Genomic DNA, 265758 nt, shown 5'->3' on the forward strand with positions numbered 1-265758 from the left:
TTGTTAGATGATATTTTGCCTCTGACTGGTTTATGAACTGGTCATCAGTGAAGTTCCCTTTGGTCCTTTTTATTATATTTGTGTTAGGGTGCATGTAATTAAAACTCATCTACAGAATCCAGTGAAGTAGCAGCCAAGTAGCAGTTTCCTTTTTCTCACTTACCAATCCAGAAGTAACACCAAGAGCTGGTGCTATTCTGCCTGCTTTTGCATGTGGTTTTCATCCTGATGATCTGAAGATAACTATTACACATCCAGGCCTATGTGTGGCCTTCCTAGATAAGGAAAAGGGAAAGAACAAAGGAAAAAGACAGATTCCATCCACTATGCTTCTTTCACAGAGCTAAGAAGCCTATCTAGCAACTTCTGCTTACATTTTGCCCATTCAGATTGCCGCAAGGCAGTGTGAGTTCTTATATTTGGGTTACCTACTAGATAAGCAAGCCTACAAACAAAAACTTTTCTGCCAGAAATAGCAAATACTTGTTAATTGAGTAATCGCTCTTACACTGATTACCTTGTTCCTTGAGTAGCAATCCTCAGTGTTACTCCTATGCTAGAGAGCTAGACAAAAGACCTGAATGCTTTATTGGATTCTCTGCAAGGGAGCCACTTATTTTATTCCACCAAGCAGCAGGAAAGTAATGGGATCCTTTTTTAAATAATGATCTTCTTTGAGTACATCTTTTTTTTTTTTTTTTTTTTCAGTCATGGGGCCTGAACTCTGGGCCTGGGCGCTATCCCTCAGCTCTTCAGCTCAAGGCTAGTGCTCTACCACTTGAGCCACAGCACTTCTGGCTTTTTCTGCTTATGTGGTGCTGAGGAATCGAACCCAGGGCCTCAGGCATGCAAGGCAAGCACTCTACCACTGAGCCACTTTGCCAGCTCCCTTTGAGGGCATCTTGAGTAGTATTCTAAATGTTTGGAATATCTCCCACTTTTATACAAGGAAAGAGGGTGTGGAGAGATGCCCACAGTCACACATCTGGTGAATGAGAGCTGGAATCTGTACGGTGGCTGAACAGCTCCAGTGCCTGCCAGCCCAAACAGGATACCACGCTGCCATGGTAACTGCAAACCTGGAGCCTCTGTCCTTCCTGAGCTGGAAATCTTTCTCTCAGAACAGACTTGTCATCAGGGCACAGAGTGGTTCCTTCTCAGGAAGTACCTACATTTGAAAAGAAATAATTGAAGCCAACACAAGTTCTTTACTACTTTGTGAGGGACAGTGCCCAGGCCCAGAGTTCAGACCCCATGACCAACAAAAAAAAAAAAGAAAGGCGTTATAGTGCAGGCCTATGGACCCAGCTACTTAGAAGGCACAGGTAAGAGGGTTATGTCATGATCCAAGGCCACCATCACCCTTGGCAAAAGCATAAGACCATGTCTAAAGCAAACAAAAAAGCCAAGCATAGCTCATAAGCTCTTGCTTAACAAGAAGGAAGCCCTAAGCCCAGTACTATTTAGAAAAAAGAAAAAAAATTACAGCTGGTGGCTCACGCCTGTAATCCCAGCTACTCAGGAGATTGAGATCTGAGGATCACAGTTCAAAGCTAGCCCAAGCAGGAAAGTCCGTGAGACTTATCTCCAATTAATCACATAAAAAGCTAGAAGTGGCACTGTAGCTCAAGTGGTAGAGTGCTAGCCTTGAGTAAAAGAGCTCAGGGACAGTGCCCAGGTCCAGAGTTCAAGCCTGAGGACTGGCAAAAAAAGAAAAAAAGAAAAGGTTATGTACAAAATGTAAAGCCTCTGGTAGCTTTTTGTAGTATATGACCCCAATTTTTTTTGGGGGGGGGGGTCCGGCGTGGATCCTGAACTCTGGACCTGGGCGTTGTCCCTCAGCTCTTAAGCTCCAGTCTAGCACGCTACCACTTGAACCATAGCACCACTTCGGGCTTTTTTTTCTGCTTATGTGGTGCTAAGGAATCGAACCCAGGGCCTCATGCATGCAAGGCAAGCGCTCTACCACTGAGCCAACTTCCCAGCCCCATATGACCCCAATTTTTAAAATATTTTGTACGTCTTATGAAATTTGGCACTTAGCAATTTTAGGTATATAATACAATGATATATATCAGGTACAAAGTTGTACTTTTGAGCAGTTTCAGAGTTTTAAAGACAAGGAATCTAAGATAAACAATATGTTGAGCAGATTTCTTGTTTTTCACGGCCCTAGACTCAAGCCTTATCCACCTGGAAGAGATCACAAGGGCTTCTTGGAATACTCACCTATGGGATAAATATGGAAGGTTCTCAGTCCAACATAGAAGCCCATTTAACCTCTGTGCCCATGGCTCTCTGATCCTGGCCAGTTCCAGAGAGTTCTGTCCCAGTGCTCTGTGAACCAGTAAAAGTGCTAATATTTCAGTTTTCAACTTTTATCAGCTGGCTGTTTTCATACAGACGGGAAACAGTGATCTCTATCAAGGATGAGGGACTCTAGCGTTGTCATTTGACAACCAGTGTCCTTCAGGTAAAGGAATGGCAGCTTTCATATCGCAGACTCTTCCACAAACTCCTGTCTTTAAGTGATGGCTCTTAAAGGCTAAAATTTGTTGACCTCGTATCCACTACCCAAATTATTTTTATCTATTCTTTTTGTTGGTCATGGGACTTGAACTCAGGCCCTGGGCACTGAGTTTTTCACTCAGGGCTAGCATTCTACCACTTTGAGCCACAGCATCACTTCCAGCCTTTTTGTGGTTAATTGGATCTAAGTCACAGACTTAACTGCCTGGGCTGGCTTCCAACAGCAATTCTCCTATCTCAGCCTCCTGCGTAGCTAGGATTACACATGTGAGCCACCAGCACCTGGCTTTAAACTTTAAATTGTTATATAATGGTAATATATAAAGGGTTACAGTTTTATTAGTCAGGTAAAGAAGACATTTCTTTTTGGAGAATGTCACCCCTTCCCTCTGTTTTATTTTCTTTTGGGGGGGGGATGGGGGTCCAGTCATGGGGCCTGAACTCTGGGCCTGGGCGCTATCCCTCAGCTCTTCAGCTCAAGGCTAGCGCTCTACCACTTGAGCCACAGCGCCAGTTCTGGCTTTTTTCTTTTTGCTTATGTGGTGCTGAGGAATCGAACCCAGTGCCTCTGGCATGCAAGGCATGCGCTCTACCACTGAGCCACCTTCCCAGCCCAACAAGAGATTGTTTGATTTTAACCTATATCAGTGCAAAGATCACGCTTTTCATGATTTTCTTCTTTTTACAAATTGATTTCTCAGCTGCATGATAAGCTGGCTGGAGATGTGGTTCCATGCAGAACACTTGTTCAGATGCACAAGGCCATGGGTTCAATGGACAATAAGCAAAATAAATAAATAAGTGGTTGCCTGTAATTTCTGAATTCAGAATTTAAGAATAGCTTTCTTGGGGAGGCTGGCATTCTACCCTTTGAACCATGCTTCTAGTCTGGCATTTTGCTGGTTGGAGACAGACTTTCTGCCTGAACTGGCTTTGAGCCACTATCCTCCAAGTCAGCCTTCTGAGTAGCTCAGATTATAGGCATGAGTTATCAGTGCCTGGCTACAGCATTTTTCTGTTTTTAAACAGAACTGAACCAAAATAACTTGCTGAGTGAGAGGCCTGAGACTTTCATAACTGACAGAAATGTGAGTGTGGTTTGTGTTCTGTTGTACTCTAATTTAGTGGTGTTTCTTATACTTCAATATGTTTCTTTTTTTCTACCTGTCCTGGAACTTAAAACTGGTCTGAGCACTATCTTTGAGCTTCTTTGCTCAAGCCTAGTGCTCTACCCCTTGAGCTGCAGCTCCACTTCCAGCTTTTTGGCAGTTAATTGGAGCTAAGAGTCTCATAGACTTTCCTCCCTGGGCAGGCTTCGAACCTGATCCTCAGATCTCATCAGTAGCTAGGATTACAATTGTGAACCACTAGTGCCTGACTTATGCTTTTATTAGTAAAAATATTTGTATACATCTAGTTGTGACACTTTTCTTTTTCTACAAAAGCACTTTTGAAGACTATCTAGAGAAACAAAAAGCTTGGTGAGACTAGAGAGTTAAGTTCCTTATATAAAAGCCAGAAACAAACTCAGAAAACAGGGTAGGGTCCAAAGGCACCCAGAAAGGAGGTCAGTCATCCTAAAAACATTCAAACTTTCCCCATTGTTACTGCTGTGGAGAACTTGATTCCACCCGAAACTCACTGCAGGAAAAGCCAGCAACCAAAGGAGAACTAAAAGCAACCATTCTTTATTTTAAAAAGACCCAACCTAGTGGCTGGGAAGGTGGCTCAGTGGCAGAGCACTTGCCTTGCATGCCTGAGGCCCTGGGTTTGATTCCTCAGCACCACATAAGCAAAAAGAAAAAAGCCAGAAGTGGCACTGTGGCTCAAGTGGTAGAGCGCTAGCCTTGAGCTGAAGAGCTGAGGGACAGTACCCAGGCCCAGAATTCAGTTCCCACGACCGGACCCAAAAAAAAAATTTTTTTTTTAATTAAAAATATTAAAAACAAAAAAGTCCCAACCTAGAGCTGGGAAGGTGGCTCGGTGGTAGAGTGCTTGCCTTGCATGCATGAGGCCCTGGGTTCAATTCCTCAGCACTACATAAACAGAACACCAGCTGGGCGCCGGTGGCTCACACCTGTAACCCTAGCTACTCAGGAGGCTGAGATCTGAAGATCTCGGTCCAAAGCCAGCCTGGGCAGGAAAGTCTGTGAGACTCTTATCTTCAATAAACCACTAGAAAACTGGAAGTGGTGCTGTGGCTCAAGCGGTAGAGCACTCACCTTGAGCTGAAGAGCGCAGGGACAGAGCCCAAGCCTAGAGTTCAAGCCCCATGACCGACCAAAAAAAAAAAAAATCAAAACAGAACACTATGGTTCAAGTGGTAGAGCGCTAGCCATGAGCTGATGAGCTCAGGGACAGAGCCCAGGCCCAGAGTTCAGAAACAAACAAAACATCCAACCCCAAAACTATTTGGCATTAAGAATGGGGAAAATGGGGAAGAAAGCGAATTTGCTTGCATTCAAGACATTTTCTCTACTACACAGAGGTATCAAGGTGCTGGGCGCCGGTGACTCACGCCTATAATCCTAGCTACTTAGGAGGCTGAAATCTGAGGACCGTGGTTCAAAGCCAGCCAGAGCAGGAAAGTCTGTGAGAGTCTTATCTCCAACAAACCACCAGAAAACCAGAAGTGACGCTGTAGCTCAAGTGGTAGAGCACTCACCTAGAGCTGAAGAGCTGAGGGACAGCGCCCAGGCCCAGAGTTCAAGCCTCATGACTGACCAAAAAAAAAAAAAAAACAAAAGAAGTATCAAGGTTCCTTCAAATAGAAAATCTAGATGAAACTTTACTGGTTAAAAGAAACTGTTTCAATTTAAATAAAATAAAAAAAGGGGAAAATACCTTCCATGGAAGCAAACAGTTAAACAAAGTTACCGAAAGCAATTGAGTGTAGTATGGGGCTGGTAGCCATTTGAGGAAGTTTAAGTGGAGGGTTAACTAGCAACACTTTCTCTGATTCATCCAAGACCAATCTCTAGCCTGGTACTGCGTCTGTCATTCAGGGAAGTACTGTCAATCTGAAGTCTTCATGCTTCAGAGCATGAGGCAATTCTGGGACAAGGATAATAATTTCATTATTTTCCAGAAATGAGTTCTATTGAGGAATGCAGCTTATGATTATCATGGCTTGTAACACATACAACCATAATTTTTAGGTAGTTTTAGGTGAAATTTAGTCAGAGTGCACATTAATTTTCTTTGGAACAGCATCCAACTTGGTTATCAAGGGGTAAAAGGAGATATTTTTAAAAAGTAAGTACTTGATTACACATCAAACCATATGGTAAGGTAGAAAATTTAGTGGAAAATAAAATCTTGAATTTAAGTTTTTAGACCCACTTACTGATTATCTGTGATTTAGGTCAAATGGCTTACACTGAAACCTCATCTTGCTGGTAAAATAGATATTTACCAGGGTTGAAAGGGTAAAGTAGTGTGTGACAAATACTGACAGAACTCAGCTTCTTTCTTTTTTTTTTGGTCAGCCGTGGGGCTTGAACTCGGCCTGGGCGCTGTCCCTCAGCTCTTCAGCTCAAGGCGAGTGCTCTACCACTTGAGCTACAGCACCACTTCCGGTTTTCTGGTGGTTTATTGGAGATAGGAGTCTCACAGTCTCTCCTGCCCGGGCTGGCTTTGAACCGCGATCCTCAGATCTCAGCCTCCTGAGTAGCTACGATTACAGGCGTGAGCCACCAGCGCCCGGCCTCAGCTTCTTTCTTATATATAGACTGAACAGATCTAGCAACTATCCCTTGGTGTTCCAAAGACATCTTGATGAAATGCCCCTCTTCCCTTAATTAAAACCAGTTTAGGGTTGAGAAAGTGGCTTACTGGTAGAATGCTTGCCTAGTATGCATGAAAGCCCTGAGGTTGATTCCTCAGTACCACATACACAAAAATAAATCAAAAGAAAAAAAAAACTATTAAAAAATACCAAACAGCCCTTTGAAAAACATAAAAGAAAACAATTTTAAAGGAAGGAAGGAAGCTTCCAGGTGGCAGAAAACAAGAGGGAACCCACATAACTTTAAACCATGGGGCCTGTGTAGAGGTACCAGGACTGGAAATAGACCTTTGGTGGTCAGGGGGTTTGGTGACATCAGGGGTAGATATTATACAGACAATACGGAGGAGAAATGGGACACATTTAGAACTGTCAAATCCCTGCTCCAATATGAGGACTGAAAGAAGTTTATACTTGCCCAGGATCATAGTGGGACACACATTTTTGTCTCAGACCATGGGTTGAAACTAAGTCATTCAACAAGAGGTTTGGCTGCATGAAAATACAGAAGCTAACTTGTTCTGTCTGTATAGTGAAGGAGTCCACTCAAACAGATCATTGGGTTCTGTTTTAGAAACACATACAAGGCCCAGCAGAAACATCTAACAGTCTCTCCAAAGGGAACAGTTATATACATATCCAAGACACAAACAAAACCCTCTAATAAGAAAACTTCTTATGATGAACTTGAAAAATATGAACATCAATAAAAGTCAATCAAATTCAATGTTTAAGTATTAGTAAATTGCAGAATTCTTTTTTTTTCTTTTGGTTGGTCATGGGGCTTGAACTCTGGGCCTTGGTGCTGTCCCTCAGCTCCTCAGCTCACAGCTAGTGGTCTACAACTTGAGCCACAGCGCCACTTCCGGTTTTCTGGTCGTTAATTGAAAATAAGAATCTCAGGGACTTTCCTGCCTGGGCTGACTTTGAACTGTGATCCTCAGATCTCAGCCTCCTGAGTAGCTAGGTTACAGGCATGAGCCTCTGGCACCTGGCCTATTGCAGAATTCTTATGAAAGTAGAATTGGGAGGAACTTTAAAAGAACTTTGAACTAAGTATATTTTAAATGCTCAGATAATGGGGAAACTAAAAAAAAAAAGCCCTATAGATGAGAACAAGAGATTACAAATTAAGAACAAAGGAAAGAATAGTTGTAGACACCTATGACAGAGCAAGCTAATATTCAGAATACATGAACAACTCTAAAATAAGAAACAATCTATTCAGAAAATGGACAAAAGATTTCAACACATACTTGATAGGATGGCAAAAAAAAAAAAAAACCCTGCAAAAACAAATACATGAACAGATGACCACATTTAGCTTTTTGGAAAATAAAAAATATATCCATATTGAGATTCCTATACCTTAGAATGGCTAAAAATACTGAGTACAATAACTGGGAGTGTTGACAGATTTTGACAGATTTGTGCTCTTTTGACTCTGACCTGGTATCGGATGATGTCATTTTAGGGAGTGTAGCAATAAAGCCTAACTTTTTTTTTTGTCTGGCTTGGGTGCTGTCCCTGAACTTTTGCTCAAGGTCAGCTCTCTACTACTTTGAGTCACAGCACCATTTCTGGTTTTCTGGTGGTTAACTGAAGCTGAGTCTTATGGGATGGCCTTGAATTGTGATCCTCAGATTTCAGCCTCCTGAGTAGCTAGGATTATAGGTGTGAGCCACCTGGCTGTCCTGGGCTTCTTTTGCTACCACTTGAGCCACTTGAGCCACAATGCCACTTCCAGCCTTTTCTGTTTATGTGGTACTGAGAAATTGAACCCAGGGCTTCATGTATGCTAGGCAAGCATTTTACCCAACTAAGTCACATTCCCAGTGTACATTATCGTTCTTGAGATGACAAAATCATGAGTGACTGTGAACAGACTAGTGGTTTTCACAAGCTAGGGTCAGGAAGTGGGTACGACTCTAAAGGGATAGTATCAGAATTGTGTGTGTGTTTGTGTGTGCCAGTTGTGGGACTCAAACTCAGGGCCTGGGTAGTCCCCAAGCTTTTGAGCCCAAGGCTAGTGCTCTACCACTTGAGCCACAGTTCTACTTCCAACTTTTTGGTGTTAACTGAAGATAAGCATCTTACAGAGCTTCCTGCTTGGGTTGGCTTTGAACCAAGATCCTCAGATCTCAGCCTCTTGAGTAGCTAGGAGTACAGGTGCTAAGCCACCAGCACCCAGCAAGAACTTTTAATTACAACAGAACACTGAGTATTTAAATCTCATCACTAGTTGCTTTACACATAAAATCAAGTAACAAGATACCTTCTCCACAGACTTGCTATCTAAAACCCACATGACCAATCAGGCTTGATCTACTCACTTCCTGGTCGCTTCCTGCAGATGCTCCACATTCCCGGCAACTCTTAACTTTCTGGGTCTAAACTACAGCTTTCACTCTAATAGCTTTAATGAATTTAATGAATTACCCTGTAGGAATTCTGACGATGCTGCCCAAGCCTTACTTCCCAACATTAGTAGAAAGCTCCATTATATAACTTTGCCTCCTGCATACCTGATAATTCAAAATCACAAGGCGAGGATGCCAGTCTGCTGCCAGTGGAAGCTGTATCCCAGCTTCCACTATATCTGCAACCAAAGCTGTGTTTGCTTTGGAGAAATATAACGTGAGTAGACAATTCCTAGATGGATCTATTTGCAGTGGGGTTTTTTCTTACTGGAAAGTCTCAGATGGGTGTAAGATTGCGGAGATGCCCTCATCTTTTCTACTGTCCTAGTGCAAAGTACTTGCTTTAGCAACTGTACCCCTCTCAGCAGCACTTTATAAGTGCCCTCCTCTTTTTGGCTCTCAATGGAACTGCAACTTTGTCTAAAAGAAGCCAGCAATAACTGTTGGAATGCTTACCTACCTTTAAATTTTCCTTATGAAACAACTACCTCACATAAAGTCTCTGGGCATAGACATATATCTAGATTTTCTGCCAAAGGGTTTCAGGTGTGTCTCAGTTGGTAGAGTGCTAGCCAATGAGCAAAAGTGGCTCCAGGTACCAAGTTTGAGTCCTGGTCTCAGACCAAGAAAAAAAAGAAGTAACCAAATTCTCTGCCATTACTGGGCGCCGGTGGCTCATGCCTGTAAGCCTAGCTACTCGGGAGGCTGAGATCTGAGGATCCCGGTTCAAAGTCAGCCCAGGAAGGAAAAGTCCATGAGACTCTTATCTCCAATAAACCACTAGAAAACTGGAAGTGGCGCTGTGGCTCAAGCAGTAGAGCACTTGCCTTGAGCAGAAGAGCGCAGGGACAGCGTCCAAGCCAAGTTCAAGCCCCACGACCGACCCAAAAAAAAAAAAAATTCCCTGTCACTGTAAAAATAGCCATTTTAGTCAGATTCCCAATTAAGTCCTTATTCCCATATGGAAACTCATGAGTATAACCTTTACTATCTACATTTCTACCAGCACTCTTATCTCTCACCAAAATCATCCATTAGGTTCTTGTTACAGCATTTTAAACTTTCTCTAACCAGCTTTATCAGGTATAATCTCAGGATTTTTTGTGTGCCAGTCCTGGGGCTTGAACTCAGGGCCAGGGCACTGTCCCTGAGCTTCTTTTGCTCCTCTAGAGACTCAACTCCTTTAAAAAGAATTAAAAATATTGACAAAAAAAGTGTAACCAGAACTCATACACTGTAGGTGTAAATATTATTAGTAAAATTGGTGGGTTATATGGTAAGTATGCACTAAACTTCGTTTTGTTTTGTTTTGTTTTTGGTCCGGTCGTGGGGCCTGAACTCTGGGCCTGGGCGCTGTCCCTCAGCTCTTCGGCTCAAGGCTAGCACTCTACCACTTGAGCCACAGCGCCACTTCCAGCTTTTTTCTTTTTGCTTATGTGGTGCTGAGGAATCGAGCCCAGGGCCTCAGGCATGCAAGGCAAGCGCTCTACCACTGAGCCAACTTCCCAGCCCCTGCACTGAACTTTGTAATTGTCAGTTTTCCTAATACTTAAATGCAACAGTTCAGTTTTATTCATAATAGCAAAGCCCTGAAAACCAAGCCCAAATAGCCATAAATAAATGAAATGTGTTACAGCCATATATAAATTACTTGACAATACATTTGTATTTTGGCAGTGTCCATCAGTTTTGCCTGTTGTTCTTATAATCATATTTAGGTTGAAGGATCTTAATTTAAAATTAACTCTCAGGGCTGCGAAGGTGGCTCAGTGGCAGAGTGCTTGCCTTGCATGCCTGAGGCCCTGGGTTCGATTCCTCAGCACTGCATAAGCAAAAAGAAAAAAGCCAGAAGTGGCGCTGTGGCTCAAGTGGTAGAGTGTTAGCCTTGAGCTGAAGGGCTGAGGGACAGCGCCCAGGCCTAGAGTTTAGGCCCCATGACCGGACCCCCCAAAAAAATAAATAAATAGGGGCTGGGAAGATGGCTCAGTGGTAGAGCGCTTGCCTTGCATGCAGGAGGCCCTGGGTTTGATTCCTCAGCACCACATAAACAAAATGAAAAAAGCCGGAAGTGGTGCTGTGGCTCAAGTGGTAGAGCTCTAGCCTTGAGCTGAAGAGCTGAGGGACAGCGCCCAGGCCCAGAGTTCAGGCCCCACGACTGGACCTCCCCCCCCCAAAAAAAAATAAAACAAAATTAACTCTCCCCAAAGCAGCTGTTTCTATCAATGCAATCAATTTCATACTTGAGGATATAGTTGTAACCTCTACTTTTCATTGGTGGTGGTCTTGGGGCTTCAACTCAGAGCCTGGGCACTGTCCCCAAGCTTGCTCAAGGCTAGTGCTCGAGACCACTTGATCTACAGCTCCACTTCCAGCTTTTTTTTTTTTTTTTTTTAATGAATTGAAGAGTCTCATGCCCAGCTGGTTTGAAACTGTGTTCTTTAGATTTCAGCCTTCTGAGTAGCTAAGACTATTAGGTGTGAACCACCAGCACCCAGATTTTTTTTTTTTAAGGTGGCATTACTAGTGACTGAACTCATGGCCTCGCAACTGCCTAGGAAGGCACATTTGGCTAGTATTCTATCAATTCATACCTCAGTTCTTTTGCTAGTTAATTGGAGGTAAGAATCTCTAGAATTTTTTTTTTTTTTTTTTGGTCCGGTCGTGGGGCCTGAAGTCTGTGCCTGGGCGCTGTCCCTCAGCTCTTCTGTTCAAGGCTAGCGCTCTACCACTTGAGCCACAGCGCCACTTCCGGCTTTTTTCTTTTTGCTTATGTGGTGCTGAGGAATCGAACCCAGGGCCTCGAGCATGCAAGGCAAGCGCTCTACCACTGAGCCACCTTCCCAGCCCCAGAATCTCTAGAATTTGTCTGCCTAGCTGACTCCAAACTACAGTCCTCAGGTCTAAGTCTCTTGAGTAGCTAGGATTATAGGTGTGAGCCACTGGCACCCAGTTTCCTCACCTGCCTTTAGTTTGCTTTCCAGAGAGGGTCCAGGCAAACCTTGAACCATGATCCTCTCTCCATCTTCTAAGTAGCTGAGATTACAGGTGTGTAATACCACATCTGGCTGTAGTTGTTGGTTTCTTTTGTCCAGTGACTGGTTTTAAATTTATTCATTTATTTTTTGGATGTGTAGGATCCACCCAGATTACATATTAGGTTTCAAGTTACGTGGTATCCAGTGCCTTCAGTAATTCTGATGGCCTACCAGTGGGGATCAATTAGAAGAGATTGCAAGAAAGAATAACATTTGAATGTAATCTGGTGGTGAATGGGCAACTAGGCTTGATTCCCTGAAGTCAAGAGTATCTTGAGGCCTGGTGCCAGTGGCTCACACCTGTAATCCCAGCCACTCAGGAGGCTGAGATCTGAGGATCACAGTTCAAAGCCAGTCCAGCTAGGAAAGTCTGTGAGACTCTTATCTCCAATTAACCACCAGAAAACTGGAAGTGGTGATGTGGCTCAAGTGGTAGAGCACTAGATTTGAGCTGAAGAGCTCAGGGACAGCACCTAGGCACAGAGTTCAAGCCCCAGGACCAAAAACAAAACAAAACAAAACAAAACCAAAAAAGAGTATCTTGAAGAATAGAGAATTGATCCTTAATGAGAAAATAGGGGGCAATGGGCAAATAAAAACAGAGTGCTTCCTACTTCTTATCAATAGGCTCTATAATGAAATCTGAAGCTATACTTTTATATAAGTGTATAAAGGTAAGGGCCTAGATGTTAATACCCATACAGGCTATAAGAGCTAAGGGTATGTGCTTATACTGTCAGCTTCAGAACGTTTAGGTTATCTTAATACCCCCAAGCATACTAGGTATATGTATTTACTGAATAAACTCTATTACCTAAAACTGAGTTCTAAAACTAAAGGCTTAAGCTATTGTATTTAGGGAAAAAATGTTTAAAAAACCCTGTTTTCAAGTGGTTGAGTTGGAGCTCCAGTGGCACAATCAGTTAGGGCACAGTTCTTACAAAAAAGTGGCTGAGCCTGAGCCAGGCGCTGGTGTTCACACCTCGCTACTCAGGAGACTGAGATCTGAGGATCACAGTTCAAAGCCAGCCCAGGAAGGAAAGTTCATGAGACTCTTATCTCCAATAAACCACCAGAAAACCGAAAGTGGTGCTGTGGCTTGAGCTGAAGAGCTGAGGGAAAACGCCCAGGCCCAGAGTTCAAGACCCACGACCAACAATAACAAAAAGAAAGTGGCTGAGCCTGGCACTAGTGGCTCATATCTGTTAATTCTAGCTACTCAGGAGGCTAAAATCTGAGGATCACAATTCAAAGCCAGCCTGGGCAGAAAAGTCTGTGAGACTCTCATAGCTTCAATTAACCATCAAAAAACCTGAAGTGGTGCTGTGGCTCAATGTGGTAGAGTGCTAGACTTCAGTGAAAAAGCTCAGTGACAGCTCCCAGGTCTTGAGTTCAAGCCCCATTACCGACCAAAAAGAAGTTCAGTCTATAATAACCTACTAAATGAAGTAAATTACATTTTTAAGACTTATCTTTAAACTTAAGCCTTAGAAACATCCAGAGACTATGGGCTTCTTTACTAAAGGATACCACATTATCTATGATGCCTTGCCAATAAAATAAAACAAAAAACAAAAAAAGTCAAATCTGAATTTGGTCATGCTTTAATTCTACTACCAAAATTCACAAAAATATAATCATGTTAAGCTACACCACAAGGTGACTTCATTTAAGTGTATTCTGTCAGAAAATTTTCAAAACAATTCAATTTCAACATACAAATTGTAAAGGGTGAGGAAGGAGATTAAGATTGAGGCTAGAAGATTGAGGGATGAACAGATTTTAAAAATATTTGAGATAGTAATTAATCACAATGATAGGTCTTTATTTGGATCCTGATCCAGACAAACCAACTAAAAATTAAATGCCCATTTATGATATTCGAGACAAGGGAAATTAGAACATTTGCTAGGTAGGTACTTGGTAATCTACGAAAACTACTGTCAATGTTTTTTAGCATGTTTTGACAATGGTACTATGCTCATGTTTTCTGAAAGTCCTTATTTCCTAAGTATAAGCTGAACTATTGTGAAAAGAAACTTTGAAAACTTTTTTTTTAAGTTCATGAATGATAAAGACATTTTTAGCTTTGGGACATTTCTGACACAAATGTGTTGTTATAATCAGGCTTTTTCCCAATCTACAATGTTATAGAAGAATTAAGACAATATATAGCATAACTGAGAATGAGTCATTTACTAATAAAAGCAGTATTATTAAACCAATTCAAGTAGCTCAAACTGGGAGATATTTCCCACTTGTCATTCAGTGTGACCAATGCAAGAGGAAATACAGCAGTGGATAACACAAATTTATTGATTAATTTTCAACTTAAGCAAGTCTTAACTAAATTCTGATTCTTCACAATAAGAAATTATTTCAGTATCTGTAAGTGGCCCTTACAGTCACTTAGGGCTACTCACAGACACTGGAATGAATGTCACAAACTAATCATGATGCTTTAAGTGTTTCCCAGAAGCTAATTTTGAATTTAACTGAATGCAGAAGCATCAAATGGAACTAGTTTGCCACATAGCAAAGAACAAGAGCCTATAATAGCTGAGAAGGAAAGATGACCAGATGCTAAAACTTCAGAGGACAATTCTGCCATTTGGTGTATAATGTGTGAGTGACTAGTACAAATATTCAGTAAATGTTGCCAGTATGTGTGTACATGAAGATAGAGGTGGAAAGACTTGATCATACTAAAACTTCAATGATGAAAACCCAGCAGTATTGAGAACAGCACAATGTCTGAACATTTTCTCATGTCTGAAATATAAGGTAGGACTCATGCTAAAAATGAACACAATTTAGAAATTACATACAACAGAACAGTCACTATCTTACTTTGGAAATATTTCCCATTTAGAGTTTTAAAAAAAGCTGAGGATAAAATTTGTTCTTAGCGCAAAAGACTTCATTTTAGTTTTCATTGCTAAAATCAGAGTAAAAATGTCTGTTTTAATAGACACAATGAAAACCAATAATTGATTAGTAAACATCCATAACACAAGCCAGGAAAATGCAGTGAAGTAAAGCAAAGTGAGCTATTTTCTGATCATAAAATATTTATTAAGGTATACTTTAAGGAATATAGTGAATATAAAATTTAGGATCACAATATGAAGCAATTTCATTCTTCTCAAAAGTCAGTACAGCCCTCAATATTCTGCAGATGTAAAACCACTAGTTAGACTCACTAAAAGCAATTTGACTAGTACAGAAGTGGCTTTTTATGAACATTTACAACTAGAGCATGTGAACACCTCTGAATTGCAAAACCACACCACATTACACTAATGTAGCAACAATGCATCCATATTGTTCTCATTAGTTATTAGTAGTCAACTTGCATAAAACACCAGGAAAAAAAGCACAATGGCGTTCACAAAATGGGCTTAAAATGAACCTGACCTTGCAAAACACACACTGTAATGGAAGAAGGGACATTAAAAAAGTATTATGCATACTACAGAAGCTTCGTTCATTCCAAGAATCTCAAGTGTCATCTTTTTTTGTAAAATCAAATGACAAGAACCAGGCACAACTAATATTTGGGAGGCAGTGTGTAGCTAAAATCTCATTTAACTAATTAGTCAATGATTTCTAAAATCCCCATAAATCTTTTCTGTCCTTATTCAATGATTTTTAAAATCCCCATAAAACTTCTCTGTCCTGAGGTAGTTGCAAAATAAATCAAAATTTGGATATCAACTAGAGCTGAGGCTTCGACTTTTTAACTCATTAAAACTAGTTGTTTTCACAGAAACTACCTTTTGATATTTAAAAGACAGGTGAGAAATGGGCCTCTTACTACACACACAAGGTGATGGCTATGTGGGAAAGAGGAGAAGTGGCTTCCGAATGTGAGATATGGTCCACCGTTGCTTCAACCCTCCCTTCCCATTTAGATTCTTTATTGTCCAAAAGCCACCAGGAACAACAGCTGCAGACAGATCATCGTCCTTTGCTGTAGCCAGGGAAGAAAAGGTCAAGTAGAGTCTGCAGAATCTCATTGGGAATCATGATGTAATTCTGGCCAAGATCATGCCGGCAAGCAGGGCAGGAGAAAACCTGGGCCTTAAAGGAGCGCTGCAAGCAATCCTAAGATAAAAACAAAGAAACATACATACAAACACCAAACTTCATCAGTGAGTCAAACATGAGGGAAAAAGACTCAACTTATACTTTTAATAGAAACTGGAACCCTAACTGTTCTAAATGTGTAAGGAAGAATAGCTAGAAAGGCCTGGAAGTCACAGCTTTAGTTCTACCTCCAATGCATATGGTGAGACTTGAGCTAAATGAACTATTTTGTGCTTCACTTTCCTCATCCAGTAAGAGCAGTATGCTTCCCATTGGCTAATCTTTCAGGTTGGACATTGATCCTGTTTTCTCCTAGAGCACTAAAGAAAAAAAAAAATTCAGGGGCTGGAAAGGTGGCTCATCAGTAGAGTGCTTGCCTCACATGCATGAAGCCCTGGGTTCGAGTCCTCAGCACCACATAAACAGAAAAGGCTGGAAGTGGTACTATGGCTCAAGTCGTACAGTGCTAGCCTTGATCTGAAGAGCTCAGGGACAGCACCAGGCCTAGAGTTCATGCCCCACGACTGACAAAAAAAAGAAAAAGAAAATTCAGGATCCTCTTGCTTAAAACCAAGTTATGTATTTTATCTAAGTTAAAACTAAAATTAACTATGTATTTTATAAATTACTTTATACTGAGTCTCCTAAAAATAATTGTACAGGAACTTACACATGTTACCAAACTCTTATGCAGGTCTGTTTCCATCTTACATTGGAAACTTAAGTTCTGAATTAAGATCAGGATACGAAACCACCACTTGATAGAGAAACTTGCCAACCACAGTGTAAAACTTTCAGTTTACACCACCATACATACAACATATATAAGCTGTTATATATACATAACATATATATACACACGTATACACATGTGTATTTGTATATATATATATATATGTATATGTGCACACACACACACATATAAAAGCTCAGTGATACTATAGTTTCATTTCAACCCCTTTTCAGTAGTTCCAAATATAGTGGAATACCTCAATATCAGAATTACTATTAATGTCTAATGAAAATGTATTTATTAGCAAGATGAAATTAAATGCCTCTTAAATGGCAAGGTTTTATAACTATTTTCCTTCATGGAAAAATGTTATTCATATGCTAAAAATTGACAGATGCAAAAAACTTAAACATTAATTACAGGAAAGTGAGAGGCAAGTTTTACTTACTTTACATACGTTGTGGAAGCACTCTGTTGTCACTGGCTGGTAAACTAATTCCTGGCAGCAAACACACATAAAAGACTGTTCCAATTTCTTCAAAAAATTCTACAATGGCAACCAAGGGAAAAGAAAAAAAGATTAGCAGTCCTTAACATACGAATAAAATTCTACATTGGAACCAAAAAAGTCTCTGTCACATTTAATATGCTTACTATTAAGGAAATCAAATAGTGCTTTTAACCACCTAAGACAAGCAGACTTATATAATAAACTTGAAGAAACCCATCTAAATTTCATATTCCAAGATAACTGTTTTTCTTTTTTGTTTTGTTTTCTTTTTGACAGGGTCTCCCTATGGAACATAATACTCAGTTCAGCCTATGCTTCCCAAGTGCACATGGATACACACTCAGCTATTTTTCATTAAAAAAAAAAAATCAATGTTGGGAGTGTAGCTTAGTGCCTAATCCATATGTGGATTGGCTTCGATCTTCACTACTGTAAAAGCTAACAAAAACATGGTCTCAAGGTTATTACATAATAATGTCTTTTTCTATAAGTTGTTCTAGTAGATGAAAACATTATTTAATATTTTGCTGCTACTCAGATTATTTTTTAAGATTTTTTTTTGGCATGAACTCAGGATCCTATAGTTTTGCTCGGTTTTCTTGCTGATGGCTGGAAAATCATACCATATTACTTAAGACTTATTCCCTATTTGACAATTTTGAACAATTACAAATTTCCTAGTAAGTTTTATTTTACTTATTTATTTTTGTCAGTCGTGGGCTTTGAACTCTGGGCCTAGGTGCTGTCCTTCAGCTCTTCAGCTCAAGGCTAGCACTCTACCATTTGAGCCACAGTGCCACTTCCGGTTTTCTGATGATTTACTGGAGATAAGAGTGTCACAGACTTTCTTGCCCTGGCTGGCTTTGAACTATGATCATCAAATCTCAGCCTCCTGAGTAGCTAGGATTACAGGCATGAGCCACCAGTGACTGGCTCCTAGTAAGTTTTAGATTCAGTTGCCTGTGTTTCATAAATTAAAAATTCTTAAGCTAGACACCAGTGGGCTCACATTTATCTCTAATAATCCACCAGAAAACCAGAAGTGGTACTGTGGCTCAAGTGGTAGAGTGCTAGCCTTGAGCTGAAGAGCTCAGGGACAGGTCCAAGGCCCAGAGTTCAAGCACCACTGACACACTGACACACTGACACACACACACACACACACACACACTCACTCTCTCTCTCTCTCTCTCTCTCTCTCTCTTCCCCAAATTCTACGTCAATGTGAACTATTAAGTTCAGGCATTCAATAAAAAAAAATCTTACAAGTTTGACATAAGTGTATGGGCATTTATTCCTTTCTTTTCTTTCTTGTTTTGGTGCTAGTACTGGGGTTTGAACTCAGGACTTGCCTTTTTTTACTCAAGGCTGGCATTCTACTGCTTTTGCCACACCATTGCTTCCTTATTTTACTTTTAAATCATTAAAAAATTATTTTTAAATAGTTCTACAAAAGGGTTTCAATTCAACATATAAATTTACATATACAATTTGCATATCAATCAAAGTCACTCTTCTGAAAGGTGGTAGCACTGGATGAAAAAACTGGATAGGACCACATTTTAACTAACTGTGTAAGTGATACTTTGTAAGAAAATTACTTTTTACTGTTTGTTAATACATTATTATTTAAAAAACTTTGCATACTGGTCCTTCTGCAAGAGATGCAAGCACTTCATCCCACAGCTTCTGGTTCTGACAGTCTTCTCTGATTAGTCGCTGCTGTTGTGGGGTGAGCTGGAAAGCCTCGACTGCTTCCGCTGGATCTGATGGTTTCACCACTTTGGAGGCACTTGGACATTCATCTACATTTATTTTAAGAATATGTCAGCAGATGTTCAGTTTTGCTTAGAACTACAATAATGAGAGTTAACTAGTACCCGTAATGTTTAGCAGAAAGATACCCACATAGAGCAGCATCTAACTTCCCCTGGAGTTTACAATATTATACTTGATGCTGCCATGGCTCCAACATTGTTAAAATACACAAATAGACCCATCTCCCCCTGCAAAGTAATGACAATACTTTTGTTTTTTATTTCTTACAAATCTCATTTTTTTCTCTTAATATCTCTCTTTTGCAAAATGTGTATTTTTGGTATGTGTAGTATGCAACTATTACCCACCATCTGAAGTAGGCCTTTTTGTGGCTTCACTGTTCTGTTTCCTTGATGGTCCTTTAGTTTTCTTCCCTTCCTTATCTGATGGGTAACCTGCTGGATACTGGTAAGGAGGGGAAAAGGACAATTTAGATTTGTGGCTTTCAGAGAAGAAAGAAGGGAGGAAGAGTCTATACTTTATCTAAACTGAGAAATTACACAAGAGAAATCCATATTAAAAAATAGAATTCAGAGACTATTAGAATCCCAAATTCCATGTAAAGTCAGGTAGGGTTGTGTGTGTGTGCGTGCGCGCATGCCAGTCTTGGGGCTTGAACTCAGTACCAGTTTGCTCTATGTTAGTTCTCTAACATTTGAGCCACAGTTCCCACTTTCAGCTTTCTGGAGGCTAGGACTTTCCTGCCCTGGCTGGCTTCAAACCACAATCCTCAGATCTCAGCCTCCTCACTAAGTAGGATTATAAGCATGAGGCACCAGCACCTAGCTAAGCCATGTGGTTTAGTGGTAGAGTGCTTGTCTAGCATGCATGAAGCCCTGGGATCCATTCCTCAGTACCACATAAACAGAAAAAGCTGGAAGTAGCACTGAGGCTCAAGTAGTACAACACTAGCCCTGAGCACAGAGAAGCTCAGGGATAGAGCCCAGGCCGAGTTCAAGCCCCAGGACTAGCAAAACAAAACAAAACAACAACAACAACAATTTCCATTTTATAATACAATAATCTTAAGTTTCAGATCTAAGAGAGTTACATAAGAAATCTTCATGTATTTTGCTGGATGGATTGAACATTTAAGAAAAGGAGCATTTACATATGAAAGTGAGACTCAATCACAAAGCACAAAAATAGTAGTATTCAACTATGTAGGATATTATTGTATAATGGAGTCAATTTAAAATCAAAAACCTAATTGCCAAATTTCTCATTTCCCAAAATTTGGAGGTGAAGTGAGCTTTCAGAAGATTTGATTTGATGTGACTAAATTACTAAGTTTGTTAACCCCCTCACAGTCAGACTTGAACAGATATATTCTACCTAGTACCTTTATATTTTACTAGCTACCTTTTTGTTTTTGTAAGGGACATGCTTTTGTGGTAACACTCATTTAAAGTGCAATGTGTTTCTGGTCTCAATGGTGGTGTTATTAATTCATCATGGCATATGTGCTTTTATGCTGCTTCTTATCAGTTTCAAATCTAATTTATTAGAACTTAAATACTGGGATCTAAAAATACTTTTGAAAATGAATTTGCAAAGTTTCTAAAAAATTTGGTCATAAAAGAATTATTTCGGTAATTATTTTAGTAGCTGATGGATCTTGTTCAAACAATCATTTTCTTGAATTATAAAACAAAACCAAAAACAGAAACCGACTTGCACTAGAAGACACACACTCACCTGCCTGCGTGGTCAGACACTTGCCCATAGTTCAGCCCCTACACATGCAGTGTGGGCAGAGCCAGGGGAAATGACAAAGCTGGCAGTCTTTACAGGAAGCACAATGATGGGGAATGATGGGGGATGAACTCAAACCATGCTCTGAAATCACTGTCAGGAACAAAGTCTAGGGTATACAGCAGCAAAGGGGAAGGCAGCCACACCATCCAGTATGCACACAAAACCAACAAAGTCTTTTATGAGTTAACAGCTGAGCATGGGCAAGGGGGAAAAAGGCAAAAGCATTCAAAGTGTGGCAGGGTAGGGAAGCAGCTTTGCAGGGAAGAGAGAAAAGGAGTGAGGAAAAGTGAGAAGGGTAGGAAGCAGAACATTCTTATAAGCCACCTCCCCCCATTTCCCCTACTCAAACACACCCTTTTCTATACCATGTAGGATAGAAAGTATTTTTTAGGACCTCCTAACCTAAATTTTGTGGGTCCCTTTCCCTTATACTTCAAGTCATTTCCAAATAAAATTGGGAACACTTTACTTTTCTTTGACAAGTCCAGTTTTTCCCAGCAATAACCCTTGGTTCTAGGCAGTCTTGATACCTAGGATGCTACCCTTTACCCCCCTGCCCCCCCACATACTTTCATACCTCTTAAGAGTCCAATGATCAATGGCTATGAGTTATATCCAGTGTTAAGACACATATATAGTACTGAGTTTTTATAAACATATGGGTAGCCTAGACAAATGTAATCTAACCTGTAAACGCAGACATAATCTCCTTGATCGTTCTATTCCTTCTGAGGTCCAAGGTGCAGGTTCAACATCATCCCTTCTTAAAAGATAGCGCCAAACCAAGAAACCATGGCTGGATGAAATCTCTGGCCAGTATTTCACCACCTATATCATAATATTTCAGTACTGGATTGAGATTTAAAATTTATTTTTATCCATAATGTCATCATGTTAGTGGTTTAAGTAAACTTGCCAGAATTAAATGCAATCAGAAGACATTTGCCTTGCTGTAAGAAGAGTATAGTCAAGAATATTCACTAGATTATTTCCTATTAAGATAGTTCCTATATAAGCATATATTGCTATAAACTTATTAACAAAAACAAAACCATACTGAAGAACATTATTTTGTGAATTAGGTAGATAAATACAGTGGAATTTGATATCTTTATTTTTTTTGATATCTTTATTTTTTAAACAAAAGATACAAATCAATTTTTAATGTTCAAATGTATACTGCTCTGAAAATCTATTGCAATCATTAAAATCATGAGCAATCTGAAAAGATATACAAGAACCAATGCCTACAACAGTCAAGTTACTTATCATAAGAGAATACATACTTATTTTAAAAAATACTTGGGATTGAATGTAGTTCACTGATAAAAGTGCTTATCCCAAAAGCACTAAAAAGAAAAAAGAAAAGAAAAGAAAAGAAAAGTCAGCGTGACTCAAACTCTAACCCTGCCCTTAAGAACTGAAAATGATCAAAATTGGGCTGGAGGCTTGTCTCAAATGGTAGAGCTTCCAGCTACGAATAAGTATCACAGTTAACAGTTCAATTTACACATCTGTTATATTTTCAGACAAAGTAGAAATGCCAAGTTGTATGACCTATTTTTCCTCTTAGCCCACCCACAGTAGTTCTCTGTGGCAACCCTGTTGTGAAAGCCCAGGAAGAATGACTAACAAGATGTCATGCCAGATAGAGCACCTTATAAATGCCATCATATCTGTTGCCTTCTTCAGGAGCATATTTGCTGATCTTCCTCCCTTTAAAACTGCGTATCACTCTGACTGGCTTACCAGCTCTCCAATTCCGAGACTCTGCTCCAACTTTATCATCCAATGGAGCATCACAGTTTAGGGCCAATGCCCTAAAAAAAATAAAACAAAGTCTTTATACCAAGTAATCTTTCTCCAAGTATATAATCGAGTCATTGGGTCAGTTAAAAGGTGAATTATGCCTTACCTGATGGTTAAGAGTCTATGATTCTTTCCATATTATTCCAGACAATAGGATTATGCTTTCCCCCACCAGCAGAGAAGACAAATCAGTTTTCTGATGTCACCCCTAAGCCAGGGGATTGGTTGTCAGATAGCCTGTAGGGTTCTTCTGAAAGTAATAACATCTGTGCCACGTATAATAGAAAACAACTAGAAATACATGGAATTTGCTTTAAATAACGTTTGTTGAGGGAAAGGAGAACGTTGGAAAACTAAAACTAAAGCAAGTGACTGTTTTAATTGTTATTTTTGATAAGGGAATAAGGTAACTTTCTGGAATAATGTAGAAAGAAACCTAGGAAAATAAATTTGTCAGTAAGGCACAATTGACCTTTAGGTTTACTTTCCATATTCCAGATAGCAAAATTCTGACAAGTTTAAGGGTATTATAAACAACTGCAATATAAAAATATTTTAAAATTTCTCCATAAAGAGGTAAAACTGAAGCCCTAAAATGCCTGCACTAACTTATAACAATAAGATTTCTGGTTGCTTGAGATCACTAGTTTACTAATGACACACAGACTGAGTTGGAAACACCTGATGTTAACTGAAAGTTTCCTTAGTATATTCACTCACAGGAATAAATCAGTGAATTTATTTGATGTTATAAGACCTTTCTTGGGAGAACCTAGTCTTATTGAAAACATTGTTTAGGGCTGGGAAGGTGGGTCAGTGGTAGAGGGCTTGCATGAGGCCCTAGGTTTGATTCCTCAGCACCACATAAACAGAAAAAGTGAAAGTGGCACTGTGGCTCAAGTGGTAGAGTGCTTGGGCTGAAGACCTGAGGGACAGCGCTCAGGCCCAGAGTTCAAGCCCCAAGACTGACAAAAAGAAAAGACAAGACAATATTGTTTAAAATTAGTATTTTCTCATAAGACATGTACTTCCTAAATTAAGTGATAAAACACTGAGAATACACAAGGTTTTATATGTGTGTGTGTGTGTGTGTGTGTGTGTGTGTAGCCAACTGGTAGAATCAGATATAATAAAATTTAAAATTTTAGGATGTAGTTTTATGTAGGCTCAAATAAAAAATAGCTCTTCAGATTATGACTAACCTGTTGAAAAGGAATTGCTTAACCAGAGTTATCTTTTTAAAGTAAGTGAGGTTTTGAAAGATTTGTTTTTTAAAATAACTTTTGTAGCTAACAAAGAAGTAAGCTTACTAAGTTATCTTTATCTAAAGGGGAAATACTTTAAAAATCTGAGGAGTAGAAGAAAATACAGCCTTCAATTCTAGGACTATTGGCGTATTTTACATGGAATACCTGTAGGTTATTACCTATAGGCAATTCATCTTCTTAAGGAGCTAGGGTAAGTATTGACTTCATGTCACTGAGTGACAGGCTTTACAACTCACAGGTACCTGCAATCATCATTACTGCTACCACTAATGCCCTGTCAACTAATATCTGTTTTCAGCTAAGTATACAGGCTGTTCAGGAATGTGAACAAGTCCAGAGAATGAAAGGAGGCACATTAGCAGCAAAGCTCTTCCACTACAGTATCACTTCCTATTAGCAAAGAAGCAAAGAAAAATACACCATACACTGTTTGGGAAAGAGCATTCTACTGGTCAGAGCTAAAGACTTTTGATCTCAGTTTTCATGTTCATGAGATATGTTTAAAGTTAATATACAAAGTAACTAACTGGACGTTAAGGTGGGTTATCATCTTCATACAAGCTAACCCTAGATTGCTCTCGGTTAAAATTTCAGAATCTTCCTTTTAAAAGCAAATGTTTCAGAATCTTCCTTTTTAAAAGCAAATGTTTTGGGCTGGGAATGTGGCTTACTGGTAGAGTGTTTACCTAACAGGCATGAAGCCTTGGGTTTGATTCCTCTGTACCACATGAACAGAAAAAGCTGGAAATGGTTCTGGAGCTCAAGTGGTAGAATACCAGCTTTGAGCCAAAGAAGCTCAGGGACAGTGCCTAGGCCCTGAGTTCAAGCCCTGGGACTTGCACAAAAAAAAAAAAGCAAATGTTTTTACTGGTTGTCAAGTTATTAATCTAATGAGACTGTAACAGTATTGGATTGTCCATAATTTTAAATGAATCTACCATGTATATTATAGGTGTGAGTTATTATGAAAGAAGTTTCATTCAAGCAAAATAGTTTACTATTATTAACAAGAAAATATAATTTTCAGATTTGACAACTTAAAGCCCCTTTGAAAATTAAGATATATTTTCATTGAGAAAATCTATCAGAATTTTTCTAACACCTTTTAAGATTGTTCTGCCAGATGAGCAGCCTTCTTGATAGAGAAAGAACATCTAGGGACTGGATACTATCTCAGGAATGATTCCACCAGCAAACCTGACCTGTCTCCTCTGCTGGTTCAGAAAATAATCCTACTGTCAGAAATAATATACAAGACATAAAAACAGATATTCTATGTAACTCAGTATGCAATAAAGTTTTGAAACCATACTGGCATATTCTTTATTTCACACGGTAATCAGAAATAAAGGGGAGACTAAAAACCGAGTGATTTTGATTTTAAATGAAACATACTCACTTTTACTCAATATAAAAAATACCCTTAATAAGACACAAAAACTTTCAATAAAATAATCAGAGAAATTTTAAGATGACAAGTTATAATGTGATAATCGTCATCTGATGGCAATACTGACATTAAAATGCCTTAAAATGTTTTGACACTCTTAAATTTTGTGTTCCACTCAGGCTGATATCATTAATATTTCTATAATAAAGGTCAGTACAAGGTAGCTCTTTTGTAATGCCCTAAGAGGATTTAGTACAAAAAGATCACTTTTTAAATCAACGTTACCTTTAAACATTTAGAAGATACCTTCTTAATATAAAAAAGTACTTGAGTGCAGTTCTCATGAAGTTAACTTTATTTCACTTATGCCCATGTGGCTTCCAACCATAAGCCCTATTCACATTTATTGAGTTTCCACTAAAAAGAAGTTTAGTTTATAACTTTAAAAGATAAATCTGTGTTATTTAGCAGATCATTTTTGTTTTGACTAGTAGGGCAGTCAACAAGCCACCTTGTTCTCAATTTTACTTCAAATATACAGGCTCCTGTCAAACTCAGCAACAAGTTTTCAAATGCACAGGGCATATTAAGTAAAATAAGGCACTGTGTCATTTAAAAATGAACAATATGAAGAAGTTAGGATGCTTATAGTAATATAAGCAGGCAAAGGAATTTTTGTTTCTTATCTTTACTTCTTAGTTTAACATTCTGCCCTGTAAATCACAAGTTATAACCTGTAAGTTTGATTACTAAGTAATCAAACTTTTATACAATATCCAAATCCGAAACAGTCTTTACAATAGTACCTGTTCATATTTGTTAACGTTTGATCAGCTGATGGCGCACCAATTCTTTTATTACCAGCAAGATTTTTACCACCACTTCCAGTGTATGTGAATTCATCACCTCGGTCCTACAGGAGAATATTTTCACAAGAAAATATCTAAGCATAATTTCACTCATTCTTATTTTATTTTATTTTATTTTCATTCTTATTTTAAAGTCAGAACATTTGTTTAGGATACTATGAATTGTCATGTTCTTTCATGGTATCTATGAAAATAACACAAAATTCAAATAAAATTATGAAAATATATCTGATGGTGAAAACATCTTTAGTTCTAATTTCCAACATCTCCAAACTTGGTTATACTCAGGGTAGGTATGTAGACAAAATAAATCTCCAGAATAAGAGAGGTTTTGTTGAAATACTCTATTTCACTATCAGTACTAGCTTATGGGCTATTTACAGAAGGTACTGTTTTCGCAAAAACACTCATAACTGAATCTTCAAAAGTGTCATTTCTACCACATCTAAGTTTGCTGCTGAAGACTCAAATTCTGATGTTGATAATAAATATTTTTTTCTTGGTGCTGGTCTTAGGCTGGGCCTTGAGCTTTTTTGCTCAAGGCTAGCCCTCTACCACCTGATCCACAGCTTCACTTATTTCAGCCTCCTAAGTAGTTAGGATTAGAGGCATGAGTGGCTGGCACCCAGAGGCATTAAATTTTATAAATCAAGTTTACCTAAGAGGCTCATATGAGATTTCTAATAGCATAGGAAGTTTTCTACATTTCATACTCAACTTTAAGTTCTTCCATAATACATTTGGGTAAAATAATAGTTTACTATTAAAACTAATCTAGATAAGAATTTGAAAATTGAAAGTAGTAGTATCTACTAAATGTGAAAAAATAAACATGCTCAAACTGGGGCTGGGAATGTGGCTCAGTGGTAAAGTGCTTGCTTAGCATGCATGAAGCCCTGGGTTCGATTCCTTAGCACCACATAAACAGAAAAAGCCAGAAGTGGCACTGTGGCTCAAGTGATAGAGTGCTAGCCTTGACAAAAAGAAGCTCAAGGGCAGTGCTCAGGTCCTGAGTTCAAGCCCCAGGACTGGCAAAAAAAAAAAAAGAATTACCTGTTTCTTTAATGCCTGGGGCCTGAACTTAGGGCCGAGGTGCTATCTCTGAGCTTTTCTGCTCAAGGCTAGTGCTCTACCACTTCAGCTTTTTGAAGGTGCGTAAGTAGAGATTAGAGTCTCAGGAACTTTCCTGCTCAAGCTATCTTTGAACCTCAATCCTTAGCCTCCTGAGTAGCTAGGGTTACAGGCATGAACAACTAGTGCCCATTTTGTCCACTAAATTCTTACTTGCTACTGAGGTCAAATATCTTGTTTTCTTTTGAACTAAGCTTAATTAAAATCTTGGGTTAAAGCTGCTGACATAATTCAGCCATGGTGGTACATTCCTGTAATTCTAACACTTAGAAGGCAGATACAATTGGACTGAGTTGGAGTCTAAGGCCAGTTCAGGCTAAATAGTAAGTTCTGTGCTAGACAAGGTGTGACCCAGACTCAAGTCAAACAAGTAAGTGTGCTTTTATTGGCTCCAAAACTTTGAAAGTTCTCTCTCTCTCTTTTTTTAAACATAACATATTGAAGAACTTCATCTTCGGTGTATATTCTATTTAAAGGAACTCTAAGTATATCTTAGCACAATCCAGAAAACTTCTTAAGCTGATCAGAACCAATCTTATACGTAGTATCTGAATTGATTCCACAATACTAATACTTAAAACTTCCAATCTTTTAATCATGACAGTACTGCAAAGAGTGAGGATTATGATAGAATATGCACATTCTAATCTAAACTGTAGTTAAAGCAAAACTAAAAAAAAAAAACCTTCTTGAGAGAAGGGATGGACTTGGGAAGGATGGGGCAGAATGGCAACAGGTTTGTACAACTACTTAAAGTTAAAAAAAAGATAGAAAACATCATTTAAAAAACAAAACAAGGCCAGGTGCTGGTGGCTTTTGCCTAGAAACCTAGCTATTTAAATGACTGAGATCTGAGGATTATGGTTCAAAACCAGCCTAAACAGGAAAAGTCCATGAGACAATTTGAGCCACAGCTTTACTTCCAGATTTTTGGTGATTAGGTGAAACTAAGTGACAGAGCATTATCCATGAGCACAAAAAATTCAGGGACAGGGCTGGGAAGGTAGCTCAGTGGTAGAGTGCTTGCCTTGCATGCCTGAGGCCCTGGGTTCGATTCCTCAGCACCATATAAGCAAAAAGAAAAAAAGCCGGAAGTGGTGCTGTGGCTCAAGTGGTAGAGCGCTAGCCTTGAGCTGAAGAGCTGAGGGACAGCACCCAGGCCCAGAGTTCAGGCCCCACAACCGGACCCCCCCAAAAAAAAAAAAATTCAGGGACAGTGCCAAGGCCTGGAGTTCAAGCCCCAAGAACAGCATAAAACAAAACCTCTGATTGTTCTTTAAGCAGCATATAACCAAAATAATCAGGTGTCAAGAATAACAATTAAATTCTATATCACTAATTCATCTGTACTTCAATTATAATAACAAATTTTTTATTGTTATTATAAAGGTGATGTACAGAGAAAAGTGTACATTTTCACAAGAAAAATGATTTTCCATCCTATTAGAACTTAAACAATACAATTTCAGACCATTAGTTTTAATTTGTTGCATCTTCTAGTCCACGAGCCACTAAAATGTACCTAGAGAAGAATCCTAAACAAGTTTGCTACCAAAGAAGGGAACACATAAAGAAAATGTAACTAAGCAAGAACATGAGGTACTAAGTTCAATCTCTACTTCCAGCACAAAAAAAAGAAAAAAAGAAAAAAAGAAAAGAACTACATACTACAGGAGACAAGGTGCTATCCCAGAGGAACATACATTCCCAATCCCTATTCTACCTTCCATGGTGCCAAAGCAGCTACCTAACACAATCTGGGAGCTTCCATTCTTGGCATCATCCTCATTTTTCTCGGCCTCTTCACTTAATGTTATACAATCAACCATCCTAATGCAGGAGATGTCTTTAATTTCTAATATTAAAGTGAAGCTGCAGCTGTTGTAAAATACTTCTAATTTGTAAAAAAAAAAAAAAAAAAAGCACCTTAAAGAATATTTTCCTTTTTAATAGTTCCTGAATACATATAAATCACTATATGTAAAGATTAGGTATTAAAGTGATTTCTCTTGTAATTTGTATAGAACCAATTACTCCAAAATAAAGTCTATGTTACCAAGAAAGCATAGAATTTGATGTATCCTAGACAAAGAATTTCATGTATCCTAGGCAAAGCATCTGTATTTTATAGAACAAGACAGGTTCTAAAGAACAAGGTCATGCTAGGCACTGGTGGCACACGCCAGTAATCCTAGCTACTCAGGAGGTTGAGATCTAAGGCTCCTGGTTCAAAGCCAGCCCAAGCAGGAAAGTCCATGAGACTCTTATCTCCAATAAACCACCAGAAAACCAGAAATGGCACTGTGGGTCAAGTGGTAGGGTGTTGCCTTAAGCTTGAAGAACTGAGTGATGGTGCCCAAGCCCAGATTTCAAGCCCCATGACTGACCAAAAACAATCAAACAAAAAAAAAAAACCCCAAGGTCATATGATCACTTACTACTTCATCTGCAAATCCTCCAGCCAAGACAAGAGAATAAGCCCCATCATTGCTGCGACCATGAATTCCACCAACATGAGGCCTATGAACACCTGCTTCGCTCACCTATAAAGTAAGTAAAACGACTCTCACAGTACTTTTTTAACCACTGAATTACATTTAACAAATGCTTTCACTGTTATTGGACCCTAAAAATCCAAATGCTGTATCTCACTCAGAGTTCTATCTACTGCTCTTCTTTGTTTTCCCCAAACAAACCCTAAAGGTACAGAGCTGACAAGCCTAGAATTCTGAGCTTAAAATAATGACTAAGTAATCATTACTTTATATAACCCTAACTTCCAGCTCAAGGAGAACTATCAGCAGACAATACCTCTTCTCCTTTCTTGTTTATTATATTTCAGATAGTAGATGTTTCCTAACCAGTTTGTCAAGTCAAACATGCAGCCATCCTTTTAACTTCATTCTTCTATATTACTCAAAGCCATTTATCCCAGGACTACTGTGATTTTGTCTCTTAAACTCAAACTCATCTTTTTCTTTTCTTTTTCTTTTTTTTGGTCAGTTGTGGGGCTTGAACTCTGGGCCTGGGTGTTCTCTCCCTGAGCTCTTCAGCTCAAGACGAGGGCTTTACCACTGGAACCACAGCGCCCCTTCTGGTTTTACTGAAGGTAAGAATCTCACTGACTTCCCTACCTGGGATGGCTGTGAACTGCAGTCCTCAGATCTCAGCCTCCTGAGAAGTTAGGATTACAGATGTGATCCACCGGTGCCCAGCTAACCCCATCTTTTTCTACTTTTATTGCTGTCTTGGTTTGAGACATGAATGCTTACAATAATGAGTGCTTTTGCACTGACTGCATCCAGTTTTGCTCCTTTAAACCCATTCTATCTAGCATAAACAGAATGATTCAATGTTTGATTTCTAACAGCTTAAAACACGTTACATGGTATCAAAATAACAAACCAAAATTAAGCATTATAAATTACCCTCTCTCACCCTGGTTCCTCTCTACTTGCCCAGATTCATTAGTAGCTTCTTTTTCATTCTTCCCCTATATTTCAGTCAAAACCACTCATTTCTAGTTCAGTTATGCTATTCCACTTCAGTGGTCTACTGCTTTTTCTCATTTTGAATTCTACCTCATTGAAACACGTGCCCTTTCTTTGTGTTCTTTGAACTCCCTAGGAAAAATATTATAACTCATTAATGTGTCATCCATTTGTTCTTGGATTAAAAGAAGCTGAAATTCAAACTTACAAAGTATTCTTGGGAATTTAAGACACTTGAAAAAAGAACAAGAAACCAGTAAGACTAACTAAACCTGAAAAGGTTTGGGCTTGGAATCCAGAGTAAAACTTCACCTCAAAAATAAAATAAAAAATAAAAAATATAAACACATAAAAGCATACCTGAACTCTAAATCTCCAAGTTGACCCAACAGGAATACCAGGAATAGGTCCATAATGATTAGAAGGGACAATAGTACATTCTTTTGTACGACCAACACAAGCCATTCCCTGTAAGTCATAAAACAAGGTGCCTGAGAAACCATTATGTTAAATCTTAATAATTTATTCACATCTATTTCCATAAATCCAACAAAAATAGAAACTTGGCTATTCATGTATCACTGATATTAACTATTAATTATTGCATTGTTTAATCTCTTTAATTACCATGGTATTGAAACACACTATATTATAAATTGCTACTAAGGAAGATTCGTTTTTTACCCTGCCCCAGTCTCTCCGGCTTTCAGTACTGGATGATGGCATCTTTGCTTTTTTTTTACTCATCTTGAGTTTTTCTCCAGCCTTTACAACCTCACTGGAATCAGTTTTACAGGAAGGACAATACCTTTAAGTAAAGAAAAAAAACAAAAAATTTTGACAATATTTGTCCAATCAATAATAGTAACAACACAGCAATCTTTTTAGATTAGGTCAAATTCTAAGATTGGGATATATTATAGCACTTTAGCTAGCATTAAAGTATTAAACTTTTCAAAACATTTATATGATTAGTTAGCTATAAAAAATTGTCACTGAGGCTGGGAAGATGACTCAGTGGTAGAGTGCTTGCCTTGCATGCATGAGGCCCTGGGTTTGATTCCTCAGTACCACATAAGCAAAAAAGAAAAAAACCGCAAGTGGCACTGTGGCTCAAGTGGTAGAGCGCTAGCCTTAAGCTGAAGAGCTGAGGGACAGTGCCCAGGCCCAGAGTTCAGGCCCCACGACCGGACCCAAAAAAAAAAAAAAAAAAAAAAAAAAAAGTCACTGTTAGAGACTTTAAAAGTTCAGTATTATAAATCCTCACATTTAGTTCAAACGCCAGACAAAAATATGAAATTCAAATGACACCACAAATTCTAATCTCACTAACCCTAAGAACAGAAATTTGCTTGAAATTCTTATCATTAAAAGGAGAAAGAATCAATGCTTCTAATCCAATATTAAACTGTGCAATAGGCACATCTCCACATCTAACTTCATTAGCGTGAAAACTATACATAGTCTATTATAACAAGTGCACAGGACATCGAAGATGTTTTTTCATATTCACCTAGCTAATTTTAATCCCTTCTACGTGTTTGTCTTATGAATTGTCTTAATCTTTTTTTGGGGGGGGCAAGGAAGGGGCTAGCAGAAGAAGGATACTCTACTGGGATTTGAACATAGAACCTCATGCTTGCTAAGAGTAAAGAGGTACTCTACTACTTGAACTACACTCCCAGACCTTTTTTTTTTGTCTCAGGTTTTTCCCTAGGGCCTGCCTTAGATGTTGATCTTCTGATCTAGACTTCTACATGGCTAGAATCACACATGTACACCAACAGGCCTGGCTTAATGATTGACTTTTTACTCTGCTGGCCTCAAACCATGATCCTCTCAATCTTTACATCCCCAGTAGTTGGGCTTATGGTTTAGATTAGGCTACTGTGCCTATGTCTACAGAATGAGATAGGACTTCTTATGTGTCACTGAGCAGCTGACAAGTTTGAATATGATAACAAAGATCTAATGGCCATTCCTACTTAAAATTAAATTTGCCAAAATTTTCCATTTCACAATCTATTCCACATGGCCTTTTGAACAAAGAAGGTATCTATCTATGTCTACTGGTCAATCCCAAGGAACCATGAGATATTTTGTTTTGGCACTTTAAAAGCCTACATATGTCTAAGAAGACACTATAATAAGTTAAAAATCACTTCTCCCAAATGCCTTTTAAAGAAGCAGAAATATAAACCTCACTGAAACAATGGGAAAGAAAAATATGAGAATTCAAAGAAAAACAGTTATGTAGTAATGGCAAAATTCAGACTGTGACCACATAAGTAGTAAGAGGTAACATTAAGAAGCAATATCCTTTTTTACTTTCACTCCTAAAGCCTCTGTTGTAATGCAGCAAACATCTAATAGGCTAAAGAAAGACAATTAAATAATAATATGCAGGGTCCTTCACAAATTAGCCTTTGAAGCAAATGAGTAATATTCAGATTTATGCTTTTGAAAGCATGAATACTGGATTGGAGAAGGAACTGGGGGGAAGGTGGTTAAAATGGATCTTAGCCTGGTGTCCATGGCTTAGAACAGGAGTCCTAGCTACTCAGTAGTCTGAGATCTGAGGATCGAGGTTTGAATCCAGCAAGTGCACACAAATCCAAGAACTCGTTAACCAGTAAAAAGCCAGAAGTTGAGCTGTGGCTCAAGTGATAAAGTGCCACCTCTGAGTGAAAAAAGCTAAGCAAGAGCATGAGTGAGCAAGGGCTAGAGTTCAAGTTCTAGTACTACCCTATACCTTACACCCATACCCATACCCACACCCACAATGGAGCCAGAACCCAGCTTAGTATTCATTATAATAACTGAATAAATATATCAATCCCAAGTATCTATTGGCTGTAACATTTTAAGCACTTTGTTTAATATACATTACATATCTTTACAAATCTACTTTAAGTAGTTCAAATATCCATTTCATACTCAATTTTTGTGTGTGTTTTTTTTTGTTTTTGGGTCGGGTGGTGGGGCCTGAATTCTGGGCCTGGGCGCTGTCCCTCAGTTCTTCAGCTCAAGGCTAGCGCTCTACCACTTGAGCCACAGTGCCACTTCCGGCTTTTTTCTTTTTGTTTATATGGTGCTGAGGAATCGAACCCAGGGCCTCAGGCATGCAAGGCAAGCACTCTACCACTGAGCCACCTTCCCAGCCCTCAATTTTTTTTTTTTTTTTACAAAGTTAAGAACCATAAAATCATGGCAATCATACCAGTATTCTTCTTCTGGTATTTTCTCCAAAGGTGGATTCAGGCAGTAAATATGATAGGCCATATTACATTCATCACACAGAAGCTGCATGTTGGGCTCCCGTTTCTCACCGCATTTATGACAAGAGCACGTATGGCATTTTTTATCTGGGTCTCCACCACACAGGTCACATTCAGGGTCATTTTTCCCTATTAAGAACAAAATTACAGTAACACTTACTTTAGAAAACTCCTTAGAAATAGCAGATAGTTTTTCTTTTCATTTTTTTACACTAAAGAGAGGAATCAAGAGAAATAGGTGTGAGGGCCTTAAGAATAAAGACCTGAGACTCATGCTAGACTTACTAAACCAGAATTTCTGGGGTAGTGCCTAGGCAGATGCCAGTAATAAATGGAATGAGAATAATATACATTATTGCCTTAAAAGTTACATATATATTGACTCACAGAGTTCCCCAAATGTGTACCAACATACCCAAGGGCAGGGTAGAAAACTCACTGGGACACCATAGGATATCCTAAAATTTCAAGGGAAATATTATTTGTTAAACAGTTACTTTAAATGCAACAATTTGGTATTTCTTTTAGCCTATGGATGCCAAAAAGTTACTGAGTAAGCCAGGTGCCAGTGGCTCATGCCTGTAATCTTAGTTACTCTGGAGGCTGAGATCTAGGATCACAGTTTGAAGCAAGCCTAAGCAGTCCCCATGAGACTCCTATCTCCAATTATACATTCAAGAACTGGAAGAAGTAGAGCTGTGGCTCAAAGTGTTAGAGCACTAGCCTTGAGCAAAAGAGCTCAGAGACAGGGCCCAGGCCCTGAGCTCAAGCTCCATGACTGACCAAAAAAAAAAAAAAAAAAAAGACTGGGTTATCAATGGCTCAATGAACCATGGAAGTTTGCAAAATATGAGCAAGACCTTAGTAGATTTAAAGTTAACACCCTGGGCCTTTAATCTGTTAGACTGGGAAGAAACAAACAAATGTTTAGTATTGCTAGGGATACAGAATAACTGGCACAAAGTGCCAGTTGATAAACATTTGAAAAGGCTATTTAACATACTCAGAAAAATGTATTGGAAAGTATCCCTTCTTACTAATGTTATCTTGAAAATAAATTAGTGTGGTCTACAGTTTTATCAGTTTCCAAGCTATTCACGGATCAATAAAAAACAAATTTCCATCATGTACAACACATGTAGGCTAAGCTAAAAAGAAGATTTCATACTTAAAAACTTTCCATCTGCAAATGAAATAGGATGAGCTCCAGGCTTCTCGATTTTGAAGATTTCTTCTATAAATAATACTCTGCAGTCATTTAATGTTCCTTCAGAACCCCTGTTTAAAAGAGAAAGAAAAGTTAACTTTCCCCAAAATATCTAAACCAAATTGCAAAATAACAATTAGAAGCCAGTTTGGAAAACTCACTACTTGCCCACTTACAAATTTGATATTACCTCCATTCCAATTACTCTCAACTATTGTTTCTACCAATGGAAAAAGTTTAATAGTGATTTGTTAATATTCAAGGTATATATAACTTTAGAAAAATCATAAATAAAATGAAAAAAATTCACAACTTCATTACTTGGATTACCTGGCAAAGAAGTAATTATCATGTAAATTTAGCTTAAGTACTATGATACCTTGTCGATTAGCATGAAGTTTAAATGTATTTCCAATAAAAACAGAAAAAAAATGCTTTCTAAAGTCTTTCAGTGGTGGTGTATGTCTCTAACTCTAGGTACTCAGGAGCAGAGATTGGTAGGATTGTGGTTTGAGATCAGCTTAGATGAAAAGTTACAGATTTACCTCTCAACATGTAAGTTTGGCAATGCATACCTGTCAACCCAGCAAAGCTTGACATGTAAATGAAGGAACATAACTGTGACCAACCCCAGGCAAAACCACAAGACCCTATCCAAAAGATAAGAGCAAAAGCAAGGCTGGGGCATAGGTCTGAGTTCAAACCACAGTATTACAAAAAGAAAAAGTTTAAAAATAGGAAGTCATATTTGCTTGTTTTGATTTAAACTTATTTACAGATGTTTCTACAGTTGTCTACTCTGTATATTTCCCTTTTTGATATATAGTTTCAAATATAAGGTACACACAAATCCAAGAATCCTAAATTATTATTTTCAGTCCTGGTACCAGAGCTTGACCTCAGGGCCTTATGCTCTCTCCTCAGCTTTCCCACTAATGGCTGGAACTTTTCCACTTGAGTTACACCTCCAGTCCAGCATTTTGCTTATTTATAGATAGTAGTCAATGCAGAGTTTTCTGCCTGTTGCTGTTTTCAAATCTGGATCCTCCAAATTACAGCCTCCTATGAGCCACATATCATCTTCTGAAATGTTTCCTTTTACTTCTAATAATATATAAAGTCTACTACTTTTGGTTAGCATTCCTCTGCTTGGAGACTTCTTTTCCATTCTCTCATCCTTTTATACCTTTTGACAATGAATATAATGAATACACAATTGTACATAAATGATAGCTTAACCAATGTCAAGATGTACATCCTTTAATCACCAGTCATGACAGAAGATAGAAATTTCAGCTACTTCAAAAGTCCTACACGTGACAACTTCCTTACATGAAACAGTAACATCTTCCTTATATCCTCCCAAGTTATATTTAATTTTCTTTAGTGTCATCACCTGTGTACCTATCTAATCATATGGTATAGTAATACCTGTAATTTTAAAGTCTATAGTCTAAAGCTGGGCGCCAGTGGCTCACGCCTATAATACCAGCTACTCAGGAGGCTGAGATCCGAGGATCGTAGTTCAAAGCCAGCCTGGCCAGGAAAGTCTGTGAGACTCTTATCTCCAATAAACCACCAGAAAACCAGAAACAGTGCTGTGGGTCAAGTGGCAGAGTACTTGCCTTGAGCTGAGGAACTCAGGGACAGAGCCCAGGCCCAGAGTTCAAGCCCCACGACCAACAATAACAAAAAATCTATTATCTAAACATTTTCACAACTCTTGTTCTTGTCTTCTGTTGCAGTATTCTAACCATTTGTCTACGCTTCTCTATCTTGATTTTGATACTTGTATTCCCAAAGTATAATTTAAACTGTTTAGCCATTTGTGGTGCCCAGAAATTGGCAAAAACAACCTTGGCCCATTGTTTTTGTAAATAAAGTTTTTATTGAAACCTTCTCTGCAGCTTTACTGGAGTATGCAGATTGCTAAATGTCTTCATGTCATGTAGTTTAGCTTCTTCTTGAAGTGATCCAAGGAAATGCTTAAAACAGAGCTGCCAGTTGGGCGTTGGTGGCTCACTTCTGTAATCCTAGCTACTCAGAAGGCTGAGATCTGAGCATCATGGTTCCAAGAGAGCCCGGACAGTAAACTTTGTGAGACTCTTATCTTCAATTAATCACAGCAAACGCAGGAAGTGTTGTGGCTCAAATGGCAGAGTAAAAGGAGCCCAGAGACAGTGCCTAGGCCCAGAGTTAAAGCCCCAGGACTGGCAAAATCAAACAACAACAACAACAACAACAACAAACAGAGCTGTCATCCTTTATGGTCGGTCATGGGGCTTGAACTCTGGGCCTGGGTGCTGTCCCTGAGTTCTTTAGCTCAAGGCTAGCGCTCTACCACTTGAGCCACAGTGCCACTTCTGGTTTTCTGGTGGTTTATTGGAGATAAGAGTCTCATGGACATTGCTGCCTAGGCTGGCTTTGAACTTTGATCTTCAGATCTCAGCTTCCAGAGTTGCTAGGATTATAGGCATGAGCCACCAGCGTCTGGCTCACTTTTGCTACCTTCTGTTGGTCAGAGTGTCACTTCAGTAAATGAGGAAATTATGAAAAGATGAATATCAGAAATCAAGTATAACTAGGGATCATCTTCAAAGACAACCATCATAGCTGCTATTTTCAAACTAGCTTGCTTAACTTATTTTTAAATCTTTTATCTTAAGAGTTTGGGGGACCATTATACATCCTTGCATCTAACATCTCCTTACACAACTACTGAAATTACCACACAGGTCTTATCCCAGCCATCTATTTTGCATTTGTAGGGGACATCACATCACTAAGTTTTTTTTTTAATTATATTTTTATTATCTTTAAATAGTTGTACAAAGGAGTTATTCAACGAATCAGTTTATAAGTACAATCAATGTCAGTCCTTTCATTCTCCTCCATCCCTTCTAACCCAATCTTTCCTCTCAATTTTCTTAGTTTCATGATATATATTGAATATTATGATTGCATTCTCCCCTCTCTTTTCCTCTCTTCCTTTGTCTTCTCTTGACCTTGCCCCTCCACTTTTCAAGTACCAGTTCCCTGGTATTCATTTTTTCGGATGGTGAGTTTTTCTAAGGAATGACATCATTTGAGCCCTCCTCTGCAAATACCAAACTTTAGTTAATACATTTGTGTGCACTTGCATTCAACTTGTTTACTTGTACATTTATAAATTGGTTCTAGCTCTGGGCTTGACTTACTTCACTTAACATTATTTTTTTCCAAGTCTTTCCATTTCCTTATAAGTGGAACAGTATCTTTCTTGCCAATAGATGAGTAAAATTCCATTTTGTATATATACCACATTTTCTTGATTCATTCATCCACTGAGGGGAGGGCTGATTCCTAATCTTGGCTATGACAAATAATGTGTAATGAACGTCATTATCTTAATGGCTTTACATTATCCTCACCTCACATCATTAGGATAAATGTCTGAGAGTAATACTGTTAAATCAAGTCTATGTTTAGCTTTTTTTTTTTGAAAAACGCCTGTAATCTGGCTTTAGTTTATTGATATTTACTGTAGAATGTCTGTCCTTGGTTTCCTTTGTAGAATGAGGATAAAGGTGTTTTTTTGGGGGGGTCTAGTCGTGGGGCCTGAACTCTGGGCCTGGGCACTGTCCCTCAGCTCTTCAGCTCAAGGCTAGCACTCTACCACTTGAGCCACAGTGCCACTTCGGGCTTTTTTTTTTCTGCTTATGTGGTGCTGAGGAATTGAACCCAGGGCCTCATGCATGCAAGGCAAGCGCTCTACCACTGAGCCACCTTCCCAGCCCCTATGTTTAGCTTTTTGAGGAATCTCCAAACTGCTTCCACAGTGATTGAATGAGTTTATATTTCCACTAGCAGTGTACTAGGGTTCCTTTCCTCCACACCGTCAGTTGTTGTCTGTATTCTTGCTTTTTGTCAGTCATGGGGCTTGAACTCTAGGCCTCCGCACTGTCCCTGAGCTCTTCAGCTCAAGGCAAACACTCTACCACTTGAGTCACAGTGTCATTTCCGGTTTTCTAAAAGTCTCATGGATTTGCCTGCCAGGGCTGGCTTTTAACCAGGATCCTCAGATCACAGCCTCCAGATTAGCTAGGATTACAGGCATGAGCCACCAGCACCCGGCTGTTGTATTCTTGATAGTGGCCATTCTAACTGGGATGATGAACTCTCAGTGTTATTTTGATTTGCATTTATTTTATGGCCAGAGATAGCTGAGTATTTCTTCATGTGTCTATTCGGCCATTTTTATTTTTTCTTCTTCTGAGAAACCTCTATTTAGGTCATTTGTCCATTTTTTAATTGAGCTATTAATTCTTTGAAGGTTTGGTTTCCTTTCTTCTTCTTCTTTTTTTTTTTTTTGTCAGTCATGGGGCTTGAACTCTGACCTCGGGCACTGTTCCTGCGCTCGTGAGCTCAAGGCCAGTGCTCTGTGGCTTGAGCCACAGAGCCACTTTCTGGTTTTCTGAGTGGTTTACTGGAGATAAAGGTCTCACAGATTTTCTGGCAGGGCTGGCTTTGAACAGTGATCCTCAGATCTCAGCCCCCTGAGTAGCTAGGATTACAGGTGTGAGTCATCGGCACCAGGCAGGTTTAGTTTCTTGAGCCCTTTGTATAGTCTCGCTATTAGGTCAGTATCTGGTGTATGGCTGCTAAAGATCTTCCATTCTGTAGGCTGTCTTTTCAGATTGTTAACTGTCTCTTTCATGCAGAAACTTCTTAGTTTGATGCAATACTATGTCAATTTCCTCATTGATTTGCCAAAACCCAAAAACTATATTCAGAAAGTTCCTGCTTCTGTAGAAGAGTTCTAATGTTTTACTACTTCCTGTAGTTAGTTTCATGATTTCAGGTCTTACATTGAGGTCTTTGGTCCACTTTGAATTGGTATTAGTATGGAGTAGCAGATACGGGTCCAGTTTCAGCTTTCCATGTGTATATTCAGTTTTCCCAACATCATTTGTTGAATAGGCTGTCTTTTTTCTATCCTAAACTTTTGGTTCTCTCATCAAATGGCTGCAGACGTGTGAGTTTGTGTTTTCTGTTCTGTTCCATTGGTCCTTGGGCCTTTTTTGTGTCAGTACTGAACTATTTTCATTACTACAACTCTGTGTTTGAAGTCTGGAATTTTTTGCCAAGGATTGCTTTTGTGATTCATACTTAATGGATTTTTTTTTCAGATTTTAAATTTTTAAATTTAAATTTTATTGTCAAGGTGATGTACAGAGGGGTTGCAGTTACATAAGTAAGGCAGTGAGTACATTTCTTGTCAAACTTGTTACCCCCTCCCTCATTGCCATATGGTCGCTCATAGCAATAAGGATCTCTGTCCTGTTTTTTCTATCTCAGTGAAGAATGACATTGGTATCTTGATGAGTACTATACTGAATTTGCAGATCATTTGGGGCAGTATTGCCATTCCACAATATTAATTCTGTCAATTTAGGAACACAGGTCTTTCTACTTCCTGATGTCTTCTTCAATTTTCCTTCAAAAATTTCATTTTTGTGGTAGAGATCTTTCACTTCCTTGGTTAGGTATTTTAGTATTATTGCAAATGGAGTTGCTTTCCTGATTTCACTTTCAATTTTCTCATTGTTGGTGTACACAAAAGCTAGATGTTTGGGGATTTGTGTGTGTGTGCCAGTCTTGGGCTTGAACTCAAGAGTCTGGGCACTGCCCTCAGCTTTTTTGTTCAAGATTAGTCCTCTTAAACTGTGTGCTGGTGGCCTATGTCTGTAATTCTAGCTACTCAAGAGGCTGAGATCTGAGATTCCCAGTTCAAAGTCAGCCCAGGCAGGAAAGTCCATGAGACTCTTACCTCTAATTAACCACCAGAAAACCAGAAGTGGTGTTGTGGCTCAAAGTGGCAAGGTTCTAGCCTTGAACAAAAAGAGCTCAGAGACATTTCCTAGGCCCTGAGTTCAAGCCCCATGCTTGACAAAAAACAAAAAACAAAAAAAACCCAGTAGTGCTCTACCACTTGAGCGATGGCTTTCTTCTGGCTTTTTGGTGGTTTATTGGAGATAAGAGTTTTGCAGACTCTACTGTCCTGTTTGGCTTTAAACCACAATCTCAGCCTCCTGAATATCTAGGACTATAGATGTGAGTCACCAGTGCCCAGCTGCAGAATAATTGTATGTATATCCTGTTCACACCATCAAATTTTGTGGTAAATACTGCCTTTGAATTTTTGGAACAGGTGTCTTGCTCTTCTGACATATTTGTATATGGACATTTGACAATATTATCATCTTCTTAGAATCCCAAGTATCCTTCTCTTTTTAACTTCTGTGATTTTGTTTTTAAGGAGTCTTTCTTATGAGCAGCTATGGGGTTTTGTTTTCAACTACCTTGTTGATCTCTGTCCTTACAATAGTTAAGTCAATACAATGGCTAAAACGCTATGGACTTTTTCCTATTATTTTACTATTATTATTTTACATTTCTTTTAGCCAGACACTGCTTTCTTTAGGATTAATCTCATTTTATTTCTTTGGTATTTGTGAATAATGCTTTATATTTTAGTGGTCAGTCCAGAATATCAATCTACTTAGTTTTACTTTCCAGATACCAGAATTTTGCAACTTCTTTAGTATCCTCAGCTTTTCCATTATTGCTTTTGTGCATTTTTCTACACATAGTAACATAACATTACTATAATTAGTGAATAGTCTGCTTGAACTTGGCCATATATTTACTAGCCCTTAATTCTTTCCTATATTTCTGCTTCTAAGATCACCTTTCTTCTGCTTAAAAAAAACTTCTTTTAAGTGAAGTGGTATACATTTGTAATCCCAGCAATCAGAAAGAAGAGGCAAGAAGGAAAAAGGAGGACTTAGGGAAGGAAGGAGGAAAGGATGGAATTCTGTTGATGAATTCTCTCAAGTTTTATTTGATTCTCTTTATTTTGGCTTCATTTTTAAACAATATATTCATTAAAAATATATGTTAACCTGGAAGTTTTTAACATGTATTTTTACCTGCCCTTCCACTGTATCCTAGCTTAAATTGTACATTGTTTCTGATAAAGTTACTGACATTTTTTTTTCTGTCCTGAGGCTTGAACTCAGGGCCAGGGCACTGTCCCTGAGCTTCTTTTGTTCAAGGCTAGCACTCTATCACTTGAGCCTCAGCGTCACTCCCAGCTTTTTCTGTTTATGTGGAAATGAGGAATTGAACCCAGGGCTTCATGAATGCTAGGCAAGCACTCTACCACTAAGCCACATTTCAAGCTTCTCAGTTTTGTGTTTTTTTTTAATTGTGAAAATACCATACAAAGGGGTTAGAATTACATGGGCAAGATAATGTGTACATTTCTTTTTTTTTTTTTTTTTTTTTTTGTCGGTCGTGGGGCTTGAACTCTGGGCCTGGGCGCTGTCCTTCAGCTCTTCAGCTCAAGGCGAGCGCTCTACCACTTGAGCTACAGCGCCACTTCCGGTTTTCTGGTGGTTTATTGGAGATAGGAGTCTCACGGTCTCTCCTGCCCAGGCTGGCTTTGAACCGCGATCCTCAGATCTCAGCCTCCTGAGTAGCTAGGATTACAAGCGTGAGCCACCAGCGCCCGGCATGTGTACATTTCTTATCAAGCATTGTTGCCTCCTCCTTTGTTTCCCCTTCCCATCCCAGCCCCTCAGTCTTTTTTATTTATTTATTTATTTATTTTTGTCGGTCATGGGGCTTGAACTCTGGGCCTGGGCACTGTCCCTCAGCTCTTCAGCTCAAGGCGAGCGCTCTACCACTTGAGCTACAGCACCACTTCCGGTTTTCTGGTGGTTTATTGGAGATAGGAGTCTCACGGTCTCTCCTGCCCGGGCTGGCTTTGAACCGCTATCCTCAGATCTCAGCCTCCTGAGTAGCTAGGATTACAGGCGTGAGCCACCAGCGCCCAGCATTTTTTTTTTTTTTTTTTTTTTTTTTTGTCGGTCGTGGGGCTTGAACTCTGGGCCTGGGCGCTGTCCCTCAGCTCTTCAGCTCAAGGCGAGCGCTCTACCACTTGAGCTACAGCGCCACTTCCAGTTTTCTGGTGGTTTATTGGAGATAGGAGTCTCACGGTCTCTCCTGCCCGGGCTGGCTTTGAACCGCGATCCTCAGATCTCAGCCTCCTGATAGCTAGGATTACAGGCGTGAGCCACCAGCGCCCGGCGCGCCCAGCATTTTTAATCTTTGGTTCTTATTAGTTTTATCTGTGATATCCCATCAGTGCTTTCTTTATATTTATTCTGCATAGACTTCACAGAATTTCTCAAATTGGGACTAATATCTTTTATCAATTTTAGAAATTTTCAAATTTTACATTTTCAAGTATCTTTATTATAGTCTTTCTTTTACAGGAACTCCAAATTAGACCTGTCACCAAATTCCGTGGGTCCAATATATTCTGTGCTCTTCATTATTTTTCCATGTTTCAGTTTCCTAGTTTTTATTGCCTTACCTTCTAGTTAACTAATCCTGTCTTGTGGAGGTTCTTATTAACAGTAATGTCTTGGAGTTTTAAATTATTATATTTTTCAGTTGTCAAATTTTCATTATGATTATTTTATAGGTAACAGTTCTCAGTGGAAAACAACCATCTTTTCAACTACCTTCTTGAACATTATCTCTGATAACTAGGCTTATCAAGTATCATCTACCCATCTCTTTCAATTGGTTTTTCTCTTTTCTTTTCGGCTTGAACTCAGGGCCTATGTGCTGTCCCTGAGCTCTTTTGCTCAAGGCTAGCATTCTACCACTTTAAGCCATAGCTCCATTTCCTTTTGTTTTCTCATTATGTGGGCTCCATTTTGGACAGCATAGTATTTAATTCCATTACAGATTGTAAAAAAGAATAGAAAAGAAAAAAAAAGCCAAGAGTCTCAAGTTATCCTGCTTAAAGTTCAACCTTCATTTTGCTAGAGAGATATTGCCATGGTTTAACATTTCAGTAACCAGTTGAATGAAGGCTGGTTTACAGCTTGGTAAGATTTACTTTAAGTGTTTTCAAACTGAAAACAGTCTTAGCTATGAAGCCACTGTATCAGTGATCCCCAAACCTAATGTGTGCCTTGGAAGATGGCAAAACATTCTATTGTTTCAACGTCCTATCCAACAGAAGCCAGCAACTAGCCAAAGTCCAAGGTAAAAACAGGCTCTATGCTGGAGGCATTCCAAATGTCTGCCAATGTCCTGCCCTGACTACCAAAGAAATGGTCAAAAAAATGAAAAGTAGCTGTCTTTGAAGATGGAGGAAGCAAATCGCAAGCCAAGGAATGGGGGAGGCCTCTAAAAGGCAAGAAAACAGATTTTCCCTCAGAGTCTCTGAAACATGAATGCCCTTGCTTATATCATGATGTTTGCACAGTATCCAAACCCACTCAGTCTCAGGACCTCCAGAATTGTAAAGTAAAGGGTGTTGCTGTTTATACTACCATGTGTGTGGTAGTTATAGCAGCAATAGGAAACAGTTTATTTAATATACAGTTTATTGTTTAAATACATTTAATTTAAAAGAGACAAGTTGGATGATAGTAGGTACTATTTTTAAAAAGTCATGGTAAGCTGGGTGCCAGTGGCTCATGCCTATAATCCTAGCTAATCAGGAAGCTGAGATCTGAGGATCATGGATCATAGCCAGCCCCAGGCAGGAAAGTCCATGAGACTCTTATCTCCAATAAACTACCAAAAAAAAGGGGGGGAGGGTAGGGAGGGTGCTGGAAGTGGAGCTGTGGTCCAAGAGGTAAAGCCTAGAGCAAAAGCAGCTCAGGGACAGCACTCAGGTCCTAAGTTCAAGCCCCAGGACTGGCACAAGAAAACAAAATAAAATAAAACATAAGATTAAAGGAGAATTCAAGTAACCCATATCCCATATGTATATATGTTATTTATTTTATGCAGGGTATTTAGGAAGTCCACTCTGATATGACATTTGAACAGATAATTGAAAAACAAGACACAAAACAAGTAAAATGACTGTCTCTAAGGTTTTTACCAGGCAAGTAAGAGAGATTACATGATTAAGCAACATGGAAATAAAAGCATAGCTGAGCACAGTCAATTTTTGACTTAGAACTTCATAACTTCAACTCTGACTTATAACTTCAACATAAAATAGGAACAATATAACAATAGTATGTAGTGATAACACCATGAAGAGATCATGCGATAAAGAAACATGGATAACTCAGTAAACAAATGAAATCTTACAAACCTGATATTGACAACAAGTAATTCTTCAGTACAAATAATTCTATTGTACATCTAAATAAGGCTGAATAAATTTTGTTATAGGATTCAAAGTTTGTGAAGAATTAAGGTTGAATAAATTTTCTTTGTTATAGGATTCAAAGTTTGTGAACAATTTAAACTATTATAATTGTACAGGGTATTAAATGCTAGACCGTAGATTGAAGTTTGGGGCTAACATGGACAACGTAATGCCAGGTATGTGGGAGGTGGAGCTCCTAGGAGAATGTGGTTCAAGGCTGGCCTGGACAAAAGCATGAGACTTTACATGAAAAGCTAAAGCAAAAAGTAGTGGGAGCATGGCTTGAGTGGTACAGTCACACAAGCTTCACACTACCTTCATTTTTGACTTGTAGCAAAAACTTAAAGACAGGAATACAATAATTTTTAGGACAGTGTTTCACTATTGGGATAATTATCACTACCCAGCCTCTCTACTAACCAATCAACACCTGCCTATCTATCATTTCCATTTAATCTTGAAAGGCTAGTCTCCAAAGCTATTATAATCTTAAAATCACTTGGAGAATTTTATTTAAATAGCTATATTTTTGTTTTCTTTTTTAGCTTAGTGCCATGAGTATTGTTATGTCCTGTTGTGTGCATGTGCTGTTTCATGCAGTCTGTGTTCCACATTATAGGGCTCCCAACACTACTTAGTTGCTTTCTTTTTCTTTAGAATTTGTACTTATATCAGAATTTAAAGTTTAGAAGTCTGTAAAAAGTTCTGAAATGTTTTCTAAAATATAAGGTTCAATATTAAATATCACAACATACATACATACATACATACATGCAAACACACACACGTATATAATAAAATATAGCCTGTATTCAACATCTAACATTCTTTTTCTTCATCGCAGGAGCCAGCATACTGCTTACATGTAGTGCCAAACATTAAGTAGCTTAACCTTTGAGGGTTGATGGTCCAAGTTGTAACTATCCAATAATACTGTTTAGCACAAATCCAGCCACAGAAAACATATAAAACAGGCATTGCTGTGTTTCCAATAAAACTTTACATACAAAGGCAAGTAGCAAGCAGACCATAGTTTACCTACCCTTGATTTATTTATTTATTCATTATTTTTTTATGCCAGTCTTGAGGCTTGAACCTTGGACCTGGGTACTATCTCTGAGGTTTTTTTGCTCAAGGCTACTGCTCTACCATTTGAGCCACAACTCCACTTACAGATTTTCTGGTAGTTAATTGGAGACCAGAGTCTCATCGACTTTCACCAGCCTGAGCTGGCTTTGAACCACAATCCTCAGATCTTAGCCTCTTGGAATAGTAGGATTACAGATGTGAACCAGTAGCACTTGGCTTAATTTATGCTTTTAATATTTGTATTTTTAATATACATAAAGTGTTTCTCCTGTTAGCAGAATTTGACAAGTATATAAATCTGGCTGTTCCTCTTATGTTGGAGAAGTATGTTAGTATCATGCTAAAACCCTTTATGCTCAATAGAAAAAAATACTGAGAATTCATTAGGAAGAAAAGAAATGCACAACAATGTAACAAATTTGTAATAAAGATCTAGAAACAGTTAAGTAAAAAGTATCTTTTTTTTTTTTTTTTTTTTTTTTTGCCAGTCATGGGCCTGGGCGCTGTCCCTCAGCTCTTAAGCTCAATGTTAGCACTCTACCACTGGAGCCACAACGCCACTTACAGTTTTCTCTGTGTTTGTGGTGCTGAGGAATTAAACCCAGGGCTTTAGGAATGCAAGGCATGCACTCTACCACTGAGCCACCTTCCCAGCCCCAGAAAGTATCTTTTTTAAAAATAGCAAATTAGCAAGTATGTAGCCAATAACCTATTCATAAGAAGCAGACAGTAGGAAAAATTTGCCAGGTATAAAAGCTAATTGGCAGGGCACTGGCAGCTCATGCCTGTAATCTCAGCTACTCAGGAGGCTGAGATCTGAGGACTGCTGTTCAAAGCCAGCCAGGGAGAAAAGTCTGTGAGACTCTTATCTCCAAATACAGAAAAAGCCAGAAGTGGCACTGTGTCTCACGTGGTAGATGGCTAGTCTTGAGCAAAGGAGCTCAGGGACAGCACCCAGGCCCAGAATTCAAGCCCCAGTACCAGGAAAAAACCAAACCAAACAAAAAAACTCTAACTGTGAAACAATGCCTACTACTTTATCACTTCAGATAACCCTCTGAGAGTATTCTTTTTTTTTTTTTTGGGGGGGGGGGATCCGGTTGTGGGGCCTGAACTCAGGGCTTGGGCGCTGTCCCTCAGCTCTTCAGCTCAAGGCTAGTGCTCTACCACTTGAGCCACAGCTCCACTTCCAGCTTTTTTTCTTTTTGCTTATGTGGTGCTGGGGAATCGAACCCAGGGCCTCAGGCATGCAAGGCAAGCACTCTACCACTGAGCCACCTTCCCAGCCCTGAGAGTATTCTTTTTAAAGAATTAATGAGAGCCAGGCACCGGTGGCTCACACCTGTAATCCTAGCTACTCAGGAGGCTGAGATCTGAGGATCAGGGTTCAAAGCCAGTCCAGGCAGGAAAGTACATGAGACTCTTCTCTTCAATAAACCACTCAGAAAACTGGAAGTGGCTTTGTGGCTCAAGTGGTAGAGTGCTTACCTTAAGCTAAAGAGCGCCCAGGTCCAGAGTCCAAGGCCCACAACTGACCCAAAATAATAATAATAATAATAATAGTAATAATAATAATGATGATGATGATGATGATAAGTATCAGTGATTTGGTATTTCAGGTCAATTTTTCACATTTTGAATTTTCTTTATTAAAATTTTTTAAGCTCTGTAAGTTTAAGAGAAATTAAGAAAACTTTTGCCAGTACTAAGTCCAGCAGATAGTTATTATGCATATCACTAGTATACTAACACAGTTATTAAAATGTCTACTACACTCATGTGATACAAATAATGATTTTTCTAATAAGATAACCAGTTACTTCCAAGATTCTTCCAAATAATATCTCTAACCTTAGAAATAAAGATTTAAGTTTTTCTTGGGGAAGGGGGGAGGCTTGTCATGGGGCTTAAACTCAGGACCTGGATGCTGTCTGTCCTTGAATTTTTTCACTCAGGGCTCAAGCTCTATCACTTTGAGTCATAGCACCACTTCTGGTTTTCTGGTGGTTAATTGGAGATAAAGAATCTCACCAATGTTCCTGCCTGGGCTGGCTTCAAACTGCAATCTTCATTAGCCTGCTGAATAGCTAGGATTACCAGAGTGAGCCACTGTTGCCCACCTATGCTATTTTTTTTCAAATAAAAAAAATCTCAAGAATTTGTGGAAATATGCTTAGAATATGGAAATGTCTTTGTTGATTCCAACTTTCTTTTTTTTTAAATTTTTATTTTTTATTGTGAAAATACGTACACAGGGGTTACAATTACATGGGCAAGATAATGAGTACATTTCTTATCAAGCATTGTAGCCTCCTCCTTTGTTTCCCCTTCCCATTCCTTCCCAGCCTCCCCCCCCCCGCCTCCCTGATTCCAACTTTCTTATGAGGAATACATGTTTTAAACCTAAAAATGCATGCCTTAATTGAAAAATTAAATGATTAATGAAGAGAATCTTACCCCAGGAAAATTTTCACACGAAGTTCTTTTTTGGTCCTTGAGATTGTCTTCAATGTGGTAATTTCTGCATCATACCAAAATCCTCTTTTTCCTGGATTTTCTACATTGTAATTAACCATTACCACATCACCAACATTCAGTTCATTCCATTTCAAAATGGTTCTAGCTCGTGGACGAAGATCCTTCCCATTCATTTCTACTGTGCCACTTTCTGGATACCTTAAGAGAAAAGAACCATACAACATTGTTTATGACTATTATCAAAGATGAGTGAAATTATATACAACTTATAGAAAAACCTCATTTGCAAGTTGACATCTAGGAGATAAAGTAAAAGAAGTTGCAAGGTCTTAAGGAGTGCTTGCTGTATTTCATGGGGGTTTCTGTAAGTGTGAGCAAGAATCCTCTCCTGTCACTGAGCCTTGGAAAGATGGCTCTCTTCATGGTTTACAGAATGGTAGGTAAATGCACATTCCATGTTTTCAAAGAACCATCATCCTTTGAGTGTGGTGGTACATGTCTATAATCCCACCTGCTTAGAAGGCAGAATCAGGAGGAATGGAAGTTCCAGGTAAGCCTGGACAAAGACAGCAAGCTCTGTTTTTAAAATAAAGTGAATACAAAAGAGCTGGGGATGAATTTTAAGTGGTAGAGCATTTGTCTATGAGATTCTAGGCTCAATCTTCAGTACAGTACCAACTTTTAGAGGACTGTTATTTCCCTAGGATACACTATAAGTAACATATCTAGTCTCTCAAGTATTATTATAATCTAGATATTCTGAATGAGCTCCTATATTCTTCTTAATGTACTAAATGATACACACATACATAATTCTAATTACTAGAATAAAGTAATTCCTATTAAAAGTCTTAGGAAGTAATTGATACCTTAAGTTAGAGGTGGGAAGGGTGGTAAAGCACATACCTTAAGATAGAGGTGGGAAGGGTGGTAAAGCACATACTTAAACTCAAGTTTAAGAATTACTTTTACAGGGGCTGAACATGGTGGTACATGTCTCTATAATGCATTTAAGAGGCTGAACACCAATTAGTTAGAAGCCAGTTTGGATTTTATACCAAGTTTAAGGTCAGCCTGGGATACCAAATGAGACCTTGTCTTTAAGATGTTGGCCTCTCCTGGAACAGGTTCATCGAGCTCTAACATTTGCTTATATAGAATAAGAACCTAGCATGCTCCAACAGCCTCCATTTTCCCAAGGAGAGTTTTTAAATGTAACCAGTGCCCTAGTAATGTTTAAAAACAAAAATAAAACAAGCAAACAACCTCCTCCCAGAGAATTTTACATGGATCAGAGAGCAAAAGCATGTGAAAGAATTTCTGTAAGAGTCTTAGGTTTATTTCCTTTTGGAGTTATAGAAGGCTCTGAGATTTTAAGCGTAACTTCTTGTTATTCTCAGGCCAAAGACATTAATGTAACTAACAATCCATGGTGGTTTTGATAAAAATAAGATGTGCTGCCTTTAAGACAGTATGGGTACACAAAAACAAGTAACATCTGGTTCCTGTTCTTTTAAAATGCAATCTATTGAGGGAGGCCAAACTGATATAGATCCTTAAGTGTGGTCTCAGACTAGCACTATCAGCACCCTCTGGACATGTATTAGAAATGCAACATTCTCAGTCTTCACTTGAAACAATCAGAAAAGCTGGCAATAAGGCCCCATTCTCTACTTCTACAAATGCTCTCAGTAATTCTAATACATGTTCAAGTTCAACAATATATGGAAACAGAATAAATAATATTGTACTCTGGTGTGACAACATTAAACAAGACAGAAAGGGGAGAAAACATCAATCCTTAAAAGTGGCCTGCTTTAAATAAAAACTGGTCTAAAGATGGAAACTGTCCTAGTTCCTCAAATACCCAACTCATTTAGAACAGATATTAATCCTAAAGAGGATCTTCAATCATCCAATTGAATCAGATCCTAAGTTATGGTTAACTGGGAGGAGAAATTTCTATTGACGGGGGGCATCAGAGACTATCTGATCCATTTACTTTCTCAGGGCCTTAATTCTGTTCAACCAATCAGACTCTGCTCAGAGAATAATTGATGACAACATTTTTAGTCCTAAGAGAAGCCATGTTTACTTTCTCAGGGCCTTAATTCTGTTCAACCAATCAGACTCTGCTCAGAGAATAATTGATGACAACATTTTTAGTCCTAAGAGAAGCCATGTTACTTATTTTTACCTAGTTCTGATATAGAAAAGAAAAGCTACTTGATACAGGACCAGAGTTTAGATTTTGGAATATACTTTAAGCCTTAATTCCATGAAGAAATCCAAATCGTCTACAAGAGGCCTACTCCTTGACTATTGTCCCTGCCACTTCTAATAAACTTTTCAATTTGAAACATTATTTTTACTGAATTTCCTTCAATTCACAAAACAAGGTTTTCGATCTATTATTTTTGTCATTGCTAAAAATGGATTCTATTTTCAGCCAGACTACGTTTAGATTTCTAATTTAGCTTCTTGCTGCCGTATATCCTTGGGAACATTACTAAACCTCTTCTGTAAAATGTATCTAATGGTAATTACTCCTCATATATTGCATGCTTACAACAGTACAGAATGAAGTAAATGTCACTAATTAGTAGATTTTTGCCAATATTAAATAGAAATAATACTAAGAGGAACCTTGGCAAGTACAACTGCATATCCGTGGTTCTACTCTTCTCTATTTCATTCCTACATTGGTTGTTTGTTTTGCTAGACTATTATGATCCCGCTGAGCCTTCAGCCCTAGTTTTCCAATGATTATTTTTAGGACAGGGCATGCACCTGAGCCAGGGCCCACCGGCTTTCAAGAATCCAATCATTTAGAGGATCATATGTGCATGTTACAGTGTTCGATTCCTGGAGATAAAGTTTCAGGATCTCTTCTGCCAGGACTGACCTGGTACAACAATCCTACCAATCTTAGCTTCTCATGTAAATAAGATTACAGAAGCAAGCCACCAACATTCAGCTTCAATCCTACTTTTTAAAGGTCAGACCTAAATATAGAGATCATTAGCCCAACATCTGGTGTTTAAACGCCAATTTACATATACATATTGTTTCACATGGATTAGTAAAACAATAGCCACATTATTCTCAGCCTGTAAAACGAAGTTAAAACTACATCTTTTAGACCTTTTGTAACTATAGAGTTGTGAATTAAATTTCTAGCTATATTTTTAAGATATTTAGAAAAATTCTATTTTAGATGAGGATTCTTTTTCTCAGTTGTAATGTGTTATAAGATTATAGGAATCATGATGTGTTTTTAAAAATGTTAACAGCAAAAAATATGCTTCAATAACAAAAATAGTCTCATCTTGCCTAAATTTACCAAAAGACATTCAGAATGAAAGTACTTTAAAAAAATATATAGACTCCGAATATAGTTTGTTTCATTGTTATTACTTGAGACCAGCTCATAGTATGTTAAGCTTAGCTGGTCTAAGCTAACCTCCAATTTATAACCTTCCTGTGTCTGACTCCTCAGGGCTGGTATTACAGGCATGCCATCACCCTAAGTGTGTGTATGGGGGTATTACAGGCATGCCATCACCCTAAGTGTGTGTATGGGGGAGAGGGGAGGATTGTGTTTCCAGTACTAGGGTCTGAACTCAGGGCCTAGTACTTTTTTTTGGGGGGGGGGGGAAGGTCTGGTCATGGGGCCTGAACTCTGGGCCTGGGTACTGTCTCTCAGCTCTTCAGCTCAAGGCTAGCGCTCTACCACTTGAGCCACAGCTCCACTTCTGGCTTTTTTCCTTTTGCTTATGTGGCACTAAGGAATCGAACCCAGGGCCTCAGGCATGCAAGGCAAGCGCTCTACTACTGAGTCACCTTCCCAGCCCCAAGGGCCTAGTATTTTCTATGTAGATACTCTACCACTTGAGACATACCCTCAATCCCTTTTGCTTTCTATTTTTCAAAGTGCCTCACTTTTTTGCCTGAGCCTGTCTGGACTGCAATCTTTAGGCTTCCTGCACAGCTGGGATGTACAGCACATACCACTATGCCCAATGTTTTATTCATCGAGATGTCATTAAGTTTTATTGCCTGGCTGGCCTTGAACCCCATTCCTCTCAATTACACCCTCCTGAGTAGCTAGGATTACAGATGTGAGTCACCAAGACCTAGTGTTCTAGGTATACGTTTAATGAGACAATTCAGGAACTCTTGAACATTTGATAATAAGAAATCATTAGACCTCGTGTGGGATTTGTTGTTACATTTTATGTGCCAACGTTCTTAATACCACTACATGTTCAATGATTCACCAGAATGCACAGGACTCCTCAGACCATAGAATATTGCTGTATCCACAGCTACAATTTACTACAGCCACAGGATATAATGCAAAATCAAAAGGAAAAGACATAAGGGGTGACCACAGAAATCCAGAAACACTAGACATGCTTCTTCCTCTCACAAAGTTATTATATCACATAGGTACTCAACTCACTTCAGAGAATATAACAAAATTCTTGATTTGCAGCTAAGTTCCTAAAACTCAGCAAGGGCCAACCACATAAGCAGATCTTTGTTTTCTTCTTCCCACTATTAAGGTTTGAAATCAAGGCTTCATGCTTAACCAGCCTGCTTGCTTGGGTGGTGTTTCACCATTTCAGCCCTACCTCCAGCCTGGCATTCTGCTGGTTAACTGAAGATAGGATCTTGCAGACTTTTCTTTCTGGTCTAGCTTTGAATTGTAGTCCTGTAAAGCTCAGCTTTCTGAGATAGCTAGAATTATAGGTGTGAGCCACAAGCATCAGCTTTAAGCAGACCTTCTTTTTTTTTTTTTTTTGGTCAATTGTGGGGCCTGAACTCTAGGCCTGGGCACTGTTCCTCAGCTCTTCAGCTCAAGGCAAGTGCTCTACTGCTTGAGCCACAGAGCCATTTTCAGCTTTTGTTTTCCTGCTTATGTGGTGCTGAGGAATCGAACCCAGAGCCTCACACATGCAAGTCTACCTCCCCAGCCCCATTTCAGTTCAGATGTCAACTCCTTCCTGCAAACTCAGAAAAGAGTTGCCTATTTTCCAGTTGGATGTTTTGCGAAGCAGATGTTAATATGAAGCTGACATGAAAAATATTTTTTAGCTGTTAATCCACTTATACCCATACCCAGTTCAGTTTCCTCTAAGTTCTTGATTACTAGCACATATAGTAAGGAACCACTAGTTAAGTAGTGATATAGATTTACAGAAACCCTTAGATAGAGGTAAGAGCTATTTAATCAATATTTTATAGATAGGTATAGAAGTTGAATAACTTAGTATTAAGAAGTAGAGAGACACATGTAAAACTGACCATCTAGCCCTAGATATCACATGCTGGGCAAAACCGGTTTGAACTCAGGTCCTCATACTTGTGGACAAGGTGCTTTTCCACTTGAGCCATGTCCTCAGTTTAGACTCCACTCTGACAAGGTCTGACAAACTTGCTTGCTCTTCAGCACACTGTCATTTGTAAATATCTAGTTTTTAACGTACTGCTTAACAGTATTCACAACTAAGTAATGAAGCATGTGTAATCAATTTTTCTTCAATAACTCCATTTTCCTCTGAGTACCTAACCGCTCTTTTTAGGTACTAGTTTTCTATGTAACTATTATTAATTTATCTCCCTTTTACCACAGTTATAAATCTTTATGTTCAAAAACTTCAGTGATGACATTAATCCTTTGGACTTTAGAGAATCTCTTCTAAAGCCTTCTGTTTTAATCTGAAAATCTTTTCTTCCAGCAATCATGGGCTTGAACTAAAAGACTTGGCACTGTCCTTGAGCTTTTTTTGCTCAAGGCTAGTGCTCTACGACTTTGAGCCACAGCTCCACTTCTGGTTTTCTGGTGGTTAATTGGATGGAGATAAGAGTCTCACGGACCTTTCTGCTAGGGTTGGCTTTGAATAGTGATCCTCAGATCTCAGCCTCCTGAGTAGCTAGAATTACAGTCATGAGCCACCAGTGCCCAGCTCCAATCTGAACATCATGCTCTGTAGGCCTATTTTACAACTGTTAGGCAGGTCTCTTTCATCTATTATTTCCTGTATTGAATCCTGATTCCTGGATACAATGTCTTTTTGCTTGGCTTAAACTCTGAACAGAAATAGTTAAAATATTCTTCAATAGAAATTAACCAACCCACTTGTTCTGGACCCTACTCATATATGTGCCTATTTCTAAAGTGCCTAAGTGAATCCAAGGCCTGAACCTTCCCAAAATTCCCCAATGCCATTTTTACTTGATTGTTCATTTGCTTCTTATCTCCTGAGATTTCAGATTTCTCTGGCCAGTTAAGAGAGATACCATTCAATCAAATGGGTTTACCTTCCAAATCTTCCAAATTGTTATTTTTGGTTGAAGTGTTTATGAATTTCTTTTACTGCCCTCTAAGAGGAATTTTTTTTACAGAATCTGGTAGCAATAAATATGGATCTTAATCTGAAAAGTTTTATTTACCTTCAATTTCATTTCCTTTTACCACATTTCCATACCCATTACTGTTAAGAAGTCCTCTTTACTACTTCTTTATCCTTGGTAGTCCATGTTCCTCTTCAGGAATACAAGAGATATTTTCTCTACCTTGTACTCAAGACAAATGTGTATACTTGTCACAGCACTTACACTGCAAAACAGCATTTTTTCCCATCTGTTGTTGTGTTACACACCTGTAAATCCCAGCACTCAGAAGACTGAGGCAAGAGGATCAAGTTTCAGGCCAGCTGGGATACATAGGAAGATCTTGTTTTTTTGAAAAAAGAAAGAAAAGAAAATGTGCCAGTACCACATCCAAACTTTAGTACCTGGGATATATACCATACATACAAATGTATGAAAACATGTCCAACTCATTAATAGAAAAATCTGCTCTTACATAACTGAAGTTCTTAACTACAATGAGCCATGGCTACAACGTTTGAGAAAGATCTTGATTCTATTATGTCTCCTCTTTTTTCTGAACACCCATGACCTAGATAGGTGGCATACTGGTTGGCTCTATATTACTATAATGAAATAGCTGAGGTTGGGTAACTTGTCAAAGAGGTTTATTTAGCCCAGTTCTCAAGGCTCAAAGTCCAAAATCAGTTCGGCCCCTTTAGTTTGGCTCCTGGTGAAGGACAGTAGATTTGCCCCAATAATATACCACAATTGCAAAAGCGAATGTGGAAGACATCACATCTCAAAACAGGAAGCTAGAGAGCAACAGTGGCTGAGAATACTTTCCAACAGCATTCACTCAATTATTTAGTAAGTTTCTACTAGGCTCCATATTGTCACCACCTCGGACACTAAAGAACAGGCTTCCAGCACATGAACTCTTGGATAACTATACCCAAACCATATCCAGACCACAGCAGGTAGAAACATAAAATGCCATGCAAATTACTAAGAAAAATGTTTATTATGTTTCCCGTGTTCTTAAAAACAAGAGCAAAGACTTGTAGGTAGTGAATATACTAGTACTCAAGAGAAAGACTATTCAAGTGTAGGCTGCCACTAACAAAACATTCTCATTTTCATGAAGATTAATGTACAGCTGAAGCTATTGCAAGTTGGCCCAGCAGCTGACTTCTTCCAGAATTTATTTGCACTGAGGACTGTATAAACGATATGAAATATTGTGGGAGGGGTGGAAATTTGAAAAACTTCTAAAATAGGGTTTGAGGTATTCGCAAGCAACTGGAGCACAGAAATGTAGGAATGTACCAATCAAGTCAACATTATTGTGCCAAAATCTAGCCCCTAACCCATGGAAGGAAGACACTAGGGTCCTTTTTCTTTCTTTTATAAGCATGATCTTCAAGTGTTCAGAACAGAAGTCAAGGTATTATTCTACTAGTCATAACATATTCTGTCTTTCAGAGTTTAGAAGTACTTTGGTGAGATGAAAGTCTAGACTCACAGTTAACCCTTTAATATATCCAAAGCTTACATTTCCCTATAAATTTAGTGTTATCCTATGCACTGATTCTTTTGAGTTATCCTTCAGAGTACATGTTTTTAACAATATGACATTGTTGCCAATTAAAAAGAAAACTTTCTTTGCTAACAGTAGACAATTGGTAGTGTACCCTTAGTATTGAATTGTAAAGAAACAGACTAAGCTTCATGGTTTTAAAAACAAGTTTACTATATATAATTGTCAAACTATATTGTCAAAAGTGGTTTATAAGCTAATAATTCTAAAACACTTGGTCTTTAAGCTTCCTGAGGCTAATATGTTTAAATAAGGACATCATTCATCTGTAGGCAGGTTCCAATTTACAAAATCTTTAATGTCATATCATATGGAAAAAGCATTTCGTACTCTAATAAATAACATTAGGAAATTTAACACCTTACAGTTAAACCTCACAGATAATTGAAAATAATGTAAAACTGCTAACTCTGAGGTTTTAAAAATTACATGAAAAATCTCAATTTTTAAACACATTAACAATGGTGGATAACTTTTGATGATAGTGAAAATACAATTACGTTAAAAGCAGTTATACCTCAAATATGGTAATTCCAAGTAAGACTTGAGAATACTTACCAAAATGATTTTTATTAATTAGAAATAAGCCAGAAAGTTTGCTTCCATTATTAGCTATTTTGCAAATTTGTAAGAAAAAAAAACCATATAACAAGTAAAAGAGGTAATTAAAGCTGAAAGATTAAAACAAAAATCACCAAAATCTTATAAATAAAGACCTAAAGTTCAAATCAAATTCTCAGCATAGTTCCTGAACCCTAGAGTATGTAAGAGAACCATTGCTCTGTACATTTCAAAGGTTCCTGGGTTACCTGTTTGCAAAACAGATTTCTGAGACCTAGCCAAATCCCAAGTCCTATAGCAGTGAGATCCCCTCAAGAATCAGCATTCTAAACACCATTCCTGGATAAATCTGCAAAATTTTTTAACTTTCTTTAAGAAATACTAAAGGGACAATGCATAAAATTGAAAAATCCAAATTAACTATCTATATAGTTATTCTAAGTACTACGTATCTTACAACACATCCAAGAGCAATGATAAGGTCACATGTGAACTTCTTCCATTCACCTTTTCATTATCATTGAAGACTCTGCAAGTCACAGAGGGTGAGAGGAAATATTTAAAGTCTTTGGTAAATATAGCAGTAACAAACAAAAAGCAATAAAGTTCACTGGTGGGGCTGGGAAGGTAGCTCAGTGGTAGAAAGCTTGCTTTGCATGCATGAGGCCCTGGCCCAGAAAAAAAGCTGTAAGTGGCCCTATGGCTCAAGTGGTAGAGTGCTAACCTTGAGCTGAAAAGCTGAGGGATAGTGCCCAAGTCCAGAGTTCAGGCCTCTCAACCAAGCCCCCCCCCCCCAAAAAAAAGTTACACTGGTCATTTCACCAAAGTTCTGAAACTAAATTTCACTAAAGCTTCCTATATTCAAAATTTCATTCAAGAAAAATCTACTTTTCCCAATCAAAACCCAGAAATCACTGCATTTGGCAATGCTCTAAACATTTTTGGGATCTTTTAAATATACTGTATTATAAAAAAAGTTACTCCCATATAAAAATACTACTTGATTCTGTGCACATTTGGCTCACTGACTTCTATTTGTAGTAGCTATAATTAAAATAACTAAAACTAGGCATCACAGGCTAACAACTTCAAAAATCTTGAAAAAGTCAGGCATAGTGGCTAAGATTTGTAATTCCAGCTACTCACCATGTAAAGGCAGGAGGATTGAGTGTTTGAGGTCAGCCTGGACAATTTTGGGAGAGTATATCTTAAATTAATAATAATAATAATAATAATAATAATAATAATAATAATAATAATTACTACTATAAAAGGACTGGAGTAGCTAGGCACTGGTGACTCACGCCTGTAATCTTAGCTACTCAGGAGGCTGAGATCTGAGGATCACAGTTCAAAGCCAGCTTGCGCAGGAAGACCCTGAGACTCTTATCTCCAATTAACCACCAGAAAATCAGAAGTGGTGCTGTGGCCCAAGTGGTAGAGTGCTTACCTTGAGCTGAAGAGCTCAGAGGCAGCGCCCAGACCCAGAGTTAAAGTTCCACGACTAACCAAAAATAAGATAAAATAAATTTTTAAAAAGGGGGCTGCAGTAGTAGCTCAAATGGTAGGGAGTCTTCCTAGCAACTGATAAGTCCTGGGTTCAATCATTAGGATATATACAACTTTGAAAAGGAGCAAATGTTTACCCATTTGGTCCATTACAACCTAATAGGCACTGGTGGCTAAAGGCTGTAACTCTAGCTAATCAGGAGGCCTAGACATGGAGGATTATGGTTTGAAACCAGATTAGGAAAGCAAAGTCCACGAGATTCTATCTTAAAAAAAAAAAAAATGACGTCTGTTGACAGTGGCTCATGCCTGTCATACTAGCTACTCAGGAGGCCGATATAAGAATTACAGTTTGAAGCCAGCCAGGCAGAAAAGTCCATGAGACTCTTATCTCCAATTAACCATCAGGAAATCAGAGATGGCACTATGGCTCAAAGTGGCAGAGAGATAGCCTTGACCAAAAGCAACTTAGGGACAGTGGTGCCCAGGCCCTGAGTTCAAGCCCCGGGACTAGGAGAAAAAAAAAAAAGAGGAAAATGTAGGGCTAGAAACCTGAATCCAGTAACATAGGCTAAACCAAATGAGCAGTCTACAACGCAAGAGGGCCTGAGTTCAAACCCTAGTACCATCACCACCAAAATAACAACATAAAACTCCACAATATGACCACTAAATTAGCTATTATCTTATTTATCATCACACCTTACACTTATGGTATGAATCTTATTACTAATAACTCAAGCCCTCATCAGTATAAACACAGGAATCCTAATTATTCTAGTTATATCTAACCTGGCTGTTTATTCTATGATCAACGAGGGTCACATGATACCATTGATAGGATAAGCTCATTTTTTAAATTTTTTAAATAAGAATTACTGCAGATCTCTCCACACAAACAATGAATGCAAGAAAAGCCTGGGAAAGCACCATACGAGCCCTGAGAGCCAATAACTGCCAACCCAGACTGATCTACCCGGCAAAGCTAGCATTCACATTCGATGGAGAACTGAAAACTTTTAATAGCAAAGAAAAACTAAATGAATACATAAACATTAAGCCAGCATTACAAAGAATTCTAAGAGTGGGGACACAACCTGAAGAAAGCAGCCAGGAACTGGGGCCTGCCCCAAACAGGCGTTACTCAAAGTCTAACTGAGCAAGCACAGGAGGAAAGGAAAAAAGAAAAACTTAGGAAAACAGAATGGCAGGGACAACAATGCATCTCTCTATACTTTCTCTTAATATAAATGGGCTGAATTCGCCAATCAAGAGAAAACGAACTGAGGACTGGATCAGAAAACAAGACCCATCCATCTGTTGCCTTCAGGAGACCCACCTCTCAGCCAAACATACAAACAAACTCAGAGTGAAGGGGTGGAAAAGGATCTACCAATCAAACGCCCCCAGTAAGAAAGCAGGTGTAGCTATCCTGATATCTGACAAAATAAACTTTTCACTAAAATCAGTACAGAAAGACAAGGACGGACACTACATATTAATAAAGGGAACAATCCAAGAGGAGGATATAACCATCATCAACTTATATGCCCCAAATATTGGTGCACCCAGATATGTCAAACAAATGCTCTCAAACTTACAGAATAAAATAGATCCCAATACGATAATACTAGGAGACTTTAACACACCACTCTCACCAAAGGACAGGTCTACCAACCAGAGGATTGGCAAAGAAGCTACCGAATTAAGAGAGGCCATACTTCAAGCGGAATTAACTGACATCTACCGAGTATTTCACCCTAAAACAACACAGTACACATTCTTCTCAGCAGCTCACGGAACTTTCTCCAAAATAGACCATATCATAGTTCATGCAAGGAACTTAAGCAAATACAAAGGGATCGACATAATCCCCTGTATCCTATCTGACCACAGTGGAATCAAGCTAGCTCTCAATAACAAAGCATACCGCAGAAATTTCTCTAATACATGGAAATTGAACAGCACACTCCTTAACAATGCCTGGATAACAGAAGAGATCAGAGAAGAAATAAAGCATTTCCTACAACTCAATGAAAATGAAAACACCTCACAAAGAAACTTGTGGGACACAGCAAAAGCAGTCCTGAGGGGCAAATTTATTGCCCTCAGTGCCCACATCAAGAGAATGGAGACAGACCAAGTAAATAATCTCATGTTGCAATTAAAACAGCTAGAAAAACAGGAAAAAATGGGACCTAAAGCTACTAGAAGAAGCCAGATAACCAAATTAAAAGCAGAGATTAACCAATTAGAAAATCAGAAAACCATAACCAAAATAAACCAAACAAAAAGCTGGTTCTTTGAAAAAATAAACAAAATTGATGGCCCATTGGCTAGATTAATTAAAAAAAGAAGAGAGGAAACCCATATTAATAGGATTAGGGATGCCACGGGAAACATCACCACACGTACCCAAGATATCCAAACAATTCTAACAGACTACTTTCAAAAGCTATACTCTCTAAAGGAAGAAAATCGGGCAGAAATGGATGCATTTTTAGAGAAATACAAGTTGCCCAAACTGAGCAAAGAAGAAGTTAACCAATTAAATAAGCCAATATCCTATAATGAGATACAGGAAGCTATCAAAAGTCTTCCAACAAAAAAAAGCCCAGGACCAGATGGATTCACAGCAGAATTCTATAAGACCTTTAAACAAGAACTAATACCCATACTCCTCAAGCTCTTCAGAGAAACAGAGAAGGAAGGAGCTATCCCAAACTCATTCTACGAAGCCAATATCACACTCATCCCCAAACCAGGCAAAGACCCAACCAAAAAGGAGAATTACAGGCCAATCTCCTTGATGAACACAGATGCAAAGATCCTTAACAAGATTCTAGCTAACAGAATCCAGAAACACATAAAAAAAATAATTCATTATGACCAGGTAGGCTTCATCCCAGAGACACAGGGATGGTTTAACATACGTAAGTCAATAAATGTAATCCAACATATCAACAGAGCCAAGGTCAAGAATCACATGATTATCGCTACAGATGCAGAAAAGGCCTTTGACAAAATTCAACATTCATTCATGCTAAAAGCTCTGGAGAAAATAGGAATAGAAGGAACATTTCTAAAAACAATAAAAGCCATTTATGACAGACCAATAGCCAATATTATACTTAATGGGGAAAAGCTGCAACCAATTCTCCTAAAATCAGGAACAAGGCAAGGATGCCCACTGTCTCCACTCCTCTTCAATATAGTCCTAGAACCAAGGCAAGAAAAAGACATTAAAGGGATCCGCATAGGGAAAGAAGAAGTTAAACTATCCCTTTTTGCAGACGACATGATACTATACCTCCACGATCCCAAAAACTCCATCCCCAAACTCTTAGAAATCATAAATCACTTCGGCAAAATAGCAGGATACAAAATAAACCCACAAAAATCAGTTGCCTTCCTATACACTGATAATGTACAGGAAGAGAGGGAAATAAAGGGAGCAACCCCATTCACAATAACCTCCCGAAAAATAAAATATTTAGGAATTAACCTAACCAAAGATGTAAAAGAACTATTTAATGAGAACTATAAAAAGTTAAAGAAAGAAATTGCAGAAGACACTAGGAAATGGAAAGACCTCCCATGCTCCTGGATAGGCCGACTTAATATAGTAAAGATGGTAATACTTCCAAAACTAATATACAAATTCAACGCAATTCCTATTAAAATCCCAATGACGTACATCACTGAAATACAGAAAACAGTCCAAAAATTCATATGGAACAACAAAAGACCTAGAATAGCCAAAACAATTCTAGGGGATAAAGACAATATGGGAGGGCTATCCATGCCGAACTTCAAACTCTACTACAGAGCTATAATAACAAAGACAGCATGGTACTGGCACAAAAACAGACCCGAAGACCAATGGAACAGAATAGAAGATCCAGAAATAAATCCACAGGCCTACAGCCAGCTGATATTCGACAAAGGAGCCAAAGACATACAATGGAAGAAACACAGCCTCTTCAACCGCTGGTGCTGGTCAAACTGGGCAGCCACATGCAGAAAACTAAAAGTGGACCCCAGCCTATCACCATGCACCAACATCAACTCAAAATGGATTAAAGACCTTAACATTAAACCTGAATCTCTGAAACTACTGCAGGACAGAGTAGGAGAGACACTTGAACTAATAGGCACAGGAAGGAACTTCCTGAACAGAGTCCCAGGGTCACAACAAATTGGAGAGAGACTCGACAAATGGGACTACCTTAAAATAAAAAGCTTCTGCACAGATAAAGCTATCGCAACCAAGCTAGAAAGACAACCAACTAATTGGGAAAAAGTATTTACCAGCAATATATCAGACAAGGGGTTAACATCCTGTATATACAGGGAACTCAAGAAACTAATCCCTCCCAAACCCAACAAACCAATTACTAAATGGGCAAGGGAACTAAAGAGGGACTTCTCAAATGAAGAAATAAAAATGGCAAAGAAACACATGAGGAAATGTTCATCATCCCTGGTGGTGAAGGAAATGCAAATAAAGACAACCCTGAGATACCACCTTACCCCAGTCAGAATGTCCCACATCCACAAATCAGCCAACGACAAATGCTGGAGGGGATGTGGAGAACGAGGAACGCTATTACACTGCTGGTGGGAATGTACACTCATACAACCACTTTGGAAAGCAGTCTGGAGGGTCCTTAGAAAGCTAAAGATTGACCTCCCTTACGACCCAGTCATACCACTTCTAGGCATCTACCCTGAACAACAGGAACCAATATACAAGGACACGTGCACCTCCATGTTTATTGCAGCACTGTTCGCAATAGCTAGGATATGGAAACAACCTAGATGCCCCACCACAGATGAATGGATCCAAAAATTGTGGTATCTGTACACAATGGAATATTATGCAGCCATTAGAAATGACAAAATAATGGCATTTGCAGGGAAATGGATGGAGCTAGAAGGAATCATGTTGAGCGAGGTAAGCCAAGAACGAAGAGACAAACAGTACATGGTCTCCCTGATAAGTGGATGATGAATCCAAAATGTTAGGTGATATGACAAAACTAACAGGACTTAAGAAACAAAGAACTCCCACTCATCTGGTTGAACCACTACTAAATATCCCCATGCTGCTGATCACATATATGGTATATAACATATGAGCACCGTTATATATTACAGACTGTGATAGACAATTTGCTCCAGGAAAGTTAGAATGAACTTGTGACTTTAAATGAGCATCATTATTCCACAATACTGTGAATTTCCGGAAATTAAGTAATCACTTAATCACAATCAGAAAAAAAAAAAAAAAAAATAGAACCTTGGGGAAGGGAGGGAGGGAGGGGATGGTAGGGGGAAAACAATGGAGGGGTAACAATGTTCAAGAGGAAGTGGAAGTGTACTCATTACCTCACTCATGTAACTGTAACCCTCTGTATAGTATCTTTACAATAAAAAAAAAAAATTCTAAGGGGAAAAAAAAAAAAAATTTTTTTTTTTTGGTCAGTTGTGGGGCCTTAACTCTAGGCCTGGGCCCCGTCCCTCAGCTCTTCAGCTCAAGGCTAGTGCTCTACCACTTGAGCCACAGCACCACTTCTGGCTTTTTCTGCTTATGTGGTGTTGAGGAATCTAACCCAGGGCATTATGCATACAAGACAAGCACTCTACCACTGAGCCACCTTCCCAGCCCCAGAATAAGCTCATATGAAGTTATCTAAGCCATTATTCTACTAACAGTTTCATCGACAAATACATTTTACTATATAATTATCTCAATCACATGTGATTATTTATACGATAATAACCATTGTAATATGCTTTATTTAAAAGTAAAAAATAGGGCTGGTAAGGTGGCTCAGTGGTAGAGCGCTTGCCTTGCATGCCTGAGTCCCTAGGTTCGATTCCTCAGCACCACATAAGCAAGAAGAAAAAAGCCGGAAGTGGCTCTGTAGCTCAAGTAGTAGAGCACTAGCCTTGAGCTGAAGAGCTGAGGGACAGCGCCTAGGCCCAGAGTTCAGGCCCCACGACCAGACCCAAAAATAAACAAATAAAAATAAGAGTAAAAACTAAGCTCCTCAGAGTTGGTAGGAGGATCAAAATTGTCTCAGGTTTCAATGTCAAATATGTCACAGGCCTATTTGCTCTATTCTGCATAGAAAAGATATTAATATTATGACAAATGCTTTGACAACAATCTTTTTCCTAATAGTGCTTATAATCTCCACGTGCCAGAAATTTATACAAATAATTTTATTAATAATATCCTCAATTTCAAGTATTTCATTCTATGAATCTAAGTTTCCTATTCCCAGACTTCTGTACGGTCCTTTATTCATTATGAAAAACACTTCCACCCTCAACACTAGCCTTATGCATACAACAAAACATCTATACCCATCATTATTATCAAGTACTCCTCCTCAAATATAATAATTATATCTGATTAGTTATTATCCCCCTGCCCTACTGCACTGCTGTGGGAATATAGACAAATACAATCACTATGGACAGTGGTCTGAAGGGTCCTCAAAAAAACTAAACATAGAACTTCCCTATGACCCACCCATACCACTCCTAGGCATCTACCTAGAATGTTACAAGTCAGGATACTATCAAGGCACTTGCACATGCATGTCTATTGATGCACTATTCATACTAGCCAAGTTGTGAAAACAGCCCAGATGCCCTCAATAGATGAGGAGATCCAAAATATGCAGTGCTTATACACAATGAAATTTTACACAGCCATAATAAATTATACAGGACTTTAGGCATTCACAGTGAGACCAAAGGAAGATACTCTTAGGGGAGGAACACAAAGGTACAATGCCTCTGATAACATAAAATAATACTTATTGAAATGAATCCCAGGAAGCACAAACAACAGTTTTTCTTTTCTTTTTGACTTGTTTGTTCATTCATCTGTCTTTGGGTGAGGGGTGGGGGGAAAGGGGTGCACAGAAATGGTTAGACAAAGGGTAAAGAAATGCAGTAGTGGTACTCAGTAGATACTATGTTGAAAATGAACTACACAGGAGCTGGGAAAAAGCTAGGAGTGGCACCATGGCTCAAGTGGTAGAGTACTAACCTTGAGCAAAAGAAGCTCGGAGACAGTGGCCAGGCCCTGAGTTCAAGTCCCAGGAGTGCCAGAAAAAAATAAAATGAACTTTACAACGAGGGCTGGGACAGGTAGAAAAAACGGAGAAAAGGGATGACACTGTCCAAAAAGAAATGGACTCATTACCTGACCTATGAAACAGTAACCCCTTTGTACATTATATTTATAATAACAATAAAAAATAATGATTATTTATGTATTTTTGGATGTGGAGTTTGAACTCAGGGCCTGGGTGCTATCCTTAAGCTCTTTTGCTCATGGATAGTGCTCTATCACTTTGAGTCACAGCGTCACTTCTGGTTTTCTGAAGGTTAAGCGGAGATAAAAGTCTCACGAACTTTCTTGCCCAGGCTGGCTTTGAACCACCATCAAAAGATCTGCCTCCTGAGTAGGATTATAGGTATGAGACACCAGTGTCTGGCTCACTAATAATTAAAAAAAAAAAATTACCCCATGGGCTGGGAAGGTGGCTCAGTGGTAGAGCACTTGCCTTGCATGCTCAAGGCCCTGGGTTCGACTCCTCAGCACCACATAAGCAAAAAGAAAAAAGCCAGAAGTGGCGCTGTGGCTCAAGTGGTAGAGCGCTAGTCTTGAGCTGAAGAGCTGAGGGACAGCGCCCAGACCCAGAGTTCAGGCCCCACAACTGGACCCAAAAAAAAAATTACTCCGAAGTTATACCAACTCTTCTTTCAGATATTATAATCACAGTACTATTAATTTTAGTGGATTTAGAAATAAGCGTGCTATTATTCCCATCCTAATTGCAAATCAATTACCCACTCCACAGAAGCTGCTATCAAATACTTTTAATACAAGCAAACAAAATCCTTAATCCTAATAATGGCTATTATCACAAATATGCTTCAATCAGGACAATGGACTGTTAAAAGCCATTAACCACCACTAGTCCTTATAATAAACCTATCAGTTAGAACTAGCCCAATTCCACTTTTAGACTCCAGAAGTAATTCCCAATTGTATCAGGAATCAAAATGCAAAATTCCCAATTGTATCAGGAATCATATTAATTAGACAGAAACTGGAGCTCATCTCATCTACTTCAAATCTTGCCAACAACTAACCAAAGTATAATCCTTAGTCTAAATATGCCTATCCATCATATGCAATTGTGGGCTAAACTAGACTCAGTTGCAAAAGATATTAGCCTATTCATCAACTGCCCTATAGAATAATTTACCATTATTTGTAACCTATAAACAATAGCTCTCAGTTATTTATGTTAACTATTACAATATCTGTAATAGTTAACATAAATTCGAATACCACAACATTTACACATGAACAAAAATACCACTAATAATCTCCATATTTACTTATCACTTTCTTATCATAGGACTTAGACCTAAATGAATTACTATTTAAGAAAAACAAAATCAAGGCTGGGAATGTGGCTTAGTGGAAGAGTGCTTGATGAAGCCCTGGGTTTTGATTCCTCCATAACATATAAACAGAAAAAGCCGGAAGTGGTGGTGTGGCTCAAGTGGTAGAGTGCTAGCCTTGAGCAAAAGAAGCTCAGGGACAGTGCCCAAGCCCTGAGTTCAAGCCCTAGGACTGGCAAAAAAAAAAAAAAAAAGAAAAAAGAAAAAGAAAATCAAACAAACAAAAAGAACATTATTATAGGTAAATGTCAGTGGTTCATGCCTGTAAGTTGAGTACAGGAGGCAGAGATACAAAGATTGCAGCTTGAAACCAGGCAGTTTATGAGGCTCTTATCTCCATTACTAAGAAAAAAGCTGGACTGGAGGTATGGATCAAGTGGTAGAGTGTAAGCTATGATCCCAAAAGCCAAGCAGAGTGTTTAAGGCCTCAAGTTCAAGCCACAGTACTGGTACAAAACAAACAAAAAACCCTACTTATAAGAAGTGAGTTGAGGGGCTGGGAAGTTGGCTCAGTGGTAGAGTGCTTGCCTTGCATGCATGAGGCCCTGGGTTCGATTCCTCAGCACCACATAAGCAGAAAATAAGCGAGAAGTGGTGCTATGGCTCATGTGGTAGGGCACTAGCCTTGAGCTGAAGAGCTGAGGGACAGTGCCCAGGCCCAGAGTTCAGGCCCCACAACCGACAAAAAAAAAAAAAGTGAGTTGAAAATACAGCACATAAGGCTTAACATTATCTAAAGTACTGTGAGATATTCCATAGATATTACCTGTCAGAAACACTAGGGAAATTATTGTCTCAAGATTCCTGCTGCTTTTCATCAGTAGCTTCAGGATCTACTTTCTCAAGAATACTTTTTCGTGAATTTGGATGTTGAAGGATCCTTACAACTGTTCAACTCAACTTTTAATATGTTAAGCAGAACATATCTGATAGGAATAAAGAACACTCAGGCATAGTGAACAAGTGCAAGCTTACCAAAATTAGAGAAAACCTGGTGTCTTCCTGACTAATAATTTATAATTGACTATATTACTTTGACATTTGTTTACTTTTAATCCCTTTTTTTTTTTTTTTTTTTTTTGCAGAAAAATACCTCTGAAAGTAGAGCTTTCATTCAGGTATAATTTGTTCCCATTATCAGGGTTTTGTGGGGTAGGAAAGGGAGGTAGCTCTCCTCACAGCTAAGTTGTAAAAGTCCACTAAAAGGTGCTTTTCAAATCGATTTACAGGTGGGGACATGGCCCAATGGTAGAGTGCTTGCCTAGCAAATTTGAGGCCCTGAAGTCACTTCTCAGTACCAGCACAAAAAACAAAAATAGTTTCTAGATCTATAGTCTTAATTTTTCTCTTGGAACACTAACCACATTGGCTGAGTTCAAATAAAATAAGAGTAATGCCAGGCACCAGTGGCTCATGCCTATAATCCTACTCAGAAGGCTAAGATCTGAGGATCACAGTTCAAAGCCAGCTGGGGCGGAAAGTCCGTGAGACTCTTATCTCCAATTAACTACCAGAAAACCAGAAGTGGCATTGTGGCTCAAGTGGCAGAGTGCTAGCCTTGAGCTGAAGCGCTGAGAGACAGCGCCCAGGCCCAGAGTTCAAGCCCCACAACTGACAAAAACAAACAAACAAAAAGCGATGATAGATGTATCATTTAATAGCAATTAAAATAACAAAGAATAAAAAAGATGAGATCTGAAGAGTTACAGTTTGTGGCTAGCCCAGCAGAAAAGTCTCCAAAAAACAAACCAGAGGCATGGCTCAAACAGTGGAGTACATGTAGAATCCCATGTAGGATACCTCTCTCACCTATGCTTAAGGACAACTGGCTCAAGGTTCTCAGAGATTTGGAGGTAATGCTAATGTACAAGTTTGTCAAATAGACAAAATGCTTTCAGCTTACTCTAGTATGAGAAAAACAGCTAGTTTACTGATAAAACTATGGTAGTACCTAGTTAGTACATAACTGGAATAGGATGATAGCCCACTTAAAGTATTAAAAAGGTGAACCTGAGAAACAATGTTTTGGAAGTAAAAATTACACTGAAGATAAATGTCATCTACAATCACTAACTTTGTAAATTCTCTATTGCCTACCAAGCTTAAGGCCCTGAAGTCAATTCTCAGTAGCAGCACAATTAGTACCAGCACATTTGGCAATGGTAACTTAACAAAGTCTCTAAAGTGGAAGATAGCCAATGCTTGTTTCCAAATTGGCTACTTCTCAAGTCAAATTATTCTCTGCCTTTAAGAGATCTGAGTGTAGGTTGGTTAATCCTGAAACTTACCAGTGTGTTATATAGAAATTCCCACTAGACAGCGTTCACAATAAAAGTTCTTATGTTTCAAGTTTTTCAAGCTAAATATTTAGTTCTTTCTATTACTCTTCATTGTGATTTACAAGTTTATATTTTGGTTTTTACCATCATGAACCTGGTCGTGTTGGTATTGTTTTTAAAGCATGGGAGCTGGAGGATAATATTATGGATATGGAACAGCCAGTCCAGTATAATCGCAACATCACCCATTTGACAGCTACATTCTATTGACTCACCTAAGCTTAATATTCAACCAATGTTTATCACAGATGGGCACAGCAGCATGGGCCTGCAGTTACAGCCACTTGAGAAGCTAAGAGGATCACTCAAGCACAGGAGTTTGGGGACCAATCAAAGCAACACAAGATGACTGTCTCTTTGGGACAGAATCGAGGAAATGCTCCAACAGCAATCTTCAGTGTTGTTGGTTTTTTTTTGTTGTTGTTGTTGTTTTTGGTCAGTCTTGGGGCTTGAACTCTAGGCCTAGGCACTGTCCCTGAGCTCTTCAGCTCAAGGAAAGGGATCTACCACCTGAGCCAAAGAGCCACTTGGTTTCTGGTGGTTACTTGGAGATAAGTCTCATGGACTTTCCTGCCCCATCTGGCTTTGAACCATGATCCTCAGATCTCAGTGTCCTGAGAAGCTAGGATGACAGGCATGAGCCACTGGTACCCTGCTTCAATATATCCTTTTTTAATCCAAAGAACTTGATGATTTATTAAAATTAGCAAGTAGTCCATCATTTTTTAAAACTTATTTGTTCTAATGACCATGAAGAAAAGATTATCATATTCAGATCAGATCATAAAGACACTCTTTTTAGGACATTATACCATCCATTTGTTATACAGATTTTTATCCACTATTTTATATATTTTACACTGTCTTTAATACAGTTCTTTTTATTTTTTTTATTTTTAGTTGGTCAGGGGGCCTGAACTGTGGGCCTGGCCTCTCTCCTTCAGGTCTTTAGCTCAAAGCTAGCACCCTACCACTTCAGCCACAGTGCCACTTCTGGCTTTTTCTGCTTATGTGGTACTGAGGAATGGAACCCAGGACCTTATGCATGCTAGGCAAGCACTCTATCACTCAGCCACCTTCCCAGCCCCATTTCTGTTATCTTTTATTTTAAAGGAAGTTCATCTATTATACCTTTGGGTTACCAAGACTGAAACATTTAACTCATGGAAGAATATTTTAGATTTCTTATGTATTTTGGACCTAGATTCTTTTTTTTACTATTGACATTCATTCTAATCAAGACATTTTCTCCATTAATGAGCTGTCTAAGATGTTATGTTGAGTCAGGGGCACTGGTGGCTCACGCCTGTAATCCTAGCTACTCAGGAGGCTGAGATCTGAGGATCACGGTTCAAAGCCAGCCTGGGCAGGAAAGTCCGTGAGACTCTTATCTCCAATAAACCACTAGGAAACTGGAAGTGGTGCTGTGGCTCAAGCGATAGAGTGCTCGCCTTGAGCTGAAGAGCCAAGGACAGCACCTAAGCCCAGAGTTCAAGCCCCACGACCAACAACAACAAAAAAAAGATGTTATGTCAAAAACCAAACTTTACAACTTTGGCGGGGGGGAGATATGGGAAGGGGAAACAAAGGAGGAAGCAACAATGCTTGATAAGAAATGTACTCATTACCTTGCCCATGTAATTGTAACCCCACTGTATGATAGCCAAGTAAACATTAAGATACTGTGCTTTTTGCTCTTAATGTTACACCAAACTCAAGCATTTGGGTCTATTCTCTATATCATCTTACTTTAAAATCAGACTTTAAAACCTTGAAGCTGGGCTGGGAAGTTGGCTCAGTGGTAGAGCACTTGCCTTGCATGCTCGAGGCCCTGGGTTCGATTCCTCAGCACCACATAAGAAAAAGCCGGAAGTGGCGCTGTGGCTCAAGTGGTAGAGCACTAGCCTTGAGCTGAAGAGCTGAGGGACAGCGCCCAGGCCCAGAGTTCAGGCCCCACGACCAGACCCAAAAAAATAAAAAATAAAAATAAAACCTTGAAGCTGTCAGGCACCAGTGGCTCATACCTATAATTCTAACTACTGAAGAGGCTGTAATCTGAGGATCATGGTTTGAAGACAGTGGGACAGTAAAATCCATGAGATGCTTATCTCTAATTAAGAACACAAAAAGGGGGGCTGGGGAAGGTGGCTCAGTGGTAGACTGCTTGCCTTGCATGCATAAGGCCCTGGGTTCAATTCCTCAGCACCACAAAAGCAGAAAAAGCCAAAAGCAGTACTATGGCTTAAGTGATAGAGCACTAGCTAGCCTTGAGTTGAAGAGCTCAGGGATAGCACCCAGGCCCAGAGTTCAGGCCCACAACCAACAACAACAACAAAAAAAAAAAAAAAAAAAAAAGAAAAGAAAGAAAGAGAGAGAGAACCCAAAAGCCAGGTATAGAGCTATGGTTCAAGTGGTAGACTGCTAACCTTGAACAAAAAAGCTCAAGGACAGCACCTAAGGCTTGAGTTCAAGCCTCAGGACCAGTACTAACTGCCCCCCCAATAAAAAAATCTGTGAAGCATATTAAGCTTTGATTCAGTTCATGTTTAAATCTTCATACAGTACTGTTGTTTCTTTTTGTGCCATTCTGCAAAGTATTTTAACCAAATAAAAAATTTTATTAGCTAGATTGAGATCTTACATAGCAGTTTTCCTAGTAATTTCTCCAGCTTGTCAAGAGAAAACTCAGTGAAGAATTTAAAACACTACTTCCTGGCCAAAGTCTCCCACAACTAACGCTGCCACTATGCCATGACATATAAACTTACTATCTCCATACACTGACTCTAACCTCTTTTCTATTGTACTCCCATACTCATCAATATTATTAGTTATGGCAAATGCCCTAACTTTATACTCATTCTCATTATTGGTTCCATTATCCTTAATCATGATGATGTTAGGTCTGCCTGGGAGAATAGCCCCCTTCCCCTTCATGAAGAACAGCATGTAGTTTCACCAGAAATCACCTGCCCAAAACTAGTAATCACCTGAAACTGTTAATTACCTGACTGAGTCAGCAAAAGGATAGGGAATCACTTCCATATCCCCTGTGACCACACCTCCTCCTCATCTTTCCCTATACAATCTCTCTCTCCATTACACACTACACAATGCTCTGAATACCTACATCTGGTGCAGGCAGGTGGTTTGGTTCCTCTAATAGACTCTCTTCGGCCTGACTGGCAACCCTTACAGATAAAAAGCAAAATGATGGCTCATTACAAATTATCAGTAAGTAGGCTAGCCATAACTACAAGAAGTATCAGAAAAAGAAAACTTAAAGGGTTCTATTTCTTAAAGGGCTCTATTTTTTTAAATCACTTTCCAGGCATATAAGTTTTCTTATATCATCATTCACACCAATATAAGAATTTGAACTCTTATACACAACAAGAACTTGGTAACATATTTTCAATACATAAAGGTATCATTTGAGAGGAGACTTAAGTTCATGTAGTGTTTTTAGTAACATTTACTGAATTTATCCAAACAGTAAATTTTATACTGAAAATTTGTTAATTAGAGATTTAAGTCTAACTTTCTTATCTAGGCTGGCTCTGAAGTATGATCCTCAGATCTCAGCTTCCTAAGTAGCTAGGATTACAGGTGTGAGCCACCAGCACCTTGCTCTGAAATACTTTTCAAGGAATAACTAAAATTTGTGTTAGTCTAGGCTCCCAAGGCCAAGTCTGAACACCATTTCCGTAGTAGTATTTCCGAATATATTTTGTCAGAGGATTGGAGAGTTACTTCTAATGAGAATGAAACTCCTTTTAGAGGAACAAAAAATATTCTAAACTTGGTTTGTAATAATGTATAATCCTGTGAATGTGTTTAAAAAACATTAAATTGTACCCATTGAACCAAACAATTTATATGTAAATTATTTCAATAAAAAGCTCTTTAAAATATTTTACCTTTTCTAATGTTCCATGTTACAAAATACTGTTTATAGTAAAAAGACGAACAGAAACCTGAACATCCTAAATTAAGCCAAATATTTGGATGGTGAAAACAAACCACTTACACACCAGATGACTAGGAGTTGAAGGGACCTTACTCACTAGGTAACAATCACCAAACCAAACAAAAAGTAATAGATTATACATGACCTCTAAAAGATTTCTTCAGAAAGACTAAAATAATGTAGAAACACCAGGCTTGTTTCTATGCACAAAAACATGAATGAAGTCCTCAATAGCATGAGCACTTACTCATCATACTCGATATGATAAATAACGTCTTCATCAGCAGCAACAGAGTCTGAATTAGACGTAGAGGGTACATTGTCCAATTTATTTGTGTTCTCTTTGGAATTATGATTTACATTTCCATTAGTCCTTTTATAAGAACTGCCATTCTTCAGTGGAGTTTTGCCACGTGAATGTCCATCAGAAGCTCTAGTAACACTATGTATATGTGCTTCAAACCAAGCACCAAGGCCGACATCTCTGGCATCCACCAATTCATTTACCTAAAAAAAGTTTAAAATGAGTTAATGAAGCTTACTTTCTTCTACTGCTTCAAAAACCTTAGGTTATGATAACTCAAGTTATCTGAGATTATGGTAAGCAATTTTTGCAGCTACTCATGTTTGAAATGATTAAGAGATAAGATCCAAATTATTCTACCTAGATTATACTATCTTAAACTTGGTATTTAAGATGAAAGTTAACTTTCCACTAAATTTCCTTCATTGAAACAAGTGTTGTACCTACTCTGTACATATGTCAACACTATACTTATAAAAATTCTTGCTACATAATTCTTATGTAGCCAAGAATCATTCTTACAAGTATTTAATGAAAATTCAACACTTTAAACTATGTTGATATTTTGTTTCATGAATATCTTCGTATTTCTAAAAGACACACACACATATTCCAACCAGAAAATATTAAAAATAGAAAATAAGAGAATTATGCATAAGAACAAGACTGTATTGTTAACTCATCTCTTCAAAATGAAAAAGTTCCACCACTACTTAGTAACTCACTAGGTAAATAAATTTATTTACCCCCTCAAAGAAAAAGATTAAAATGTCAGAACAGAGCCAAAAGACACATGATAACCAAATCTAGTAAATGATCCAGAACTAAACTGTCTAATCTGATAGTATATTTAATCTGATAGTATTGATAATTAAGAATTAAGAAATGGTCTGGTGTGAGTGGCTCACACTGTTGTCCTAGTTACTCAGAAAGCTGAGATCTGAGTATGATAGTACAAAGCCAGCATGGGCAGAAAAGTCTCCAATTAACTAACAAAAAGCTGAAAGCAGAGGTGTAACTCAAGTGAGAGAATACCACCAGCCTTAAGCAAAAAAGCTAAGGAAGAGTGCAACACCCTGAGTTCGGACCCAGTACTGGCACACATAAAACACACACACACATAGAAGAAGAAATGAAACATATTTAAACAAATGCACAAAACCCTCTCCTAAAAGATTTGAGGACATTGCAGACAAATGTCTACAAGTACAAAAAAAAGAAAACAACTCTTCAACTTTTTCTTTAGCCCTTTAAATACCAGTGGCCTGTAACTTAACACTTGGGAGACTAAGATCTGAGAATCACAGTTCAAAGCCAGCCCAGCTCTTATCTTCAATTAACCAGCAAAAGCCAGAAGTGGATCTGTGCTCAAGTAGTAGGGCACTAGCCTTGAACACAAAACCTTAAGGGCAGTGCCCTGGCCTTGAGTTCAAGCCCACAAGACTGGCACAGGTGCACAAACGCACACATACAGACACATGCATATGTGCATGCATGCACACACACATACACAGCCCTTTAAAAAAAACTGGGACTGAAGACATGACTCAGGTGGTGGGGTGCCTGCCAATGAATGTAAAGCATTAGATAGCAAGTTGGAGCACTGGCCTCAGATGGAAAAAAAAAAAAATGAAATAATTAATACATGATCACTTTCTCAAAGCAGATTTCCCTTGAGGGTAAGAGAGTATGTCAAGGTGTTTAAAGAGAATTCTGACAGTTGGTATGGCTTAAAAAGTATATACTAAATGTTAAATACACATGAGCTATGTATTATAAGGTGCCTTACTTAAGATTTGCCAATCTTAACAAGCTTAATAATTACTATTTTATATGTTTAACTGAAGCAAAGACCAAAAGTTAACTTGCTTTTAAGTGAAAGCTGAAGAAATGGAAGATCCTGTATTTGAAGGCATTATGACCTTGAAACTTGCCAAAAAGTATTAACTTTCACTACCAGAAGGGATATAACATTTAACTTAAGGTACTACCTTAAAAAAAAAAAAATCACTCGTAGGACAGTTTAATATAACGTTAAGAATGGGAAAAAAAGGACATAAGGGCCAACCAGGCTAAATATGATAAAAAAGCAGATACGGAACATGCTACTCACTGCTCCAATTTATTCATGCATTAAGTGGAAATAAGCATCTTTCTTCTGTAAGAATTATGGATGCAAATTTAAAGGAAATTAGCCTCTTATAGGCAACACATCTAAAAGAAACAATAAAAAAACCAATATTAAAGATTATGATAATTGGGAGAATAAACTAAGGTTTCTACTCTTTCACAGAAAATCAAACTGTAGGTATTCTTACAGCAGTACGCAAACATTGCTGTACTCTATGATATTGAAATGCTAACAGTAAAAATCACCTTAAACTCTGGGCAAAGTTGGGCATATCTCTAATTCCAGAATTTAGGATCACAAACTATGTGACCAGCCTAATAAGCTCCATGGTTAAGCACTATCTCAAAAAGAATTAACAAGCCAGGCACCAGTGGCTAGCAATCCTAGCTACATAGGAGGCTGAAGATCTGAGGATCAAAGTTCGAAGCCAGCCTGGGCAGGAAATTTCTTGAGATTCTTTTTTTTTTTTGGCGGTTGTGGGGCTTGAACTCTGGGCCTGGGCACTTGTCCCTCAGCTCTTCAGCTCAAGGCGAGCGCTCTGCCACTTGAGCTACAGCGCCACTTCCGGTTTTCTAGTGGTTTATTGGAGATAGGAGTCTCATGGTCTCTCCTGCCCGGGCTGGCTTTGAACCGCGATCCTCAGATCTCAGCCTCCTGAGTAGCTAGGATTACAGGTGTGAGCCACCGGCGCCCGGCTTTCTTGAGATTCTTATCGCCAATAAACTACTAAAACAAGCCAGAAGTAGCACTGTGGCTCAAGTGGTAGAGCACTCACATTGAGCAAAAGAGCACAGGGACAACGCCCAGGTTTTAAAAAAGAACAAAACCTTCTAAACAATATAAACCTTACTATGGATTAGTAAGAAGTACAAACGAAATAAGTGGATATGCTATCAAATATAACAAACTAGCAGGTAGGTCTATTATCTGGATACTCCAATATCTGGCAATGTAGTAAGAATTAAGAGAAACAAAAAATTAACAGAAAAACATCGCCAATGCTTAAACACCAGACATAATTTGGGACATTATTGAATATATTTATAACTAGAAACACAAATCAAAAGTTTTATTATCCTACTAACTATAGTGAACCATACAAAAAATGCATCTAAACTGCGACGGAGTACTCTTAAATTCAGAACTTTTGTACATTACATAGACATACTATGTTAAGGCAAACAAATGAGTCAAAATGCACATAAAAGATAACTCTTTCGTAGACAGAGTTTGGGTTTGGATGGCCGGTGGTCAAAAGAAAATTAACAAGAAAACAGGTATTTCCATGGTAATTTTCTAAGTAATCTAGTATAAATAAAGAACTACGCCCCCCCCCTTTTTTGGGGGGGTTACATTTAGTAACAAAATGGAAGGAAAAAAAAAAAGCTGGGTATGATTGAAGGCTGGGGCAGGAGACACTGGGGCAGGAAAAGGCAGGAAAATTGTGAGATCAGCCTGGACTACATTCAAGGCACTGTTGCCAAAAATAGGAGAAAAAGAAGAAGAGAGAGAATTGAGATAGAAGGAGATGGCAAAGGAAAAGACAAAGAAGAAAACAGAATGTAGTAAGTAGGAATGTTTCAACTGTATCCATAGGATCTTAATTGAAGGAAACATAAAGAGGTAGATGCCATTGCAAGAATTACTTAACATTTCCAAAGAAAGACACTAAAGGCTACAAAGGGAAGCACCGGATTTGGTCAAGAGGCAAAAGATACTACTAGGGAGAAAGCACAGGCCAGAGCGTTTACTGTTTTCCAGAGGAAAAAATCAAAACAAGCAGGACAGAGTAGAATAGGTTAAGATTAGCTGAATACTGTCAATGGGCAATCCCTAGTTATCTGGTACATGGCTATGGGTAATCAATACAAAGGAATATTTGGGCTAGTATGTGAACTGACTGGGAATGGAACACACAGGACTGTCTGCTTTGTTTCTTGGCTTGTTTATTTGCTGGTACCAGAGAGCTTGATGGGGCCTCATGTTCTCATTTGGCTTGCTTGCTATCATTGGGCCATTCCTCTAGTCTGGCATTTATTTTACTTGTTATTTGGAAACAGAGACTTTTCTGGTTTTGAACTACAAACAATTTTACAGGTCTCAGAATCTTGAGTAGCTAGAATGGAGCCACCTAGTTGGCTCAAGATTGTTTGCTCTGAATATGAAAAACAGGTTCACTGACAAGTGGTTAAAGATCTCTTAAGTATTAGCTAGTCTTTTCAATCCCCAGCACCAAATTAACAAAACAAAACACTGGTCCTAGTCTTCCCAGCCAGCAAGGTCCCTTGTATACTTCATGATGTCAAAACATCATAAAATAGGGCTGGGAATGTGGCTCAGTGGTAAGAGTGCTTGCCTAGCACACATGAAGCCCTGGTTTCGAATCCTCAGTACCACATAAATAGAAAAAGCCAGAAGTGGCACTGTGGCTCAAGTACTAGAGATAGCCTTGAGCAAAAGAAGTTGAGGGACAGCGCCCAGGCCCTGAGTTCAAGCCCCAGAACTGCAAAAGAAAAAAAAAAACCATAAAATATACAAATTTTTTAAATATGGCGAATATGAGCTGAAAAGTCATAAGGGAAAGGTCACTCACATGACTACACTTAATAGATGAATTTATTCATATTTTTAAAACAACTATATATATATGAAGTCTTCCATGTCCAAGTGTTTCATTAAAAAACAAACACCAGGGTGCCAGTGGTTCACACTTGTAATTCTAGCTACTCAAGAAGAAGAGATCTGAGGATCATGGTTCAAAGCCAAGCCAGGCAGGAAAGTACATCTCATGGACTTAAACCAACTAACCACCAGAAAAAGTGACAGAGTGCTAGCTAGCCTTGATAGAAAGAGCTCAGGGACAGAGCCCAGGCCCTGTCCTCAAGCCCTATGACTAAAACAAACAAAAAACCACAAAGCAATAATTCGCTCAGTGCTGGTGGTGGCTGACTCCTGTAATCTTAGCTACTCGAGGCTGAAATCTGAGAATAGTGGTCTGAAGACAGCCTTAACGGAAAAGTCTGAGAGGCCTTTTTTTTTTTTTTTTAGCCAGGCCTAAGGCTTGAACTTGGGGTTTCTTTATTCTCCAGACTAGTGCTCTACCACTTGTGCCACATCGTCACTTCAGGCTTTTTCTGAGTAGTTTACTGGAGATAAGAATCTCAGGGACTTTTCTGCTCTGGCTAGCTTTGAACCTTAATCCTCTATCTCAACCTCCTGAGTAGCTAGGATTACAGGAGTAAGCTCCCAATTAGACTCTTATCTCTAATCAGCAAAAAGGTGGAACTGCAGGTGTGGCTCAAAGTGTCAGTGCCAGCCTTGAGCAAAAAAGCTAAGTGATAGTACAAAACTTTGAATTCAAGTGCAAATAAAAAAAGGAAGAAGATAACCACTCTGAAATATGGTGGTAAGCAAGGAATAGTTTAAAAACAAAAAACACACAAAACAAGCTGGGCGCCGGTGGCTCACACCTATAATCCTAGCTACTCAGGAGGCTGAGATCTTTGGATCTCAGTTCAAAGCCAGCCCAGGCAGGAAAGTCCAGGGGACTCTCATCTCCAATAAACCAATAGAAAATGGGAAGTGGCACTGTGGCCCAAGTGGGAGAGCGCTAGCCTTGAGCTGAAGAGTGCAGGGACAGCAGTGTTCAAGCCCCAATGACCGACAAAAACAACAACAACAAAAAAACCCCAAAACACATTAATACCAAACATCAAATACTGAGGGCTTACTTAAATACGTGTTTTTTTTTGTCGGACATAGGGCTTGAACTCTGGGCCTGGATGATGTCCCTGAGCTCCTCAGCTCAAGGCAAGCACTCTACCACTTGAGCCACTATGCCACTTCCATTTTCTGGTGGTTAATTGAAGAGTCTCATGGACTTGCCTGCCCAGGCTGGCTTTGAACCGAGATCCTCAGATCCCAGCCGCCTAAGTAAACTAGACTTACAGGTGTGAGCCACTACTGTCGGCTTTGTTTTTATTCTCTTGAGACATGGCTTCATTATGTTGTTTAGGATGGCCTGGAACTCACTACATACCTCAGGCTGGCCTTGAACTCCTTCCTAACTTCCCAAGTATCTGCGATTGTTGAGTATATAACACTTTTTCCCCCTACAGACAACATTCCAACTCTGCAGATGATCCTGAGTTCAAGTCTTCCATCTATCATCTATAAGGAATTACCTTAAAACAAATTAACTTGTCTCAACCTCATATTTTGAAATGTGTTAAAGACATACCTTGCAGTATATTTGAGATAAGGTAAGAAAATCCACATAAAGTGCCAACTTAGCAAGAATATAATGTACACAAATAAAACGGCTGCCCTTTTCCTTTCTTTTGGGCTAGTCCTGGGGCTTCACCTCTGGGTCTGGGCTCTATCCCTGAGCTTCTTTTTTGTTCAAGAATAGATCTCTACCATGTGAGCCACAGTGCCACTTTCGGCTTTTTCTTTTTTCTTTTTGTTAGGCCTGGGACTTGAACTCTGGGAACTGTGCACTGCCCCAGCCTTTTCTGTTTATGTGGTACTCAGGAATCGAACCCAGGACTTCATGCATGCTAGGCAAGCACTCTACCACTAAGCCACATTCCTAGCCTGTGTAAAAAGCTTAACAATGTTATACTGTTAGCTAGGCCTTAAAACTTAACCAATCTAAAACACATAATTTAGGCTAGATGACAACCACTACAAAATATGTCTCCCACATTAACTTAGGTATCAAAAGAACACCCTAATTCAGAAAATAAGTTTAGTTCCTATAGTCAGTCAACTAATGTTCAATATAGTGAGAATGAATAAGCCTAGTCCCTTCACAATCTTCTACAGACCAGATTCTTAAATATTGTAATCAAAAGGAAGAAAAAGGCTGGGTGCTAGTGGCTCACACCTATAACCCTAGCTACTCAGGAGGCTGAGATCTAAGGATTGTGGTTCAAAGTCCGCCCTGCAGGACTATTCAGAAAAGACCAGAAGTGGGGCTGTGGCTCAGTGGTAGAGCACTAGCCTTGAGCCAAAGAAGCTCAGGGACAGTGCCCAGCCTGGAGTTCAAACTTCAGGACCAGCACCAAAAAAAAAAAAAGGAAGGAAAAAAACAAAAACTTGTTTATTCAGAAAGCAATCTTTTTTTTTGTTTGTTTGTTTTGTTTTGTAGATCGTGGAGCTTGAACTCTGGGCCTGAGCACTGTCCCTGTGCTCTTCAGTTCAAGGCGCGCTCTACCACTTGAGCTACAGCGCCACTTCCATTTTCTGGTGATTTATTGGAGATAAGAGTTTCACAGACTTTCCTGTCCAGGCTGGCTTTGAACCGTGATCCTCAGATCTCAGCCTCCTGAGTAGCTAGGATTACAGGCATGAGCCACCGGCGCCCAGCACCAGAAAGCAATCTTAATTACAGAAACCTCTACATTTATAAAAGGAAAGTCTAGAATTAGTAATTAATTCAATAGCAGCACAAATTTTCAGTATGTGCAAGGCCTTGGGTTTAATCCCAAGCAGCACTAGCAAGAACCCTACCACAAATAATATAAAAGAAAAACTATGTGTATGTAGTTGTCGATCCTGGTGCTTGAACTTAGGGACTGGGTGCTGTCTCTGAGCAATTCTGCTCAAGGCTGGTGCTCGGGCTGGGAAGGTAGCTCAGCGGTAGAGTGCATGCCTTGCAAGCATGAGGCCCTGGGTTCGATTCCTCAGCACCACATAAACAGAAAAAGCCAGAAGTGGCGCTGTGGCTCCAGTGGTAGAGTGCTAGCCTTGAGCTGAAGAGCTGAGGGACAGCGCCCAGACCCAGAGTTCAGGCCCCATGACCGGCAAAAAAAAAAAAAAAAGGCTGGTGCTCTACCACTGAGCTACAGTGCCACTTCTGGTTTTCTAGTGATTAATTGGAGGTAAGAGTCTCACCAATTTTTCTGCCTGGCTGGCTTCGAGCTGTGATCCTCAGATTTCAGCCTCCTGAGTAGCTAGGAGACTGTGAGCTTGATCTTTGGGGATAGGTGTGGAATATTACTTGGTCCCTAGCTAGTGGAACTATTTTGTGAGGTTCCAGAAACTTCAGGAGGTAAGAGTCATACCGGAGGCAAGCCTCTGGAGGCTATACCTGGTTCTCAGTCTCTTCCTCTCTTGCCTCCTATCTACCATAAAGTGACAAATCCTTCCATACCCGGGCACACGGGACCTGGCTGTTTGTCAGGTATTTTGGTCAAAGTACTAAAAAAAGTTACTAGTACATGTTCTAAAATAAGCAACTTATTTAAAAAATAAAATGTGAAAAAATAAAGTAGAATACTGGTAGTGCTGAGGCTTAAATATTTTTCATCCCCTGTTAAAGGCTGTGTTTGACTTTAATTTCCACTGGTAGGTAGAATACAGAAATGTTGGCATGGTGCACCTGTAGTCTCAGCTACTAGGGAACTAAAGCAAGAGAATTACTTGAGGTCAACCTGGGCAACGTGGTAAGCAACTATGTAACAATCTCTTAAAAATAAAAATAAATAAATGTGCAAAATTAACTAACACAGTTATTTATAATTTGTAAGAATACATACACTGTATCTCTTACTCTATGCCACATTGGGACTGCCAACAAAAAAAGCTATCACTATATAGACCATTGCTCTTTCAACAAAAGTATAAGCCATAATTTTTGTGTGTTTATGCCAATACTTCTTGAACTCGTGACCTGCCACTGTCCCTTAACTTGTTCACTCAAGGCTGTCACTCTATCCCTTGATTTACACTTCTACTTCTGGCTTTTTTGTGGTCAAGTGGAGATAAGAGTCTCAGGGAAAGCTAGGCATCAGTGGCTCACACCTGTAATCCTAGCTACTCAGGAGGCTGAGATCTGAGGATCACAAAAAACAGCCCGGGCAGGAAAGACTAGGAGACTCTTGGCTCCAATTAACCACAGAAAACCATGCTATGGCTCAAAATAGTAGAGTAGTAGCCTTGAGCAAAAGTGCTCAGGGATGGTGTCCAGGTCCCCAGTTCAAGCCACAGGACCAGCAAAAAAAAAAAAAAAAAAAGGCTCAGCATTCTGAGTAGCCAGGATTACAGGTGTGAGCCTCTGACACCCAGCTTATAAATTAAAACAAGGGAAAAAAAATACAAATCTCATCCAATCTGTGGCATTTTATTACTGGCAAGAGAAAACAGAGTAAGTATATATATGACAAATAAATAGGTGATATAGATAAAACACAGTTAATTTTCAGTGCCTTAAAATAGCAATTCAACAAAAGTTAGACCCTTTGAAAATGCCATGAAGAAACCACAGTTGTTTATCATTGTACTAACAGCAACTGGAATAGAATTGTCACAACTGGATACTCAAAAAGATACTTACTGAGAAGAACAGAGGAAGGGAAAGAGAGGGAGGGAGGACTACATAGGATACAATTTCAATTTATATCCTAATTTATTTCTAGATTTATGACATTTGGGGGGGTTCCCCCCTCTACTGATTGATTACAGCAAGGAAATCTAATAGCATTACAATATTAGGTTTGTTTTAAAGTTTTCCCAGCTATCTGCAATCGTTAACTTTACCTTCTCAAAACATTTTTTTCTCTCCTGCCTTACTGTATTATCTAGCACTTACAGAAAGATATCAAGTAACACCAATATTAATTGGCTTTCCTGACTGGCTCTTATTTTCAATAGGAGCACTTTTGAGTTTTTCATCATCATTAAGCATAATGCCAAGCATGGTCTGACATATTCATCTATTTTATTTGTGTAAAATCATGAATGGATTCAAATTTGTATTTAGATACACAAAATGCTTTAAATTAGATACTTTTTCTTTATTCATTAATACAAAGAAATATACTAGGACATTTTCTAATAATGAATGATCCCCACTTTCTGACATTGCGACAAAATATATCAGTTAATAATCATAACTATGTATTGGTGTTCTCTCGTCTGTGGGGTCCCTCTCCCTCTCCTCCCCTCCCCCCATACTGGAATTTGAACTTTACACCCTTATACTTGTTTGGCAGGCACTCTACCCTTGAGCTACTCCTCTAAACCTTTTTGCTTTATTTTTCAGACAGGGAGACCAAAATTTCTGCCCAGGGCTGACTTTACAATGTGATCCTATTTATAGTCTCTCGTACACCAAGGATCACAGGCTGATACACCATACCCGGTTTACTGACTGACATGGAGTCTCACGAACTTTTCTGCCTGGATTTACCTTGAACCATGATCCTCCTGATCTCAATCTCCTAACTGAGGTAAATAGACAGAGGCTGTTGCACCAGGCTCTTTACCAGCTTTCTTGATTCCTTCCATATTTATGTTTGCATTTTTCCTAAGACTCAAATTAAATCTATTTGCATTTCCTTAAATAAAAATTTCATCTATTAAATTTTGATTTTCAAAACATTTGAAAATATGAGTTTAATATACCTTTATCTGAATATGTCACTTCATCCCAACTAATAAACAAGTTGCAAAAAATAGAAAAGGAGGAAATAAAACTGTCACTCTATTATAATGGAATTTGAAAATACTGCAGGACAAAAGTCAATAAATAAGTCAACAGTACTTCTTATGTACCAGCAAATTAATGACCACTTACAAAGATAACCATTTATAACCAGGTATTGCTGGCTCAAGCTTGTAATCCTAACTACTTAAGAAGCCCAGAACTGAGGATCAAGGTTTAAAGCCAGCTTCATCAGGAAAGTCCTTGAGACTCATCTCCATTTAACCATCAAAAAGCCAGAAATAAATCTCAAATGGTCAGAGTGCCAGCCTTTAATGAAAAAGCTAAGGGACAGAGCCCAGGTCCTGACTTCAAGCTTCAGTACAGGTACAAAGAAAGATAATACTACCAATAATAGGTCAAACAAGAATATTTATTAAAAGATACTGGGCACTAGTGGTTCATGCCTGTGTTCTTACCTAACTTGGGAGGCTGAGATCTGAGCATCACATTTCAAAGCTAGCCTGAGCAGGAAAGTCCCTGAGACTCTTATCTCTAGTTAACCACTAAAAAAGCTGTTAGTTGAGCTAGGCTCAAGTAGTAAAATGACAGCCTTGAGAATAAAAGCTCAGGACAGCACCCAGGCCCTGAGTTCAAGCCTTACAAGCACCCCACCCTCCCCAAAAAGATGTCAAAAGATCTAAATTAATGGACATGTCTCATGTTCATGAATAAAAAGACTGAACATGTTCATGAATTAAGAAACTCAACATTGCTGGTAGCTCACACCTGTAATGCTAGTTAGTAGGAGACTGAGATCTGAGGATCATGGTTCAAAGCCATCTGGGGCAGGAAAGCCCATAAGACTTTTATCTCTAATTAACTACCAAAAAAAGCTAAAAGTGGAGCTGTGGCTCAAGTAATAGAACGCTAGCCTTGAGCAAAAAAGCTCAAGTACAGCACCCAGGCCCTGAGTTCAAGTCTCGTGACCAGCACAAAAACAAAACCATAAACAAAAATAAAAAACAAATAACCCCCCAGGATTGTTAAAGATACCAATCTCTACACTGATCTGCAGATGCAATGCCACTGAAATCTTAACAGATGGTTTGTAGAGCTTGGATAATTCTAACAATTTTAATTTTGAGTGTTTCATTTGTTTCTAACCCAAAAGCCAAAACACTCTTGAAGACTGGAAAAAAGTTCTGGAAATGGAAGAAATAAAAAAACGCTACATGGCTAGAATGATATGGGCACATGAGTAGACAAATAGGCCAATGGAACAAAAGGAAGTCTGATGGCAGCCATTGAGTGAACAATCAGAACTTCTATTGTTGGATAGAAATCTAAAGAAATTCTTGAACATATGCATCAAGATACACATTAAAGTTTCAATAACACTATTAAAAGCAGCTGAAACTGGAAATAGTCCACGAGTCTATTAATTATGGATTAACTATATAGTAGCATGTTAATAAAACAGAATGTAATAGCATGAAAGAATAAAACAGCTATATGCACCAGAATAATCTCTCAATGTTGGAGAAAGTAGAATTACCATCATAAAAAATTCAATTATAGACAAAATAACATTATTGTTTATAGAGAAATATACACAGATTATAAAACCAAAGAAAAACAAAATGATCGCAAAAGTCCAAATAAATAGTTTACCTTTTAGAGAGGGAAATGTATTCTTAAAGGAGCACACAGTCTTTAAAGACATCATTCTATTTGATGGAATTATAACAAGTATTTTATCATTCTTTGAACATATGCATGTATTTGCTTAATTCACAGCAAACTTTTAAAAACTACTTTTAAAAGTTAAAACTATTAATAACCCAATCTTACTTTCAAATGGCAATCAGTATTTACTTATTCATGATGACTTGAGTCAAGTAGACATCAGTATTCTCACAACTAAGAAGTATGAAGACGACATACCTTATATAGTCCAAAGCCAGGATCAATGAGACAAGCACGAGTTGATGTAGAAGGCTGACTGGAAGATCCCACCCTTGCAGCTTTCTTTACTTTAGGTGGACTATTAGAACAGGGTTTAGCCTGTATATCCGTCTGTTTAGATGTGCTAGGAAGATCAGAGTCTGGGCGTACTAGTAGCTGAATTATATCATTCAGTCCAACATTATAGTCAAATAAAGTATATCCATTTTCCAACTAGAAAAAAAAAGAAAAATACTTATTGAAATGTTTCTCTCAAAACAATTTTCCTACATCTTCAGTTGACCAAATGTCCACGCCAAACTACTAAAATAAAGTTCATAGCATGAAAACTTAGTGATCTTGAAACCATTCATATTGTCTTATGTTCTCTGATGTACCTTCTCTGGACCCCAATAAATTCTTAAGAACCACTCTACATTAACTAGAGAGAAGTGCTAGTCATTTTTTTTTTTTAAAAAAGCATACCTTTAATAAATTCTTAAGAACCACTCTACATTAACTAGAGAGAAGTGCTAGTCATTTTTTTTTTAAAAAAGCATACCTGCGTCATCATGATTTCCCTACCCTCTCCCCCCCACAAAAAAAAAAAAACCCTCAACAACCACCACCACACCTCTACACTGATCTCACTAATTCTGTTTTTGGTTTAGTGTTAGAGACAGGTTTTGCTATATAACTCAGAATGGCCTCTACTTAAAGATCTTTCTACTCCAGTCTCATGAGTGCTGGCATTACAGTTGTACTTAGCTTTCTCAACAAATATTTTAATGACTAGTGCCTGAATCCACTGGAAGGAAAAAATGTAAATTTTGAAAACAAGTTGTTTTATGACCTTGTGTTCATCGTGATTAAGTCAAATACTTCATATTTCTGAAACATTGTAAAATTTTCATGTTATCTTCCACTTACCTAAAGCTCTCTCTCTTTTTTTTTCATTTTAAATAAGTATCCTAAAGCTCTCTTAATTTTATGCAACTTCAAAGATTAAGTTTTATCAGGAAGTCTTCCAGGATGAACAGCAAATAAATTACCTTGCATAAATTGTCTATATTTTGAGATAACATGTTTTGAGTTGTAAGTCAAAGTGTGTTCCCTCAAAAAACAAATGTTTGTAGTCCTACTCCAGAGTAGGCAATAGGCTTAAGATGTAGTGCAGTGGAAGAGCATCTACATAGTATGCACAAAGCCCTAGCTTCATGCCACCTCCTTCCACCCCCAAAATAATCCTACATCTGAATCTGACCTTACTTGGAAATAGGTTATTTAGAGGTAATCTGGGTACACAGTTGACTGAAGAAATGCAAAAGTAGGACCAATGCTTGCTGAATTCCAGCAACTGGGGGGAATCTGGTTCCAGGTCAGCTGGACCCCATCCCATCTCAATCAACAAGCCAGGTGTAGTGGTGACATCTTTGATTCTAGCTATAGAAGAGGTCTTCGGAAGGTCTGCAGGCTAAGGCCTAGCTGTGCATAAGCAAGAAAACCGGGGAGGGGGGTGGTGGAAGCGAAGAGAGAGGGAGGGCAAGAGAAGAGAGGGAGAGAGGAAGAGAGAGAGAGAGAAGGGAAAACAAAAAAGTATTGGGGTGTATAGCTCAACAACTTCAGCTAGAGGAAGATTGAAGGCCTGAGTGCAAACTAAAACAAAGGCAAAACCTATGATCTGAGGTATATCCTCCCAAAACATATATGCTGAATTCTTCAACTGTTCTTCAAAAAGGGAATTAAGTTAAAATGAAGTCACTAAGGTGAGCCGCTAATCAAGTATGACTGGTGCTAATATAAATGTAGACAGAGACAGACACAAAAATGCAAGGAAATTCTCCCATAGAGCTATAAGATAACACCAGATGACTGACATCTTGAATTCTAGCTCTAGAACAAAAACAAATTTCTGTGGTTTTAAGCTACTAAAGCATTTTGAAACTTTGTTATAATAGCACTTAGGTAACTAATTCTCCATTTTGTTTCTTTATAAAACACTGTTGGCTCTTTCACTATGATAGTTAAAATACGAAAACTGAGCTTAAAGATCAGGCTACCACTGCCCCAGAAACACACCAGTCATTTTCCTCTCCTTATAATATTTATTTTTATTTTTTTTTTTTTTTTTTTGGTCCAGTCGTGGGGCCTGAACTCTGTGCCTGGGCGCTGTCCCTCAGCTCTTCAGCTCAAGGCTAGCACTCTACCACTTGAGCCACAGCGCCAGTTCCGGCTTTTTTATTTTTGCTTATGTGGTGCTGAGGAATCGAACCCAGGGCCTCATGCATGCAAGGCAAGCGCTCTACCACTGAGCCACCTTCCCAGCCCCATAATGTAATATTTAATCACCATTCACAACTATCTAAAACTACCCAGACTTTGTGAAGTCAACCAAACAAAAAGTAACTCTCTCCTTTAATTATAAAGTCACATATATCAGTGATTGTATATTTACATGATCCAAGAACACACCTAGTACAACCTACAAGTTACAAGCATTCACATTTATTAAGTAGAACAAGGGATCAAAAATGTTACAAACTGTCAGTAAAGGAATTAAATTAGGTATTATCTCACATTAGTTTGCCTAGGGGCTGAAAATGCAATTTAGGGTAATGGCAGAGTAACTGACTAGTATAGGCACAGTTCTACAAAACATACATACAAAGACAGAGATATCATGCTTAGTCTAAATAAGCATAAGAAATATCCCAAGGGAGTAAGCAGATAAGCTCTTAAATCAATAGGATGTCAATATAATCAGAAAAAAAAATCCAAAGAACTCCACTAATTCAGAATCCTGGAAGGGGGTGGGGGGGACAATAGCCAAAAGAACACCAATTCTGGAAGCAATGAAAAAAAAAAAAACAATCTGACTAAACATTCAAACCAAGGAACACTGACAATTACAAAACAAAAAAAGTAGTATTTAGAGTAGAAAAAGATTCTATAATAGCTAGAGTATGCCCACAATAAAGACAGGAATAAACACTGGGCACTGGTGGCTCACACCTGTAATTCTACCTACACTCAGGAGGCTGAGATCTGAGTATTGGGGTTTGAAGCCAGAATAAACTACTATGAAAAAGCCAGAAGTAGCACTGTGACTCAAGTGGTAGAGTATTAGCCTTGAGCACAAAGAGGCTCTGGGACAGCACCGAGACCCTAAATTCAAGCCCCAAGACTGAAGCGAGGGAGGGAGGAATAAAGATGAGCATGGTGGTTCAGGCCTGCAATTCCTGTATTTGGAAGGCTGTGGCAAGAGCATTGGTAGATAGTTCTAGCAGCCTGGGTTACAAGGTGAGACCATCTCCCACTCTCTTCCTTCCTTTCCTGTAGCAGTGGGGTTTGAACTCAGGATTTTGTGCTTGCTAGGAAGGTACTCTACCTACCACTGGAGCAATGTCCCCAGCCCTTTATGCTTTTTTTTATTTTTTTTATATAGGGTCTCATGCTTTTTTCCCTTAGCCAGCCTCCAGCAGCAATCCTCCCACCTCTGCCTCCCACTATCTGGAACTACACTTGTGAGCCACCATGCCCTGCCTTCACAAGTATTTTTTCTATTAAGTCTGAGACCCAAGAGTCAGAGGAATCTTGGGGGACATTCCTACTCTCTTCTGACTAGTTTCTACAAAATAACCAAGAATAAATATTAAATTGCTTTGAATGGTAGTTTTTCTAAACTTGATTTGACAGGAAAAGTATGCCTAAAGAGTAGAACCCTAAGCAATCAAGGTATGAAACCCTGTAACAAAAGCTGTAACTTGCCTAGAGTCAACCTTTCTTCACACTATCACATACTTTTTTCCTTTACATTATATGTTCCACTCTGGATTCTCGAAGATTTAGAGATCAAAGTCAAAGTCCAATGAGGTGATACATACCTATAACCCCAGCACTTGGAAGACTGAGGCAGGTGGATCTCAATTTTGAGTCCAGCCCGGGCTATATAACAAGACCTTGTCTCAAAAAAAAAAAAAATTAGTTGAGTGCCAGTGGCTTATGCCCATAATTCTAGATACTCAGGAAGCTGAGTTGATGGATCTCAGTTTGAAGCCAGTAGGGGCAGTTGAGACTCCATCTCCAAAACAACCAACAAAAAGCCAGACTAGAGGTATGGCTCAAGAAGCTACTGAGGCCTTGAATTCAAGCCCTGGTCTCTGTCTCTGTGTAACACACACACACACACACACACACACACACACACACACACACACACACACACACACACACACACACACACACACACACACACACACACACACACACACACACACACACACACACACACACACACACACGTTTTGGGGAAAAAATCCACTTTCCAGTGTCTCAAACTCAACTTCCCTGACAAGAAAGTTCAAATGAGGTTTCCCTACTCTAACCAAAATGTCAGCCCTAAATTTCAAGTTTCTATTTTGATCCTTGTAAGTGAATCAAGGGCTGAGAAAAATCCTTGCTACTTAGGAGGCTGAGATCCAAGGACAGAGGTTCAAATCTAGCCCAGCAGGAAACTCCGTGAGACTCTAATCTCAACTTAACCACCAGAAAACTGGAAGTGGCACGGGCTCCAAGTGGTAGAGCGCTAGCCTTGAGCGAAAAAGCTCAGGCCATGAGTTCAAGCACCCACACAAAGCCCAGTACCACTGGGGGGAAAAAAAGTGGAGTCAAACTTGCAGCTTCTCAAACTAAATCTGTGGATAGGTCACTTAGAGACTAAGTTAGAATATAGATTCTTCTTTAGCAGATAGATGTGTTGTGCCCATGCAAAACTAATGTTGCTGGTCCTAAGAAACCAGGAAAGAGTCTAAATAGTAGTACTATCCTATAAACACTCATTTTAAAATTTGAATGTTCATCAAGATCTTGGAATTCTTTTTTTTTGGGGGGTGGGGGTCCAGTCGTGGGGTCTGAACTCTGGGCCTGGGCGCTGTCCCTCAGCTCTTCAGCTCAAGGCTAGCACTCTACCTCTTGAGCCACAGCATCACTTCCGGCTTTTTTCTTTTTGCTTATGTGGTGCTGAGGAATCAAACCCAGGGCCTCAGGCATGCAAGGCAAGCACTCTACCACTGAGCCACCTTCCCAGCCCATACTTGGAATTCTTAAGTACACTTGAAATCTGAAATAAATATGTATAAGTCAGTCTAAGCAGAAGACTTAATAAGCAGGGAAGGGAAAAGGGGTTAACACACATACAATGTCATTTCTTTTTTGTGTGTGCTGGTCCTGAGACTTGAGGGCCTGAGCACTGTCCTTGGACTTTTTGCTCAAGGCTAGCACTCTACCACTACTACCACTTGAGCCACAACTTCACTACTAGCTTTTTGGTGGTTAATTGGAGATAAAAGAGTCTCATGATGTAAGACCCTGGTGGCTCATGTAACCTTGCTACTCAGGAAGCTGAGTAGAAGAATTGCAGTTCAAAGCCAGCCTGGAAAAGCCAGCAGGAAAGTCTGTGAGGCTCTTAGCTCCAATTAGCCAGCAAACCAGAAGTGGAGCAGAAAAGCTCAGGGACAGCATCCAGGCCCTGAGTTCAAGCCCCATGATTGAACCCCCCCCCCCAAAAAAAGCCTCATGGCCTTTCCTGCCCAGGTTGGCCTCAAACCACAATTCTTAGCTCTCAAGCCTTCTGAGTGAATAGGATTATAGCTATGAGCCACCAGCATCCAGGTTTGTTTGTGTGTGTGCATGTAAGTCTGTGTGTCTTGCTATGTTACCAAGGGTAAGTTCAAAAGATACTGTTTCAACCTTCCTAGTAAGCTGGAAATATCATAATGCCTTATACCAATTAGTTTTATTTACAAATTTTTTTATTTATGTATGCATGATGCTTTATTTAACATGTAGCAGTAATATATCCTGAGAAAAGACTTTCCTTTTTCTAATGAGCACAAAGGTATTTTACAGGATAGTGTGACAATGAAGTAGTTGCCTGCTACAGGCACACTATACTCTGAAGATTATGGATCTCCAAAGACAAATAGAGATACTACACTACTTGTCAGTTCATAAGGACCTGAACACCACTGGATATCTTCATTTTCTCTACATCAATGGCTGGCATCAAAGTAGTAGGTTATCAACTGACAGGGGAAGAAGTACAAAAAAAGGTTGTACTTGATAGTTTTTCCCAGAATCTGGAACTATGTTCCTGGTTTACTGAAATTTTACTTTGTAGCTCTGCATTTCAGTCTTGTAGCATTTCCTCAAGACATCCAGATGCACTATAGTTTGGAATATTAGATCACTAGACTTTAGGAGTGCCATCAAGAAATATAGCCTCATTCTTCACTTCTATCTCTGGTTCTGGAGCCACCAAAGCGTCCTAGAAATTTATGTACTATTATTACTTACTAGAAAATAAAATTCAGAGAACTCAGCTTTTCACCTGTGACCAAAAGGAAAAAAGTTTTCTGCCACTTGAGGCACTGAAACACAAAACTATCTATTATTTAATACAGGTACAACTATGTCAAAGCAAAGCTTACAATCGAGTGGGACATCTCTTTTTACAAGTCACAAATACTTGTGTTCTGTGCTTGGATGCAAATATAAAACAACAATACCTGGATGGCTTTTTCCCCATTGTAAATTTTCTTTTAAAGTATCTGGACAATCTTAGAAAGGTAAGCCTGTGAAAGGGAGAAAAATATTCCTTGCAAACTTTTTGCAGCTTGTAGGCTACTTCTACCTAATCAAAATGATCTCCATTTATTTCAGACCTCAGGACTGGAGCCAAACTGATCTATCAAGTGCAAGAAGCCAACTTTTCAATGGAATAAAAACCAGAAGACAACACACACACACACACACAAAGATAGGCCTGAGGCGTCTGTCTAGGCATGGTCCACTAGATTTATTGGTGGGACTGGAAAGATCGCAGACTGACCAGCTCTTGGCAAATATCATACAACTATCGGAGATGCTCACAATCACACGCACAGCTGAAAGACTTTCAGCCTCCCAAGTTACTTCTGGCCACGCTACAGTGCCGTTTAAAAAGCCTGAATACGGAGAATACTCGAAAGTGAGTGGTAAGAAGAGGCGTCGGGGAATGAACCACAGCCCCAGAAACAGCGGTGTAAACCTAGCCCCGGGTTACATCAATCGCTCCACCAGCCCAGGTTTCCTGGCACATCCAAGACCGATGCCACCAATGTAGGCTGCACAGCGAAAGGAGAAGGGACCCAATGTTCAGAAAATCCTTATCCAAGCGTGCCCAGAGCCTTCCAGGTTGTGCCAGAGGGAGCAATGTCATACTTTCCATCTCCAACCTGGGTACGAAGACACGTTGCGGACCCTAGCGAAGTCGGAGAAGCCAGCTCGCGCCTCCCGCGCTGTGGCATGGCTGCCAGCAGCGCCCGCTGCCCTCCCCACTCTCCAAGGCCTCCCGAGCGCGGGAAGCCAGGAGCCCGGAGCAAGCTGAGCCTGAGGTCGCTGTCCCACTGGATAAACAACGGCAAGGTCTCCACGTCCCGGGCTGCCCTCCCCGCGCGACCCACCAGGCGCACCTGTAGTCGCGCCCTCCCCCTCAGCCCGTCCCCACCACCACCACCACACACCGCAGGCCCGGGCCCCGCACCCCTGCCCACCCGAGGCGGAGCCCGCGCGCGCGTCGCGTCCAGCCTCAGGCCCACGCATCCCGAGGCGGCGCCCGGGGGGGCTCCCGCCCGGGGCTTCGCAAGGGGCCAGGCGGGTGCGCTTCACCTGTTTGCCCCGGTAGAAGAGACGCTGGCACTCGGGCCGCACGTCGAACAGCGCCCAGACCCGCTCGCGTAGCTCCTCAATGGTGGCTTTGCGAGAGACGTCCTCGATGGTGCGCGTCTGGGAGCCGTCGATGGTGCGGACCTGGATCCACATCTTGGTACCAGGAGAGGGAGGCCGGGCTCGCCTTTGTCTCCCCCGGTGCTCGGGACGCCGCGCCCCGCCTGGCCCGCCGCTGCCTTCCCGGGCGGCTCCGGATCTCCGCCGCGGGCAGGCGAGCGCGAGCGCGCGCGCGCGCGCGCACGGGCGAGGAAGACGGACCGGACTCGCGGTCGAACTCGGCAGCGGCGCCACCCAGACCGCGCGTCCGCCCAGCTCAGCAGAGGAGGAGGGAAAACCGGAACTAGCCCCGGGGCGCTATGGCAGCCGCTCGGCCTCACGAATCGGAAGAAGCCGAGGCTGGGCCGCGCCGAGTGTTTACTTAAGGGAGCTGTAGCTCCCACATGGAGGTCACGGCGCCAACCCAGATCTCGCGAGATCCGCGCGGGGCTCCGCCCGCCTGAAAGAGGAAGCCAGCGGAGGAGGTGGTTTCAAACCCGTGGGTGCTAAAATAGGAAGAGGCCCCCCAGAGGGGGGCGGGGCCGGAGGGGGCGGGGCCGGCGAGGGGCGGGGCTTCCGAGAGCCGTTAGTGGGCACCACCCGCCCGCACCGAGGCGCTGGGCCCTCGTTCCCTCTAGCCCCGGCTTTGGGGCTTGCTTCTAGCCGCGGTCCTTTCGGCTCCTAGTTAGCTGGCGCGTGGAGGCGGGTGGCTCCAGCGGCCTGCTGGATACCGCTTTGAGGTGTCAAAAAACACACCCCAAATACCCGCGCTGTGCATTCGTGTGGTTACGAGGTGGGGGGAAGGGCGGGGCGCACCCCAGTCTCTGGGCTCGGCCGGCCTGGCTGAGTCCCGCCGCGCCGGGCCGGCAGCGCGTGCGCCTCACGCTCGGCGCTGCGTGCTCGCGACTCCCGGCGGTCCTGTGGCTGTCTTGCGCGGGAATCCGCGTTCCCGGGCTGCCGGCGCCCCGCGGGCCGGGTCCGGCGGGGGTGGCCCTCCACCCCGAGGCCTGGAAGTCCGCCTGCGCCTTCGCGGAGCCTTGGGCCTGAGAAGGAAACCAACTGGATGGGCTGAGAACTGCACCGAGCTCTTACTGGGAACGAATCCTGGGGAGCAGGCCCGGTGCCGCGCTCCCGCACACAGCCTGCCTTCACCCTGCCTTCCCCAAGTCGGTAACGGGAGTAGTGAGAGCGATGACATTGGTCCCAGGTAGAGTAGCGTTTGGATAGCCATCCATTAAAAGTGACACACGGATGCCACCAGCAGATGCTATTTAAAAGTAAAAACGTGGCCTGACACAGGAAAGACGGGGAAAACCTGGAGGACTTTGTATCCCTGCCCTGAATGACAATTTCTTACTCGCTATGACCTCAAAATGCAATGCCTCTTGCTAGCTTCCAAGGTAAATATTGTGTGTTCGTTGCACACGTACATGAAATCATAGATAGGTCTAAGCGCACACTTTTGACCAACTAACCCAAGAAAGGTAACTATTGGCTATGACAAAGTTATACCGCTTTTTTTCCTCTAATTCCTGGCTCACAATGTATACACATGTACATTATGGTCTGAATTTGATATGTTGTAGTCAGAGGCAACATTTAAAGGAGCCCTTCCTGGGTGGAGACCGATCAGAATTGTAATCTGCTTTTCTGTTTAGTTAAAAATGTGATCTTGGGCAAATTACTTGCTTTAAATTCCCGACTGTAAACACCTAATGAATGAAGTGCTTAGATCAGTGCCTATTCTTTAGTAGCTCACAAAAAAAAACATTTAGTTCGATTGGTATCTAGATTTAGATACAGACAAAACCCAAAGAGGAGAGACTTAAACAAAGATTGAAAGTGTACATTTCATTCACACTTCAGAAGAAATTGCACATCAGAGAAGGGTTGGCTAAATCTGTTGAAAAAGCAATGTGTGAGCATTAGCATTCAAAGCAGATTTTTTTTGGGGGGGGGGTAAGCCTCAGGGAGAAACTAGGACTTTAAAGTGGTAGTGTATTGATGTGATTAAATAAATATTTGGAAAACCCCAGGAATATAGTAGGGTGCTTTAGGGAAAAAGTAAAGGATAGAAAGATTGTTATAAAAACATAAACAAGGGCTGGGAAGGTGGCTCAGTGTAGAGCGCTTGCCTTGCATGCCTGAGGCCCTGAGTTCGATTCCTCAGCACCACATAAGCAAAAAGAAAAAAGCCAAAAGTGGTGCTGTGGCTCAAGTGGTAGAGCACTAGCCTTGAGCTGAAGAGCTGAGGGACAGCGCCCAGGCCCAGAGTTCAGGCCCCACCACCAGACCCTAAATAAATAAATAAATAAATAACATAAGCAATTGTGTCGATTTGGGCAAAATTACTGTTAGTGATAGAGATTAGTGATGAGAGGAAAGGATATATATTCTAGAGTATTGTAGACAATCTAGCTTTAACAATTCATGGGTCATTTAGATGATAGGAATGTGAAATGTTCACAATTATTCTCAAGTCTTTAGGAGACTTTAATGGATGGGTTGAGTAAACAGTGCATTTAACAAAACTAGAAAAGGAAGGAAATTGGGGAAATACAGTGAGATACACTTGAGCCCTGTTACATTTGAAATACATCTGAAACATACTTAGATGAGGAGGTCTGACAGTTGGAAATAGAAGTTTGAGATATGAACAAGAAATAGCAACTGTCTTAGTCAAGACCTTCTGTACTCCTGTGCAATTTATCCTTCTGGTGAGGTTTGATGAAGTCAAATCTCAAAGAGGAGTAGCACGAGGAAATCTTCTGGGTGATGGTAATATTCTATATTATGACCTAAGCAATAGCAGTAAGTATATATTTGCAGTGGATATATGTTTTATTCATTCTAAAGTTTACATATGCCTATAATCACATTATTATATAGATGTCCTTTTTAGAGAAGAGTGAATTTGTAATTTAATGAAAACATAAATCTTGTCCAGGGCCTCATTGTTAATATGTATAGAGATATTACAAAGAAAGACCCAAAAGCTCTTTCAGAGCGCCCCCTTTAAGAGACCAATTAAGCAGAAAGTCCTGTGTAAAAATTAGATCTGGGAAGTGGCGCTGTAGCTCAAGTGGTAGAGCGCTCGCCTTGAGCTGAAGAGCTGAGGGACAGCGCCCAGGCCCAGAGTTCAAGCCCCACGACCAACCAAAAAAAAAAAAAAAAATTAGATCTGGTCAAATGTAAAGAAAAGCTAAACTCAAAACCTGTAGGTTATGCAGTTAAGATTATTGATGAAAGATTAGTGGTTCTGTTTGGAAGATATGGTGATGTATATTCATGCATATGTATGGATCTATGCAAGTATCTTTTGTATATGAACATATGTGAGTATGGATGTGTTTACATGAACATCTGTGCTATGTGTGTAAATGTTTTTACCTAGATCTGTACAAGAAGAGTAAGGAAACATACCTTCCATCTAAATTATAAAAGGTTTCATGGAAGGGTATAGGCTTTGAGTCCTACATTCTTGAGCTGTTCTAATAAAGTTTCTGTTACTCTACATAACAGTGTAAACAGAAAGTCTAATCAAGGCCAATACTTGATGTTATTGCTGTGAATAGAGGGAGCTTGATTCCTTTTTATCTTTTCTGGGATCAGTTCCAATCCATATAGTGATTAAGATGGTGATTCTGAATATAGCCTAGTTTGGAATCAGTCTATCCAGCCCTTCAAAATCAGTAAAATATTGACCCGTGGGGTCATTCTGTTTTCCATTGTGCCTACAACCAGTTTGCTGTAGTCTTCAATTACCTTCTTCCATTAAATTACTTGCAAAATTCCTGTGAAGTTTCTTTCTTTTCTTTTCTTTTTTTTTTTTTTTTTTTTTTTTTTTGGGTCCAGTCGTGGGGTCTGAACTCTGGGCCTGGGCGCTGTCCCTCAGCAGTTCAGCTCAAGGCTAGCACTCTACCACTTGAGCCACAGCGCCACTTCCGGCTTTTTTCTTTTTGCTTATGTGGTTCTGAGGAATTGAACCCAGGGCCTCATGCATGCAAGACAAGCGCTCTACCACTGAGCCACCTTTCCAGCCCCAGTTTCTTTCTATTCTCATTAATGGGTGTTTATCTCCAGCTTAAAATACTGTGTGATTTTATTTATTTATATTTTTGCCAGTCCTGGGGCTTAAACTCAGGGTCTGGGCACTCTCTCTGAGCTTCTTTTGCTAAAGGGTATCACTCTACCACTTAAGTCACAGCACCACTTTAGGCTTTTTCTGTTTATGTAGTACTGAGGAATTAAACCTAGGGCTTCATGCATGCTAGGCAAGCGCTCTACCACATTCCCAGCCTTATACTTTATGATTTAAATGTTTCAGATATTGTATTAGCAGTTTGTCAGGCTTATCACAGCAGGACACTATAAACCAGATGACTTAAATAACAGAAATTGTTTTCTTACAGTTCTGGAGTGTAGAAGACCAAGATTAATGCATCAGCAGATTTTACTTCTCCTGGGGCCTCCAGCCTTGGCTGACAGATGGCCATCTTCTCCCTGTGTCCTCACATGGCCTTGAGCATGTGAATCCTTGTTCTCTCTCCTCTTTTTTTTCTTTCTTTTATTTTTCTTCTTGTTTCTTGGTACCGATCTGGAGGCTTGAACTCAAGGCCTCAGTGCTGTTCCTGAGGTTGTTTTGGGGTTTGGCATTTTTTTTGTTTTTTTTTGTTTTTTTTGCTCAAGGCTGGCACTCTACCATTTGAACCTCAGCTCCAGTTCCAGCTTTTGTGTGTGTGTGTGTGTGTGTGTGTGTGTGTGTGTGTGTGTGTGTGTGTGTGTGTGTGTGTGTGTGTGTGTGTGTGTGTGTGTGTGTGTGTGTGTGTGTGTGTGTGTGTGTGGTTAGTTGGCGATAAGAATCCCACAGATTTCCTGCCCTGGCTAGCTTTGAACTGCCATCCTCAGAGCTCAGACGCCTGAGTAGCTAGAATTACAGATGTGAGCCACGGGCAACTCGTGAGAGTTTTGTTTTGTTTTGTTTTGTTTTGGGCCAGGTCGTGGGGCCTGAACTCTGGGCCTGGGCGCTGTCCCTCAGCTCTTCAGCTCAAGGCTAGCACTCTACTGCTTAAGCCATAGCGCCACTTCCGGCTTTTTTTCTTTTTGCTTATGTGGTGCTGAGGAATGGAACCCAGGGCCTCATGCATGCAAGTCAAATACTCTACCACTGAGCCACCTTCCCAGCCCGAGAGTTTTGTTTTTAACACTATTCACAACTGAGATTTCAATGCCTTCCCACCAGTAGTTTCTCTCAAGCTGTTTTATTTCTGTATCCTGAAGATATAGTGAATATTGAGTTGCTACCATTCCATCATCTTGGGCCCCTAAACATTTTATTTTAACTTAAAAATACAAAAATAAAGATAGATGTAAAGAATACATATCAATCGACAACTTTAGAAGAAATAAAATCTTCTCAGGAAAAAGTAATTTGGTGTTGTTGACCATAGGACCCTAAGTATAGTTTATGAGATCATTCTTGGATAAATGACATCACAAAGAATTATTTAAATATTTTTTAGTCCCCATGCCCTCTTTTTTTTAAAGGTGGAGCAAGAATTGAAAAAGCTTATATAAAGTAATCTGAGTACAGCATGATTCAGAATGTTTATTCCCCTCCCAAACTTTTACCCTTCATTTGACCACTCTTGTATGTGCGTGAGAAGACTTTTCACTTTATCCAATGTATCCCAATTACCTTTCCCGGAAACAACTCTTTTTCCTTTATGTAATATTAAATAGCACAATTATAAAATAACAACAGATCTTGTCATATAGTCCAGGCTGGCCTTATACTCCCTTGTCTTCCTGCCTTCACTTCTTAGCACACCTGATAACATAAAAGTTTTTAAACAAATGCGCCATTGATGAGAAGACAGTTCAAAATAAAGAGCAAATCAAAGAGTAGCTTACTGACATCAAGACTGAGAAAACCCTGGACCACTATGCATGTTATATAGTCAGGATAGTATGTCACTTTATCTGATGACTTGGTTAACTCAGGTTGGTTGACAGAGTTTCTACTGAATTGCCTTCCAAAAAAAAGCTTTATTAATATGCTGTCTTAGAAAGAATATATAAGAGTACTCATTTTCTAGTTCTCAAACTTCAGTCATCATAAGAATCATTTGAAGAACTTGTTTAAAATGTCTTTTTGATATAACATCCTTACATTATGATTTGGGGTAAATCTTAGGAATCTCAAAGATATTTCACTAGGCATTTCTTAGAAAGGTTGTCAGTCAAAATACTAAACCCCAGGATGAGATAATACTATATTTCTCATTGTCTATAGACAGTCTTGTCACAAAATGTGGTTATAATAACCCATTTAGGTCATTTGTCATTTTTATTCAACCTGTTGAGAGAAATGACTCCTAAGAGAAGAATCCTTGTGGCCCAATTTTTCTTTGGTAGGGATCTTGAAAATATGGTATCCAGATTCACAAACTGAATTCAGATGTTTGAAAACCCAAATTCAGCAAGGATATATCATCTGAGGTACACTAGTAGGTTTTTACAGAGTTGGTTTAGGATTTGGAGGTAACTCAGACAACTCAGATTCATTTTTTTTTTATCCTCGTCAGTCATGGGACTTGAACTCTGGGCCTGGGCACTGTCTTTGAGCTCTTCAGCTCACGGCGAGAGCTCTACCACTTGAGCCACAATGCCACTTCTGGTTTTCTGGTGGCTTTGAACCATGATCCTCAGATCTCAGCCTCCTGAGTAGCTAGGATTATAGGTGTGAGCCACCGGCACCCTGCTCAGATTCTTTACTATAAAATTAAATAGTCTCAGAATGACAGCCTCCTCAATTTTCACACGTTAATTTGCTATTAAGATGAATTTAAATAATCTTAAAGTCAGATAAATCAAGCAATTTGTACTAGAAAAATCTTATCAATGATAGTAAAACTTGAACTTGTATTAAGTAGGAGGTAATCCCCCAAACAACAGCTAGCAATTTATCTTTGCAACACTAAGGACAAACAGTCACTTTGTGTTTTAATTAATTTGAGTTTCCACCATTTATCTGGAAAGCCTGGATTCTGTTACTTAGTGGTGGTGTTAACCAGCAGGGAATCTACATAAGGCATACAGAGAAACCTCAGTATTTGAAATCTCTGTTGTGACTAGCATAAGAATAAACCATGTTGACTCTATCATAGTACCCCTTGGGGAGAATTCTGACTGATAAATCTGTTTGTAATTTTAGAGCTAGGAATAAAAAGGATGATTTGTTATTGAAAACACAGCTTGGCTTAAATATCTACGAGCTCACTCTGATTTAATGTAATTATGTTATGTTTTCTTTTACTTGTTAGCCTATGTTTGTGATCATTGTTGATTTTGTGCAATTGTTTATGTGTCATTTTGTTTGTGAGTTCGGCTGTTAGTCTATGTCTGGGATGATGATGGACTTGATAAAGGCTTAAAAAATCTAATGGCTTTAGCTAGGTGTCAGGGGCTTATGCCTGTATCCTACCCACTAGGGGAGCTGAGATCTGAGGATCATGGTTTTTGAAGCCAGCTTGGGTAGGAAAGTTCCATGAAACTCTTTTTTTTTGGGTCCGGTCATGGGGCCTGAACTCTGGGCCTGGGCGCTGTCCCTCAGCTCTTCAGGTCAAGGCTAGCACTCTACCATTTGAGCCAAAGTGCCACTTCCGGTTTTTTTTTCTTTTTGCTTATGTGGTGCTGAGGAATCGAACCCAGAGCCTCATGCATGCAAGGCAAGCGCTCTACCACTGAGCCACCTTCCCAGGTGGCTTCCCATGAAACTCTTATCATCTTCTGATAATCACCAGAAAACTGGAAGTGTTGTTGTGGCTCAAACTGGTAGAGTGATAGCCTTGAGCTAAAAGAGCTCAGGGACAGTGTCCACACCTCACTTCAAGCCCCACTACTGACCAAAATAACAACAAAAACCCAAAAAGCAGAAACACTTTTAGGTCTGCCCTTAACTGCATCTAAACAGGTTAGGGCATGTGAACCCATCATCTGTTTTTGGGAAAGTGGACACTTATATAACAGTGAATTGAGACAAGGTGCAAATCTGGTGGTTCTCTTTGTCCTTCTCAGTCTTTAGTGGTCTTTTGTGAGTTTTATGTTAAGTATATTCATGCTCAGCCTTGAAATGGAGATGTGGCCCTTGTAGGAAGTTGTTCATTAATCAAAAGCCCAGATGCTTGTTATATTTGGAATGTCTTAGTTGTGAAGGTGAGGTATAGACCTGTTTTTTTCTTTCCTGCTCATACGACATCCACTTTGTGGAGGATGAAACTTTTTCTTTTTTGGTGCTAGTGAGGTTTTCACTCAAGAGTTCATGATTGCTAGGTAGGCACTCTACCCCTGAGTCATACCTCCGGCCCTTTTCTACATGAGTTATTTTTGAGATAAGGGATTGTACAATAACCTCACCTGAAGCAGGTGTTTAACAGGATGATGATTATGCTTCTCAAAAGCTCCCTCCACCATATCTGATTGTTTCCAGGTCAATAGCCAGAATCATAACTTAGCACAGCTGGAAAGGATAAGTATACTCCTTGCTTAGGAAAGAAATAGTTTACTTATAAAAAACAATGATAGAATCTGGCAATTATATACCAGCAAGAAACAGAGGAACATATGTTGGAGTAGATTTTGAGGACATCAGATTAGGGGGAAAATATCAAGCTGGAAAGTCAGAATTCAGTGGTATAGGATAGTCTCCCAATAACTTGGGATTAATGTTCTGTGACCAAGAGCAGGTCTTGATATGCCAAACTGTGAAGTCCATGACAAGGTATTTGGATTTTTCTCTTAATAGTGTAGTTCTTGGCTAGTCAGAATGTACTTAGCTCTACCTAAATGGGAGCTAATATGGGACTTTGTATGCATATATCTTCAAAGCCTTGGGACAAGAAGATCTTCTGCAGAAACTTGAGATTTCAGCTAGTCTGTCATCAAGCAAAGATTACAGTAGGGCAAAAAATAAGGTTCAGCCTAGGTGACTTTCATTACAACCTCCAGGAAGGAGCCTTCTGTATTATGATTCACTCACGCACATCACTAGTCCTGGACCTAGAGACAGGACCTGTTCCAACTTACCCAAGAGAGAAGAGGTAAAAAGCTGCACATTGGGCTGGGAAGGTGGCTCAGTGGTGGAGTGCTTGCCTTGCATACCTGAGGCCCTGGGTTCGATTCCTCAGCAGCACATAAGCAAAAAGCCGGAAGTGGCACTGTGGCTCAAGTGGTAGAGCGCTAGCCTTGAGCTGAAGAGCTGAGGGACAGCGCCCAGGCCCAGAGTTCAGGCCCCACGACCAGACCCAAAAAAAAAAAAAAAAAAAGCTGCACATTAAGCTTTCCCTGAGGTTCTTTTTTTTTTTTTTTTTTTTGCCACTTGTGGGGCCTGAACTCGGCCTGGGTGCTATCCCTCAGCTCTTCAGCTCAAGGCTAGTGCCCTACTGCTTGAGCCACAGCGCCACTTCTGGGTTTTTCTGCTTATGTGGTGCTGAGGAATCGAACCCGGGCCTCATGCATGCAAGGCAAGCATTCTACCACTGAGCCACCTTCCCAGTCTCCCTGAGGTTCTTTATAGTACTATCCTTGGACACTTTAATTTTCTTCCAACCTTCTTGTATACCAAAGTCCAAATTTTCTTATTCTCAACTCTGCCCTGTAATCCAAACCTCTGGCCGCTGGGTTACCTATATTAGCTCTTTGTCTTGCAAGTTTTCAAAGCTCGCCCCATCTGACCTCTTGATGACACATGGCATAACTGTTCCAGTTCTACATGCTTGGGATCTTTCACCCTAGGCTAGCAAAACTTCTTACTCTCTACAAGGAGAAAAAATTTATGAGCCACTGGATTGAAAATAATCTTTGCTGGGGCTCGGAAGGTAGCTCAGTCGTAGAGTGCTTGCCTTGGATGCATGAGGCCCTGGGTTCGATTCCTCAGCACCGGAAGTGGTGCTGTGGCTCAAGTGATAGAATATTAGCCTTGAGCTGAAGAGCTGAGGGACAGCACCCAGGCCTAGAGTTCAGGCCCCACGACCAGCAAAAAAACAAGAACAATAACAAAAACAAAAAAACTAAGCTTTGTTGACTGATAACAAGGCTATGGCTATGACTTTACTCTAGTAAATTCAGAGTCCAGCAAACAAGCTCTGAGCATCAGAGGCTCACTCCTGTAATCCTAGCTGCACAGGAGACTGAGATCTCAGGATTGTGGTTTGAAGCTAGCCTATGCAGGAAAATCCATGAAACTCTTATCTCCAGTTAATCACCCAGTGGTTAGAGTGCCTTGAGCACAAAAGCTCAAGGACAAGGCTCAGGTCCTGAGTTCAAGCCCCACGACTGACAAAAAAAAAAAAAGGTATATATATATAAAATTTTATTTTGGTATATATATATATATATATATATAATTTTATTTTGGTCAGTCGTGGGGCTTGAACTCTGGGCCAGGGTACTATCTCCTCAGCTCTTCAGCTCAAGAAGAGCGTTCTGCCACTTGAGCCACAGCACCACTTCCCATTTTCTGAGTAGTTTATTGGAGATAAGAGTCTCACGGAGTTTCTGCCCGGGCTGGCTTTGAACTGAGATCCTCAGATCTCAGCCTCCTGAGTAGCTAGGATTACAGGCATGAGCTACCAGCACCCAGCTGCATATATTTTTTAAAGCTGGGAGTAGAAATGTGGCTCCAGCCTTGAGTGAAAAAGATAAAGAACAGTGCTCTGAGGTTCTGAGTTCAAACCCCAGTACTAACACACACACACACACACACACACACACACACACACACACACACACACCTAATGTACAAAATGTGTATATTTTTAATTTTCAGTATTTTTTGTTACTGTTCTAGTAAGTAACTTCTTCCATGCAAAGAAGACTTCTGGGAATGCTTTGCTTAACATGCTTCTCTACAAAGTTGCCCCTGGGTTGGTAATAATTGTGGCTAATGTTTACTAGTAGCTGTATTACTGCCATTTAGGAGGCAGTAGAACAGTAGAGAGCTTGACTCCACATCAGATGGACTTGATTTCCTTAATTTTTTTTTTTGCCAGTCCTGGGCCTTGAACTCAGGGCCTGGGCACTGTCCCTGAGCTTCTTTTGCTCAAGGCTAGCACTCTACCACTTAAGCCAAGTGCTACTTCTGGCTTTTTCTGTTTATATGGTACTGAGGAATTAAACCCAGGAATACTAGGCAAGCATTTTACCACTAATCCATAATCCCAGCCCCTGGATTTGATTTCAAATGTCCTATCTTCTGCCATTTATCTTTGTAAGCTGCAAAGGTTTAGGCAAATTCCTTAATATCTTTGCCTTAATTTTCTCATTGGTAAAATGGCAGCACAAATTTCTTTCTCAAAGGGGGTTAATGATTATTAAAGAAAATAATATGTGTAAAATCCCTGAGCAGGTACACAAACACATGTTTTAGAGGTTTATTGGACGTTAGTACTGTTCTCAATGATCTTTAAATATTTGTAGGACATTGTGTGTGGGTAAAAATATTCATTACAGGGATGGGAATATGGCTTAGTGGGAGAATGCTTGCCTAGCATGCATGAAGCCCTGGGTTCGATTCCTCAGTGCCACATACACAGAAAAAAGCTCTAAGTGGTACTGTGGCTGAAGTGGTAGAGTGCTAGCATTGAGCAAAAGAAGTTCAGGGACAGTGCCCAGGCCTTGAGTTCAAGCCCCAGGACTGGCAAAAAAGTTCATTACAGAAGAGTTATGTGAATTCCCGTTTCATTTCTTGTTAGTTTTAGATTGTATAATTATTAAGATTATTATTATTCTAGAAAAACTTACAGGGCTGGGGATATGGCTCAGTGGTAGAGAACTTGACTAAAATGCCCATGGCCCTGGTTTTGATCTCCAACTCTACAAAAACACAACAAAACAATAACTTTCCATGTAGAAACTTCTCCATGACATCATTGTTTTCACTGAGTTACCCAATAAAATAAATATGGTCCATTCGGTAGCCTGTACATAAACAACGAGCTAGAGTTCACAGCAGCAATCTTTTCAGAATTAGTTGGACTTTTAGTTTCACTGAGAAAAATGCATGAATCATTTTCTTTTTCTTTTATGTGTACATACAATTATGCCAAATATGCTAAAATACAATTAATAATCTGAATTCATAAATCTAACTCTGAACATCACTAAAGAAATGTACTTTTAACTGGGTGCCAGTGGTTCATTCCTGTTATCCTAGCTATTTGAGGCTGAAATTGGGAGGATCCAAATATGAGGCCAGCCTGGGCAAAAAAGTAAGACCCATTCTCAACAGAGAGTTGGACACAGTAGCAGGTGCCTATTGTTATAGCTAAACGGGAGTCTTAACATAGGTGGACTGTTCCCAGGCATCCACCAGGACAGGAAATGAAATCCTATTGCAAAAAATAACCAGTAAAATCAGAACAGGATGTGTGGCTCAAATAGTAAAGTTGCCTGCCTAGCAAGTGTATGGACCCTTTTGGCTCAACAGGAACCAACGAATATGCTACTATTGGCTTCAGAGTCCTTTAAGACTTGTCTAAAAGAAAGGAAATACATTTCTTGATGCTCAGAATGATGAAAAGACAGTCTCTCAAGCAAGAAGGGCATATTAACTTTTCTTGTTCTATGAACGCAACAGTCCCCCTAAAGCCTAATATACTTTTCTCATTTTGAAGTTGTGCAAACCACCCCCATGTTGGAATGGTAGGATTCCAATGACCCATTTGCAGATGTGAGTTCTGTGCAACTTATTATGCATTTGCCATAGTAACCATATTAGTTATGGTAGGTATCTATGTTTAACCCATAGTACTCTCTAGTAGTTCTGGCTGACCTACAGAACCTGTCTGCATCATACTCCATGTTTTTTTTAATAATAGTAGCAAAATCTAATTTATTATTTATGAATGTATCAAAAAATCTAGACAAAGCTTGATTGAATAAAATTGTAAGTAATGATCAAGAGAGAGTAGATATCCATTTGAAACACAACAAACAAAACAGTAACAATGAAATAGATGATTGTTTGTGTCAAGACCATTCTGACAAATGAATACAAATGGGGAAAATAGTTACTTATACTGGTAGTACTGAGGGTTGAACTAATAGTCTCTTATTAGCTGAGCTACTGCTCTTCCACTATAACTATACCTCCAGCCCTTCTATGTACTGATAGCAAAACTTCTGCTTTATTAAGAGTTAAATGAAATATTTGTCATGCTCCATGTTTTTAAGGAAAAGGCAACCAAAGATTACAACTAAGAATAATAGGAATGAGGGACTCTTTCTTTCTTTTGCAACCAAGTCACTGAGGACAGAGAAGCTCCATCTAGCTCTACCAAAACCAAATAAAAAAACCTCATCCATTATCCCACATGCCAGTTAGTTCTACAGGTAAAGGTCAAAATCTTTGTTAATGGCAAATCTTTTTCTTCTTAAGGAACTGATGCTTGGCTTATTTACATCTAGAACTGTTTTCATGAACTTCAGAATTGTGGTTGATAGAGGATTAGAGGTAAAGAGGAGGACAGTGAGGCTTTTGTGGTACAAAACAGAAGTTCAATGATGGAATAAGTAGCATCCTTCACTGTGGAGAAGCTATGAATAGGGAAAGCTGGAAGAAAAAAAATGTGTTATGTACTTTATCTCTTTATTGTAAATAAAATTGAAAATTCCTCAAGGCCAGGAAATCAGATGCTGGATGCTACTTCTCAGCACTACTTGAGTCCAAGTAAAGAGCTAATGTAATTCAAGCAACCACATCCAGATATGAAACCACAAATAAGATACTGTTAAGAAGGACCAGGGAGATTGCTGAAATTCAAGTGGCAGATGAGTTGAAGAGAGGAGGCGGCTCAGCCTCCCTTTTTGGTTTGGCTCAGCCGAAATAAATGATTCCCAGGTGGAGAAGGCTGCTTGTGCTGCTGCCTTAGTGTGGGGGTGGGGAAACTCTCATAATTTTCTTTTGCAAAACCCTGAAGCCCTAGGAAGGAAGGAAATTTGTGAAAAAGCGAAGTAGATTTATTTAACCAACTCTTAGACCACCACTAATTTTGGCTGGGCTAAGAGCATAAAAATATGAAAAAACAAAGTGAGGCATTCTAAATGCAATAATCAAGCAAATGAAACATGCAGAATCAAACAAAAGCATCTAGCAGCCAGTTATATGGCAGAATGTGCCCTGGGCTGCCTTCATGCCCTTAAGTTTGAAGTAACTTCAGATACCTTCTTGGTTTGGATCCAGTTTGCTTTTCTTTCTTTTAAAAATTTTTTATTATTATAAAGGTGATGTACAAAAGGGTTATAGATATATAAGTCAGGTAAAGAGTATATTTCTTTTTGGACAATGTCACCCTTTCCTGTTCTCTCTCTCTCTGTTTTCCCTCCCATCCCCACCCATAAGTTGTATAGTTCATTTTCAGCAGTGTCTAGTCCACTTTGCTTTTATAACTGGCTAGCCTGGTCTATTGTTGAAATGATATTTGTCACTATGCTGCCTCATTCTAAGTACAAACTAGGATTTTATTGTACGCCTTCCTTCCTGCTTTCTAGGCCCAGTCCATCACTGGATTTTCTTTCTTCTGTCATTTGTTGATTCATCATTTACTATGTATCAGATACTGTATGAAATGCTAATGATTAGAGATTCAGCATATAAATTTTGATATGACCTCAGTTCATTCTGTAACATGTTGTATAATAATTTGGTTGGTTTCTGTCCCTAAAACCTCAAAATCTTTGGTATTTTCTGATTGATAGGGGTTCTTTGTTATTCATGGTGGGCTCTTTAAATTGATGCTAAGATATTTCCAGGATGGATGTTGGCCACGCTGAGAGGACCTACTGTATGATTAGATTGGAGCTAAAGTAAGTCTGCTATAGGCAGTATATATAGATGCATCATACATCTTTACTCATCATGCCAATCTCTGTGCCACAACACAGACATCAGAGATTTTTTTATAATAAGTTTTTTTATTGTAAAAATACTGTGCAGAGGCGTTACAGTCACACGAGCAAGGTAATGAGTACATTTCTTATCAAGCATTGTTGCCTCCTCCTTTCTTTGTTTTTCCCCTACCATCCCTTCCCTCCCACCTCCACAACTACACTCCCCCCCCCCAGACATCATAGATTTTAATCCATTAATTGATGATAAGGACAATTTTCCACTTATATTTTGCTATTTGTTTTCTGTATGCCTATAGATTATTTACCTTTCATTTCTTTCTTTCTTTTTCTTTTCTGTCGGTTGTGGGGCTTGAACTCGGGGCTTAAGTGCTGTCCCTGAGCTTTTTTTACTCAAGGCAAGTGCTCTACCACTTTGAGCCACAGCGCCACTTCTGGTTTACTGGTGGTTAATTGGAGAGAGTCTCATGGACTTTTCTGCAGGGCTGGCATGAAACTGCAATCCACAGATCTCAGCCTTCTGAGTAGCTAAGATTACAGGAGTGAGCTACCAACACCTGGCTACCTCTCATTGCCCACACTACTGTCTTTGTGTTTAGCTCAAATTTTTTTTTTTTTTTTGCAGGTTATGGGCCTTGAACTCAGGGCTTGGGCATTGACCTTGAGATTTTTATGTTCAAGGTTAGCTTTCTACCATTTTGAACCACAGCTCCACTTCCAGATTTGAGGTGGTTAATAGGAGATAAGAGTCTCATGGACTTTTCTGCCTGGGCCAGCTTCTACCTGTGACCCTCAGATTTCAGCCTCTTGAGTAGCTAGGATTACAGGCATGAGCCACCAGCACCTGGCTTAGCTCAATATTTTTTGTAGTGCGACATAAGATTCCTATCATTTCTTTTTATGTATTTTTTTTTTTGGTGGTACTGGGATTAGATCTCAAGGCCTTGCACTTTGCAGGGCAAGTGCTCTACCTTTTGAGTTATACCTCTAGCCACTTAGGCCTTGGGTCTTGTCCTTGAGCTTTTCTTGCTCAAAGATAGTGCTCTACCACTTGAACCACCACTCCATTTCCTGGCTGTTTGGTAGTTCATTGGAGATAAGAGTTTTACAGACTCTCCTGCCTAGACTGGCTTTGAAAATAATTAGTTTTCATTGGTCAAGATTGAGTCTTGTGAATTTTTTGCTCAAACTGTCCTCAATCTTCAATCCTCCTCATTTTTATCTCTTGAGTGAGTAGCTAAGATTATAGGTATGTGCCACTGTGCCTGGCTCCTCCAATCCTTTTTGCTTTAGTTATTTTTTAGATAGTGTCTTCTCCTCTCTCCTTGTCCTCTCCACTCCCGCTTCCTGCCAGGGCAAATCTTAGACCATTCTCCCCCTATCTCTACCTTCTGCTTTCTGTAGAGCTTGAGTTATAGACACGAACACTATGACTCTCAGATTATTCTTTGAGATGATCTCACTGATTCCCCCACAGTCTGGTCTAGAACTGATTTTCCTATGTCTGCCTCCCAAGTTCTTGGATTACTGACATAAGACACTATATGTGGCTTTTGCCTGGGCACTGTCCCTCAGCTCTTCAGCTCAAGGCTAGTGCTCTACCACTTGAGCCACAGCACCACTTGTGGCTTTTTCTGCTTATATAGTGCTGAGGAATTGAACCCAGGGCCTCATGCATGCAAGGCAAGCACTCTACCATTGAGCTACCTTCCCAGCCCCTGCATATGGCTTTTATATATTCTTCGTTCGTGTTTACCTTGGGGATCTTTTTCTTTTTTTTGGTCATAGGGCTTGAACACAAGGCCTTGGCGCTGTCCCTGAGCTTTGTTGCTCAAGGCTAGTGCTTTATCACTTTGAGCCACAGCACAGCTCCACTTCCAGTATTCTGGTGGTTAATTAGAGATGAGTTTCACTGTATTTCTTTTTTTTTTTTTTTTTTTTTTGCTGGTCATGGGCATTAACTCTGGGCCTGGGCACTGTCCCTCAGCTCTTTAGCTCAAGGCTAGCGCTCTACCACTGGAGCCACAGCGCCACTTCTGGCTTTTTCTGTTTATGTGGTGCTGAGGAATCGAACCCAGGGCCTCATGCTTGCAAGGCATGCACTCTACCGCTGAGCTACCTTCCCAGCCCAAGTTTCACTGTATTTCTTAACTAGGCTGGCTTCAGACCATGATCCTTATATCTCAGCCTCCTGAGTAGCTAGGATTGTAGGTGTGAGCCACCAGTGCCCAGATCATGGGGATCACATTTAATATCCTAAAGTTAGAACATTGTAATTTGGATTTAACTTTAGTATTCAGAAACTCTATTCCTTTACACCTCTGTCCTTACCTCTTTCAGTTCTGAGTGTTATAAAAAAATTTCTTTTTACATATGTGTCATCAAATATTAACTTATAATTCATCTAAGTGCACTGGTCTCTTACATTATGTAGAAAATAAAATGTGGGGTTCAAACCAAAATTAAGATAATACTAGTTTTCAGACTAATAATTTTCCAAATATTTTTTATCTCTTAAATCACATAGAAACCAAAGCCAGTATACTCATGCATACCTCTAGTCCCAAATAATTCCAGAGGATGAGGTAGGAGGATAAACTTGACCCCATGTGCTTGGGGCTAGACTGGAAAAAACAATGAGATCCAATCTCTTAAAAATTCATTTATAAGCCGGGCGCTGGTGGCTCACGCCTGTAATCCTAGCTACTCAGGAGGCTGAGATCTGAGGATCGCGGTTCAAAGCCAGCCCGGGCAGGAGAGACCGTGAGACTCCTATCTCCAATAAACCACCAGAAAACCGGAAGTGGCGCTGTAGCTCAAGTGGTAGAGCGCTCGCCTTGAGCTGAAGAGCTGAGGGACAGTGCCCAGGCCCAGAGTTCAAGCCCCACGACCGACAAAAAAAAAAAAAAAAAATTCATTTATAAATTTTGTATAAATATAGTACAAGTTGTTGCTACAATGATACTAATTTTTATTTTTTCCTAGGTATTTATCTTTATTTAGGTATTTATTTCTAGTATTCTCTTATTTCACTCTGCAGGACTCCCTTGAACATTTATTACAGAGAAAATATAACTTTCAACCCTATGTCTTATTCCATTTTAGCTGACATAGCAAAACACTTCTGAAGGCCAAGAAGTCTAAGATCAAGGTATATGAAGATTTACTGTTTGACAGAGGCCTATTTCCTGGCTCACAGATGGTGTCTTCTTTTTGTGATTTTTTTTTCCATAGTAGAAAGGGCAAACAAATTCCACTGGGTCTTCTTTTTTTTTTTTTTTTTTTTTTTGTCGGTCGTGGGGCTTGAACTCTGGGCCTGGGTGCTGTCCCTCAGCTCTTCAGCTCAAGGCGAGCGCTCTACCACTTGAGCTACAGCGCCACTTCCGGTTTTCTGGTGGTTTATTGGAGATAGGAGTCTCACGGTCTCTCCTGCCCGGGCTGGCTTTGAACCGCGATCCTCAGATCTCAGCCTCCTGAGTAGCTAGGATTACAGGCATGAGCCACCAGCGCCCGGCCTCCACTGGGTCTTCTTAAAAAGGTATTAATCTCTTTCATGAGAGCTGATCATTTTCCCTAGGGCCCTACCTCCCAATGCCATCACCCCGGCAAATAGGATTTCAGTCTATGATACTGGGAGTGAGGCATAAATATTAAGGCCATAGAACATCGTCTCTACCCTTTATTCTGGTTTCTTCATTCACATGAGCAATGGAAGTTCAAATACATTGAGAGATGCAGGTGATTCTGTTCAATATTTTTCTCAATCAGTGTTTCTCAGGTGTTGAGTCAACTTAGTGATGGGCATATATACATACTTATATACATATATACATACTTATATACATATATGTATATATACATACTTATATACATATATACGTATATACATATATGCTTATATACATATGTGTATATATACATATATATACATATATGCTTATATACATATGTGTATATATATATACATATATACACATATACATACTTTTTTTGGGGGGGGGTCTGGTCGTGGGGCCTGAACTCTGGGCCTGGGCGCTGTCCCTCAGCTCTTCAGCTCAAGGCCAGCACGCTACCACTTGAGCCATAGCACCACTTACGGCTTTTTTTTTTTTTCTGCTTATGTGGTACTGAGGAATCGAACCTAGGGCCTCATGCATGCAAGGCAAGCGCTCTTACCCTTGAGCCACCTTCTCAGCCCCCACATATACATACTTATATACATATATACATACATATATACATACATACATACATACATATATAATGATGGGTATATACATACTCCAGGAATTATGGGAAATTGCATTATGTACTTACCAAGTTAAATAAGCTATAAAATCCAAATAGGCCCAGATGAGTAGAGGTGATCAAATTATGAAAGTAGAAAGGGTAGATAATTGAGAACTAATATACGGAGGGTAAAAACAAAGAAGAAAGAAGATCTAGAGGGAACCTTTGAATCAAACTCATGTTTGTGGAGGCATTTTATTTCATGTCCTTGGCCATTGATATAGTAGGCTAAAAACTAATAAAAGGAAGGTAAAGGAAAAATGAATGTGCAGCTTCTGCTGCTGCTGCTTCTTCTTTTTCTTGCTGCTGCTGCTGCTTCTTTCTTCTTCTTCTCCTCCTCCTCCTCCTCTTCTTCTTCTTCTTCGTTGTGGGGCTTGAACTTTGCCTGGGTGCTGTCCCTGAGCTCTTTAGCTTAAGGCGAGTGTTCTACTACTTGAGCTACAGCGCCATTTCCAGTTTTCTGGTGGTTAATTGGAGGTAAGAGTTTCGTGGACTTTCCTGCTTAGGCTGGCTTTGAACCATGATCCTCAAATCTCAGCCTCCTGAGTGAGTAGCTAGGATTACAGGTGTGAACCACCAGCACCCAGCTCTGCTTCATTTTTATACATTCTTATCTTGAAAATTTATCCATCTCTCTCACATAGATGATTCCCAAGTCTGAGAGATTCTACCTCTTAAAGACTTCTAGATCTATTTCTCTGGTGACCAGAGTAACCTAACTAAAATAAAAATATAACAGATGCATGTTTTGTGAAGTACTCCAAACTTACCTTTTTCCTATGCAATTAAGTACTAATGTCTGAGGCAGCATATAAGCACATTTATTTATGATCTTGCCCATGCTTATTTTTCCATACTTCTATTTTGCCACTTCCCTTCCTTTCCTAGCCTCAATGACTGACTGGTATTTCCTGAATGTGCCATTTTTGTAAATTCCTTCATGACTCATTTCCTTTGGATAGTCTTGAATGCGTCTACTCTTGTCTGACAAACTTCCCTTATAGCTTTTAAGACTTTCTGGTTCTGTGTTTGTTTATTTATTAATTTATGAGACAGGTCTCCCTATGTAATCCAGGCTGGATTTGAACTATAGCTCTCCTGTTTCAGTTTCCTAAATACTAGGATTATAAGTATATATCATCACAGCTGACACCTCTATGAAGTATTCATTGACTTCTCAAGGCAAAATTAAAACACCTTCCTTAGAACTTCCTTTGTCTCTCACACACAGCTTTATTTTAGTACCCACTATAGTGAATTGCAGCAATTTGAAAATCTGAGTATTCTAGAGGGTATGGACCATGTCTAGGTAACTTCTGTGCTTCTACGATCTGGTAGAGTTCTTGACACATGACAAAAATCTCAATTTGTTTCTGAATATCCAAAATTCTTTGAAAACTTATTTAATAGTAGAAGGAAATCTGTCAATCAGTTCATGTTGTTAAATCTCCTGGATCCAAGACTTGGTTTCTAAAATATGTAGTATTAATTTATTTACTGCTCTAACAAAAATATTGAATGTCCATTTTATGCCAGCATGGGAATATAATGGTCTTAACAAAATAGAGATATATTTTACTGCTTTTATGGAGTTAAGAAGGCTGAGGTAGGAGGAACATGAATTTGAGGCCAATATGGGTTATATAGGCAAGATCTCATCTCACAAAATAATATTGAGGGAACGGCTACACCACTTTTATGTGATAGCATTCCTATACAATATATTTTAGTTTTTGGTTTCAATGTTGGTTTGAGATTGTTCTAGGCCTTTCTGAAATACAAGGTTAAAATTTTTGCCTATTAGGTTGATTTCACTTTTATTTGTTGTGGGTTTGCCTTTCTTTCTTTAATAGAAAATCACTCAGTTGATAAAATAACAAACTAAGAAACAAATATGAAAAATAGTGAATATAGTTTTAATTCAAGCAAAACTTTGTCTTCAAGAATCTGTGGAAGGTTGGGACTCATCAGTGACTTTACAATTTTTCAAGTGTGTTTGTATTTATAGCAGTATTTAGTTTTACTTATAGGAAAACCAAAAGAATGTAGGGGAAGTATTCGAGAATCAGCTGAGGGACTACCTTAAGCAGTAAGAGTATGAAATGTATCAAGCACATAAAGGTGTACTGAAAGCCACTAATATACACACTTTTGCCTCAGATAGTGTGATTGGATGAATGAAAGAAGCTGTCAGGTACTGGCATTTTGAAAATGGGAAACAAATAAACAAAATACCCCAACCAAAACAACAACAGCAACAACAAAAGTCATAGTTCCTATGAAAATCAGATATCATAAAATTTGAACAAACTTAAAGCAGGTTCCTAAAGGTTTTACTGACCTGATACCTCCAGAGGTTTTAGATTAGCTAAAAACAGGGACAGGATTTGGAGGCAAGTAAAACTGGAACATATATAATCAGTTAATTAGTTCCATTCAAAGGAATATCAGATAGAATTAGAAGGGACTGCTATTCTTTTTTAAATGTTTAAAATGGGAATTTATCTTTCTTAAATTTAGATATATTGTTTTCCCTTACTCCTACTTCCTCAGTGGAAAGTGATTAATAATTGGTAATAGATGCAGAACTGAGGCAGTTTTCTTCCATATTAGGTAGCATGCTCCTGTTGCAGAGACATGCTGCACAAGCATTAAACTTTAAATTCATTTTAATACGTAAAGATACTTAATACCACAAAGCAAATTAAAAGTTTCAGCTTGAATCCAGAATAATAGTAATCGCCAAAAATGAAATTAAGTTTCTTTGCTAAATTGGGAGCTTTGGGGGGAAAATGAAGTTTTATAACTGTAGTATTACTGTGACGATCAGTCATATCTTCACTGGGGTTTCAGAGAAGATGGAAAGTTTTCTTGACCATCATTAAAAAAATAAAAGCTGTAGGGCTGACGATATAGATAGCTAAGCAGTACAGCCTTTCAACTGCACGTACGATGTTCTGGGGTTAAGCCCCAGATAGCCTTTGCAAGGTGACTATGTTTCTGCTGAGACTTAAGGAAGAAAATGTAGAGAGAATAACTCTACATTATTTCATCCTTTTACCTGTGCTCAGTCCTAAATAGAAATCTACCTTTGCCTAATACTCTAGTTTTCTAAGAGTTTGGGCTGTCTCCCAGGACCCTTCTGAAACACTGTCCTGTCCATTAAGGGCAGCCCTAGAAATGCTAGCATAGAGATACATTTAATATACACACTTTAGTGTAAAATAACTAGCTACAAAACTTTAAGTTCTGTATCTCATTTAAGAGCAGCAAATATCTATGTACAAATGGCATTCTCTTCCCCCTCCCCCCCAAAAAAAAACAACTGGAGTTTTGTCCATTTCCTGAATTAACTTTCCCATTGTGGCTTAGTGCTGGTTTGGGTTGGCTGAGCTGCAAAAGCGATGAGGGAAGGGTTCTTTCACTGGCTTGGTAGCCACGTGAGGTCAACAAATTGCTCATTCTGGTTTGTGGGAAGGGAACAAGTGATCTTCAGGCATTAGAATAGCATCATCTCCACTGCCTGGAATCGACAAGGGATCATCAGCATTCCCCACTGATGAAGGCAGGCAGTCACCATCAAGTTCTCTGCCACCTACAACTCTTGACTTAATTGTCCCCATGAGACCTTCAAAAGATCTGAAAGTGGCTGACTTTTTCATATCTTCAAGCTTCCTGCAGATGGCTGAGCCCATGTTGGACAGAGCAGTTGAAGTCTTCTGTTTCACGTAGGTATTGGAGACCTGAACCTCATGCCAGCTCTTGGAGAGATTCTGCCTCAGCCCCACCAAGGCCGTGAGGCCCAACTTCTTCTTCAGTTCCGCACAACGTCTCTCTTTGGCTGCCAACACATCGCGTAGGGTTAAGATTTCTGCCTCCAACTTAGCGAGCTCAGATTTGAGCTCTGTTTGCTCGGCCTCTGTTAGATTTTCTGGTTCAGAAGTTGGGTGGGGTTGAGATGTACCCGCAGAAGTATTTGCCATGGATAGAGAAAGATCTTCGTTCAGAGAATCAAGGTCCAATTCTTGGTAGAGAGAGTCCAATTCATGGCCTGCAGAGAAGTAATCGTGGCGAGCAGACTCGAAATCTAGGCCTGCAGGATCAGCCTCCCGGCCAGTGGGAAGGGACTCCAGACCAGATGAGTCCATCTCTCGGCCCACAGAACTGACGGCTTGGCTGGTAGGTTGATGACCTTGGCCTGGGGAGTTGCTACCCTAGGCAGGATTCACTTCCGGGTGGCGCAGTAGGAAGTCCTATGGCTTTGAGGCCACGGAGGCGGGACCTCCGGTTCCGAGAGCTGGCGGTGTCCTCAGCGCTGCGGCTGGGGTGTCTCCACTTCAATGGGACCTGCTGGGGTAGGCAGTGCCGGGATACTTCCTGAGGAGAAAAGATAGGTCCTGGCACTCATCCCACCATGCCAGTGGTTGTCCAATTCTAAGTCCATGTAAACCCTGTACGGACAGGAATTGATGAAGTAACCTATTGCTACCAAAAGACCCCAGAAGGAGGTAGGGAGAGGGGAAGGGAGGGACGGGGGGGGGGGAGGGAGGGAGAGGGAGGGAGGGAGAGAGAGAGAGAGAGAGAGAGAGAGAGAGAGAGAGAGAGAGAGAGAGAGAGAGAGAGAGAGAGAGAGAGAAACACTTGTGTTCTTGAACTTAGTGCTTTTGTTCAGGGGCCTGGGTGCTGTCACTGAGGTTTTTTTTGTCTGAAAACTAGCACTCTCCCACTCAAGCCCACAGCTCTACTACTTCTGGCCTTTCGTAGTTAATTGGAGATAAGAGCTTCAGGGATTTTCCTACCAGAGCTGGCTTTGAACTGTGATCCTCAGCCTCCTGAGTAGCTAGGATTACAGGCTTGAGCCAGTGGTGGCTGGCCCTTCTTCCACCTGTTCATCCTAAATTTCCAAAGGGGTCCGGAACAACTTCAGTACTACTGATAAAGTGCACGTGAAGGTTCTGCAGAACTTATTAGTGAATAAGGTAATTCCAGCGATGTGTCAGCAGTGCCAGAGATATTCAGAAAGTAAGTGTCTGACCAGTCACAATTGTCTTATTTTTGGAGGGGAAGATGGGAGAAAGAACATCAATATGGGAAAGGGAATGCTGAAATAAGGATACAGGTTGACCTATTGTAACAATGAGCTGTATAACATACTATGTAGAAAATGAACTTTGCAACTTGGGGGGAGAGGGAGGTAGGAGGGGGGATGGAAGGGATGGTAGGGGAAAAACAAAGGAGAAGATAACTGTTAGGTTTTTAAAAAGGAGGTAGCCGAGTAAGAACTGCACCAGCACGCACCTGGTATTCAGATAAGGGGTAGGTTTATTCAGTAGACCTGCTTGGACCAGGCAAGGGTGGCACTCCACGTGGCTGGGAAAGGCCTGGGAATGAGAGAGAGCTGGGAAGAGAGGAAAGAGAGAGAAAAGAGCAGAGAGAGGGGTAAGAACAGTAGCACTCACGTGGTATTCAGGTAAGGGGTAGACCTGCTGGGACCAGGCAAGGTTGGCACTCCACGTGGCTGGGAAAGAGAGGAGAGAGAGGAAAGAGCTAGAGCTAGAGCAGAGAGAGAGAGCAGAGAGAGCTAGAAAAGAAGAGCAAGCGCAAGAACAAGAGCAAGAGAGGGGTAAGAACAGAGAGAGAGCAGAGAGCTAGAAATGAACAGAGAGAAAAAGGGAGCGTCTGGGCCTGGGCTAGGCCTTATGTAGGGTATGGGCGGGGAAAGGTGTGGCCACATCAAATTCAGATGTGACCTCTTCCAGGTGTCCCAGTTGCCTAGGTAACGCAGGTATTGGGTGGAGACTTTGCTGCGAGGAGGGTGGAGTCTGCTGGCCATCCAGGAGTGGACCTTACAATAACAATGCTTGATAGAAAATGTACTCATTACTGATGTAACTGTAACCCCTCTGTACACTATTTTTACAATAAAAACATAAAAAAAGAAATAGAACATAAATACTAGCTTCCCTCCACCCTCCCACCCCTCATTTAAGCTTAATGAAAAGCAAAGAATATTGTACTTTGAAAATTTAGGAAAGGGACATTTACAAATGGACACAGAATGATTTTTCAGTATTGCAGTTGCATTTTTTCTTTCTTCTATATATTCACATTTCTGAAAACATGTCTGCCACAGTCATGATTACCAGTTGTGACAGGCAGTTTGACCAGGAAAGAGCCAATTAGATAGGATGCATCACAGTGTCAATTTACCACCTCCTGCAATTCACCAATTCATACTGAAGATATCAGGACAAAATCAAGTAAAGGCATGTGGTCAGGTATCACCTAGCTCATTGTTTGAAATATCCTTGAATAACTCTTAGATTCTAACAATTTTCCAGGGTATTCTGGCAATCCTTATAATCATGATGTTGTGGAATATCATAGGCTCCTCTGAAAGTTTCAGCAGTATGTCATACTCAAATCTGTGAGGCTGGATACAAACCAATTTTAGTTCTTTGAGTTATATTCAGTAACCCTTTTACATATCCCAGTAGTGTTTATTATCATCTTACCTTAAAGGATATGCTTTCCTGGGTTAAAAACATTCCCTGTCAGCCATTAAAGCTGGATAAGGGATTTGTCTATGTATAAAAAGTCTGAAAGGGCAAGTAGAACTTCCTAAAACTCTTTTGTTCCTGAAAGTAGACTTTTCTTCATTTGACTCTACAAACACTAGTAGTTTCATGAATACTTCAGATTCTTGACTCAAACTTCTGTTTCAAAACTGAGAATGAAGGGTAAAGAAATCTCTGAATCAAGCTATATAACATGAAATATACATTGTTTTTACGAAGCTATGATTTCAAATGTACAGGATCTGAAATTTCCACTTGATTTTCCTTCACCAAGCTCTCTATTTTCTTGCATGTATACTTCCTTACTCTTCAATAAAAAAGTGTGAATCTTTTTGTTAAGTTTTTATTCTTTTTAATAGAGTAATAATTTTTCCTCACAGTACAGGTAAACTGACCTCTTTCAGACACTTGGTTTCAAGATTCCAAATGAGGACCTGGCCTCTGGGAGGTGAACTTCTTGTTGACTATGTTCTGACCACTAGAGTAAGTTTAGATAAAACAGAAGCACTGTAGAATGACCTATTTTTTTAAAAAAGACTTTTATGTAACCACATACAAAGAGACATTTTGAAAACATGTCTGTAAAATGAAATTTAACTCTTAAAGATTCTAATAAGCTCTCTCTCTCTCTTTTTTTTTTGGGGGGGGGGGGTCTGGTTGTGGGGCCTGAACTCTGGGCCTGGGCGCTGTCCCTCAGCTCTTCAGCTCAAGGCTAGCGCTCTACCACTCTTGAGCCACAGCACCACTTCCGGCTTTTTTCTTTTTGCTTATGTGGTGCTGAGGAATCGAACCCTGGGCCTCATGCATGCAAGGCAAGCGCTCTACCACTGAGCCACCTCCCCAGCTGCCCTAATAAGCTCTCTTAAGGTAAAAGAAATACCAATGTCACTATTCATATAAAAATGAAACTTTTGGGCTGGGAAGGTGGCTCAGTCGTAAAGCGCTTGCCTTGCATGCCTGAGGCCCTGGGTTCGATTCCTCAGCACCACATTAGCAAAAAGAAAAAAGCCGGAAGTGGCGCTGTGGCTCAAGTGGTAGAGCACTAGCCTTGAACTGAAGAGCTGAGGGACAGCGCACTGGCCCAGAGTACAGGCCCCACGACCAGACCCCCTGCCCCCCCCCCCCATAAAAGAAAGTTTTGAGGTCATTTAGGCATAAAAAACATCTTTTGGGTGGTACTGGGGTTTTGAACTTAGGGTCTTGTGCCTGCTAGTAGGCACAGGATATCTTGAGCCATGCCCTCCCAGTCCCTTTTTGCTTTAGTTATTTATCAGATAGGGTCTCATGTTTTTCCCCAGGGCCAACCTTAGTCTGAGATCCTTCTATCTACAGCCTGAAACATAGCTTGGATCACAGAAATGTACTACTGTGTTCATCTTATTTGTTGAAATGCAATCTTGCTAACTTTCTGCCCAGGCTGGCTTCAACCACAGTTTTCCCAGTTTCTGTCTTCCAAGCAACTGAGATTATAAGTATGACCACTATCACACATGGTCCTAGCCCCAACAACAATTTAGGAAGTTATGAATACAGAGCTTGAGAATTATTTGTAATTCTATAGTGGTTTGCTTTCTTTTGATCAAGAAGAAACTCTGGATTATTTCTCTAGTAAGGGTGATGGATTTAAACCAGTCCTTCATTAAGTAAGGTTGTATTGCCGGGCACCTGGTGGCTTATGCCTGTAATCCTAGCTACTCAAGAGGCTGAGATCTGAACATTGCAGTTCAAAGCCAGTCTGGGGAAGGAAAGCCCATGAGACTCTTAGCTCCAATAAACTATCAGAAAACAGGAGGTGGCATTGTGACTCAAATGGTAGAGTGCTCGTCTTGAGCTGACGAGCTCAGGGACAACCAGGCCCAGAGTTCAAGCCTCACGACTGACAAAAAAAAAAAAAAAGATTGTATTAAAATGGATGTTTTGTGGCTGGGAAGGTGGCTTAGTGGTAGAGTGCTTGCCTTGCATGCATGAAGCCCTGGGTTCGATTCCTCAGCACCACATAAGCAGAAAAAACCAGAAGTGGTGCTGTGACTCAAGTAGTAGAGTGTTAGCCTTGAGCTGAAGAGCTGAGGAACAGCACCCAGGCCCAGAGTTCAGGCCCCACAACTGACCAAAAAAAAAAAAAAAAGGATTTTTCCCTTATGTTTACATGCCTGTATATATTATCCTTTATAAATAAATTCTTGCAAATTTGAATATAAGGTCAAAGCTATACCCTCAACCAAATCTGAGTCTTTTGGAACTGGAAGAAGTAAGATTATGGTGATTACACAAGCCTGAAAATAATTAGGGACTTAATGCCAGTGTCAATAGTTCTAACTAGTTGTTAAATGATCAATAGGAAACTTTCTGATTACATTGACTTGTAAAATAATCTAAATTATTGATTCAGATGGCTTCTAAACAGTTGACAGTTTTTGTGTTTTTTTTTTTTTTTGTGCAGTCTGGTCTTTTACACTGCTGGATGTAACTATAGTGACTCATCTAAAATTTTATTTCCATTATGATAAAAATACTACTATGAGTGTTTAGTCCATTTTAATTGAATAACAAGAAAAAGTTTAAATATTTAATTGAGCTTAAAAAATAGGCATATGGTTGAAGTTCTAATCTAGTCAGTATGTTTCAAGAATACAAAGAGAAAGCCGGGCGCTGGTGGCTCACACCTGTAATCCTAGTTACTCAGGAGGCTGAGATCTGAGGATTGAGGTTCAAAGCCAGCCCGGGCAGGAGAGACGGTGAGACTCCTATCTCCAATAAACCACCAGAAAACCGAAAGTGGCGCTGTAGCTCAAGTGGTAGAGCTCTCGCTTTGAGCTGAAGAGCTGAGGGACAGCACCCAGGCCCAGAGTTCAAGCCCCACGACCGACAAAACAAAACAAAACAAAAGAATACAAAGAGAAAATTGGTGATGGGACTTTTTTTGTGGAATGGTAGAATATATATTTGGTTTCATATTTTAAGTTATTTGTACTATTTTTTCACATCATATCTTACTTCCATCAATAATATTGGTAGTTATTATACAGATATTATATATAGAGATATTGTACAGCATCAACAGGAACATTGGCTGCAGTTTGTAGTTGCAAGAGTTATTGCTATCAATCTTCATATTTCACTGGTTAATCAGGATAACATTTCATTTTAGCAACCTTTCTACTTGGACTAATTAGATTTTTAAAAAAATAGGGAGAGGGGTGGGGGAAAGATGGGAAAAATGAGGGAGGTGATAAAAGTGTTCAAAAAGAAATGTACTCATTACCTTATATAACTATAACCCCGCTCACCTTTACAATAAAATAGAATAAAATAAATACTTAGATATACTATTGGATAGTATATTTCTGAAGCCCAAACTATCAGTATGTTAAATTGATATTAGAGTTATAACTATATTATTTCTTCTCTTTGGTGGTATGTACATAATCGTGGCAGGGGAAGTCAAATTAAGATTTAGAGTCTGTTTGTATATGAAGAACCAACTGTATTCTTATCCAAATGGTCCATTTGCATCAGTTAATATGTAAGAAAGGAAGGGACTTTCAAGGTAGAATTTCTTTTAACAGATCTTAGAGGTAGAAGAATCATCAGAGATGAATGGAGAGAGGATTCTTTATTTCCTCCTCTTGCTCCTCCTTCTCCTCTTGCTCTTCTTCCTCCTTCTCCTCTTCCTTTTTTTTTTTTTTTTTTGTCAGTCATTGGACTTGATAGGATTTGGGTGCTGACCCTCAGCTCCTTTGCTTAAGGAAAGCACTCTGCCACTTTGAAGCACAGCTCTACTTCCAGTTTTCTGGTGGTTAATTGGAGATAAGAGTTTCATGGACTCCTGTGCTCTGGCTGGCTTTGAACCACAATTCTCAAATCTCAGCTTCCTGATCAGCTAGGGTTACATGTGAGCGACCAGCACCCAGCAAGGATTCTTTTTTGTTTGTTTATTATTATCTCTGCTTAGGCTGTAGTTTGGACTCAGAACCTTGTGCTTGACTCTACTACTTGACCCATGCTGCCAACCAGGCTTTTTGCTAGTTATTTTAGACATAGGTCTCAAGAACTTTTCTGCTTGGGCTGGATTTGATGAACTGACATCCTCAAGGTCCCAGCCTTCTGAGAAGTAACTAGGATTGCAGGTATGAGTCACTGGCATCTGGCTGAGGATAATGTATATAAAGGCCTATATATAGTAGCAAGGACTTCCTAAACTATTTTGTTCCAACAAATGGAGTTTCCCTCCATTGACTGCAGAAATGTTCATATCTTCAGGAATTCTCCCAGACTTTGAACTAGAAATTGTTCTCCTATTACTAAAAATATAGAACAAAGTAGCCTAGGAACTTTGGCTTTTGATGGGAAGATGTGGGGGAGAGGGAACAGAGTCCTCATTTTCATAAGTTTTGACCATAGTTTTCTCTTTACCTGTTGGAAATGATAGCATCCTGAAAATTGAAAGTCCTCCCTATGACTTTTACAGTGAGGAGAGTCAGCTAAAGAAGAGAGTGGTCAAGGTTACTATGTGAGTTAGAAAATACTTGGTCAATTACATGATGGTAGATACTGGTTTTCTGTGTCCTACCAAAAAAACAAACAAGGACTTATTTCTATTTTTATTATTATTATTTTTTTAAGGGTCATGGGGCCTGAACTCTGGGCCTGGGTGCTGTCCCTCAGCTCTTCAGCTCAAGGCTAGCCCTCTACCACTTGAGCCACAGCGCCACTTCTGGCTTTTTTCTTTTTGCTTATGTGGTGCTGAGGAATCGAACCCAGGGCCTCAGGCATGCAAGGCAAGCGCTCTACCACTGAGCCACCTTCCCAGCCCAAGGACTTCTTTCTTTTTTTTTTTTTTTAATTTAATTTAATTTGTGAACATACTGTACAGAGGGGTTACAATTACATGGGCAGGATAATGCGTACATTTCTTACCAAGCATTGCAACCTCCTCCTTTGTTTTACCCTTCACATCCCTTCCCAGCCTCCCTCCCCCCCAATCCCAATCCTTCTCCGTTCCCCCCCTCCCCCCCCCCCCCCCCGCACCGACGTTGTAAAGCTCGTTTTGGACATGACAACTTATACTTCTCATTGTTGCAACAGGTCCACCTGTCAAGGACTTATTTCTATAGTCATGATCTAGAATTTAGAGGATGCACTTTTAAAAGGGAGCCATATGTATGAGGAAAAAATATTTAAGATTGCTACTTGCTTCTCTCTACCTCCTCCCCACAACCAACACTTCATGAATCACATGCATTTCTGACAGAGGCATAGATTGTACGGCTAAAATGTCTGAAAGAGACCCAGGTTACATAAAGGCATTACTGTATGTATGATTCTAAGATAAATGGGAAAACTTATGTGAAGGATATATAGATTTTGAGTATCAGGAGATATACCTACTGACCTAGGACAGGATTAGGAGCACTTCCCTTAAGTACCTTAGCACAGGTTGGTCATCTACAGAGAGGACAGAGCGGAAGTCCATAGAAGGGTAACACTGAGCAGAGACTTCTAAAAATACCTGGGGGAAGATGGAGTGGGGGATGGGAGAAGGAGAAGGAGAAGGAGAGGGGAGTAAGAGAGGGAGAAGATTCATAGGAAGGAGAGGAGAGAGAATGTATGTGCGTGTGGGGTATGTGTGTTCTTGGCATTGAGGGATTAGAGGCAACGAAATGGGGTCAAAACTATTTGATTTACTTGCATTTACAAACCACAGAAGCCTGAGGACATTTGAGTTATTAATAGAAAACTCACAAACTTTTTAAAGGTTGGGATCATTGTGGTGGATACAAAAAACCCCTATGACCTGGACTACATTCCCTAGGAACTTAGCTATTCTTGTCTTAAAGCTGTTAGGCCTGCTATGGCAACAGCATAATAATTACTTTTTTCCTCAATTCTGAGATACAATAGATTGCAAGACACATCTTCATTTTAATAAGAGGTTTCTGGAAGGAAAACCAAAGTAAATTAAATGGTAAATTGATGTTAAGATGTAATCCCAATGTTAGAAACATTAATTAATGGCTTTACTTGATTCTTTTTCTGAAATTTAGACTGGATCTTCATTTTTCCTGGTTCTTCAGTATCTAACAAAAAAGATAGGAGAATTAGTGTTTATTAAATATGTCATAATAATAAAAATAATGAAGGTCCCCAATGTCTACTGACATTATACCCCAGGAATTGTCATAAGTACTTTTCACATGTTATTTCAATTAATTTAAGTATAGCAATACTATTAAGATTGGAGTTTTTGTTTTTGTTTTTGCTGGTACTGGAGCTTGAACTCAGGGTCTAGGCACTGTCCCTGAGCTTCTTTTGCTCAAGGCTAGAACTCTACCACTTGAGCCACAGCACCACTTCCAGCCTTTTCTGTTTATGTGGTACTGAGGAATGGAACCCAAGGCTTCATGCATGCTAGGCAAGTACTCTACCATTAAGCCACATTTCTAGCCCTAAGATTGGAGATTTATTTTAGTGAAGGAGTACATCCATAGCATGCACAAAGCCCTGGCTTTGACACCTAAAGAAACAAAAAAGAAAAAAAGGTATACTATTAATCTTTGTGAGACTCAGCTTCCCCATTTTTGTAGATCAGAAAATAGAGATATATAGAACCCAATTATCTGAGATCATACATTTTTTTTGGGGGGTCCGGTTGTGGGGCCTGAACTCTGGGCCTGGGCGCTGTCCCTCAGCTCTTCAGCTCAAGGCTAGCGCTCTACCACTTGAGCCACAGCGCCACTTCCGGTTTTTTTCTTTTTGCTTATGTGCTGCTGGGAATCAAACCCAGGGCCTCAGGCATGCAAGGCAAGCGCTCTACCACTGAGCCACCTTTCCAGCCCCACTTTTCTTAATTTTATAGTATATACATTGCATTCCTGATTGTATTCTCCTCCTTCCTTTTTCTCTCCATTCATCTACCCCATTCATCCTGGCCCCATTTCTCCTCTTGCAAATACTTGTTTCTTTTTTTATTTTATTTTTTATTGTGAAAATACTGAAGTACTTGTTTCTTGATGCTTATTTTGTTGGGTGTTGGTTTTCCTTTCTACGGAATTACGCTATTTGAGTTCTTCCTTGAATCTGTCATATTTCAGTTAATACATTTGTAACACTTGCATACCACCTAGGTGTTTACTTACAGATTTATAGGCTAATTCTAGCTTCCCTTTCTCTGGGCCTGACTTCACTTAATGTGGCTTTTTTTTCTCCTTGTCTTTCCATTTCTTTCTTTCTTTCTTTTGCCAGTCATGGGGCCTGAACTCTGGGCCTAGGCGCTGTCCCTCAGCTCTTCAGCTCAAGGCTAGCGCTCTACCGCTGGAGCCACAGCACCACTTCCGGCTTTTTCTGCTTATGTGGTGCTGAGGAATTGAACCCAGGGCCTCGTGCATGCGAGGCAAGCACTCTACCACTGAGCCACTTTCCCAGCCTTTGTCTTTCCATTTCTTTACAAATGGTACAATATCATTCTTTCTAATAGATCAACAAAATTCCATTGTGTACATATACCACATTTCCTTGGTCCATTCATTCATTGAGGGGCGTTTGGGTTGATCCGTATGTTGGCTATGGTGAATAATGCTGCAAGTAACATGGTTAGGTTGGGGGCTTCCTTATAACCTGGTTCATGATCTTTTCAATAAGTTCTCAGGAGTGGAATTGCTGGGTCATAGAGTGAGTCTGCTTTATGTATGTATGTATGTATGTATGTATGTATTTATTTATTTATTTTGTTGGCTGTAGGGCTTGAACTCTGGGCCTGGGTGCTGTCCCTTAGCTCTTCAGCCCAAGGCTAGTGCTCTACCACTTGAACCGCAGCGCCACTTCCGGTTTTCTGAGTGGTTTCTTGGAGATAAGAGTCTCACGGACTTTCTTGCCTGGGCTAGCTTTGAACCATGATCCCTCAAATCTCAGCCTCCTGAGTAGGTAGGATGACAGATGTGAGCCACCGGCACCCAGTTTCTGTTTAATTTTTTGAGGAACCTCCACACAGCTTTCCAAGTGGTTACAAGCTTACATTCCATCAATAGTGTGATAGGGTTCCTTTTTGGCTATATCTTCGCCAGCATATTATTATTTGTTTTCTTGATAATGGTCACAATTAATTTGTACTGCAAATTTTAAGTTAGCCAATCATTAGCCTTTTTCCTTCATTTTTATAATATTATCATCCATGTATTAAGAAACAATCAGTTAATTTTGCATGTTTTGTACATTTGTATATTTGTAATTATACTGTATATATATTCTTCTCTCAGTTGTCCATTGTTTTTAAGATGTATCTATGTTGATAGTGTGGCTACAATTTGTTCATTTTCACTGATGTGTACTTCATATATGCTTAAATCACACATATATATGCATTTTTATCATTAATGGAAGTTTACTGAGATACTGGGTGTCTGAATGTCATTTTTTGTGCTGTTCCACCTTCTCCAGCTTTAGACTTGTTTAAAGCCTATTGCTATAACATACTTAGTGTTTTCTTGTATTAGTAGTGATGTAGTTGTTCACAATAGATTTCTTCCTGAAATCATACTGAAACAGGTCTGAGGTATTGCTTTTCATTTCTTACCACATCCCACCGTTCACTTTATACTGTACTTCAGGCACACTAAATTCTGCATTTATACAAACTCCAAGTTCACTATGCTCTCTTGCCTCAATACCTTTGCCCATGTTGCACTCTCTTCTTGGAAGCCTTCCTCTACAACATTGTAGCTTGGGGCTCTTCCTTGAGCTAGCAGAACTTCCTGCTCTCCTATCAGGATTTAGTCAGAGTTGGTCTTTCTGAATGTTACACTTATTATGGACTAAAACCTCAGAACTGTAGAAAGATGGCATAAATGTATTGTTTTATGCAGATGTTATGGTAATGAACAGGAACTGCAGAAATACTACTTAGAATGGTCAGTATCCACCTTTTAAAATTCCCATCAATCAGAGGTAGAGAATAAGTCACATCCTTGTTAGTTAAAAAGAGAGAGATTGATAAATTATGTCTCCTTTTCATTTTCTTTTTTTTGGGTCCAGTCGTGGGGCCTAAGTGCTGTCCCTCAGCTCTTCAACTCAAGGCTAGCGCTCTACCACTTGAGCCACAGTGCCACTTCCGGCTTTTTTCTTTTTGCTTATGTGGTGCTGAGGAATTGAACCCAGGGCCTCAGGCATGCAAGGCAAGCGCTCCACCACTGAGCCACCTTCCAGCCCTCCTTTTCATTTTCTTTCAGGACTTTTAGCGAGATTCCAGAGGACTTTCTCAAAATGTGACAAAATAAAATAGCTCTTTGCCAGGAATAAATTCTCGTGCATGGGAAAGAAAATCCTTTATTCCCTTTTTTGTTTTTATCTCACATTCATTGCTTATCTGCTGAATATCATCCAGAAATACATGAAGAGATAGGTGGAGATGTATAAGTAAAAATCAAATTAATTGATACTTGCTTTTATAAAAAGTAAGCCTTTTATTTTAGAATAGTTTTAAATTTACATAAAATTACAAAAAAGGGCCAAAGGGTTCAAAGCCAGCTGGAGCAAGTAAGTCTGTGAGACGATTTTTTTTTGTTTGTCAGTCATGGGGCTTGAACTCTAGGCCTGGGTGCTGTCCCTGAGCTCTTCAGCCCAAGCCTAGTGCCTTACTACTTGAGCCACAGTGCCACTTCCAGTTTTCTGGTGGTTTATTAGAGACTAGAGTCTGACGAACTTTCATGCCCAAGCTGGTTTTGAACCATGATCCTCAAATCTCAGCCTCCTGAGTAACTAGGATTACAAGTGTGAGCCATCAGTGCCTGGCTATGAGACTCTTGTCTCCAATTAATCACAGAAAAATCCAGAAGTGGCACTGTGGCTCAAGTGGTGGAGCACTAGCCTTGAGCAAGAAAGAGCCCAGGGACTGCACCCAAGCCCAGAATACAAGCCCCAGGAACCACAAAAAAAAATCTTTTTAAAATTGTAAAATAGTACACATTCCTATGTCCTCTCACTAATATACTGCCCTGTACATTGGTCACTTAAGGATATCAGTATATTGCTATTAAGTAAGTGCTACAATTTGAATTATTCTATTTATTCTCTCATGTCTTTTTCATTTCTTGTTGCTTCCTTAGCTTCCTCTAGCTTATAACAGTTTCTGAACCTTCCCTTGTTCTTGATGTTCATAGCAATTTTGAGGAGAGCTGGCAAGTATTTTGTAGACTATCTAGTAATTTGAGCATGTGTGATATTTCCATGTGCAGGCAGGGGTTCTGTGTTTTGGAGAGGACAACTGCAGGGGTGGAGTACCATTTTCATCAAGATTGCATGCCATCAGTATGATTTTTCATGGAGTTCACGTAATCACTGTCTTTTGGTAAAAGCCTGGGTAGCGGGAACTTAGACAGAACCAGAAGACTGGCTCACTCAGACAGGAACTCAGGAATTTGTTAGCTGTGTGATTTGGGAATGTTACTTCATCTCTCTTTTCTACAATTTATTCATCTGTGCAGTAGGAATGATAACATATTCCTCATTAACTTATTAAATATAGGGGAAAATCTTAAAGAGGTTATTAATATCATTGACTGGAATGGTATCTACCCTAATATTTCTATTTTGTGTATCCTTCTGTCCCTCCTTACTTCAGAAAATGAATTTTTTTTTGGCAGCACTGGTGTTTGAACTCAGGACCTTGTGCTTGCTTGGCTACCACTGTACCTCTTGACTTACAGTCCTACTGGTTATTTTAAGTATGGAGTCTAGTGAACATGTTCTGCTCGGACTGGCCTTAAGCCATGATCCTCCAGATTTCAGCCTCCTGAATAGTCAGGATTATAGGCATGAGTCACTGTTGCCCGACAAAACTGCTTGTTTTATTTTTCTAGAGAAACCTACTCATATTGCAAATAAATTGAGTCTTAAACTATGGACAGGACAAGATCTTTGTCTTATTCTTTCCTGGAATTTTGAGTTTTCCCTAAAACACTGTAGTAATTTGTAATTTGCATTATTTATCAGTAGGAATTCTTATTTGTTTGTCTTTAAGTGGTTGTATAAACACTTTCATTTCAACATTTAAATTTATGAGTTCAGTGCATCTTGATCAATGTCATCCCTTCCATTGTTCTTTCTTCCATCTATCCCAATGCCACCCATCCCCTCAAATTTCCTGGTTCTATTTTCACATATGTACATTGAATATTATTGTTGTTTTTGCTCATTACTCCTCTCTCCATTCATCTGCCCCTCCTCTTAAGTCCAACCTCTCTTAGACAAAACATATTGCATCTACCTGCTTAATTTTGTTAAACGGTCAGTTAATTGTTCAAAGGAGTTACATTCCCATGCATATTATTTTGCAGATACTTCTTTATTTTTGTTTTCACTTTGTATATTTTCAGATCTTAAACTTACTTTCTATTCACTTACAACTTGAAAATTCCCTTCAGAATCCTGGCTCTTTTAGCCATGGATCTCCTGATATGCTTAGGTTCCCTAGGCTATGAGTGCAACTCTGATTAATAACCTGTAATAAAGTTATTACTACCTCCTTTTTATCCAAGCAGAAAAATCCCAGGGTATGTTTCAGCATTTATTAGTATCACAAATGAAGACTTAACATTGTTCACTGCTTAATAATTGATATTAATACCTTTGAAAATTGCATTTGCAAACCTGTATGCCACTTTTCTTTTTTTCTTTCTTTCTTTTTTTTTTTTTTGTCGGCCGTGGGGCTTGAACTCTGGGCCTGGGCGCTGTCCCTCAGCTCTTCAGCTCAAGGCGAGTGCTCTACCACTTGAGCTACAGCGCCACTTCCTGCTTTCTGGTGGTTTTATTGGAGATAGGAGTCTCACTGTCTTTCTGCCCGGGCTGGCTTTGAACCGCGATCCTCAGATCTCAGCCTCCTGAGTAGCTAGGATTACAGGCGTGAGCCACCAGCGACCGGCAAATTATTATTATTATTTTTTTTGGGGGGGGTCTTGTCGTGGAGCCTGAACTCTGGGCCTGGGCGCTGTCCCTCAGCTCTTCAGCTCAAGGCTAGCGCTCTACCACTTGAGCCACAGCACCACTTCCGGCTTTTTTTCTTTTTGCTTATGTGGTGCTGAGGAATCGAACCCAGGGCCTCAGGCATGCAAGGCAAGCGCTCTACCACTGAGCCACCTTCCCAGCCCCCTGTATGCCATTTTTCTGATGCATTTTCTAGTTTTCTATTAGCAATATTAAATAATCATGTGAAATATAGATTCAGAATATGAAAATATGTTTTTTGTTCATTGAGTCATTCTTGTGTTGTATCAACAAAGGAAAGAAAAAAATGTTTGCTAAATATTTACTACAACCCATATATACTCTTTTAGGGGGGGGGCGGGGTCCAGTCGTGGGGCCTGAACTCTGGGCCTGGGCGCTGTCCCTCAGCTCTTCAGCTCAAGGCTAGCGCTCTACCACTTGAGCCACAGCACCACTCCGGCTTTTTTTCTTTTTGCTTATGTGGTGCTGAGGAATTGAACCCAGGGCCTCATGCATGTGAGGCAAGCACTCTACCACTGAGGGACTTTCCTAGCCTCCACTATATATACTTTTAAGCACATCACATACATTTAAAATTTTTATTTTTTTTTTTTGTCAGTTGTGGGGCTTGAACTCAGGGTCTGGGAACTGTCCCGAGCTCTTTTCCACAAGCCTAGTGCTCTACCACTTTGAGCCACATCTCCACTTCCAGTTTTCTGGTGGTTAATTGGAGATATGAGTCTCACAAGGAAAGTTGGGGAGGGGAGGAGAGAGAAAGTGGGAAGAAACAAGGGAGGGAGTAACAATGAAGGAAATGTACTCATTACATTGCTTATGTAACTGTAACCCCTTTGACATCACCCTTACAATGAAATAAAATAAAATTAAATTAAAAAAAAAAGAGTCTCACAGACTTTCCTGCCTGGGCTGGCTTTGAACTGCAATCCTCAGATTTCAGCCTCCTGAGTAGCTAGGATTACAGGTATGATCCACCAGTGCCATGCTAAATTTTGATTCTTATAATATTCCATTGAAGTAAATATTATTGTTTTATTTTTGCACATAAAGGAATAAACATAGTTAAATAACTTGTTCACATTTGTAGAGTTAGAACATGGCAGAACTAGAACTCAAACCTATTTCCATCAGACTCTAGAGTATATTCTTTTTTATCATTCCTGATCTAGGAATGTCCCTATTACACCTACACTATTTTTCTCTTGAGATATGGTTATATAATCCTCAGTGTTTTTGTGTATATGTATGTGGAATATACTCTTCTAGATTTACTTATAAAATATATAATGGAGTTGGGAATGTGGCTTAGTGGTAGAGTGCTTGGCTAGCATGCATGAAACCCTCAGTACCACATACACAGAAAAAGCCAGAAGTGGTGCTGTGGCTCAAGTGGTAGAGCCTTGAGCAAAAGCCTTGAGCAAAAGAGCTCAGGGACAGTGTCCAGGCCCTGAGTTCAAGCCCCAGTACTAGCAAAAACAAAAACAAAAACTAAACAATATATAATGTCCAGATCTTGAGCTTATAATTTAAGGAGCTTGTACTTATACTCACACCCAGGTAACCATCACCAGATAAAGATGAACTCTGGAATACTGAACTAAGCACTTTTCTGGCACTCTAGGATTCTATCCAAAGCAGCTTTCCAATCATAGTAGTTCTCTTCAACTCTGTAGCAGCATATCTGTCCTCTATCAAGTTTTTACTGTCTCTGAGCATCCAATAAATGGAGCCATACATTAAGAACTCTCTTGCGGGGCACTGGTGGCTCATGCCTGTAATCCTAGCTACTCAGGAGGTTAAGATCTGAAGATTGCGATTCAAAACCAGTGCTGGCAGGAACGTCCATGAGTCTCCTATCTCCAATAAACCACTAGAAAACTAGAAGTGTGTTGTGGCTCAAGTGGTAGAGTGCTTGAGCTTAAGAGCTCAGGGACAGTTCCCAGGACCAGATTTTAAGCCCATGACTGACAAAAAACAAAGCAAAACAAAGCAAAAAAAACTCTTTAAGACTTCTTTCATTTAAAATAATAAGATTTATTTATGTTGTAATATGTTTATTTTGATATGTATAAGGACTTAGTTTTAGTTTTTAGTGCTGGGGATTGAACTCAGGGCCTTGGGCATGTAAGTCACTGAGCTATAGCCATAGGCATTTTTAATAGCTTCTTTTTTTTTTTGGGTCGGGTTGTGGGGCCTGAACTCTGGGCCTGGGCACTGCCCCTCAGCTCTTCAGCTCAAGGCTAGCGCTCTACCACTTGAACCACAGCGCCACTTCCGGGTTTTTTCTTTTTGCTTATGTGGTGCTGAGGAATTGAACCCAGGGCCTCAGGCATGCAAGGCAAGCGCTCTACCACTGAGCCACCTTCCCAGCCCCCTATAATAGCTTCTTAAAACTGACGTTTCATTTTAACTTCAAAAATATAACTTTTTTTTGTTGTTGTTGGTCATGGGGCCTGAACTCTGGGCCTGGGCACTGTCCTTCATCTCTTCAGCTTAAGGCTAGTGTTCTACCACTTGAGCCACAGCCCCACTTCTGGCTTTTTCTGCTTATGTGGTGTTGAGCAATTTAATCCAGGGTCTCATGCATGCAAGGCAAGCACAATACCACTGAGCCACCTTCCCAGCCTAAAATATAACATTTTTAATGTAAAAAAATTAATTTTTTTCTAGTGTTTTTTTTTCAGGGTGGGGGGTGGGGGGGTGTCAATTTAGGGCTTGACCTTGGAACCTGGTCACTATCCTTGAGCTTTTCCTTGTAGAAAGCTAGCATTCTACCACTTGAGCCACAGATACACTTCAGCTTTTTGGTGATTAATTGGAGATAAGAGTCTCAGGGACCTTCCTTCCTTGGCTGGCTTCAAACCATGATTCTCATTTCTCAGGTTCTCAGATCACCTGAGTAGCTAGGATTATAGATGAGAACCACTGGTGCTCAGCTAGTAATACATTTTTAATGGAGAAAATTTGGAAAATAGGAAAAAGCACAGAAAGAAAAATAAATGTGACTGGTAAATTCACTACCCAGAAATAATTGTTAAAACTTTTGATTATATATTACTAGTCTTTTTCTATGCACATGCAATTACTGCATTTGGATTATATAGACATTTCAGTTTTATAACCTGTTATTTTCCCTCCGCAGTTTATCATGTACATTTTTAATGTCATTAAATATGCAGTGCTTTAAATTATTTAAGGGTATTTTATTTTATTTATTTATTTATTTATTTATTTATTTATTTATTTTTTTGGGCCTGAACTCTGGGCCTGGGCACTCTCCCTCAGCTCTTCAGCTCAAGGCTAGTGCTCTACCACTTGAGCCACAGTGCCACTTCCAGCTTTTTTCTTATGTGGTGCTGAGGAATCCAACCCAGGGCCTCAGGTATGCAAGGCAAGCGCTCTACCACTGAGCCACCTTCCCAGCCCCTTTAAGGGTATTTTAAAATCACTTTTTATTTTAAAAAATATCCTTGTTTTTGGTGCTGGTAGTAAGGAAGTATGTAAAACATTCAGAAGACACAAAACTGAAAGGTTACAAAAGGGTATGCACTAAAGGCCCTGTTTCCTATCTCTACTTTAGGACCTTACAGCCCAAGGATCCAGTTTCCAGTGTGTCCTTCTTTCTGGAGTGATTCTATGCAAACATATGCAAGTATATGTACATGTTATTTTTCCCTTTGTTATACACAAATCTTAGCATTCTGCCCTATTTGTGTCTCTTGCTTCCTTTACTAAAAAGCAGAATTAGAGATTCTATATTGATATATAAACGTGATTAAATGCTTGCCTTAGTCTTAAGTGAATGCAAATTACAGCTGCATTGAGATGCTTTTTTTTTTTTAAATACTGGATTCACAAAAATAAAATTACAATCTGTGTTGTCAAAGGTAGTAGTCATACAATGCTGGGAGAGAGTAGACTTCTGTCATCTCTATGGGGAGAAATTGGGTAATATCTATCAAAATTATCATTTACTCTTTGACCAACAATTATACTTCCAGGAATTTGTTTTAGTGTGTAATTTATTTAGTATGTAATATGAGATAGTATGCATACACAGGATGATTTACTGCTGCATTGTCTACTATAGTGTTATGAGGCAGCTGAACTGGAGAGAGTTTAACTGACCAGTAAAACCAATAGCAATCAAGCCTTTAATTGCTGATGCAATATAAACAAAGTACTAAGATAAAGTACATGCATTACAACATTTCCTTTTTCTCCATGAAGTAGTACCAGGTAGGATCAAAGATTTTGCCTTGTTTGGATCCAGGAGCTGGAGGAAGGAGAAGGGAAAAGGGCTAGAACTGGAAAAACATTGAATACTGAAATCAGAATGGAAAAAGGAAGTGTCTTCAAGCAGCCCTAATTCTACCTCATAATAAGGTCTCAGTATAAGTAGCTCCTCGTATAAAGAGGTCCCTAGAAGGAGTAGATGGGTGAGGAAAGGGAGTGAGTCATGAGTCCTTGACCAAGACTGTCTGAGACTAGAATGCATTGGCTAAGTACCAGGTCTGGAGGGCAGATTTTCCCATGTGTTGTGCCAGGTACAGCTTTTGAATTGCCTGTGGTCAGGCCTGAAAGATCACACACAGAAGTCTGGCCAGAAGTCAGACTCTTCATCAAGATTAGAAATAAATTTAGATGTTCTTTGGTGAGATACTGACTGTGTAAATTTAAAAGAAGCCTATGAAACACGTTACAGTATAGCAGTGAAACCTGATTTTCAGGGGCAGCATGATCAGGATCCTAGTTAGAAATAGATGATTTACTTAAAATGAATAATTCAAAAGAGGTTTAAAAGATTTAAAGAATGATGCATGAGCCAGGGATAGCAACAAGGAAGCCTTTGCTATCACTAGGCCTGAATGAGTATGGGAGAGAATGATCAAAGAAGTTCCTGGAGAGATACGATTTTTTCTTTTCTTTTCTTTTCTTTTCTTTTCTTTTCCTTTTCCTTTCTTTTCCTTCCCTTTTCTTTTCTTTTCCTTTTCTTTTCTTTTCTTTTTGCAATCCTGGAGCTTGAACTCAGGGCCTGGGCACTGTCCCTAAGTATCTTTTGCTTAAGGCTAGCTCTCTACCACTTGAGCCACAGTGCCACTTCTGGCCTTTTCCGTTTATGTGGTACTGAGGAATCAAACCCAAGGCTTCATGCATGCTAGGCAAGCACTCTACCACTAAGCCACATTCTCAGCCCAGTGTTTGTCAGTTTAGTAGGTGAAAATAGAAATCTTGCTGCTTCAATTTATATTTATTTGCATACTAATTAAAAATAGAAAAATTTTCATGTGGCATTGTTACATTATACTCCATATTTTAGTATAAAATCCATGCTTTCACATGTTTCTGGTATACTTCAATGGATAGAGCCTCTCCAGGGAATAAATATGATATTTTGTTTCTTGCTATGGTTACTTGACTAGTATTGAAGGAGAGTTTTAACTCCTTAACTCATTTTCAAGCAATGTTTTGTCCTACTTTAACACCATGTTCTTCTAGACATACTTAGTACTTCTAGTGTTTGAGGGTAAGAAAGTATGTACCTCCAGCTGAGGTACCTCACTATGTACCTCCAGCTGACCTTAAATGTGTGATCTTCTTGCCTCAACCTCCTGAGTATTGGGATTACGGTTTTGTTTTACTATGCTTGACTCTTCTTGAACTTCTGATATGATTATTCAATGGGATTTGCCTTTATTCTTGACTTTCTTCATTCATAGCTTAAGTTTCAAATTTTTAGGTCTTTCAAGTAAGTTACTAGTCTCACCTATTTTTTTTGTTGCTTCCGTGGTGGTTATCTCTTTGCCCTTATGGATTATGCCTTAAAACTTGGTATGTCCCTGTACTGTCATTTTTGTGATCTTATTGAAGGATATAAAGATAAATTTTTGTGCTCAACTTCCCATCTTATTTTATTTATTTTATGCTGGTCCTGCAGCTTGAACTCAGGGCTTGGGTACTGTCCCTGAGCTCATAGCACTCCACTTTGGCTTTTATGGTGCTTAATTGGACATAAGAGTTCCATGGACTTTTGAGTCCTGGCTGGCTTTGAACTGCAATTTTCAGATTTCAGCCTCCTGAGTAGCTAGGATTATAGGCTTTCAGCCTTCCATCTTCTAACAGAAAGTCTTGAGTTAAAACTCTTATTGGGTCTCATTTGGTTGTTAAATATTACAGATGTCTAGTAGACCCGATGGGATATAAAGAATAGCTATTTAGCAATCAGAGCCTTCAAATTGCTTTAGACCAGTGTGAGAAGGTGCCTGTTTCCTTTCTTACTATCAGGACCTGGTCCTTCTAGGTGCTTTCTACTTCCTTCGATTCTCCCCCTCATCTCCAGTTACTTTCTGTAGTTTTGCTGTGAATGAAAATATGCCCTGAAATAATGGTGCAGTTAACTGTGTGGCATTGAGTACACTTGTTACCTCAGCTCTGATCTGCACTCCTTGATTGCAAGAATATTGACTTAGTATTGATGCTTATCCATCCTATGGCCAAATTTTGTAAAATGCCCAGTAGATGCTGTGTTCCCAGCTGCTCCCACAGGATTGTTTCATACTTTGGTTTGGGCAAACTAACACCTTAAAAGAAAAAAAAAATCATCATCTGTTTGCAAAGATGGAGAGTATCATAATTAGGTATGAAAATGCTTTTGGCACACCATATCACATAGTGACAATGTAGATCCCAACTAAAAGGAGCTGTTTAAATTATCTCACAAGGGGCAAATGCTGTATTGATCCTCAGCTTCCAATTAGCTTTCTAGTTCTTCACTTTTAAATATAGGAAGGCAATTATAGTCATTAATATCAGATTTTAAAAAAATTAGTCATGAAAAAAGGGAAAAAAAAACACCCAACACTATGGCAGCTGGGCACAAGTGGCTCATTCCTGTAACAAGAGCTATTTAGGAAGCTGAGAAGTGGAGGATCAGGAACCAATGGCATCCCAGGTAGAAAAAGCTGCAAGCCTCCATCTTTAAAATAATCAGCAGCCAGTGGCTCATACCTGTAATCCTATCTACTCAGGAGACTGAGATTTGAGGATTATAGTTCAAAGCCAGCCCAGGCAGGAAAGTCTGTGAGATTCTTATCTCCAATAAACCAGAAAACCGGAAGTGGCACTGTGGCTCAACTGGTAAAGCACTAGCCTTGAGCTGAAGAGCTGAAGGACAGCACCCAGGCCCAGAGTTCAAGTCCCATGACCAACAAAAAAATCAGCAAAAATCAGGCTAGAGATGTGACTCAAGTGACAACTCCAGCCAAGCAAGTATGCTGAGTGTGAGCTCTGAGTTCAAACCCTAGTACGGCCACCATCTCACAGAAAAGATAAGAACCTCCAAAACACCCAACTCCAACAACAACAAAAAGAAACCCTTACACTATAGCAGGAATATTTAAGAATTAAAAAACAGCTCTTAGAAACTATGACAAAAAATGGTAAGTTTAATAGAAGGATTAGGTAGTAAAGTTGAAGACATCTGTAAACATGGAGCAAAATATAAAGGAAGTAGAAATTAAGTGAGAAAAGATCATGAAAATGTCATTCTAAGAGGTCTAACATCTAAATATAAGAAGTTCCAAAAAGGTGAACTGAGAAGATAGAGCAAAAGAATGTGCCAGTGAACTAATTCAAGAAAATTCACAGAATTACCAGAATAAAACTGAATTTCATAGTATATATCATTATGAAGTTTCAGAACCTTGGAGACAAAAGAAGATTCTATAAATCCAGAGGGAAAAAAGAGGAAGGAGGAATAGAGAGACTTTAAATACAACAGGAATCAGAATGGTCTCAGGTTTATTTGGAAGTCATAATGGAGTTCAAAGGCAATGAAGCAATACTTTCACACTATTTTTCCTTTGTAAAGAATTTACTGTTTGTAACAACCATAACATGGACCCCTTTCCTGGCAACCAATGGACTATTAGATGTCCCTAGAATTTGGGTCACCTCCCAGCAGCCTCTGCCCTATCTGGCCTGCAGTTTGCCCTTGTCTTCACCCATTATATCAAGACCTGAGAGAATGCCATTCAGCTGCCTACTTCTCTAAGTGGTGGATGTCAAATCTTTAGATAGTAATTATCTCAAACTCATCATTTGCATCAGTCTGGAAAAGAAAGGGACGAAGTGCTCATTGCCCAAGCCTGAAATCTCTTGGTGGTACTGGATGTCAGGTGTCAGCAGCATGATATGGTCTGTGGGGGAGTCCGCTAGGGGGTAAGGCACCCCAGCCTCTCCTTGGGCAGGATCCACATTGTCTTTAAATTGCACTTCTTCAAAACCTTTCTGTTCCTCCCTAAATTCAATCTTCATGGGGCCTGAAAAATCTGAAGTGGTATCAGCAGCAGGGGTTTTGGTGTCTGCTGGCATCTTTCCCTGGCACTCCTGGTCTTCCCCTGCAAGCAGCAACAGCAGCTCCTGCAGCTCCCTGTTCTTCTCCATCTTCTCCTGGGATAGCCAGTTGACTCATCTTTCTCCTGATACAGCTCATCCAGAACTTCCATCTATTCTTTACAGAAAACTATGGACTCTACGATGGCACTGATGTGTTCTGATGGCTGGCTGCATTAATGTTGGAGGTCAACCACTTGATTCTGGTAGTCCACCTTGTTAGGCAGGTCATGGATGAAGCAGACTTTCAGCTTCTTGGGTAGCTGTGTGTCTTGCTTCCTGTTCCCAGACATGCCATGGTTCCAGCTCTTAGGGAAGAGGGCCTATTGTTCCAGCTTTGTCTGGCACTGGGCTACCAGGTTGGCCAGGCATCTGCAGCAGGCCTGCTGCTCCTGCAGCTGCTTGTTGAGTTTTACCTTTTTTGATTCAGAAACTGATAGTGCTTTAAGGTAAAAATCCCTCATGGTTTGTGGGTTCTTTACAACCTCTGGGACAGTCATGGCAGGTGGAGTTGCCTCCTCACTCTTTTCTTTTTTTTTTTTTTTGTTATTCATTCCTTCACCTTCCCTAGGGAAAGCCAGGAAGCTCAGCTGGGCCTACCATTGCTCCTTCTGTTGTCTAGTTGCTTCTAGGCACTTCAGAGTGTCCTGTAACTTTTGAGGTACCATCTGGTCTCCCTTCGTCTGCACCTATGCTTGCTTCAGCTGCTCCAACAGTGGGGTGTGCCTCAGTAGGTGCTGCTGCAGGGCTTCTTTCTCTGAGGTCAGCTGCAGGTTGGAGGCTATATGCTGATCACAGGTGGCTCTGAGCTCCTGCAGCTGGGCCAGGTACTAGTCATGCAGCTCCTGCAGATTCTGAGCCGCTTGGCTTTTTATCTCAGCCATCTCTTTCCATTCTTCTAACTTCTCTTGCTGCTGCAGCTTCTCTTTCAGATGTTTCTTTACCTGCTGCTCTGACTTCAGGATGGTGCCCAGCTTGTCTTTCTCACCACTCAGCCTGTGGAAAGCATCCTACAGCTGGACTAGCTGATCTTTTAGCTCTTGGTTTTGCATCAGTGTGCATCTCATGGTCTCATGTTCCTTTGCCATTGTCTTGAGGATCTTGTGCCAATCCTCAGCATGCTGATCCCATTCCTTGGCCTTCTTCTCCAGTATCAACAGCCACTCCTGCTGCTCCAGGTTCTGGAGACTGAGGCTCTGGTTTTCCTGTACCTGGATGTGAAGTTGTTCCTCCAGGTTCTGTAACTCCTTCTGCATCTGGTAGGCCTGGGCCTTCAGCTACTGCTTAGCCTGAGATGATCCTGCAGAAGCTCTGCCAGCTTCTTTCTTAGTTCCACCAGGTTAGTCTCTATGTCCAGCACCTGCCTCACCCCTTGCTCTCTCTCCTCTCTCAGGTAGTTCATCTGCTCAGAGTTGCTGGACTTTCTCCTTCCATGTGGACCTCCCTACCCTCAGGTCCTCCACAAAGTTGTCTCTCCCCAACTTTAATGTGGTCACTAGCCTTGTCAGGTTTCTAGGTGTCTTTTTGGCACGGCCTGCTCCACTAGTGCTTGTTGAAACTTGCAAATTCTGTTCTTCACGTTGATCTTTGTGTCCAGAGCACTTCCAGCTTCTGCAGCTCACTGTTTACTTCCTCCAAGTCATCATAGCTTCTGGTCTTTTTCTGGAGCTGAAGCTTCACATTATTCAGGTCTTTGATGAACTGTAGATTCTTTTCAGTCTCATGCCATGTGGTGGTAACTGCAGACAACATCATCTCTAGCTCTGTGACAGCTGCTGTGAAGCCTGCAGGAGGCTGGCGAGACCTCCATGTTCCATTTCTCTTTCATTAGCTACCTGTTGTATGTGGGCCAGGACAGGGTAAATTGCCTTCTTCTGAAACCAGCTTCTTCTGTATTGTTAGCTTGTGGATTTCCATCTCTGTTTTCAGTGCTTCTTGCACATGAGCTATCTTATTCTTTTTCTCCTGTTGATCCTACAGATCTTTCTTTTCCTGCTTCAGTTGTTCAATCTCACTGCAGAGCTGTTGGTTTCTTATTTTACTGGAGTTCAGGGCAAGCACCAGGTGCTGGTAGCACTTCTCCAGATCCTCGGTGTTACTAGGAACTGTGACACTCTTGACCCTGGCAGCTCTGACTGTGTCCAAAGTCAGGGGAGGCTCAGGGTCAATGTGATCTTTGGCTGTACCCCCAGTTGAATTACAGTCCCCAGTAGTGTCTGTTTTGAGGTTACTTCCCTTTTTAGTGTTATTTTGCAGGTCTATCAGAAAAATTCTTCTGCTGGCATTCTTGCAGTAGTTTTTTTTTTTTTTTTTCCTGCAGCTACTTTTTTTTGTCTTGTCTGTTCAGACATCCCAGCACTGAGACAGGAAAGATGGTGGACAGGCCACATTTCCAGACTCTCTGAAATCACCTTATTCTCACAATCACTAATAACTATGTTTATTTCCTACTATATCTCCAAAGTCACCTCGATTTTGTTACTCACTACTCAGCCATCTCTGCTTTCCTCAACTGCTGGTAATGGTGTAAGCCAATAGAAGTAATACCAGTGTTACTAGGTAGCATGGGATGTGGGCATGGCCCCAATTATTGATTGTATCCCACTGGTCAGAGACCAACATGTACTAATAAGGGGTGTGGTCAGAATCTTGAGATCCAGGCAGAACCGGTAGAGTCATGATGACAGCTGCTTCTGCAGCCCCATCCCCATCTAACTCTGTCCAGTTTTGTTGGGGGCAAGAGTGGGACCTTCTTTAGCTGGATAGGTGCACAGTTTTACATGTTCCTTTCCTGACTTCCCTCACACAGCTGCGGCCGGCCACCAAAGTCTCTGGACGTCTACACCCCCCCCCCCCCCCCAGCCCGGCCCAGCTTTCAATTGTCTTCCAGGAAATGGCACCAAGAAACACAGCTATCTGCTCATGTCCAATGTCTTCCTGTTGTCACTCCATGCAGAAGTAGCTCTATTGTTCTAACCATATTTTCTGACACTTCTGTTCTGAACAGGGAGTCACTGAGGTTCATAATGTTCTTGATATAACCTGCTCCTCCAGGTCCATAAGGACTGGAGGATTCAGGGATATAACAGGTCCAGGACTCCTCTCCATGAGTATTGGTGGTGCTGCTCACCTAGGCCATGCCTAGTGCAGCACATGTTTTACACACTTTGGCTGGTGATCTCAGAGGAATCAGAAGGACAATCATGGGAGAAATGAGAATGTCTGAGAAGTCCATGCTGCTGCTGCCCAGGAGTATGTGAAATCCACACCAGCACAAAATGAATAATAACTTGCACATGATTGAAAATGAATCTACTAGCCAAACAGTCAATTAGCCAGCCACATCCAAATGATGTTGTATTCAGAATCCAGGTTCTGGGGCAGCCCTCTACCAACTCCAGAGCCCTTGGGCATCTATTTCTGCAGGGGGGTGAGTGGTTGCCCTCCAGAGACTGGCTGAAGTGATTGGTGAGTTCATTGTGTGTGGCCAGCTTTTCCTTCCAATGAAAATTCGTGCTGACTCTGGTGGTACACATCAAAGTTCTCTGCTCAAGTCACTTCTTTGGATTAAGGCATATCTCCAGAAGGCCACTGTGAAATGCATGTTGCAGGGGCTGGGCAGCAGCAACTCCTCAGTCTCTTGACTAAAATGGCATGTGGTCCTGAGCCCCCTTTGAGCTGCTTGACCAGAGCACTATTCTGCCCACTCTTGGCCAGGCCTAACTGCCCCAATGCGGCCTTCAGGTCAGTCACCTGCAGTGCCTGAAGAGGCTTCCTGTCCAATGTCACATCATCTGGCTCTGTCACCTTTCATCAATACTTTCAAACTTTAACCTAGAATTTTATACTCAGCTAAATTATTGTTTTTTTTTTTTTTTTTTAGTTTTGTTCTGTCTTGTTTTGTCGGTTGTGGGACTTGAAATCTGGGCCTGGGCACTGTCCCTCAGCTCTTCAGCTCAAGGCGAGCGCTCTACCACTTGAGCTATAGCGCCACTTCCTCAGCTAAATTATTAATGAAATGTAAAGGTAGGTTGAGGATAGTTTAAGACATGCAATATTTTCTGTTACCTACTATGCATTCTTTCTGATCCAGGAAGTTACCGGGGATATGCTCCATCAAAATAAGACAGATACGGCTACAGAAATTCCAGGACTGAAGATGAAGTGAGATCCCAGAGTAAGAGTATGCACTAAGGCATCCAGGGGGGGCTCTATTCTGATTTGATGGTTTGGGCAGGTATTTAATTTTATTTATTTATTTATTTACTGGTGGGGCTTGAACTCTGGGCCTGGGTGCTTTCCCTCAGCTCTTCAGCTCAAGGCTAGCGTTCTACTGCTTGAGCCACAGCACCACTTCTGGCCTTTTCTGAGTGGTTTATTGGAGATAAGAGTCTCCCATACGTTCCTGTCCAGACTGGCTTTGAACTGTGATCCTCAGATCTCAGCCTTCTAAGGATTACAGGCATGAGGCACCGGCACCCGGCTCAGAGATGTATTTTAAAGAAGTGACCCTAGTGAATCTAAGGCACTTGATTCCTATTCCGATACCTATACTTGATTCCTATATTGAATTAGCAAAAGTGGCAGTAGTCTATGGAGAAAGAAGAGAAAACATAAAAGCAAGATTAGGCAAATATTTCCATCTGTGATTGGAGTCTTTTTGAGTTATAAGGGAACAATAAAAGGTATTCCTGCAGTCAACAGACAATTCTATCAGATGTCTTTCTTTAAATTAGGCAGCACTCTGAGGCAGTATTTATGACCACAATTCACAGGAACATGGAACTTTAGATCTGGGTAGAGATTTTTTTCAGCTCTCTTGTTTATGACCCACAGTAACAAATGTGTCATAAGTTGTATCCAGAAACACATACAAGCAAGACACATTTATAGAACACATATGATTTTTTTTTTACTGGAACAAAAGTTTCTCAGAATTTATGATATCCCAATTTCTTGATATATTTAAATTAAAAAATCAGATTATAATCTATCAAATTGATTGTGTGACTAATATAATTTATAAATTCAAAAACACCAATATAGTTTAGTCACATCTGTTTACAAAGGAGAAACAAGCTTAAAGAGATAAACTGACTCATCTAAAATCATGTAACTATGAGTAGTAGATTTCAAAGTAAGAATGGGAATCTGAGACTTTCAGTACAATTGTCTGTCCACTGTCACTTTACTATATAGCTAAATGTTTGTTTCTTAATCTTATCAAGTTTTCCCTTCCTCTGGACAAAGGTCTGTTTATAGCTACAAGGTTGACTGTCAAGTCTCAAGATTTTGAAGGGTATGAATGTCTTTTTCCTGAATGAACCACTAGATGGTAGTATAAACTTTTCTGATGGTAGACTTATTTTGTTTAGCTGAGATGAATTCAGGTTCCTATACTTTATTTGCACTTTTATACTATCTTTTTTTTTTTTTTTGATTGGTATTTCTTTGTTGGTAAGATGAAACTTATACTCACCCTGAAGAAATTGTTTTATATGATTTTTACATGTAGCATTTGTAATTTGATATCTTAATCATTTGTGTAGAAGAGAGATTTGGAAAGATGGGGATTTTTCTCCCTTTATCTCCAGAAGAGCCCTCTTGTTTGATAGTAAATATGTTTTTCTTTGTCAGATTCTTTTGTGCCAGTCTTGGTGAACTCAGGCAGGGCCTTTCACTCTTGCTTGGCTTTTCTTTGCTCAGGGTTGTACTCCACCATTAGAGTCACACTCACACCTCCAGTTCATCTTTGGTTTCCCCTTAAGTTATTGTTACACTTATATTTATGTGTTATACAGAGGGGCTGTGATTGTACAAGCCAGGTATAATCAACCTTTTTGTTGGTTAATTGGAGATAAATTTGATAGTCTTTTCTGCTTTGCTGGCAAATTCTCAGATCTCAGCTTTCAGAGTAGCTAGGATTACAAAACCTGGCACCCAGATTCTTACTTTATAGGACTTGTAAATAAATTTTTTTTTTTTTTTTGCTGGTCCTGGGGCTTGAACTTAGGGCCTGGGAACTGTCCTTGAACCTCTCTGTGCTTAAGGAAAGTACTCTACCACTTGAGCCACAGCACCACTTCCAGCCTTTTCTGCTTATGTGGCACTGAGGAATCAAATGCAGGGCTTCGTGCATGCTAGGCAATCACTCTACCACTAAGCCACATTCCCAGCCTCTGTAAATCAACACATCATCCAACACATATCCAGAAGGAAGTTAGGAATTTAGGAGAGAGTTTTGGATTATGACATTGATTTGAAAGTCTAATCTCCATGCTTGGGAGACTATTTTTCTAATGACCCCTTGTTGCTTTAATTGGAGTAAAAGTGGCTGTAAGTAAAGACTCATTGATCTAAAAACTGGCTCAAAGCCAACCCGGACAGAAAAATGTCCCTGTGAGATTGTCATCTCTAATCTGCCAGCAGAGTGCTTAAAAGTGGAGTTGCTTTGGAGTTCAAAGTGGCAGAGTGCTAGCCCAGAGCTGGAGAGCTGAGGGACAGTGTGCAAACCCTGAGTTCAAGTCCAGCCACTGACCAAGGGAAATGCCAAAGGTGCATTTATCCCAACGTGGAAAAAGGCACTCCTGGTATCTGGCAATGATGGAGCATCCAGAGGCAGTTACAAGCCACTGCTTGGATGACAGAGATGATAGCAGTTCCTGGAGTCACTGCTGCTTGGCCTTTCAAAAGTTATCAGAGCTGGGAGGTCATTAAAAAAATAGTTTGTAAGCATCCTATCTAATGTCCATGTCTATTGTGTAATTGGGCAAAAACTTACACCCTTGCCTACCAGACAGCTGTTATAGTGGGTAATAAGAAACTGGGGTTGTCAAATGGGAAATAATTTACCAGACCCCCGTATCTACTTAAGACCCTAATTGGTTATAAATTTTGATCTAGTACTGGCCAAATAAATTCATCTGGTCAGGAAAAGAGGATAAGGCTGGAGTATTAGTAAATCAATACATTTTTAGGGAACCTCCAAATAGGACACCTAGCCATTTGGGCCATTTGGTATTGTAACTCCACAATAAAGCATGGATCTGAGATCCTATCCCTATTAAAAGCTGTCTGGAAACCTTCACAGGTGGCTGTTATACACTGTACGGGTCACCAAAGGTCAGATTCCCTAGTCAGCCAGGAAAATGCCTTTGCAGACCCAGAGTGTTAAACAGGCTGCACTGGCCTGCAATATGAAAATGGCTTTAATCCTCTCTGTGCCCAACTTTCTTCAGATCAACATCTCCCTAGATGGAAGGGACCCTACATGGTTGTTCTCAGCACTAGCTTGGATACGTATATCTAGAGTAAAACCTTTTATCTCTCCAACCCTAAGTTCCATGTTTCAGAGTCATCTAGACCCAGGGACCCACAGGACTGCTATACCTGTAAACTTCTAGAAGACCTAAGATGCCTCTTCAAGAAAAAGGAGGCCTACACAGATCACCTAGACTGTTTGATAAAGTCTCAAGTTTTAATGGGCATTTCTTTAAATATTTATAAAGACCTATGTTGTATACTTTTTCTATTATTATTCCCTGGTTCATTTTTGCAATGGGCCCAGCATTCTGCAAAGGAGGTATTTTTGACTAATAACACTCAAGGCCATTGACTGGTTTGCTACCAACTGGCCCTTGAGACAATATATGCTTGGCAGACCCAAAAGGCACCAAATTGCTTTGTGGGACCAAACTCTGGCCCTGGCTGTTCCCAGGGTAAAGAGGATGCTGTACTGGAGGTTTTCCCTGGATGCAGGGGAGATGGGTCCCAACTTTAACAAAGCCTACAAATCTGCCAACATTGCAACATAGGTTGCCCAGGTCTGTTTTCCACTCATATGATCACCTGGCCTCTGTCTTCATTTCATCTGTTGACCTGGAGGACATCACATGACATATGCAATCCTCCAACAAATATGTTCAACATGCTGTTAAAAAAAAAAGAAATTTCTTTGTTAAATTCATGATGAGACAAGTGGTCCTCCAAAATAAAATGGCTTTACACATCCTTACTGCAGCCCAAGTAGGAACCTGTGCAATTAAAGGTTAAATGTTATATATATGTTCCAAACAACTCAAACAATGTCTGCTCATCCCTTCAGGGTGTATGCGCTCAAATTAATGCTATGTCTGACCCTGTTCTTAGCTTTAATGAGCTCCTCACTAGTTCTCTGGAGCCACTTGTTGCAAAAAACTTGTTTATCTTGATGACATTAATATATGGGGAAATGCTAATCTGCTGTACCTTGTATTGTTTCTATGGCTTATTATCTTCCCTAATTTCTTGTCTGGCTTCCTTTCCACTTCAAAATCAGGGGATGTTCCTAATGACGTCTGATCCTGGCAGTCCAATAAATGATCTTCACATGTCACCCCTCAATAGGATAGGGCATGACTTCAGGTCCCTAGCTAGGCCGGGCCAACGCCTTGACTCAGCTGGAAGCAGTTACTGAAGATGGATCTTCACCCATCAACTTCCCTTGAGATGAAGGGACTGAAGTCATTTAGGGGGAAAATGAGGCAGGATAACCTAGGAAAAATGAGGCATGGTAAATGGATGCCAGGGGGTCAAAGATTCAAGCTTAAAGTGTGCTAAGGTAAATCATCCCAGAAGCCACATTTTTTTTGGGGGGGGGGTCTGGTCGTGGGGCCTGAACTCTGGGCCTGGGCACTGTCCCTCAGCTCTTCAGCTCAAGGCTAGCACTCTACCACTTGAGCCACAGTGCCACTTCCAGGTTTTTTCTTTTTGCTTATGTGGTGATTAGGAATGGAACCTAGGGCCTCCGGCATGCAAGGCAAGCGCTCTACCACTGAGCCACCTTCCCAGCCCCCAGAAGCCACATTTTAAAATATAGAATATTGGAGTCTTTATTATACAATTAACAGGCTGCAGGCCGCCAGTTGTTACAAAATCCTACAGCACACAAATACACATAACACAGCCAGGAAACATGCTAAAGAGGAAAGAAATAACAAGAACAATACCAACAAGCCAATTCAGCTCCAATGGAAAGCTGAATTGGGATGCCATGATGACTGGAGACGAAACAGGAGACAGGACACAGGACACAGGACACCATCACAGAGACACATGGCAAAGAGGCTGGTCCATGCCTAAATAGGTCGGCTCAGGGGTCAGATCCTCAAGAAATTCCCAGTCCCAGGCACTGGACTGACAGATTCAGTAACCTATCTGCCAAGTGCCTGCCCCAGCCTCCAGGGTCTGGGCACACCCATTACCTGGGAGGCAGGTGATAGGAGGGGAAGGGTTCCCTCCCCCAGCATGAAGACAAGATACCAGACCCTATCATCCACTATGTGGCCAATATATTGCCGGCCAGACCTGGCCTCCTTACTTCAAAAGCTTGTCCATCTACTTCCCTTAGGATTAAGGGAACAAAGTTATTTTGGGGGAAATGAAGCCAGATAGACTAAGAAAAATGAGGTATGGTCAGCTAACAGCAAGTACAGAGATATTCCTTCCTGTACTTCACTTAAGATTAAGGGAACAAAAGTCATTTTGGTGGAAATGAATCAGGATAACTTATGGAAACTGAGGCCTGGTGTAGGCAACTCAGAAATATAGTACCTAAAAACTTAGAAATGCTATCTTTGGTTCAAAGAGAGGCAACTGAATGCATTCTTTCCTAAACGATGCATTTCTCACCCAAGAATTCACAACTGCCTGACAGGATTCCCCAAAATGCACATTGCAGGGCATCCTTGTTTGAAGGATAAGGATCTGTTTTATGGCAGGGTGCATTCTTACCTGGAAACTCAGAATAACACCAGGTGTAGTTGAAGCAAAGACAAAGCACCTAGCTTTGCATAACTTAAAGCCAGACCCCCTGCCTTTACCCTATAAATACTCAACAACCCAAGTAGCTGTGTGTCTTTCTGGATGTCTCATTGTCTGTGTCTATGTCTGTATCTTTGTGTCCCTATGAGAGCACTTATACTCTGCTTGAGTGTGCTCCTGCCTTTCTGTTTGTCTGCTTTTTTGTCTGTGTTTCCTTGCTTGTTTACTTAATATAGCTCTGCCAAGTTTTCTTACCATTGTTACTTGTCCAGAAATTCTTATTCTGCATTTGAAGTCAAGAACCCTAAGTAAAGAGTTCCTGTATTTAAAGAGGATCTTCACTAAACCTTACTTCTGTCTGATGACAATTCAAGTTAACTTTATATTTATCATTTTGGGGGGGGGGTCTGGTCGAGGGGCCTGAACTCTGGGCCTGGGCACTGCCCCTCAGCTCTTCAGCTCAAGGCTAGCGCTCTACCACTTGAGCCACAGCGCCACTTCTGGCTTTTTTCTTTTTGCTTATGTGGTGCTGAGGAATCGAACCCAGGGCCTCATGCATGCAAGGCAAGTGCTCTACCACTGAGCCACCTTTCCAGCCCATATTTATCATCTTTTAAGAAATATTTTACTTTATAATTTTTTTAGCTGCAGTAAGGTTGGCAACATGATCTAAACATGAACTATTAGCTCTTTTTCTCTTGCTGCCTCTTTTTTCCCCCTCATTTTCTTTTTCCACATCTTATTGATTCTGTTTCTCTGAAGAATTCTTCCGATTAATACAACAAATAAAATGACAAGCTAAATAGGAAATTAAAATGAGTAATTTAGCTAACAAATATAAAAGCTGAATTAAAACAAGTAGAAAATTAATTTTGATATGGTGGAGGATGTAAAGATGGAATACGATATTTGATTTGGATTGTGTAAAATGGAAAATGAATGATTTTAAGATATAAATGTTAAGTGTGCTGTGGCTAAGACTTCCCTGGTAACTTGTTACTTTAGCTAGTTACTGTAATTGTAACTCTGTAACTCCATAACCCTGTAACTCTGTAACTCTGCTTCTGCTGTTTTCTGAGCAATGCGAGCATGTGAACCCTAACCCAGTGGAACCATCACCATCCTTTGTTCTATTCCCCTGCTTCCCACCAGCAAAACCTTGGCGGGAAATTTAAACTTAAGGTGCTCATTTCTTTTTTTCTTTTTTTTTTTTTGGGTCCAGTCATGGGGCCTGAACTCTGGGCCTGGGCGCTGTCCCTCAGCTCTTCAGCTCAAGGCTAGCGCTCTACCACTTGAGCCACAGTGCCACTTCCAGCTTTTTTCTTTTTGCTTATGTGGTGCTAAGGAATCAAACCCAGGGCCTCAGGCATGCAAAGCAAGCGCTCTACCACTGAGCCACCTTCCCAGCCCCAAGGTGCTCATTTCTTGTAACAATCATTGGCTAAAACCAACACCCAGCTTGGGGCTGTTTTCCTGGGATCCCAACTCCAGGTGCAGTCCTGGTGCGTCAGCGCTTTTGCTCAATAAAATCTTTTACATTTTCACTGCAGACTGAGTGGTCTCACTGCCCCTCCCCACTACAATTTGAACATGACTTTTTTCCCCCTCCATCTTTCTCCTGTAACTTTCTCTTCTCTGAAGCCTTGATAAATGCAAGGACCAATTTTCTTTTTGGTTCCATTGTATATTTAGTAATTTCTCTCTTGCGCTTTCTCTCTCTGATATATATGTATATATATATATATTTATATGGTATATATATTATAAATAGTATGCATGAGCATATTTGGCATAGTATATATGGAGATATATATATTATATATATGTATATATATAATATATATATTCCCCATTCTTTGTTGGCTCAAAGAATGAAGAGTTAAGAGTCTTAATCATAAACATGGTTGTGCTGGTAGTTTTAGTATGGCCTTGTTTGTGATCATTTCGGTAAATGCCCAAAAGTGGGATTGTTAGGTCATAAGGGAACTCTATGTGTAGTCTTTTGAGGAACCTCCATACTGCTTTCCAACGTGGTTAAACAAGTTTACACTCCCACCAACAATGCAGTAGGTTCCCTTTTGGCCACATCCAGCAGCTGTTATTAGATTTCTTGATTGTAGCCATTCTAACTGGGGTGAGGTGGAATCTCAATGTGGTTTTGATTTGCATTTCTTTCATGGCTAGAGAAGTTGAGCATTTCTTCATGTGTCTATTGGCCATTCTTATTTCCTCTTCAGAGAAGTCTCTCTTTAAGTCTTTAGCCCACTTACTAATTGGGTGGTTGTTTCTTTGAGGATTTGTGTTGTTGAAGGATTTACTTTTTCATGATCTTTTTTTTGTTTCTTTTGTATGTTCTTCCCCCATGGTATAACCCTGTTTTCACTGTATTTGATTCTGGTGTCCTGCATCTTGTATATACATTTTTCTAGTTTGGGGAGGGGAAGGGAAATAATAAAATGCTGAAACAAGGATACAGGTTGACTCATTGTAACAATGAGATGTATAAGACACTATGTTGAAAATGAACTTTACAACTTGGGTGGGGGAGGGAGGAGTTGGGGAGGTCAGGAGGGGAGAGTTGGTAGGGGAAAAAACAAAGGAGGGGGTAACAATGCTCAATAGGAAATGTACTCATTACCTTATGCATGTAACTGTAACCCCTCTGTACAGTGTCTTTACAATTAAAAAATATATATGTATGTATGTATATATATATATTATATATATATGAGTCTTAATCATATGCTGGGGGAAGGATGGATACTCACTCTCACAGGATTGTGAAAATATGTGAAAAATTTAGTAAAGGAAGTATACTGCAAAGTTGAAATATTTGTAGATAGGATACCTACAACTTAGTCTGGAATGCTAGCCTATTGAGACTTGAGACTTTATCCTTGTAAGCAGCAGGAAGTCATCAGGTGATTTTGAGGAAGGAGCAGATTCATGTTCTTAACATGATTTCCAAAATCTTCTCAAGTTTTAGCAGTGTTTAAAGGCTTTCTAAAATTATTCTCCCAATTGTCTTAAGTCTACACATTTATTCCAATGTCCACTTTAGTTATTTTTCTGTTCATTTATATATATATATATATATGATATATATATATATATATATATATATATTTTTTTTTTTAAGAACAGGGTGATGGGTCCACATTCACTCCTGGGTATACCACTACTGTATGACTTTTGATCTTGAGCATAATTCATAGCAGCTTTAACTTTATACAGTGGCATAACTCAATGTTGCAATGTTGAACGCATTCCCTTTAAGATTAGAAACAAGAGGAGGGAATCTATCATTACTAATTTCTTTCAGTATTGTTCTGAAGGTCTTAACCACTAAGTGGTTGTGGCAAGAAAAAACGATAAAATGTAGGAAGATTGGAAAATTAGTTAAAAGGTAACGTATTAAGAAGAAAGTTTTAAGTTTATTGACACAATTCCAATGTAACAAAAGAACATTGCATTTATATGCAGTAGCAATAAAATACAACTGAATCATATTTACAATGATATCAAGAAATATTGGAAGTAGAGTTGTGGCTCAAGTGTGGAGCACTATCCTTGAGCAAAAAAGCTCAGGGACAGTGGCCCTGCCAAAGGACTCATGGAGAGGAGAGAAGGGGAAGCAGATATTAAGCAATTTGAAACCTGGTTTTGCAAGTGCCTATGATAAAAGTTACAAAACTACTTGAAAATAATTAAGGAAAACTCAAATAGAGAATTTATAATGTTCATAGATTATATGATGTTATTATGAAGATCTTACTTATCATAACTGATCTAATACATTTCTGATAAAAAAAATCTCTATTTTAAAACCAAAAATCCAATTTTAAATTCAGGTGGAAATACCAAGAATGGATAAGTCATTCCTGAAGAAGTACAAAGTTTGCAAATTGGCTCTGCTAGAATACTGTATATCAAGATTTATAAAGCTCCTTGTTCAAAGACAGACTAAAAGAACACAAGAGAAAGATAAGAAATTAATGCACATATGGAAACTTAAAAAATTACATGATCAAAATGCATTATACTTATAAATTGATATGTTGAACTGAAACCCCTTTGTACAAGTATTGAAGAGAATAATAAAAATAAATTTTAAAAATCAGTGAAGAAAGAATGGAAGTTGAATAAATGATGCGGGAGTAATCGATTATCCTCATCCATGTGATAAACACCAATTCTAGATGCATTAAGATTTAAATATGAAGCTGGTGGCTCACACTGGTGATCCTAGCTACTCAGGAAGCTGAGATCTGAGGATTACAGTCAGAAGCTAGCTTGGCAGGAAATTCTGTGAGACTCTTATTTCCAACTAACCATCAGAAAACCAGAAGTGGTGCTGTGGCTTAAAATGGTAGCAAGCTATCCTTGAGCAAAAATAGCTCAGCGGGGAAGCCCATAACGGACCAAAAAAAAAAAAAAAAAGATTTAAATATTTAAATATGAAAGGCAAAATAGAAACAATATAGAAAAATGACTCAGAGTAAGAGAACATATCTTTTTAATTTTCCATTTAGATTTTGTTTTATTAACAGACTCAATAATTATAGGGTTTCTTAAAAAGAGAAAACATAAAGGAATAGATAAAAAATAGCTGTATTAAATTTTCTGTTTATCAAATGAGAGTACAGAGATAGAAAGTACAAATATAAATTGGGCAGGGATGTTTGTGACCCACATAATTGACAAAAGGATATACATATGCTTTTTGATAGAAAGATGAGCAAAAAAGCTGAATAAAGTGATTAAAAATGTACTGCTTCATTAGTAGTTAAGGCAATATATATATTAATACTACAATAGATTACTGTGTCATTCTACCTATGAGACTGGCAAAAACTTGTAATAGTGACAATAGTGTGGGTGAGAATTGAAACAAAAGGAACAAACTTCCTCTAGGTGAGAGTATGAATTGGCTTCATGACTCTGGAAAATAATGTGGCATAACAATGCTATCTTCCAAGCAAAAGAAGGGGTGACACTGTCCAAAAAGAAATTTATTCATTACCTGATTAATGTAACTGTAATCCCTCTATACATCACCTTTATAATAACAATAAAAAGGGCTGGGAAGGTAGCTCAGTGGTAGAGCGCTTGCCTTGCATGCCTGAGGCCCTGGGTTCGATTCCTCAGCACCACATAAGCAAAAAGAAAAAAGCTGGAAGTGGCACTGTGGCTCAAGTGGTAGAGCACTAGCCTTGAGCTGAAGAGCTGAGGGACAGCACCCAGGCCCAGAGTTCAGGCCCCACGGCCGGACCCCCCCCCAAAAAAAAAAAAAACAAAAAGAAAATAAAAATTTAAAAAGGCATAATGTCTATGCACATACATGTACATGATGAAAGTGTCAAAAGCTGGATATGAAGGTACACACCAATTTGAGGGTCGTAGTTGCCTGAAGTACCTGGAAAAAGGCAAAAGAACATTGTAGGATATTAATATTACAATTATTTTTAAAGATCTGAAGCAAATATGAAAACATTGTTTATTAAGTAAAAATGATGGCTCATGGATATTTATTAAAAACACATGGCAATTTTCACAATAAAAAATAAATAAAAATTAAAAAAATAAATTTATAAAAATATAAAAAAACACATGGCAAAAAATAGTGCTATCTCCCATGATCCTGCAGTCTCACTCCTCAAGTGAGACTCTTGTACATTTGTACTGGGAAACACACAAAAAAAAAGAGTATGGCAGCATTATAGCAGTACAGTTTATAATGGCAAAAATGGAAACTAACTCAGATATCTGTTGATGGTATTATCCTTACTACTTATGGAGGAAAGATGGTTTGATGAATATCAACTGTTATATAGTTCATGAATAGTGTCTTCCATATCATCTAACCAAAAGATTAAAAAAAACTTAAATTATTTCTTAAGCCCAAGAATGTTTACATGGTTCCTCATATTCCATTTTTGTCCTTCCACTTTAAAAATAATTTGCAAGACCATGTGTCAGTGGCTGTACTTCTAGCTACTGAGGTGGCTGAGCTCTGAGGATCAGGGTTTTGAAGCTAGCCTGGGCAGAAAAGTCTGTGAATCTCTAACCTCCACTAAACTATCCAAAAAGCTGAAAGGGGAGCCATGGCACAAGTGGCAGATTGCTAGCCTTGAGCAAAAAGAAGCTCAAGGACAGTGCCTATGCCCTGAGTTCAAGTCCTTGGGCGTGCGAACACACACACACACACACACACACACACACACACTCTGCAGCTTTTTAGCTTTTTGGGGTAAAGAATATGGTGTCAAAAAAGGGCTATAAAAGAGAAGCAATTTGCTGAATTGAACCTTTGCCTTTTGTAAATTCTAAAGTGGGAGTATGCAAGAAAACCTTAATCAATTTCAAAACCAACTCTGAGCTCAGTTTGGCAGTCTCTAACTCACACACTTATTGGTCTTCAATTTGCAAATGATTTTTACCCTAATAAAATGAGTCCTTGAGGACCCCATGAAGGGTGTGGCTGGTTGTTTATGCAGTAAGAAGAGGCTTTTTCCTCATAGCTCAGGGTACTTCTGTAATTAATGAATATAGCAGCTGCTGAAGAATTGTTCCCTTCAACAAATCATAATGGTTCTTGTAGTGAAGGCAGTCTTGCTGGGGAAAATGTCTTCTCTGTGTAGCTCATAGTTAACAGAATATCAAAGTGCCTTTAAGAAAGCAAAACATTGCCAGGCACCTGTAATCCTATCTACTCAGGAAACTGAGATCTGAGGATCACAGTTTGAAGCCAACCTAAGCAGGAAAGTTCATGAGAATCTTAACTCCAATTAACCATCAGGAAACTGGAAATGGCCGTGTGGTTCAAGGTGGTACAGTGCTAGCCTTAAGTGAAAAAGCTCAGGAACAGTGCCAAGGCCCTGAGTTCAAGCCCCACAACCAATACCAACAACAACAAGGTAACAATGCTCGATAAGAAATGTACTCATTACCTTACTCATGTAACTGTAAGCCCTCTGTACAATATTTTTACAATAAAAAATAAATAAAAATAACAACAAAGAAAGAAAGCAAAAATTTACCAACATCAATGTAGAAAATAAATCTTACTCATTTTTCTTTATTTCCTCAGGTAGAAACTGCTCTGTTTTTCAAACAACAACAACAAAAAAGGGAAACCTGTTGAGAAAAGAGAGACTTAGGTTTGGGGAGTTATAGTTCATGTTCTAAGGAAAGAAAATACTGCTGAAATTTTATATGATCATATTATGGAAAACAATATGCCTTAAGCAAATAGTGAAATATTAGATGGATCTAGTCCTGGCTCTGGCACTTAGCTAACGACTCTGTGATACTATGTAGAATTTAGAAGCTGCTTAAAAACAAGTTTTGACTCATTCAGAACAGCAGCCAGAATAGTTAATAGAAAATAGTAACATATGTGAAGCATCTAGCCCATTTAGTGGAAGGTCATCATGAACCTTAGGTTGAGAGCGTCCTAAACTCTTCCCCAGAATCTTTGCCTTGGGTCTCAAGGGTGCTCTGGAAGTAACTTCTAAAAACAGTTTACACACTGCCATATTTATGCTCAGAATTTAAGCTGCAATCATAATGCATGGCTCTGAAAGGCAAGGTGATGAAATGGGTTTTTCACTAAACATGGGCTTAGGTAACCACACACAAGAAAGTGATGGTGCAGAATTTATGTCTGTGAGTAATGTCTCTAAGATCCTATAGACTAAAGCTTAAGAGGCATTACTCAGTAGGGTTTTTTTTTTTTTCACTAAAAAGACAATGGTACATAATTTAGCCCTTGCTAACTGTATGCAATAGGAAAATAGAGATATTTTTATGCCCACATAATTGTTACAAATGGTCTCTTTATTTCCTCTGCACTTTTGCTTCCTTCTCTTTGGGTCACTTCAGTGTGCTTATTCCACATATTTTCTCTGCTTTCTCCCTGGCATGCATGAGTGCCATGGCTTATGATGTAATTTCTACTATTCAGCTCTTCTGTGGCAAGTTCCTTATTTCCTTTGCTTGTATCTACCAGTATTTCTGCTCTGACTTCGAATCCTCTAATTCCTCTCTCATTTCTAAATTTTTCTCAGATCCTCCCTTCTTTGAACAAGGATGACAACTTCTAGAATTTATCAAGATAAGAATGATTCCATTTGCTGTTATTCTCTGAAATCTACTTTTTAAAAAAAAAACTTTGATGTTTTTATGTTTTTCCTGTGAACACTGAAAAGTTCTTCATAAAGTTTTCTCTTCTTGGACTTGTCTTCAGAACCACTGTTATTATTTGACAAACACTTCTCTTTTCTTCTTTCTTTTCTTTGCTTTCACTGTCATTGCTGCTTTCTGAAGTCTTAGTAGAGGGAGAAGAGGAGGAGGATTTATGTGTATGTGTATTGTATTTACTTCTGTTCTTTTGTAACTTTTCTATCCTTTTATTTTTTGCCTATCTAATTTTCCGAGAAGTGTCTGTTTTGATTGTTTTTTTTACTTTAATAATTTAATTTCTGGACCTTTTTCGCCTTTACTTACAACATAATACTGTGATGGGGTCATTTGTGGCCAAGTTCTCCCTAGTACATTTCATTTTAGTGCAAACTCATTCTTTCAAATATCCACTATTTGCTCTGGGTGGTGACTGATGGTTCTGGGCTGTTAGTGAACTTGCACTGAATCCAGAGAAACTAGAGAGGACATGACTTCATGACATTTAATAGGATATTTAATTCGCTTCACATTGTGAACCTGTATGCCAAAAGGTGATCTCTGATGTTTATATCATCTTTGGCATAATTTTTTTCTCATGGATTCCTTTCTAGCATTCAAGTTGTATTCTAAAAAAAGATTTTGTAGATCTCTCCTGCTCTTTTCTCTTCCCTCACACATGAACTTAAGGCCATTCTTTACATGTTCATCTCCATATCCCATTATTAATTAGTTTCTCTTTCTTTCTTTCTTTCTTTCTTTCTTTCTTTCTTTCTTTCTTTCTTTCTTTCTTTCTTTCTTTCTTCCTTCCTTCCTTCCTTCCTTCCTTCCTTCCTTTCTTTCCTCCTCCTTCTCCTTCTCTCTCCCTCCCCCTCCCTCCCTTCCTTTCTTTTCTTCTCCTCCTCATTTTCCTCCTCCTTTCTTTTCCTCCTCCTCCTCCTCTTCTTCCTTCTCCTACTCTTCTCCCCTCCTCCCCTTCCTCCTCCTCCTCTTCTCCCCTCCTTCTCTTCCTCCTCCTCTTCCTCTTGCTTATCCTTTTCCTATCAATTTTTGACAGAATTATTAGTTACACTGAGCTTCCAAAAGAACAAATTTTTAGTTTGGGAAGATTTTTTTTTTGGTTTTCTATTTCACTAATCACTCCTAAACCTTTCCTTTCTTGCTCTGATTTGAGTTTGCCCTATCTTTTCTGTTGTTATAGTGAGAGCTTAATAGCATTAATTTGAGATCTTTCTAAAACAAATACTTAAATTCATTTTCAAATTTCTTCCTAAGTATTGCTTTATCTGTGTCCCAAAATTTTGATGTTATTATTAGATCTGTCCAGGAGAACATCCCCTTTCCCCCTCCTATTGTGAAGGACAGTACATAGCCTTACCTTGGAACTTGTTAAGAATAGAAGTTAAGGGGCTGGGAAGGTGGCTCAGTGGTAGAGTGCCTGCCTTGCATGCATGAGGCCCTGGGTTCGATTCCTCAGCACCACATAAGCAGAAAAAAAAGCCAGAAGTGGTGCTGTGGCTCAAGTGGTAGAGCGCCAGCCTTGAGCTGAAGAGCTGAGGGACAGCGCCCAAGCCCAGAGTTCAGGCCCATGACTGGACCCAAAAAAAAAAAAAAAAAAAAAAAAAAAAAGAATAGAAGTTAAGTTTGACAAATAAATAAATCCCTCTGTGGGTCTGACTGTAAATGCTGCAGAGGATCAAATCTGCAATAACAAAACTCAATAGTGCTCATGATGAGAGTTCAGAACCAGTAACTGATTAAACAATTTAGTTAATTTTTATCTGAATATAGCACTTTAGGATACTCATTAAGATTGAAACCATTATCAGGTCCATATCCAGTTCTGTATCTGCCAAATATTTGAAGATTTTCTAAGTATTTTTTTATCTTTTTTGTTTTTAATTTAATTTTTTTTCTTAAAAGTTCTAGCAAAGAGTCTGAGAAGGTGACTCAGTGGTAGAGTGCTTGCCTTGCATGCATGAGGCCCTGGGTTCGATTCCTCAGCACCATATAAGCAGAAAAAGCCAGAAGTGGGACTGAGGCTCAAGTGGTAGAGTGCTAGCCTTGAGCTGAAGAGCTGAGGGACAGCGCCTAGGCCCAGAGTTCAGGCTCCACGACCAGAAAAAAAAAAGTTCTAGCAAAGATTTACTTTAGCATAACAGGATAAAATAGGAAGAAACAGAATAAAAAGGAGAAACAGTTTCTCCTTCCCACACAGGAAAATAGGAATTAAAGACTCTTTCAATTTAATTTCAGTGTGATCAGAGAACATATAATTTCAGTCCCTTTGTGTTTCTTTCTTGGAGAATGATTTAAATACCTTGTAAGTATATACTACTACATTGTTGGATAGAGTATTCTATAAATGTCCATTCAATCAATTTGGTTACTAGTGCTGTTAAAGTCTTATATTATCTGTAGTGATTTATTTGTCTACTTTGTGAAATACTGATAGAACAATTTCAAAAGTTCCAAAACTACAATTTTGGCATTCTTACAACTTTTTCTCAAAGTAACTTTCCTGCTCAGAAGAACCAGAGCAGGGTCTGTAATAGAATAAGTGTGAGCTAATCAATCAAAGCCAAGTCTTCTTCTCAGATTAACTCCTCAAATTTATCTAGATTCTCTAATCCTACAGAAAGTGTTACTTTAGGTTTCCAAGAAATAAACTAAGGCAGTATTTCTCAAATTTGTTATTCCTTAAAATGATGACTTTCCCATTCCCTTCTGGTCATGTCTTTCATTAGATCACTGCTACAAACAGCTGAATTTCAAATATTGGGTACTCACTGAAGGGAAAAAGAATATGCTGACAATGCCAGGGGGGAAAAAAAGAGGGGAAATCCTGTTTAATAAGTTGTACTTGTATGAAACTAATTTACTAATACTGTAATATGTTCATATTGTTCTTCAAATTCTTAAATAATTACTGAAGACTGCATACTGAGGAAAGAGGTTAAGGTCAATCAGATAATGTTCCAGCTGAAATTCCAAAGTGTTTGCTTAATGTTACAGAAGAATTGTTCTTTGGCTAGAAGGGAAGGCCAGTATTACACAAGGGAAACATATCATGTTACCAGCTTCACAAAAACAGGAAAATATTTAGTTTCTTTTTTTGTATATGTTTAAAAGGTGCTTTTATTTAAGGATTTATTTGGCAGAAGTCTTCTGACATGAGGGAATATTTACCAGTCCCTTTCAGCCCAAGAAACAGAAAAGTCGTGTGTCCTGGGGCTTGAACTCATAGTCTAAGCTCTGTTCCTGAGCTATACCACTTTAGCCACAGATCTACTTCCATTTGTTTGTTGTTACTGAGTAGTTAATAAAGATAAATGTATCATAGACTTCCCTGCCTAGGCTGGCTTTGAATACATCCTCAGATCTCAGCTTCCCTAGTAGCTAGGATTATAGGAATAAGTCACCAGCATCTGGCTGAAATGGCCATTTTTGTTTGTTTCCTTAAGTGACACATTTTGAGAAGTTCCCAAAGGTTTATTGGGAATTACATTATACATACATGTAAAGGCAGGGAAATCAGAATTACACTGCTTAATTTTAATATAGGCCTGGAATTATACTAAGTCTTTAGAGTCATTTTTCTTATAGTTCATTTTCTCAAGAGCCCTATATAGGTGGTTTAATTATCAGTCCCCTATTATAGGTAAGAAGACCAAGGTTCAGAGCATTATGAAGTACTATAGCTGACTAAAATTGATATTAGAACCCACACATCTCTAGTTCATGTTCTTGTTAGCTGTCATGCTTGCTTATATATTGAGGTTCAACCTAAAACTAACCTCATTTGTATGACTGATTAATTTGTTCTATGGAATTCAGAACTGTCCTGCTCAAATGTATTTGGTATTTGAGTTTATCAAATGACATAAATCTCTTCAGACTCATCATGTTAGAGAAGCTTTGATCATGTGAGTATCTTATACAAAAGCTGAGGATTCTTGTCTTTTATAAATTTGACATTATACAATGCTGACATCACTTTGGACTCCAGCCTTCACAAATGTTAGTATCAATGGCAAGGCTGAGTAGTTGGTAGTGTAGAACCTTCATTTTGGGCAAGGAAGGAGGACTAGAAAAGTTACATTTCATGGTGATAGCTGGAAGACAGGCTATCAGAATTCAGGATAAATAATGTATCAGAATACACAAAGGATTTACTAAAAGAGAAAATGATCATTCCAAAGTATTCATCTAAAGTCCAGGGGATCTGTGACCATGCAATGTGTGATCCTCTGCCCAGCAGCATTGCTATCACCTGTAGGCTTCTTAGAAGTACAAATCCATGTGTTGCACCTTGACCTACTCAATCAAAATCTCTGTAACTTGTCCTCACAATATTGTGTTTTGACAAACTTCACAGATGGTTCCTATGAATGGCAATGTTTGAGAACTTCTGAACTAGAGGAATAGATCATTAATTAGCAGGAGGAATCAAACCACAGTCACTGAAGCTAGTTATACATAAATGGAGACATAGAATGTCTCTAGTGATGAGCTGGAGGAGCATAATGCATCTTAGCAAGGTTGCATTGAGTTTGAAGACTCTAAGGCATATCTAAATGGTTGTGCCCTATAGTGAACTGGAAGCACAGTTGGCAAGCAACTCAGGTTTGCTCTGGACAGTTGTCAGTATATAAGAGAGTAGCTAAAACTTTGAGAGCTGATGAACTTAGGTAGAAGCAGGTGAGTAGCAAAGTGGATCAAGAATGAATAAGGTCAAGGATTGAGGTTCCTTGATGACTTGTTAACCATTTCCTTTCTGGTCAGCAGCAGACTGTCAGCTGTTTTGAACATGCATTCACCCTCTTCGTTAAGGGGGTTACTTTCCCTTAAATTGTATGAAATGTATGACACCAATATTGATTTGTTTTTTTCTCAACTTGGTTAGTATTGGTAATTTGTGCCTTTTCAGAAATTTGTCTCTTTTCCTTCAAGTTGTCAAATTTATTATTGTAGCATTGTTCACAATGTTCCTGTTAAAGGTCTTGTATCTTTAAAATCCATAATGATATCAACTTCTTAATGAAGACCATTAATAATGGTAACTTTCATCATCCATCTTTTTCCTGACCAGCCTTGCCAAATGTTTGTCAGTTGTATTGATTTTATCCTAATTCAGCTTTTTTTGGATTTCTCTTGTTATTTTCTGACTTATTTAATATTAATGAATTATTATTATTATTATTATTATTATTATTATTTTTTTTTTTTTGCCAGTCATGGGGCCTGAACTCCGGGCCTGGGCGCCGTCCCTCAGCTCTTCAGCTCAAGGCTAGTGCTCTACCACTTGAGCCACAGCTCCACTTCTGGCTTTTTCTGCTTATGTGGTGCTGAGGAATCGAACCCAGGGCCTCATGCATGCAAGGCAAGCACTCTACCACTGAGCCACCTTCCCAGCCCCAATATTAATGAATTATTACATAAACATTTTAATTATCCCATTTTCATACCTTGGAATGTTTGTACTTCTGTTAATGCTCTTTTAAAGAAATATGGGAATTTTCTTTTATCAACCTTTTATACTTATAACTTAGCCTTTCATACATGTTGCTATGGTCTGTAAGTTTGTATCTATTCCAACTTCATTTGTTGAAATCTTAATCCCCAATGGTGACAGTATTAGAAAGACTTTTGAGAAGTTAGGTATTAGATCATGACATCAGGGCCCTCGTGACTAAGATTAATGCCCTCATAAAGAACCTTAGAGCTGCCAGGTGCCAGTGGCTCATACATGTACTCCTGACTACTCAGGAAGCTGAGATCTGAGGATTGCAGTTTGAAGGGAAAGTGTGTGATTTCCAGTAAACTACCAAAAAGCCAGTAGCAGAGCTGTGGCTCAAGTAATGGAGTGATATCCTTAAGCAAAAGAAGTTCAGGGACAGTGTCCAGGCCCAAGTTCAAGCCTAAAGACAGCACAAAACAACAACAACAACAACAGAAAAAGCTCTAGACTAGAGCTAGCTAGCTTCTTTGGCTTTGTGAGCTCCTACTTAAAGATGGCTATCTAGGAAGCATCACCTTATCAGATATTAAACCTGCCAGTGCAGACCTTGGAGATCTCAGGTGCCAGAACTATGAAAAACAAATTTTTGGTCCTTAAAAGATCACCTTGAAAATAAAAAAATGAAAAGAGAAAAGTAGCACAACAATAAAAAATATTGAAAAAGATACCCCGTTTATGGTATTCTATTACAATAGACTGAACAGACTGTGGCATATATGAAAATATTTGTAGGTCAAATAATACCTATGAACTTTATAGATAACTTTTACAACTTATCTAATCTCATTGATTCTGATTTTCTTCTCTACTTTATCAGTTAGAGGGTAACTTAAAAGATATGGAGGCATTTTCATGTTTTACTCATACCTAAAAAAAATTGGTCTCGGGGCTGGGAAGGTGGCTCAGTGGTAGAGTGCTTGCCTTGTATGCCTGAGGCCCTGGGTTCCATTCCTCAGCACCACATAAGCAAAATGAAAAAAAACGGAAGTGGCGCTATGGCTCACGTGGTAGAGCGCTAGCCTTGAGCTGAAGCGCTGAGGGACAGCGCCCAGGCCCAGAGTTCAGGCCCCACAACCGGACCAAAATAAATAAATAAATAAATAAATAATAAAAAAAAAGAAAAATTGGTCTTAACATCAATTAGATTTGACTAAATTCTAAGTTAAAAATTTTTAAATGCTTGGTATGTACAAAGCAATTTTTGTTTGTATCCTGAGAAGCAGATGAAAAGCATTTTATTAGCATGAAAAACATTTTATTAGCATTAATTAGTTGTACAAGGGGCTTTCATTTTGACATACAGGGTACTTTGATTATTCCCTCCATCACTGTCCTTTATCTCCTCTTCCTGCTTTTCCCAAACCATTCTCAATAGTCTTTATTGTTCCATTTTCACATCTGTACATAGTGTATTTTAACCATACTCACCTTCCTTCACCCTCTCCATTTGCCTCTCCATTTCCTCTTCCAGTCCTGTACTAGACAGGACTTTTCATCATTTCTGTTCTTCATCTTTTGTAGTGTATGATAATTGTTCAAAGGAGTTTCACCATGGCATTTTATACATCCATTTACAGCATTTAAATCAGATTGGTTCCCTCATTTGCTCTCATATTCTTCATCCCCCAACCTTGTATTATTCATCAGCTTTCAATGAGTTTTGTTCTGCAATCTTCATTTATAGATGCAATGTATTTCAGTATTGACCATCCTCTAACATTCTCTATTCCATCCCTTCCTCTCAAATGGTCCCACAATTATGACCATGTTCTATATGTATGTGTATACATGATATGTGTGATATATATGCATATCTATACATGATCCTGTGTTCATCTTTTAAGTCTAATGTCCAGATATGAGAGAAAATGTAATTTTTTGTCCTTCTTTAAAATCACTATTTTTATAGATGAAGTTTACTTTAAACTTCATTCAACAGAAATCCTAGAACAGGCACAAGCTGCCTTGAGTTTAATTTTCTCAACATGAAGTCTGTAATAGCATTTTAAGAATAATATGGCATCTCTACAATGTTAATTGGACTTTTATTCCCCCAACATTTGTTTGCCCAGGAACAGATTGTGTTGAAGATTTGTGAGCATGAGATTTTCTAAGAAAATGTTTCCAATAAAGAGAAGTTGGTGCAAAGAGTGCAGAGATCAAAGTAAGAAGACAGAGATCAAAGTAATAATTCAATTTCATGTAAAAGCCCAGCAGAGGGAAGTTTCAACATGAACCAGTAGTGGGAAGGGGGATTAGTTTCAAGTGAAAGTTGAGGCAGACATGTTATTTGAACTTTCATAGCTTTGTGAAGCTGGTGGGAAGAATATAAATCATAGACATTTTTATTTCTGTGAAAGAGGGCACAAGTAGCATTTGTACTATAAAGGAAATATTAAAATAATTTTTCTTAAGTAGTTGTACAAAGGAAGTGCCATTTAACAAAGCAGTTTATGAACATAATGTATATTGATCAGTGTCACCCACTTCACCATTTCACCCCTCTACGACCCATCCCTTCCTTACTTTTCTTAATTTTGTGGTATGTACCATGAGTTCTTGATTATGTGCCTCCCCCTCCCCTTTTCTCTTTCATTCAACTCTCCTCTCCCCTTAGCCCCACCCACCTGGAAAAAAGGCTATCTTTTGTAAACCATCCCCCCCCCCCCCTCCAGTGGAGCTTGAACACTAGGCCTGGGCCCTGTCCCTGAACTCTTCAGCTCAAGGCAAGCATTCTACCACTTGAGCCACAGCACCACTAAAGGCAATATTTATAAGAAGAGCTACAGGTGATGATATTGAAAGTACACAGAAGATAACGGAATAGGGCTGGGATGTAGCTCAGTGGCAAAGGGCTTGTCTAGCATAGCAAATGCAATGTTCTGGGTTCAATCCCCAGCACCAAAAATTAAAAAAAAAGACAATGAGATGGTGCCATCAAATGTTATAAAAATTTCAGTATTTCTACAAATCCAAGGGGACTACACAGAGTATCCATATTGTTGGTTATACCAGGACTCTTGCATCTTTCTCTCCTACCATTTTAATATGCAGATCTTTGTCCCCATGCTCATCATGTTATGCTTAAAAGTAGATAGCTACTCTATACTCACTCTCATATCTGTGCCCTGGGAAGATGTTGAGAGATAAAGGACTGAATGGGGCATACCAGTCAAATATGACTGTTTAAACACTTTTTCTCATATCATTACTCTGTTTATATGGTATTGTCCAGAACTGTGTCATATGGTTATTATGGAAGTCTGGAAAGAATGTGCTTTTATTTGAGCACACCACTGCCTGGTACAAAAAGAAGTTCCAAATGGAAAGACTTAGAAGTAAGCCAGGCCCAAAGAAACATAGGTCCCATGCTTTCCCTTATTTGCAATAAGTAGTATATGTCTGAGACAAGCAGAAACGGTTAGATAAGTTGATATTAGGCGAAATGACCCCCAGATAAGGATCCAAATGTTTTTTCTTTCTTGTGATTGTTTCTAACATTTTTTAAAATTCTCTGGCATTTAATGTTTTCCCATAAAAATAAATATTACAGATATAATAAATATTTTCCCATAGATAAAATATTACAGAGTTAGTCTTCAACCTAATCCAGATGTCTAAGAATTTTGCTAATCATGTATTCATTTTTAATCTTTTGATTTTTGATAAAAGTGAATTTTTAAAAATTTTTTATTATGAAAATACCGTACAGAGGAGTTACAATTACATGGACAAGATAATGAGTACATTTCTTACCAAGCATTGTTGCTTCCTCCTTTGTTTCCCCTTCCTATCCTTTCCCATATCCCCCGCCCCAAAGTTGTAAAGTTCGTTTTTCGACATAAGAACTTGTATATCTCATTGTTGCAATGGGTCCACCTGCATCCCTATTTAAACAAGTTGTTTTTTCCCTTCCCCTCCACAAATTATACCAACATCAAATACAGTGAAAGCAGCGGCTATATCGTGGGGGAGGAACATACAAAGCAACAAAGAAATCATCTTATAAATATGTTAGAAACAATCACATGAAAGTAAAAAACATTTGAATACTTATCTTGGGGTTCATTTCACCTAACATCAACATATCTGGCCTTTTCTGCTTGTCTCAGACATATACTAGTTATTACAATTAAGGGAAACTTAGTATAATTTTTTCCAAGTCTTTCCAGTCCCTAACAAATGGGGCAATGTCATTCTTTCTGATGGAGGCATAGAATTCCATTGTGTATATATACCAATTTTCTTGATCCATTCATCTACTGAGGGGCATCTGGGTTGGTTCCATATCTTAGCTATGGTAAATAATGCTGCAACAAACATAGTTGTGCTGGTAGCTTTAGTATGGTCTTGTTTGTGATCATTGGGGTAAATGCCCAAAAGTGGGATTGCTGGGTCATAGGGAAGCTCTATGTGGAGTCCTTTGAGGACCCTCCATACTGCTTTCCAGAGTGGTTGAACAAGTTTACACTCCCACCAACAATGCAGTAAGGTTCCCTTCTGTCCACATCCCCTCCAGCATCTGTTATTAAAGTTCTTGATTATAGCCATTCTAACTGGGTGAGGTGGTATCTCAATGTTGTTTTGATTTGCATTTCTTTTATGGCTAGAGAGTTTGAGCATTTCTTCATGTGTCTATTGGCCATCCTTCTTTCCTCTTCAGAGAAGTTTCTCTTTAAGTCTTTTTTTTTGGGGGGGAGGGGTCCTGTCGTGGGGCCTGAACTCTGGGCCTGGGCACTGTCCCTCAGCTCTTCAGCTCAAGGCTAGCACTCTACCACTTGAGCCACAGCGCCACTTTCGGCTTTTTTTTTCTGCTTATGTGGTGCTGAGGAATCGAACCCAGGGCCTCCTTCATGCAAGGCAAGCACTCTACCACTGAGCCACCTTCCCAGCCCTAGACTATCATGTTAAGAGCTTGTTAATTCCTTGGTGAAAGCTTGAGCAAGACAATGGAAGCCTGGAGAAACCACAGCCATAAATGGACCTATACCACTGATAAAGTCATCTCTATGCTGTGAGTGGAGCAGGGCTGGAGACTGAAAACACTTCCGTGCAGGAAGAAGAGCAGAATCCCCCTCCGACCCCAAGTAGACCCTATTCAGAATGGAAACAAAGTCTTTAGCCTCTGGATACAGGGAATCAAACTATAGCCCTCAGAGCACAGCTGGAAGATGGATTAAAAAACAAAACAAAACGCTACCCAGCGTTTAAGATGATGTTGGATATATGTCTGACCACGTACTTGTTCTGTCCTCCTATGTTTTTAGATTTTTATTTATTTGTCTCTATAAATATATAATAATTCATAAGACAAAATGGCTTCTCCAGGAATGTAACTTAACTCTAGCATAGAATAAAAGATTAAGCAGAAAAAAACAACAAAAACAAAAAGAGGTTCCACTGAGAAGGAGGTAGGAATGTTAGTGATAAAAATCAGGTAAACAACCACAGTATTTAATACCTTGTGTTATAGAGAAAAAGAGATTGAGAGACATTATATACCTTGTTGAAGATGAACAAGTAGGAAACCAAACCTTTGTTCTTAATATAGTGGGCAGTGACACATGAATTCTCTTTATGGTTGTATATTCTGGGGTAAGGATTATAGTTTGATTTATAAATGTGTTTCTTCTATTGGCACCTCAAAAGGAAATAGCTCATTGGTTCTATCTCTGCCAATGAACTTTTGCCCATTTTTATGTCATTTTCATTGAATCCCAACCCTATTACATTGTTAATATAATTCTGAGTTTATCTCAGCTTTTGTTAAGGGCTTGAACTCAGGATCACAGCACTTTCCGGGAGCTTTTTTGCTGAAGGCTGTGCTATACCATTGTGGCTAGTGCCATACTTCCATTCTGACTTTTTCTGGGTAGCTAATGAGTCTCATGGACTTTTCTGCCAGGTCTGTTTTTAAACCATGTCCCTCAGAGCTCATGCTTCTGAGTAGCTAGGATTTCTGGCATGAACCAACAGCACTTAACCTCAGTTTTTTTACAAATGAGTTTATCTATTTTTTAGCTGAGACTTGCAAAAAGAACCTGCTTAATATGATTTTAACACACACACACACACACACACACACACACAAATACACACATACATACACTGTAGTGAGTAGTAAGATAAAGATAGTGAATATAATCCTTTTTCTTTTCATAGTGACAAACCCATATAGCAATCTCTTTCACATATACATCTGTATACTGAATATACTGAAGAGTTGCTGTTTTAAGGATTATTGTACATGTTTTAAGTTCATGTGGACAAGAAATATATTTTAAGTTTCTTTCATACTTCCTTTTTCTTTCTTTTCCCTTTTTTCGTGTGTGTGTGTGTGTGTGTGTGTGTGTGTGTGTGTGTGTGCGCGTGCGCATGCGTGCACCAGTACTGAGACTTGAATTCAAGGCCTTGTGCTCTCACTTGGCCTTTTTGTGCCAGGCTACCACAGTTCTACTTTTGTTATTTTGCTGGTTAACTGGAGATAAGAATTTCACAAACTTTTCATGCTTTTATTTATTTATTTTTTTTGTTGGTCGTGGGGCTTGAACTCTGGGCCTGGGTGCTGTCCTTCAGCTCAAGGCGAGCGCTCTACCACTTGAGCTACAGCGCCACTTCCGGTTTTCTGGTGGTTTATTGGAGATAGGAGTCTCACAGTCTTTCCTGCCCGGGCTGGCTTTGAACCGTGATCCTCAGATCTCATCCTCCTGAGTAGCCAGGATTACAGGCGTGAGCCACCAGTGCCCAGCCATGCTGGCCTATCTTTAAACCATGATCTTCAGATCTCAGCATGTTTGGTAGCTAAGATTCCAAGTGTGAGCCAACAACACCCTGATCTTTTATACTTTCAGGGCACCCCACAGAATTTGATAAAATGACATGTATTTAATTAAAAGCTGCTAGAAGATGAAATAGATGATAATATGAGGGGAAAAAGAGTGTTGGGATTAGCCTAATCCACTCACTGTATTATATCAGCTATAATGTTCTATAACTATATTTACAAAGGTGGATTTTTTTTACTTTTTAGCTTATTAAAAATGACTGAAGGCTATGAATTAGGCTTTTTAGATTTAAAGTCAAGGTTCTACATTACAATTAGATTAGCAATTCTCTCCAAATCTCCCTTGAATTTCAAATCGTACTTAGTATTTCCTCACTAGTTCTAAGTTACTTTACTCATTCAAATAAAATTTCTTGGCATTATTTCAAGGTATTTAAAAATATGTAGCAACCTAAAGAATATAAAAAGATGAGGAACAATTTTGACAAGAAATGTATTTATTACCTTACTTATGTAACTGTAACTCCTCTGTATATCATCTTGACAATGATAAAAATATTTTTAAAAGGTGAGGCAAATTTAAGTTTTGACATAATAATCCCCTTTAATATAAGTAAATGGACAAAATTCTTTCTAGTAATGTGTATTATGAGCTATCAGAAGATTTGCAAGTATGACAAAATTTCACTATTTGAATATTTTAATCAAAAAGGACTGATTATAATAATGGGGAAAGTATTTTTTAAAGTAGGAAAATAAGAAAATAAGATATCTGAGTTATAGGTTTCTAAAGCCAGGTGCTATGGCTCACACATATAATCCTAGCTATTCAGGAGACTGAGATCTGAGAGTCACAGTTCAAAGCCTAGGCAAGAAAGTCTGAGAGACTTATCTCCAAGTAACAAACAGAAAGCTGGAAGTGCAGCTGCGACTCAAGTGGTAGTGCTCTAACCTTGAGAAAATAAATCTCAGGGATAATGCTCAGGCTCTGAGTTCAAGCCCCAGGACAGATGCCCACACCCCTACCCATTTAAAAAACCTTAAAAAAAAGGTTCCAAAGTAAATATGGAGTTCTGAAAGCAGGCTAATTTCTGGTGCAAGAACATGTTGGATGTTTGAACATGAGTAAAAGTCATCCAATACTTTCTTTGTACTAGAAATACAATGGTTAAAGGGAAAAGAGACAAATTCTTCCCTGGAAAATCTGAGTTTTAAATCCTGTAAATTATCAGACAAATGACCTACTCCACATACTGACATGGGTGGACTGGGGTATGCTTACTTTCATTTAATTGTTTTAGAATATTGAATCCTTTCATCATAAAGTGATGGCCATACATGCTTTTAAAAAAGTTTATTCAAGATCACACACAATGTAATATGTGGTTACCTAATAATTACTTTAATCTATAGATATACATAGTTAACATGGAGTGTTTTTTTCAGAGGGAACGATAACAGATACTGCTTTTATTTTTTGCCTCCAGAATAGTTTACCAGTACATTCACAAAATAATGCTATATTTGAATTTAATTATGTAATCCTGCACAGTACTTCTCAGCCTCTTTCTTTTTACATTCCACTAGCAATTATATCCAGTAAGTCTCAACAAATTAGGAATTAAAAAGCCCAGAGTTTGAAAGACAGATTTGATCAGTTTTCTGTTACCGTGTTTTGTCATATATTGTGTTAAAACTATGAAAATTTTTAGTAGAAGTTACTATGACTTCTAAATAAACAAAAGCCATTCTCCTAGTAGTTAAAAATATTATTCTATGGTTGAGTGTGACTCTGGCTGCCTTGGTAACAGTGAAATGTGAAGATGTTCAATGAAAATTTTTGAAATCAGGAGAAGTATATAAGTATTACAGTATAAGGTAAACAAACCAGAATAAAGGTGTTGGAATACAGAAGTCAGACAAAATATAAATGAAGCTCAGGGGTGTAGTAGTAAGGATATGTTGGTCAAAAGAACTGAAGAAGACCATCCAGGTGTTTGTCACCATGCACCCTGAACGCCAATAGGAGAGGTTCAGATAAGAGATTGTGGGTTTGAGGTTAGCCTGAGCCACATAGTGGATTAAAAATAAAACAAAACAAGACAAAACTATTGAGGAAGGGACAGTAGTAAAATGAAGATTCCAGAGTAAGCAGGTCATTGAGTAATACACAAAAGGATTTATACACACATGATAGGCAAGGATGAGAAGAAATTTTGCTGAGGAGATCCATGTATCAAAAAGTCATAGATCCAACTACTTACAGGTAATAAAAATTTAATTTTATAAAAGGCTTCTTTGGAAGCCTAGATAACAAGGACGTGGTGTGCCATAAGCATGAGGGAGCACCAACAGTGAAAATTTTATGTTAATTATATTCCTTTTGGCAACTAATAGACTAAGGGACTTCTCACTCCACCTCAGTATTTGGGTCTGATACTACTCAACTGCCCTAACATGTTCTTATAGGCCAGTACTTTAAAAAAGAAAAATGTTATCACATTAACTATTTCTAATAATTTCAATTATATGGAAACTAATTTTTTCATTTTCTAATGTAAGAATGAGTTGCTAAAAGTGAAGTCATTATATAAAAATCAGAACTTTAAAAACGAAACCATTATTTGCAAACATTGGATTTAAAAAAAAATTTCTGTTATCCTTGGCTCTTCACACATTGCTATTTTCTACATAGGTATGTAGGCATTTATTCTGTCATAATTTTTTGACAGAAACAAGGTTTATCTCAGTGTTTCTAGGGAATCTACTGTAACAGACTTGGTATGTATTAGACAAGAAATAATCTATACAACAGCATTTGGTATTTTTACTAGTTGCTAAAGCAATGAAAATTATGTAGCTTTCTAAAAATGGATCTCTGTCCACAGAACAATTTGAACTGTGGCACTCACTTCCCTACAGAGATCTCCACTCTAAAAGAGAAGTTCCTTCTGGATGAAAAGTAGAGCAAGTATAGTAAAGGGTATAATTGTTTAAACATTATATTTACTAATAACTAATAGACCTACATTTTTACTGGATATGTAGTGATACAGAGGGAAATTTTAAAAAGTATCAGAATAAATGCCCACAATTCTTACACATAATATGGAAAATGTTGCACAGCATTCTAAATATTTCCCCTTAGACAGTGCTTATCTCTTTATCTTTTATCCCTTTATCAGTGGTAGTGTTTGGGATTACACAACCCAGAATCCACAGCTTTCTATTACATTAGGGTTAGAGGAGAGAGCCTGAACCTGATATTCTCACTAGTCATACTCTCTTCTTCCATTAGAGCAAGACGATTATTTTTTACTCCTATATATGTCCCACGATTACTCTTACATTCAAATGAAACAAATTCAGAGGAGTCCTTATGAAGAACAAAGAAGGCCTGGTCTGGCAATGGACTTTTACCTTTTTGAAGCTGAGGAAACAAAAGAAAAAGTAATGAGTGGGAAATCCAGAGTCAATGTTTTCTTCCTATGTTAGAACCTAAACAGGAATAATTATTTATAACTTTGTATTTCTATAAAGCCTGCTAGGGGGCTGGGAATGTGGCTTAGTGGTAAAGTGCTTGCCTATCATGCATGGAGCCCTGTGTTCGATTCCTCAGTATCACATAAACAGAAAAAGCTGGAAGTGGCACTTTGGCTCCAGTAGTAGGGTGCTAGCCTTGATCAAAAGAAGCTCAGGGAAAATGCCCAAGCCCTCAGTTCAAGCCCGGGGGCTAGCGAAAGAAAGGAAGAAAGAAAAGAAAGGAAGAAAGAAAAGAAAGAAAGAAAGAAAGAAAGAAAGAAAGAAAGAGAGAGAGAGAGAGAGAGAGAGAGAAAGAAAGAAAGAAAGAGAGAAAGAGAAAGAGAGAAAGAGAGAAAGAGAGAAAGAGAGAGAGAAAGAGAGAAAGAGAGAGAAAGAGAGAAAGAAAGAGAAAGAGAGAGAGAAAGAAAGAAAGAGAGAAAAAGAGAGAAAGAGAGAAAAAGAAAGAGAGAAAAAGAGAGGAAAGAGAGAGAAAGAAAGAAAGAAAGGAAAAAAGAAAGAGAAAGAAAGGAAAAAAAAGAGAAAGAAAGAGAAAGAGAGAAAGAAAGAAAGGAAAAAAGAAAGAAAGAGAAAGAAAGAGAGAGAAAGAGAGAAAGAAAGAAAGAAAGCCTGCTGGGTAGGGGAGCAGAGGGAGGAAGAAGTGAGTAGAGGATCAAGGGAGGGTCAAAGGTTGGCAGCAAAAGTTAATGTGATTCACTGATAGTATACTTAGGCAGTATGGTCCAGAATGTCTGGATGCAGCAGTTCTGGATTATATCCCTTCTTTTGCTGTGTACTGTCCTTGGCCATGTGGCTTTATCCCCCAGGTCTTAGTTTTGAGTAATTAGCCAGTGTTCTATCTGATCAGTTGATTCCCAACTTACATACAGAAAAATGAGTAATATAAATGTTTACTAATTTAAGCCATTAAGTTTTGGGATGGCTTATTACACAGCAATAGTTGACCAATATAAAACTCCACCATAGACTTACAATGGGAATTAAATGAGATAATGCTTGTAAATTATTTAGCAAGTACTTAGTATATAATAGAACTCAGTATGAGTTACTCTTACTTTTTTTTTTTTTGTCAGTTGTGGGGCTTGAACTCTGGGGCTGGGCACTGTCCCTGAGCTCTTCAGTTCAAGGAAAACACTCTACCACTTGAGCCACAGCACCACTTTTGGTTTTCTGATGGTTAATTGGCGATAAGAGTCTCACGGACTTTTGTTGCCCGGGTTGCCTTTGAACAAAGATCCTCAGATCTCAGCCTCCTGGGTAGCTAGGATTACAGGTGTGAGCCACTGGCACCTGGCAGTTACTCTTACTTTGGAGTAGTTATGTATACTAGACATTATGGTATATAAACCTAGAAATATTTTGTTAAGGAAAATGCTGGCAACCATCCACTGCTAATGTCTCAATGGCTATACTACTTCATAATTTTGTGTTTTTATATAATTTATCTTTTACATTAGGCTCTCGTGTTTTCTTCCTTGCTTCTAGTTCTGAGTTGTTTGTTGGTCAAGATATTTACAGACTAGTATAATGGTGCCATTGACTAAATAAAAATATGCATTGAATCCTATGATTATATGTAGATTTGTGTGCTATCCATAAATATTGATACATGGACACGTTTACTGCTCTTCCTTTAGGAGACAGGCCATAAAATTGTTTTACAAAGAATTACTTACTGGAAGAACATAGTTTCTAAAGCCAAATAGAAATAACTTGAGACCATTATGTTTTTCAGGGTTTCTCAAACTTTAATGAAGTCATAAATCTCCTGGAAGATTGTTTAAAGGCTATTTTTTTTTTGTCTGTTGTGGGGACTGAACTTTGGGCCCGGGCGCTGTCCCTCAGCTCTTCAGCTCAAGGCTAGCGCTCTACCACTTGAGCCATAGCACCACTTCTGTTTTTTTCTGCTTATGTGGTGCTGAGCAACTGAACCCAGGGCCACATGCATGCTAGACAAGAACTCTACCACTGAGCTACCTTCTCAGCCTAAATGCTAATTCTTATTCAGTCTAATTCAGTTGAGTGGGAGGAGAAGCTTGAAATTCTACATTTCTAACAAGCTCCCAGGTGATGCCATGCAGCAGGTGGAGACCACACTTTTAGTAGAAAAGCCATACATTATACTTCTCTCTCTTCCCTACTCTAAGAGCTAACTGGGTTTTATTTACAATAGCACAAACAAAACTCTTCCTTCAAAATACTCCAAACACACAAATATATACAGATAGAGTCAATCATGACAGTTATATAATCATATTTCTATTACCTCCACAGAGCGTTTCTTGGTGTTGGCATGCAGCCAGAAATCTGTGTCTTTTGTAGGACTCAGGTTTACCATTGACATCTTTCCATCAACACCATCACCTTACATTAAAATGATAATTATGTGAGGTAATGCAGATGAATTCACATTGCACATGAGTAATACATGCGATTTTATCTATCAATTAAAAGTAATAACAATTATAAAGGCATAAACTCTCTTAGTTTAAATAAATTTAACACCTCGCAAAGCAATCTTAAGGTAATAAGAAAAATAACTTTATTTACTTAGAAATATTTGTGCCCAAATGAAACTAAAGAGTCATTATTAAATAAGTATATATGTATTAAATAAGTAAATGGAACTTCTAAAATCCCTTGAAGGAAGATTAGAGGATTTGCCTCAGGTAAGGCTTTGGATTCAAAGCTCATTCTGCTTGTCCTCTCCTAAAAAAATACCTTGAAGGGGGATGTTAGGTTTAAAAAATGTTTTCTTATAGGAATTTTGATTTTAATGGGTACTTCTCAGGTCATAAGTTTCCCCTAATATCCATAGCTCTGACTACGGACAAACTTTGAGCAGAATTACAATTATATGGTTAGGACAGCTCTTTATTAAATGTAGCCTAATTTTTATCCGAACTATTGATCTATCATTATCCTGCCCATGTAATTGTAAACCCTCTGTACAGTATGTTCTCAAATAAAATAAAATAAAAAAAAAGAAGTAGATGATATAGAATAAATCCTCAACAGACAGCAAAGATTTTTGCCATGAGCTTAGATTGGAAAGAACCTTTTGAAACTGCCTTATCTTTTCCATAGAAGGCTCTAGATTTATCCTTACCCCCAAATTAATAATTGAAGCTCAAAAGCTAACCAGACCTCCAAATTACCTGATTCACCTGAAGAGTATGAAGACTCATAGAAACGCAATAACACCTTGTCTGAAAGAGAATGCATAAAAGCACTTTGATGAGATACAATTTTATCAAAGGATTTATGTTCTATATATAAATGATATTAGAGAAGATCCTTCCTTTTTATTATATAGTAATAAAGTAAAACTTATGCCTCTAAGAAAGATCTCAAAGTATGAATATGGGCTGATGAAATCTCTAACATAGTTATTAAATATTTAAAATATTTATTACAATGGGATATTCTTTTTTAAAAAGATTACAGTTTGGTACTCTCATAACACTGGAAAGATCTAGTGGATAATTTTAGCAAGTGAAAAATGTGATTTCTCTTTCTTTATTTCACAATAGATGAATCTTTCCAAACTTCTGAGGCTTCTCAACATAAAAGATGTTCAGGCTTCCACTGCAGATGCACTGGAATTACTATAGAGCATGAAATCTACTTACTATGTTTGAGTTAACCCATTATTGATGGCTTGGTAGATTTATATTTTTAAAAAATCTTATTGAACATTAGTACATAATAATAGGCACAAGGAAATACTCTACCTTTCTCTTCATCTTTTCCCAAGTCTTCAACATTGATCACATAACTTCCATCCTCCAAAACAAACCTAACACATTTATCATAGTATGTGCTCAGTGAAGCACAGGATTCTACAATAGGTGAAGTTCCTGTTGTTAAGAAAAAACAAAAAACTGTCACCAAAAACTTGCTTCCATGGACAATTCTTTGGTGAACTGTTTTTTGAAGTGTTTCATTGAAGGATTTTCCCTTTCCAGTTTGAGCTATACTTTGTCACTGTGGGATAGACCTTTGACACAGCTTTACATAGCTCCCAGCCTGCGATGTGACACCTGAACTGAATTAAAGGTCTTCTGAATGAATGACTGTCTTAGGAGGCTATGTCAGTGTGCTTGTGGGAGGGTTTGATGGGGAGAAAGGAGGTAGTTGAATGACAGGAATTGCCTGATTATATTTCCATTTATTGGCTTACTATGGTCTAGGGAAGTGTAGGAAAGAAAGTACTATATTTTGATAGACATGGCAAATGAATGTCCTACTATACGCTATGCTCACCTGGATTTCTAACAGTCCAGGAGAATGCAGTTGTAAACCCAATTGCCCTCTGACTAAATAACAGAGACACTTAGAATAGTGTTCTTAAATGTTTTCATGTCAAAGTACATATACAAAATGCTAATATTTTTTAAAGCATGCCATGGTAAAATAGAGCAGATTTAGGAGTTACTAATATGGGGACTGAAAGAAAAAGTTTACTATATTTTCAAATATTATAGAATTATGCAAGAAAAATAATATATGCATATTATACATTTTATTATATATTATTTTATTTTAATTATTTTTTTCTGGTCCTGGGGCTTAAACTCAGGGCTTGGCACATTATTAGTGTGTACAGGTAAAAACAGATATTTATTGTGTATGCAAAGAAAAAAAGTACACACAAACACCACTATCACCACCACTACCACCACCACCAACAACAACATAAATAACCTATGTTTCCAATTCCTAGAATTTGTTTATATAAGCAGTATTTTAAGTGTTCAGGAGAGTTACACCTTTGAATTCCTCCTCTACTGCCATCATCCTTTGGTCTATGTGTGAATGTTTAGAGTTCTCTATAAGGTATCATGTCCATATTTTAGATCTAGCTTCACAAATGAGAGGAAATGTACCATTTGTCTCTCTGAGCTTGGATCACCTCACTTAACATGATTTGTTCTAGGTCCATCCATTTCCCTGAAAATTATGTACTATTTTTTTAATGGCCATGTAAAATTCCACTGTGTGTAGGTACAACATTTTTTGGATCCACTCATCTATTGTAGGGCATCTGGGCTGTTTTCCTAACTTTGCTATTGTGAATAGTACAGCAATGAACCTGACTATGCAAATATCTTTACAGTATCCTAACTTGTAACATTCTGGATAGATGCCCAAGAGTGGTATGGTCATAAAGAAGTTCTATGTTTAGTTATTTGGAGAATCTCCAAACTACCTTACAATAGGGTTCCTTTTTCTCTACATTCTCAAACAACTGATGGTGGCCAATCTAACTGGGGTGAGATGGAATCTCAAAGTTGCTTTGATTTGCATTTCCTTTATTGCTAGTGAATTTGAGCATTTCCTCATGTGTTTATTTGCCATTCTTACTTCTTCTTCTGAGATGTCTTCTTTAGGTCCATTGCCCATTTGTTGATTGGTTTGTTAGTTTTGTGTGGGGTAATTTTTTGAGTTCCTTGTATATTTTGAGGAATATATATATACATACACACACATACATTTTTTGTCAGTCATAGAGGTTGAACCCAGGGCCTGGGCACTGTCCCTGAGCTCTTTTGCTCAAGGCTAGTGCTCTACCACTTTGAGCTACAGCTCCGTTTCTGGTTTTTGAGTGGTTAATTGGAGATCAGCATCTTACAGGGACTTTTCTGTTTAGGCTGGCTTTGAACACATGATCCTCAGATCTCAGTCTCCTGAGTAGCTAGAATTATAGATGTGAGCCACTGGTGCCCAGCTAAGATAAGATATTTTAATCAGTGATAATGTATATGGGATTTCAGCCCATAAGCAAGCATTGCAAAATAATGGAATGCTAACTGTAGGATGTACATGTATTGTTAGATCAATTCTGTCACACCTAGACACCACTAAATATGCACACAAGCAGCAAATGGACAGAAGTTTCTTTCCATGTACTCATAAAGACGTAGACTTGAGCTACTACTTGTAAAAGAACTTGCTAGAGTCCTGTGTCTTACCTCCTTCTTCATCTCCCGCATGAACATTGTCACTAGTTGCACACCGGGCACTTATTAAACTATGTCCTTTGTTCCTAGGTGCTGCAAAGATGGGATGCTGCTCACCCGGCTGTTGATAAGCAGCTGTTTCTTTGTGCTGTCTACCTGTAGGATAAGAATAGAGGTAGGGTGGACCATAATCCTCACTCTTCAAAGATACAATGACTTTTTGGAGCCCGTCAAGGCTCCATGCTGATGTGGTACAAGATTCTAGGGCTTTGACCTTCCCAGGTCTGATGGAATCAACACATCCTGGCATATTTTTACCTGAGTAGAGCACTCGAGGAAGAAGAAAACTACTCACCAGGGTGTCAGCACTCAAAATCAACCACTAGAAACCACATATTTTACTTCCTTTAAGTTAAAAAAATCATTTGGAAATATAAACATACCTACATGAAAGTTTGTGTCTTCCATTTTCAATCAAGTAGCTCTCTTGAGCTCTTAAAAACTCTTTATATGCGGGCTGGGAAGGTGGCTCAGTGGTAGAGCGCTTGCTTTGTAGGCATGAGGCCCTGGGTTCGATTCCTTAGCACCACATAAGCAAAAAGAAAAAAGCCAGAAGTGGCGCTGTGGCTCAAGTGGTAGAGCGCTAGCCTTGAGCTGAAGAGCTGAGGGACAGCGCTCAGGCCCAGAGTTCAGGCCCCACGACCGGACCCCCCCCCCCAAAATCAAATAAAACCTCGTTATGTGCACTTTTGAAGATGGTCAATAAATAATTTATCATCTTTATTACTTTCCACAAAGAAAATGTAAGGAAAAAATACTTTAGATGTGGTATGTGAAGGCAAACAGATGCCAATCATTGCAAAAAAAACCACAAAAAAACAACAAAACAACAACAACAAAAACCCATATACTTTCTCATACCTGTTTTTTGTGAACACCTTTTGGTAGTTCTTTTCCTAAAGTTACAAGCCTTCTTTTTTATGGTAAGGCCAGAGCGCAGTCTCATATAGTACATATGGCAAATTTCTTCAGCTTGGTTTTGGGATTCTAAACAATTGGGGGAAAAAATACAACACTGTTTTATCCATTCTATCTTTATCTTTTTTATAAACCCTAAGTACAAAAGACCAAGAAATGGCAAATAGATATTTTATCAGAAACTCTTGGGACTAGTTTTGTTTCAAAAGCAGAGATTTTTAGATTTTAGAACTGTAATGTAGAGCATATACTGTATATATGTTGCACCTTCAACAGGGACTGGAGATCACCGTCATCAAAAATTGATTAATGTTTTAGCGAAACACAGGAAAAGTTTATATGGCTCTGGAATACAGCACATTTTTTGGGGGGTGGGGGGAGGGTCCAGTCTTGGGGTCTGAACTCTGGGCCTGGGCACTGCCCCTCAGCTCTTCAGCTCAAGGCTAGCACTCTACCACTTGAGCCACAGCACCACTTCCGGCTTTTTCTGCTTATGTGGTGCTGAGGAATTGAACCCAGGGCCTCATGCATGCAAGGCAAGCACTCTACCACTGAGCCATCTTCCCAGCCCCAGATAAATGACTTGGGGATTATCTTTCACTCTCTTCTGAGTGGTACGGATAAGCAGTTAGGATCACTGCACCGATAAGGAGTTAAAGTTTGGCATTAGTGCCTATTCCCACATTCTAGTACCTGTAAGGCCCTTATTTTCTGGATATAAGAAAACTCATGCTTGTTGGGAACCTGTGGCTCACATCTGTAATTCTGCTACAGGAAAACAGACAAGAAACCAAGCAACACTCAGAGAAATAGAACTCAGTTCCATTTTTGCCAGCTGGCCCAGAGGGCTTTCTACTCCAAATTCTTAAGAGGAATACAATCCTTGTATCAGGAAAAGCACAGTGTTGGAGGTGTTTGAGTTTTTGTTTACCCCAACGGTTACAGTTTCTCAAAAATTATGTGCAAGCTGGTTCTGGCAATATCAAGTTGAGCTAGTTCTGATAATGTTGGGACTGAGCTACTTCTGATATAATTGATAAGGCTTTCCTTATCAATTCTAACTACTCTGGAGGATCTCCATTTAAAGCCAGGCTGGGCAGACAAATCTGTGAGACTCAATTTCTAGTTAACTAGCAAAAAGCTGGAAATGAAGTTCAAGTGGTTGAGTGCCAACCATGAGCAAAGAAGCTAAGCGAGAACATGATGCCTCAAGTTCAAGTCCCAGTACTAGCATAGAAAAAGGGAACAAAAGAGAGAAAGATGGAAGGAAGGAAGGAAGGAAGGAAGGAAGGAAGGAAGGAAGGAAGGAAGGAAGGAAGGAAGGAAGGAAGGAAGGAAGCAAGGAAGGAAGGAAGGGAGGAAGGAAGGGAGGGAGGGAGGGAGGGAGGAAGGGAGGGAAGGAAGAAAGGAAGGAAGGAAGGAAGGAAGGAAGGAAGGAAGCAAGGAAGGAAGGAAGGAAGGAAGGAAGGAAGCCCATTTTTTAATAAGAAGGAATATGGAAACACTTAAGTGACTTCCACCCAATCACTGTTTCTGCTCAGAGCATTTTAAGTCAGCTACAAGTAAAGGGACTATTAAATGTGATTTCCTTGAAATTCAGAAATTAGTTGAATTATTTTTTCTCTGCTTACCAAAACAGCATCAGTAAGCAAGAACCTTGGGAAGAACAAGAGGAGACAGAATGACATTTTTAATTACTGCCTTCTCTTTTCACCTGGAGGAGAATGAAGGACAAGGATGTACCAGGATTACCATGTTTCCATACCTTCTATTTTCTCTCCAGTCCAACAGAACTCTGTTAACTCTTTTGTGTTTCTGCTCTCATATGAAAAACTGTGTATTTGCAGGACCCTTTCATAGGTGATTTTTTTTTCATGGGGCTTGAACTCTGGGCCTGAGTGCTAACCCTCAGCTCTTCAGCTCAAGGTGAGCAGTCTATCACTTGAGCCACTGTGCCACCTCTGGTTTTCTGGTGATTTATTGGAAATAAGAGTCTCGGAGCCTTTCCTGCCCAGGCTGGCTTTGAACTGCAACCCTCAGATCTCAGCCTTCTGAGTTGCTAGGATTACAGGCTTGAGCCATTGGCTCCTGGCTTCGTAGGTAGATATTTTTAAAGATCATAGACATAAGTCCTTTCATGTCAGAGCTATAGTTGTTACTTGACTTTATTTCCCTTTTATCTTATTCCAGATTTTAGAATCAGTTCAGTAATTCTGATTTATTTAGGGCCTAGATTGTTCAAATATCATTGTTCTTTCTTTCATCAATAATCACAAGTTATCAAAGGGCGAACAAATGCATTAGTGGTACTCACTATACATTATGTTGAAAATGAACCATACAACTTACAGGAGGAAGAACTGAGAGAGAACAAGGGAATGGGTGACATTGCCCAAAAAGAATTGTACTCTTGGGGCTGGGAAGGTGGCTCAGTGGTAGAGCGCTTGCCTTGCATGCCTGAGGCCCTGGGTTCAATTCCTCAGCACCACATAAGCAAAAAGAAAAAAGCCAGAAGTGGCGCTGTGGCTCAAGTGGTAGAGCGCTAGCCTTGAGCTGAAGAGCTGAGGGACAGTGCCCAGGCCCAGAGTTCAGGCCCCAAGACCAAACCCCCCCCCCCAAAAAAAAGAATTGTACTCTTTATCTGACTTATGTAATTATACTGATCTGTAGATCACCTTTTTTTTTTTATTTGTCAGTCATGGAACTTGAACTCTGGGTCTGGGTACTGTCCCTCAGCTCTTCAGCTCAAGGCTAGCGCTCTACCACTTGAGCCACAGCTCCACTTCCAGTTTTCTGGTGGATAATTGGAGATAAGAGTCTCATGGAGTTTTCTGTCCTGTCTGACTTTGAACCTCAATCCTCAGATCTCAGTCTCCTGAGTTGCTAGGATTATAGGCATGAGCCACCTGTACCCAAACTGTATATCACCTTTATAATAGGAGTACAAACTTGTGAAAATATAATCACAAGATAAGGCCATATGGTTGATACATCAAGGGATGTTAACAAGTATTTATTGAATGAAAGTGGTTTACTTTAGAACTTTGTTCATTAGGGAAAATAATTTAGTGATTTGATGACAAAGTGTGGGTAGAGCAAACTGGTTGCAATAAAAGCTATTGTTATTTATACTGTCCATAGGTTTAAGTTATCTGAGCCATTATTGTCCTGTGATGAATCAAACAAACAAAAGTTTTATATGAATGTATGTATGTATATATGGTCTGTTCAAAACCAAAGGATGCTATATTATATTATTATCAACCACTCTTTTTTAATGCCAGCTTTTGTAGCTTAGTGGCTTTTGTGAGGCAGCATATATAAACATTGTGTTAACGAGCATTTGATGACAAATTTAAAAATAGTGTAGAAAATGCCTAAAAATGTTAATTCCTTACTTCTTAGTTTGCAAGATTTTACCAGGGATTTTTCAGCTGAGCTCTTCAGTTTGGCTGGAGAAATTTTGGAGGTTGTGTACTTCATTTTAGGCTTCATTTCTCAGGTCTCTGTTGAATTGAAATATAATATTAATTCAACTATCTCAACTTTGAAAACAAAGAGAAACAATAATGGCTAATTCCATATGAAATTGATAATTTAACCACACAGTAAACATAAAATTATTTCAGGAAAAATTGAACATAGTATTCTGAGTATACATTTATGGTAGAATATAGACATATGGGAAAGGACTGCAAAAAATCTTTAAAATTTTTTTAAAATTGTTATTATAAAGGTGGTGGACAGAGTGGTTACAGTTACATAGGTCAAGTAAAGAGTTCATTTCTGTTTGGACAATGTTACCACTTTCCTCACTCTCTCTCTCTCTAAGTTTTTCCCTTCTACCCCCATGCAAAAAAAATCTTAAACTTTTCTTAGTAGATTTATTGTTAGTGGTAATACCAATATTGGAATTCTAGGATTTTAAAAAAAATGTCGTAGTCCTGAGGAAATAGTTATATTGATGTTAGATAAGCCTTACTATGTGCAAAAAGAGATATAAAAATACAATTAAGGAAGCCAAAGAAAATCTCTGTGATGTTAAATTTGAGTACACAATAAATGTCCACCAATCAGTATGTGCCCATATCCTAGTTTCTAAATACTTTCCCACTAAAAAGAATAATGGCTTCATATCTGGGTGGGTGGGAAATAATGGTGAACATGGAATATTCTGATGTGCCAGAAAGTAGTTTTTAAAAAAAAATTAACAAAATTGCATCAAAAGCATATATGTGTTACCATGCAGGATTTCTTTTTTTTTTTTTTTTTTTGGTCCGATCATGGGGTCTGAACTCTGGGCCTGGGCACTGTCCCTCAGCTCTCCAGCTCAAGGCTAGTGCTCTACCACTTGAGCTATAGTACCACTTTCAGCTTTTTTTTTTCTGCTTATGCGGTACTGAGGAATCGAACCCAGGGCCTCATGCATGCAAGGCAAGCACTCTACCACTGAGCCACCTTCCCAGCCCTGCAGGATTTCTTACTAGCTGATTTTATACAACATGGCTACCAAAAAGAGTAATAATGAAGCTAGACAATGTCAGTTCATGTTTATAATCCTAGATAATCAGGAGGCTGTGATCTGAGGATCTCTGTTTGAAGCCAGCCAGGGAAGTCAAATCCAAGAGATTTTTGTCTACAATTAACCACTAAAAAGCCAACAGTAGAGATGTGGCTCAAGTGATCGAGTGTCAGTTTTGAATGAAAAAGCCTACCAAGAGGCATGAGGCCCTAAGTTCAAGTCCAGTACTGGCATAGAAAAAAAATTTTTTTAAGAAAAAAAAGACAACAGAACAGCTAAAAACAAGAACAACCACAAAGGAGAAATAGAGAAGAAGCACAGAAAAAAAAAGTAGGAATAATCAGCAACTGTAACTGGCTCTCCTGGAGATAGAGTAGGAGAATAGCTAGAACTATAATGTAAGGCAAGGAGGTTGTAGGTGACCTTAATGATAACAAAATGGCAATACTAACTGCTAGAGGAAAACATATGGGAACACTTTGACATATGGATAGTTGGCCTAAGTAAGTCTATCTTGTCCTCACCTCCATCAGATGGTGGGAACTTTTCACCCAGTTCTGAGAACTGCAAGTGTGTTGAGGGTCCTTAAGCTCCAGGAAAGTCAGTAAACTCCAGGAAACTTTTCTTCCAGAGAATTCTTGCCCTTGATTGCCCCAGATTGTTCCCCTAGCTTTCTTTGCTTTGGCTCCTCATACCAATCATGTGGTTTTTGACTTTATAAGCTTTGTATTAACTGCCTTCCAGGCTGTGAGTTTTTGGGGAACACAAGTTCAGACAAAGTCACAATCATGGGCTTTGTAATAAACACTCGGATTTGACCTCTCAGAGTGTGGCACTTCTCTGTATCTTGTTAGAATTCCTGTATAACAACTTCAAGATATTAGCATAAGCAATAACTTTCTGAATTAGGACCCTAATAGATCAGGAAATAATATCATGGATTACATTAAATTAAAAAGCTTCAGCATTCAGCAAATCTTAACCAACTAATTTATCTGATAGATTTAATATCTAGAACATGTTTGTTATTGTTGTTGTTGTTTCATTGTCAGTTGAGGGATTTGAAGCCCTGGGACTTGAACTCAGGACCTAAATGTTGTCCCTGAGCTCTTCTGCTCAAGGCTAGTGCTCTACCACTTTGAGTCACAGTGCCACTTCTGGTTTTCAGGTGGTTAACTGAAGATAAAAGTCTTATGGACTTTTCTGCCTAGAATGGCTTTGACCCACAATCCTCAGATCCTGAGTAGCTAAGATTATAGGCATGAGCCAAAGGCGCCCAGCCAGAACATTTTTTTATTTATGAAACTATAAAGAATTGGACACCAAAAGATCAAATAATCCAATGTAAATGAACAGATGAAATGATTCTTTTCAAGTACAAATGGCCAACAGATACAAGAAAAGGAAATGTTCAATATCTTTAGCCATCAGGGAAATATAAATCAAAACTATACTGAGATTCTATCTCATCCCTGTCAGAATGGCATCAAGAAAATAAAAAACAAATATTAGGGAGTGAAGGCAGGGAAGAAGAATAAAAGTACATACAAGCACAGGTTGGTAGTAAAGCCATTGTAAAACTATCCTATGATCCAACTGTGCCACTCCAGGGTATATATTCAAACAAATCAAAGTCAGCTTACAAGAAAGGTAGTTGCATGCCCCAATCTATTGTGGCTCTATTCATAATAGACAGTTTATGGAATCACTGTAGATTAGATACCCATCAATGATGAGTGGGTATATATATACACATATATGTATGTATCACATTATCTTTACCATATCATAGTATAATAATATATATTATATAGTCATGTATAATATATAAGAATATGTAATATAATTATATAATAAAATAATTATAGTTGATATTATATAACTATATTATATTACAATGTAATATACTAATTATAATAACATACAATATACTACATATTAATTATAATAAAATTCCATAATAATATAATTATATAACTATATAATATGTAATATATGATATACTATATATAACATTTTATTATATATAATATATAATGTATATTGCATGTAAAATATGTTATTATATTATATTATTATATTATATGTAATATATTATAATATGTTATATGTTAATATAATATATAATAAATTAATACAATAATAGATAATACATAATACATGAATAAAAAATATTTTTTTGTTGGTCATGGGGATTGAACTCTGGGCCTGGGTACTGTTCCTCAGCTCTTCAGCTCAAGGCTAGTGCTCTACTACTTGAGCCACAGTGCCACTTCCAGCTTTTTTTGTTTATGTGGTGCTGAGGAATCATGCATGCAAGGCAAGCACTCTACCACTAAGACACTTTCCCAGCCCTAATAAAATATATTATTATATGATATAATATACTATTATATAATAATTTATTAATTATATAATTATAATATAACATTATAGACTATATAATATTAAATATATAATAATATAATGATGTTATAATATAATATATTGTATGTTATGCTACATATATCATATAGATATTTCTTATTAAATTATATATTTACATTTATAATATATTTTTATGTATATATAATGTGCAGAAAAATAAATGGCATTGGAGATCATCATTTTAATGGAAAGAAGCCAGACTCAAGGACAATGATGGCATGTTTCCTCTCAAGTTGAATCTGTACTATCAACAATACAATATGTGTAAAAATGACAGGGGCTACTAGGAAAGAGAAAGGATCAGTGGAAGGGAAAGGGAGAATAAACGGTGAAATGGAGGGTGAATATGATCATATGTTTCAGACATAATGAAAATTTCACAATATAATTTTTTTTGTAATTAATTTTTTTGTAAATTAATATTTTTTGTAATTACATTTATAGAAAAGATAAACAAGAAAAGGACCTACTCATTGCAGAAGAAATAATAGAACTAGAAAAATCATTTTACAGATTATAATTTAATTCACACAGGATTTACAATAGATATTGTATCTTGATAATTAACCTAGGTTACAGTATTATAGTAATGACTATAGAATTCTCTGTCATAAATTTCATGTTATATTATTTCAGTATGATGCTGAAAGCTGGTTTCATATATGAAAGTACTGCAATGTGGTTTTTTCAAATTCTTTATTGTGATTAAGTGATTACATAATTTCCCAAATTCACAGTACTGTGGGATAGTGATGCTTAGTTAAAGTCACATACATATTCTAACTTTCATGGGGCAAATTGTCTATCATGGTCGATAACATTTATGAGTTCTATGAGCTTTGCAATACAGTTATTTCTTCCACATTGGGTGATATGTACATTTCTTTTGTTTTGCATAGTGCAATTTTTTTTAAGAGAATAGGTTTTCTTTAGTCTGATGTTTTTCTGACTTTGCCAGAAATTCTTTTTTTTTTTTTTTTTGGTACTGGGTATTGAACCCAGGATGTGGCATTTGCTAGGCAAGTGCTTTGCTGCTGAGTTACATCCCAGTCCCAGAAATTATAATAATTATTTTTGGTGTTTAAAAAAATAATTAGCCTCTTATTTTGCTAATCTATACTTTGGTTCAGCTGGCTATCCCTTTCACCCTAGCAATTCAACAACCAAAGCACTTTTCAACAAAGCATAGACAGAAACAAGACTTCAACCTGAGTGGATCATTTGACTTCCAAATTTATATGAATGCCATTAGAGTCTTATGAGGAGTTCCTGATGATTCTAAGGCTAGGAATCAAATAGCTGCTGAATTTGAATCAGCACTATTTTGGTGAGCCACTATTGATTAGAAAGTGGATCAATTATGTTTACCATAACCAATAAAGGTTTGTCAATTATACTAGGAAGGTAGTAAAGGAAATTGCAGAACAATTATGTCCCACTAGCAAGATGGCATAGAAAATTTGGATGGTTCTTAATGGATTTTGATTAGGAGTAAAGGTTGTACCTTCATCCTCAAAAATACAGCCTTAGATTGAACCATCAACTAAAAATTCAGAATTAAATGGTTCCCTTGCTAAGTAAGGAAGGGAACTAATTCATATGGACGCTAATGTTAAAGCACTTTGACAAAAAAGAACAGAAAATAAAAATAGGGAATTGCAAGAAAAACTATCTGTCAAAGTAGGTTGATTAAAAGTTCCTGCTTTGTCCTAGTGGCTCGGCTCTTGTTGATTATGATGCTTAGATAGTATCAGCAAATACAGAAAGAAAAAAGGGAACTGCTTGGGGATAAAGGAGAAGAATTTTTGAAATGTAAAGTTTTGTCTTCACTGTTTTTTTTTTTTCCAAGATGGAAAAAGACTCAGCTCAAACACTCATGCCACAGGGTTCAAGAAATAGCAGAGGGTGTGGGTATGTTTTGGGATTACTGGTCTACACTTAATCTTATTGCAAAGTCTTTTAAAAGTAAATACATTTTGTCCTATTCAAACTAGCCAATCACAAGAAGATTGTGAGCTCAACAACTCCGAGCAGAGGATATTTATTTATTTATTTTTGTGTGCGTTTTTTAAATTGTGAAAATACTGTCAGAGGGGTTACAATTACATGGACAAGATAATGAGTACATTTCTTATCAAGCATTGTAGCCTCCTCCTTTGTTTCCCCTTCCCGTCCCTTCCCATCCTCCCCCCCCCCCCGCCCCCCACCCAATCCTCCCCGCCTCCCCCCACCAAAGTTGTAAAGTTCGTTTTCGACATAACAACTTGTACATCTCATTGTTGCAATGGGTCCACCTGTATTCCTATTTAAACGATTTGTTTTTCCTCTTCCCCTCCACAAATTATACTGACATCGAATACAGTGAAAGCAGGGGTTATACTGTGGTGGAGGGATTGAGCAGAGGATATTTAATCCCTGCTATGTTAGCATTAAATAGGGGAGCGGCTTGTCTGCTCTGTGTGCTTACTTGCCAGATCTCTGGGTGATGGCACACCTTTCTGCGGCAGTAAATTGTGCCTTGCTGAGACAGTTCTTTATGTTCATGTCTAACGTTATAACTCCAGTGGTTCTTAGAGATAATATTTATAACATAAATATAATAAAAGGAGTTTTGAAACTCCTTTGAGTTTCAAACTCATTGAATTTCATTATTTAGCTTATTTTTAAAAAAAGTTAGCTGGGTACTCGTGGCTCATGCCTATAATCCTAGCTACTCAGGAGGCTGAGATCTGAGGATCAAGGTTCAAAGCCAGTCTAGGCAGGAAAGTCATCGAGACTCATCTCCAATAAACTACTCAGAAACAAAGCCAGAAAAGGTGTTGTGGCACAAAGAGGCTCTGAAACAGTACCTAGGCTCTGAGTTCAAGCCCCAGGACCATAAAAAATTAAAAAAAGTTATCTGTCTAGGTGCTGGTGACTGATGCCTGTAATCCAAGCTACACAGGAGGCTGAGATCTGAGGACTATAGTTCAAAGTCAGCCCAGACAGGAAAGTCAGAGACTCTTATATCCAATTATACACCAAAAACCCAAAACTATAGGTGTGAGTCAAATGGTAGCACATTAGACATGAAGAAAAAAAGGAAGAGGGCTCAGGGACAGCACCTAGACTCCTGAGTTCAAGCCCCAGAACCAGCATACACACACACACACACACACACACACACACACACACACAAAGTCATCCAAGAAGCAGCTATAATTTAAATCTGATATATATATATATATATATATATATATTTCATATGAATCAACTCTACTCACAGGATGAGGAGAGCATTGTTTTTTGAGTTAGAGCATTCATTAGAAGATAAGCTTCTTGTTCCTTTATTTTCATCCCAGGACAGTGGAATATATAGAAATGGAAACTTCCAAACTTCCAATTATCTTCTCTAGGTGGAGCTACAATCTTATATGCATGCTGCCTACGTGAAAGCAGTTTCATGAGCAAAATCCTCAAGGCAGTGCAGGTGAAGCACCCCTATTCTGCACCACCTTCTTGCCAAGGGTTGAATAGTATCCCTTACTCAGGGATTTTCCTGATTCTTTTATCCATATTGATGATATTAATTGCTTCAAAGGCAGGAGCTTTACAAATTATTATACTGAACCCTTTACTTTGTGTATAAACATACTGAGACTGGGAATGATTAAAATCATTGCATGTCTCACAAAAAAGAACATGGACCAAATCTTAGTCCTTTGACTTCAATCTTGATGACAGAATTTTCCCATACTTTTACCTTCTCCTTCTTCTTTTTTTTTTTTTTTTTGGTCATGGGCTGGAACTCTGGGCTTAGACGCCATCCCTCAGCTCTTCAGCTCAAGGCAAGCACTCTACCACATGAGCCACAGTGCTACTTCCGGTTTTCTGGTGGTTAATTGGAGATAAGAGTCTCATGGAGCTTTCTGCCCTATATGGCTTTGAACCTCGTTCCTCAGATCTCAGCCTCCTGAGTAGCTAGGATTACAAGCTTAAGCCAACCAACACCGGGCCTTCTTAACCCTATTCCATTCTCCCTCTTCAAAATGTAGGAAGGAGTCAGAACTGGGAATTTAATTTCAAATGCTCAGCCTTTCTTCTATACAAAGCAATTGTCTTAACTTCTTTGAATACATTTCTACATATAGTAGGAGAAGCTGAAGAGCTTACATCTGGGTTAAAGATACTGGACTGCTCTACCACAGTTGAATAGAACATGAGAGATAGAATGGTATGGACCAAGAAGGAAAATTATCTTGGGTTATCTTAGGTAAGTAGCCATTTACATTTAACTTTTGAATTTGACCCACCATTCTCATAACTATAGCTAAATGTTGTGGAATATGTTGTTAAAGGGAGGAAATCTATGTTGTTAATATGTTAAAGGTAGATTTCCTCCCTTTAACAACTCCAAAGCTAGGAATGCTATAGGAATATACAAAGCTTATAGGAAAGATTTCTCCACTTTCCTTGGGCTGCCTCCCCAATGCTTCCCCAACACCACTCAATTTGCTGAAAATATTGTTTTAAGATTTTCCTTGCTCCTTGGCCATAAACCTTTACATAACAGTTTATATTTTGTTCAGAATAGTTTATTTTATTTAAAACAAAGTTGCACCCACAAATAGTAGGTACTTTTCTACCTAACCAAGAGTGGAGTTAGGTAAACCTACTATAGTTAAATTTTTAATTACTCAGGAAATAGTTAAATTTTTACCGTATCCACGGAGGTTTTGCAGTAACACTTTAGTAACAAGAAAATTGCATATTTGAGTTGTATTTTAAAAACGAAACTAGAATTTTTCTTTGTTTTCTCTTTTATACAAAGCGATATATGTCTTATCCCCCCAAAGTCAATCTAGTAATAAAACAATTGCATTTCTGAATAAATCTGTGTTTTAGTCTATATCTTCAGCTCTTGGATAGCTAGAGCTCATATTAGTTTGGTAAATACGTTGTCAGTCCTTCATTGAAGAATCATAGGTGCCTTTGTTTACCCAATTGTTTTCAGTAATTAGTTGCCCTTATAACTTTTCCATCCATTATGGACACATTTGGAAGAACTCTGCTTTAAACCAATATTAGCTTACAAGATTGAACAAGGTAAGGTGAAAAGTACTACATTTTTCATGTAGTCATTAACTGGAAGAAAGCCAGCACCATTTTAGAATTTTTTGAATTCAATCTGGCTCACACCTGTGATCTTAGCTACTCAGAAGACTGATATCTGACAATCACAGCTCAAAGCCAGCCCGGGCAGGAAAATCTATGAGATTCTTATTTTCCAATTAATTTCCAGAAAATCCAATGTGATGCTGTGGTTCAAAGTGGTAGAAAGCCCAGGGACAGTGCCCATGCCCCGAGTTCAAGCCCCATGATCAAAAATAAATAAATAAATAAATAAATAAATAAATAAATAAAATAAAAATAAAACTATAACCTATCTTCAAACCCTAGTGTGAAAAAGCTCTTTCTTTTATGATTATTGTTCATGCCATTTTTGGAGTCTGAAATTTACTCTTTTCTCTTATTTTTTACATCAAAATTATTTCAGAACTTAGGACAATATCGATACTACTAGTTCATTTTTTTGCTATTTTTTTCTACTAGCAGATAGCATATATTTTTATACAGTGATAATGATACTCACCTAAATTGTAAATGTTAAGGAATTGTCTCAGATGATGTCGTTGCCTGTAGTCAGCACTTGGTAATAGTTAAAGGAATTACAACTCAATTTGATTTATATATATACTTGCACTCACTCACTCACAGATTAAGCAATATTAGATGACGAATTAGACAAAGGAGGCTAGGCAAACACAAGTTGTTGAGTGGATTAAAATGGGCAGGAGGATATCTTTTTCTGATAGACAAATGCTAAACAGAAACATCAGATCATTTTAGGTATAATACTTTCAGAGTTATACCTTAATTTTTAATTAAAAAATAAGTTCCTCCCCACCCCCAGAAGACAATGTCTCTTCAGTCCTTAAGGATCCATTTCCTTACATAGGTTTTGGTAGGTGGCTGCAAGGCAGCACCATCAGGTCTAAATCAGGGTGAGGGTGTTGTGTCCTGACCACCTTGCTGTGAATGGCACAACTTATGCAGCAATGGAGCTTTACATAGAGCTTGGGAAGCAACCACACATGGAGGACACTTGCTTCTGAACTGTCCCTCGTGATACAGCCTCTACCATGTTCTGAATGCTGAACTTCTTAATGAAGGCCTTGTCCTTGGGTGCTCCTTGGGGCAGTTTATACAACAAATAGGACGTACATGGCTGCAACTCTTCTTAGTACTACCATTGTTTCTTTTTCTTTCTTTCTTTTGTCATCTTGGGAGTGATGACCAGAGAGCTTAATTATTAATTTTTATAAAACCTCTAAGACATGGACTCTCAGTAGTGCTTTCTCTGGAATATAGAATATACAAGGGAACAGACTGTTTAACTGTCACTTTTCCTACAGAAGTTAAAAAACTTTTTATGTAACTTCTTTTTCTGATTATAAGAATATCTGTACCCTTAGGAAATGTGCAAGTGATAAGCACATAAAATGTAGAGCTTGGCATTCTTTCCCCATGTATATGGTAATTAAAAAAAATAGAAACATACTACAACTACTCCCTAAGATGCTTTTTGCATTTTCAAAAATGAATGCTGGGCCAGGCTCATGAGCCAGTGGCTCATGCCTATAATCCTAGCAGTTCAGGAAGCTGAGATTGCAGTTCAAAGCCAGCCTGGGCAAGAAAGTCTGTCATACTCTTATCTCCAGTTAACCACCAGAAAACCAGAAGTGGTGCTGTGGCTCAAGTGGTAGAGTGCTCGCCTTGAGCTGATGAGCTCAGGGACAGTGCCCAGGCCCAGAGTTCAAGCCTCACGACCGACCAAAAAATAATAATAAAAGAATACTGGAACCAGATATCAGTGGTTCACCCTTGTAATTCTAGCTATTCAGGAGGTTAAGAGAAAAAGGATCAAGATTTGAGGCCAGCTTATGCAAAAAGTTCATGAGATGCTACCTTGAAAATAACCAGCCAAAACCTAACAGACAGGAAGCCCTGAGCTCAAATTCCAGGACAGACAAAATTAAAATAAATAAAACAAAAATTAGCACTGTATCATGAGTATTCTTCCATTAGAAATATTCTTTTAGGGCTGGGAAGGTGGCTCAGTGGTAGAGCACTTGCCTTGCATGCATGAGGCCCTGGGTTCGATTCCTCAGCACCACATAAGCAGAAAAAGCCAGAAGTGGTGCTTTGGCTCAAGTGGTAGAGTGCTAGCCTTGAGCTGAAGAGCTGAGGGACAGCACCCAGGCCCAGAGTTCAGGCCCCATGACCGGACCCCCCCCCAAAAAAAAGAAAGAAAAAATATTCTTTTATAAGTAACTTCATAAATAGCTTTTAACCACATAAATATATCTTAACTAATTTCTCGATTAACACACTGATTGTTACCAGGTTTTTCTATTTTTGTAGTATCAGTGTTGCAACTAAAAGCACCTTCCCCTTCCCTCCTCTCTCTCTCTCTCTATCTCTCTCTCTCTCTGTGTTTGTGTGTGTGTGTGTGTGTGTGTGTGTGTGTGTGTATTGCTGGATCAAAGGCTAAATGTATATTTAGGTTTGATAGACTGGCTTCCAAAAGTTTGAATACTGATGAGTTACCTTTTTCCATCCCTCAAGTCATAATGCATGCTGTCACTTTTAGTGTGTCTACCTTTCTAAAGAATACAATATATCACATATTTTAATTTTACTTTTTAGTTGAGCAACTTTTTTTGGCCAGCCATTGGGCATGAACTCGAGGCTTGAACATTGTCCCTGAGCTTTTTGACGAAGGAGAGTATTCTATCACTTTGAGCCACAGGTTTACTTCTGATTTTCTGGTGGTTAATTAGAGATCTAAGTCTCCTAGACTTTCATGCCTGGGCTGGCTTTGGACCATGATCCTCAGATTTCAGCCTCCTAAGTAGCTAGCATTTCAAGCATGAGCCACCAGCACCTGGCTTCCTTGAGCAACTTTTAATTAAATATTTATTGTAATTCTATAAATTATTGTTTTATAAAATATCTTTTTATATTCAGAACTTAGCTAGATATGGTAGCACATGCTTGTAACCCCATTATTTGAGAGTATAAGGCAGAAGGATTTTAAGTTCAAGGCCAATCTGAACTAGATAACAAGACCCTATTAAAAAAACAAACAAACAAAAAAACCCTTGTGATATGTATTAAAATATCACCCAAGGACATTTATCTTCAGACATGGCATTATTAATAACATTTTGTTTATATATGTTTTCAAATACTAAGCAAAAAATTTATTATTATTTATTGTGAAAATACCGTACAGAGGGGTTACAGTTACATGAGCAAGATGATGAGTTCACTTCTTATCAAGCATTGTAGCCTCCTTTATTTCCCCTTCCCATCCCTTCCCATCTCCACCCCCCCCCAACCCCACTAAACAAAAAAAATTTAATCAACATTTTCTTTTAGAACTTCTGGCTAGCTGTGGTGGCACACATCTTTGAATCTAGCTACTTGGGAAGTACAGATGAGAGAATCATGATTTAAGCCAGCCCAGGCAAAAATTTAGCAAGACCCGATCAAAAAGAGTAAGCTAAGCATAATAGTTCTCACCTGTAACCCCAGCTATATGGGAGGCAGAGGTTGGAGGATTATGGTCTGAGGAAGCCTCAGGCAAAGAGTGAGACCCCCCCCCCCACACACACACTTTAAAATAAATAAATAAATGTGCAAAGGGCTAGGGAGTCATAGTTGAGTGGTTGGCCCTGAGTTTAATCCTCAGTACTATCAAATAAATAAAGCTTTCTTTTCGTTTTTGCATCTTACTTTAAATGACATTTTTGTCCTCCAAGACTATGAATAAAATTTGCTCATTTTTTCCTAAAATGTTATTGTTTAATCGTTTGTATTTGAATGGTTTATTGATTCATTATACACCACCACCTCCCTTTGCATATCCTAGTGACATTTGTAATCCAATTTAGACTAAGTGAAATTTTACACCTTATGTTGGATTCAGTATGCAAAGGGCTGTGCAATAAGGAGGTAGAGCTTTATCCTGAAGACAGGTGAGAAACATCACTTTATGAACACAATTTTAAGACTGTTAAGGACCATCTGAAGGAAGAAGAGAAAGAAAACAGAAGAAAGGAGACCAGTTAGGTAGCTAGTTAAAATACTCCAGAGAAAAGTTAATGAAAACAGAGCAATGTTTGTGGGACTGGTAAAGAGGAGATAAAGGTAAATTACCAGAAAGCAGAAACTTAGTCAAGATTAGAATCCTTAATTTCCCTGTGTGCTCAGGGTGTGTCTACCACAAGGTCTGCATGTCTCTTGTCTGTAGATGTATCAGCTCTAGACTAGAGAAGTGGAGAAGCAAGCTAGTGAAGATGGCTCTAGTGGTTAGTGATAGGAATCTCAGATGGAGGAATTTACTGTCAGGGACAAGGAAGGAGCTTGATATGGTGCACAAAATGTTTGAAATACTTGAGGAACTACTAAGGGATTTTCAGTACAAAGCTGAAACTGGGTAACGGGAGGCCAGAAATAGACATGTGGACTTGCTCTTTATTTGTGAAGGCAAAATAATTGATGGTGTGAGGGTAAGGATGTGGGTTAGATTGGCTAAGTATGGGCAGGAGGAGAAAGCCATGGAGTGATGAAACTCTTAGAGATCCTACATTTGAAGGTAAGAGAAGAAAAGGAAGTGTGAGTAAATGTAATCATTATATTCAGTGTACATTATGTAATTGAATTAGTAACTCGAGGGTAGGGTGGAGGGAGAAACAGGAAAATGATGGAAGGGGTGATAGTGATCAAGTTCATTGTAATCCTAACCTGACTTACGGAATTGAAACCTCATTATACAACCACTTCACATAAAATAACTAAACAGTGCAAACAAGATGAAAAAAGAAATTAAAAGAGTAAGAAAAACCAAGAATTAGATAATGAGCTCAAATTAGGAAGGCTAAGAGAGGATATGATCTCAGGAAGCTAGGACAGTTGGTAATAAGAAGAGTAGAGGGGCTGGGAAGGTGGCTCAGTGGTAGAGTGCTTGCTTAGCATCCATGAGTCCCTGGGTTCGATTCCTCAGCACCACATAAGCAGAAAAAGCCAGAAGTGTCACTATGGCTCAAGTGGTAGAGCACTAGCTTTGAGCTGAATTGCTGAGAGACAGTGTGGAGGCCCAGAGTTCAGGCCTCATGACCAACCAAAAACAAAACAAAACAAAACAAAACAAAAGAATAGTAGAAACCCATCTAGAGATTATAGATCTAGAAGAAAGGCCTTTACATACAGTGATAATGTCAAAATAACGGCAATGGATTGTAAAGAATGAAGGAGGAGGAAAGAAGACTTTCCCAAGAAACATAGTAGTGAAAGGAAACAGATTGATATCTTGATAAACTGATATGAAGCAGAGATCTTGGGACATTTGCTTGATGGCATTAAAGCTCAGTTTTTTCATAATAATAAATTTCCTCACAATTATATGAACCTATTGGGTGTTGTAAGACTTAATGTACATTTAGTGACTTAACATAGTATTGCGTTTTACTGGAAGGTAGAATTCTTGGACATATTTCAGTTCAAAAAAGATCAAATTAAAAAGGAAAATCTACATAATATCTCCAGAGAAGAGAGGGGGTAAGAACAGGTGTGGGAAGGTTAGTTTTGTAAAGATACATATTTTGTTGTTGTTGTTGTTGTTGCTTGCTTTGTCTTTGTTTTGTTTTCTTGTAGGAGCAGAGGGAAAGCGAGAGTTTGGGAAGAGATTTGAAATTTTAAGGTCTAGAGACATAAACCTGAGGATTTTGTGAAATAATTTAAATTTTCTTAATAATCTAGGTTGTAGGAAAAGTTAGAGATGAAAATAGCATTGGCTTGAATTTTTTGGAATAAGTGGGAACAAGTCTGAAACCATTCTTTGGAGAATGTAAAGAAAATTTAACTAATGAATGAGTTATTGCTCACATAGCAGATAGAAAAAGTTCTAGAGACGGATGTGACTATACTTACTGCTACACAATGGTGCACTTGATGTTTCACAACTGCACACAAAATGGCTAATATGGTAAATCTTATTTCATATATAATTTTCAAAATTTATTTTTAAAAATGACTTACATGAGGCTGGGAATGTGACTCAGTGGTAGAGCGCTTGCCTTGCATGCATGAGGCCATGGGTTCTATTCCTCAGCACCACATAAGCAGAAAAAGCCAGAAGTGGTGCTATGGCTCAAGTTGTAGAGCGCTAGCCTTGAGCTGAAGAGTTGAGGGACAGCACCCAGGCCTAAAAGTCGGGCCCCATGACCGACAAAAATAAAAAGGCTTAAACATAGAAAAGAAGGTTGAGAGTGTGGCTCAGTTGGTAGGGTATGTACTTAGCAAGCAGGAGGTTCTAAGTTTGATCCCCAGTACCGCAAACAAACACATAAACAAAAATGGAAGGCTGGACTGCAGTGACTTATGCCTATAACCCCAGCTACTTGAGAGACAGAGATCAGGAGGCTTATGGTTTGAAGCTAGCCCAGGTAAAAACATGAGACCATATTAAAAAAAAATAACTAAATCCAAAGTACTATGGGTATGTCATGTGGTAGAGCACCTACCTAAAAATCATAAAGGACTGAGTTCAAAACCCATACTGCCCCTAACAACAACAACAACAAAAAGAAATGAAAGAAGAAGAAAAATGGGAGTTAGTAAACAGAATTTCAATGTTCCCTATTTTAGAGAAAGGTATTCTAGAGTAATGGTGGTCAATGAGGTTTGTGGGTGAACTGAGGAAGGGTGTTAGAAAATAATAAAGGCAAGCATTGAAGTCACTAAGGGTTGACAACTGCAGGCATAATAGTGAGCTGAAAAGGAGGTTCCCGAGTGACCAGGAAGAAAAGAAATTAGCAAAGGTAGTTGGGCCCCACTTGAGAAAGAGTCATAGAAAATAAAAAATAGGACTGGTAATATGGCTTAATGCTAGAGTGCTTGCCTAGCATGCATGAAACCCTGGGTTCAATTCCTTAGTACCATGTAAAACAAAAATCAATGGAAGTGGTGCTGTAGCTCAAGTGGTAAAGTGCTATAGCTCAGGCCCTGAGTGCAAGATCCAGGATTGGCAAATTAAAAAAAAAAAAAAAAGGAAAACACTCTGGGAAATGGGGACTCAAGGAAAACTTTTAGAAAACATGATGAAAATTGAGTCCGAAGAGGTTGGGGGTAAAACTGGAAATATGCAAAGGTTTTGCCAAGATACTCACAGGGAAAAAGCAGGTGTCAACCAATAATAACCTTGATATGTAAATATATGTATCTATATTTCTGCGTCATTAGGTTATGAATCACTTCACAAAACTGAGGTTTACTTTCAACCTTACATGATCTTCTTTCTATATATATATATATATATATATATATATATATATATATTTTTTTTTTTTTTTTTTTTTTTGCCAGTTCTGGGGCTTGAACTCAAGTCCTGGACACTGTCCCTGAGCCTCTCTGTGCTCAAGGCCTAGAGCTCTACCACTTGAGCCACAGTGCCATTTCTGGCTTTTTCTGTTTTTGTAGTACTGAGGAATTGAACCCAGACCTTCACTAGGCAAGCACTCTACCACTAAGCCACATTCCCCACCCTTTCTAAAATGTTTATACCCAGACCAGCAAAGGAAGTCAATTTGCAAGGGCAAGGAATTGTGGTCTTTAAAAAGTGTTAGCAACCTTGTTTATTCATGAAAAGATAGAATTGTTTATATGTGAATTTATATGTGAAAACAATGTTCTGCCTCTTTCACTAAACAGGTCTAAGAATATCTGCAATTGGCAATAATCAAAGCAGATCGCATATCTAAGAACAAGAACTTAACCAGCTTTGACTCTGGGAATAATACTCAGATTCCAGAGCCTTAAAAAGGTTTGCATAACCTAATATGTGCACATTTCCAAATCTTAACTAGAGTAGTACCCTAATTTAATCAGCTAGTTCTCTATTTTTTTTTTTTTTAAGAAAAGCATGGGATTTTCAAATAACAGAGCTTCATTTTTTTGGGGGGGTGGGGTGGGTCATGGGGCTTGAACTCTCCACCTGGGTACTGTCTTTCAGCTCTTCAGCTCCAGGCTAGTATTCTACCTCTTGAGCCACACTGCCATTTCTGGCTTTTTTCTACTTATGTCGTGCTGAGGAATCGAACCCAGGACCTCATGCATGCGAGGCAAGCACTCCACCACTGAGCCCTTCCCAGCTCCAGAGGTTAATATTTTGAGTCTCATCTTCAAAGTAGATTGTAATGTATCTCTTTAAATTGATTCACTCAGAGAGAAGTAAGCTGACTTGAGTATGACTCATTTCTCAAACATGTAAAACATTAATATGAAGAAATTTATTCTAGATACCACAGACCAATATTTAGTGAAAGCATCCTTATCTTCCATTCCTGATACAGAAAGATTCCTTTTTATGTGTGTATACTGGTACCAGGCTTGAACTCAGGACTTTGTACTTTCCTGGGCTTCTTCACTCAAGGATGGCACTCCACTACTTGAGCCACACTTTACTTGTTTTTTTGGTGACTAATTGGAGATCAGAGTTTCATAGACTTTTCTTTCCTGGCTACTTTCAAACCTCAGTTCTCAGATTTGAGCCCCCTAAGTACTTAGGATTATAGGCATATGGCAATGTTTTAATACATATTAAATTTGCTGTTCCACTACTGTAGCAAAAAGCATTGCAAGTGATACAGCTTCTCTTTTTTTTTTTTCTATTATCTACTTTAAAATTTTTATTTTTTAATGATATAACCCAACATAAAATGTATTAGATACTATACCTTACTACTTCATAGACACTTCTGATTTTTGAAATAGCAAACAAGTAGTATATTCTGGATATTGACTTTAGTTGAATTGTTTGTACATTTTGATATTTAAATAATTATATAGTTATATAAACTTTAGAATATCATGGATATATATGAATTAATATATTAAAATTAGTAAAAGAATATTATATATTGGTATATCAGGAAATAGAAAAGACAAACTAAAAACCCTTTTTATTAAAACAAAATTTTGAAGACATAAATATTCAAAATATTTTTTAAAAATGATAATTGCCAGTAATAGTACTATTATTGTCATTTTTCTGTTAATTTTTCAAAATGCCAATGTAATACTATTAGTTGTGTGTGTGTGTGTGTGTGTGTGTGTGTGTGTGTGTGTGTGTGTGTGTGTGGTATTGAACTGAGGACATTGTGCACATTAGACAGATAATCTACCACTTAAGCTATGCCCCTAGCATTTTGCCTTATATACTGGCCTTGAACTCTTGTCCCTGGGTGCTTCTGCCTCCTAAGTAGCTGAGGTTACAGTTATGGACCACCACACTCAGCTACCATTTTTTAAAATATAAAAACAGTAAAACACCAGTTATGTTTTGTTTACCAATATATACATACACACATTTTTTTTATTGTCAAGGTGATGTACCAAGGGGCTTCAGTTACATAAGTAAGGTAATGAGTACATTTCTTGTGAACCTTCCCTCAATTTTCTCCTACTTTCCCACCCGAACCTCCACCCCCACAAGTTGTACAGATCATTTCCAACATAGTGACTTGTGTATATCACATTTGCATTGGCTCCCCCCTTGTCCTTTGTCTCACCATTCTGTTGTTCCCCTTCCCTTCCCAAATAAACATATATACAATACCAGGGTACTAAAATCAAACATAATAACAACAGAGGATATACAATAGGGGGAAAACATACAAAAGAAACAAAAAAATCACATAGTACATTAAAAAACAACAACAACAAAGAAAAACCTCTTGTGTCCATGTCCTGTGTCCATGTCTTGGGACTCATTTCACTTGGCATCATCCTATGTGGCCATATGTACATAGTTATTGAGCTATTCTGCTCATCTGCTAAGATTATCCTAGATTTATACTAATTATTGAAAATAAGGGAACCCATGAGCTCTACGTTCCTTTGGGTCTGGCTTACTTCACTTAATATGATTTTTTCCAAGTCTTTCCATTTCCTTACAAATGAGGCAATGTCATTCTTATACACACATATTTCTAAACATACATATATAACATCTAAACATATATGATTACATAATATATACATGTATGTGTATATGTGTATATATATGTTTAATTGGCAAACAAACAATTTGTGTATAAAATGAATATGGATATCACAGTATCATATACATTCAGATAATGTATTAAGTAATCAGGGACAGTGATAACATGAAATGATATGTCAAAGCTGAGCCAGGCATAGAGTTCATAGCTACAGTCCTAGCACTTAAGGAATGGAGACTCTAGGACTGACAATTTGAGGCCAGCCTTAAGCTATATAACAAGTTCCAGGACAGTCTGGGCTACATAGAAAGACCCTGCAAACGCATGGATATTTCCTCTGACAGGAGAGAAATTGCACAAGATAATGGCACAGAGGGGCCTTTAAAAGTATTAGTAAGATTTGTTTTCATGCTAAATGGTATATACTACACAAGCATTCATTTCATTGCTTTTCTTTAGAACTTATATTCATAGGCATTATGGATATTAACTTTAATCTATGAAATATTTTGTAATTTGAAATTTAGTAAGAAAGAAAATTAAACATCAGTTAACATTGTATTCATAATCTCACCTTATCTTCCAGTAGATAATGTAGCTACCAAGGAATAAATCTGGCAAACTCTCAACATCAACACTTTCAAAATGAAAATAAAGGATTCCTTGTTGTCTAAATTCAGTGTAACATTTTTTTAAATTATAAGATGATTTTAGAAGAGAACAAATGAACCAGGGTATAAGAACTTTCATATGCCTGATTGTTGACACTTTAACTTAAAAGAATCAAATGTTATAGTTAATTAAATTACTTAGGCACAGCAAGAACAAAATCACAAATCTGTAGTGTTACTCAAAAAAAAAAAAGAAGTAAGAATTGTTTTCTGATCAAAATACTATTTTAAGTTGCCTGTATTTGGAAGTTAATAGAAAACAGGTTCTCATGGGAATGATTTTCTTATACAAAGTCTGTAGGTACTGGCTTAGCATAACTTCTACAAGGGCTTTTTCTCTGGGTCTGGGGTATACTTATTGAATGGTGACTGATATTGTAGAACAGCTTGTTAAAAGTTCTGGAGAGTGTCGGGCACTGGTGGCTCACACCTGAAATCCCAGCCACACAGGAGGCTGAGATCTGAAGATCACAGTTCAAAGCCAGGCTGGACAGGAAAGTTTGGGAGACTCTTATCTCCAATAAACCACTCAGAAAACCGGAAATGGCTCAAGTGGTAGAGCGCTAGCCTTGAGCTGAAATGCTGAGGAACAGCGCCCAGGCCCAGAGTTCAAGCCCCATGACTGACAATAAACAAACAAATAAACAAATAAATAAAAGTTCTGGAGAGCTCTACATATTTCACAACACTTTTACTGCCACACCTTCCAAGTTCACTGGCAGACAAAAGCCAAAAGGGGAGTCCCTCCCAAAGCTGTTATTCAGCTGACGGCTTCATGGGCTGCAATAGCTGGGTAAGGCTGGTTTCTTTCTTAGTGTTGCTAATGCTATATAAGCTGCTAAATAGTTTGAGCATCACACTTGCTAACATCATGTAATTTTGTGTCAGCCTTTGTTTCCCACCCTTCCTACTTTTCATGGGCTTCTCTAGCGATTCCCAAAACTGTGGCCTTCATTATACTTTTGTAGGATCCTTGCTAAGCTCACTTTTGGGTTACTTAGTAACTGGGCTTGAAGTGAATACTACTAAGGTAAAAGAACTCTGTTAAGTAACTCTCTTTTCAAAGAAAGACTAAAAATGTCTATTTTTAAGCTGTTGCATCAGAATGGACATAACTTTAATGCTTCTAAATTTGAGTCTGTTGTCATAGGTTTGACAGCATTGAGGAAAAAAATCCTTCCACTGAAATATACTGAAGGTATTAATTAGAATAGCTACATATAGCATAACCTGTCATATCCTAGGCATGGTACCTTCCAAACAGTAAGACAGCTTGTACTCCTTTGAGTTAAGAACATCCAGTATGTTATATGGACTAATGACCACATAGAGAAGAGCCTGATTATGTTGTTTCTAAACATACTTAAACAGGTATACTGGAATTTGAACTCAGGATCTTTTGCAAGGTCTCACTTCCAGCTCTTTTTGCTAGCTGGTAATTTTTGAGACAGGGTGTTGCTCCCTGCCTAAGTGTATGTCTAGATCTCGATCTGCCTGTTTTAGGCAGATCCTACCATAGCTGAGATGACAGCTGTGTGCTACCGTGCCTGGCTTCTTCCATTGAGATAGTCTCAAAGACTTTTCTGCTTGGGTTGACTTGAAATAAAAAGCCTCCCATTCTCAGCCTCCCAGATAACTAGGATTATAAGTATGAGCCACAGGTACCCAGCCCAAAACGTACTGTTGAGCAAATCAGTAAAAAAGAAATATGTACACTCTAATAAAAAAAATAGTGGCATATATTAATTTAACCTATGTAAATAAAAATACTTGTACTTATCCATTCAGTGATACATATCCATGGAGTTTTGTTTGTTTGTTATTTGCTAGTCCTGAAGCTTGAACTAGGAGCCTGGACACTGTCCCTGAGCTCCTTTTTTTTTTTGCTCAAAGCTAGGACTCTACCACTTAAGCCACAGAGCCACTACTGGCTTTTTCTGTTTATGTGGTACTAAGGAATTGAACCCAGGGTTTCATGCATGCTAGGCAAGCACTCTACCACTAAGCCACATTCCTCAGTTCCATGGAGATTTTTTTTCTTATTGAGGAAAAAAAGTTGAAGATTGTCACTAAATTATATCAGAATGAATGCTGGTACCCATATCTGTGCTTGAAATGTTTAAAAAACATTAGGATGAATTATTACTCTAGAAAACTTAATAATCTCAATAATACTAGTAACAATTTATTCATATAAATTATTGACTACTGCTAAAGTATTGTTGAGCAGAATTGCTATAGAGTGTGAAAGGTTAACAAATTTTTTGCATAAAATATAATGGTAAAATAAAATCTCAGGGAGGAGGAATTTTGCACTAATAAACTTAGGTTTAAGGATGTGTGTTTTAAGATATAAAAAGTCCCTAAATGAAAAATGAGTGGAGATAATCATATTATGTCTCCTTTAAAAAGAAAATATAAATTACTAAATAGCATTTCTTAAATACCTGCTATTCACATGCTAGGAGGCTAAAAAATTAAGTGGTTGAGATTTGAGCACAAAATGATGAAGTTGTTATACTCTTTAAGGAAACATAGAGCTTTATTAGTTATACTGATATCGCTAGGAAAACTTTGACAATCTTTTATGAAATATTTGAAGGAGAGCAATTATATGTATACTCAGTGCTGATTAGAAGTAAAGCTTTCAGCCAGTTTTGTGAATGGATCCTCTGTAGTGGCTAACAGTGAACCCTTTCCTTAGACAACAGAGAATGTAGCCATGTGGAAATAGATGAAAGGTTGTAATGTTTTCTCATTAATATTTTTACAGTTGAATATAATTGGCTGGGTATCAGTGGCTCATGACTATAACCTTAGTTACACAGAAGGCTGAGATCTGAGGGTCGAGATTTGAAGCCAGTCTGGTCAGACAAGTATCCTTGGACTCTCATCTCCAATTAACCAGCAAAAAGCTTGAACTGGAAATATGGCTATCACTAGTCACAAGCAAAATAAGCCAAGTGAGAGTGCAAGGCCCTGAATTCAAGTTCTAGTATCTGCACAAAAAGAAAATCATGGTAACCCAGAATTTTTAAAACTTGGCTTCCAAAAGAGGACTAGAGATACAACTCTGTTAAGAGTTAGTTTTTATTCATGCTTACTACTTAGTCTTTTATCTTATTGAGACTTGGCCCTGGATTTTAATTTCTAGCCTGAAACTTACTAGTCTAGATTAGTACAATCTTTCCAAGTCTTACTTTCTTCATTTTACAAATAGAGAATACTTACATCACAGAGGTTCTATGAAGAAGAAATGGATAATGTGGGATAGAGGTTTCACATTCATTAAATAATCCATGATTAATGACTGCTTCTCACTTGCTCTATGCAATACAATGCTTGCCTTAAGTAGGGTTTTGTTGTTGTTTGTTTGGTCCTTGTTTTTTTTAACATATGTTACACTTTGGGAAGGGGGTGTTAAGAATCAGGAAAGTTAAGTGAGATCCAAAATCTCATAGCTAGTCAATGACAGATAATGGATTTGAGGTGTGTTTGCTGCTAAAAAAATCTGTATTTCTTTCTATTATGCTATATTGAACTCTTTAAAAACTATGAAGAAACAACAAAACCTTTATAGTGTAGCATAATCTACAGTAACAACATACTCCAGGAATTTGTGGCAGAGACAAAATATCTCAAACTCCTCACTGCCCCCTGCTTATTTCTCCTCTCATAATAAGCTTTGCCTATTCTCTCAAAGTTCCTTTTGTGGGTGGAGATATGGTTCAATGGTATAGAGCTTTCCCTCACATGCTCATTGCCCTGGGCACAACCCAGGGAGATATGTTATTTTTGTATCCAGTTATCAACATGAGAGAACTGCTGGGGGGGGAGGGGAGAGGCACAGGGGAGGAATGAAATAACTAGAGATTTTAACATAATTTCCTTCTACTGTTCAAGGAATCTATTTTTGCTCTTAATGTTTCTAAATATCCCTGTCACAACTTGGCATATAGAGAAAGGAAATTCTGATCCTCTTTAGTTAGTGTTTGCCAAAATTTAAACTAGTTGAATAATGATACATTGAAGTTGGCCCAATCACACTTACATTGCCAAAATATGCACAACAAGAGCAACAACAATTAACACCAAAACTATTATACTATCCAATTATCATGCTATCAGACTTACAGGTAAAAATATTCCTAGACATACACTATTTTTTCTCCCAATGCTTCCCATCCCCTGCAAGACTGTAATGTTGAATCCTTAATTGGAATCACAATTGAAACTTACACATTCTCAGAAGTTCCTTGCAAGCAAGCTCTTTTACTTTAATTCTTAGCAGACCCTGGCCAGATGTGGCAACTCCCACTTTTCATATTTCTTATTTTCAGACACGACTATTTAAACCCATAAGTTAATATGTTTGCCTCATTTTTCTCTCTAAATGGAAAGAAGGGAAAGAGTTACATTCTAACTGTAAATGTTAGGAGTTAAACAGTGATCCAAATAAATAAGCATTAAATTGCTGAGGAAATCAGTGCAGAAGTCACTTAAGTTGGACAAGAGTCCAAGAAAACAGACACAGTGGAGAAAATGTGAAATCTGAGCTAAGAAAAGTGATGCTCATACTATCTTCTTAACTGTTTAAGGAAACTCCATCTGTGTGATACAATCCAAGGGCTGTTCACTTTGAGAAATAGAAGATTCTGTCATTTTCTGAACAGAGTTGTGTACCTTCTAGAGGAGATCAAGAATGTGGTAGCATACAAGCATGAGTCACACTGAAGATGCCCAGGACAGAGGAGCACATGTGAGTTGCATTGTAGACCTGGAAACTCCATTCTTGGTTTTTGGTTTCTGTGCAACACATACATACGTCTGCATTGGGGGCTATTTTCTTTACTAAGATGGTCTGAGGCATATACCCATAGGGAAAGATAAGGCAGAGGAAAATGTGAGAAATTTCCAGGAAGCAGACTACACAAGAAATAAACGTACCATTTAAGAAAAAGAAAACACCATTTCAAAGACTCTTAGACCATTGCTTCAGGGGGAAGGCTTCAGGATAGGGGAAGAGAGAAATGAGACAGTGATAGAGATTAATATGATTGGAAGCATTATTTTACATATGTATGAAAATAGCACAGTAAAACCTACTACTAAAAAAAAGAAAACACCATTTCAAAGACTCTTAGACCATTGCTTCAGGGGGAAGGCTTCAGGATAGGGGAAGAGAGAAATGAGACAGTGATAGAGATGAATATGATTGGAAGCATTATTTTACATATGTATGAAAATAGCACAGTAAAACCTACTACTAAAAACTTAAAAGGTGAAATTTCTATTTTTACAAGCTGTTAGTGTGTATTAAGAAAGTTATATAGATGGTAAATTAAATGCTTATATGTATTTCTTAACAGTTTTTAGTACATGAATTTGATCAGCCTATATTATATACATATATGCAAATATCACAATGAAACAATTTATGCCAATAAAATATTTTTTAACAAACAAAATAGCAAACCTGATGAGCTTTTGAGTTTACCAATTTTGGTCAATTTCTTTTCTTTTCCCAAATGGTTTATTTCTTGGTGCTTCTGCTGTCCTCATTTTGCTGAAAATTACTTGTAAATTTGCTAATAGTTTTGTCTTCAAAAGGCATAAAAGTATAATGTATAATTATCAACTCGCCTTACAGAGTTTCATTGGTGAGGAAGAAGAACATTTACAGAAAATGACAGTCTATTTAGGCAATCTCTTACTAATTTTACAAATCACTTTAAGGAAAGCAAAATGGACTATTTAAGTTAAGTAGCAACTATTATCATTCACTCTTATTGTTATTTGCAATAATAATTTATTTTGAAGAAATGATAAGACAGTTCTCTTTGATTTTTAAGATCTTCCTTCACAAAGTCTGACTAAAAGAATCTCACATTTTTGTTTCATTCTTACCGTATAATCTTGTCTTGTCTCTCTCCAAAATAGTTACAGGCTTTCTCTTCTGAAGGCTTGCTTGCTCTTTTTATTAGCCAGAGTTTGGCAGAGAACCAAATGGCTTTAGAAGGGAGTGATAGGCGGATGAGATTTTGATATGTACTCCCTTCCAAAGAGCCCAAAGCATCATAATTCCGTTAAACCTAAGATTCACAAATTTTCTGCTTTCTTCTTTGTCATTGTTTGAAAAAGCATCTGATGTGTAGCCTAGAGAATAGACCGTGGGATGTAACAATAAGGCTATCTGTGAGAAGACAGAAACCTAGCCCACAACAATCTTCCGGCACCTTGATTTTGATTATTACCACACAGAATAATGAGAAAATAAAATTCTTTTGTTTAAGACACCCCCCCCCCCAAAAAAAAAGAAGAAGAAAGGAAAGGAAAGGAAAGAAATTAGGGTTGGGCTCTGGATCTGTAATTCTAACTACTCCTGAGGCTGAGATCTGAAGATTACAGTTCAAATCTAGCTGGGGCACAAAAGTCCATGAGATTCTTATCTCTAATAAACACCAATAAGCCAGGAGTAGAGGTATAGCTCAAGTGGTAGAACATGAACATTGAGTGAAAAAGCTAAGAGACAATGCCAAGGAAAAAGAAAAAGGAAAATAAATAAATAAATAAAAAGGAAAATGGGCTGGGAAGGTGGCTCAGTGGTAAAAGTGCTTCCCTTGCATGCATGAGGCCCTGGGTTCAATTCCTCAGCACCACATAAGCAGAAAAAGCTGGAAGTGGCCCTTTGGCTCAAGTGGTAGAGCGCTAGCCTTGAGCTGAAGAGCTGAGGGACAGTGCCCAGGCCCAGAGTTCAAGCCACATGACCAACCAAAAAATAAACATTAAAATAAATAAATATATAAATAAAATGAAAAGGAGAAAGAAAAATTTGGGAAACCTTTGTTAGAGATTTATTCCTGAGAATACAGTAGTCACAGAGAGTAGAGCTTGCATGTTTTGTTTCCCTTATTCATGATCACAATACAGGTGTTCATTCTGAGAAATCACAAAGTTAAAGTTTAATTTTATTCCCAACCTCTATGCTACTTCACTTTTTCCTATAACAAGGAATTGTGGCTCAGAAGCAAAGAGCTGCTTATTAAATGAATGGTTCATTGCTTTGGCACTGTGAGGTGCGCTGATGAGAATGTTTGTTTCACATAAATACCTGACAGACAGGTTAAGTGCCTTCTCTCAATTCTCATTATGGTGCCTGGAAAGATAATCCAGAGAACACACTAATTCAGAAATAGGAAGTACTTGGAATCAGAAACCTTATCTTTTTTACACTTAGATCTCAGACAACTCTAGCTCAGAAAGCGTCTCATGCACCTGGTCAATTTTATCTGGCTCAATAGTAATAGTCCTGAAACATTTCTAGAAGCAGCTTTTTTTCCCCCCGCTGGTCTTGGGGCTCCAACTCAGGGCCTGGATTCTGTCCCTGAGCTTTTGTGTTCAAGGCTAGTGCTCTACCACTTTGAGTCACAGCACTATTTCCTGCTTTGGGGTAGTTAATTGGAGGTAAGAATCTCATGGACTTTCTGCCCCAGCTGGCTTTGAATTGCAATCCTCAGATTTCAGCCTTCTAAGAGGTTAGGATTACAGGTGTGAGCCTCTGATGTCCATCTTTTTTCTTATATTTCTTTCGTTCCTTTTTTCCCTTTCCTTTCTTTTCTTCCTTCCTTCCTTCTTTTCTTTTTCTTTCTTTCGTTCTTTCTTCTTTCTTTCTTTCTTTCTTTCTTTCTTTCTTTCTTTCTTTCTTTCTGTCTGTCTGTCTTTCTTTCTTTCTTTCTTTCTTTCTTTCTTTCTTTCTTTCTTTCTTTCTTTCTTTCTTTCTTTCTTTCTTTCTTTCTTTCTTTCTGTCTGTCTGTCTTTCTTCCTTCCTTCCTCCCTTCCTTCTTTACTTTCTTTTTTTTGTACTAGCACCGGAGCTTGAAATCAAGGCCTGGGTGCTATTCCTTAGCTTTTACATTCAAGGTTGGCACCCTACCACTTGAGCCACAGCTCTACTTTTGTTTTTTTTTGCAGGTTGGCTGGAGATAAGAGTCTCATGGACTTTCCTGCCATGTCTGGCTTCAAATTGTGCTTCTCAAATCTCAGGCTCCTGAGTAGCTAGAATTACAGGTGTGAGCCACCAGTGCTTGGCCCAAAAAACTTTTCTTGGGTTACATCTTACCAAAAATTCATACATGTCAACATATAGATGGGAAAGATTTTTATTTCTTCAAGTTTCTCCAGTCATGAGAGGCCTCAAGGCTCTGCAGTTCTGTAGTAGAAATTGAAAAAACAATTACCAATCCATATGAATGCTCTGCGATGTTTCATAAGTGGCAAGTATATATTCTGAGAGATAGTCCTCAATATTCCTTTCCCTGAAAGTTTGTGACAAGTACTTATCACAAGTCAGAGAAAAGATATTGACAGCACCAAAGGGGCCCTTTTGAGGAGATTTGCTGAGCTGAACGGAGAGCTTTTAGTCAAATATGGGCACAGCTTTGGCCTATGATCATTCTTTTCTTCCATTTGATCACCAGTGAGGTCCACCCTAGTGTAAATAGTGATTTATAAAGTCTGAAAATTTCCTGGTTTTATTGCTGGGCATGGTGGCTTACGCCTGTAATCTTAGCTACTCAGGAGGCTGAGGATCACGGTTCAAAGCCAGCCCGGCCAGGAAAGGTCATGAGACTTTTTTTTTTTTTTTTTTTTTTTTGTGAAAATACTGTACAGAGGGGTTACAATTACATGGGCAAGATAATGAGTACATTTCTTATCAAGCATTGTAGCCTCCTCCTTTGTTTCCCCTTCCCATCCCTTCCCATCCTCCCCCCGCCCCCCCAAATCCTCTCCGTCCTCCCCACCCCCCCAGCCATGAGACTCTTATCTCCGATAAACCACTCAGAAAAGCAGAAGTGGCATTCTGGCTCATATGGTAGAGCGAAAGCCTGGAGCTGAAGAGCTGAGGGACAGCGCCCAGGCCCAGAGTTCAAGCCCACAAGAACAACAACAACAACAAAAAGAAGAAGAAGGGGGGGGGAGGAGGAGGAGGAGGAGCAGGAGGAGGAGGAGGAGGAGGAGGGGGAGGAGGAGGGGGGGGAAGGGGGAGGAGGAGGAGGAGGGGGAGGGGGAGGAGGGGGAGGAGGAGAGGAAGAAAGAAAGAAAAAAAGAAAAAAGAAAAGAAAAGATGGTTTCATCTTGGTGACTTAGAGTATTTGGAGAGTGGTTTAGGGGCTGTTTTGAAATATTCTAGACTATCTAACAGAATTAATAGTTCTGTTATCTTAGATTGTCATCCCAGGAGTATGTTTCTCACTGCTCATAATCCCTTCTATCTCCTATAAAGAGGATGAAGAATATTGCTTTTTCTACTCTTGCCATTATAAATTATTACAAACATAATGGCTTTACAACACAAATGTATAATATAAGCCCCAAGTCCCATACTTTTATCAGGCCAAGAATCTTTTTATCAGGCCAAGAATACTTTTATCCTGTGGCCAAGAATCATGAAGAAGGAACAGAGGCTGGACTCCAAGTACACTTGTGGAAACATCCTGTTAGGCAGCACCAACATTTCACTACAAGGAATCTGTTAACCATAAAGACATGTGGTAACAGTCAGGAAAGAAAAGTTCTGACCCCTCTTGCCTGCTATGTCCCAAGTGACTGCCTCTTCAGCTGGAGTCCCTAGATGAGAAGACAGAATGTAGAACAAACTTCTCTCAGTGAAGCCGAAGAGCCACAGGTCTTGCCTATTCTGACCCTTGTACAATATAGAAATAAATATTTACTGTAATACTCTGAGCTTGTGGCTTACACAGTGAATACTTAGTATCTCCCATAATTTTGTCTGAGGGTAACTTTGTCCAGTGGGGCAGATCCTAAAGCCAACCTCTATGGGCACAAAAAAATTGGAGGGATGTGGAGTGGACCTAGAGGAGCACACAGAAGGCATCTAATGCAAGGTCCCAAAATTTATTTCCACTTTTTTTTCTTATGCCAGTCCTGGGACTTGAACTCTGGGTCTGGGCACTGTCTCTGAGCTTTTTTGTTTAAGGCTAGTACTCTACCACTTGAGCCATAGGCCCGCTTCTGGATATTTGGTGGTTACTTGGAGATCAGAGTCTCACAGCCTTTCCTTCACTTTTTTGTTTTTTAAGGCTATTGCCCTCAACAATCATGTCTCTCTGAAGGTCAGAAATCTAACTTTTTTATTTTTACTGTTTGTATGAAACATATTTTTAATTAATTACTTTCAGAATATTTTTGTCTTTATGTTTAAAGTATATCTCTTGTAGTTAGTATATTGTTGAGTTTTCATTTTAAAATCTATCTTGATGAGGAATGCAAATAACTTTCTCTCTGGTGCCAGCTTCCTATATAGATTCCCGGTCTTCTGCGTGCCTCTATTGTACTCCCTGAATTTATCATATTAGAGCAAAGAGAACACAAGAATTAAGGTAGTGAACAAAAGCTTAATGATGAAAGTTGAATATCAGAGGCATTCCTGTTGCCATCTTTTTGACCCAAGTTGGCCATACTCAAAAGCATGCCTGTCTACCATTTTAACCATTCAAGCTTGTACTCCATGACCCTATGCTAAACATGCCAAAATGTGTCTTCTCTCTTTCTTTCTTAAATTATGACATTAAACTGACCACTCTCATGAATGTGAGTTCCCTAAAGTGCTTTCATTTATGAAAATACGTAAGTTCCCCAAATGAAATCCCCATGCTCTCTTTGTTCAAGGAAGATGATTTATTTATTTTTTTTAATAATTTCTATGATCTCATCTGTTGCAGGCTCAGATCACAGCCTATCTGGGTCAACCTCCATTCATAGAAGGAAGATCTGGGAATATAAGGTCCCTGTTCTACATCCAGTTGCAGGCTCTTGAATCAAATCATACTTGTGCAAACACCTCCAGCCAACCATGCAAGAAAGTATGTTGTACAATCCTGGAATAATGAGAGCTTACATGATGGTTACTTATATATGAGTCCTGTATCTAAAACCCATAGTTGCAGACTTTGAAAGATGCTAGAATGGTAGATTCTGGAAAGAGCAGGCATGTGGAAATTCTCTGACCCTGCAAGTAAGAAAAAACCAGCCTGGAGGTGTGGTTAAAGTGGTATTATGCCTGCTGAACAAACCTAGGCCCTGTGTTCTGAACCCTGGGACCAGCAAGGCCTCATATGGAGAAAAAATACCAGAAGAAAATAACAGATGGAAGGAAGAGACCAATTGGAAAGTTTATGAAAATATTAAAGAATTAATATATATTGGAAAATCTAAGTGAATAGGAAGATTAAATAAAAGCCTGCTTAATATATTCATTTAAATATCAAAATCTGACTAATAGAAAATTCTAATATACACATTCAGCCACAATGATCCTTTTGTACATGTAAAGGAAAAAAATCAGAAAGACCCTCGGTTTCTCAATGATAATATTTAAAGGTAGAAAATAGTACAGCACATATGCGTAGTTCAACAAAAACACTTAAAATCTACTGGTTCTATATCCCACTAACATGTCTTTCACATTCAGTCTGGAAGAATGGTGTTTATGACATTCAGGAATTCAGATACATAGTATAATTCCTGGAGTATATGTACTACATCAAACGTTGAAAATGAAAAAAGTAGATGATAAAAATATAAAAAAAAAGGGGCTGTCAAACATTAAACCATAAAATTGAACTATATAAAAAGACTCTGTAATTATATAACTAAAACTACTTGAAAACTTAAAATAGGATTGGGAGGATGTGAGGATAATCTAGTAGTAGAGAACTAAAATAACTTTTTAATTAGATTTTTGGAAGTAGATCTTTAGTTATATGTGTGATAGAGCACTAGAATATCATTTTAGTGTCATCTTAGGAAATAGTAGTGCAAACACAACATAAAGTACTCTAAAGGTCTTATTGAGCTACAATGAAAAATACTATCCCTTATGGTATTTTGCCTATGTGTCTATATCTAGGTTCCAAGCACGTAGCACCGTAGAATGGCTAAAGTTCTGATTGAAAATTCATAATGTTACTGCAAAGAGTCAGAGACAAGGGTTTGAGTTGGGGTACCCTATCCAGGAAAAAGTGACAGTAGAAATACCAGTAAACAGACAAAGAAACAAAGTCTCAAATTCTGGCTTAAAAAAACGTTTTCAATCATCACCTTGACAATAAAAAAAGGGGGGGGGTGAAAAAAAATGTTCTCAAATCAATGACTGACCTGTAACATGAATATTGGGAACAGACTAAAAACCAAGACATTGAGGTTACAATAGCTGGCTGGAGTAAAAATTAAACTGTATTCACTGCAGAAAAGACACAGTGTTACAGTTGGGTTCCAAAAAAAAGTTAATGAAATCTGAACTTTGGGCTCCTGGCCCAAACTCCTGGACTTGCTTCCCCAAATTAGGTCTTGCCACTTGTCTCTATATGCTAAATAAGAAGAGGGTAGTGATAAAGGATTTTAAAAGGAGGTTTATTTTGTGGCATGGCAACCATAAGAAGAGGCCGAGTAAGCATTTCAGATGTCAGCTTGTTGGGTACATGAACCTTAGGTTTAAATAGACAAACAGTTAAAAGGAAGAGGGAGAAGGGTATGCATAATAACTAAACAGTACTGTCAAAGTATGGCCTGATTGGTCATTATGGATAGGTTCTGAAGATGTTTGGTTAGCATAAATAAGTACGTATTGACTGGCAGGTAATCTGTCTTGAGAATTCTGCTGTTCCTTTCCTTGGGAGTAGTGCCTTTCCTTCTATCACCCATTGTAAAGATATAATTAGTCCCATCCTTCCCAGATTCCAAGGTGATTGCAAAGTGACTATGAAAAAAACAGCTGTCTCCTTACTTGGGACCACAGACTAACTAAAAGCAGGAAAAACAAAACCTTGACATTACCACCATTTTGTTTCTATTTTTGCTTTAAGCCATCATACTTATATACCCCCCTATCTTTCAAAAATGAGATTATTTATATTCAGATTCACATATAACATGTGTAATTTAAATTCTTGTGTTCAACTTTTATATTAGCTGTATCTTTTGCAGTTTTTGCAAGAGGTAAAATCTGCTGGGTACAGGAGGTTCATACCTGTAATCCCAGCTAATCAAGAGGTTGAGAGAAGAGGATCACAGTTTGAAGTCAGGCTAGGCAGACAAAGTCATGAGACTCATCTCCAATCAACTAAAAGTTGGAACTAGAGGCATGGCTCAAGTAATAGAGCACCACCACAAATGAAAAAGTCTTGACAGAGTACAAAACCCTTAGTTTGAGCCCCACTACTGGCATATGCAAAGACACACAGACAGACACACACAGATACCCACCCCCACACACACATACAGACACACACACACACACACACACACACACACATATGCATGCACATGGTGAAATCTTATCATGATTTGTTGAGTAGGGCTTTAATAAGTGAAAATAAGAAGTGACAAATGGAATTAAAACTAATTAAAAAGCTTCTGCCTAACAAAGTAATTACCAGACAAGCCTGGAGAATAGAAGGAAAATTTCTGCAACCTATTCACTTGACAAAGGACTGAGGTAAGCTCAGTAAGTCAAATATTGCCTGCTTTCACCCATGGGAAGAATCTAGTTTTTAATACTAATCACAACAACAACAGGATAAGATTGTAGAGAGAGGACTGTTTAGTGAGGAACCAGGGAAGGAGAAAAAGGGGAGGAGAATGTGTTAGGGGGTAAATATGATCAAAGTACATTAGCTATATATGTGTTTGAAAACAGGATTGTGAAATCCACTGATAGTTGTTAAAAGGGGGGTGATTAAGAAAGAGTAATATAAAGGGGTGAATTTGATCATAGTACATCACATGCATGCAAGTACATATCACAGTGAAATATCTTTGTACAATCAATTTATGCTAATTTTAAATCAAATAAAAATTAAATGCTGATGGGCTGGGAAGGTGGCTCAGTGGTAGAGCACTTGCCTTGCATGCCTAAGGCCCTGGGTTCAATTCCTCAGCACCATATAAGCAAAAAGAAAAAAGCCAGAAGTGGCGCTGTGGCTCAAGTGGTAGAGCGCTAGCCTTGAGCTGAAGAGCTGAGGGACAGCGCCCAGGCCCAGAGTTCAGGCCCCACGACTGGACCAAAAAAAAAAAAAATTAAATGCTGAAGAGGATATGGGGACATTGGAACCCCTATCATTGTTGGTGGGAATATGAATAAATCAGTTCAACCATTATAGTATGCAGTATTGCTATTCCTAAAAAACAAACAAAAAAACCTAAAAGAATTACCATATGATTCTTCTACCAGTCCTGGACATAATACCCAAAGTCTGCATAAAATAGAAATGCCTGCTCAAATAAAATAAAATTAAAAAAAAAATAGAAATGCCTGCACACATTCAAATTTAGTGAGACACTAGTCACAATAGTTGTAGAATCAACCTATCAACAGATGATAAAGAAAATGTGATACATACACAGTCAAGTATTATTGTATAATAAAAGTATATTATTTGTAGGGCTGGGAAGGTGGCTCAGTGGTAGAGTGCTTGCCTTGCATGCTCAAGGCCCTGGGTTCGATTCCTCAGCACCACATAAGCAAAAAGAAAAAAGCCGGAAGTGGCTCTGTGGCTCAAGTGGTAGAGCGCTAGCCTTGAGCTGAAGAGCTGAGGGACAGCGCCCAGGCCCAGAGTTCAGGCCCCACGACCGGACCAAAAAAAAAAAAAGTATATTATTTGTATACCTTACATGGTAAATTGTGTGTACATCAGTTTTATTTCAATAAAGCTTTAAACACTGTATATTTTTTATTCCATTTTAAACACTGATGATTAAAACATCAAAACAGTCACTCACAAACTTCATTTCTTATGCTAAATGACAAACCTGTACCTTTTCATCCATTCCCTTATTGTCATGCTTAGTTTCAGGATATTCAAAAGTAGTGGTTCTGTGATAATCCTTAGAAATCATTTGTATAAAATTTAAACATTTATCTTAAATTATTTTTCTATACCTCCTGTGAATTTGGATCACCTACAATTCTTTTTTTCCTCGAAGGGAGAATGAAGTCTTTTTCAGATGTATGTTAAACTCCATATTTTAGCACCTTTAAATGCTACTAGTAACTATTTTGGAGAAGCTGAAAAGAACATATTTCAAGACATGTGTTGATGCTTTCTAGGTCAATCTCTGTCCCTTCACAGGGCAGAGGAAAACAGAAATTCTTCATTTGTACACATTCTTCAAAAGCAGGCCTTTTGATGATCTGTGGTCATTACATTAATGAAAATCTACTGGATGAATTATATGAAAGAAAGTCTTTTTTTTTATTTAATACCAGATTGAAAGTCAGTGGTTAAACTCCAGGGGTGTCATAGTCTTACTTGGAGCTCCCTTAACAGCAGTGGTAGGCTGACCTGGCTGTATCTTTGAATCCTTAGAAGTAAAAGAATCTCTTTTTTGGGGGGGGGTTCAGTCGTGGGGCCTGAACTCTGGGCCTGGGCGCTGTCCCTCAGCTCTTCAGCTCAAGGCTAGAGCTCTACCACTTGAGCCACAGCGCCACTTCCGGCTTTTTTCTTTTTGTTTATATGGTGCTGAGGAATCGAACCCAGGGCCTCAGGCATGGAAGGCAAGCAAAGAATCTTTCTTTCTTTCTTTCTTTCTTTCTTTCTTTCTTTCTTTCTTTCTTTCTTTTTTTCTTTCTTTCTTTCTCTGTTTCTCTCTCCCTTCTCTCCCCCTGCCTCCCCCTCCCTCCTTCCCTCTTTTCCTTCCTTCCTTCCTTCCCTTTTTTTTGGCAGAGTCTTCCTCCTATATATATATAAGCTTTCAACTCTGTGTAGCTTAGAACAAGTCTCTCTGAGCTTAGTTTTCTCATCTAAAAAATAAGATGGTAAGGAGTGAAGGTCTTTAGAACATTGTCCAATACTAGTATCTTATAATTTCATTTCAGTAAAAGCATCTTTAATCCTTAGTCATTTCTCTTCATGATGCTAATAATCTGATCTCTTAGTCATTTTTATTTTCTTCCTTTGACTCATTTCAAATGCTTTAGAGTTCACATTCTCTGAAAGGGTTACAGAGGACACTTATGAAAGATGTATTTTCTTTCTTAACATCTGCTATGACTCGTTAAATGGTAGGAAATGTGAAATTTCTTTTTTTTTTGGGGGGGGGACGGGGTCCAGGCGTAGGCCTGAACTCTGGGCCTGGGCGCTGTTCCTCAGGTCTTCAGCTCAAGGCTAGTGCTCTACCACTTGAGCCACAGCACCACTTGTGGCTTTTTCTGCTTATGTGGTGCTGAGGAATCGAACCCAGGGCCTCATGTATGCAAGGCAAGCGCTCTACCACTGAGCCACCTTCCCAGCCCCGGAAATGTGAAATTTCTATATAGATACATCAATAATAACTTACTGCACTTATGAAAATATCTACAATAGGACTAGCCTTCAGTTTCTCTTCTAAAAATGTGTAATTCCCATGCTTATATAGAGCCATAATTTTCCAAATATAAGTTTATTACTATAGTTTGTTTCAAATAAGTTTACCACAAAACAAGTTTAAAAAACTTTCATATCTGGGGCTGGGAAGGTGGCTCAGTGGTAGAGCGCTTGCCTTGCATGCCTCAGGCCCTGGGTTTGATTCCTCAGTACCACATAAGCAAAAAGAAAAAAGCTGGAAGTGGCGCTGTGGCTCAAGTGGTAGAGCGCTAGCCTTGAGCTGAAGAGCTGAGGGACAGCGCCCAAGTCCAGAGTTCAGGCCCCACAACCGGACTCCACCCCCCCCCCAAAAAAACCTTTCATATCATATTTTTCTTCTGAAAAGTAACCTTTCTAGGAATTTTGTTTAACATTTCCCCCTTCTATATCTGATGATGTTATAGAATCCATTTCTGTTGTATCCTAAAGCTTTACTGAAGTGAAAAAAAAAAATCTCTGGAGTCCATGTTCATACACTCAAACCATGCTCTGGCAAGTGTCAGGCTCTTTTCAAACATTATATTGTAACATATACATAATGTATCTCATTTGACATGTATCTATATGTGTGTGTGTGTGTGTGTGTGTGTGTGTGTGTGTGTGTGTGTGTGTATATATATATATATTTTAGAGAGAGAGGGAGAAAGGGAGGGTGGGAGGGAGAGAGAGAGAGAAACAGAGCATGTGTACCTGGGGCTTAAATTCAGGCCCTGAGTGCTGTCCTTGAGCTTTTTTGCTCAAACTAGTGTTCTAGCACTTTAACCACAGCTCCATTTCCAGCTTTTTTGGTGGTTAATTCAAGATTAGAATCTTAACAGACTTTTCTGCTTGTGCTGGCTTCAAATCACAATTCTCAGATCTCAGCTTTTTGAGTAGTTAAGAATATAAGTGTGAGCCACCAGTGCCCAGTATACATAAAATTCCTAGGGAAGGAACTGAGAGTTACTTGCCCAAGATAATGTTGCAAACACATCATGGACAAAGGTTTAAAAGCAGGGCTGCCCAGCTGTACTGTACCTCGCTGATTCTACTAGTGTTAGTATTAGTATTGAAAGTTTAGTATTAAATCACTTTGAGTTATTAATAGTTGTCCAAACCGAAAAGCACTTCAAACATAGGAAACAAAATTCAAGGGATCAATAGAGCCTGGTATCCACAAGGCCTCTATTGCTGAGTCTGCCAAGGCCCAGCTGAGCTATCAAACTGCCATTGCTGTTATATTCCAAGAAGCTGAGAATCTGTACTCTTACTGAAGCTGCAAAACCTTGTGAGCCCTCAATCCCACTGATTCTACTCACTGCTCAGTCTTTCACAGCCTAATGGTTGCCTACAGCTAGCACCAGATCCACAGGCAAATTATGAGAAAGAGAAAGACTTCTCTCTTCTTCCCTTCTTCTTGTCTTTCTCAAAGATGCACCTTTTGCAAAATCTAACTGAAAAATTACCTGGCAAGGAAGCCTAGGAAATCTTATTTCTAAATTTTTTTTCAGCACCCTAAAATACACAATAGACTGAAGGGGAGGAATGCAGCTAAAACTGTTGTCCTATGGTAGTTCATGGCATTGATTCTTATCCCTCTGGTTTTAGAAACCTCCTTTCATCAAGACTATGTGGTAATTCAGTATTTCATGGCTGAGTGACTCTATGATCACCTCTAATTTAAGCAGAAAAGGGATTATTAGAAAGATAATCCTTTCTAATTGATTGACTCACAGAAATGCAGAAAACTTGGAGAAACCAGTTTATAAAACCACAGACCTGGGAACTAGGAAATGATAAGGTAGGAACACTGCAAAATACTTCTGCTCTGATGAATTCATTGTCTTTATGAAAGCTATACTAAAGTTTCAAAGACAAAAGAGAGTCAAATTAACCAGCCTTGGGAAGGCCAGCACCTTCTCTGGCAATTTTTTCCAATAATAATAAAGGAATCTGTTATCAAAGATATAGAAACAAACAAAACTGGCTGCTCCTGTAGTCCCTATTACCTGATTTGTTTCTCTCTTTTCCTCCTTCCCACCTGAGTCCATCCTCTATTCCTCTGGGATAATGGGATCCATTCTTTCCCCCTGGGTACAGTTCTATCTTTTGTCCCTAACCTGGAGTTGGGTCACTCATCCAGAGCATATTGGCTAGAAACCTGAGTCCCAGATCAAGTTTCTGTATACTGTTGAATCAGTGTACAGACATGAACCTTTTGAAAGAACTCCTTAAGGGGAGTTCAGTTTTTGCTTGAATCTAACTAGAAGTTTTAGTGAGCTTTTTGCTCTTTTTCAATCTGATGAAAGTTTCTTAGCATGCTCTTGATCCATGACAACATCCCAAGTGACTCTGGTATTCAAGGTTCCTTAAAGATGGATAAAATATTCTATAAAGGGGCTGGGAAGGTGGCTCAGTGGTAGAGCGCTTGCCTTGCATGCCTGAGGCCCTGGGTTCGATTCCCCAGCACCACATAAGAAAAAAAAAGCCGGAAGTGGCGCTGTGGCTCAAGTGGTAGAGTGCTAGCCTTGAGCTGAAGAGCTGAGGGACAGTGCCCAGGCCCTGAGTTCAGGCCCCACGACTGGACCCCCCAAAAAAAATTTCTATAAAGGTGGATATAGAAGCTAGAACATTTTCTTCTTATTCTGTCTATAGCTGCTCTCTCTCTTTTTTTCTTTCTCCCAATGAATGTTTTCTGGCTTGCTTCATTCTCTTGACTGGTCTAATTTGCATAATAAATATCATCATGGCTGCCCTTTCTTGTGCTTCTACTACTTTCCTGGGACTTTATACAAAGTCTTACCATTTAATCCAGACCCAAACCACATGAAATTCTCACTACAAGGTTAGGGCTATTAAGTTGAACAAGATTAAGTGGCTGTTATGTATTACCAAGAATTAGTCTTGGTCTTGATGCCAATTCACAAGCAATTAAGTAAAGGTTTATTAATTCGCCAGACAAATAAATGGGTACAGCAGAGTAGCATGCCAAAGAACTATAGAACTATCCCAAGAGGAGAGACATGTTTTTAAGGGAAAGCTAGCATTTGGGGCTTTGAAGTAAAGCTCATCTTTGAGCCTAAGTCATCTTGATTAAAATGACTTACAGTTTTAATAGATGTCTGAAACCTGTATAACTTTTTATGTGGGTACAGAAAGTGGAATAGCAGTCAGAAAGTCTACTTAGGCTTCTTGCCAGGTCTTTGTGCCAAAAGAACATTTAAAATGAAGTGAAGGAATGTGACTATATAAACAGTTAGAAAAACAGGAAATCCCCATCTTTGTGATGTGATTACTTTGATATTAGCAATTTAAGATGGGGAGGTACACAGAGATGTCAGAATTTCTGGAAGCTTGGAATTAGAAACTGTTTAGTTTAACTTAACAGCAAAACCCAAAATATTCAGTTAGAAAGTTTCGAGACACTATTCTCCAGCTTCACTCAGAGGCATGATACTTACTCCTGAAGCATGGGGCTTTGTTGATTAAAGGTGGTAATCTTTGCTACATAAGAAGAAATAAATTGTGAACCAAAAGAAACACAGACTAATTATAACAGGAATGGACATCTACAAATATGACAGTTGCTTTAATCACAGTTTTGCCACTAACTAGAATTGTAACTCAGGATCCTTTGCCTATCCTTGGAGAGATTCAATTGGAAAGGAAGAATGGTCAGATTTACTGAAAACTCTCCAGCGTTCTCAGTTCTATTATGAGTACTTTATCTACAGTGCTTCTTTTAGTGCACATCAGTGTTATGCAGCAATAGCTTTTACAAACATTGTGTTCAGATCAAATAAAATTGAGCTGAATCAATACATCTTGACCCTAAATTCTGACTCCCCATTCTAACCTGTTGACTGTTTTAAGTGTAATAGACTTTAACAGAGCTATAGACAAACATTAAATATGAGAGCATTGTCTGGAGGCCTCACGGGGTTACCTTTAAGAAGAGACTGTAGGTCTGAGATGTAGTTCAGTGGCAAAGCACTTGCCTTACAAGTGCAACATCTTAGTTTCAATCCCTAGAACCAAGAGAGAAAAGACCAAAACAATGCAATGAAAACGAAAGAAAGAAAAAGAAGAGACTATGGTGGACCTTGGTCTTAAGTCAGCTGTTCTTCTCACTCTATGTATTCTCCCTGGGCCTTTTCATCTGCAGTCAGCTACACAGCTGTGTTTGGTAAATCAATGACTTTCAAATCAATGTCACAATCCAAAACTCTCTCCTGAAGTCCTAACTTCCTTCTGGATATGTGTTGGATGATCTCAAGGTCTCAAATGTATCTTGCACCAAATGAAAATATTTTCTTACCACTTGGCCAATACTCCTTATTTAGTGATCCAATGGATGGTACCATTCAGTTGCCCAAATAAAAACCCCGTTTCTTTGACCTTTTATTTTCCCTTATTCCTCTCCATCCCTTCAAATCCAGTCAATTCTGTCCACCAAGTACTTTGGAAATCACAAGCCTCTCTGTCAGGAATTTGGTTGCACTGTTAGGTGTGGAGTAACAGATTTAGAATGAGCTAACTAGATAAATGAGAAGAATCTAGTGTCACAGAAGATAGTAGATCCTGAGAAAGAAGGGAACTAGAGGGAGCAGGGAAGTAGAAAAGTATAAAAACTAACCAGAAAGAAGAAAAGTACTGAGTAGTTTGGCTCTTTAATTGGGAGGGAAGACTGTAATACAAAACAGATTGTCCTGCTGATGTATTGTCTCTTCCAGCTGCAGAAAAAGCCCACACAATCAGCAAGTTTTAACCTCAGGACAGAGATTTGCACGTGAGCAATCACGCAGCGCAGGAAGCTAGCCTGGTGAAGAAAGCTATCCTGTCACTGCTCTTATTTCGGAGCTTGACACAGTGAGTTGCCATCTTGAGACAGTGCCCTCCACCAACAGGAATAATATACATATATATATATATATATATATATAGACACATATACACACATATCTGTATGTATATACATATATTACATATACACATGCATACACAAAACACCTATGTTTTAGTATTCTATTTTAGATTATTTTTGTCCCCTTTCTATATTATTTTCTCATTTATATATTTTTCCTTCATTTTACAACTGGAACTGCTCTCTTGCTCCTACCCTGATCCCTCATCCAAAAATCCTTCTCATTACCATCAGTCTTGCCTAGTAATTAGATTGCCCAAACAGCATCATTTTTTTCTATTTGTTGTTTGTTTCATGTTATTTTGAGTTTTGGCCCTTTTGTTTGTGTTTATGTGTTTAAGTATGTGCTTATTTCAAGTATGTGCCTATTTTAAGTTGTGTGCAATTTCTTTTTCTTCAACCTGCTCTCTATCTCAATACAATATTAACTAGATTCTTTCAATTGACTGTTTCTATTAAGCTTAGCTCCTATACCTTTATTCCCTAAAAAAACAAATACCTAGTACTACTTATTAGTGTTATCCTCATTACAGCATTTCTATTACCACCTGAATTATCTAAAGTTTTCCTAGGCTATGAAGATACATTTTTGCTTTTATATTAATCTAAAGATATTGGAGCAGTAGTAATGACTAATGTTCATTAGGGAACACCACAATCACAAGATTATGGTTTATCAACTGCAAAACAAACTTCTTCACCCAGCATGAAGAGTTTCATACACAGATTATTAAGTACATAAATTGATTATTTGACAACTGAGATACTCTCCTTCAATCTTGCAATAGGAAAATACACCAGAGCACACACTTCTCAATCCTGAGTAATCTTAAGATTACCAATTAAGATGACATAGGACATTGAAATATTTACACAGCCTAAGTTCCAGTTCCCCAAATTCACGGTTGATAAATAAACAAAGCAACATGTGTCACTCAAAAGCCAACATCTCCATAATAAAGAACATAAATAATAAAGGATTTAAGTAATAGTAAAGGTGGAGCAAGTTTAATGAATTGAATGCAACAATGAAAGAATGAAATAGAGAACAATCCATGAAGGGAAATTACAGCTGTTAACACATATAAACCAAATAGTAGCACACCTAGGTTTATTATATAAACACTGAACTTACAAGCATTGATAAACCCTGGCACAATAATAGTCAGAGACTTTAGTACACTACCCTCCCCAAGTATATTAGTCTTTGTATTATCTAATGCCATATGGAATTAAACTAAAACTCAATAGCAAAAAATATATAGTCAAATATATGGAGACTGAGTACCACATTATTGAATGATAAGTACATCACTGAAGAAACTTTAAAAAGTTCCTGGAATCTAATGAAAATGAAAACACAATCTATCAAGACCTTTGGGATACAGCAAAGTCAATGATAAGAGTAAAATTTATGAGTGCCTATATTTTAAAAAAGAGTTCTTAAATAAATAACTTAGTGATATGTATGAAACTTCTAGAGAAGCAAAAACAAGCTAAACCCAAAATAAACACACAGAAAGAAAGCATATGTAACAGGACAGAAATTAATTAAATGTAGAGAATACATTCTATACAAAAGCTGGGTGCTGGTAGCTCACTCCTATAATTGTACCTACTAAGGAAGCTAAGAGCTGAGGACCTCAGTCCAGGCAGAAAAATCTTCAGGAACTCTATTTCCAGTTAACCAGCTAAAAGCTGAACGTTGAAGAGTGGCTCAAGTGTCAGAACACCTGCTTTTAGCAAAAAAGTTAAATGAGAATGGGAAGCCCAAAGTTTTCACCTTGGTACTACTGCACCAAGAAAAAATTTATGCAAAAAGTTAATGAAACAAAAAGCTGGTTCTTGAGGGGAAAATAAAATTGATAAGTTCCTAGAATTTGACCAAATGGAAGAGAAAGACTCAATAAAATTAGAGATTAAAGAAAGCAATATCAGAACAAATACCAAAAAATTAAAGAATCATTGAGGAAATACTTTGAAATTTTATACTCTAATAAAATGGAACAAGTAGGAAAAATGGATATATTTTAGACATAATTGCTTTACCAAAATTTAACTAAGAAAATATAAAACCTCTTAAACAGATTTATAACCATCAATGAGATTCAAGCAATAATAAGTCTTCCAACAAAGAAAGGCCCAAGGCTGTATGAATTCACTGCCAAAATCTATCAGACCTTTAAAGAAAAATACCAATACTTTTCAGTACTTCTCAAACTCTTCTGTGAGACAGAAAGGGAAGAAACACTAAGTAATTTTATGAAGTAAGAATTATATTCATTCCAAAAACCAGACACACAACAACAACGAAATTATATACTGATGAACATTGATGCAAAAATTCTTAATGAAATTCTTGTAAACCAAATTAGACAACACATTTACAAGGTAATACACCGTTAACAAGTTTATTTTATCCTAGGGATATAAGTATGGCTTAACATACACAAATCAGTAAATGTAAATATACCACATAAATAGAATTAAGAATAAAAATCATTCTGGGTTCTGGTGGCTCATACCTGTAATCCTAGCTACTCAAGGGATGAGATCTAGGAATAGAGGTTTGAAGCCAGCTTTGACAGGAAAGTTTATCTCCAATAACCAAAAAAGCTGAAATTGGAGGTGTAGCTCAAGTAGTAGAGAGCCAGCCTGGAACAAGAAACCCTGGCACGGTGGGGGTGGGGGGGGTGGGGGGGTGGGGGGGGTGGGGGGGTGGGGGGGGAAGCAGCAGGAAGCTGGGAAGGGAGGGGAGGAGACAGTGGTTCACACCTGTAATCTTACCTACTTAGGAAGCTGAGATCTGAGAATCAAGGTTCAAAGCTAGCCAGGACAGAAAAGCCTGTGAAACTTTTAAAAATTTTTTGTTATTGTAAAGATGCTGTACAGAGGGGTTACAGCTACATGAGTAAGGTAATGACTACATTTCTTGTGGAACATTATTATCCCCTCCTTTGTTTTTCTCCTACTGTCCTTCCTCTCCCCCCTCCCCTGAAGTTGTAAAGTTCATTTCCAACATAGTATCTTATGAGTATCATTGTTGCAATAGGACATCCTTGTGAAACTCCTATCATCAATTAACAACACACACATACACAAAGCCCAAACACTCAGGGAGCCCTTAGACTATAAGTTCAAGCCCCAGAACTGGCAAATCACACACACACACATGCACACACACACACACACACACACACACACACACACAGAGTTCTGAAGAAATCAAGAATAGAAGGAATATACCTGAACTTAATAGAAATGATATATGACATATATATATATATATATATATATATATATCTAATATCAGGTTAAAGGGAAAAACTGAAACTACGTTTCCTAAAGTTAGGAATGAGACTAGGGTTCCACTCTCCCCACTGCAACTCAATAATTGTACTAGGCAGAACAATATGGCAGAATAAAGTAAAAAAAGAAAAGTTCAGGGAGAGAAGAGACAAATTATGTTCGCAGATGATATGACCCTATATCATTAAAAGTTTTCTAGAAAGGGCTGGTAAGGTGACTCATTGGTAGAGCGCTTGCCTTGCATGCCTGTGGCCCTGGGTTCGATTCCTCAGCACCACATAAGAAAAAAGCCAGAAGTGGCACTCTGGCTCAAGTGGTAGAGTGCTAGCCTTGAGCTAAAGAGCTGAGGGACAGTGCCCAGGCCCAGAGTTCAGGCCCATGACCGACAAAAAAAAACAACAACAACAACAAAACAGTAACGTACCTGTGTGTGTGTGTGTGTGTGTGTGTGTGTGTGTGTGTGTGTGTGTGTGTGTGTGTGTGTGTGTGAATAAGAAACAGGATGAGAAATAAATCAGGAAACAATTTCATATACAATAACCTCAAAAATAAAATAAGCCCAGAGTTCAAGACCCATGACTGACAAATAAAATAAAATACTAACTAGTAAGTTAAAGGGGGAAATTGTCTTCAAGATTTCCTGATAAGGAGAAGTCCTCTGTATAGATGCGCCTGGATAAGAGTGCACACCTGTGAAGGGGCATGGCTGGCTGAGTCCTTGACTGTAACTCTTCAGAGACTGCAGTGCATGGTCTGTATTCCTTGTCTGGTGTGGTAAAGACAGATTCCCTGTGGCCTCCCATTTAAAGCCTCTGCAATTGCCTGTGGTCAGGTATGAAAGATGATACAAATGATTTTGTCCCAAAGCTGGTGACCCCACTTGGTTCGACTACCTTAGCCCAGGCTGCCGTCCTCTCTAGCTTCCAGCCTTTTTAAATTTTTTTTTCAAGCCTTTTCCTTGTTGCTATCCTTGAAACCAGGAGATGTGGGCAGGATTTAAGAGACTGGCAACAAAGGAAGTTATATGCATCCAAATACTCAGGGGACAAGAAATAGATAATCTATTTATGACTAGGTCATAAAGCATCTAAAGGGACCTTTGTAAAATACAAATATGATTTAAGCATGCCTGTATTCATAAGGGCCCCCTAAATCAAATAGACCTTAACACAAACCTTTAAAGGAAGAATCTTTAGTGAAATGGTGGCTTGCAGGGGGTGTGGCAGAATGACTGGCAACAAAGGAAGTTATATGCATCCAAATACTCAAGGGACAAGAAATAGATAATCACTGGAAAGTGGAGACACAAAAAGGTTACCTGGCAGGACCAGTGATGAAGGAGGAAGTTACCCACTGTTAGAGATGTAGCTCTGAAACAGCAGGGCACAGGGTCCAGACATCCCATTGACTGAAGCCAGCCAGAAACCAATAGGCAAGGTTCTAGAGACAGCTTCTAGGCACTTCTGGGTCTAGAATGTGACTTTCTCACCAGTTTTGTCTCTTACATCATTTCCTCTTCTCATATATCTCATTCACACTCAATTCACTTTGGTTCGCTTACATCCAGGCCTTTGTAAGAGCTTTTCTGCCTCCCAGAAATATTTTCTACAGTCACTCTTTAAGATCTAGACACATCTTACTTTTCAGATCTGCAGGAATTCCTGGCTGGGTTTAGTGTTTTCTTCTGGGTTTCCATATCCTGCTTCCACAGTAAAGTAAAGTAAACTTGTCTCTCACTCCAATGGCTCTGAAATCTTTGGGGGACACAGATTACACCTTACATGTTCACTGTTGTATTTCCAGAATGTACCAAAACTGATAAATACTGAAATAGTTATTGTGTGAATGAGAACTTTAATTGGATGCATGTGTCTTTTCCATTTTTCCTTCTATTCATACATAGGCAGGGATTTTATTAGGCAAGCTTGATGAATTCTATCAATGCCTTTTTAGTGTGCTGCTTAAGTTCTTATATGAATGATGTTCAAACAAATGATTTTAGACCATATCCAGAGATTCCTAAAATACACACTTAATAACAATATATATGTGTAGTAACAGATTTAATCTCACTGACAAGTTCAACTTGCCCAGTGGGCTGTCAAGCTCTTCTTCTAGGGAGAAATAGTCTAGTACAAAGGCTATTGGGCAAGAAAAGCCATTGTTGCAGGTAAAACCCAGTAGTCTATTGGAAAATTCTCTTACTTCAGGTAGTCATTTTGTTCTTTGTAAGCCTTCAGCTGATTGGACAAGGCTAACTCATACTGTGGCAGACGATTGGCCTTACTCATTAAAATGGTACTCTTATCCAAAAATGAAGAAGCAACTGACATCTACCACCATTGAGACAAGAAAAGTGATCATTTGTTTAGTAGCACTGGATTTTATGACACTGTTAACTTCTGCCATGAAACAAAGGGAGGATGAATGGTGAGAGCCTTTGAACTACACATAGACTAAGATAAAAATTAGCCTTTCTTTTTCAGTGTAATTGAACCACTAGATTTAACTAATTCTGAAGTGATCTTAGTGCTGGGGTGTATGTGTCTGTATCAGGGAAGGAGGGGGAGATGCTCAAATTTTCCTTACATTTCCTTTAAAAATTGTTATTGTTATTATAAAGATGATGTTATTATAAAGGTATTGATAGAACTCATCAAGCTTGCCCAACAAAATCCCTGCATATGTATGAATAGAAGGAAAAATGAAAAAGACTATTACATGAAATCAAAGTTCGCATTCACATTTCAAAGGGGTTACAGTTACATGAATCAGGTAAAGAGTACATTTCCTTTTGGTCAATGTCACCCTTTCTCTCTTTTTCTCTCTCTCTCTCCCCCTGGTTTTTCTTTTCCATTCCCCATCCACAAGTTGTATAGTTATTTTTAACATAGTGTCCTGTGAGTAACATTACTGCATTTATCCTTTATCTCTCCATTTCTGGGCCTCTCCTTACCCTCCCAAAGACATAAAAAATGAACAAACAGAACAAAAAGAAAACAAATACAGCAAAAAAAAAGAAGAAAAACCCCTCTTGTTTTTATTTCCTGAAGTTCATTTCAATAAATATTATTTTGTATGATCAGATGCACATAGGCGTTACGCCTTTCTGTTCCTCTCCTAGAGTATTCTACCTTGATCTCACAGTGTGTGAATGTATAATTTATTATGTCCTAGTGTATTTTAGATCTAGCTTCTGCATATGAGAGAAAACATGCTATTTGTCTCTCTGCACTTGGCTTACTTCATTTAATACGATTTTTTCCTAGGTCTACCCATTTCCCTGCAAATGACATACTATTCTTTCTAATGGCTGTGTAAAATTCCATTGTGTATTGGAACCACATTTTTTGATCCACTTATCTAGGGTGGAGTGTTAAGGTCTCCCATTATTATTGTGTTGGAGTCTATCAGGTTTTGTAAGTCTAAGAGTGTTTATTTAATATATATAGGTGCTCCATTGTTAGGTACATAAATACTGACCACTGTGAGTTCCTTTTCGTGACTCATTCCCTTTATTATGTAATGATCTTTGTTGTCTCTTCACACTTATTTTAATGAGAAGTCTATTTTATCAGATACCTGTAAGTTTACTCTGGTCTTCTTGAAAAATGAATTTGCATAAAAAATCTTTTTTCCATCCTTTCACTCAGAATATGTTTTTATCTTTGACTATGAGATTAGTTTCTTGGAGATAACAAATGTTTGGATTTTGGTTTTCGATCTACTGCTCTGCATATTTTGGTAGGGGAGTTGAGCCCATTGATTTTTAACATTCCTATGGAGAAATAAGCAATTTTCCCTGCCATTTTGTTTTCCTGTAGTGTACTTCTTTTTTCTTTTTGTATTTACTAACTTAGTCTTCTAGTGATTTTTATTCAGTGCTGTGTTTCCTTGACTTTGTTTCCTTCAGATTGTATGTTTCTCTTTTGTATCCTTCATATGCTGATTTAGTGTTCATGAATTCCTTTAGTTTTTGTTTGTCATGAAAGCTTTTACTTTCACCATCAATTGTGAATCATAGCTTTGCTGGGTACACTAGTTTGGGTTGGTAATTGTCATTCAGAGCATGAATTATACTCCAGGTTCTCCTTGCATTTAGAGCTTGTGTGGATAAATCTGCAGTATTTCTAATCTTTCCATTGTAATAAAGTTCCCTGTTTGATTTTTCTGCATTTAAAATGAACTCCTTGTTTCTTAAGTCCAAAGTATTTACTACAATGTGTCTAGAGGTATTTCGTCTCCAATCATGTCTGCTGGGAGTTCTGTATGCCTCTGTCATGTGGGCAAGATTCTCTTTCTTTGAGATTAGGGAAGTTTCCTATTACTATTTTGTTAAATGGGTTTTCCATGTCTACAGTTTTGAGTACTTTTCCCTTGTCTATCCCAACTACACTTAGGTTTGATCCTTTGGTTGAATCTGCTAAATCTTGAATGTTCCTTGGCTATGTTCTGGTGTTTTTTCCATGATTTTTTGTTTGAATTCCTCAACTCCCGATACCCAATTTCAACATCAGTTATTCTGTTGCCTATGCTTTCAATTATGTTTTGCAATAGGGATATAGAGCATGTCATATCTCCTAGCTCTTTACTGATGTCAGTTCTCACGTTGTTAATTTCATCTTCGTTTTCCTTCATTGAGATGTATAATGTTTCTATCTTCTTATCCATGCCTTGCATTTTCTTGGTCATTTCCTGGAATTTTTCTATTTATTTTTGAATCTGTCTTTTTATTTCATTGGTCAATTCGTTCATCATTGTTTTAGTAGTTCTTTTGTTCTCCATCTCTTCTTTGCTCTCACTAGAATCCTTCCCTGGGTTGTTGTAGGTTTTTGAGAGTAGCAATTTGTCTTCATTGCTCATGAATTTTGTGATTTATCACAATGATTTATACCGTTGGGCTCAGGGTTTGTAGATTTCCTTATGATTAAGTATTAGATCTGGGCAGAGGTGGCTCACACCCATAATCCTAGCTACTCAGGAGGCTGAGATCTGAGGATCATGGTACAAAGCCAGCCCAGGCAGGAAAGTCTATCAGACACTTTTCTCCAATTAACCACCAGAAAACTGAAAGTGGTGCTGTGGCTCAACGTGGTAGAGCACTAGCATTGAACAAAAGATCCTAGGGACAGCACCTAGGCTCCAAATTCAAGTCCTACAACTGACACTAGAAAGCAAGCAAGAAAGCAAGCAGGCAGGCAGGCAGGCAGGCAGGTAAGCAAGAAAGCAAGCAAGAAAGAAAGAAAGAGAGAGAGAGGAAGGAAGGAAGGAAGAAAGGAAGGAAGGAAAGAAGGGAAAGAAAGAGTTCTAAGAGCCAGTAATATGGTATTTCTTAACAATAAATATTTGAATAAGCTACCATCTACCCAATAAATTACAACACTGTTTCTTAGCTTCCTTAGCAAAGGGATTAAAGAATCTTCTGTGGATAGGTGAGTAACAAGAAATCTGATTTGTTCACTGCTCCCAGTGACAGAGATGCAGTGGTTTCTACATCCAAACAACTGCAATATCCATCTGTCTGGAGCACAGAGAACACAGGGAACATGCACAGCCTGAGTTCAAGGCTTTACCTGGATGTAATGAGGAGTCATGTGCAGTTTACTTTCAATATCCACATGTTCTTTCTTGATATATCTCTAAAGGAAGTAGACCCCTGTCTCGGAGTAGGCAGATTTGAGAAGGTGCCCTAAATATAACCTTATCTGACAATTAGGTACAATCATTTCCTGGGATGATTGGAAATAGTTTGTTTTTGTTGTTGTTGTTTTCCCGCTAGTCCTAGGGCTTGAGCTCAGGGCCTGGGCACTGCCTGAGCTTCTTTTGCTCAAGGCTAGCACTCTACCACTTGAGCCACAGCACCACTCCTGGCCTTTTCTGTTTATGTGGACTAAGGGCTTCATGCATGGTAGTCAAGCACTCTACCACTAAGCCATATTTCCAGCCCTGACATGGAAATATTTTTAATATTTTTTTCTTTTTATAAGTCCTCAGAGAGTAAGACTCAGTCTTGGGGCAGATATTTGTTGCCCTAGAGAAAAAATAGAAACTGTCTAGGCAAGAAGGCATTGGGTTAGCTCTGAGCTTTGTGAAATCATTGAACTGTACCTAAAATGGAATCACTTTGGTCAGAGACAGAACATGTCAAAATGGATTCAAGACCCTCGTTCCTCAGATAATATAAAACTTTCACTTTTACCAAAACGTAGCCTAGAGATTGTCTGACAGTCTCCATTTAGGCTGGCCCAGGTCACGTTGGGTGTAGGATCAACCTGACACCATGTCAACTCTTGCAACTTCCTGCAGCTGTAACCACAAGTTGCCTAACAAATCTAGGATCTATATCTGGAGTCTATCAAATTGACTATGGACCCATGGCAGTTAACACTTGTCTTTTTCCTGTTAAACTCTTGCCCTCTGTTCTGTTCTTCAGAACTTCTTCATTTTTTTTCACTTTTCTATGTTTCCTAGTCTTGATATTAACATCAGTTATGGTTCAAAAGCAAACTTTAAAAAAAATCATAATGGCCAGGTGCTGGTGGTTCACAGCAATAATCCTAGCTACTTGGGAGGAAGATCACAATTAAAGCTAGCTCCGGCAGGAAAGTCTTTGATAATCTTGTCTCCAATTGGCCACCAAAAAGCCAGAAGTGGAACTGTGTTTCAAGTGGTAAAATGCTAGCCTTGAGCAAAAATAGCTCGGGAATATTGCCCAGGCCCAGGCCCCAGGACCAGCACACACACACATACACACATATACACACATACCAATTCATAGTGAAGCCAGGCTCCGATGGCTCACATCTGTAATCCTAGCTACTCAGAAGGCTGAGAGACGTGGAGCATATTTGAAGATGCTATCTCCAATTAGCCAGCAAAATGTGGGACTGGAGGTTTAGTTCAAATGGTAGAGCATCATCTATGATCTAGAAAACTGAGCATGAGCACAGGCCCTAAGTTCAAATCCTAGTTGTTCGTATTATGCTCACCTTTGGTCCTCATCTCTACCCAGACCTGAGCCCCTCCAATCTCTAGAATTCCCAGCCATACAGCTCCCTGCCCCCTCTCCTGCCCAGATCCACCTGGGCTTCCATCTACCTCACTTCCTACCCTCAGACCCCTCCTGCTATCTGAATGGTGAAGGATGCTATATGCTTCCTCTTGGAGGAAATATGGCTCCTCTAATAAACCTTATAATAACCTTTCTCCTGTGCCTGCCTGCCTCTGCGTGGTCCCCTGGGAGGGATGTGTGGGATCCTTTATTTGTGGTAGCCCATACAGGGAAAGGCTCCCCAGTGGATTTGCTCCCTCCTCCACTTCAGAAAGGGGTCTGACCAGCTGCCCCGTGACCTATTCTGAGACCCTAAACTCCTGTCACCAGAGGACTATAAAGGTAACATTCTCCTAATTGAGCACTCTACCTGCTGCCTGAAGGGCAGGAGGGGTCTGCGGGTAGGAAGTGAGGTAAATGGGAGCCCAGGTGAATCTGGACAGGGAAGAGGAAGGGACCAGGTATATAGAGTAGAACTCTAGGGCTGGGAGGGGCTTAGGTCTGGGTGGAGCTGAAGACCAAAGGTGAGCTTAATACTAACATTTCCTGGGCTGGGAAGTTGGCTCAGTGGGAGAGCGCTTGCCTTGCATGCATGAGGCCCTGGGTTTGATTCCTCAGCACCACATAAGAAAAAAGCTGGAAGTGGCACTGTGGCTCAAGTGGTAGAGTGCTAGCCTTGAGCTGAGGGACAGCACCCAGGCCCAGAGTTCAGGTCCCACGACCGCACCCAAAATAAATAAATAAATACTAACATCCCCCATTCTGTGTTTTAATAAAAATAGGAGGTACCAGGCCAGGGAGGTATGGATGGAGGCTGTTTCTTCTGGACCTACTTCCTGCTGTAAAGGGGAAAAATAGTCAGGGGTCCCTGTGCCAAAAGGAGTCTTAGTTATAAAAGCCCTTTTTATTTCCAATTAAAGCAATAAGGAGATCAGTGAGATAGAGGTTACCCATAACTTGTTAACACTTGACTAACAATTACTTGCCAGAGTTTTGTTTTTTTTTTTTTTTTTTTTTTAATAAAACCAAGTAGATGTTTTTAACCTGCAACTGATTGGCACTCTAAGTACTGCCTCTGGACAGCCTGTTTAAAGTGGCTTATATACAAACATTTAACTTTTAACAAATGTACAGGCCTTTTCTTGGGCTACAGCAGCATAGCCTGTTTATCACTGGTTTATAAAAGCATTTTCTGGCTGGTGGAGGAACCTGATTTCAAGTGGCCCCAACAATGCCTACCTATGTAGGCCTTTAGACAGATCTCAATAGGGAATAAGCTCAGCTCTACAAGATTTTTTTTTTAACAGATTAATTTATGTGGTTGGTGCCAGCAGATACAGGAGTTGAGATTTAAATTAGTTTTTACATTTTATAACCTTAGCTTTTACTGCCCACTATCATAGATGACTAGCAAGTTTTGCCCAGTTAGACCAACATGGGCTTTAGGCATATTTACAAATTATCTTTCCATGACCTCCTGGCTCTGATCAATTTTTGGAGGGTCAAGCTCAAGTAACTCATGATCTGACACCATTTTTGTCATCCAAGCAATAGCTTTTAATTGCCTGTGGATGTTTTAACATTGCTGGGGTCCCTGGAGTGCCTTTTTTTATGTTGGGATAAATGCACCTTTGGCATTTCCCTTGGTCAGTTGCTGGCCTTGAGCTCAGGGTTTGAGTTCTGTCCCTCAGCTCCCCAGCTCAGGGCAAGCACTCTGCCACTTTGAGCTCCAAAGCAACTTAGCTTTTGAGCACTCTGCTGGCAGATTAGAGATGCCAATCTATCTCACAGGGACCTTTCTCTGCCCAGGCTTGCTTTGAACTGCAGGTCTCAGATCAGCAAGTTTTTACAAACAGTCACTTTTACTCCAATAAAAAGCAACAAAGATGGTCCAAAGATGGTCCTTGGAAGTAGTTTTATAAGCATGGTTTTACCTGGAACATACTAAGTTACATTTGACAAACTTGTCTTTTACTGTGGACCTACTGGAAACTGTTACAAAAAAACCTATAAGGGCAAACTGGAATAATCCTACTTTATCTTTTCTACTTTGAAATAGAACTTTAGGACAGCCACTCCCCACAACTTCCCAAGTTTTCACAAAGGGGATGTCATTTTAATTCATTTTTGTAAAGTTACTTTAATTTGCATTTAAATACAAGGGCTATCCCCTTTACCTCTTGGCAGAAGGTTTAAACTGGCCCCTTTTTTCTGCAGTCTAAGTTACCTTTAAGAAATTAGCAGTTTTTCTTAATGTACTAGCACTGTCACATTTCTTTTCCTTTAGAAACACACCCAGTGGTAAAATAGCATAGAAGTCAACATATTCTTTGCTCATATACCCCTTATGGTCTAACTTGTGGGGTTTAACATTATTATTATTATCAGCAGGCTTTGGGTCATGTGTGATGGAGCAAGGCTGGCAAGGTCTGGGCAAGGCTGTGGCATCTCCCAGCATGTATGGACTTTTGAACCTCCCATTGGTTACCTGCAAATTTTTATATATATTGGTTAAAGACCTGGTTTACACTGGCTTTTGCAGGCTGGTGCCACTGTTTGGGCAGCTGTGACAACTTTGTTTTGTTTCCTGGGCATTTCCCATTCACTGGAGCACACTGCATCTTGAATTACTCTGGTCCCTTTGAAGGGTTAAAGTTTTGAGGCAGTGACCACTTGTTGCTTGTTTAAACTAAACCTAAGATCAGCAAATTCTGTCTAGCAGAGCAACACATGGTGGTAATCCAAACACCTGGTTGGTTGTGTGCCTTTATAAGCCCTGCAAATGTTTAGCTCAGGGCTTTCCTCCTAGGCTCTGCTGTGTCGGAGTGTAGGATGAGGCCTGAGCGGCAGCCTGTCTAAATAAAACCTTAAAACAGCTGTAAAGTCTGACTCTCAGTGGTCTTCCCGGTGGGGGTCCTATGACCTGGGTACAACATATTAGTGGGGGCTCGTCCGGGATCCCTGAAAGACCCCCAAGACCTCAGACTCCAAAGGTAAAACAGCACTGTCTTTGTTAATTTGTCTTGTCCTGTCATTGTCTGCTTGTACTTTGGTTTTCCTTTGTGAGGACGGCCACTCCGATTGGTATTGAGTAAAGGGTTGTTGAAGCAGACGCGCTTGCACGACAACCCTGGAGGAACTGGGAGACGAACCAGATCCTCTTGTGTGTGCGTGTGGGGGGGGGGGAGGGAGTCCTTAGAACCCCGCTGTGTGAATTGTGGGGCAGGGGTCCTTGGAACCCCGCTGTGAGAATTGTGGGGCATGGGTCTGTTCAGTTTGGGCCGGAACTGACCAAGGCCCTCCTAACCGAGGCCCAACTCACCCACTGTGGGTCTGCTCCTTCTGCTGTGGGGCCTGGGTCAGTGTGGAACCTCGCCATGACAGGAGTCAACAGACCAATTCAGGGGATCTCCACTTCGTAACTGTCAGGCCTTCTAATGCAGCTGTTTTTCCCTTACATGCCATGGGTCCTGTGGATGCAGATAGTCAACAGTAACTCCAATATTGGCCATTTTCTATACAATTGGCACACCCAAAATGCCCCCTTTACTGAGAAACCCCAGGATTTAATTCGTTTGCTTGAAACTATTCTCTTTACTCATCAGCCCACTTGGGATGACTGCAGTCAGCTTTTACAGGACCTTTTTACCACTGGAGAGAGAGACTGTATCCGAGAGCCAGCCAGGAAACATATCCCTGGCCCCACAGGAGCACCCATCAAGGATCCTGCCCTGATCGCTGCCTATCTTCCTGAGATCTGACCAACATGGGACTACAATACGGTTGAAGGTAGGGAGCAACTCCTAGTCTATTGCCAGGCTCTGTTGGCAGGTCTCAAGGTGGCGGCTTGCTGACTAATATGGCCAAAGTTTATGATGTTAGACAGGGAGGAAGTGAAAGTCCAGCAGCATATCTTGAGCGGCTCATGGAAGCTTTTAGTCAATATACCCCATATGATCTTGAGACCCAGGACTCAGCTCAGATGATTATGTTTGCCTATATAAATCAAGCTGCACCAGAAAGTGAAAGTTGCAGGCTCTAGACAGACTTGGTGGAAAGCCTATTAGAGACCTAGTAGCCGTGGCAGAAAAGGTTTACAATAAGAGAGACAGAGGAGCAAAGACAGGAAAGGAAGGACAGAGAACGTGAAATTGATCATGAAAAGAGAGACTGGACCAAGGAAAAGAGGCCAGACTTATTGGACTCGCCACTATTGCATGCCAAGCATACCTGGTTCACAGACGGCAGCAGTTTCATTCAAGATGGAAAAAGGTACGCGGGTGCAGCAGTCACCACAGACACTGAGATAGTGTGGGCAGAAGCACTCCTCCAGGGAACATCTGCACAAAAAGCAGAACTAGTGGCACTAACAAAAGCCCTACAAATGGGAAAAGGGAAGAGACTAAACATTTACATGGACAGTCGGTATGCTTTTGCCACCATGGAGCCATTTACCAAGAGAGGGGGCTGCTGACAGCTGAGGGAAAGACTATTAAAAACAAACAAGAAATTTTAAGCCTCATCCGGGCCATATGGGAACCAGCAAATATTGCCATTATGCACTACCCTAGCCATCAAAAGGGAACTGATTCAATAACCAAAGGAAATAACTTGGCCGATCAGGCAGCTAAGGAGGCGGCCCTCCAGCCCAGAGCAGAAGTACTGACTCGTAGACCCAGGGCCACAAGCTTTGCCTCCTGAGCCTCAGTACTCCCAAGAAGACTTGGAGTGGATAAAGAAAATTCCATGGCCTATAAACCCCTGGACAGAGAAGGAAATAAAGACTGGTGGAAAACTGGTGAGGGGAAACTTACCTTGCCACAAAGATTGGGCAAGGGGATTCTTCAGAGCATCCATCGGGTCTCTCACATCGGAACCTGAAGAATGCAGGACTTGCTCCAACACTCAGAAGTAAAAATTAGGCAAGGAAATCAACTCATTGAGGACACTGTTAAAAATTGTAAAGCCTGTCAGCTCACCAATGCCCCCAATCAACCGGTTACAAAAGGAGCTCACCTCCGTGGAGATAGGCCAGGTGTATATTGGGAAGTAGACTTCACAGAAAGTAAAACTGAAAAATTTGGATATAACTATTTGCTAGTTTTTGTAGACACCTTTTCAGGATGGGTTGAAGCCTACCCAACAAAGCATGAGACCGTGAACGTCGTGGCTTAGAAGATCCTGGAAGAAATCCTACCCAGGTATGGCTTCCCATCCACCATCGGGTCAGACAATGGACCGGCCTTCATCTCAAAAGTAAGTCAGGGAATAACCATGGCACTGGGGATGGATTGGAAATTGCACTGTGCTTATAGACCCCAGAGTTCAGGGCAGGTAGAAAGAATGAATCGGACTCTAAAAGAGACCTTAACTAAATTGGCTTTGGAGACTGGTGCAGACTGGGTATCGCTCCTTCCTTTTGCCCTGTTTAGAGTGAGAAATTCAACCTATCAGCTTGGCTTTACTACTTTTGAAATAATATATGGACACCCTCCACCTATTATCGCTAGCCTTCAGACCGAATTGCTTGCTGATTTGGATGATACTGAATTTCTGTGTAAGCTTGACTATTTACAGCTGGTGCATAAGAGGATGTGGCCTCAACTAAAAGCATTATATGATTCTGCTTCTATTCCTACCCTCCATTCGTTTAAACCAGGGGACTGGGTGTTTGTTCGAAGGCACAACTTGAGATCTCTGGAACCACGGTGGAAGGGACCTTACATGGTGCTACTGGCTACACCCACTGCCCTTAAGGTGGATGGCATTGCTGCTTAGATCCACTGCTCCCAGCCAGACCGGCTGACCCCTTTGCCCTGGATGACCGTGGGGAAACATGAGAAGTCTCCAAGCATCCTACCCAACCACTCGGCATACACCTCAAGAAAATAAAAATGGACTGATTGTTATTGGTATTGTTGTATGGCTTATTGGTATTGTTGTTTAATAGTATGGCTAAAGTCAGAGAGGGACTATACCCGTTCAAGATCAAGAGCTGTTGGAGTTTAGTTTTGGGCTGGAGCCACAAGATTGTGTCTCAGGACCATAAGTCAAAGGGGGGAATGAAGGGTTAAAGTTTTGAGGCAGTGACCACTTGTTGCTTGTTTAAACTAAACCTAAGATCAGCAAATTCTGTCTAGCAGAGCAACACGTGGTGATAATCCAAACACCTGGTTGGTTGTGTGCTTTTATAAGCCCTGCAAATCTTTAGCTCGGGGCTCTCCTAGGCTCTGCTGTGTCAGAGTGTAGGATGAGGCCTGAGCTGCAGCCCGTCTAAATAAAACCTTAAAATAGCTATAAAGTCTGACTCCCGGTGGCCTTCTTGGTGGGGGTCCTGAGACCTGGGCACAACACCTTGATCTTAAAGGGCGTTGGTTGGTGCACAGGGGAGAAAATGGAGAATTAAACCCTTAGCCTTAGTTTACTAGCTATGGTCAGAGGTACAATATTTAACTCTTAGCATAGATGGACATAGGAATGACATAAATCACAGCCACTTAATTACCAATGAGAAAGGAAAAGGAAACCTGGATTAATCCCTTGTTTTGCTTAATGAAAAAAACCTAAGCAATTCCATTTTACTTAAGACCCCATCTCAGTTCTGCGACTTAACTCATGGCCCATTTTAGCCACTATGCTAGGAATTTATGACAGAAAGCCATGCACAATTCTTGGAGCCATAGATGGCGTTTGCTTAAGGCAGGTGTTAGCCCCAAAGTGGTGTTGCTGCCTCCCCCCCCCCCCATCCCCGGCGACCTAGGGCTAAGAGTTTCAGTTAAAACCATATAATGTTCCAACCAACCGGTTCTTCAGAGCCCAGGGCGAAACATGCCATGCATACTGTGGGTCCAGGTGTGACTCATAAGCATTTGTGGTCAAGCTATGGACCAAAGATATTTTTCTGTAAAAGTCAACCAATCATATTTGCCCACCTTAGCTTGTTTTAAATGTTAACCAATCATGTAATTTCTTATGTAAAAGTTCCTTAAAGTTGTTTGTTCAATACTATAAAAACTGTGCGGATTCTATGCTCGGGGCCTCTCAGCGTCACCGGTTACTGAGTGCGCAGAGGACCAAGCTCGAACTTGCAATAAAACGACTCTGTTGCTTGCATTGACCGTAGTCTCTGGTGGTCTTTTGGGGGTCTCCGGACTCTGGGTACTACACCAATACCATCTTTTCTAACTCCTTTCCCAAGGTCTTTTAAAACTGCCTGTTTTTCTTTGGCTTATAGTCAGGTCACAAAGTTTAAAACAACTTAGATTAAATCACAGCTTAGTAAGCAGAATACTGGTAACCTTGAAACCATAATCGTTGACATATAAACAAATAGAGAGACAGACATGTTTGTGCACAGATTATAGAGCACTCTTAGATTTTTAAACTGGCCATTTAAAGTTTTGGAATTTTAGCAGTATTTGCTTAATTATGATGGAACCACATGGTCAGTTTAAAATACAAAACTTTGCCAACAACAAGAAAGTTTTAGTAATCAGGAGACAAGACAGGAACAGATGCGTGGCATAGCATAATGGTGCCGCTGGTCAGGTGCGGGGGAGGGTTCACAGAATCAAGTTGAGTTGGCCTGAAACAGCTGCTGAATTACCTCAATGCCAAGATGGCGCACCCACCACATGCTCACTGCTAGAGAGAAGATTTAAAGAATTTAATAATCTCCATTCTTACCAAGAACCGAAAAACTATCTAAAGCTTTTGTTTAAACCAATATAATATTTTTTACACTTTTGATAATATCTAAACTTGGCCTTTTGGGGGAGGGGGAGTTTAAACTTAAACATCCTTTTTTTTTTTTTAAATCTCAACAAGTATAAACAAGCTATTGCTGGGCTACATTCTTCCAGGGTTTTACAGAGGCATTTAGCATATCAAATACTTATATTGAATCGTGCCAGGTGGGGATTTCCTGGGGCCCAAATTTGACCAACTTTGACCCACCCAGCACTCAACTCTAGTTTTGTCCTGATTGTTTAGAGCATTTTATCTACCAATTTACCTTTGAACACCTTTAGTTGAAAGAAGGGAGAGGTTATCAGAAGCTAATTTTAGAACAGCAAGCGCAGAGTTTAAGGGGAGAGAGAGGGAGAGAGAGTTTTACCTGCCCAAGCACTCACAGAAGTGGAGTTTTAAATTTGGAGCCAAATTTGACTCTGATGGGGGCTCAGCAGTCCCCCAAGGCCCAGCTGGCCTTAATGTAAAGAAATTTAGTTGGTATTCTTTCCATGGTAATAGTGACCAAGAGCCAAGGGCTTGCCACAGAGCATCCCCTGTGGTGCTATTTGGCTCATAATAGCGGGGAGCCCGCCAGTGAGAAATGTCATCACATTTTCTCCACGGGGCCCTTGGCCATGATAGGCCCTAGTGGGAGCTTGGCCAAGATTTCGGTCAGACAGCAGGGGTGGGGCTCGGTTAGCCCACAAAGGCCCAGGTAGCCTTACAGAGGAATACAGAAATTGGAAACCCAGAACTCTGGTACTGGTCACTCACCTGGGGGGGTGAGGGGCAGGACTTAATTAGTGGTGTTGGGTGAGCAGCAGATAGAGAGCACAGTCAGGAGAAAGTTACCTTTATGGTCATCTGGCAACAAGAGTGTAGGTCCTGGGGCAGCTGGTTGGACCCCCATCTGAAGTAGAGGGGGGAGCAAATCCACTAGGGAGCCTATCCCCATATGGGCCACCACAAATGAAGGGTCCCACACATCCATCCTAGGTGACCACACAGAGGCAGGCAGGCACAGGAGAGATTATTATAAGGTTTATTAGAGGAGCTATATTTCCCCCAAGAAGGAGCACATGGCATCAGCACCATCCAGGTAGCAGGAAGGGTCTGAGGGTAGGAAGTGAGGTAGATGGAAGCCCATCTGGATCTGGGCAGAGAGAGGGAGGGGCTAGCTGTATGGTAGAAACATCAGGGGTGGGAGGGGCTCAGATCTGGGTGTAGCTGAGGACCAAAGGTGAGCATAATGCTAACACTGCCACCCAACACCACTAATTAAGTCCTACCCCCCCCCCCCAGGGTGAGTGACCAGTACCAGAGTTCTGGGTTTCCAATTTCTGTATCTCTCTGTAAGGCTACCTGCTAGCCTCGAGCAGAAGTGCACAGGGACAGTGCTCAGGCTTTGAGTCCAAACTAAATGCCAACTGGGACAAGCTATCCCAGCAAAAGATGCTCAGATACCACCAGGACAAACTCAGTCCTGACAATGAAAAACCATGGAAAGGAGTAAGAGGAGATGATATCCTAAATGGAGTCACTTTACCTCGCCCTTTCAAAATTAATCAGAGCTAGGAGATCAAGAGAAATAGTTGCTTGCCCACCTAATGTCCATACCTGTCTACCTTCTAACGGGACAGAAAGTTAACAGTCTTGCCTTTGTTACCAGCTATTCGTATTTATAGTAGCTTCTGACTGGTACTCCCAACCAGTCCATTATTTTCTCCCCTACCCAGTTGCCCAAAAGACCTTAATCACCCCTTCCTGTCTTCCTTTCCCCGCGTCCAGTTATTCCTCCTTCCCTGTAATGGGCTGCAATGGGGCTTATACTCCAAATGGAACTTTTCTGGCCCATGGCCAATGTGTGTTCTCCTATGTCATTCAGGTTAACTGACCTTGTCAACTTGTCAGCTTTTTGCCTGATTGTTTTTCCTGATCTCAAAGTCTCTTTCAACAGGACCCGGACCCTAAAGATCCCAACTCCAGGGATTCCTTGATGCCTCCAGGCCAGCAGGAAGTAGCCAAAAGAGCCCAAGACACCCATTGGCTCTGTTACCCTCAAATATTTCTGCTACCCCCTCCTCAGGTTACTGTGATCCTAAAGCAGGAAAAGTCTTATTCCCCCTCCTCCAGCCTGCTGGGAGTCAGGTACCATGCTATGTCTCCAAAAATCCAAGACAAAAAAGGCAATTTCAGGTCTTCGGTTGATTTTCTTCTGGAAATCAATCCCTCCATGGCCTATCCTCTCTTGGGGTACTATAATTTTTTTTTGCCTTTTATCAATTGTGTCCTACATTTTAGATAGCTATTTTCATACAAAAAGGAGGACCTTTACCAATCACTGTCAAGGAGATGCTTCTTGGATAGTACCTGGCTGAGCAACAAAACAGGGACCCCTGACTACTTCTCCCCTTTACTGCAGGAAGTAGCTCCAGAAGAAATGACCTCCACCCATATCCCCCGGCCTGCTACCCCCTATTTTCATTAAACAACAGAGTGGGGAATGTTAGTATTAAGCTCACCTTTGGTCCTCAGCTCCACCCAGACCTGAGCCCTTCCAATCCCTGGAGTTCCAGCCATACAGCTGGCTCCCCCTCCCCCCTGCCCAGACCCACCTGGGCTCCCATCTACCTCACTTCCTACCCTCAGACCCTCCTGCTATCTGGATGGTGTTGATGCCCTGTGCTCCCTCTTGGGGGAAATATGGCTCCTCTAATAAACCTTATAATAATCTTTCTCCTGTGCCTGTGTGCCTCTGTGTGGTCCCCTGGGATGGATGTGTGGGATCCTTCACTAGTCTGGCATGCAAGCAAGCATGCTTGTTGAAGGGGTGGGCAAGAGAGGGAGGGGAGGGGAGCAGATCCATAGTGAGGAAAGCATATTCATTGGACTCCCAAGACTGGGTTTCTACATGTGGAACGCAGTGGGTGGTTAAATAGAGATAAATCTCAGATTAGAAAAGTCTTGCTATACAGAAAGGAGAGGAAGATTTACAATTAACAATGTGTTAGTCACCAAATATCCTTTGAATTTGTTTTGTTTATATCACTTTAAATGTTTTTATAATCATCTCAGTATGTGGTCTGCCTTTTCCAGCAGATCTGGCCAACTTTCTCCTATGGCTTATTGTAACCCTGTGGTTCTAGTGGCTTCCAGGCATTTCTAGTAGCTTCTAGCCATTGTTTGGATACATGGGTATGTGAGAATATTGAAGCAGATTTTTTTTCCCCTTTCAGCCACTTTGAAAAGAGTGTAGCCATCTGACCACTTGACTTCTACATCGTCTTGCTTTTCTGAGTTTTGTCAGTGAAGCATGCTACCTACATTAGTGGAAGGCTAGAAAAAATTTTTTGCAGATGAAAGATAAGCAAAGTTTAAAGGGAGTTAACACCTGTGGTATAGTATTATATAAGCAACCACAAGATTGTGGGAAATGAGATTTGGAAGCAAGTTAGAAGCCTGTCTGAACATTTCCCTCTTTGAAATGTTGGGAATGTTTCTGCAATGAATATTGAGGATCTTACTAGTTAATTATCTTCAGACACTGAACAAATTTAATTGAGCAATATGCTATCACTTTCCAAATGTGTCTTTGTTGCTTAGTTTACAAAAAGAAAAGCTCACATTTCATTTAGTAACTCACATTCTTGTTCTTAAACAGCTTGTGACTTAAAACCTCAATGAAGCCTACTCGGTCATGATTGTTTCAGAACTAACAGAGAAAGGTCAGGATGGCAGGATACTTCCAGATACAGAAAATGAAAAGGTAACTTTTGCCTTTTCTCTATAGGTAGAGTTGTCTAGCCTTACTTAGCAATATGAATTTTGTTGTAGATATATGAATTTGAATAATGCTTATGAAGAAAATAGATACCACCTCCAGCTGGGATTTTATTTGGGTATTATCAAACAATAGGGGATGGAATTTATCACATTGTTTTCATAAAGGCCATTCAAAACTGATCAGAGAGCTCCTAATCCTGGATTAGAGGATTCCCAAAGCAGCTTTATTTAACAGTGTAACTGGTTAAACCTTATCACACAGAGAATCTGTAACATTTAAGTGTGTGGGCTTTCTGGAATCTGGTTCTGACACATTGGCTTTGTAAGTTGGCAAGGTATTTAAAACTTACTGCCTACACATTCTCTGCCCCTCCACCCCTCAATTGTCACCCTTTGTTGGTTGCTGTGTGTTAATGAGATAATAAATGCCAAGTGTATAGTAGGTGTTTAATTTGTAGCATATAATCAATGAAACATGATTGTTATCATTATTTATAGCTGAAGCAGGATAATTAAAACTTTATCCTACGACATTGAGGTTTTGAACATGCAAAAGAAGTGACAAATTTAAAAGCTCGTAAAAGCTGAGTTTCACATTTCTACACTTGGAACCGCCTCTCATTTAGGATGCTGCACGAAAGCTGAAGGCAAACTCCCCACCCGGCTTCTCCATTCAGCTGGATGTCTTACATTAAAGATGCTGAGAGGCCAATGCCAGCAGTTCAGCAACCAGAAACAGTTCTGCAGTTGGCTCACCTGTAGCTATACCCCAGAAGCCTCATTTGGTGGCCCAGATGAAAAGTACTGCATTTGTGTGGCTATGGGCTCTGCTGTGGCTTCAGTGGAGGGAGTTAACACCGAGCCCTCAAGGCCTGACATCACTTACCAAGAGTCTCAAGCAGGCCAGGCTGGCACCACAGCAACCTTTTTGGGAGGCTCTCACATTGATAAAAATAAAGCCGTTTTTGAACTGTGCTCAGAGCCAGGGTGTAGCAGTACGTAATAGTGCTGAATTTAAAAGATAGATTAGTCCAATCAAGAAATTCAAATTGCTAAGCTTGGTGACTCCCACCTGTGGATGTTGCTTCTTGGGAGGCAGACATCGAGAGGATCTCAGTTCAAGGCAAATCTGGGCCAAAAAGTCATCAAGGCCCTATCACAAGGCTGAGATTTGAGGATTGTGGTGTAAAGCCAGCCTGGTCAGGAAAATCCATGAAACTCTGATCTCCAATTAATCACCAAAAAAAAGGAAGAAGTGGAGCTGTGGTTCAAGTGGTAGAACACTAGCCTAGAGCACACACACACATACACACACACACACACACACACACACACACACACACACACACACACACACACACACACACACACACACAAGCCTGGCATTGTAGAAAATGCCTGGAACCTAGCTACGTAGAAGGCATAGGTAGGCAGATTTCTATGTAAGGCTGGCCGAGGCAAAAACTGTGAGACCTTATCTGTAAAACAAGTAAAGCAAAAAAAAAAAAAAAAAAAAAGGTTGAAGGCATAGTTCAAGTGGTAGAAAACATGAGGCCACAAATTCAAACTATAATATTGCCAATCAGAAGGAGGAGAAGGAGATACATTCAAATTGAAGAAATGGAAAAATCAGTTCTAATTACCATGTTACTTAAGCATGAAAATCTAATCAATAGTTAGAATAAAAAGTATAAAAATCATAATTTATAACAGCTTAATTGATTCAGATTGCTCATAGAAGATGGTGATCTGACTACATAAAATCCTCTGAAATGGTAAAGAATTTGGACCGGGAAAAATGTTTGTGTGGGTTCTTTAACCCAGCTGTGTGACATTACTTGTGAATTAATTAGAATAAAGAAATTTTCTTCACAAAATTCCAGTGGAAAAAGGTTACTGCGTACTTTTGAAGTACCCCGTTTTTGGATGCCCCCTTATAGACCATCAGAGACCACGATCAATGCAAACAGCAAAGAGTCGTTTATTGCAAGCTTGAGCTTAGTCCTCCACGCACTCGGCAACTGGTGACGCTAAGAGGCCCTGAGCGTAAAATCAGCACAGTTTTTATAGTATTGAACAAACAACTTTAAGGAACTTTTACATAAGAAATTACATGATTGGTTAACATTTAAAACAAACTAAGGTGGGCAAATATGATTAGTTGACCTTTACAGAAAAATATCCTTGGTCCATAGCTTGACCACAAATGCTTATGAGTCACACCTGGACCCACAGTATGCATGGCATGTTTCGCCCTGGGCTCTGAAGAACCGGTTGGTTGGAACATTATATGGTTTTAACTGAAATGGTCACTCAGGGGCAAAGTCACTCGGGGGGCTAACACCTGCCTTAAGCAAATGCCATCTATGGCTCCAAGAATTGTGCATGGCTTTCTGTCGTAAATTCCTAGCATTGGGGCTGAAGTGGGCCATGAGTTAAGTCACAGAACTGAGATGGGGTCTTAAGTAAAATGGAATTGCTTAGGTTTTTCACTTTTTCACATACTTTCCTTCTTTGGGAGGTAACTATGGTCCTATCTACATCACCATTGTCTGAATCCCTCTTGGCCCTGATTCAGCCTTCCAGACATCAGGGGAAAGTGAACAGGAGGAACAGCGATTTTAGGTCAGGTGTTTTTGTGTTGTTGGCTTTATTTTGTTTGAGACAGAGTCTTCCATGTGGTCCAAGCTGGCCTCAAGCTCATGAACCTCTTGCCTCACTCAAGAGCTGGAATTACAGGAATGTGCCACCACATCACCCCACATTCAGATGCCTTTTTGAAGCCATATCCTCCCCACTACATGCACATGACACTACTGACTTAAAGGTTTCTTTCTTTCTGTTTACTAATACAATGAGTTAGGGCAAGTTCTTCTCACTAATGTTAGACTTGGAAGGACAAGAAGAGATGTTTGCCATCTTAGTTCTATCCACTTAATGTAACAGCAACAAAATTATAGTTCTATAGAATCCAGAAACATAATAATTATATTAGTTATTCAAAGGGCCATCAGCAAATGGGGATCTTCATAACATCTGAGGAAAATTTCATAATGTGGTAAATAGTATATATTGCCTCAAGTATCACCTACCTCAAGGATAAGATTTTTTATTTTTCTTTCTTTCTTACCTTTTTTTTGTTGTTGTTGTTATGGGGCTTGAACTCAGGGCCTGGGCACTGTCCCTGAGCTTTTATGCTCAAGGCTAGCACTCTATCATTTTGAACAGCGCCACTTCTGGCTTTCAGGTGGTTAATTGGAAATAAGAGTCTCATGGACTTTCTGCCCTGGCTAGCTTCAAACAATGATCCTCAGATCTTAGCTTCCTGAGTAGCTAGGATTACAGTTGGAAGTCACCAGCACCTGGCTAAGGACAAGATTCTTTAAAGATAGATCTCTTCCCTTACATGGAGCTGGCAAGACAAAAAGATAAAAAAAAAATTGATCCACAGTTCTCTGAGGCTTAAGAATACGCTCTTTTAAAATGATTTAAAAATCAACATGTCTTATTTATAATGAAAGTAGATTTATTTCTGAAATGAGGAGAACATTTAGAAAAAGGAACTAAACACTGACTATAAAATGGTAAGATCCATCCTGCCCATGTAATTGTAACTCCTCTGTACAGTATGTTCACAAATAAAATAAAATTAAATTAAAAAAAAAATAAAATGGTAAGATCCAGTTGTCTCCAAAAATTTTTGAGCATTTGAATTTCCAGTAAGCATATTAACATTTTTCCTTCTTATTTCATCTGTTGATGGGCATTTGGGTTGCTTCTACTTTTTTGGGGGGGGTCCAGTCGTGGGGCCTGAACTCTGGGCCTGGGCGCTGTCCCTCAGCTCTTCAGCTCAAGGCTAGCGCTCTACCACTTGAGCCACAGCGCCATTTCCGGCTTTATTTTTCCTGCTATGTGGTGCTGAGGAATCAAACCCAGGGCCTCATGCATGCAACGCAAGCACTCTACCACTGAGCCACCTTCCCAGCCCGGTTGCTTCTTCTTTTTGGCTATAGTGAAATATATGGACTATGCACATGGGTGTGCAAGTATCTGTTCAAGTTTCTAGTTTCAATTATTTTGAATATATACATAGGAGTGAAATTGCTACATGGTATTTCCATGTTCAACTTCTGAGGAATTGCCATGCTATTTTCCACAGCAACTGCATCATCTTGTACTCTCAACAGCACACACTAGGGTTCTAACTTTTCCTTCACCATTGCTTGCTATTTCCCACTTTTCAAGCAATAGCTATCCTTGTGAGCATGAAGGACATTTGCATTTCCTTAATGACTAGTGATGTTGAGCAGCTTTTCATATGCTATTGCCCATTTCTACATCATTCTTAAAAATCTGGGGGTTGGGGATTTGGCTTAGTGGAAGAGTGTGTGCCTAGCAAGTGCAAGGCCCTGAATTCAGTCTTCAGTATCACTAAAACAACAACAACAAAGAGCCCTGTGCCAGTGGCTCAAGGCTGTAATCCTAGCTACTGAGGAGATTGAGATCTAAGGATTGCACTTCAAAGCCAGTTTGGGCATGAAAGTTTGTGAAACTCTTATCTCCAATTAACTACCAAAAAGCTGGAAGTGGTACTATGGCTCAAGTGATGGAGTGTTAACTTTGGCCAAAAAAGTTCAGAGACAGCATCCATGCATTGAGTTCAAGTCACACACACACACACACACACACACACACACACACACACACACACACACACACACACACACACACACACACACACACACACACACACACACACACACACACACACACCTGTTGAAGTTCTCTGCCTGCTTTTGAATTAGGTTATTTGTTGTTGTTGAATTACAGGAGTTATTTTTACATCTTGGGTATTAACCTTTATCAAATACATTTTGGAAACATTTCCCCTTTCTGTTGGTCATTTTCCATTCTTTTGATGTTCATAATTTTCAATTTTGATGAAGTACAATTTATCTGATTTCTCTTTGTTGCTTGTACTTTTAGTGTCATATCCAAGAAATCAATACCAAATGCAATGACATGAATATTTTCCCCTATGTGTTCTTGTATGAAACTGGAATTTTTGTTGTTGTTGGTGGTGGTGGTCATGGAGCTTGAACTCAGGGCCTGAGCCCCGTCCCTGAGTTTTTTTTTTTTTTTTTGCTCAAGGCTAGCACTCTACCTCTTTGAGCCACACATACATGTTTTTGTATGAGAGTTGCAGTTTCAGCCTTTATGGAGAGGCCTTCATAAAGATCTTTGTTTTACTAATTTATAACTAGCACTCAAAGATTTAAGTGAGTATCTCAAGGTAGCCTCATGAGATAGCTACAATTTCATCATCTGTGCCATTGGTTAGTTCACTACCTATAACATAACACAAGAGCTAGAGAGTTTGGGAATACTATTACCCATGAAAGAGACCCAAGATAGTGGGTAGAGCAAGGAATGGTTCCTAAAGACAAGTACACCATGATGTTATGCCCTGTGCTAGGGCTTCAAATTTTACATCTGGATTTCCTTCTCAGTTCCATGGTCCAAGTCACCATCACTTCCCACAAGTGTTGCTGCTCTAGCTTCTTCTTTGATCTCCCTGCTTCTACCCCAACCTCTATAGGCCAGTACTGGGTCATGCTACAGCTTAAACACCTACACTGGCTCCCCAAGTTCTTTCATTGATCCTTAAGGCTTTACTTATATGACCTAGTTACTGCTGTACTTACCTCATTTCTCTATTATCTCCCTTGCTCATATTGGACTTCTTGCTATTTTTAAAACATGCCAGACATGTTCTAGCCTGTGACCTAGTCCCAGCTATTTTCTCAGACTGGAATACTTCGTTTACCTACCTATAGGCCTAACTGCCCATTTCCTCTAAACTGACAAATTTGAGGCTTAGCCTCACCTTTCTGTGTTAAATTAAAGCCTACTTTTTTCATGGCTCTGAATCTCCAGCGTCTCTAATTTTCTCTAACCTTTCCTGTTTTCATACCACTTACTTTCTTACCGTGTGTGTGTGTGTGTGTGTGTGTGTGTGTGTGTGTGTGTGTGTGTGTGTGTGTGTGTGTGTGTGTGTGTGTGTGTGTGTGTGTGTGTGTGTGATTAATTGGAGATCAGAGTTTCATGGATTTTCCTGCTCAGGTTGGCTTTAAATCATGATCCTCAGAGCTCAGCCTTTTGAGTAGCTAGGATTACGGGTGTAAGCCAATGGCATCCCACTAGCATTTGCCTTTTAATGTGTTATATTTTATTTATTACATTTAATTTTTCTTCTATTTCTCCTCTGTCCTCTCACATTTAAGCTTCTTACTAGCTGACAACTTCATCTTTGTTGTTCTCTGATGTAACCTTGTATTGGATGCTCAGAATACATTCTATGAGGGAATAAAGCCACGGGACAATACAATGGAACTGAGAAGGAAATCTGGATGTAAGTTTTGAAGTCAGTACTTAAAACACTAGCAGCTGCTACCCTAGCACAGGGCATGTACATCATGGTGTGCTTACCTTTAGAAACCACTTCCTGCCCTACCCACTATCCTAGTTCTCATTGGTAATAGCATTCCAAAACTCTCTAGCTCTTGTGTTGTGAGCTATAGTGAACTACACATTTCTCTCAGACACTTTAAGAGCCATAGTGGATGAGGCTCTTCTGCTGAGCCTACAAATGTTCTCATTTTCTAAGTGTGATAGAAGCTAAATTAAAATTCCAGCACATTCTGCTTTAAGCAATCTGGCAGCTAATTTAACTTCCCAGGATTCTTTCTGTTATGCAAACTGATGATACTTGAAAGAAATTAACAACTGAAGCCAAGCGCCTGGTGGCTCACGCCTGTAATCTTAGCTACTCAGAAGGCTGAGATCTGAGGATCACGGTTCAAAGCCAGCCCGGGCAGGAAAGTTCGTGAGACTCTTATCTCCAATAAACTGATAGAAAACTGGAAGTGGCTCTGTGGCTCAAGCAGTAGAGCGCTTGCCTTGAGCTGAAGAGCACAAGGACAGCGCCCAAGCCCAGAGTTCAAGCCCCACGACAAAAAAAGAAAAAGAAAAAAAAAAGAAATTAACAACTGAAAAGATATTTTCCAAGTCTCAGAGAGCTGATCATAGGTACAATATTAAGTCAACAACAAATGAACAAAGCTATAATAATTAAAGAAGTATGTAGGTCTACATAGTTATTGTGGGAGTAGGAAAATAGTATGGATATTTAACCCAAAGTGAGCATCAGGACTAGTTTTCATCACTAAAAGAACTCATAAAAATTATTCTTATATTTACTTGTGCACCCAGAAAAACATTGAAATAACTTGTACTGAGACTACAAGTTCATATCTAAATAGGTTAAAAGTTCCAATGGGAAAAAACTTGGATGAATCAAGACTATACATTTCTTTGCAGTACATAAAAATTTCATGTTGGCTGAAAAAGCTCACCTCAAAAACAGAACATTTAGAAACACAACTCGCCTTGGGAAAACATGTCTAGGTTTCTCTTCATTTTTCTACTTTCACATCCTTATCTTTCAGCATTCCTGTAGGGTCATTAATGGATTGTAGTCAAGAAAAAAATTGGAAAGCCATGTGCCAGTGGCTCATGCCTGTAATCCTAACTATTCAGAAAGCTGCAGTCTGAAAATCACAGTTTGAAGTCAGCTGGGTTAGAAAAGGTTGTGAGACTCTTATTTCCAACTAATCACAGAAAAAGCCAGAAGTGGCACTGTAGCTCAAAAGGGGCTCAGGGAAAATGCCTAGGCCCAGAGTTCAAGACCCAGGAGTGGCAAAAAAGAAAAAGAAAGAAAGAAGGAAGGGAGGAAGGAAAGAAGGAAGGGAGGGAGGAAGGAAGGAAGGAAGGAAGGAAGGAAGGAAGGAAGGAAGGAAGGAAGAAAGGAAGGAAGGAGGGAAGGAGGGAGGGAGGGAGGGAGGGAGGGAGGGAAGGAAGATTGGAGTAGAAATCTAGTAATACTTGATAAAACATACCCTGAACAAATCTAAGACTTTGGGATTCTATTATATAACAGAGTGGCAGGTCAAGCTCTAAACAACCTAGTTTAAATTCTGTGGAATTTAACAGAGATAAGAACTAAGAGGGGGTTAGGAATGTGGTTTAGTGGTAGAGTACTTGCCTAGGATACATGAGGCCCTGGGTTCAATTCCTCAGCACCACATAAACAGAAAAAGCCAGAAGTGGTGCTGTGGCTCAAGTGGTAGAGAGCTAGTCCTGAGCACAGAGAGGCTCAGGCTCAGGCCCCAAGTTCAAGCCTCAGAACTGGCAAAAACAAAAGAAAAAAACAAACAACAACAACAAAAACTAGGAGCTTATAGACTCTTAGTATTCACAGTAATGATTTTAGTAAGAATTGTTTAAGTCATGCTACATTCCTTTTTTTGGGGGGGGAGGGGTCCGGTCGTGGGGCCTGAACTCTGGGCCTGGGCGCTGTCCCTCAGCTCTTCAGCTCAAGGCTAGTGCTCTACCACTTGAGCCACAGCACCACTTCCAGCCTTTTTCTTTTTGCTTATGTGGTGCTGAGGAATCGAACCCAGGGCTTCAGGCATGCAAGGCAAGCGCTCTACCACTGAGCCACCTTCCCAGCCCCTAAGTCATGCTACATTCTGTTCAAGAAACATTTTAACATGAAGACAAATCTCTAAATTTAAGAGATTATCCATTGTGTCTTCTGTTATTGGATCCTCTGAAATAAATGTGTCAGAAATAAGTCTATTCACTCAGCACCTATGTATTAACATCTCACATGAACAGAGGCTTGGAATGGAGCATACAAAATAAATGAGACACCATTAAGACTTGTACCTTGTGACTCAGGGACCATGTTGCTAGCTCTGCCCTAGGATGATAGATCTCTGGCCCTCAGGCAGAGGTATTTGCCAATGGAAGGTGTCAATAGACAGAGCTCTTGGCCTTTGGGCTGGATGCCTTCTATATAGCCTTCCAGGTATGCTGTCCAACTCCTCAACTCTGCTCTGTGACCTTAAGGGCTAACTTTATGGAATGCTCCACACAGCAACCTTATGGTACTGGTTTTAGGGATGTTAGTGAGCTTTTCCAAAGTGATGCTACATAGCCAACAACCTTTTTTTTTTAGGCCCTAGGGCTGGAACTCAGGGCCTGTACTCTGTCCCTGTGATTATTTTGCTCCAGGCTCGCACTCAACTAATTGAGCTACATCTCCACTTCTGGTTTGTTGAATAACTAACTGGAGATAAGACTCTCACAAGACTTTCCTGCTCAGATTGGCTTTGAACCATTATTGTCAGATTTCAGCTTCCTGACTAGTGAAGATGACAAGGTCATGAACTACCAGCACCTGACTACAACCTCATATTATTAACAGCAAATGTCTGTCTCTGTCTCATAATACAAGAGAGCTGAGAGTCACTGGCACATCTGTGGCTGTGTGGCTCAGCTGCAGATTGGGGTGGGGGGGGAGGCAATTCACGTCAACTTTCCATGTCTGTCTTCTCATCCAGAGGGCAATGCTAAAATATCAGTCACTCTCAGAGCACATCAGATGATGTGAGATCAGAGCTATTATTTCCCAGGTTCCCTTCTTACCAGCTCTCTTCAAGGTGGCCAACTCCCACTATGAATCTCAAGTTGCTACCTGGAAGTCCCTTCCTAGGCCTATGCTGTTTGGGGCCTTCACCACTCCCTCTCTGACCCTTTAGACATAGGAAGTAACACCTTTCTCTTTGGATTCCTTTACCCACATGGGTCTTTTTCAACTGGTTTATTTTGTAACTCTCTGCTTGTGGTATGCTGTGGTTTGAATATGTTGTGTCTCCACTCAAAGTCATAATGACACTTTATTCTTTAATGTGACGAGATAGGGTCTGGTGGGAGACATTTAAAAGTCAATGGGGGAGGGAGGGAATGAGCAGGGAAACAGGGAACAGCTGACACTAAGCAAAAGCGAAGAAATGTATATATCACCTAATGTAGAAGAAATAGCTATTGTCAAAGCTCATAGAACTCATATACTTTATAGACCATGATAAAGACAATTTGCCCCATGAAGGTTAGAATGAGTTTGTGACTTGAACTATCACTCTCCCACAATACTGTGAAATTTATCTAATCACTTAATCACAATAAAAAAAAACTGCAAAAAAAAAGATATCAGTGGGAGAGAAAAAAAGAATATTAAATGTTTTCCATATGTTTAAAAAAAAGTAACGAGAGACTAGGAGAATGTGACTTAGTGGTAGAGTGCTTGCCTAGCATGCACAAAGCCCTGGGTTCGATTCCTCAGAACCACATAAACAAAAACCAGAAGTGGAGCTGTGGCTCAAGTGGTAGAGTGCTAGCCTTGAGCAAAAGAAACTCAGGGACAGTGCCCAAGCCCTGAGTTTAAGCCTCACGACTGGCAAAAAAAAAAAAAAAAAAAAGTCAATGGGGGTAGAATGGTCAAGAATTGATTAGTGCGTTCTGGGGAGAGTGGGATCTCATTCTGAGGAGGACTAGCTTAATTAATGTGAGAATCTCTGGTTATAAATCAGAGTTATCGCTCATGCTTTATTTCTTCCCCTTGTTCTGCTTTATTCCCCACATGTGATGTTGCAACATGAATCCCTTGCCAGATAGAGCTGCCTTGGCTTGAAATTCCTATCTCAGGAACCATGAGTCAAGATCAATTTACTTCTTTGAAAATGTCCATTATAACAACATGCAGTAGACTAATACTGAATTTTTGTTTTTCCTGGCAGAACTACACAATTGAGCAATGTCATTAGAGCTGGAAACTGCACTAATGGGGTTGTTCTGAATGAGTGGACCAGGGTACTGGAAACATGTGGGTGACTGGGACAAATCCTGGTTCATAAGAGTCAGCCTTGCCAGCAACCACAGTACTGCCTGTGAGGCTTTGCTGCCTCTCCCTTTTGCATTGATTCTGGCAGCCCTGGGTTAGAATTTCATCATCTCATCTATTTACTCTGGACATTCCTGGTCTGTATCTGACGGTCCTCTGTTCCACAGGTTCAGAACTTCACCTAGACTTCAGATTTAGACACTTTTTTATTTTAAATAATTTTTTATTGAGATTAAATGATTACATAAATTTCACAGCATTGTGGGATAGTGATATTTAGATAAAGTCACAAACACATTTTAACCTTCACAAGGCAAATTGTCATTATCATGATCTATAAAGTTTGTGAATTCTATGAGCTTTGATAATACAACTATTTCTTCCACATCAGGTGATATGTACATTTCTTTCCTTTTGCTTAGTGTAAGCTGCTCCCTCTTTCCCTCTCATTCCCTCTCTCCCCTTGCTGCTCTTGAGTTGCTTAGCTGGTTTTCATGAATGTCCAATGAAGGTGATGGGCCCCTCTGTTGTATATTTCCCCATTTCCCTCTGATTCTAACCCTCCTTGTAGCTTCCTTCAGATGTGTGCACACACACACACACACACACACACACACACCATATATGTGGTCAAGAACCTGGAATCATTTAGAAATGACACCACAAATTAAGTAGAGATCTTTTCTTTCTTTCATTCTTTTTTTTTGGTGGGGGGGGGGGTCAAGTCCTGGGGCCTGAACTCTGGGCCTGGGCGCCGTCCCTCAGCTCTTCAGCTCAAGGCTAGCGCTCTGCCACTTGAGCCACAGCACCACTTCCATCTTTTTTTCTTTTTGCTTATGTGGTGCTGAGGAATCGAACCCAGGGCCTCAGGCATGCAAGGCAAGCACTCTACCACTGAGCCACCTTCCCAGCCCGGAGATCTTTTCTTTCTTGAGTCCTGTTTACTTTGTCATATCTGATTTGGACCCTTTTTTATATCAGTCTTTTCCTAGAATTAGATTGGAGTTTTACCATTGTGCCTCTGATTGATGGGCAGGGAGTTTTAGCCTTCCCTGGTAGAGGTGGTAAAAGAAAAAAGGAGAATATTGATGGCAGGAAGCATTCTTTGCCCTGTGGTGTTTTCTATAGTTCCTGTATATATTCCCATCTCCTTGACTCAATGCTTGCAAAATAAGAGTAAGCTTGATCTTCAAGGATAGTAATTCATAGCCAAGTGTCTAGGTATTCAGTGAAACTCAAAAATTCCCAGATGACTCTACTGTTCATGCATATTTGAGGGACAGTTTTCCAGTTAGTCTCCTAGGAGATGGGATGAGAAGGGTTGTGGGCAGTAGTGAACAAGGTCATTTCTTCATTGAAGGGCTGAGCTTTAGTCACCTCAGAGCAACCAAGTTACTCACAAAGATGTATAGTGGTTGGGACTTGGCATATCTGAAGGATACCAGAGTGGACCCTGTATGCCTGTACCTCACATCAGCCCTGTTTGCTCTATGACCATCCGTCCTCTCATTATGTGACTTTCCTCTGCTCCTATCCACTGTAGTCTGACAACTTGGTCTGCTGACTTTGCCTGTATTGTCTCCTCTAGTTCCCAATTTGTCTCCTATTTCCTAGTCCGTCCTTCTGAAACAGAAACTAGCCTCTGGCCTGAGCACAACAATCTTTTGTTAACAATACTAATGATATGTTCTGACTGTGCCCAGTACCTCACCTGCGTTGTGTGCCTCTTCTTTGGATCTGTTTTGAAGTATTGGACTATTGGTGAGTGGGATTTGCTAGTCAAACTGTCAAAAGTTATTTGGGCCGGGCAGCGGTGGCTCAAGCCTGTTTCCTAGCTACTCAGTAGGCTGAGATCTTAGGATCGCGGTTCAAAGCCAACCCTGGACAGAAAAGTTCAATTAACCACTCAGAAAATTGGAAGTGGCGCTGTAGCTCAGGTGGTAGAGGGCTCGCCTTGAGCTGAAAAGCTGAGGGACAGTGCCCAGGCCCAGAGTTCAAGCCCCACAACCAACAAAAAAAGCTATTTGGCCAGTGTGCTTATGGATAAGGAAAATGATACTAGGGGACAATTGAATAGCTACGTCTAATAAAATGACTCTCCTGTGCCATTAATCCAAATGCCTGAGTATAGATTTAAAAAAAAAATCTTTCTTTTTGTAAATATAAAAGTTTAAAAAAAATAAAATGTAGGGGCAGGGGGGAGGATGGGAAGGATGGGAAGGGGAAACAAAGGAGGAGGCTACAATGCTTGATAAGAAATGTACTCATGGGCTGGGAAGTTGGCTCAGTGGTAGAGCGCTTGCCTTGCATGCCTGAGGCCCTGGGTTCGATTCCTCAGCACCACATAAGCAAAAAGAAAAAAAGCCGGAAGTGGCGCTGTGGCTCAAGTGGTAGAGCACTGGCCTTGAGCTGAAGAGCTGAGGGACAGTGCTCAGGCCCAGAGTTCAGGCCCCACAACCGGACCAAAAAAAAAAAAAAGAAAGAAATGTACTCATGCGGGGGAAGGGGGAGGCTGGGAAGGGAGGTGAAGGGTAAACAAAGGAGGAGGCTGCAATGCTTGGTAAGAAATGTATGCATTATCCTGCCCATGTAATTGTAACCCCTCTGTACAGTATGTTCTCAAATAAAAAAAAAAAAAAGAAATGTACTCATTATGTTGCCCATGTAATTGTAACCCCTCTGTACAGTATTTTCACAATAAAAAAATAAAAAATAAATAAAAAGTAGGATTGGAGGCATGAATTAAGTGTTTAGTAGAGAGCACACTATCATTACAACAATAAGTAATGATGAATATTAACCTGTTTTGTATCTTTGGGTTTTTTTGTTGTTGTTTGTTTTTTTTTTGTTTTGCAGTACTGGGGTTTGAATTCAGGGCACTGCACTTACTAGACAGGTACACTACCACTTGAACCTTATTCTCAGTCCTTACCTCATTCACCTATGGACAAATTCATCATTTGATGAATATGTTAAAATTGGCCATGAGGACAGTTGCAGGTATGTATTAATATTTATATGAATTCAGAGAATTAAGCTTTTATTACCCATATCTTTGTCTTTACCCTAGCTCTTCCCCCCTCCTCTTTTTGTGCTAGGGATGGAAGCCATGGCCTTCCACATGGTAGGCATGATGACAACCCTAACTCTTCTCCAGCTTTCTTTGTGTGGAACATAGGAGACACATTACAGGGATACTTGTAGAAGAAGAAAACCATGGATTCTCCCAGATACCCAAGAACCTACTGTACCAGAAATTTCCAAATAAGTTTTCCTTACATGTTCCTATTTTAAACCTGGCCAAAAAAATAATATTTAATCAGTTTTTGGAACTAAACTTGCAATTTTTGTAGTGTATAACCTATACTGGTATGTGACTCCTGAGTGAATCAGCCAGACAATAAAGTCCTGCATACCAAGAAAAATAAATGTGGTTATGAGTAGTAAATACAGTAGTATGAGTAGTAAATCACAGGTGGATGGGATAAGCACAAGATTATTTCAAAACGATGGGGATTGTGTTACCAATACTAACTCTCACAAAAGGAGATCTGGAGGAAAGGAAAAAACTACAAATTGGTACTAGAACCTGACTAACAGTCTCTCTCGTTTGTTCTTATTGGAGTTCAAGTAAGAATCTTTCCTTGTACTGAGTTATTATATGTCTTGAATTTCTTTGGTTTTCTAAAGGTTCACCTCCCCTCCTTTCTCCTGCTATTTGTTAAAGAATCTAGATAAGGACTTTTTCACATTAAAGTTTTAAACACAACAAAAGAAAAGTTCTGAAAATGGGAGTCATTGTCGTCTTCATCCAAAAAAAAACAAAAAACAAAACAAAACAAAATCCCAAGAGTTATTAGTGGCTCTGAGTATTATAAGAAAACTATATCAATTTTATTAAACTTCTATTAAATTTACCTATAAGTCATAAAGACAATCTGAAGTTAACTGTGGATAGTATGAATTATTTTCATTGAATTTTGATCTAAATGGAAGCCTACTACATAAATAACCAGTTTTTCATATTTCCTACATAGAAAATCATTTATTTATTTGTTTGTTTGTTTGTTTACTGATTCCTTTGACCATTTGATTATATTTAGTCATGGATTAGACTCTTTTATTAACAGAAATTTTCTTAAGTACTATGTAAAGATATATAGTCATAATCATTAAGACCTCTTTGAGCTGAGCTCTGGTGGATCATGCCTGTAATCCTTCTCCAGGTCATCTAAAACCAGGAGAATTTGAGAAACTGTCAAGCCAAGAAAAGTCTAAGGAGATGTGATATATAATTAGTCATCATATAATGGGAGAGAAATCAGAAAGTCATCTAACTTCCCAGTAGTATCACTAGTGATAGAATGCACTGCTTTAAAATTCTATAGGAAAATTAATTTCATCCTAGCTATACCAGCCATCAAGTGGAATGGTAGAATCAAAGCATTTTAGATGTGGTTATAGCCTAGACATTATCTTGGAATAGAAAAAGTACCTCTGGTAAAAAGTAAGACAATCTGAATAGTGTATGGGCTTTGATTAATTCTAATATATTAGCAGTGGCTAATATACTAATACATGATGTGGCTATACTAATACATGATGTTAATAATTGGGGAAGCTGTATATGATATAAGGTAGGTGCTAATTCTGTACTACCTTCACAATTTTTCTATGAATACAAAACTATCATAAACTAAAACATTGTGTGTGTGTGTGTGTGTGTGTGTGTGTGTGTGTGTGTGTGTGCGTGTGTGTGTGTGTGTGTGTGTGTGTGTGTGTGCGTGTTTTGGGTCTAGAGTTTGAATTCAAGGCCTGGGCACTATCCCTGGGCTTCTTGTGCTCAAGGCTATCACTCTACTACTTGAGCCACAGTTCAACTTCTGACTTTTTTGGTAATTTAGTGGAGATAATAATCTCACAGACTGTCCTGCATAGGCTGGCTTCAAACTGTGATGCTCAGATCTCAACCTCCTGAGCAGCTAGGATTACAGACATGAGCCCCTGGTACCCAGCTAAAACATTTTGTTTTAAAGAGGGAGAAAAAAGAAGAATAAATTATCAAGAGGAGAAAACTGATAGAACCACTAGTAAGAATTTCACAAATCTATGAGGAAACATATAGAGATTATTAAAGATAAGAGCGCTTCCCAGAAGTTAGATGTGTTTCCAGACTAATAAAAGGGCTGCCTACTTAGCATTCAGCACAAATGAAAAAATAAAAGAACACCACACGAGACACATCATAATACATTACTTTTTTTCAGTATATAGAGGATGCCAAAAACATTTCGGGGCAGAGAGGAGTCACATACAGTGGAACAAAAAGACATCTTCACTTCCCAATAGTTTCTCTATATTTAGAATGTGTTGGGAAATGCCTTAGAAACTGTGGGAAAATTATTTTCATCCTAACTGTGCTAACAACCAAGTGGAATGGTAGAATCAAGACATTTTTAGATGCATATAATTTCTCTCCAAATATTTTTTCAAGCACACATACAAGAAACACAAAAAGTGCAAATTCCTACGCTTTACAGAAATATCCTTATCACCTAATCAAGTGTCTAGAATAAGGTAGATTGTTAAACTCATATATGAGTAAAGTAATTCCAATTCTTTATTGTAACAACTTTAGAATAGGCTTAAACACATAACCTTTAGGAGATATTTAAGTTCAAAACCATAACAGACTTCTCACCATGTAGTACCTAATTGACTTCTGGAGCTAAAAAGAAACATCTTACAGGAATTCGTTTCACTTATGAGTATTTTGGCTTCCAGCTGAAAAAAAAAATCCAGGTCTCCAAGATTCCAATGTGCTTTCTATTATGATAAAATAAACAAAAAAAAAACACAACCAAACCTCTCTTGTAGCATAAACTGGTTCAATGATCACTAATCTGGTTTATTTTTCCTGTATGCAAAAGGCTATGTTTTCTAGTCTCCATTGTAGGTTCCATGTGTTAGAACAAGTAGGTAGTCTCTAGAAGGTTCAAACTGTAGATTCTACTGATGAGATTCCACTCTAGGACTATCCTTGTCATGGAGGATATGAAAAGTGTTGCTTTTAGGGCCACAGAATTTCAACAATTGTACTTCAGTGTGAGACCAATCCTAGGGTAATTTTGGTAAGTGATATTTGTATCACAACTAAAAAAAGAAACTGGCTGGCACAATGCTCAAGATAAGTTTATTTTGCATAAATCTCATCTACCCATAGTCCCCACCCAGAAGAACTTTAGTTCTCAGACTTTATTGTTCTGTTTTGAAAAGTGGTATTTTAAGCCAGGCAGCAGTGGCTCATGCCTGTAATCCTAGCTACTCAGGAGGCTGAGATCATAGGATCGTGGTTCAAAGCCAGCCTGGGCAGGAAAGTCCATGAGACTCTTATCTCTAATTAACCACCAGAAAACCACAAGTGGTGCTGTGGCTCAAGTGGTAGAGTGCTCGCCTTGAGCTGAAGAGCTGAAGGACAGTGCCCAGGCCTAGAGTTCAAGCCCCATGACTGACAAAATAAAAATAAAAATAAATGGTAATATTCCGAGAAGCTACACCTCTGTCTTCCTCCCCTAAGGGTATACTTCATTAGTCTGTGTGTGAATGCCTAGAGTCCTATATAGGTTATCATGGCCAGTTATATTTTAGCTTTAGCTTCTACATGAGAGAAAACATATACAATGTGTTACCTCTGAGCTTACCATGATTTGTTCCAGTATATCCTTTTTTTTGCAAGTGACTTAATCTTATTCTATCTAATGGCAAGTAAAATTCCATTGTGTAAATATACCATATTTTATTGATCCACTCATCTGTTATAAGGCATCTGGGCTGTTTCCATAACTTCGCTGTTGTGAATAACGCAGCAATGAACATGGATAAGCAAGTGTCTTTATCATATCCTGATTAGTAATGAGCTGGGTAGATATCCAAAAATGTTATGCCTGGGTGCTTCTCATTCTTTTTGTGAGAACACAGGCTGTTCTCCCAAAGGACATGAACATTTTCCAGATAGGGTTGAAGAACCCTAAGCAAAGAGAGAGATCACCAAGCACATCCAAGATCTCAAAGATCCAGAGTCAGGACAAGAGATACCAGATAAAATACAGGCTATCTAGTTAAATCTCAGCTGAGCAATAAACATTTTTAGTATTAATATTTCCCCAAATTTAACCAGATATTCTGTATTTTATTTACAAATTGTATACAAAAGTATCAAACAAGAAACCAAAATCGCTCATGGATTTCCACTCTACCACTTGAGCCACAGCACCACTTCCAGCTTTTTCTGCTTATGTGATGCTGAGGAATCGAATGCAGGGCCCTCATGCATGCAAGGAAAGCGCTCTACCACTGAGCTACCTTCCCAGCCCAGAAAGTACATTTATTTTGGGACAATGTCATCCCTTCCCTCTCTCTCTCCAAGATTTTCCCTCCCATCCCCACCCAGAAATTGTATAGTTCATTTTCAATATAGATTCTATGCATTTTTTCACCCTTCAACCCTCCATTTGTGCCCTTCCTTCTCCTCCAAAAGAGAGATAAACAAACAAACAAGACCAAAAGAAAGGAAAACAAGAACAGCAACAAAGAAAAAATAATCCTCGTTTCCATTTCCTGGAGTTAACTTCTATAAATATTATTTTATATGGTCAGATACACATCCTAAACTCATTCCTGTGGGCAATTTCACTCCTGTGATCTAATC

At 39.3% G+C, this 265758-nt stretch overlaps 3 protein-coding genes and 1 long non-coding RNA gene across 6 annotated transcripts; 1 reads left to right on the forward strand and 3 right to left on the reverse strand.

The window, feature by feature from the left end:
- Window positions 1–13359: 13359 nt before the first annotated feature.
- Window positions 13360–94613, reverse strand: Uhrf2 (ubiquitin like with PHD and ring finger domains 2). The gene is made up of 16 exons (XM_070033233.1): window positions 94295–94613; window positions 86588–86821; window positions 74025–74284; window positions 48901–49119; window positions 35085–35194; window positions 33859–34045; window positions 31323–31446; window positions 30999–31106; window positions 29586–29690; window positions 25954–26060; window positions 22338–22500; window positions 21368–21508; window positions 19231–19327; window positions 18752–18909; window positions 17042–17140; window positions 13360–15878 (listed from the first exon to the last, which is right to left on the reverse strand). Exons 1-16 carry the CDS (start codon window positions 94445–94447, stop codon window positions 15732–15734), a joined length of 2412 nt encoding a protein of 803 aa, XP_069889334.1. The 5' UTR covers window positions 94448–94613; the 3' UTR covers window positions 13360–15731.
- A 20920-nt stretch (window positions 94614–115533) lies between these two features.
- On the reverse strand, window positions 115534–117791 carry Tpd52l3 (TPD52 like 3). Its single transcript, XM_070033077.1, has one exon. It carries the CDS (start codon window positions 117733–117735, stop codon window positions 117046–117048), a length of 690 nt encoding a protein of 229 aa, XP_069889178.1. The 5' UTR covers window positions 117736–117791; the 3' UTR covers window positions 115534–117045.
- Window positions 117792–117923: 132 nt separating this feature from the next.
- LOC138834659 (uncharacterized) lies at window positions 117924–215248 on the forward strand. The gene is made up of 5 exons (XR_011374230.1): window positions 117924–118095; window positions 135737–135804; window positions 180431–180515; window positions 208644–208804; window positions 214788–215248. It is a non-coding gene; the product is annotated as an uncharacterized lncRNA (long non-coding RNA).
- Window positions 171558–239121, reverse strand: Il33 (interleukin 33). Of its 3 annotated transcripts, none has more exons than XM_070033236.1 (8): window positions 239052–239121; window positions 184717–184824; window positions 181262–181387; window positions 180353–180496; window positions 178112–178237; window positions 177536–177586; window positions 176644–176741; window positions 171558–174267 (listed from the first exon to the last, which is right to left on the reverse strand). In XM_070033236.1, the coding sequence occupies exons 2-8, from the start codon at window positions 184811–184813 to the stop codon at window positions 174067–174069; spliced, it is 843 nt and encodes a 280-aa protein (XP_069889337.1). In that variant the 5' UTR covers window positions 184814–184824; window positions 239052–239121; the 3' UTR covers window positions 171558–174066. The 3 variants fall into 3 exon arrangements, with proteins under 3 accessions (XP_069889337.1, XP_069889335.1, XP_069889336.1); XM_070033234.1 differs by lacking the exon at window positions 239052–239121 and adding an exon at window positions 209953–210050; XM_070033235.1 differs by lacking the exon at window positions 239052–239121 and adding an exon at window positions 193900–193940.
- Between the last annotated feature and the right edge of the window lie 26637 nt (window positions 239122–265758).

Source organism: Dipodomys merriami, unplaced genomic scaffold, assembly GCF_024711535.1.
Source record: "Dipodomys merriami isolate MVZ:Mamm:240054 unplaced genomic scaffold, mDipMer1.0.p SCAF_22, whole genome shotgun sequence".
In the NCBI taxonomy this organism is placed as follows: domain Eukaryota; kingdom Metazoa; phylum Chordata; class Mammalia; order Rodentia; family Heteromyidae; genus Dipodomys; species Dipodomys merriami.

Excerpts from the sequence above, each read along its gene's own strand:
- Il33 (XM_070033236.1), bottom strand. The coding sequence starts at position 184,813 with ATGAAGCCTAAAATGAAGTACACAACCTCCAAAATTTCTCCAGCCAAA. Across the intron at positions 181,388-184,716 it reads AAAATCTTGCAAACTAAGAA|AATCCCAAAACCAAGCTGAA; the intron begins GTAAGGAATTAA and ends CCAATTGTTTAG. Across the intron at positions 178,238-180,352 it reads TGCGGGAGATGAAGAAGGAG|GAACTTCACCTATTGTAGAA; the intron begins GTAAGACACAGG and ends TCTTAACAACAG.
- Uhrf2 (XM_070033233.1), bottom strand. The coding sequence starts at position 94,447 with ATGTGGATCCAGGTCCGCACCATCGACGGCTCCCAGACGCGCACCATC. Across the intron at positions 29,691-30,998 it reads CTTGGAGATTTAGAGTTCAG|GTGAGCGAAGCAGGTGTTCA; the intron begins GTATGCTTTTAT and ends CTTACTTTATAG. Across the intron at positions 22,501-25,953 it reads ACGTTAACAAATATGAACAG|GGCATTGGCCCTAAACTGTG; the intron begins GTACTATTGTAA and ends TATTTTTTTTAG.
- Tpd52l3 (XM_070033077.1), bottom strand. The coding sequence starts at position 117,735 with ATGGACTCATCTGGTCTGGAGTCCCTTCCCACTGGCCGGGAGGCTGAT.